Raw genomic sequence first — 283765 nt, 5'->3', positions numbered from 1 at the left:
GCTTAATCCAATTGATAAACCCTACCCCAAACCCAAACCTACGCAGCACCTCCCAGAGGTACTCCCACTCTACTCGGTCAAAGGCCTTCTCCGCGTCCATAGCTGCCACTATCTCCGCCTCTCCCTCCTCCGATGGCATTATTATCACGTTTAAGAGCCGCCGCACATTGGTGTTTAGTTGCCTGCCCTTTACAAATCCCGTCTGGTCCTCGTGGATTACCCCGTGACACAGTCCTCGATCCTCGTGGCCAGCACTTTTGCCAGCAACTTTGCATCCACATTGAGGAGCGAGATCGGCCTGTACGATCCACATTGCAGTGGGTCCTTGTCCCGCTTTAGGATCAAAGAAATTGTCACTTCCGACATTGTCGGGGGTAGGGTCCCTTCCTCTCTTGCCTCATTAAAGGTCCTCACCAGTAGCGGGGCCAACAGGTCTGCGTACGTCCTGTAGAACTCCACCGGGAATCCATCCGGTCCCGGGGCCTTCCCCGCCTGCATGCTCCCCAAACCCTTGCTCAGATCCTCCAACCCAATTGGTGCCCCCAAACCAGCCACCTCTTGCTCCTCCACCCTCGGGAATCTCAGCTGATCTAGGAATCGTCTCATCCCCTCTTCCCCCGCTGGGGGCTGGGATCTGTACAGCTCTTCATAAAAGGCCTTGAATACCTCGTTTATTTTCGTCGCACTCCGAACCGTGGCTCCCCTTCCATCTTTGACTCCCCCTATTTCCCTCGCTGCCATCCTCTTACGGAGCTGGTGTGCCAGCATCCGACTAGCCTTTTCCCCATACTCGTAGGTCGCCCCCTGCGCTTTCCTCCACTGTGCCTCTGCTTTCCCTGTGGTCAACAGGTCAAACTCCGTCTGGAGCCGTCGTCTTTCCCCAAGTAATCTTTCCTCCGGGGCCTCTGCGTATCTCCTGTCCACTCAAAATCTCCCCCACTAACCTCTCCCTTTCCATACCCTCAGTCTTCTCCCCATGAGCCCTAATGGAAATTAGCTCTCCCCTGATCACCGCCCCCCATACCACCCCCACCCACATCCCCCCGTTGTCGTTGGCCTCCAAGTACCTCTCGATACACCCCCTCACCTTCCCACACACCACCTCGTCCGCCAGCAGTCCCACATCCAGCCACCACAACGGGCGTTGGTCCCTCTCCTCTCCCAGCTCCAGTTCCACCCAGTGTGGAGCATGGTCCGAAACGGCTATAGCCGAATACTCCGTCCCCTCCACCCTCGGGCTGAGCGCCCTACCCAGAACAAAGAAATTTATCCGGGAGTAGGCTTTGTGTACATGGGAGAAGAAAGAAAATTCCCTGGCCTGCGACCTTGCAAACCGCCATGGGTCCACTCCCCCCATCTGATCCATAAACCCCCTAAGTACCTTGGCCGCCGCCAGCCTCTTTCCAGTCCTTGATTTGGAGCGGTCCAGTGCTGGATCCAACACTGTATTGAAGTCCCCTCCCATTATCAGGCCTCCTATCTCCAGGTCCGGAATGCGCCCCAACATGCGCTTCATGAATCCTGCATCATCCCAGTTCGGGGCGTATACGTTTACCAACACCACCCACGTCCCTTGCAGCCTATCGCTCACCATTACATATCACCCTCCATTGTCCGCTACAATAGTCTTGGCCTCAAATGACACCCGCTTTCCCACCAATATTGCCACCCCTCTATTCTTCGTGTCCAGTCCCGAGTGGAATACCTGTCCTACCCATCCCTTTCTTAGCCTGACCTGGTCCGCCACCTTCATGTGTGTCTCTTGGAGCATGGCCACGTCCGCCTTCAGTCCCTTTCAGTGCGCGAACACTCGAGCCCTCTTCACCGGCCCATTCAGGCCCCTCACATCCCACGTTAGCAGCCGGATTGGAGGGGCTCTCACCACCCCCCCCCCCCCCCCCCCCCCCGCCGACTAGCCATCTCCTTTTCTGGGCCAGTCCCGTGTCCAAGCCTCCCTCACCCTCCAGTCCCCCAGAGGGGGGGACCCCCGTCCCGACCACCTTTTCTGTGTCCCATTCCCTTTCGGCCAGTGCAGCAGCAACCCTTCCCCCCCCCCAGACCCGTCTAGCTTTTTTGCTCCCCCGTCACTCCCGTAAGTCCACTGACGCCTGCTGACCCCGTCTTCCCCGCCGTCCCATTGACCTCCCTGCGTGGGAGTCTCCCAATCCATATGCATTCCTTTGTTCTCCTTCCCGCCTTTCTTCCCACGCACGGGAAAGAAACCCGCGCTTTCCAAAGCCCGCTCCGCCCCCTCTGGCGCAGCTCCTGTCACAGCCTTGTCTCTCTCCCCCAGCCCATGTAACATTTCCTGCGCGTGATTGACCCCCTATATACAACAATCATCACACATCAAACCCCAAAACATCCCCCCCACCCTCAGTTAGAGTCCAACTTTTCGGCTGGTACAAAGGCCCACGCCTCTTCGGGCGTTTTGAAGTAATAGTGTTGGCCCTTGTATGTGACCCACAGTCGCGCTGGCTGCAGCATTCCAAATTTCACTTCTTTCCGGTACAACGCCGCTTTGGCCCGGTTGAAACCCGCTCTCCGCTTTGCAACCTCCGTGCTCCAGTCCGGGTATATTCGGATCTCTGCATTGTCCCACTTACTGCTCCGCTCCTTCTTGGCCCATCTCAGGGCCCACTCTGTCCGTGAACCGGTGGAACCTCACCACCATCGTCCTTGGCGGCTCATTTGCCTGGGGCTTCTTCGCCAGCACCCGATGTGCCCCGTCCAACTCCAGCAGCCTCGAAGGGGCCTTCGTGCCCATCATCGTCTCGAGCATCGTGCTCGTGTATGCCCCGGCATCAGCCCCCTCCACTCCCTCAGGGAGACCCAGGATTTGCAGATTCTTTCTCCTCGACCTGTTCTCCAGGTCTTCGAGTCTTCCCGCCCACCTCTTGTGTAGCGCCTCGTTCTGCTTCACTCTCACCGCCAGGCCCACGAGCTCGTCCTCGTTCTGACTGACTCTTTTCTGTACCTCCTGGATCTTAGCTTCATGGGCCTTCTGCGTGATCCCAAGTCCTTCAATTGCCGAAAGCATAGGCGCCAACATCTCCTCGAAGCAGCGCTTGATGAACTCCTGCAGCTCCCCTTTGTCCCTGGCCGCCGCCATTTTGTTTTCTTTCCCTCGCTTCTCCCGTTGCTCATGCCGCTCCTTTGGCCATTACACTTCTGGTCCGTTTCATAGAAGTTGGCAGTGTTTGCTTCACCAGTCTGCCCCAAAAAGTCTGTGGAAACTCCTGAAAAAGGTCTGAGACTCGGTTCCAGACGGGAGCTGCCGAATGCGCGACCTACTCCTCCATTGTTGCCACCAGAAGCCTCATCCCCGCCTCTTCAATGGCCTTGGTAGATCCTTGCACAGTTGTTCCCTCTGCTGCTAGAATTCACCTTTGATAGAGTCAAGTCAGATTGCAGCTTTAAGCTTGCCCTTCCCCCGCCTGCATGCTGGAAGGGGCCTCTGTCTATTGCTGCAGCTCAAGCCAAATCCTTCACTGTTTCTGCCGGGTCTGGTAGCCAAAAGACACAACATTCCTGGGGGACACTGTCAGGGGGATGCTGCAGCCTTCTTCCCACATCGGGAAATGTCAAACAAATGCTGTGGGGGCCCTGGAAAAGAGCCCAAAAGTCCGTTCCAAGCGGGAGCTGCCGAATATGCGACCTAGCTCTGCATAGCCGCACCCGGAAGTCTTTTCAGGCAACTTCAATGGAACATTTTGAAAGCAGTACACAGGCAGCAGTAATTAATATCCACACAATAATCCACACTCCACCATAACAAATTACATCGTCCTTGGCTGAGGAGATACTATTCACACATCAGAGTGTTGTGGACTCACGTATCGACTCTAGACACGAGTCTGAAACTGCCAGTTAAGTGCTGAGGCAATGTTTCACTGGCAGAGGTGCTGTCGCTCAGAGCAGATATTAAACCCAGAATCCTATCTATCGTTAATTCCTGTGAAAGAACCCTTGGCACCATTTTTAACAGATAGATTCCCATTCGGCCCATCGAGGTTGCACTGACCGTATGAAAGAGCACCCTACCTAGGCCAATTCCCCCACCCTATCCCCGCAGCCTAACCTACACATTTTTGGACACAGTGGCAATTTAGCATGGCCAATCCACCAAACCTGCACATCTTTGGACTGATGTCCGAATCATCACTCAAAACAAAAGCATAACCTCAGAACTTCCCCCAAAGTATTTTAAAGCCAAGAAGTACTTTGTGAAGGACAATCACTGTTGTAATGTAGATCACGTGACAGCCAATTTGCAAACAGCGAAATCCTCAAACAGCAATGTGGTAAATGTCCAGATAATTATGACAGTTGTTGAAAGATATTTGCAGACCCGAAATATGGGTTTGCAATTCCAGATTAGAACATTTTAACTGTGCGTGAAATATCTGATGTGACAGATGCACGTGAGCAGATATTTGAGCAGCAGAGCACAGAACAATGTAACAAGGTGTGGAAACCTCCTGACCAAAGTTTTATTCCTTTGTACAAACGCAACCAGGAAGGTCAAGACCCCAGAAATAAAACACCTTTATTTAATGACAATTCAACAAATGAGAAAGTGAGGGAAGCAGACTAGTGGTGCGAGTGGGCTGGGGAACGTTCTTGAACAAGGAATGTGAGTAATCCGATTCAAACACACACTGATACACTGCAGATCTGTAAGCCATTGCCTCTTTGGAGAAGACTGCCAGTATTACAGGTTTGTAATATGCTCAGAAAATAATCAATACCGTACTTTTACATGATTGACATTTTTCAAAATAAATCATTCCATAAATCAGGATTCACAATTGTTAATATTTTAGACAGTGTCTCAATTAAAACCCAGATAAAAGCCTGCGATTCCTAGTCAGCGAAACCTCACAGATTTGACTCACATGAACACTGCAGTAGGTAAAGGCCGGGCAGGGCAGGCTTTAGCAGCTGATGGGGAAATGAAGTAGTGGTAGGACTGGATCTAATTCAAGGTTCTCTCAAATCTCGCCCCCCCGATCCGCTTCTGGACCTCAGGCCCGAACATGAGGAAGTGCCAGTGTCAGGAAACCCTCCATTTCCTGGTGGAAGAGAGTGGGAAGGGGTCAGGTGTAATACTGAGCAGGTGGTCAGGACAGGTAGCGTTGATGGGGGTTGTGTGTGTGGGGGAATGTGATAGGATTTTATCGTGCCGTGGTATTGTGATCCTTCTGGGTGCAAGAGATTAATGCAGCCACAGACCTCTCCATTTTACTCCCTCGGGTGTGTATTTTCTTCAAAACTTCCCATTCTCAACAAAGGCCATTAAGCTGAAATGCCCATTCGGTTTCTCTCTGTCCCACCGACACGTATTTCAGATTCCCAGCATCCACAGTATTTGGCTTTTGTGTTAATGCTCAGTCACAGCATTAAATAAAACCACGAGAACAGCAAAATCGCAAGCTTGCAGCCCCCTTAATTACCACAAAAATACAATTTGTCAAATGTACACCACCCAGTGAGAAAAGGAATGTGAAAGTCTCATTAACAAAATACTGTATTAGTAAAAACATTAATGGCCATTCTCTTGGTCAGAAAGAGTCAGTCATTGCTGAGCCCCCCCCCCCCCCCCCCACCTCCGAATCCAATCCTGTCCCCGAACACACTGATTCAGCCCAAGAGTCCCCACCCCCTCTCCCACCTGGTCAATTGGGAGGTGGGGGTCATTAGGGATAAAGGTACCAGGAGGAATGCCCCCCAACCCCCCCCCCATGGTTATAAAGCCAGCACTTTGAGCAATAAACTACCCTCCCCCCCCGCCTGACACTCTTCCCCAAAATGGCACAAGGAAAGCTTGAGGCAGAGTAGATTTGGCTTGCGATTGGCGATTGAGAACAAGTTTTTCTTGGTGCTGATCAGATGGCAGTTTGAGTGCCACGAGAGACCAGCTCGTCCAGCGACCTGGGCACAGATTAACCACTCAGGAGCTCCACATAATTGGCTGGAAACATCCCGAAACTACCATCCACGGCATAGCCCCGCCACCAGCCCTCATCAATCTGCTCAATTTTGGTCAGGATATCATCAGGGTCGAAGGATATCTCAGTTTCATCAGCTGCAAGTATCAGAGAGCGGGAAGGGGGTATTGGGGGAAAGGATGGGGAAGGAGGTAGAGAGAGAGAGGGAGAGAGAGAGAGAGAGAGAGTTTAGCAGAGCAGGTTTAATGCTGATACATAATTCATAACATAATGAAGGGACAGGAGCAGCACGGTAGCACAGTGGTTAGCACTGCTGCCTCACGGCACTGAGGTCCCAGGTTCGATTCCAGCCCCGGACACTGTCTGTGTGGAGTTTGCACATTCTCCTAGTGTCTGTGTGGGTCTCACCCTCACAACCCAAAGATGTGCAGGGTAGGTGGATTGGCCGCACTAAATTGCCCCTTAATTGGAAAAAAAAAGAATTGGGCTCTCAATTTTTTTTTTTTTAAAAAAACAAGAAACATAATGACGGGACAATCCTGAGCAACTGGAATGAGTTTGTTTCAGAGAATTGCTCTGGCGTCTCTGGGAGGAGAACCAAAGAGATGTTTTCAAATTCTTTGAACTCGTGTTTGTTACAAAAAAATGCCAGGGATGAGGAAACCGCTGTTCGTCTGAGTGTTGTCATTCTGGTTGCCGAGTGAGCCAATGGCAGCAATGTGGGGGTGGAAAGTTGTACGATGAAACTTCCAGGAATACACCCAGACTTGGTAACCTGAGTGCAAACCGCTACCAGGGCAATTAACTGCATCACTAAAACATCATCTTATGCTTCACCTTACCCAAGTACCTCGTATTCGAGGCTGAGTGAGGTTTCAGGATACATGGTATAGACATTGAAACAGGAGGTGGGTGCAGGTAACCTGCGCCCAGAGGGGCCTGCACCCACAGAGGGGCCTGCGCCCACAGAGGGGCCTGCGCCCACAGAGCTCTGCTCACTGCCCACCTGTAGACAGCAGGGAAGCAAGAGGGAGGGAGCCAATCAGTAGTCGAGAGCTGTGTGGCCAGCAAGTCACTTTCCTGATCCCAGGATTGTGTTTTGGGAATCACTGTTCCTGTGAAGCCTGAAACATGATGAAAAAAATATTTTATTGATGCTGGACCTGTTAAATATCTTTCCAGCACCCAATATTCCAGATATATTTTTTGGTGTAGGCTACTAGCTGAGGCTGAGTGACATCGCTGTGACTGCACAGTCAGTCAATACACCCCCTGCACAGATACAGCGGCAGCAAACACAGCTTTCAGGTGATTCACTGGTCACAAAGACTGGAACAAGGAGAGGGAACATCTACTCTCCCTGGTTGCGTGTCCAGCCCGGCACCTGGAAAGCCTGATTAAAGTAGGCCTGAAAACGATTTTCCTGCCAGGAGCAAAAACAGGCATGTGGCTCCTCAATCTGACTATTGAGCTAGAGTGGATGAGTGGCTTGGCCAATAAACCTGGCTGATGTTGGTGTGATGTTGATAAATGTACTTACCAGCTTGGTAGTCATAGAGTGCCCGTGCACAAAGTCCCTCGTATGGAGTCTCTGCCACAGGTTGGTGCACATTGGTGTCTTCAGTAACAGCCTGTTCTCCAGTGTCCTTGAGAGAGAGAGAGAGAGAGAGAGAGAGGAAAATTAATGCAATCTAGAAACGATCGAATGAAAGTTAGTACTTTTTGAGGAATTTCCAATACTTTGAGGGATTTCCGGTGGCAACGTGTCAGTGGAGGTCACAATTAGGTTGCTCCTGCGAGTCTTTGTTTTTTGGCTCTTTACGCCCAGTATCAGGCATACTTTTTGGATGAGCTGATGTGGAAAGTCCTAAGGAGTTGGTGGAATGTCGTAGTTCCAGATGACGGCTTTGCTTAAAGAGTGGGTGGATGAGGGTGGGATAAAGGTTGCGGGAGCAAGGAGGGAAGTTGAAGGGGTTGGAGGAGGAATGTTGCAACATAGTGACCAGTTCACCTCGATGGGCGAGGAGCTGCGGAGGGTGGCGGAGTCAATAAAGGGCCAAGGTGGACAAACTGGGCAACACTTCGAGGAGGCAAAACCCGAGGATCGTGGGTCTGTCTGACGGGGTGGAGTGCCCGAGGCAGACCAAGTAGTTTACAAACAACTGAGCCACCGAGGGCGGTCATAGTCTGCTTCCAGTTACCACGTGAAGCAGAAGGTTTTGAGCTGGGCGAAGCAGAAACAGGATTTAAAGTGGAAGGTGTTGGTAGCCATACAGCGCAGAAGGAGGCCACTTCGGCCCATCAGGTCTGCACAGCCCTTGGAAAGAGCACACCACTCAACCCCACCCTATCCCCATAACCCAGTCACCCCACCCAACCTTTTTGGACACAGGGCAATTTATCATGGCCAATCCACCTAACCTGCACATCTTTGGGACTGTGGGAGGAAACCGGAGCCCCCGGAGGAAACCCACGCACACACGGGGAGAACGTGCAGACTCCGCACAGACAGTGACCCAAGCCGGGAATCGAACACGGGACCCTGGAGCTATGAGGCCGCGGTGCTAACCACTGTGCTGCCCAATGTTATATTTTGTTATGGTGCTATATGAATTTATAATATGTTTTGCGGTGTTTGTTGTTCTTTCACGTTATGGGTTGTTCCTGTTTTTATATTCTCGAAATGTTTTCGATATATCTTCAATAAATTAACTTTCAGAAAAAAGGATTTACTTTTTTGTTGTGGGGAAGGCGCTGTTAGCTGGAGTTAGGAGGGCAGAGTTTGCACAATTGTGATCTCTATTCCTATACTCAAATCCTCTTGTTATGAAGGCCTTCTTTACTGCCTGCTGGACCTGCACGCTTACGTTCAGCGACTGATGCACGAGGACACCCAAGGTCTCGCTGAGTATCCACCTCTCTCAATTCACACCCGTTCAAATAATAATCTGCCTTCCTAATTTTGCTACTGAGTGGGCAGGACGGCAGCACAGTGGTCAGCACTGTGGCTTCACAGCACCAGGGTCCCGTGTTCGATTCCCGGCTTGGGTCACTGTCTGTGCGGAGTCTGCACGTTCTCCCCGTGTCTGCGTGGGTTTCCTCCCACAAGTCCCGAAAGACGTGCTGTTAGCTAATTTGGATATTCTGAATTCTCCCTCCGTGTACCCGAACAGGCGCCGGAATATGGAGACTAGGGGCTTTTCACAGTAACTTCATTGCAGTGTTAATGTAAGCCTACTGGTGACACTAATAAAGATTATTTTTATAAGTGGATAACCTCACATTTATCCACATTATACTGCATCTGCCATGCATGTACCCACTCACTCAGCCTGTCCAAATCCCACTGAAGCATCTCTGCATCCTCCTCACAGCTCACCCTCCCACCCAACTTTGTATCATCTGCAAATTGGAGATAATACATTTAGTTCCCTCGTCCAAATCATTAATATATAACGTGAACAGCTGTGGTTCTAGCACACTGCGGTACCCCATTGTCACTGCCTGCTAATCAGAAAAAGACCCATTTATTCCAACTTTCTGTCTGCAAACCAGCTTTAAAACAAATTGTCCAAATTTTTAACATTTAAAATACACATTTCTAAGTAAAACCAACAGAAAACCCTAAACTCTCCCCCACAAACCCCCACCCCACCCGTTGACAGTAACCAGCTCCTTGAAATGTAGGAGAACAAACCCAGCCTCTGATGGAACCCCTGACTCGCCCCCTCTCAGAGTGAATTTCACCTTTTCCAAGTACAAACACTCCAGTAAATCCCCCAGCCACACAGAGGCACAGGATGGAGGAGCTGACCTCCACCCTAACAGGACCTGCCTGCGAATGCTCAGCGAGGCAGAGGCGAAAACATCTGCCCCCGCTCCCGTCTGCAACTCCGACACTCTGAATATGGCCCCCGGGGTCCAGACCCAAGTCCATGTGCAGGATCACCGACACTGTGCTGAAGAACGGCCCCCAAAATTTCTCCAACTTTGGGCAGGTCCAGAACATGTGTGTGATTGGCCCTCCCACACCGCTCACAAATATCCTCCACCCCCTCAACCGTTGTCAGGTGCACTGTGTACCAGCTTTAGCTCTATCAACCCTAGCCTTGTGCAAGAGGCTGATCACCCTCCACAACAAATCACACCACGGCTCCCCCTCCTTGGCCGTAACCCCCTCCAGAGATGCCCTATCCTCCTCCAAACTCCTCCCGTAGATCGCCGAGATGACCCCCCCACCTCCAGCCCCATCACCCACAGCAACCCCTCCAGCAGTGAGGAGAACAGTGCTACCGGAAAAGTCAGAAAAACATTTTCCGCGAAATCCCACACCTGCCTGTACCTGAAAGCCTCTCCCCGCGGGATCCCAAACTTCACCCCCAGCTCCTCCAAACTCGCAAACTGCCCTTCGAAAAAATGTCCTGCATTTCCATCACCCCTCGCTCCTCCCATCCCTGAAACCAAGCAAGCATCCTCGCTGACTCAAATCAGCATCAACTTTGACCCCGCCCCCACCCTAAAGTGTTGCTGAAATTTCCTCCATATATTCAGCATGGTCACCGTCACCAGATTCCCAGAGTACTTCCCCGGGCAAACAGAAGTGGCACCGTTGCCAGCGCCCCAACCCTGACCCCTTAGCTGCCTCCATCCTCACCCACAAAACCTCCGTCGCCCTGTTCCAACTCCGCACCGCAGCGTTCGCTGCCCAATAATATAACAGGTTTGGGAGGGGCACCCCGACAGTCGCCCTCTCTGAAGCACCGTCCTCCTAATCCTCGCCACTGTCCCCGCCCACACAAACACGAGACCAACCTATCCACCCCCATAAAAAAACGATTTTGGTAAAAAGATCGGTAGGCGTTGTAACAAAAATAAAAACCACAAGATGTTCATCTTAGTTGCCTGCACCTGGCCGTGGCACCTCAGAAAACAGCCTTGACCCTGCCCGCCAGACTCGTGAAGATCAACTTACGGAGCCGAGCCAGGTCCCGAGTAGCCTGCACTCCCACAATCCTGAACCTGAAGTGGGTTGAAGTCTATGCAGAGGAAAGTACCCTGAATTAATCTCATTTGTGCACACACATGCCAACAGATCCTTATACAACAATTTCAGCCACACCACAAACTTCGGCCCAATCCCAAACCTCTTTACGAACCCCGTTTTATCCTCCCCAATCACCTGCAGGAGGTACTTCCTCCAACCTGAGCGGCAGCACCTTGGCCAATATCTTGGGAATCAGCACAGAGCCACACTCCACCAGGTCCTTGTCGCATCGTTTCTGGAAGTTCCCTCTTAGTCCTCAAACATCTCCACCAACAGGCGCCAGCCTGCACCAGGAAACGATCTGGTCCCGACACCTTACCCGCCTGCTGACTGCCCTATTGCACTTCCTTCACCCCCACTGGCTCCTCCAACCCTGCCCTCTCCTATTTCGGGACACTCCAACTGCCCCACCAACTCGCTCATGTCCGACTCATCCTCCAGAGGCTCCGACCTATACAACCTTTATAAAACTCTTTGAGTACCTTGTGCACCTGCTCCCGCGTCCCATCCTGGACACGAACAATCTCTCTCGTAGCCACCTGCTGGCAGAGCTTTTTTTAAAAAAATATTTTTATTAAGAGTTTTTCAATAACAATATTTTCCGCCGTACCCCCCCCCCCCCCCCCCCCAACGTAACAAAGAAAAGAAAAAGAACTTGCGTGGCAAGACATGAACATGGCAAGTCAATAAAATACAGAACTTTGTACATTGGATTCTTCCCGTACATGTCAGTTTCCGGATCATTCATGTGCTTTCTTGCTTACATGCCGCCCCCCCGCCCGGGTTGCTGCTGCTGTCCAACCTTCATTTAACGCTCCGCGAGATAGTCTAGGAACGGTTGCCACCGCCTGCAGAACCCCTGCGCAGACCCTCTCAAGGCAAACTTTATCCTCTCCAACTTGATAAACCCAGCCATATCATTTATCCAGGCCTCCACGCTGGGGGGCTTCGCCTCCTTCCACATTAGCAAGATCCTTCGCCGGGCTACTAGGGACGCAAAGGCCAGAATGCCGGCCTCTTTCGCCTCCTGCACTCCCGGCTCATCCACTACTCCAAATAGTGCTAGCCCCCAGCTTGGCTTGACCCGGACTTACACCACCTTAGATATTGTTCCCGCCACTCCCCTCCAGAGCTGGGCATGACCAAAACATATGGGCATGGTTCGCCGGACTTCCTGAGCACCTCCCACATCTGTCCTCCACCCCAAAGAACCTACTCAGCCTCGCCCCCGTCATATGCGCTCTATGAACCACCTTAAATTGTATCAGGCTAAGCCTGGCACACGAGGAAGAGGAATTAACCCTACTTAGGGCATCAGCCCACAGCCCCTCCTCAATCTCCTCCCCCAGCTCCTCCTCCCATTTACCCTTCAGCTCCTCTACCAAAGCCTCCCCCCCTGCTTTCATTTCCTGGTATATCGCCGACACCTTGCCCTCCCCGCCCCATACGCCCGAGATCACCCTATCTTGAATCCCGTGCCGGGAGTAGCGGAAATTCCCTCACCTGCCGCCTCACAAACACCCTCACTTGCATGGACCTGAAAGCGTTTCCCGGGGGTAGCCCAAACTTCTCCTCCAGCGCCCCCAAGCTCGCAAACGTCCCGTCAATGAACAGGTCCCCCATTCTTCTAATCCCTACCCAATGCCAGCTCTGAAATCCCCCGTCCATCCTTCCTGGGACAAACCGATGGTTGTCTCTGATTGTGGGGCCACACCGAGGCTCCCGTCGCACCCCTGTGCCGTCTCCACTGCCCCCAGATCTTTAGTGTTGCCGCCACCACCGGGCTCGTGGTATACCTTGTCGGCGAGAGCGGCAGCGGTGCCGTCACCAGCGCCCCCAGGCTCGTTCCTTTGCAGGACGCCATCTCCAAACTCTTCCACGCCACCCCCTCTCCCTCCATCACCCACTTAAGGATCATTGCCACGTTGGTTGCCCAATAATAACCACCCAGATTCGGCAATGCCAACCCTCCTCTATCTCTGCTACGCTCCAAGAACCCCCCTCCTTACCCACGGGGTCTTGCTCGCCCACACAAATCCCGTAATGCTCCTGCTTACCCTCTTTAAAAAGGCCTTAGTAATCACAATTGGGAGGCATTGGAATACAAAAAGAAATCTCGGGAGGACCACCATTTTAACTGACTGTACCCTACCCTCCAGCGAGAGTGGCAACATGTCCCACCTTTTAAAATCCTCCTCCATCTGTTTCACCAATCGCGTCAAATTGAGTTTATGCAGTGCCCCCCAGCTCCTAGCTACCTGAATCCCCAAATATCAAAAGCTCCTTTCAGCCCTCCTCAACGGTAGGTCGTCTATCCCTCTTCCCTGGTCCCCCGGATGGATCACAAAGAGCTCACTCTTTCCCACATTGAGCTTATGGCCCGAAAAGTCTCCAAACTCCCGTAGGGTCTGCATTACCTCAACCATCCCCTCCACTGGATTCGTCACATACAGCAACAGGTCGTCTGCGTACAGCGACACTCGATGCTCCTCTCCCCCTCGAACCACCCCCTTCCATTTCCCCGACTCCCGTAACGCCATGACCAAAGGTTCAATTGCTAATGCGAACAGCAGAGGGGATAGGGGGCACCCCTGCCTCGTCCCTCGATACAGCCGGAAATACTCCGACCTCCGCCGGTTCGTGACCACACTCGCCACCGGGGCTTTATACAGGAGCTTAACCCAACTAATAAACCCTCCTCCGAACCCAAACCTCAACACTTCCCAGAGATACTCCCACTCGACCCGATCAAAGGCTTTCTCCGCGTCCATGGCTGTCACCATCTCCGCCTCTCCCTCCACCGAAGGCATTATTATCACATTTACGAGCCTTCGCACATTAGTGTTTTATAACTGCCTACCCTTTACGAATCCCGTCTGGTCCTCGTGAATCACCCCCGGAACTCAGTCCTCAATCCTCATGGCCAACATTTTTGCCAGCAACTTAGCATCTACATTAAGGAGCGAGATCGGTCTATACGACCCACATTGCAGTGGGTCCTTATCCCGCATTAAGATCAAAGAGATCGTCGCCTCCGACATTGTTGGGGGCAGGGTCCCCCCCTCCCTTGATTCATTGAAGGTCCTTACCAGCAACAGGTCTACATACTTCCTGTAGAACTCCACCGGGAACCCATCCGGCCCCGGGGCCTTCCCTGCCTGCATGCTCCCCAGTCCTTTAACCAGCTCCTTTACCCCAATTGGTGCCCCCAGACCAGCCACCTCCTGCACCTCCACCCTTGGGAGCCTCAAATGATCCAAGAATCGCCGCATCCCCTCTATTCCCCCGAGGGGCTGGGACCTATACAATTCCTCGTAAAAGGCCATAAAAGCCTCATTCACTTTCCCAGCACTCCGCACTGTAGTTCCCCTGCCATCTTTGACTCCACCTATTTCCTTCGCTGCCATCCTCTTACGGAGCTGGTGTGCCAGCATCCGGCTCGCCTTCTCCCCATATTCATATATCGCCCCCTGTGCCTGCCTCCACTGTGCCTCTGCCTTCCCTGTGGTCAACAGGTCGAACTCCGTCTGTAGACTTTGTCTCTCCCCGAGTAGTCCCTCATCCGGAGCCTCTGCATAGCTCCTGTCCACCCTTAAAATCTCCCCCACTAACCTCTCCCTTTCCCTGCCCTCGCTCTTCACCCTGTGAGCCCTAATGGAGATTAACTCTCCCTGACCACCGCCTTCAGCGCCTCCCATACTACTCCCACCTGCACCTCCCCGTTGTCGTTAGCCTCCAGATACCTTTCAATACACCCCCGCACCCTCCCGCACACTTCCTCGTCTGCCAGCAGTCCCACATCCAACCTCCACAACGGGCGTTGGTCCCTCTCCTCCCCCAGCTGCAGCTCCACCCAGTGCGGGGCATGGTCTGCAATGGCTCTGGCCGAATACTCCGTTCCCTCCACTTTCGGGATCAGTGCCCTGCCCAAAACAAAAAAAATTATCCGGGAGTAGGCCTTATGTACCTGGGAGAAAAAAGAAAATTCTTTGGCCAAAGGTCTGGCAAATCTCCACGGATCTACTCCCCCCATCTGATCCATAAACCCCCTAAGCACATTGGCCGCAGCCGGCCTCCTCCCCATCCTAGATCTGGAACGATCTAATGCTGGGTCCAGCACCGTGTTAAAATCCCCACCCATTATCAAGCTCCATACCTCCAGGTCTGGAATACGCCCCAACATCCGTTTCATTAATCCAGCATCGCCCCAGTTTGGGGCATATACATTCACCAGTACCACCTCCGTCCCCTGCAACCTACCGCTCACCATCACGTATCGGCCTCCCTTGTCCGCTACTATGTTCTTGGGCTCAAATGACACCCACTTTCCCACCAGTATTGCCACCCCTCTATTCTTCGCATTCAGCCCTGAATGGAATACCTGTCCCACCCATCCCTTCCTTAACCTGACCTGATCTGCCACCTTCAGATGTGTCACCTGAAGCATGGCCACGTCTGCTTTCAGTCCCTTTAGGTGCGCGAACACTCGGGCCCTCTTAACCGGCCCATTTAGGCCTCTCACATTCCACGTGATCAGCCGGATTGGGGGGGTCCTCTCCCCCTTTCCCCATTCCCCCCCCTCCCCCCCGGGGCCGACTAGCCATCTCCTATCTTAGGCCAGTCCGGTGCTCGCGCCTCCCACTCCCTCCAGTGCCCCAGGTGGGGAACCCCCGCCCCGACCACCTCTTCCATTTTCAGTTCTCCCATGGACAATGCAGCAACCCTAGAATCCCCCCCTCCCCCCCCCCCGATCCACATTTGGCACTTTTGCTCCCCCCATATTACGTCCGTGAGTCAGCTGACCTCTGCTGACCCCGGCTTCCCCCGCCTTCCCGTTGATCTCCCCCGTGTGGGAGTCTCTCCTCCTCCTTACCTTCCTCCATTCCCCCCCCCCCTTTTGGCGCGGGAAAAAAGCCCGCGCTTTCCTGAACCAGCCCCGCCCCGTGGCACAGCTCCTGTTGCGGCCATCATCCCAGTTCCCTCATCCCCGAGTCTCACCTCCCTCCAGGACCAACGCCCACATTCTCCATCATCATTTTGTCTACAGACAGGAAAAAAGGAAATTTTAGGAACAACTCTACCCACATCCCCATCCATCATCCCACCCACAAAATATTCTTTACCCATATTTACAACCCCATATACAACCACATCCCCTCAGTTCGAGTCCAGTTTTTCCATCTGTATAAAGGTCCAAGCCTCTTCTGGCGTTTCAAAATAATGGTGTCTGTCCTGATAAGTGACCCACAGTCGCGCAGGCTGCAGCATGCTGAACCCGACTCTTTTTCTATGCAGCACCGCCTTGGCCCGGTTGAAGCCAGCTCTCCTCTTTGCCACCTCCGCGCACCCAATCCTGGTATACCCAGATCACCGCGTTCTCCCATCTGCTGCTCCGCACCTTCTTGGCCCATCTCAGCACACTTTCTTTATCCACGAAGCGATGGAACCTTGCCACTATCGCCCTTGGCGGCTCATCTGCCTTGGGTCTCCTCGCCAGGACCCGGTGAGCCCCTTCCAGCTCCAGGAGGTCGGAGAGGCCTCCGCACCCATCAGCGAATGGAGCATCGCACTCGCGTACGTCCCGGCATCAGCTCCCTCCACTCCTTCGGGAAGACCCAGAATCCGGAGGTTCTTCCTCCTCGACCTGTTCTCCAGGACCTCAATTCTCTCAGCCCACCTCCTGTGCACCGCCTCGTGCGCCTCCATTTTACCGCCAGGTCCTGGATCTCGTCCTCGTTGGTGTTCACCTTATCGTTCACCTCACGAAGCTCCACCACCTGGGTCTCCTTCAGCCCCTCGATCGCCAACAGCATCGGCGCCAGCATCTCCTTTTTCAGCACCTCCACACATCTCATGAAGAACTCCTGCTGGTCTGGCCACCACGCTGCTTGCACTCCGCCCTCCGCCATCTTGTCGTTTTGTTCTCTGCTGCATGGCCTCTTTCCTCGTTGCTCCACGCCAAATATTGGGGGGGGGGGGGGACCTCACTGCTCCTTCCCACATGGGATCAGTCAAAAAAAAACACCGTTGGGGCTCCTCTGGTGAGCCCGAAAGTCCGTTTTCGCGGGAGCTGCCGAAACGCGCGGCTTAGCTCCGCATCGCCGCAACCGGAAGTCGCCTGCTGGCAGAGCTGACACGCCAACAAGCGGCTGACCTTCTTCCCAGACTCACGCACGGCCCCCTTCGCCCATCTCAACGGCCAAACCGCCTTTCCATGGACAGAAGGTCAAACCTCGCCTCGCAACTACTGCTGTCAATGCTTCGCACACCAGAGGGCGAAACCGCCCCGGTCCCTATTAAACCCCACAGAGTCCTCAATCACCTTTCCCATTTTGGTATAAAAATTTTGGTCTGCCAAAAATCCCACGTCCAACCTCCACACAGACCTCTGAGCCGGCCCCTTCTCCAGGGCCACATCCACCCAACGTGGAGCATGGTCCGAGATAATAATGGCCGAATATTCTGCCTTCCCTATCATGTCATGATGTGGAGATGCCGGCGTTGGACTGGGGTGAGCACAGTAAGAAGTCTTACAACACCAGGTTTGTTTCAAACACTAGCTTTCGGAGCACTGCTCCTTCATCATCTGGTTTCAGCTGGAGCAACCGGTGCACCTTGTCCAACTCATGTCGGATGGAGTCCTCCTCCTCCCCCATAAACATGGCGAAGATCTCCGCAAAGTACTGCGTTGACCTCTGTCCCTCAGGCAGTCCCACAATCCTTAGATTCTGCTTGTGTGACCGGTTCTCCAGGTCCTCCATTTTAGTTCTCAGCCCTTTGTTACTCTCCACCAGCCCCCGCAGCTCCTCACCCTCGAGGTGAATTGGCAGTGCCACGACAATGCCTCCTTCACCCATCTTCAATGCCTCTCCTTGCTCCAGCACCACCATTGACATATTTGCCAGAGTCTCCTTCATCGGGACTAGCGTCTAATCCACCCACTCCTTGAGCGCGGCCATCATCTCCTTGCAATGCCTGTCAAAGTGCTTGGAAAATAGCCACTCAAACTTGCCCGCCATCACCTCAACCAGCTTACCCACCATGATGGACGCAGCCCCACTCCGCGAGCCTGCTCACGCCCTCTTTCCCCCCGCCAAACCCACCAGCGGAATTTTGCTTGCCCCTTTCCCCCCCCCGGATTCTTTCTATGGGTTTTTGGCGTCCTTGATTGCCGTATGACTTTCCAACAAAAAATCCCCAAATTCTCGGCAAAACTGGGTGCAAAGGGCCAAAAAACAAAAGCTCCAACAGGAGCCACGCAAATGCGACGTCCACCTACATGTCGACACTGCAAGTTCCCTGCTAACCAGCTTTCTAATCTGCTAATGTGAGACCTTGTCTAAAGCTTTCTGAAAGTCTAAATAAACCACCCGCCGATTCTCCCTGGTCAACTTTGCTAGTTACATCTTGGACAAATTCCAGTAGATTTGTCAGGCATGATTTTCCTTTCATAAATCCATGCTGACTTTGTCTGATTACACCACTGCTTTCCAAATGCTGTGCTATGAAATCCTTGATAGTGGACTCAACTTCCCTACTACCGACCTTAGGCTCACTGGCCCAAAGTTCCCAGATTTCTCTCTAATAGCGGCGTTACATTCACTACCTTCCCTCCAATCCGTAGGAACCATTCCAGAGTTCAAAGAATTTTGGAAAATGACCACCAATGTACCTACTATATCTAGGGAACTTCCTCAAGTACTCTGGGATGAAGATAATCAGGCCCTGGGGATTTGTCCGCCTTCAATCCCATTAATTCCACCAAAACCATTTCTTTACTAATAGTAATTTCCTTCAGCTCCTCACTAAAATGGATGCTTCTCAGAACTTCCGGTACATTATTCATGTCTTCCTTCGTGAAGTCAGAAGCAAAGTACAAATTTAGTTCCTCAGCCATTTCTTTGTTCCCTGTTATGAATTCCCTGTTTCTGACTGTAAGGGCTGTATGTTAGTTTTTGTTTATCTTTTCCTCTTTACATACCTCGAGAAACTTTTAGTCTGTTTTTATGTTCTCCGCTAGTTAACTGTCATGTTATATTTCCCCTTCTTAATCAATCCCTTGATCTGCCTTTGCTGAATTTTAAACTGTTCCCAATCCTCAGGTCTATTGCTTTTTCTTGCTAATGTGTAAGCCTCTTTGAATCGAATACTGTCTCTAATTTCCCTTGTAAGCCTTGGTTCACCTTCCTGCGCCAAATAGATATTAACAACTTTTGGAGTTCATCTTTCATTCCTTGAATGCTGTCATTGCCTGTCCGCTGTCCTTCCTTTCAATAATTTTTCTCAGTCCACCATAGCCAGCTCATGTCTCATACCGATATTGAGGTTCAGAACCCTGGTCTCAGAAACTACCTCACCATCCACCTTGATAAAGAATTCTACCATATTGTGGTCATTCATACCCAAGGATTCTGTCAACGAGATTGCCAACTAATCCTTTCTCATTGCACAACACACCCAGTCCAAATGGCCTGTTCCCTAGATGGTTCTATGCTTGCGGCCTGAGCGGAACAAGAGGCGAGGCCACGTTGGATTTGGTTTTGGGTAATGAACCAGGCCAGGTGTTGGATTTGGAGGTAGGAGAGCACTTTGGGGACAGTGACCACAATTCGGTGACGTTTACGTTAATGATGGAAAGGGATAAGTATACACCGCAGGGCAAGAGTTATAGCTGGGGGAAGGGCAATTATGATGCCATTAGACGTGACTTGGGGGGGATAAGGTGGAGAAGTAGGCTGCAAGTGTTGGGCACACTGGATAAGTGGAGCTTGTTCAAGGATCAGCTACTGCGTGTTCTTGATAAGTATGTACCGGTCAGGCAGGGAGGAAGGGGTAGAGCGAGGGAACCGTGGTTTACCAAAGAAGTGGAATCTCTTGTTAAGAGGAAGAAGGAGGCCTATGTGAAGATGAGGTGTGAAGTTTCAGTTGGGGCGATGGATAGTTACAAGGTAGCGAGGAAGGATCTAAAGAGAGAGCTAAGACGAGCAAGGAGGGGGCATGAGAAGTATTTGGCAGGTAGGATCAAGGAAAACCCAAAAGCTTTCTATAGGTATGTCAGGAATAAGCGAATGACTAGGGAAAGAGTAGGACCAGTCAAGGACAGGGATGGGAAGTTGTGTGTGGAGTCTGAAGAGATAGGAGAGATACTAAACTAATATTTTTCGTCAGTATTCACTCAGGAAAAAGATAATGTTGTGGAGGAGAATGCTGAGACCCAGGCTATTAGAATAGATGGTATCGAGGTACGTAGGGAAGAGGTGTTGGCAATTCTGGACAGGCTGAAAATAGATAAGTCCCCGGGGCCTGATGGGATTTATCCTAGGATTCTCTGGGAGGCCAGGGAAGAGATTGCTGGACCTTTGGCTTTGATTTTTATGTCATCATTGGCTACAGGAATAGTGCCAGAGGACTGGAGGATAGCAAATGTGGTCCCTTTGTTCAAAAAGGGGAGCAGAGACAACCCCGGCAACTACAGACCGGTGAGCCTCACGTCTGTAGTGGGTAAAGTCTTGGAGGGGATTATAAGAGACAAGATTTATAATCATCTAGATAGGAATAATATGATCAGGGATAGTCAGCATGGCTTTGTGAAGGGTAGGTCATGCCTCACAAACCTTATCGAGTTCTTTGAGAAGGTGACTGAACAGGTAGACGAGGGTAGAGCAGTTGATGTGGTGTATATGGATTTCAGTAAAGCGTTTGATAAGGTTCCCCACGGTAGGCTATTGCAGAAAATACGGAGGCTGGGGATTGAGGGAGATTTAGAGATGTGGATCAGAAATTGGCTAGCTGAAAGAAGACAGAGGGTGATGGTTGATGGGAAATGTTCAGAATGGAGTTCAGTTACAAGTGGCGGACCACAAGGATCTGTTCTGGGGCCGTTGCTGTTTGTCATTTTTATCAATGACCTAGAGGAAGGCGCAGAAGGGTGGGTGAGTAAATTTGCAGACGACACTAAAGTCGGTGGTGTTGTCGACAGTGTGGAAGGATGTAGCAGGTTACAGAGGGATATAGATAAGCTGCAGAGCTGGGCTGAGAGGTGGCAAATGGAGTTTAATGTAGAGAAGTGTGAGGTGATTCACTTTGGAAGGAATAACAGGAATGCAGAATATTTGGCTAATGGTAAAGTTCTTGGAAGTGTGGATGAACAGAGAGATCGAGGTGTCCATTTACATAGATCCCTGAAAGTTGCCACCCAGGTTGATAGGGTTGTGAAGAAGGCCTATGGAGTGTTGGCCTTTATTGGTAGAGGGATTGAGTTCCGGACTCAGGAGGTCATGTTGCAGCTGTACAAAACTCTGGGACGGCCGCATTTGGAGTATTGCGTACAGTTCTGGTCACTGCATTATAGGAAGGACGAGGAGGCTTTGGAGCGGGTGCAGAGGAGATTTACCAGGATGTTGCCTGGTATGGAGGGAAAATCTTATGAGGAAAGGCTGATGGACTTGAGGTTGTTTTCGTTAGAGAGAAGGTTAAGAGGAGACTTAATAGAGGCATACAAAATGATCAGGGGGTTAGATAGGGTGGACAGTGAGAGCCTTCTCCCGCAGATGGAAATGGCTGGCATGAGGGGACATAGCTTTAAACTGCGGGGTAATAGATATAGGACAGAGGTCAGAGGTAGGTTCTTTATGCAAAGAGTAGTGAGGCTGTGGAATGCCCTACCTGCAACAGTAGTGAACTCGCCAACATTGAGGGCATTTAAAAGTTTATTGGATAAACATATGGATGATAATGGCAGTGTAGGTCAGATGGCTTTTGTTTTGGTGCAACATCGTGGGCCGAAGGGCCTGTACTGCGCTGTATCGTTCAATGTTCTGTGTAACACTTTCGGACTTGAAGCGTTAACTGTTTCTCTCCCGCAGATGCTGTCAGACCTGCTGAGTTTTTTTAGCATCCTGTGTTTTGTTAATCATAGAATGTACAGTGCAGGAGGCCATTCGGCCCATCAAATGTTTACCGGGTCCTGAAAGATCACCTTACCTAAGCCCACACCTCCACCCTATCCCTGCAACCCAACCTAACTTTTGGACACTATGGGCAATTTATCATGGCCAATCCACCTAACCTGCACATCTTTGGACTATGGGAGGAAACATGAGCACCCGGAGGAAACCCACGCCGACACGGGGAGAACGTGTAGACTCTGCACAGACAGTGGCCCAAGCCGGGAATCGAACCCGGGTCCCTGGCGCTGTGAAGCAATGGTGCTAGCCACTGTGCTACCATGCCGCCCGGAGTTAAGGAGATGACTGAAGATTTGGAAAGACAAAGCTCAATCCACCATTGTCAGCATAGTTTTATGAAGGATAAGTGATGCTTGACAAACTTGCTCGAGTTCTTTGAGGGCGTAACCAGCAAGGTGGATAATGGGGGACCTGGGGATGTGGTATATCTAGACTTCCAGAAGGCATTTGACAAAGTGCCGCATAAAAGACTGACACAGAAGGTGAGATTGCACTGGATTATGGATAAAGTACTAGAACAAAGATCAAGGAAATTACAGCACAGGAACAGGCCCCTCAGCCTGAGTCAATCCTGATCCTTTATCTAAACCGGTCACCTATTTTGGATTGGATTGGATTTGTTTATTGTCACGTGTACCGAGGTACAGTGAAAAGTATTTTTCTGCGAGCAGCTCAACAGATCATTAAGTACATGAGAAGAAAAGGGAATAAAAGAAAATACATAATAGGGCAACACAACATACACAATGTAACTACAAAAGCACTGGCATCGGATGAAGCATACAGGGCGTAGTGTTAATGAAATCAGTCCATAAGAGGGTCATTTAGGAGTCTGGTAACAGTGGGGAAGAAGCTGTTTTTGAGTCTGTTTGTGCGTGTTCTCAGACTTCTGTACCTCCTTCCCGATGGAAGAAGTTTTCCAAGGATCTACTTCCCTCTGTTCCCCGCCCGTTCATATATCTGTCTCGATGCATCTTAAGTGATGCTATCGTGCCCGCCTCTACCATCTCCGCTGGCAAAGCGTTCCAGGCACCCACCACCCTCTGCGTAAAAAACTTTCCACGCACATCTCCCTTAAACTTTCTCCCCCTCACCTTGAAATTGTGACCCCTTGTAATTGACACCCCCACTCTTGGAAAAAGCTTGTTGCTATCCACCCTGTCCATACTTCTCAATTTTGTAGACCTCAATCAGGTCCCCCTTCAACCTCCGTCTTTCCAACGAAAACAATCCTAATCTACTCAATCTTTCTTCATAGCTATCACCCTCCATACCAGGCAACGTCCTGGTGAACCTCCTCTGCACCCTCTCTAAACCATCCACATCCTTCTGGTAATGTGGCAACCAGAACTGCACACAGTATTCCAAATGTGGCCTAACCAAAGTCCTATACAACTGTAACATGACCTGCCAACTCTTGTACTCAATACCCCGTCCGATGAAGGCAAGCATGCTGTATTGCCTTCTTGACCACTCTATCGAACTGCGTTGCCACCTTCAGATTACAATGGACCTGAACTCCCAGATCTCTCTGTACATCAATTTTCCCCAGGACTCTTCCATTGACCGTATAGTCCGCTCTTGAATTAGATCTTCCAAAGTGCATCACCTCGCATTTGCCTGGATTGAACTCCATCTGCCAGTTCTCTGCCCAACTCTCTAATCTATTTATATTTTGCTGTATTCTCTGACAGTCCTCCTCGCTATCTGCAACTCCACCAATCTTAGTATTATCTGCAAACTTGCTAATCAGACCACCTATGCCTTCGTCCAGATCATTTATTTTATTTTTAAAAATATATATTTTATTCAAATTTTTTGGCCAAACAAAACAATACAAAGGTTTTCCTTTTTACAACAGTAGAACAGTATAAATAACAGTGGCCGTTTTTAACAAATAAATAAATAATATACAAGCTAAATGGCAACTGCCATATCAAAAATAATAACTCTCCAAAAATAAAATCAAACAATCCAATATACATAGCCTAATACAAATATCTATACAAAAACACCCCTGAGGACACCCCCCCCCCCCCCCCGGGTTGCTGCTGCTGTTACCTTCCCATTTCCTTTATCGTTCTGCGAGGTAGTCAATGAACGGTTGCCACCGCCTGGTGAACCCTTGAGCCGAACCCCTTAGTGTGAACTTTATCCGTTCTAGTTTTATAAACCCTGCCATGTCGTTTATCCAGGTCTCCACGCCCGGGGGTTTGGCTTCCTTCCACATAAGCAATATCCTTCGCCGGGCTACTAGGGACGCAAAGGCCAAGACATCGGCCTCTTTCACCTCCTGCACTCCCGGCTCTTCTGCAACCCCAAATATAGCCAACCCCCAGTCTGGCTCGACCCGGACCCCCACCACCTTCGAAAGCACCTTTGCCACCCCCACCCAGAACCCCTGTAGTGCCGGACATGACCAAAACATGTGGGTGTGGTTTGCTGGGCTTCTCTAGCATCTCCCACACCTATCCTCTACCCCAAAAAATTTACTGAGCCTTGCTCCGGTCATATGCGCCCTGTGTAAAACCTTGAGTTGTATCAGGCTTAGCCTGGCACACGAGGACGACGAGTTTACCCTGCTTAGGGCATCTGCCCACAGCCCCTCCTCAATCTCTTCCCCCAGCTCTTCTTCCCATTTCTCCTTCAGCTCATCTACCATGATCTCCCCCTCGTCCCTCATTTCCCTGTATATATCCAACACCCTACCATCCCCCACCCATGTCTCTGAGATCACTCTGTCCTGCACCTCCTGTGTCGGGAGCTGCGGGAATTCCCTCACCTGTTGCCTCGCAAAAGCCCTCAGTTCCATGTACCGAAATGCATTCCCTTGGGGCAACCCATATTTTTCCGTCAGCGCTCCCAGACTCGCAAACGTCCCGTCTACGAACAGATCTCTCAGTTGCACAACCCCAGCCAGCTCTTTGCCATGCTCCAAATCCCCCATCCATTCTCCCCGGGACAGACCTATGGTTATTTCTTATCGGGGACCGCACCGAGGCTCCCGTCCTTCCCCTATGTCATCTCCACTGCCCCAAAATTTTTAGTGTTGCCACCACCACCGGGCTTGTGGTGCATTTCTTCGGGGAGAACGGTAACGACGCCGTCACCATTGCTTGTAGGCTGGTTCCCTTGCAGGACACCATCTCCAATCTCTTCCACGCCGCTCCCTCCCCTTCTCCCATCCACTTACACACCATTGAGATATTGGCGGCCCAGTAGTATTCACTTAGGCTCGGTAGTGCCAGCCCCCCCCATCCCTGCTACGCTGCAAGAACCCCCTCCTCACTCTCGGGGTCTTCCCGGCCCACACAAAACTCATGACACTTTTCTCAATTCTCTTGAAAAAAGCCTTCGTGACCATCACCGGAAGGCACTGAAACACAAAAAGGAATCTCGGGAGGACCACCATTTTAACCGCCTGCAGCCTACCCACTAGTGACAGGGGCACCATGTCCCATCTCTTAAAATCCTCCTCCATCTGTTCCACCAATCTTGTTAGATTAAGCCGGTGTAAGGTTCCCCAACTCCTGGCTATCTGAATCCCCAAGTACCGGAAATCTCTTGTTACCTTCCTCAGCGGTAAGTCATCTATTCCCCTGCTCTGCTCCCCCGGATGCACCACAAACAACTCACTCTTACCCATATTCAATTTGTAAAATATCCAAAACCAAATCTCCTCAGCACCTCCCACAGATAATCCCACTCCACTCTGTCGAATGCTTTCTCGGCGTCCATCGCCACCACTATCTCCGCCTCCGCCTCTGGTGGGGGCATCATTACCCCTAGCAACCTCCGTATGTTTGTGTTCAGCTGTCTCCCCTTAATGAACCCAGTTTGATCCTCGTGGACCACCCCCGGGACACAGTCCTCTATCCTCGTCACCATCACCTTGGCCAGGAGCTTAGCATCTACATTTAAAAGGGAAATGGGCCTGTAGGACCCACACTGCAGCGGGTCTTTTTCCTTCTTCAAAAGGAGCGATATCGTTGCCTCCGACATAGTCGGGGGCAGCTGCCCCCTTTCCCTAGCCTCATTAAAGGTTCTCGTCAAAAGCGGGGCCAGTAAGTCCATATACTTCCTATAAAATTCCACCGGGAATCCATCCGGTTCCGGGGCCTTCCCCGCCTGCATGCTCCCAATCCCTTTTACCACCTCCTCCATCTCAATCTGTGCTCCCAGTCCCGCCCTCTCCTGCTCCTCCATCTTAGGGAATTCCAGCTGATCCAAGAAACACATCATTCCCTCCTTCCCTTCCGGGGGCTGAGCCTTATATAACCTCTCATAAAATGCCTTGAACACCCCGTTCACTCACTCCACTCCCCGTTCCATCTCTCCCTCCTCATCTCTCACCCCACCTATCTCCCTCGCTGCTCCCCTCTTGCTCAATTGGTGGGCCAGTAGCCGACTCGCCTTCTCTTCATACTCATACTGTACACCCGGTGCCCTCCTCCACTGTGCCTCTGCCTTACCCGTGGTCAGCAGGTCAAATTCCACATGTAGCCTTTGTCTTTCCCTGTACAGTCCCTCCTCCGGTGCCTCCGCATATTGCCTGTCCACCCTCAAAAGTTCTTTCAGCAATCGCTCCCTTTCTTTACTCTCTTGCTTCCCTTTATGTGCCCTTATGGTTATCAGTTCCCCTCTGACCACCGCCTTCAACGCCTCCCAGACCACTCCCACCTGAACCTCTCCATTGTCATTAAGCTCCAAGTACCTTTCGATGCACCCCCTCACCCTTAAACATACCTCCTCATCCGCCAATAAGCCCATATCCATTCTCCAGAGTGGGTGCTGTTCTTTTTCCTCTCCTACCTCCAGGTCTACCCAATGTGGAGCGTGGTCCGAAATAGCTATGGCCGTATATTCCGTCCCTGTCACCTTCGGAATCAGTGCCCTTCCCAAGACAAAAAAGTCTATCCGTGCGTATACTTTGTGGACATGGGAGAAAAATGAGAACTCCTTACTCCTAGGCCTACTAAATCTCCAGGGGTCTACCCCTCCCATCTGCTCCATGAAGTCCTTGAGCACCCTGGCCGCTGCCGGCCTCCTCCCGGTCCTGGACCTCGATCGGTCCAGCCCTGGATCAAGCACAGTGTTGAAGTCTCCCCCCATTACCAACTTTTCCGCCTCCAGGTCCGGGATACGTCCCAACATATGCCTCATAAAATTTGCATCATCCCAGTTCGGGGCATATACGTTCACCAGAACCACCGCCTCCCCTTGCAATCTGCCACTCACCATCACATATCTACCCCCACTATCCGCCACTATGGTCTTTGCCTCAAACAGTACCCGTTTCCCCACTAAGATAGCCACCCCCCTGTTCTTCGCATCCAAACCCGAATGAAACACCTGCCCCACCTATCCTTTACGTAGTCTGACCTGGTCTATCAGTTTCAGATGAGTCTCCTGCAACATAACCACATTTGCCTTTAATTTCTTTAGGTGTGCGAGTACCCGTGCCCTTTCAATCGGCCCGTTCAGCCCTCTCACATTCCACGTGATCAGCCGGGTTGGGGGGCTCTTTACCCCCCCCTGTCGACTAGCCATCCCCTTTATTAACCCAGCTCCTCACCCGGCTCCCACGTACCCGCGTATCCCCCCGACGGCGCCCTCCCGCCTCGACCACCCCATCCCATAACAGCTCCCCCTTCTCCCCAGCAGCAGCAACCCAGTTAACCCCCCCCTTCACTAGATCCCTTTCTAGCGTAGTTGCACCCCCCCATGTTGCTCCCAGAAGTCAGCGAACTCTGGCCGACCTCGGCTTCCCCCCTTGTCCTCGGCCCCCACTGTGCGAGGCCCCCTCCTTCCTGCGTCCCTGTTCCCGCCATAATTACCATAGCGCGGGAACAAAGCCCGCGTTTCCCACTCGGCCCCGCCCCTAATGGCCGGCGCCCACAGTTCCTCATGCTCCCCCCCACCCCCCAACATGGGGAAGAGAGAAAAGTTACAGGATCGCAAGATTAACAAACTGAAAAATCATCCCCCCCCTTTTTCCTCGCCCCACATAATCACCCCACCGCTTTGTCCCAAAAGTTATTTCTCTCGCCAGACTATTTCAGCTTCTCGTCCACAATGAATGCCCACGCCTCTTCTGCCGTCTCAAAGTAGTGGTGCTTCCCTTGGTGTGTGACCCACAATCTCGCCGGTTGTAACATTCCAAATTGGATCTTCTTTTTGTGAAGCACCGCCTTAGCCCGATTGAAACTCGCCCTCCTTCTCGCCACCTCCGCACTCCAATCCTGGTATACGCGGATCACCGCGTTCTCCCACCTGCAGCTCCGAGTTTTCTTCGCCCATCTGAGGACCGTCTCTGTCATTATAGCGGAGAAACCTCACCACTATAGCTCGAGGTATTTCTCCAGCCCTCGGTCTTCGCGCCAAAACTCGATAAGCTCCCTCCACCTCCAAAGGGCCCGTCGGGGCCTCCGATCCCATTAGCGAATGTAGCATCGTGCTCACATATGTCCCGACATCCGCCCCTTCTGGAAGACCCAGAACCCTTAAATTCTTCCTCCTCGAATTATTCTCCAGTACCTCCAGCCTTTCCACACACCTTTTGTGCTGTGCCTCATGCGTCTCTGTCTTCACCACCAGGCCCTGTATTTAGTCTTCATTTTCAGCAGCCTTTGCCTTCACAACCCGAAGCTCCTGCTCTTGGGTCTTCTGCTCCTCCTTTAGCCCTTCAATCGCCTGTAATATCGGGGCCAACAGCTCCTCCTTCAACTCCTTTTTCAGCTCTTCCACACAGCGCCGCAGGAACTCTTGTTGGTCCGGGCCCCATAACAAACGGCCACCTTCCGACGCCATCTTGCTTTGAGCTTGCCTTCCTTACCGCTGCTCCAGAGGATCCTCCGCAATCCGGCCGCTGTCCTCTCCCTTATCCATGCGTGTCCGGGGGGATTCCCTTCTGGTTTATCGCACAGTGTTTTTGGCCGTTTAAATTGCCGTTAGGGCTCCTATTAAGAGCCCAAAAGTCCGTTCCACCGGGAGCTGCCGAAACGTGCGACTTAGCTGGTCAACGCCGCACCCGGAAGTCCCGTTCAGATCATTTATGTATATCACAAACAACAGTGGTCCGAGCACGGGTCCCTGTGGAACACCACTAGTCACCTTTCTCCATTTTGAGACACTCCCTTCCACCACTACTCTGTCTCCTGTTGGCCAGCCAGTTCTTTATCCATCTAGCTAGTACACCCTGAACCCCATACGACTTCACTTTTTCCATCAACCTGCCATGGGAAACTTTATCAATAGATTGGATTAAGGATTGGCTGACTGATAGAAAGAGTTGGGGTAAATGGGTTTTCTCTGGCTGGCGAACTATAACTAGGTGGTGACGCAGGGGTCAGTCTTCGGACCTCAACTGTTTACAATCTATAGAAATGATCTGCAAGCAGGGACAGAGTGTAACATAACAAATTATGTGGATAATATGTGGGAAAGCAGCTCACAGGCAGATAGGCTGGCAGAATGGGCCAAAATATGGCAGCTGGAGTTGAATGTGGATAAGTGTGAGGTTATCCATTTTGGCCGAACTTGTATATGTTTGTCCTTGAACCTTACCCCGACTGAGCGAGTCACCTGGTTGCCCCACAAAACATCCCAGATGCACTAACCTTTATTCTGCCACAATTTTGTTGTAATTGTACAGGGTGTTGGTGAGACCACATCTGGAGTATTGTGTCCAGTTTTGTCTCCTTATTTGAGGAAGGATGTGGTGGCATTGGAGGCAGTTCAGGGGAGGTTCGCCAGATTGATTCCGGGGATGAAATGGTTGACGTGTGAGGAGAGATTAACCAGTTTGGGTTTATACTCGCTGGAGTTTAGAAGGACGAGAGAGGATCTGATCGAGCTGTACAAAATACTAGAAGGGATTGATAAAGTAAACATAGAACAAATGTTCCCCCCTGTGGGGCAATCTAGAACGAGAGGTCACAGATAGACATTGAGAGGCGGTAGATTTAAAACTGAGATCAGGAGGAACTACTTATCGCCGAGGGTGGTGAATTTGTGTAACTTGCTGCCCCATAGTGCGGTGGAGTCTGAATCATTGAATGGTTTCAAGAAGGAGATAGATATATTTCTGATTTTTTTAAAATGGGTTAAAGGGAAATGGGGAACAGGCAGGGAGGTGGATTTGAGGCCAGGAAGAGATCAGCCAGGATCTGATTGAATGGCGGAGCAGGCTCGAAGGGCCCAATTGCCCACTTCTGCTCCTAAGTCCCATGATCCTATGTTAAACACATGTGGACTAACCCCATGGGAAACACTGATCTGGGCATGGGAGGAGATTGTGACAGGGGCAAGCTTTGGAAGGCACTTACCACACTAACAGGCTCGTGGCTATCTTGCTCTTGTACGTGTGTATCAGGATCATCGTAGATATCTTCGTGCTCTAATGTTTCAGAATGGTGGAACTTCCAGCTGTAACCTTCTTTACTCTCTGCCTGCTCATCTGTGTGGTGTGCATAGAGAAATGATAAACAGAACAATAGAATCATAGAATTTACAGTACTCTAGGCCATTCGGCCCATTGAGTCTGCACCAACACCTCCACCGTATCCCCGTAACCCCACCTAACCTTGTTTTTTTTAGGACACAGAGGGCAATTTATCATGGCCAATCCACCTAACCGGTGCATCTTTTTGGACTGTGGGAGGAAACCCACGCAGACACGGGGAGAATGTGCAGACTCCACACAGACAGTGACTCAAGCCGGGAATCAAACCTGGGACCATGGAGCTGTGAAGCAACAGTGCTAACCACTGTGCTACCGTGCTGCCCTGGTGGATGTTAAAGAGACAGAAATTCCAGCGAAACAACACTTGCATGCACACTCACCAGAAATATCCCCCATCCCCAGGGTATCACACCTAAACACACAGACCCTTCAAATAGTTTGGCAGCATCTAGCCAGTCCCACTTTTCCCCAATTCTCATCACGTGCCTGGACGAGGGATGAGCCAGTTCCTGCACAGGGATTTCAGAGCAAGTATCACAAGCTTAGTGTTGGTAGAATGGGGAAACCTTTCAGGAGCAATGCAGTCCAGGGAGATAAGACCAGTTCGAATCGACACAGAACTCAGCCCCTGCTTCAACACAAAGTCCAAACCTCTTCACACAGACAGACTGAGCCGTTTACCCCACGAACCTCACCCCGACTGAGCGAGCCACCTGGTCATCTCTCAAAACATCCCAGATGCACGAGCCTTTATTCTGCCACAGCAACTGAACAACGAAGGGGCAAGAAATTTCAAATAATAGCGGAGTTAATTCACGATCCAGCTGTGGGGGTCGTCGGGGTCTTGTGCAGACCCTACCCATTCCCATAGCACCACGATATATCATTGCCACAGAGTCCCCTCGCAACAAGAAATAAATTGGATATGGGAGGTGGTGATAAAATAGGAACTGCGGTACATCAGCTTACACTCGTAGAACTGTAAAGTGGTAATATATACCCAGCAGCATGAACAGATGGACTCATTTTACCATCGCAACTGCAGGACAGTAGTGGACTGAAAGCAATTTATGTTGCTCATAAAGGAAGTTAAACTCCCCAGTAACCACTCCACCATTACAAATATTCACAGTCACAGACATACCGTTCCACTCAGGCTGCAGGTCTTCTTTCTTTGGTTGGTCTTCCGCCCTTTCTGGAGAACTGTGCAGAGTCTCTGCTGAAGATCACATGTAAACATTTGATTTGTTGAGCACGAGACCAAGCAATTACATTTTCTAAGCAATCTACTGATAGAACTGCAACATGCTGTTAAATGATTTCTGATCTTATCAACAGAAAATAAACAAGGTTAGCCGGGTGGGAACACAGAACATGGCAATAAAGCCTCAGCACAAACTGGACACTGCAAATCCTGTCACTTTCAGGAAGGTTTTATTTTCAAGTAACTGGTTTGTGATGCATTTATTACAATGTTGTCCAGATTTGACAGATGCATGAAGTTAGGTTCAAGGTTCATCAGCCTTGGTTAGATCAAACTGGGAGCACTGGGCAGAATTTGGGTCTCTGTAGTAATTAACGGTCGCACTGGAGAAGATGCACTAATGATTGACAAGGATGTCACCAGGACTGAGATTACTAACCAGCAGGTACGGTTGAGCAGTTTGTAGCTCTTTTCTCTACTGAAGAGAGGAGAGGACTGGGGTGCTGACTTGATCGAAATTATGGAATGATTTGATAGGGCAGATGTAGAGAAGATGTTTTTACTTGGAGATTCCAACCCCTCAGGGCTAGAGGTATAAAATAGTCAAATTCCAGGAAAAACGTCTTCAGACAGGGAATGGCACGAATGGAAAACACACGACTGTGATGAAGAACTGAAGTGAATAAATCAATGAATTGAACAGGAAGCTACATAAACTGAGGGAGATAAAGTGATAGGGTGCGATGAATTCAGGCAGACAACACTCCTGTGGAGAATAAATACTGCAGAGACCAGTTGGGCAGAATTTGGGTAAATTCTATTACTGCTCAAAAGAATGACCTTGATTTACAATGTGATCCAGTTCACATGATCCAGCAGGGGGGGGGGGCTGACTGATAATATCAGAGCTTCAATGAACACCCTATTATGATGTTCAAATCACAGGAATGCAGGTGATAGCTGTGCACCGCTGACAGATCAATAGTTAGTTGCAGCTGAGAGAGCAGGTTTAAGAATCGAATACACATTGTACTCTGATTGTTTATCAGTCAACCTTCCCTACCTCGAGCTGCGCGCTCGCGCTCCCCCCCACCGAACTCAAAATGTCACAGAGGAAGCGCCAACCTTGTGGCGTTGGCTGGGCTGCTGGGCGGACTGGTGAAGGAGGGGGCTCTGGCTGGGCTGCTGGGCGGACTGGTGAAGGAGGGGGCTCTGGCTGGCTGCTCCGGGACTGCAGGAAGGGACTCCTGAGCTTGCCTGACAGAAGAAAGCAAAACGAAGCGAGACACAGAACAAACAATGAGCAGCACTGTCATCGGAACACTACACAAAGCATCACAGCAACAGATTCAAGGACCGATTACTTAGCGAACAACATGGATCATGTCATAACTTTATATTTATCTCCTACTCACTTTCTAGTAACTGTAAAAATGCATTTTCAAGAATCATCTTCAATACTGTGTATTACAGGAATGCATCTGAATACACATTCTCAGAACATGGGCGTCACTGAAAAGGCTGCCATTTACTTCCCTTCCCCAGTTGCCGGTTAGAAGGGGGCAGTGCGCTGTCTTCTTGAACCATCGCAGTCTGCACGGTACAAACAACACTGCAGTGCTGTTATGTTGGGAATTCCAGGATATTGATAGAGTGGCAATGAAGAAACGGCAAACTGTTTCCAAGTTGGGGTGGTGTGCGTCTTAGAGGGCAGAGTTGACATTCTTAGGCAGCTGTTGCTCTCAGCCCTCACGGCCAATGCAGGGGAACAACACCTGGATGTATATATCCCAACAATTCAGGAGAGTCAGGGGGCAGAGTTGAATATGGTAGCCATCACAAAGGAGAAAGTGCTAGAGAAACTAAGAGGTCTAAAAATTGATAAATCCCCAGGCCCAGATGGGCTACATCCTAGAGTTCTAAAGGAGATAGCTGAAGAAATAGTGGAGGCGTTAGTTATGATCTTTCAAAAGTCACTGGAGTCAGGGAAAGTCCCAGAGGATTGGAAAATCGCTGTTTTACCCCCCTGTTCAAGAAGGGAAGGAAAAAGATGGAAAATTATAGGCCAATTAGCCTAACCTCGGTTGTTGGCAAGATTCTAGAATCCATTGTTAAGGATGAGATTTCTAAATTCTTGGAAGTACAGGGTCGGATTAGGACAAGTCAGCATGGATTTAGTAAGGGGAGGTCGTGCCTGACAAACCTGTTAGAGTTCTTTGAAGAGATAACAAATAGGTTAGACCAAGGAGAGCCAATGGATGTTATCTCTCTTGACTTCCAAAAGGCCTTTGATAAGGTGCCTCACGGGAGACTGCTGAGTAAAATAAGGGCCCATGGTATTCGAGGCAAGGTACTAACATGGATTGACGATTGGCTGTCAGGCAGAAGGCAGAGAGTTGGGATAAAAGGTTCTTTTTCGGAATGGCAACCGGTGACGAATGGTGTCCCGCAGGGTTCAGTGTTGGGGCCACAGCTGTTCTCTTTATATATTAACGATCTAGATGACGGGACTGGGGGCATTCTGGCTAAGTTTGCCGATGATACAAAGATGGGTGGAGGGGCAGGTAGTATGGAGGAGGTGGGGAGGCTGCAGAAAGATTTAGACAGTTTAGGAGAGTGGTCCAAGAAATGGCTGATGAAATTCAACGTGGGCAAGTGCGAGGTCTTGCACTTTGGAAAAAAGAATAGAGGCATGGACTATTTTCTAAACGGTGACAAAATTCATAATGCTGAAGTTCAAAGGGACTTGGGAGTCCTAGTCCAGGATTCTCTAAAGGTAAACTTGCAGGTTGAGTCCGTAATTAAGAAAGCAAATGCAATGTTGTCATTTATCTCAAGAGGCTTGGAATATAAAAGCAGGGATGTACTTCTGAAGCTTCATAAAGCATTAGTTAGGCCCCATTTAGAACTGTGAGCAATTTTAGGCCCCACACCTCAGGAAGGACATACTGGCACTGGAGCGGGTCCAGTGGAGATTCACACGGATGATCCCAGGAATGGTACGCCTAACATACGATGAACGTCTGAGGATCCTGGGATTATATTCATTGGAGTTTAGGAGTTTGAGGGGAGATCTAATAGAAACTTACAAAATAATGAATGGCTTAGATAGGGTGGACGTAGGGAAGTTGTTTCCATTAGCAGGGGAGACTAGGACCCGGGGGCACAGCCTTAGAATAAAAGGGAGTCACTTTAGAACAGAGATGAGGAGAAATTTCTTCAGCCAGAGAGTGGTGGGTCTGTGGAATTCATTGCCACAGAGGGCGGTGGAGGCCGGGACGTTGAGTGTCTTTAAGACAGAAGTTGATAAATTCTTGATTTCTCGAGGAATTAAGGGCTATGGAGAGAGAGCGGGTAAATGGAGTTGAAATCAGCCATGATTGAATGGTGGAGTGGACTCGATGGGCCGAATGGCCTTACTTCCGCTCCTATGTCTTATGGTCTTACAGAGCGTGTGGGCTGGCTGCAGTTTTCTATCCTGCCCTTACCCACACAAGCTTAAAGCCAAATGTACAAGTGATGCAGCGCAGTCAGCAAGATGAGAGCAGGCGCAGCGGAGGAGCAAGAAAGGGTTTTGCTGACACTAACTTGTTGCCGGGGGGGAGAGACGAAGAGAATGAGAGACGTAAAAATCAATCGGCAACTCAGCACGAAGGGAATCAGCGAAGCAGTAACCACATTCTGCCCAGAATCCAAACCCCTGGCAAAAGCACCGCTGTTCAGTGTTTGAATTGACTCCCTCATCCCATGGAATTGAGATTCTGTAGCTACGTGATGAGGGTACGGGGAATGGTAAACAAGACAATATACACCAAGAAAAAGCGCACCTCCCATAAACTCTTACCCACAGTCTGCATCCCAAGAGTCCAATGTCTCTTTTATCCTCACTGTAAAGCAGCCGGCAAATTTAAATCGAGGAGTTCCGAATGATGAGGGGTTGAGATTGAGCAGATGGGGAGAAAACGTTTCCACTGTCGGAAGGACAGCAACGGGAGGGCACAGCTGGCAGGTTAACGCAGGTGTGCGCGCGTCACCTCAATTCGGCCTTTCGGAATGGAATTTAAATACCGTTGGGTCATTCATATTGAAAACCTGCCTGTTGAAAAAGATCCCAAGGATTCTGCAGATGAATTAACCTCAGGAGGGAAGGCTCTTTAACCCAAAATGCTTGGTGTGGATATAAATGCAACATCCATTCCTTTATTTCACTTTGCTTAATTTTCACAGTGACAGACCAGGTTTCATATTACAAAATTTAAGGTTCTTTCTAGTAAACGATGGGTCACAACATTAAATACCATCCTAAGCTGCAGCAACATCAAATTCAATGAATCTGGTTATTTAGGACAAGGAAACGTGACAAGACAAGGTGCTGATCAACTGTACATGTCTGACTGATTCACTCGTGTGCATATTTCTCCCTCATGACAAATACATACCTCCTCTCAGCCAGGATTGCATGGCAGGTCAGCACATATCTTTCTGGCTGAGACAACAGGCAGGCACATGTTGCTCACATTCAGTATTTTTCCAATTAAGAGCAATTTGGCGTGGTCAATCCACTCACCATTGCCATCTTAGGTTAGGTGGATTGGCCATGTTAAACTGGCCCTTAGTGTCCAAAATTGCCCCTTAGTGTTGGGTGGGGTTACTGGGTTATGGGGATGGGGTGGAGGTGTTGACATTGGGTAGGGTGCTCTTTCCAAGAGCCGGTGCAGACTCGATGGGCTGAATGGCCTCCTTCTGCACTGTAAATTCTATGATAATCTATGATAATCTTTGGATTTTGGGGGTGAGACGCACGCAGACACGGGGAGAATGTGCAAACTCCACATGGACAGTGACCCGGGGCCAGGATCAAACCTGGGTCCTCGACGCCATGAGATGTAACCTGGCAGCAAACAGACACCCATTCCTCACCCAGGCTGCTCAGGCGACCAGGGTGAGTTCACTGAAGCGGTCTTCCAGGAGTGAAAAGCATCAAGTAAAATCCTAGCTGTGGGTAAAGAGGAGAAAAACATGCCGAAGGTGGTCCTTTCTGTGTTACCTGGCTGCATGCTTGCAGTGACCGAAGAGGAATCTCCTGCCATGCCACGCTCGCGATCCTTGAACAGCTCCTTTGGATGCACTGACCTCTGGGAAATAACGGACGCCGCCTCCTGCAATGAGATCAGTAACGAGTGGTGGAAACTGAGCCCAGGTATTATCAAGAAGCTTTAAACAAGCTGCATTCAATCTCCACAGCAGCACGTTGGAGTCAGCTCAAAGCACCAGCCTCTGTGGTTCTGCTACATGTCCCTTAAAGTTTCAGGAAAAATAATTGCCAATTCTTGATCTAGTTTCTCTAAATCGCCAGCTATAACTTAGCCACTATAGATTCCTACCAACCGTACATGTCCCAGTATATACGTGCCTGAGTCAGAAGGCTGAAGGTCCGAGTCCCACTCATAAATCCAGGCCAACAGTAGTTGTCTCTGCAGAACGGAGGGGCTGCTGCACTGTCCAGGCGTTTATTTGTCCTTTCACGTGGAGATTTCTTTTCCAATATTATTAATTAAGTGACCAGCTATTTCTTTGTCGCCATGTTGTGGGAGATTGCTGGGTGTAAATTGATAACTACATTCCCTCCTTTACAACAGTCACTCCATTTCCAGGCACTTCACTGACAGAAAGTCTATCTTTGTCACACGGGGATAGCAACACAACTAAACTTTCACATATTGTGCAGGAACATGATAGTGGAGCAAACAGAAAGTCTGCATACCGTCGCCTTCTCGATGGATTGACTTCTCTTAAAGCCCTTGCGCATCGCCGCCTGGTACTCCTGCTCCTGCTCATTCTGCAAAAACACCAAGACGGCATTAGAGGCAGCTTCGTGACACAGAGACTTACCATGAGGCTGGCGGAACTACCCTCGCACCATGTCCAGAAAGGCCAAGGCAGGAACCTGATCAGAGAACTGAATTAACAAGCTGAAATGTCAACCCGGTTTGGAGAATCTGTACAGAAACGTCAATCTAGTGCCCGTTGCTTTACTCAAAAGAAATCCAATGAATGAAGACCGTGGCAGTGTTTGATGGGAGAGTGTAGAAGGAGCTTTACTCTGTATCTAACCCCGTGCTGTACCTGTCCTGGGAGTGTTTGATGGGGACAGTGTAGAGGGAGCTTTACTCTGTATCTAACCCCGTGCTGTACCTGTCCTGGGAGTGTTTGATGGAGACACTGTAGAAGGAGCTTTACTCTGTATCTAACCTCATGCTGTACCTGTCCTGGGAGTGTTTGATGGGACAGTGTAGACAGAGAAACAGATTGGATGCAAAAAATAGGAAGTGTTGCATTATACATCACAACCATTGAACACCCCGGACGGGATCACCCGTCCCAGCAGCGGCCAATGGGGTTTCCCATTGTGGGCACCCCCACCCTGTCAGGATATCCGTGGGCGAGTGCGCTGCCAGCGAAGCGGGGAACTCGCCGACAGTGAGTCCAGCCCCACATATGTCCAATGGGGGGGGGGGGGGGGGTCACCTTTCAATCAGAGTGCCCTGTACCCTAAGAGAGAGAGTCCTGAGGTTTATATTCAGTGAAACAGCCGTTCACCGCTGAATGGTTACACTCACCCAGCGTTGCTTCTCATGCTCTCTGCTCTGTGAATCTTGTTTTTTCTGGAACTGTCTGCAACAGCGGGGGATAAAAACAGAGTGTATTCGAGGACGGCAGATTGAAAAAACATTTTCATGAACAGACGACACAATCACTTGGAACTACACAGCTTTTCCATTGTTGTCAATTCTTAAGGGACCTGCAAACTGCATTAAATTTACTGACCATTTCCATCAGTTGGCACCCCGGATTCTCGCAACCGGACTTGATGACAGCTCATCCCCGGCTCCCATCTCACGTAACCTCTCCCAGAAAACCCATGCATAGCAACTTATTACATTCTGGTCCTCGAAACATGTCCCAGGAAGTGTTGCATTTCAGCTACTATCTCCCTTTCCATACTATTCTGAAATTGATGTAACCTCTGTTGTGAGAGGCAGATATTCGGAAATTGGGTCCAGAAATGGTATTGAAGATGTAGCAGGCAATTTAGGTGTTAAAATGAGTGAGCAAAAACTGCTAGCCTCTGAGTCAGAGGGTTACGCCCATATCAGGCCTGAGTTGTATTGTCATGGGTGACTTACTCGTTGTCCTTCCGGGGGCCGGGCGGGTGGCAGAAAATCCTGCTTTGAACAGGTGAGGAGAATGATCGGCGAGGCGTCATGAAAAAAAAACGGTCCCAGCGTTGGAAGGAAGTTGGTTAACAGCAGAAAATTGTTTTGTAAATACAGGCATCATCTTTGCCTGACCTGGGAGTGTTTGACGGGGACTTGTGTGTTTAGGTTAAGAAACTACCTGTAATCGGTTATTGTTGGGGTTGAAATTTAAACGCTTAAATATTATTTTCTTTTGTTTCAGTAAAGTTTATTTATAAAATCACCACGCCCTATTTCTTTTATTCTCACTCCTGGAACAAATCGATCTTTCCACACAACTGTAAAAGCTTAAGTTATGGTTGTGGCCAGTCTCTTAGTTACTGTTGAGAGCTTTCACATTGCTACCTCTGTGCTTTTAGTATGTTACAAGAGGTGAGATTCCCTCAGATCCAGAATATCTTTTCCTATTAGCATTCTGACCTATGTTGAGGTATTGTCATATCAAAGGGGAAAGTGCAAACAGGTTTCCCCGGAGTCGCCCATTCCAAGCCCAAACCATGGACAAATTCCTCCATCTCAAGCCGAAAGTTTGTCATGCTTCAGTGCCGCACAGGGCCTGGTTAAGAGGGGCCCTATGAAGTGATCCAGATTATGAAGGGATTTTGACAGTGTGGACAGAATGAGGGAAATCCAAAACTAGAGGGTCACCTTGTATGTACATTAGGAATAAATCAAGTCAGCAACTTGGGAGAAGTTCTTTCTGAGATTAGTGGGATTGTGGAATTTGTCAGCAGAGGGAGAAGAGCATAGATACATTTAAAGAGAAGCCAGATGAACACATGGCAACAAATCCAAGAGGGAGATGTCTCACGTGGAACATAAACGCCAGTTCTGAACCAGTTGAGCTGAGGAGTCGGTCCGTCTTCTATAATCTGAATTCGACGGATATGGATTGAGGGGATGAAATAAAACTAGCATTTTAGGGGGAGACACATGCTGTGCCGAATGATCTATCTCAATGCAATCAATTGCTGCTGTCCAGAAGCCGCCGGCCCAGCTGCCCAGACACAATTTCACTGACAGAAGCAAAGATGACAAGACTCACTTCTCTTGGTCGATCTGACTGGCTCTCTCCTTGAAGCGCTGCTCCCGCAGCTCAGATTCTTTCTGTTCCCTTGCCTTCCTTTCCTGCTCCAGGCCCTCGTGCTCCAGATTCCTCTTCTTTTTATCTTCTTCCCTTCGCTTCTCTTCATCTTTCTGGTGGGAAAGGGGCGAGTGTTTATTGTTGGATTCAGTTGCTGAGGTAGGCAGCAGTCACAATTGATACACTGCACGGTTCCAGTGGCAGCAGGGGTTCAAGCAGCAACCAAGGGGGAAAGCATAAAAACTGCTTCAATGGTGCTGCCTTCAACATCATCGGCACGCTGTGGGCGTCACTGGCAAGGCCAGCATTTATCACCCAGCCTTTGTTGCCCTTAGGAAGTGCCGCTTTCTTGAATAGTGCCGTGACTGGCATGGCCACCACAGCTGGTGTGATTTTGCAGTCACACATGGCTCAGGTCACCCAAGTGTGAAGGGTGTCCTTCCCTAAAAGGTAAGCCAATTAGGATTTACAACAATCCAACAGTTTCATGGTGACTATTACAACCTTTTCCTTTCTGAATTTTTAAGCAGACACAGATTCTCCAACTGCTGTGGCAGGATTTCAATGCACAATCTCGCTATTATTCAGGAGTCAGCCAGCTGGATCATCAAAAGCTTTGGTGCCCAAAGATCACATTTTCAATATTAACCCTTTCCAGTGCAAAGCCAAACTCTTACCTCAGTCTGTGCCCAGAAACTCTCTTTGTTCACACTTCGGATTTCTGACATTGCATTTGTCTTCTTATAAACTGAGCCCTACGGGAAGGGAATGAAAGGTAAGCAGCTATCTGTGGAATCCTCTCCTATCACTGATCATCAGTTTTCATTTCAGTTTTAGTGATCTCAAATGAATGACCAGTCGGTAGTTGATTCACCAGCCCTAAATAAGGGAGAGTTCCCACCGTAATATCGCTGATCCCTGCTCAAGCATCCACAACATGTCCTGTAGTGTTATTGACAATGTTGAGGAAATCTGTGGAGGCTAAGTCACTGAATGTCTTTAAGACAGAGGTGATAGGTTCTTGATTAATAAGGGGATCAGGGGTGAGCATCCATAACGATGATGGATCCACTCACACCTTGTCACTCACCAGCAACAAAGTTGGAGCAAACACCAGCTTCTTGCCCTCTTGACTCATGCTCTCCCAGTGAATGGGACAAGGCAGCATTGCCTCTGCTTAGCGTTATATTGAACCTTGCAAAGAGATAGAAAAGTCTATTGTGCCGCCAAGCTCCTCCTCCTCTCCCCTTCCTAACAAACTTCAACCATCACACGGGTTCATTCCGCACGCCTCCTTTCCCCAGCCTCTCAAGCACAGGCATAGACTCACCACTGGTCCCTGCGGGTGTGTGTCCTGGAAGCGGGAACTCTCCTTATGAAAGTTGTAGTTGGCCCCTGAGGCCTTGGCAACTTTCTCGATAATCACCTCAGGCTCCACGTCCTCCTCTGCACGAGCATTGATGGTGACATGGGCCCCCTGGAGAGAAGCATGGATTTGACAGCAACTTGCATTAATGAAGCAAATCACCCCAACCAAGTTCATAATTGGATCAAATTAAGCATTGAGACACACATAGGTGATCATAAACGTGTGAAAGAGGCAGGTTGTAAAGAGAGGTGCTGAGAATACTGCAGCTTAATGGCCAGGCAGCTGAAGACCACGGTGAGGTGAAGGAACTAGATGTGCAAGAGATGGAGAAGCACAATGATTTAGTGCTCGAGAAGGTCATAAAAATGAGGAAGGACGAGGCCGTGCGTTTATGAGATGGGCAGCAGCTTTGGATTGGCTTGGGGGGGGGGTTCAGGGGATGGGTTGTGGTGGGGGCAAATCGAGCAATAGGAACCGCAGTTAAACAACAGGAACTGCCGTACTTGAAATGAAAATCGCTTATTGTCACAAGTAGGCTTCAAATGAAGTTACTGTGAAAAGCTCCTAGTCGCCACATTCCAGCGCCTGTTCGGGGAGGCTGTTACGGGAATTGAACCGTGCTTGCTGGCCTGCCTTGGTCTGCTTTCAAAGCCAGCGATTTAGCCATGTGCTAAACAGCCCCTGCCCCTTGGCAGGATAAACATAAAAATCCTGTGTCATGTGAGGGTACCTTTAAGACATGGATGTTTAAGCAATGAACCTTTAAGAGAACAGTGATGTCAGAGAGTGGGTGGGGCTGAGCTCAAGTCAGCCATTTTGCAGTTTAGTTTTGCAGTTGGAAAAAGCAGGGTGTGTGTGTCCAGAGAGCTGCAGGAAGAAAGCAAGGTGCTGGAGCTGAAGTCAACCAAGCTAATTTACCTCTGCCATTCTACAGAAAATATATATATCCTTTAACCTGATGTAATACTGTTTAAAGGTGTTAAGTCTCTTGGAAGTTTGAAGGAACATTTTAAGGAGTTATTTACTATTGCAATATTTTCTGAATTATCTTTGAAGTAAGGGGTGTTAAGAGATCCAATGTTTATTTAAGATGTTAAGTTGAGTTCATGGAATAAACAGTGTTTTGTGTTTAAAAACCCACGTGTCCATAATTATAATCCCACACCTAGGGAACAAGCCGTGTACTAGGAAAAGCAACAAATACATTAAAGGGAGAGGTTGGTTGAACTCGATGATACATTTTGGGGTTCTGAAAACGGCTCGTCCATAACACCTGACACGTCTTACCTTTAAAAAGTTGCCCACGCTGCTGACATGATTGGCACACAAGCCTTTCCTGGCATCCTTCACTCCTTCACCAGTCTGAAGAGAAAGGGTCAGTAAGCAGGGCTTTATCACTGATGTACAGTCTGATCATTGCTCATACATCTGAAACAATTGCAGCTTTATACAACCCTGTCTCATCTGTCCCTCAGACACCGAGCAGACGTGGATTTAGGGAGCATGGTCCCTGTGGAGACCAGGCGAGACGAAGACAAGGAAGGGAATTAAAACAGATCCTTGCAAAGTTACGTTTGGTGAAGTGTTCAAAATGGACACAATAAATCTTTTGTTCCTTCTTTACTTTCCAATTAAGGGGTAATTTAGTGTGGCCAATCCACTTACCCTGCATATCTTTGGGTTGTGGGGGTGAGACCCACGCAGACACAGAGAGCGGAGACAATAAATCGAATCAAGTGATGTTCTTTTCTAAGCTGTATACCAAAGACAGACCAGGGATACCAAGTACCAGAAATAGCAGCAGGGACAGTATGCAAAGCCAGCGTCTCCCAGTGTTAGCACGGTTTCACAGGTCAGTGACCATGCAGGAGTTTTCAGAAGACAGGGCAAAGAAAGAGCACTCTCATTCGGCCCTGCATAACAAACTGTTCAGTCAATTAGAAATAAACACTGCCAAAGCGTCGGATCGGCGGTCAGCACTGCTGCCTCACAGCGCCTGGGTTCAATTCTGGCCTCGGGCGACTGGCTGTGTGGAGTCTGCACCTTTTCCTGGTGACTACGTGGGTTTCCTCCGGGTGTTCTGGTTTCCTCCCACAGTCCAAACATGTGCAGGTTAGGTGGGGTCACGGGGATGGAGCGGCGGCACGGGGAGGGGGGGGGGGGGGGGGGGGGGGGGGGGGGAGAGCAGTGTGGATTCGTTGGGTCGAATGGCCTCCCACTGAACTGTAGCGATTCAATAACATTGCATTCTGTGACTTACCCAGTTAATCAGGACAAACTTGGGCAATCCTGAGTTCGGGTCTTTCACTCTACAGAAGGCGTACATCACCTTCCCACTGCTGAGCTCTTCCACCAACTCTTCAAGGCCTCCATCTGAAAAGGACAAAAGAACGGGCAATGGAGACAAACTCAGCACAAGTCCTGTCTTCACACAGTCCACTTCCTACAATGTACTTGCGTTTTTTTAAGGATGGCACATTATCGGTGAGGGAGGGCGGGCAGACAGCCTCAGTGAGGAAGGGCGGGCAGACAGCCTCGGAGAGAGAGAGGGAGGGAGGTGAGGGGAGGGAGGGGGTGAGGGGAGGGAGGGGGTGAGGGGAGGGAGGGGGTGAGGGGAGGGAGGGGGTGAGGGGAGGGGAGGGGGGTGAGGGGAGGGAGGGGGGTGGAGAGGGGAGAGGGAGGGGGTGGAGAGGGGAGAGGGAGGGGGTGGAGAGGGGAGAGGGAGGGGGTGGAGAGGGGAGAGGGAGGGGTAGAGAGGGGAGAGGGAGGGGGGGAGAGGGAGAGGGGAGAGGGGAGAGGGGAGAGGGGAGGGGGAGGGGGAGAGAGGGGGGGAGGGGGAGGGGAGAGGGGAGGGGGAGAGGGGGAGAGGGGAGGGGGGAGGCCGCCTCGGGGAGGGGAGGCCGCCTCGGGGAGGGGAGGCCGCCTCGGGGAGGGGAGGCCGCCTCGGGGAGGGGAGGCCGCCTCGGGGAGGGGAGGCCGCCTCGGGGAGGGGAGGCCGCCTCGGGGAGGGGAGGCCGCCTCGGGGAGGGGAGGCCGCCTCGGGGAGGGGAGGCCGCCTCGGGGAGGGGAGGCCGCCTCGGGGAGGGGAGGCCGCCTCGGGGAGGGGAGGCCGCCTCGGGGAGGGGAGGCCGCCTCGGGGAGGGGAGGCCGCCTCGGGGAGGGGAGGCCGCCTCGGGGAGGGGAGGCCGCCTCGGGGAGGGGAGGCCGCCTCGGGGAGGGGAGGCCGCCTCGGGGAGGGGAGGCCGCCTCGGGGAGGGGAGGCCGCCTCGGGGAGGGGAGGCCGCCTCGGGGAGGGGAGGCCGCCTCGGGGAGGGGAGGCCGCCTCGGGGAGGGGAGGCCGCCTCGGGGAGGGGAGGCCGCCTCGGGGAGGGGAGGCCGCCTCGGGGAGGGGAGGCCGCCTCGGGGAGGGGAGGCCGCCTCGGGGAGGGGAGGCCGCCTCGGGGAGGGGAGGCCGCCTCGGGGAGGGGAGGCCGCCTCGGGGAGGGGAGGCCGCCTCGGGGAGGGGAGGCCGCCTCGGGGAGGGGAGGCCGCCTCGGGGAGGGGAGGCCGCCTCGGGGAGGGGAGGCCGCCTCGGGGAGGGGAGGCCGCCTCGGGGAGGGGAGGCCGCCTCGGGGAGGGGAGGCCGCCTCGGGGAGGGGAGGCCGCCTCGGGGAGGGGAGGCCGCCTCGGGGAGGGGAGGCCGCCTCGGGGAGGGGAGGCCGCCTCGGGGAGGGGAGGCCGCCTCGGGGAGGGGAGGCCGCCTCGGGGAGGGGAGGCCGCCTCGGGGAGGGGAGGCCGCCTCGGGGAGGGGAGGCCGCCTCGGGGAGGGGAGGCCGCCTCGGGGAGGGGAGGCCGCCTCGGGGAGGGGAGGCCGCCTCGGGGAGGGGAGGCCGCCTCGGGGAGGGGAGGCCGCCTCGGGGAGGGGAGGCCGCCTCGGGGAGGGGAGGCCGCCTCGGGGAGGGGAGGCCGCCTCGGGGAGGGGAGGCCGCCTCGGGGAGGGGAGGCCGCCTCGGGGAGGGGAGGCCGCCTCGGGGAGGGGAGGCCGCCTCGGGGAGGGGAGGCCGCCTCGGGGAGGGGAGGCCGCCTCGGGGAGGGGAGGCCGCCTCGGGGAGGGGAGGCCGCCTCGGGGAGGGGAGGCCGCCTCGGGGAGGGGAGGCCGCCTCGGGGAGGGGAGGCCGCCTCGGGGAGGGGAGGCCGCCTCGGGGAGGGGAGGCCGCCTCGGGGAGGGGAGGCCGCCTCGGGGAGGGGAGGCCGCCTCGGGGAGGGGAGGCCGCCTCGGGGAGGGGAGGCCGCCTCGGGGAGGGGAGGCCGCCTCGGGGAGGGGAGGCCGCCTCGGGGAGGGGAGGCCGCCTCGGGGAGGGGAGGCCGCCTCGGGGAGGGGAGGCCGCCTCGGGGAGGGGAGGCCGCCTCGGGGAGGGGAGGCCGCCTCGGGGAGGGGAGGCCGCCTCGGGGAGGGGGAGGCCGCCTCGGGGAGGGGAGGCCGCCTCGGGGAGGGGAGGCCGCCTCGGGGAGGGGAGGCCGCCTCGGGGAGGGGAGGCCGCCTCGGGGAGGGGAGGCCGCCTCGGGGAGGGGAGGCCGCCTCGGGGAGGGGAGGCCGCCTCGGGGAGGGGAGGCCGCCTCGGGGAGGGGAGGCCGCCTCGGGGAGGGGAGGCCGCCTCGGGGAGGGGAGGCCGCCTCGGGGAGGGGAGGCCGCCTCGGGGAGGGGAGGCCGCCTCGGGGAGGGGAGGCCGCCTCGGGGAGGGGAGGCCGCCTCGGGGAGGGGAGGCCGCCTCGGGGAGGGGAGGCCGCCTCGGGGAGGGGAGGCCGCCTCGGGGAGGGGAGGCCGCCTCGGGGAGGGGAGGCCGCCTCGGGGAGGGGAGGCCGCCTCGGGGAGGGGAGGCCGCCTCGGGGAGGGGAGGCCGCCTCGGGGAGGGGAGGCCGCCTCGGGGAGGGGAGGCCGCCTCGGGGAGGGGAGGCCGCCTCGGGGAGGGGAGGCCGCCTCGGGGAGGGGAGGCCGCCTCGGGGAGGGGAGGCCGCCTCGGGGAGGGGAGGCCGCCTCGGGGAGGGGAGGCCGCCTCGGGGAGGGGAGGCCGCCTCGGGGAGGGGAGGCCGCCTCGGGGAGGGGAGGCCGCCTCGGGGAGGGGAGGCCGCCTCGGGGAGGGGAGGCCGCCTCGGGGAGGGGAGGCCGCCTCGGGGAGGGGAGGCCGCCTCGGGGAGGGGAGGCCGCCTCGGGGAGGGGAGGCCGCCTCGGGGAGGGGAGGCCGCCTCGGGGAGGGGAGGCCGCCTCGGGGAGGGGAGGCCGCCTCGGGGAGGGGAGGCCGCCTCGGGGAGGGGAGGCCGCCTCGGGGAGGGGAGGCCGCCTCGGGGAGGGGAGGCCGCCTCGGGGAGGGGAGGCCGCCTCGGGGAGGGGAGGCCGCCTCGGGGAGGGGAGGCCGCCTCGGGGAGGGGAGGCCGCCTCGGGGAGGGGAGGCCGCCTCGGGGAGGGGAGGCCGCCTCGGGGAGGGGAGGCCGCCTCGGGGAGGGGAGGCCGCCTCGGGGAGGGGAGGCCGCCTCGGGGAGGGGAGGCCGCCTCGGGGAGGGGAGGCCGCCTCGGGGAGGGGAGGCCGCCTCGGGGAGGGGAGGCCGCCTCGGGGAGGGGAGGCCGCCTCGGGGAGGGGAGGCCGCCTCGGGGAGGGGAGGCCGCCTCGGGGAGGGGAGGCCGCCTCGGGGAGGGGAGGCCGCCTCGGGGAGGGGAGGCCGCCTCGGGGAGGGGAGGCCGCCTCGGGGAGGGGAGGCCGCCTCGGGGAGGGGAGGCCGCCTCGGGGAGGGGAGGCCGCCTCGGGGAGGGGAGGCCGCCTCGGGGAGGGGAGGCCGCCTCGGGGAGGGGAGGCCGCCTCGGGGAGGGGAGGCCGCCTCGGGGAGGGGAGGCCGCCTCGGGGAGGGGAGGCCGCCTCGGGGAGGGGAGGCCGCCTCGGGGAGGGGAGGCCGCCTCGGGGAGGGGAGGCCGCCTCGGGGAGGGGAGGCCGCCTCGGGGAGGGGAGGCCGCCTCGGGGAGGGGAGGCCGCCTCGGGGAGGGGAGGCCGCCTCGGGGAGGGGAGACCGCCTCGGTGAGGGGAGACCGCCTCGGTGAGGGGAGACCGCCTCGGTGAGGGGAGACCGCCTCGGTGAGGGGAGCTGGAAGACGGTTTTTGGGCAGAAGCCCTGAGCAGAGTAAACACGACAGCAACATGCGCCATGCTCAGCCGGATCCAGTTTAAGGTCATGCACCGGGCCCACGTGCCGGTGGCCCGAATTAGTAAATTCTTCGGGCTGGAGGACAAGTGTGCTAGATGCACCGGCGGGCTGGCTAACCATGTACACATGTTTTGGTCGTGCCTTAAACTCGGGGGGTATTGGCAGATGTCATGTCCCGGGTGTTGAAAACTGGGGTGGTAATGAGCCCGGAGGTGGCAATCTTTGAGGTTTCGGAGGACCCGGGAGTCCAGGAACAGAGGGAGGCCGATGTTCTGGCCTTTGCTTCCCCGGTAGCCCGGCAACGAATACTGTTAGCATGGAGGGACTCAAAGCACCCGAGGGCTGGGGTGTGGCTATCGGACATGGCAAGCTTTCTTGGCCTAGAGAAAGTAAAGTTTGCCTCGAGAGGTTCGCTACTAGTTTGCCCGAAGGTGGCAGCCATTTATTGACTTCTTTGCAGGGAGGGGGGGGGGGGGGGGGCCTAGAGTAGAGATGGGGGATATTGAGGCAGGTCCATGTGTGAACAGAACCGTGGTTTACTAGCCTACCATGTTGAGGCAGCAGCACAGGAAATTGTGCAGGTGAGTGCAGCGGTGTGGCGGGGGAGAGGAGGCCTTTTACCCGAGGTTATGTAGATTTGAGCCTGGGGGTAGGATATGGATATGGGGCACTTTTTGGCTGGATTGGTGTTTCTAGAGGTGGAAGAGGAGCAGGGACAGGCATTGGAGGTGCCACTGGGGCTGCAGGAGTTAATGGAATGTGTGGGGTTGATAGAATTGGGGAAGGCACCAAGGCCGGATGGCTTCCCTTTTGAATTTTAATAGCAGGTTTTGGCGGAGTTGGCACCTCGTCTTTGGAGTATGTTTAACTAATCGCCGGCTTCACTAGCACAGGCAACGATCTCGTTGGTCCCCAAGAAGTATAAGAATCCGACAGAGTGTGGGTCCTACAAGCCCATCTCGCTATTGAATACGGACATGAAGGTATTGGCCAAGGCGGATGGAAGGGTGTGCTGGATGTGGTCTCGGAGAATCAGACGGGTTTTTTAAAGCACCCAGTTGCCCAGTAATATCAGGATTACGGAATGTGGTTATGACCCCGTCGCAGAGTAGAGTATCAGAGGTGATCATATCAATGGATGTCGAGAAGGCCTTTGATCAGGTCGAGTGGCAGTATTTGATCGAGATTCTGAGACGGTTTGGCCCGATGTTGGTTGCATGGGTACGGTTATTATCTGCAACCCCACAGCAAGTGTGAGGATGAATGTGATAAATTCAGAGTATTTTCAGTTGCACAGGGGGACAAGGCAGGGATGCCGTTGTTTACATTGGCTGTTGAGCTTTTGGCGATTGTGCTTCAAGCTTTAAACGAGTGGCAGGGGATTGCGAAGATGGGTACAGAGCATTGGGTGTCGTTGTACACCATTGATTTACTGTCGTGTGTTGCAGAGGAGAGTATGGGGAGAATCTGGGGAAATTTGGGACATTTTCTGGTCTAGGTTGAATGTGGGGAAAAAGCAAGGTTTTCCCGGTAAATGCCCAGGGGAGACGTGTGAATCTTGGTGCCTTGCCATTCAAGGTGGGCAGGGTACAATTGTTATTTGGGCATCAAATGGCTCATGACATTTGGGGCATAGGGGCAGCACGGTAGCATTGTGGATAGCACAAATGCTTCACAGCTCCAGGGTCCCAGGTTCGATTCCGGCTTGGGTCACTGTCTGTGCGGAGTCTACACATCCTCCCCGTGTGTGCGTGGGTTTCCTCCGGGTGCTCCGGTTTCCTCCCACAGTCCAAAGATGTGCAGGTTAGGTGGATTGGCCATGCTAAATTGCCCATAGTGTCCAAAATTGCCCTTAGTGTTGGGTGGGGTTACTGGGTTATGGGGATAGGGTGGAGGTGTAGACCTTGGGTAGGGTGCTCTTTCCAAGAGCCGGTGCAGACTCGATGGGCCGAATGGCCTCCTTCTGCACTGTAAATTCTATGATTCTATGACAAGGCAACAATGCATAAATAGAATCTGACTGTCGGTAGAAGGGGGTCAAAGGGATTTGAAGAGGTGGGGTGCCCTCCCGCCATCGCTGGCGGGGAGGGTACAGACCGTGAAAATGAATGTGTTCCCAAGATTTTTATTAAACTTTCAATCTCTTCCAATTTTTATTAGTAAAGCACTAAACTCTATTTTGCTGTCGTAGCTAAATTCAAGTGTTGAATAATTCAAATTTTATAGTTCAAAACTATTTGCTTGTCATTAGACTGCAGATAATGTTCCTGCCAAGGCTTTTTTATCTGGAGTGTGGATAAATCGCTTTCTGAATTTTTGTGGGCAAGCAAGAAGCCAACGATTTGTAGGGCCTTTTTGCAGAGGGCTCCCACACCTGTTGTTGTTCTTGGGAGGTAAATGCTGAGATTATGTGGCGATGGTGGGAGGGGGCCAGAATGTGTGCAGGTGGAGGAGGCCTCTTGCAGGGGGATGGGTTTGAGGGCCCTGGCGACAGCTGCGCTCCCGTTTTCTCCGGGGAGGTATACTCGCAGCCCCGCAGTGTCATCAATCAAAATTTGAGGCGGCATTTCAAGCTAGGACGCATGTCAGTATTGGCGCCAATATGTGGGAACCATATGTTTATACCTGGAGGGATGAATGCAATGTATCTGTGGTGAAGGTATAGAGTGGGAAAGGGACCTCTATGTTGTGGGTAAGTATAATAATAATCTTTACTGTCACAAGTAGGCTTACATTAACACTGCAATGAAGTTACTGTGAAACACCCCGAGTCGCCACATTCCGTCGCCTGTTCGGGTCACAGAGGGAGAATTCAGAATGTCCAATTCAGCTAACAGCACAGCACGTCTTTCGGGACTTGTGGGAGAAATCCTTGTAGGATTGGAGATATTGGGGGAGAGGTTGTAGTTGCCAAGGGGGGAGCGACTTTAGATATTTGCTGGTGTGAGACTTTGCACGGAAGGAGTCAGCCTCATCTCCTGTTTTGGAAGGAATTAAGTGGACGTGGGAGGAAGAGCTGGGATGGGGGGGCCTGGAGTGAAATATTGCATCAAGTCAATGAGACTTTGCCTTGTGCAAGGATAAGCCTTATTCAATTCAAGGTGGTGCACAGGATCCGTATGACACGGACCCGGGTGAGTGGTTTTTTTTCTGGGAGTGGAGGATGGTATGTGAAAGGTGTGGGAGGGGGCTGGCAAACCCGGCTCATATGTTCTGGGGGAGGGGAGAGTGTGGAAAGCTGGAGAATTTCTGGGAGGCGGTTTTCGAGAGACTGTCGGGGATAGTGGGGGTTAGGATGATGCCGTGCCGTTTGGTGGCAATTTTTGGGGTGTCAGAATTGCTAGTGCTGCTGGAATAACTTCACAGTAATTTCATTACAGTGTTAATGTAAGCCTACTTGTGACATTAAAAAAGATTTTTTTTAAATGTAGTGACCAATCAGGCTTTTTTTTCCATTTAAGGGGCAATTTAGCGTGTTCAATCCACCTCCCCTGCACATCTTTGGGTTGTGGGGGTGAGACCCACACAGACACGGGGAGAACGTGCAAACTCCACACGGACAGTGAAGCGGGGCCGGGACTGAACTCGGGTCTTCAGCGCTGTAGACAGCAGTGCTAACCACTGCACCACGGTGCCCCCCCCCCAATAAAGATTATTATATGAGGACATGTGCCGATGTTGTGGTCTTCGCCTCTCTGATTGCCTGCCGATGGATGTTACTGAGCTGGAGGTCGTAGTGCCGCCGGGGGTTGTGATGTGGTTGGGGGATCTGTACGAATTCTTGAGGTTGAAAAAGATTAAGTTTGCCCTAATGGGTCAGTTTTACTCGCGGTGGAGGCCGCTTCTGTCCCTATTTGAAGACCTGGTCGTCACCAGTGAGGGAGGGTTGGGGGGATTTAAGGGGGAGAATTTGACAAAATGTGTGTGACATGTTTATTTTGAGGTGTTATTTGTTGTCTGTATTTGAAATAAAATTTATTTTAAAAGAACGTTCACTGCAATCGATGCCCAGTAGGTAGATCAATTCATTGCAAAAACATAATGACAAATCCACAACAGCTTCATTCACTTCACCTCGGGCCAATGCAATTAACGTCACTTATTACTGGAAAAACGTCCAAATTAAATTGCTAGCCAGCCCGAGCCGGTAACACATGGCACTGAGATAGTGTGACCCTCACCTCCAGTTCCCGCCAATCGTAGGTCATTGCTGTTCCCCTCGTATGTAAAAAGTGCCCTAAAACAGAAAACAAAACATTTAGATTTCCTCTGGCCATCGTACAAAGTCTGCAGCTCTCATCAGGAGATAAAAGGAAGAGAGAAAAGCAGCCAAATGCAGCCATGGTCTGTCATTGGAAGCACAGAGTCGTCCCACAGATAGATTAGATAGAGGCAATGTAATTCACCACATTCACTGTTAACGAGGTCAAACCAGAATCATGTACGCTTAAACTCTTCACTAACTGGGAGGTTTCTGCCTCATCCCAAGGATGGCACCTCCGACAGTGTAGCACTCCCTCAATATTGTACTGGGATTGGCAGTGTCAATTTTGCTCGCTTCTCTGGAGTTAAACAACGGTTTCAGGACTCGGGAATAGTGAGAGGAATGGACCTCACTGATACCAGGCCACAACCTGTGACGGTCACTCTGAAAGGGAGAGTTACATCAGACAGAATCGGAGTATTAAGATTATTCATTTGTGCACTGACTGTTCCTTTGACTCGGAACTCATTCTGGAGACCGATTGTTTATCTAACGGAGGTGGAAAATGACGCAGGTTGGTCAGTGCAGCTGAGCGCCGGGTGTTGAACTGTTCGTCATGAAGCAAGAGACAGGCCTCCTGCTGTGCCCTGCAAGAGTATGAACGCACATCTACAATTAATCTGCAGTTACAGGGTCAGGTCACGTCTCGGCTTCCTCCCGTATCAGACTGCTCAGCTTCTGTTTGGCTGGTTTCCTGTTTCTGGCACACAGCAAGGTTATTTGCTGTGTCCCTTTCCTCTCTCCCCAAACCACGCTGGGCTGAATTCAGCACGTGAGCTACACTCTTTACACTGTCCTCACCGCAGAGCCGTGCAAATATTTGTCTTCTCAACGATTTCGACAATTCTCCTTTTCAAAGTTCTGAGACCACATCAACTGACTTATGGGCTGGGTTAGCAGTGGGCTAAACAGCTGGCTTGTAATGCAGAACAAGGCCAACAGCGTGGGTTCAATTCCCATACCAGCCTCCCTAAACAGGTGCCGGAATGTGGCGACTAGGGACTTTTCACAGTAACGTCATTGGAGCCTACGTGTGACATTAAGCGATTATCATTATGATTTGCGTTCACTGAAAATTATCAGCACCCCTCGGGACCTTTGTCGGTTTTCTGCATCTTCTGGTTATTGAACCTCGGATAGAGAGAAACTATTTCCCCTCGCACATCTCCCTATCAAAACCTCTCACAATTTCAAACACTTCCAATCAACCTTTATTCAAATTAACCCGGGGAAATCAGGCCAGCGAAAATGAGTCACAATATAATCAATCCTTTTGAGGAGGATTTGGGAGCCAATATCATTAAATACTGTCTCCGGGGGACTTCCGGTTGCGGCTATGCCGAGCTAAGTCGCACGTTCGGCAGCTCCCGCCAGAAACGGACTTTTGGGGGGGCCTGATCCGGCACATAACTTGGAATATGAGGCCTGAACGGGCCAGTCAAGAGGGCCCCGTGTGTTCACGCACCTGAAGGGACTGAAGGCAGATGTGGTTATGCTCCAGGAGACGCATTGGAGGGTGGCAGATCAGGTTAGGCTGAGAAAGGGGTGGGTAGGGCAGGTTTTCCACTCGGGGTTGGACGCAAAGAATTGAGGGGTGGCGATTTTGGTGGGAAAGCGTGTGTCGTTTGAGGCGCTGAACATCGTGGCAGACAATGGAGATAGGTATGTGACGGTGAGCGGTAAGCTGCAGGGGGTGGTGCGGGTGGTATTAGTGAATGTATATGCCCCGAATTGGGACGATGCCGGATTTATGCGTACAGTTCTGGTCACCGCATTATAGGAAGGACGTGGAGGCTTTGGAGCGGGTGCAGAGGAGATTTACCAGGATGTTGCCTGGTATGGAGGGAAAATCTTATGAGGAAAGGCTGACGGACTTGAGGTTGTTTTCGTTGGAGAGAAGAAGGTTAAGAGGAGACTTAATAGAGGCATACAAAATGATCAGGGGGTTGGATAGGGTGGACAGTGAGAGCCTTCTCCCGCGGATGGATATGGCTGGCACGAGGGGACATAACTTTAAACTGAGGGGTAATAGATATAGGACAGAGGTCAGAGGTAGGTTCTTTACGCAAAGAGTAGTGAGGCCGTGGAATGCCCTACCTGCTACAGTCGTGAACTCGCCAACATTGAGGGCATTTAAAAGTTTATTGGATAAACATATGGATGATAATGGCATAGTGTAGGTTAGATGGCTTTTGTTTCGGTGCAACATCGTGGGCCGAAGGGCCTGTACTGCGCTGTATTGTTCTATGTTCTATGTTGGGCCGGATTCCGGACCTGGAGGCGGCAGGGTTTAGGGACCCGATGGGAGGAGTGGACCCATGGAGGTTTGTCTGGGGGCCAGGGAATTTTCTTTTTTCCCCCCACGTCCATAAAGCCTACTCCCGGATAGGCTTCTTCGTTATGAGCAGGGCACTAATCCCGAGGGTGGAGGGCACGGAGTATTCGGCCATAGCCATCTCAGACCATGCCCCGCATTGGGTGGAGCTGGAGCTAGGGGAGGAGAGGGACCAGCGCCCGCTGTGGCGCCTGGATGTGGGCTTGCTGGCGGACGATGGTGGTGAGCGGGCAGATCCGGGGGTGCATTGAAAGCTATCTAGAGGCCAACAATAATGGGGAGGTGCAGGTGGGGGTGGTCTGGGAGGCGCTGATTAGGGGTGAGCTAATTTCCACTAGGGCCCACAAGGAGAAGGAGAGGAGAGAGAGGTTGGTGCGGGAGATTTTAAGGGTGGATAGGAGGTATGCGGAGGTCCCAGAGGAGGGACTACTCAAGGAGCGACGAAGCCTCCAGGCCGAGTTCGACCTGTTGACCATCAAGAAGGCAGAGGTGCAGTGGGGGAAAGCGCAAGGGGCGGTGTACGAGTACGGGCAGGAGGCTAGCCGGATGTTGGCACACCAGCTTCGGAAGCGGGAGGCAGCGAGGGAGATTGGGGGAATTAGGGATAAGGGGGGAACACGGTGCGGAGTGCGGTGGAAATAAATGGGCTATTTAGAGACTTCTTTGAGGGGCTGTACAGGTCTGAGCCCTCGATGGAGATGGGGGAGATGCGCCGATTTTTTGGATCGACTGAGGTTCCCGAGGGTGGAGGAGGAGCAGGTGGCTGGGCTTGGGGCACTGGAGGAGCTGACTAAGGGGCTGGGGGGTATGCAGGTGGGTAAGGACCAGGGCCAGATGGGTTCCCGGTGGAATTTTACCGTAAGTACATGGGCCTGTACTTGGGCCATCTATTAGTGAGGACTTTTAATGAGGCGAGGGAGGGGGGTCGGGGGGGGGTGCCCGACCCCTGACGATGTCCAGGGCGCTGATCTTGAAGCAGACAAGGACCCATTACAGTGTGGGTCGTTATAGGCCAATCTCTCTCCTCAACATGGACGCGAAGCTGTTAGCGAAGGTGGTGGCTACCAGAATTGGGGACTGTGTCCCGCGGGTGATTCACGTGGACCAGACAGGTTTTGTTGAGGGAAGGCAGCTGAATAACAATGTGCGGAGGCTCCTTAACGTAATCATGATGTCTGTAGTGGAGGGGGAGGCAGAGATAGTGGCGGCGATGGACGCGGAGAAGGCCTTCGATCTGGGAAGTGTTGAGGAGGTTTGGGTTCGGGGAGGGGTTCATTAGTTGGGTTCGGCTACTTTACGAAGCCCCGGTGGAGAGGGTGGCCACGAATCGGAGGAGGTCGGAATACTTTCGGCTGTACCGGGGAACGAGGCAGGGGTGCCCCCTATCCCCCTTGCTATTTGCATTGGCAATTGAGCCTTTGGCTATGGCTCTGAGGGAGTCCAGGAACTGGAGGGGGCTGGTTACTGTATGTGGCAGACCCAGTGGGGGGGGGATGCCAGAGGTGATACGGATCCTCAGGAAGTTTGGGGACTTTTCCGGGTACAAGCTCAATGTGGGGAAGAGTGAGCACTTCGTGGTACACCCAGGGGACCAGGGAAGGGGGATAGACGAGCTTCCACTGAAGAGGGCGGAAAGGAGTTTTCGGTACCTGGGGATCCAGGTGGCCAGGAGCTGGGGGGCTCTACACAAGCTCATCTTGACGAGGCTGGTGGAGCAGGAGTTTAAAAGGTGGGATATGCTGCCACTCTCCTTGTCGGGTAGGGTACAGTCGGTGAAGATGACGGTGCTCCCGAGGTTCCTTTTTATATTCCAGTGCCTCCCCATCCTGATCCCCGAGGCCTTTTTTAAGCGGGTCAGTAGGAGTATCATGGGATTCGTGTGGGCGAAAAAGACCCCAAAGGTGAGAAGGGTGTTTCTGGAGCGGAGTAGGGACAGAGGAGGGTTAGCGCTACCTAATCTGTGTGGTATTACTGGGCTGCCAATGTAGCGATGATACGCAAGTGGATAATGGAGGGGGAGGCGGCGGCTTCCTGTGACGCCCTGTGTGGGCACGAGTGGGTAGCGCCGGTGACAGCACCGCTGCTGCTCCCGCCGACTAGGTACACCATGAGTCCGGTGGTGGTGGTGACTTTGAAAATTTGGGGGCAGTGGAGACGCCACAGGGGTGAGGTAGAGGCTTCGGTTTGGTCCCCGATCCGTGAGAATCATCGGTTCGTCCCAGGGAGAATGGATGGAGGGTTCCTGAGCTGGCACAGGGCAGGAATTAGAAGGATGGGGGACCTGTTTATAGATGGGACGTTTGCGAGCCTTGGGGCACTGGAGGAAAAATTCGGGCTTCCCCCCCGGAAATGCCTTCAGGTACATGCAGGTAAGGGCGTTTGCAAGAAGGCAGGTGAGGGAGTTCCTGCTGCTTCCAGCACTCAGGATAGGGTGCTCTCGGGGGGGTGGGTTGGAGAGGGCAGGGTCTCAGCGATCTACCAGGAGATGCAGGAGGAGATCTCGGTGGAGGAGCTAAAGGGTAAATGGGAGGAGGAGCTTGGGGAGGAGATAGACGAGGGTACATGGGCAGACGCCCTGGGTAGGGTTAATGCTTCCTCCTCTTGTGCCAGGCTTAGCCTGATACAATTTAAGGTTCTTCACAATTTAAGGTTCTTCACAGAGCGCATATGACAGGGGAGAGGCAGAGCAGGTTCTTTAGGGTGGAAGACAGGTGTGGGAGGTGCTCGGGGAGCTCAGCAAATCATACCCATATGTTCTGGGCGTGCCCGGCGCTGGATGGGTTCTGGAGGGGTATTGCGAGGATGGTGTCTAAGGTGGTGAACACCCGGGTTAAGCCGAGCTGGGGGTTAGCACTATTTGGGGTATTGGACGAGCCGGGAGTGCAGGAGGCGAAAGAGGCCGGTATTCTGGCCTTCGCGTCCCTGGTTGCCCGGCGGAGGATTCTGCTACACTGGAAGGATGCGAGGCCCCCCGAGCGTGGAAGCCTGGATCAGCGACATGGCAGGGTTCATTAAATTGAAGGGTAAAATTTGCCTTGAGAGGGTCTGTCCAAGGGTTCTTCGGGTGGTGGCAACCGTTCCTAGACTTTCTAGCGGAGTGTTAGGAGGTGGTCAGCAGCAGCAGCAGCAACCCAGAGAGGGGGGGGGGGGGGGGGGTGTACTTTGTGTTTTCTACTGTGTTTATTATTGCTTAATGGGGGGTTTGTATATTGGGGGAATTCGTGATGCAGTTGTAAGATGTTTATTTATGTGTTCTTTGTTTTTCCTTTTTGGGTAGGGGGGGGGTTTGTTGAAAATATGTAAAAATTTGAATTAAAATATTTCTCAAAAAAATACTGTCTCCGGGGCTCAGCAGCAGAACAGCACACCCAGTCATCCCCTCCCCCTCTCTCCCCCGCTTCCCCCAATATCGCTGGTGTCAGGATCATGGATTTGCTAATAAGGCCATGTGCCAATCTACAATTAACACAATAAAGGCCTTTTAAATTAGCCAATGGTAACTTTAAAACTCAAGTCACGGTGAGAGAAATGTTTGTAACAATCTCCCAGGCGGGAAGATAAGGCCTTGGTCAAAAACAGTTAGATATTACATGAAGGCTTGTGAAGCAAATACATCAATAAAAAGGGTAGACTTCATATGTATTTTAGATATTATACTTTGAATGGAGAAAGTGGACAGATATTCATGTATATCCATTTTCCCCCCGAAACCTTAACGCATATACACGGGCAGCTCCAGCAGATAGCTCTGGGTTCACAGACCTTGTCTGTCACTAAGGCCGTTCAAGCTTTCTTCACACTAAGGAAATAGAAGAAAAAGCTCCAAAGTAATTTTCAAATGAACTTGAAAAGCTTAATTAATAACATTAATAACCACTTATTGTCACAAGTAGGCTTCAATGAAGTTACTGTGAAAAGCCCCTAGTCGCCACATTACGGCGCCTGTTATGGTGGTATTGTGTCTCATCTATTAAGGAGACATTCTTGGATCTTACCTCAGCAAATCAGGAAAAACAGATTTTGAAAATCTATTCTTCTTCTAAAAGTTTTTAACATCACTTCTTCAAAATAATAGAAACAATGGAGGTAAACAGTAAAGATATTCAGGATACATTTAAGAACACAGACAATTGGCTCACAGCACAGAAAATAAACTATGTTAGCTATTAAATCATAGTGGCACAGTGGTTAGCACTGCTGCATCACAGCTCCAGGGTCCCAGGTTCGATTCCCAGCTCGGGTCGCTGCCTGTTCGGAGTCTGCACGTTCTCCCCGTGTCTGTGTGGGTTTCCTCCGGGTGCTCCGGTTTCCTCCCACAGTTCAAAGATGCGCAGGTTAGGTGGATTGGCCATGTTAAATTGCCCTTAGTGTCCAAGAAAGGTTGGGTGGGGTTACTAGTAGAGGGTGGAGATGTGGGTTTGGGTGGGGTGCTCTTTCCAAGGGCCAGTGCCGACTCGAAGTGCCGAATGGCCTCCTTCTGCACTGTAAATTCTATGGTTGTGTGAACAAGTGATTCTCCACAGCAGCCCTGATTAGTCTAAGGTTCTGTCTCTGTTCTGGATGAAATAGTTTCTCTATCTGTGTTAACACATTAATTTGGTTTTTTTAAAGCACAATTAGACAATATCAGTTAGACGAAAACCACAGCAGTTCTGGTCATCATGTTACACAGTAAGATCCCACACACAACAAAGGCACTGCCAAAGTTCCAACAATTCAATAACCGTCTTTCAAATGGCACTTTGTTGGATGTGAAGCACTCGGAGGTGCCGAGATTGACAAATATACCAGATAAACGCAAAATTTCTTCCTCCTTAAACCTTAACCCAGGGAAACTTAAGGGAAAAGAAGTTTAGCTTAGATAACCGGTTCTCCGAACCTGCTATCGTCATGGTGAATCTATGCAGCATGCCGTCAAAGGCCAATTCTTCCGCCCCGAGTTGCAGTGCTTAGCACTCAAAGCCAAGACCAGTGGGAAGGCTGAAGCACAGCTCTGTGATTTTGTAGGAATAGACATAAACCGAGGGAAAGAGTGAAGTGTTACACTCTGGTTCACAAGATAACTTGTTGGGTGTCGGCAGCGAATACGGTGGGAGCTAAGCTCTGAGACACAACGTACTACTTTGTAACATACACTGAAGAGCTGCTGCTGTCTGGAACAGACAGAACCAGTAGGGCCACTTTTCTTGGCAGTGGGAATGAGAGGCCAAGGGCAAGTTCCCTTGTGGTTTGACGAGTGTTGATAGAGAGAGGAGAGTGTAGCCGGTTAAAATGGCTAACTCCCGATTAGAATGGCCAAACCCCGATTTAAAATGGCAAACGGAAGAAACTGATGGGAAAATCAGCCAACAGGACTTAAACAGACAGCTGCAGGTAAAACAGTGTATTCGCCTCTGGGGAGGCCAGACAGAATAGATACCTGCAGCCATCAACATAACACACCAGCCATCGGAATACTAATCAGCTCTCCCCGGGAACAATATGCTACAAATTAGACACACAAAGCAAAACCCAGACTTTTCGGCGCCAGCAGGAGCCTACACAAAAGAGAGGTGAACGACCATCCCAAAACCGCCCATCGATCAAGGAATCGCTCCAGCATTGGAGAATATCGAACCAAGTGATTGGGACAAAGTCCAATCACTTGGAACCAGGTACAGGGTCCGCCCCGAAAGGCAGGAAGCCCCTGGGGACTATAATAGAGTCCAAGTTCAAATCGACCCTTCTGCACCCTTCTGCTGACCTTCAACAGCCGCGAGAACCGTAAGTCTTACTCCAACGCTCGCTACGAGATAGGCACTCCTGACTATCGACCTGTACCAGCTTTGAATCCCGCAGGCTCAGAACCCATTCGAAAGGCCATTCGTTTCCCTGACCTGGTGGGCCCTTTCCAAAGTTAAGTATTGGAAGTAGCTTAGAAGTAGAATTAATGTACAAGTATGGATTACTGTATATAATAAATGTGCTTTGATTTAAATCTTACTAAGCGGTGTATTGGATTATTGATCATTACTCGGACTTGAACCACGTGGCGGTATCAGAAAGATACCTGGCGACTCAAGAGCAAAGGTGATAGAACAAGAGCAATTAAACTAAGGCTAAAACGAGCAAGGGGAAAAGGAATTTACAGAATTGAGTTCTGGAATTGACTTCATGCTGCCTGGGTTCAGGTCCCAAACGGATTGAAAATTAGGATTGGGCAAACCCCTGATGGTCGGTGTAGGTTTGATGGGCTGAATGGCCTCCTTCTGCACTGCAGGGATTCTATCATTCACTGACTGACCTTGGTGTAAGATGTAAGAATTAATAAGAACATGCTTTAAATCGTGGGGACAAACCAACGATGTGAAAGTGGTAATTAGACAGTAAAAAGCAAACAGATTCAGCCTTTGAAAGAAACCAGGAATAAAGCTCCCACTGAAGGTGGATATCTGGAATATGATCAGAAAACATGGAGGCTCATCTAAAGTGAGAAGTGACTCTTGCCTATTTCCAAGGCTTTCCATAAGACCGTGGCTGTCATTAACACATCGCAGGCGGGTTCAGGGTCGTGTTGAGAATATTCTGAATCGGCAATCAACACGGGCAAGCTGGGGAGAGGGTTGACTTTCAAATCCCCTGCTCAGGATGCGCACGGACGCATTTCTGGGGCCCAAGCAGATGCTTGTGGTTGTGAATGAAGGTTAACAATCAAATGGACAGATCGTTTTGTGAATTTGCTCTGGCCTACATGTTTCCTTTGTGCAAGCTGACTGAGAAATTCTTGTTAATCGCTAGACATATTTTCAAACTGTATTACAAGTCTAGCCTGTGAATGTCTGGATAGATTTTAATTCTGATAAAACATGCATTGAAACAATCGGCAAATTTGCCAAAGTTCACAGAAAAGAACGTTACAAAACCTGGAGCTTTATTCTTTAGAAAGGAGAAGGTTGAAGGGTGACCTGATTGAGGTATTTAAATTAGCAAATGCTTTGAGAATGGATACAAAGCAATTCTTGCCTCATGTTGCGAAGAGAGGAACCATCATTATAGATGGCCATTAAGAAATCCGACAGGGAATTCAGTTTTTAAATCCAGGGAGTGGTGGAACTTGCTCCCACAGGGTGCAGTTGGGACCAACAGAATAGATGCAATTTAGGGGAAGCTGGATAGACAGACGACAGAGGAAGGAACGATGCAGTTTAACCAGGGCTTGCGTGGGCCACACCCATTAGAATTTACAGCTCAGAAGCAGGCTGACGTACTTTTAAAAGGTCATCAGTAAAATAGCAAACTGGTTTGGAGAACGTTCTTAATGTCCGAAGAAAATGTTCCGAGGCAGCTCAGAGACAGAAGGTGCAGTGAAGAAGTGTTCAGTAGTTGTGTGGTAAAGTATTGCACAGAAGATCAGAAGATGTTGCAGAGATGGGGTGAAGCAGGATCATGTTCTAGAAAAGGGCAAAAACAATCTAATCTACTGCATTGTGCAATGACTGCAGTTCCTGATTTATTACCCTTCCTGGTTCTCTAACAGCTCATCTTCCTTATTTCACGCAGCACTCATGTGGAACGTGGTCAGAGTGTGTGTGTGTTTGTGTGGGAGCGACCAGTTCAACCGAGACTCTGAACAGGGAATTGTCTGGGAGGATGTGTGCAGGGAGGACAGGGAATAGAATATATAATGCAGAAGGAGCCCATTCGGCCCATCGAGGCTGCACCGACTTACTTAAGCCCTCACTTCCACTCTATCCCTGTAACCCAATAACCCCATCGACCCTTTGTGGACACTAAGGGGCAATTGATCATGGCCAATCCACCTAACCTGTACATCTTTGGACTGTGGGAGGAAACCGGAGCACCCGGAGAAAACCCACGCAGGCACGGGGAGAACGTGCAGACCCCGCACTGACAGTGACCCAGTGGGGAATCGAACCTGGGACCCCGGCGCTGTGAAGGAACGGTGCTAACCATTGTGCTACCGTGCTGTCCATCGAATGCCACCTCCAGAGGGCTAGCACCAACAGAAAGGGCCAAACGGCCTCTTCCTGTGAAAAAACCTTGTTCAAGTCAAACAGAGGTGTCCCTGGGGAGGGGAGCATTCACCAGCGACTTGCTGCTGCCACCCACCCCCGGCCCAACCCAGACACACAGCCCGAACCCCGGCCATCACTGAAACCTCTCTCGCCCCCGGTACCCAGGGCTTGGCTCACCAGTCGGTAGCGGTCTTGTCGCTCACCACATCCCCGTAGGCCGCCTGCAGCGCCGGGCCGTTCCGACTCAGGTTCAGCGCCATCACCCACACACAGCCCGACAGCCAGTGCGCAGCCGCAACAGCCAACCCCGCCCGGCCCCAGTGCGCAGCCGCAGCCCCGCCCCAGTACGCAGCACCCAGCCCCGCCCTGCGTCCCGCTGACAGAATCTTCACCGCGCACGTGTCCGGCTCGCCACCTGCCAGGATCCTCACCGCGCATGCGTCCCGCTCGCCGCCTGCCAGGATCCTCACCGCGCATGCGTCCCGCTCGCCGCCTGCCAGGATCCTCACCGCCTATGCGGCCCGCTCGCCAGGCTCTTTACCGCGCATTCTCTTCTCGTTCCCCAACGTTATCTCAACAATGTCTCACTCACTGACTCCCACTTTCTGCCAGTTGATGGACACGCGGAGGCCGAGAGGGTTCGCAGCAACAGCCCAGCAATTAGGCACCTCCTTCAATCTCCCTCCCATCCCAATCATGAATACAATAATCGTTGTGAAGTCAGCACGTGGACCGGGAGTGGATTCCCCGCTCGGTGCCTGCTCCCGGGGAGGGGGGGGGGGGGGGGGTTAGGTGCAAAGCTCGACGACAGCAACCGTCTCTGAGGAAGGAGCGAGACTCCACAGCGCGTGCGCCGCGCGGGCTCTCCGTGCCCGGCCTGAGTGACCGCCGCGCCGGCCAATGGGTGACGGGCACCGCCCAGCCTCTCCGCCAATCAAAGCTTAGACAGCCGGGCCCGCCCCCCCCACGCTCTGAATGATAGCCGAGCTGACCAATAGGAGGCTGGACACCGCCCCCGACCGGTGGCCAATCAGAACGGGGCGATGCGCACGTGGCCAGCGGTCTGATTGACGGCCCGGATTCTCCAATCAAACAGCGGCGCGGGGGACGGTCCAGCCAATTAGTGCGGGGCGGGAGAGCAGCGGGGTTTTCAGGTCGGCGGCGGCCGGAGGTGGGGGAGAGACCGTGGGCCTGGGGACCGCGAGCGACAAGGGGAGGGGAGCAAGCAGTTGGAGGGCGGGGTAGGTTGGGGGGAGGGGCGGGGTAGGTTGGGGGAGGGGCGGGGTAGGTTGGGGGAGGGGCGGGGTAGGTTGGGGGAGGGGCGGGGTAGGTTGGGGGAGGGGCGGGGTAGGTTGGGGGAGGGGCGGGGTAGGTTGGGGGAGGGGCGGGGTAGGTTGGGGGAGGGGCGGGGTAGGTTGGGGGAGGGGCGGGGTAGGTTGGGGGAGGGGCGGGGTAGGTTGGGGGAGGGGCGGGGTAGGTTGGGGGAGGGGCGGGGTAGGTTGGGGGAGGGGCGGGGTAGGTTGGGGGAGGGGCGGGGTAGGTTGGGGGAGGGGCGGGGTAGGTTGGGGGAGGGGCGGGGTAGGTTGGGGGAGGGGCGGGGTAGGTTGGGGGAGGGGCGGGGTAGGTTGGGGGAGGGGCGGGGTAGGTTGGGGGAGGGGCGGGGTAGGTTGGGGGAGGGGCGGGGTAGGTTGGGGGAGGGGCGGGGTAGGTTGGGGGAGGGGCGGGGTAGGTTGGGGGAGGGGCGGGGTAGGTTGGGGGAGGGGCGGGGTAGGTTGGGGGAGGGGCGGGGTAGGTTGGGGGAGGGGCGGGGTAGGTTGGGGGAGGGGCGGGGTAGGTTGGGGGAGGGGCGGGGTAGGTTGGGGGAGGGGCGGGGTAGGTTGGGGGAGGGGCGGGGTAGGTTGGGGGAGGGGCGGGGTAGGTTGGGGGAGGGGCGGGGTAGGTTGGGGGAGGGGCGGGGTAGGTTGGGGGGAGGGGCGGGGTAGGTTGGGGGGAGGGGCGGGGTAGGTTGGGGGGGAGGGGCGGGGTAGGTTGGGGGGAGGGGCGGGGTAGGTTGGGGGGAGGGGCGGGGTAGGTTGGGGGGAGGGGCGGGGTAGGTTGGGGGGAGGGGCGGGGTAGGTTGGGGGGAGGGGCGGGGTAGGTTGGGGGGAGGGGCGGGGTAGGTTGGGGGAGGGGCGGGGTAGGTTGGGGGAGGGGCGGGGTAGGTTGGGGGAGGGGCGGGGTAGGTTGGGGGAGGGGCGGGGTAGGTTGGGGGAGGGGCGGGGTAGGTTGGGGGAGGGGCGGGGTAGGTTGGGGAGGGGCGGGGTAGGTTGGGGGAGGGGCGGGGTAGGTTGGGGGAGGGGCGGGGTAGGTTGGGGGAGGGGCGGGGGAGGTTGGGGGAGGGGCGGGGGGGGTTGGGGGAGGGGCGGGGTGGGGCGGGGGAGGGGCGGGGTAGGTTGGGGGAGGGGCGGGGTAGGTTGGGGGAGGGGCGGGGTAGGTTGGGGGAGGGGCGGGGTAGGTTGGGGGAGGGGCGGGGTAGGTTGGGGGAGGGGCGGGGGAGGTTGGGGGAGGGGCGGGGTAGGTTGGGGGAGGGGCGGGGTAGGTTGGGGGAGGGGCGGGGTAGGTTGGGGGAGGGGCGGGGTAGGTTGGGGGAGGGGCGGGGTAGGTTGGGGGAGGGGCGGGGTAGGTTGGGGGAGGGGCGGGGTAGGTTGGGGAGGGGCGGGGTAGGTTGGGGGGAGGGGCGGGGTAGGTTGGGGGGAGGGGCGGGGTAGGTTGGGGGGAGGGGCGGGGTAGGTTGGGGGGAGGGGCGGGGTAGGTTGGGGGGAGGGGCGGGGTAGGTTGGGGGGAGGGGCGGGGTAGGTTGGGGGGAGGGGCGGGGTAGGTTGGGGGGAGGGGCGGGGTAGGTTGGGGGGAGGGGCGGGGTAGGTTGGGGGGAGGGGCGGGGTAGGTTGGGGGGAGGGGCGGGGTAGGTTGGGGGGAGGGGCGGGGTAGGTTGGGGGAGGGGCGGGGTAGGTTGGGGGAGGGGCGGGGTAGGTTGGGGGAGGGGCGGGGTAGGTTGGGGGGAGGGGCGGGGTAGGTTGGGGGGAGGGGCGGGGTAGGTTGGGGGAGGGGCGGGGTAGGTTGGGGGGAGGGGCGGGGTAGGTGGGGGGAGGGGCGGGGTAGGTGGGGGAGGGGCGGGGTAGGTGGGGGGAGGGGCGGGGTAGGTTGGGGGGAGGGGCGGGGTAGGTTGGGGAGGGGCGGGGTAGGTTGGGGGAGGGGCGGGGGAGGGGCGGGGTAGGTTGGGGGAGGGGCGGGGTAGGTTGGGGGAGGGGCGGGGTAGGTTGGGGGAGGGGCGGGGTAGGTTGGGGGAGGGGCGGGGTAGGTTGGGGGAGGGGCGGGTAGGTTGGGGGAGGGGCGGGGTAGGTTGGGGGAGGGGCGGGGTAGGTTGGGGGAGGGGCGGGGTAGGTTGGGGGGAGGGGCGGGGTAGGTTGGGGGAGGGGCGGGGTAGGTTGGGGGGAGGGGCGGGGTAGGTTGGGGGGAGGGGCGGGGTAGGTTGGGGGGAGGGGCGGGGTAGGTTGGGGGGAGGGGCGGGGTAGGTTGGGGGGAGGGGCGGGGTAGGTTGGGGGAGGGGCGGGGTAGGTTGGGGGAGGGGCGGGGTAGGTTGGGGGGAGGGGCGGGGTAGGTTGGGGGGAGGGGCGGGGTAGGTTGGGGGGAGGGGCGGGGTAGGTTGGGGGGGGGGCGGGGTAGGTTGGGGGGAGGGGCGGGGTAGGTTGGGGGGAGGGGCGGGGGAGGTTGGGGGAGGGGCGGGGGAGGTTGGGGGGAGGGGCGGGGGAGGTTGGGGGAGGGGCGGGGGAGGTTGGGGGAGGGGCGGGGGAGGTTGGGGGAGGGGCGGGGTGGGGCGGGGGAGGGGCGGGGTAGGTTGGGGAGGGGCGGGGTAGGTTGGGGGAGGGGCGGGGTAGGTTGGGGGGAGGGGCGGGGTAGGTTGGGGGGAGGGGCGGGGTAGGTTGGGGGGAGGGGCGGGGGAGGGGCGGGGTAGGTTGGGGGAGGGGCGGGGTAGGTTGGGGAGGGGTAGGTTGGGGGAGGGGCGGGGTAGGTTGGGGGAGGGGCGGGGTAGGTTGGGGGAGGGGCGGGGTAGGTTGGGGGAGGGGCGGGGTAGGTTGGGGGAGGGGCGGGGTAGGTTGGGGGAGGGGCGGGGTAGGTTGGGGGAGGGGCGGGGTAGGTTGGGGGAGGGGCGGGGTAGGTTGGGGAGGGGCGGGGTAGGTTGGGGGAGGGGCGGGGTAGGTTGGGGGAGGGGCGGGGTAGGTTGGGGGAGGGGCGGGGTAGGTTGGGGGAGGGGCGGGGTAGGTTGGGGGAGGGGCGGGGTAGGTTGGGGGAGGGGCGGGGTAGGTTGGGGGGAGGGGCGGGGTAGGTTGGGGGGAGGGGCGGGGTAGGTTGGGGGAGGGGCGGGGTAGGTTGGGGGAGGGGCGGGGTAGGTTGGGGGAGGGGCGGGGTAGGTTGGGGGAGGGGCGGGGTAGGTTGGGGGTAGGTTGGGGGGAGGGGCGGGGTAGGTTGGGGGGAGGGGCGGGGTAGGTTGGGGGGAGGGGCGGGGTAGGTTGGGGGAGGGGCGGGGGAGGGGCGGGGTGGGGCGGGGGAGGGGCGGGTAGGTTGGGGGAGGGGCGGGGTAGGGTAGGTTGGGGGGAGGGGCGGGGTAGGTTGGGGGAGGGGCGGGGTAGGTTGGGGGAGGGGCGGGGTAGGTTGGGGGAGGGGCGGGGTAGGTTGGGGGAGGGGCGGGGTAGGTTGGGGGAGGGGCGGGGTAGGTTGGGGGGAGGGGCGGGGTAGGTTGGGGGGAGGGGCGGGGTAGGTGGGGGGAGGGGCGGGGTAGGTGGGGGGAGGGGTGGGGTAGGTTGGGGGTAGGTTGGGGGGAGGGGCGGGGTAGGTTGGGGGGAGGGGCGGGGTAGGTTGGGGGGAGGGGCGGGGTAGGTTGGGGGAGGGGCGGGGGAGGGGCGGGGGAGGTTGGGGGAGGGGCGGGGTGGGGCGGGGGAGGGGCGGGTAGGTTGGGGGAGGGGCGGGGTAGGGTAGGTTGGGGGGAGGGGCGGGGTAGGTTGGGGGAGGGGCGGGGTAGGTTGGGGGAGGGGCGGGGTAGGTTGGGGGAGGGGCGGGGTAGGTTGGGGGAGGGGCGGGGTAGGTTGGGGGAGGGGCGGGGTAGGTTGGGGGGAGGGGCGGGGTAGGTTGGGGGGGAGGGGCGGGGTAGGTGGGGGGAGGGGCGGGGTAGGTGGGGGGAGGGGCGGGGTAGGTGGGGGGAGGGGCGGGGTAGGTTGGGGGGAGGGGCGGGGTAGGTTGGGGGGAGGGGCGGGGTAGGTTGGGAGGAGGGGCGGGGTAGGTTGGGGGGGGCGGGGTAGGTTGGGGGGAGGGGCGGGGTAGGTTGGGGGAGGGGCGGGGTAGGTTGGGGGGAGGGGCGGGGTAGGTTGGGGGGAGGGGCGGGGTAGGTTGGGGGGAGGGGCGGGGTAGGTTGGGGGGAGGGGCGGGGTAGGTTGGGGGGAGGGGCGGGGTAGGTTGGGGGAGGGGCGGGGTAGGTTGGGGGAGGGGCGGGGTAGGTTGGGGGGAGGGGCGGGGTAGGTTGGGGGGAGGGGCGGGGTAGGTTGGGGGGAGGGGCGGGGTAGGTTGGGGGGAGGGGCGGGGTAGGTTGGGGGGAGGGGCGGGGTAGGTTGGGGGGAGGGGCGGGGTAGGTTGGGGGAGGGGCGGGGTAGGTTGGGGGAGGGGCGGGGTAGGTTGGGGGAGGGGCGGGGTAGGTTGGGGGGGAGGGGCGGGGTAGGTTGGGGAGGGGGGCGGGGTAGGTTGGGGGAGGGGGGCGGGGTAGGTTGGGGGGAGGGGCGGGGTAGGTTGGGGGAGGGGCGGGGTAGGTTGGGGGGAGGGGCGGGGTAGGTTGGGGGAGGGGCGGGGTAGGTTGGGGGAGGGGCGGGGTAGGTTGGGGGAGGGGCGGGGTAGGTTGGGGGAGGGGCGGGGTAGGTTGGGGGGAGGGGCGGGGTAGGTTGGGGAGGGGCGGGGTAGTTTGGGGGAGGGGCGGGGTAGGTTGGGGGAGGGGCGGGGTAGGTTGGGGGGAGGGGCGGGGTAGGTTGGGGGAGGGGCGGGGTAGGTTGGGGGAAGGGGCGGGGTAGGTGGGGGGGAAGGGCGGGGCAGGTTGGGGGGGAGGGTAGGTTGGGGGAGGGGTGGGGTGGGGGAGGGGGTGGGGTAGTGTTGGGGGAGGGGCGGGGGAGGTTGAGGGAGGGGAGGGAGGGGGGGTAGGTTAAGGGAGGGGAGGGAGGGGGTGGGGTAGGTTGGGGAGGGGCGGGGTAGGTTGAGGGGGAGGGGTAAGTTGAGGGGGTGGGGTAGGTTGAGGGGGGGTGGGGTAGGTTGAGGGGGAGGGAGGGGGCGGAGTAAGTTGAGGGGGCTGGGTAGGTTGAGGGGGGCGGGGTAGGTTGAGGGGTAGGTTGCGGGGGGCGGGGGGTAGTTTGAGGGGGGGAGGGATAGGGTGGAGGGAGGGGAAGGAGGGGTTGAGGGAGGGACGGGTAGGTGGAGGGGGTTATGGGAGGGAGGGGTAGGTGGGGAGGGAGGAAGGGGGTTGGTTGAGGGAGGGGGTAGGTTGAGGGGAGAGGTAGGTTGAGGGGAGAGAGGAATGGGTAGGTTGAGGGAGAGAAGTAAGGGCGTTGGTTGAGGGGAGGAGGAAGGGGTCGGTTGAGGGGAGGGAGGAAGGGGGTAGGTTGAGGGACGGAGGGAGGGGGTAGGGGGAGGGGTAAGTTGAGCGGGCGGGGTAGGTTGAGGGGGCTGTGTTGGTTGAGGGGGGCGGGTAGGTTGAGGGGGAGGGAGGGGCGGGGGTAGTTGAGGGGAGGGAGGGGGGCAGAGTAAAGTTGAGGGGGCTGGGTAGGTTGAGGGGGGGTGGGCTAGGTTGAGGGGGAGGGAAGGGGCGGGGTAGATTGCGGGGGCGGGTGTAGTTTGAGGGGGCGGGATAGGGGAGGGAGGGGTTGAGGGAGTGACGGGTAGGTGGAGGGGAGGGAGGAAGGGGGGCAGGTGGGAGGGGAGGGACGGATGAATGGGGGTAGGTTGAGGACCGGAGGGAGGGGTTAGGTTGAGGGGGAGGGACGGATGAAGGGGGTAGGTTGAGGGACGGAGGGAGGGGGTAGGTTGAGGGGAGGGACGGATGAAGGGGCGGTAGGTTGGGGGGAGGGGTCGGGGTAGGTTGGGGGAGGGGCGGGGTAGGTTGGGGGGGAGGGGCGGGGTAGGTTGGGGGGAGGGGCGGGGGGTAGGTTGTGGGGAGGGGCGGGGTAGGTTGGGGGGAGGGGTGGGGTAGGTTGGGGGGAGGGGCGGGGTAGGTTGGGGGAGGGGCGGGGGGTAGGTGGGGGGAGGGGCGGGGTAGGTTGGGGGAGGGGCGGGGGAGTTGGGGGAGGTTGGGGGAGGGGCGGGGGGAGGTTGGGGGAGGGGGCGGGGGGTGAGGTTGGGGGAGGGGCGGGGGAGGTTGGGGAGGGGCGGGGGAGGGGCGGGGTGGGGCGGGGAGGGGGCGGGGTAGGTCGGGGAGGGGCGGGGTAGGTCGGGGGAGGGGCGGGGGTAGGTTTGGGGAGGGGCGGGGTAGGTTGGGGGAGGGGCGGGGTAGGTTGGGGTGAGGGGCGGGGTAGGTTGGGGGAGGGGCGGGCGGGTAGGTTGGGGGAGGGGCGGGGTAGGTTGGGGGAGGGGCGGGGTAGGTTGGGGGAGGGGCGGGGTAGGTTGGGGGAGGGGCGGGGTAGGTTGGGGGAGGGGCGGGGTAGGTTGGGGGAGGGGCGGGGTAGGTTGGGGGAGGGGCGGGGTAGGTTGGGGGAGGGGCGGGGTAGGTTGGGGGGAGGGGGCGGGGGTAGGTTGGGGGAGGGGCGGGTTAGGTTGGGGGGAGGGGCGGGGTAGGTTGGGGGGAGGGGCGGGGTAGGTTGGGGGGAGGGCGGGGTAGGTTGGGGGAGGGGCGGGGTAGGTTGGGGAGAGGGCGGGGTAGGTTGGGGGGAGGGGCGGGTAGGTTGGGGGGAGGGGCGGGGTAGGTTGGGGGGAGGGGGCGGGGTAGGTTGGGGAGGGGCGGGGTAGGTTGGGGAGGGGCGGTAGGTTGGGGGAGGGGCGGGGTAGGTTGGGGGAGGGGCGGGGTAGGTTGGGGGGAGGGGCGGGGTAGGTTGGGGGGAGGGGCGGGGTAGGTTGGGGGGAGGGGCGGGGTAGGTTGGGGGGAGGGGCGGGGTAGGTGGGGGGAGGGGCGGGGTAGGTGGGGGGAGGGGCGGGGTAGGTGGGGGGAGGGGCGGGGTAGGTGGGGGGAGGGGCGGGGTAGGTTGGGGGAGGGGCGGGGTAGGTTGGGGGGAGGGGCGGGGTAGGTTGGGGGAGGGGCGGGGTAGGTTGGGGGGGGGCGGGGATAGGTTGGGGGGAGGGCGGGGTAGGTTGGGGGGAGGGGCGGGGTAGGTTGGGGGGGTAGGTTGGGGGGAGGGGCGGGGTAGGTTTGGGGGGAGGGGCGGGGTAGGTTGGGGGGAGGGGCGGGGTAGGTTGGGGGGAGGGGCGGGGTAGGTTGGGGGAGGGGCGGGGTAGGTTGGGGGAGGGGCGGGGTAGGTTGGGGGGAGGGGCGGGGTAGGTTGGGGGGAGGGGCGTGGTAGGTTGGGGGGAGGGGCGGGGTAGGGTTGGGGGGAGGGGCGGGGTAGGTTGTGGGGGAGGGGCGGGGTAGTTGGGGGGAGGGGCGGGGTAGGTTGGGGGGAGGGGCGGGGTAGGTTGGGGGGAGGGGCGGGGTAGGTTGGGGGGAGGGGCGGGGTAGGTTGGGGGAGGGGCGGGGTAGGTTGGGGGGAGGGGCGGGGTAGGTTGGGGGGGAGGGGCGGGTAGGTTGGGGGAGGGGGCGGGGTAGGTTGGGGGAGGGGGCGGGCGGGGTAGGTTGGGGGGAGGGGCGGGGTAGGTTGGGGGAGGGGCGGGTAGGGGAGGGGCGGGGTAGGTTGGGGGGAGGGGCGGGGTAGGTTGGGGGGAGGGGCGGGGTAGGTTGGGGGAGGGGCGGGGTAGGTTGGGGGGAGGGGCGGGGGTAGGTTGGGGGAGGGGCGGGGTAGTTTGGGGGAGGGGCGGGGTAGGTTGGGGGGAGGGGCGGGTAGGTTGGGGGGAGGGGCGGGGTAGGTTGGGGGAGGGGCGGGGTAGGTTGGGGGAGGGGCGGGGTAGGTTGGGGGGAAGGGCGGGGCAGGTTGGGGGGAGGGTAGGTTGGGGGAGGGGTGGGGTGGGGGAGGGGTGTGGGGTAGGTTGGGGGAGGGGCGGGGGAGGTTGAGGGAGGGGAGGGAGGGGGGTAGGTTAAGGGAGGGGAGGGAGGGGGTGGGGTAGGTTGGGGAGGGGCGGGGTAGGTTGAGGGGGAGGGGTAAGTTGAGGGGGGTGGGGTAGGTTGAGGGGGGTGGGGTAGGTGAGGGGGAGGGAGGGGGCGGAGTAAGTTGAGGGGGCTGGGTAGGTTGAGGGGGGCGGGGTAGGTTGAGGGGTAGGTTGCGGGGGCGGGGGTAGTTTGAGGGGGGGAGGGATAGGTGGAGGGAGGGGAAGGAGGGGTTGAGGGAGGGACGGGTAGGTGGAGGGGGTTATGGGAGGGAGGGGTAGGTGGGGGAGGGAGGAAGGGGTTGGTTGAGGGAGGGGGTAGGTTGAGGGGAGAGGTAGGTTGAGGGAGAGAGGAATGGGGTAGGTTGAGGGGAGAGAAGAAGGGCGTTGGTTGAGGGGAGGGAGGAAGGGGTCGGTTGAGGGAGGGGAGGAAGGGGGTAGGTTGAGGGACGGAGGGAGGGGGTAGGGGGAGGGGTAAGTTGAGCGGGCGGGGTAGGTTGAGGGGGCCTATGTTGGTTGAGGGGGGCGGGGTAGGTTGAGGGGGAGGGAGGGGCGGGGTAGGTTGAGGGGGAGGGAGGGGGCAGAGTAAGTTGAGGGGGCTGGGTAGGTTGAGGGGGGTGGGCTAGGTTGAGGGGGAGGAAGGGGCGGGGTAGATTGCGGGGGCGGGTAGTATGAGGGGGCGGGGATAGGGGAGGGAGGGGTTGAGGGAGTGACGGGTAGGTGGAGGGGAGGGAGGAAGGGGGCAGGTGGAGGGAGGGACGGATGAAGGGGGTAGGTTGAGGACGGAGGGAGGGGTTAGGTTGAGGGGAGGGACGGATGAAGGGGGTAGGTTGAGGGACGGAGGGAGGGGGTAGGTTGAGGGGAGGGACGGATGAAGGGGGTAGGTTGAGGGACGGAGGGAGGGGTTAGGTTGAGGGGAGGGAGGCAGGGAGCAGTTAGAGGGGACGGAGGGAGGGGGGTGGGGGGAATTACTGCACCGAGCCTGGCTGTGATTCCCGGCTGACTTTATTTGAAATGCACCAGTGTATCTTTCAGTGGAGAGCACAGGCTGGATCTTCAGGGGGACGAATAACTTCTGTTGATGGCCGAATGTTGGGAAATTTGGAGATAGCATGTTTGACATTGCTGATTTGTTAATGAACTTGGTGTCTCTTGCAAACAGGTCGCTGGAAGAAACAGCCAGACTACGCTTGCAAAATATTTTGTGGGCTGTGATGCACTCTGGCATATGCGGAGGATATTGCAGAAATGTCTAGCATTTGCTTCTGCTGAAAGACAAAAATTGTCTGTCCCAATTCTCTGATGTCCAGGAGTTGCCTAAAATGTGTCTGCCGATTTCCCAGTCGATTGCAATCTGGAATGCACTACCCTGAGTGTGTGGTGGAGGCAGATTGAGTTGAGGCTTTCAGAAGGGAACTAAAGAAGCAAAACCTTGCAGTGTTTACGGGATCGGAGGTGAGACTGAAATACTCTTTTCAGAGAGCTGGCATGGACTTTACAGGCTGAATGACCCAGTATTGTGCAAGAACCTGATTCTAGGTTCCATATCGGGCCTTCACTTTGGTCAACAGTATCGGAGATCGATGCATCCTGGGACCTTGAAGGCCACAGAAAATCAAAAAGGACAACAATGTCAGTTCATAAGAATGATGTGGAGATGCCGGCGTTGGACTGGGGTGAGCACAGTACGAAGTCTTGCAACACCAGAAACTTTTCTGGAACAGACCTCTTCATTCACCTGAGGAAGGAGCAGCGCTCCGAAAGCTAGTGACATCGAAACAAACCTGTTGGACTTTAACCTGGTGTTGTAAGACTTCGTGCTGAGTTCATAAGAATAGCAGTGACCTACAGAAGCCTAGTTTCCCCTTGTGTTCACACAATCATGGCAGTGAGCATGAAATGAACGATGATGTGGATTTGATGTATGCTTGAAAATGTGAGAAAAGTGGAATTAATGGGTAGTTTTTAATTAGAAGGTTGAACCTCTGTTGTATGATTCGATAAAATGGAGGACACGAAAGATAGATTGCTTAATGTGTCCTCAAATTAAATGAAAAATTAGTTATAAGTTCAACAATGTGAAGCTGATGATGCCAATTGCGACCTGCATTTATACATCACCTTTAACGTAGTCTCGTGTCCCAAGGAACATAATCAGATAAAACTTGATGCCCATCCACCTGAGATATTAGGACAGTGTGGCGAAAGAGGTAGGTTTTAAGAAGTATCCCAAAGAGAGTTTGAGAGGTCTAGTGAGGGTACTGCAGAGCTTAGCGACAGGGAGCAGAAGGCCCACTGCCAGTGGTGGAGCCCGAAAGATCAGCATTAGAGGAGGAGAGCAGGTTACAGAGACGGCGAGGTGAAGGCACGGAAGGTTTTGTGAACCCGGACGAGAATTTTAATGTTGTTCCCCTGGAACCCACGTCATTCAGCGGACACAGGAGTGATGGGTGACCAGGACTTGCCGCGAATTATGGGGAGCAGAATTAGGACAATAATTCCACTTCGTGGTCAAGTAAACCGCGAAAAGGAAGAACAAAATCGGTGGGATCTCGAGAGTAAGGGGAAAGAAGAATGGCAGAGGACACAAGATATATTCACTGATTAAGATTGAATGAAGGCAGAAGATTATTGGTGGAAGAAATATGCGAGCACAGCTGAGGACTGCATTGGGGATTTGATCAAATATGCAATTGATTATGGTCCGGATTGACTGTCTAAAGTGTAAAGCCATTCTGAACTAGGCATACTCTAGGACAAAATGTGAGAAACAGCAATGTCCCAAAGGTACGAGTGCAAGGTAGTCCTCAGAGTAGAACGTAGACAATTTGATTTACTCTGCATCCTGCTATGTACTGTGCCTGCCTGCTCAAAATATAACCGTGCTCTCATCCCGATGAGTGAGCAGTTTCAGATCTGCACTGGACCGTCTCACGACTTATGGATGACCAGATACTGCTGCAAAGGGACCCTCCTTCCCCTATGATTTGGAGTTTACAGCAAGTGCAAAAAGGTCTTCTGTTAAATTAGCTCCCTCCTTTGAGAAAACTATAATCTCCCACCTGCCTCCATGGGGGTTTGTCATGCCTCCTGAGCGTGGAAAACAAGAGGCTGCCATATTTGACATGTTTACAGCGATAAGTCAAATTGATTCTGATCCCAACTGTCCCATGTGATGCGAGAGGCAAATCAGGATAATTGAGCCCTAACTTCAGGACTGCTAATTAAACCTTAAGCTTGCGAACCTCGCTCGGGTTGTGAGTTAACCGATCAGTGCAACATTATCTAGGGGAATGTTACGAGAATCTGTATATGTTCCACGGTCTCAAACTAGCATTTTGCATCAGCTGAGCAAACAGTCAGACCCCGGAACAGCAAAGTACTTGAACAGCAATCAGTCCACAAAGGATTGGCGCAACAGTAAAGTTCCATGTAGAGAGCACCGTTTACCTCATGGAGCTTGGGAACTCACTAGATTTGGAGTTTGAAGCCAAGAGGTTTCATGAGATTGCGATGTCCTTGGTTTTGGTAAACAAGCTGATTGCTTCACATCTTTGGAGATGACGGGTTCGTCGCAGAAGAATGAAAGAACTTGCATTTCTATTGCACCATTTGCAATCTTGTGACCACCCCAATCCCCCAAAGTGCTTCAGAGTCCGTGCAGTACCCGCGAGATGTGTCTGCTGCTCATTGGCATAACGGTGCCGTGAGATCATTTACCCCTGAGTTTAACGTCTCTCCTGAAAGACTGCATCTCCGTTAGGATGACACTCTTATTACTGGCCCTGGGTACGTCGAGCCTGGATTGTGGGCCCGTGCCTGAAGTGAGACTCAAACCCATGGGTCATTCGACTTGGGTGAGTGCTACTTCCTGAGCCATCGCTGACAGAAAAGTCCAGGGGCTGGATTCGCCGCCCCGCTGTGCCACATTTCTGTCTCGACCCGCCGGCGGGATTCTCCGTTACGCCTGCCGGTCAATGGGGTTTCCCATTGTGGGGCAGCCCCATGCCGGGCGATGGCAAAACAGAGAATCCAGCCCCGGATCTAGTCCAAACGTAGCATGTGTTCCAAGTACAGGATATTAGCTGGTGATTGTTAAGGAGTGTTATTATTCTCCATCTTCTTATTTAAAATCCATTGCTGATGTCATCAGTGAGTTGCACTTGTGTATATTCATATCTAACTGCCATTAGTTCTAATTCTATTACCGTTATTTCCACATTTTGCTAGCTGCTCCCATTTTTGAGTCCGTGCAGTATTTTAAACGTTGCTTTTTTATATACATTAAAGAAGGTTAACTTTTGACGGGTTTTGGCTACCCTCTGGTTACGAACCGTGATGATCTCACGAGGTGCTTTTCTTCCACAGATTCTGCCCCGTGTACTCGATGTCCGATTGGGCGAGTCTCTCGTTCCGAGGTGCCCCACCTCGTACAGCTCCCGACCCCCGTTCCCCTGGAGCTTGCCAGCAGCCAACGCCGGTGTTGGGGGCAGACTTGGCGCGGGGGAGGACAGTCGCGTGCCTGCGGCCCCCCAGGTCCGAGTCGGTGGGAGATGACGCTCAGTCAGGCAGGCGGCTTGCAGCAAATCCCAGACTGACCTACCCAGTATGTATGGCGCGTTGTTTGGACAGAGGCTGAAATTAGTTTGGAAGAGGTCTCATTTAAGGAACCTGAAACAATTCAGTTTTAAATTTTCTTTGGAATATGTTGATTTGGGCACAGCTATACAAGAAGATCGTGGTTACTCTGCCCATTCAATTAATGTATATCGTGTCCCCTTTTAAGGTCACATTATTCAGTTGAAAACAGATTTCTGAGGTGAAGTTAAATAGATGATTCCCAAGGAAATCTTCAGATAATGGGTTCACCTTGTCTCATTCACATTTGTTGTTATCATAGAACCCCACATTGCAGAAGGAGGCCATTTGGCCCATTTAGGCTGCATCGCCTCCATGCCCAATTCTCCACCCTATCCCTGAAACCCAGTAGCCCTACCTAAGAGTCCTGGGGAAAATTGATGTACAGAGAGATCTGGGAGTTCAGGTCCATTGTACCATGAAGGTGGCAACGCAGGTCGATAGAGTGGTCAAGAAGGCATACAGCATGCTTGCCTTCACCGGACGGGGTATTGAGTACAAGAGTCGGCAGGTCATGTTACAGTTGTAAAGGACTTTGGTTAGGCCACATTTGGAATACTGAGTACAGTTCTGGTCGCCACATTACCAGAAGGATGTGGATGCTTTAGAGAGGGTGCAGAGGAGGTTCACCAGGATGTTGCCTGGTATGGAGGGTGCTAGCTATGAAGAAAGGTTGAGTAGATTAGGATTGTTTTTGTTGGAAAGACGGAGGTTGAGGGGGGACCTGATTGAGGTCTACAAAATTATGAGAGGTATGGACAGGTGGATAGCAACAAGCTTTTTCCAAGAGTGGGGGTGTCAACTACAAGGGGTCACGATTTCAAGGTGAGAGAGGGAAAGTTTAAGGGAGATGTGCGTGGAAAGTTTTTTACGCAGAGGGTGGTGGGTGCCTGGAACGCTTTGCCAGCGGAGGCGGTAGAGGCGGGCACGATAGCATCACTTAAGATGCATCTAGACAGATATATGAACGGGCAGGAAACAGAGGGAAGTAGATCCTTGGAAAATAGAAGACAGGTTTAGATAAAGGATCTGGATCGGCGCAGGCTGGGAGGGCCGAAGGGCCTGTTCCTGTGCTGTAATTTTCTTTGTTCTTTGTTGTTCTAATCTTTTGGATACTAAGGGTCAATTTATCATGGCCAATCCATCTAACCTGCACATAAATATGTGGGAGGAAACCGGAGAACCCGGAGGAAACCCACACAGACATGGGGGAGAACGTTGAAACTCCGCACAAGACAGTCACCCGAAGCCAGAGTCGAACCCAGCTACCTGGCACTGAGGCAGCAGTGCTAACCACTGTTACGCCATGACGCCTCTGTTGTGTTTGAAGCAAATGGCGACTTGATTATTTCCTGAGCACAACCTCTTTTCAATATAAATTTTAGCTGGGTAATATTCAGTCATGCTTCCCCATTATTTTAGAGAGTGACTTTATTTAGAAATGGAATCCAAACATGACTTTGGAGCTGACTGAATCATTGACGTGCCCCAGGAACTGGCCAGAGCCTATTTTGAGGAAGAATCATGTTCTGCCCGACGTTAACTGTTCCATGCTGCAGATACTGGCTGCCAGCCCTGCTGAGCGTTTCCAGCACTTTGGTTTTCATAGAATTTACAGTGCAGAAGGAGGCCATTCGGCCCATCGAGTCTGCACCGGCTCTTGGAAAGAGCACCCTACCCAAGGTCAACACCTCCACCCTATCCCCATAACCCAGTAACCCCACCCAACACTAAGGGCAATTTTGGACACCAAGTGCAATTTATCATGGCCAATCCACCTAACCTGCACAACTTTGGACTGTGTGAGGAAACCGGAGCATCCGGAGGAAACCCACGCAGAGACGGGGAGGATGTGCAGACTCCGCACAGACAGTGACCCAAGCCGGGAATCGAACCTGGGACCCTGGAGCTGTGAAGCAATTGTGCTATCCACAATGCTACCGTGCTGCCCATGGCTGTGATAGACCACAGAAGACATCCTGGAGGAGGCACTGGGAACTGAGCAAGAAGAAAAGTGATATCAGCGACAGCGGATCAACATGCCAAGCTGGAGGCCAATGCTGTTGGGTACTGTGCCCCCCACTTCTAGGATGATTGTAATAATAATAATAATCATGACTTATTGTCACAAGTAGACTTCAATGAACTCACTGTGAAAAGCCCCTAGTCGCCACATTCCCGCGTCTGTTCAGGGAGGCTGGTTACGGGAATTGAACCTGCCATCCGTGGGGTTTTGCTTTTCTTCGAAGACTTCAATTTGGGCAAGAGTATCGATGAAGTTGAAGGAAAAGTTTAGTAAAACATTCAACAATACAGTGGACATGGGTAGATTAATTTAACCGTGTGTCAAGTAGCATTGAGCTCTTAAGAAAGAACAACCTGAGAACTTGGAATTGTACAAAACATTTCAGAACCTCGTTGTCCCAAGGCGCCTTGTATCCAATGAAGCACTTTAGAAGTGTTGTCGCTGTTGTAATGTCGATGATTACGGTCAGAGTCCACAATGGTACATATCATAAATAGCATGTTGGAAGAAAGAGTCCAGTGAAACAAACATCCTTATCTTTACACTTCACATACTGCTCTTAGTACCAGGGTACGTTCTGCAGTATCTGCTGCACAGCACAGGAGGGCAGTGTCTCAGCAGGACCAAACAACATGCAGTTTCAACTTTTAAATGTCAAAGTTTCTCTCCTTTTGGGGAAAAGGTGACTTTTCAACATCAGTACCACTGATAATTGTACGTTGAATCGCTTTTACTGGCAGCCCAAGCTGTAGAATTGAAACCGACCTGTCAGGACTTGTACCAAATTTCTCTTGGTTAACAGTTCGATATTGTGATGAAATATTTTACTCGACGGGATACAATATAAGAATGGTCATATTAGTCATCGCAGCGCAATGATAATTATGTATTTATAAAGGATTTAGGAAAGTCCGTCACAGATTGGAATGTGGAGCGCAGGAGGGAAGCTCTTTGGCCTTTCTTATTCACACTGACCTACTCTTTCTGTCCTGCAAATATCATCTTCCTCACCTGCTCGTGCCAACCTTGACCAAAAATGGAACTTTCCCAGTTGACTTGGTTCGGTGTCTGTTACCTTCCAGAGATCTACACGTTAACTTTTGATTGTGTTCTGGAACAGCTGGCTTTGATACTTGTCAATTTATGAAAATGATATTCCTCCATTTTGATTGAACTCTTGGTTCCATCTCTCACACCTAACATTCTGGAAGTGTCCTTTAAAAGCTTTGGTGTCCATTGCAGGCCGCTCTCTGCTGGCTGATGATGATGAGGTCACCGACCACACAACACAAACCACCTTGCCCTCCTGTCATCATACTAACCTGAGCCCACATTCGGGGCTGACATTCCCAGCCGGTACTGAGGGAGTGCCACGCTGTCAGAGGGTCAGTACTGAGGGAGTGCTGCACTGTTAGAGGGTCTGTACTGAGGGAGTGCCGCACAGTCAGAGGGTCAGTACTGAGGGAGTGCCGCACTGGCAGCGGGTCCGTACTGAGGGAGTGCCGCACTGTCAGCGGGTCAGTACTGAGGGAGTGCTGCACTGTCAGAGGGTCAGTACTGAGGGAGTGCTGCACTGTCAGAGGGTCAGTACTGAAGGAGTGCTGCACTGTCAGAGGGTCAGTACTGAGGGAGTGCCGCACAGTCAGAGGGTCAGTACTGAGGGAGTGCTGCACTGTTGGAGGTGATGCATTTTAGTTGAGTTGTTAAACGAGCCCCAGGATTGTCCTCTTATGTGACGTTCTCCTCCACGTCTTGGCCAATCATCAAATTTGCTCATTGTCAATTGTGGAGATTTGTTGTATAGAAATTGAGCTGTAACGTTCCCTACATTGCAACAGTGACTGCACCTAAAAGGGAATCCATTGGGACTGAAGCATTTTGAGACATCCTGAACAAGCTATTTACATTAAAATAGGATAATAAGAATTTCAACAAGTATTTGAATTGGAAATAAAATAATGAAAGCTAGTGTTGCCCCCGGCATAAATGTTCAACAGATACAAGACTTGTAAAATTTCCCAAAGTTGCTCAAATTAAGAGATGAAAGGGAGGGAAGAGTATTACCATTACTAGGTAACAGATACTGGGAGAACTCTTGACAACTCTCTAGGAGCTGATGGCCAACATTCTAAGGCTTTAAACAAAGCGTCTGCAGAGATAGTCGATGCATTGGTTATAATCTCCCAAAACTCCTTCACTTCAGTGAGGGCCCCAGTGGGTTAGAAAATAGCCAGTATCACATCTTTATTCAAGAGAAGGATGGAGACAAAATCAGGAAATTGAAATTGTTTCTGAGAGTGTTGTTAGGCTCTGTGTGACTTCCCCAGCAAGCAGTGATGGCTGAGTTTCGATACTTTATAAATTTGAGGAGCCGGGAATCATGGGGGGGCGAACAGGAAGATGGAGTTGAGACCACAAACCGATCAGTCATGATCTTACCGAGTAGCAGAGCAGACATGTCATAAAGTCCAGACTAACCCTGTTGTCAGGAGATTGGGAACTTCAACTCTCAGTGTGCTTTGGGTGTTTTTGCAGATGCACGGACCGGGAGTGGACTGCAGATTCACAAGCTCTGAGGGCCCAGTGCGCCGATACAAAAATAAATGGTGGGAAAACAAAACTGTGTAACTGGCGGTGGAGCGCCATAATTGGAAAGAGTCCCAGGCAGAGGTCCCAAAGGGTGTGGGGACAAGGAGAGGGTGCAGAGAGAGGCGACACGGAGAGCCCAAGTTAAGAAGAGAGAGGAGCAGGACAAAAAGGCTCCTGAGAGACATGGGGCTGTGGTTGGCGGATTTTAATTGATGAGGACTCAGAAGGAAAAAGCTCCGGCCATCGGAAGGGATTGGGAGAAGTTGTCGTCATCAGAGAGGGATCAAGGAGAAGCGCGGGCCGTCGGGGAGGGATCAGGGAGAAGCCCCGGGCTGTCGGGGAGGGTTTAGGAAGTAGCCCTAGAGATTAAAGAAGGCAGCAGGAGATTGATGACTCCGTGCTCAGACCATTCCGGTGAAAAACCTTTGCGGTGGTAGTATTCTGCTCAGCGCAGTTGAAGAGCTGAAGTTGCGTTGCTGATGGAGTGAAGACTCAGTAATCCAGGGAAACGGAATCTCTGGAGACAAGACTGCTGAAACCCTGCAAGATGGGCCATCATTGGGACGGCAAGATGGTGCAGTGGTTAGCACTGCTGCCTCACGACACCGTGGACCCGGGTTCGATCCCAGCCCCAGGTCACTGCGTGGAGTTTGCCCATTCCCTGCCCCCCTCCCCGTGTCTGCCTGGGTCTCACCCCCCCCCCCCCCCCCCCCCCCAACCATGCATGGATTGGCCACGCTAAATTGTCCTTTAATTGGAAAAAAAAGGTAGGCCATCATGGACACTGTCCAAGTTGGAGTGACTTCTTTTAGAAAATCATAGAAATGCAGAAAATACAGTGCAGGAGAGGCCTTTGGCCCATCGAGTCCACACCGACGCATGAGACACCTGGCCAGCCCACCTAATCCCATTGGCCAGCACTTGGCCCAGAGCCTTAAATGTTAAGATGTACCAAGTGCTCATCCAGGTACTTTTTAAAGGATGTGCGGCAACCTGCCTCTACCACCCTCCCAGGCAGTGCGTTCCAGACCGTCACATCACTCTGACTGACCGTTCAATTCAGGGGAATAGTTACTCCCTATCCACCCTGTCCTGCCCCTCAATCCTCAATCAGGTCGGCTTTCAGTTTTCTTTGCTGCAGTGAAAACAACCCAAGCCTATCCAAACTCTCTTCATAACTTCAATGTTCCATCCCAGGCAACATCCTGGTGAATCTCCTCTGCACCCCCTCCAGTGCAATCACATCCTTCCTATAATGTGGTGACCAGAACTGCACACAGTACTCCTGCTGTGGCCTCACCAATGTTCTATACAACTCCAACATGACTTCCTTGCTTTTGTAATCTCTGCCTCAATGAATAAAGGCAGTGTCCCAAAAACCTTTTTCATCACCCAATTAATTTGCCCTCCCGCCTTCAGAGAACTACGGGCAAACAAGCCAAGGTCCCTTTTTTCTCAGGACTTCCCAGTGTCTTGCCATTCATTGAATATTTCCTTCCAAAGTGTCTATCACCTCACTTTTCAGGGTTAAATTCCATTTGACCATCCCGTCCATATCTTCCTGTAACGCAAGACACTCAAGCTCACTGTTAACCACCCGGCCAATCTTTGTGTCACCCGCATACGTACTGATCCAACCCCCCCCCCCCCCACATAGTCATGAATGTTGTTTATATAAATGACGAATGATAGGGCACCCAGCACAGATCCCTGTAGTACGCCACTGGACTCTAGCTTCCAGTCACTAAAGCAGCCGTATAACCCCCTCCGTCTCCTTCAGCGAAGCCAACTTTGAATCCACCTTATCAAATCACCCTGTATCCCATGAGCATTTGCCTTCGTAATAAGTCTCCCATGTAGAGTCTTGTCAAAGGCTGTGCTGAAATCCATATAAACTACATCAACTACACTACCCTCATCTCACATCTGGTCATCACATCAAAAGTATTCCAAAGCGAGTTCTTCAAGTGTGGCGACTGGGATTTCGCGTGGCGGGAGACATGAGTTTCAATGACTTTGTTTGATCCACAAAGTTTACTGACATCCGAACATGTTGCTGAGAAATCCATGGAACCTGTCTTGGTCGCAACTGCCATTTCCTATGCAGTGTGTTGTGTTTGACCACAGTTTTGTTAATCTGCGTGTACCTCATTTTAACACTGAATGTTAGAGCATAAGAAAGATATTGTAAATTGTTTTATCTTTTTGACCTTGCATAATGTTTATTCAAAATCTGTGGCTTTATTCTCTTTAACAAGTATCTTAAATTTGAAACTTTGTCTAGTTTAAACAAAGACTTCCTGGACCCTAATCTGAGGGCTTAGTACAGGATGATAACAAACATCAAGGGCCGAATAGCCTCCTCCAACTTGGAAATCCTATGTTCCTATGAAGGGTACTGTAAAATGAGAGGTGATATGAATGTAAGTTCTTCCTTTCTAATTGTTTGTTTGTTTTCTGAGCTACTGGGTCGTTCAGCCGGACAGGTCCGAGATCTTACCTCGCTGCTGCAGTTTGAAGCATACGGACGTGGAGATCATCTTGGCAAGTGGATCTGTTCTTCAGTTTAGATAAGAATCAACCCGAGATGTTTGACCCTGCCCATTGATCCATCCTGAAGCACTTGCTTCCTGCCAGCTCTCTTCTGGGTGTTAATTGTTCTCTGTCCCCGGACCACCTCCCCATGGTCCAGAAGGCAGGACAGTCCAGAGAATTTCCTCCGTGCAGAAGGAGGCCGTTCTGCCAATCGGGTCTGTGCCGGGCCCTCTGAAAGAGTCCCACCCTATTCCCATAACCCCACATAACCTGTTGTCTGACTTGGTTGGCTCAACGCTGGCAGAGGTGTTGCTCTTTTTAGCCTTAGTTTATTAGCTCTGATTATGTCACCTTTGCTCACAAGTCACCAGGTATCTTTCTGATACCGCCACGTGGTTCAAGCTCGAGTTATGATTAATAAGTCAGCACACCGCTTAGTAAGATTGAAATCAACGGTCATTTATTATATACAACAGGTAATGCTTATACAATAATCCTACTATCTATACAGAAACCTATCACTACTGGCCAATACTTAACTTTAGGAAGGACCCACCAGGTCAGGGAAACAAATGGCTTATCGAATCGGATCTGGCCCGCAGGATTCAAAAAGGCTGATACAGGTCGATGGCTAGGAGTCTTTATCGGGTAGTGATCGCTGGAGTCAAACTTACTGTTTCTTTGTTGATGTTCTTGCGAAGGTCTCTAGCAGGAGAAGAAGGGAGAGCGAGAGAGCGATCTGAACTTGACCCCTTACTTTATAGGGCCCAGGGGCTTCCCGCCTCTCGGGGCGGCCCTTGACCCTGAGTCCCAAGTGATTAGACTTGTTCCCAATCACTGGGTTCGATACATCCAATAACGGGGCGATTCCTCGATCGGGGGGTGGTCGTTCACCTGTCTTTGTTTCGGCCACTGCAGGCGCCGACAGGTCTGGCCCGGCATTCAATTGCTAATATGTTGCAATTGTTCCCGGGGATAGCCGATTAAACTGCAGATGTCTGGGTTGATGTGCTGCTAATGGTCTTGAGTATCGATCTGGGCCGACTTCCCCAGAGCCGAATACACTATTCTGTCTGCAGCTGTCCGTTTGTGTCCTGTTGGCTGCTTTTCCCATCAGCCTTTTCGGTTAGCCTTTTTAAATCGGGTTTTGGCCAAATTAATAGGGAATCAGCCATTTTAGGTGGCTACAGAGGTAGTGCCTGTGAGTTGAGCTGTTCTTGCAACCCCTTGTGGTGCCTCGTCACCCGGAGTTCAATGAGTGCAGGGAACACGTCCTGGACTTATTTTACGGAACAGTTGCTTATATCTAACAATGACGATTGGCTGTCAGGTAGAAGGCAGAGAGTTGGGATAAAAGGTTCTTTTTCGGAATGGCAACCGGTGACTAATGGTGTCCCGCAGGGTTCAGTGTTGGGGCCACAGCTGTTCTCTTTATATATTAACGATCTAGATGACGGGACTGGGGGCATTCTGGCTAAGTTTGCCGATGATACAAAGATGGGTGGAGGGGCAGGTAGTATGGAGGAGGTGGGGAGGCTGCAGAAAGATTTAGACAGTTTAGGAGAGTGGTCCAAGAAATGGCTGATGAAATTCAACGTGGGCAAGTGCGAGGTCTTGCACTTTGGAAAAAAGAATAGAGGCATGGACTATTTTCTAGTGACAAAATTCATAATGCTGAAGTGCAAAGGGACTTGGGAGTCCTAGTCCAGGATTCTCTAAAGGTAAACTTGCAGGTTGAGTCTGTAATTAAGAAAGCAAATGCAATGTTGTCATTCATCTCAAGAGGCCTGGAATATAAAAGCAGGGATGTACTTCTGAAGCTTTATAAAGCATTAGTTAGGCCCCATTTAGAATACTGTGAGCAATTTTGGGCCCCACCTCAGGAAGGACATACTGGCACTGGAGCGGGTCCAGCGGAGATTCACACGGATGATCCCAGGAATGGTAGGCCTAACATACGATGAACGTCTGAGGATCCTGGGATTATATTCATTGGAATTTAAGAGGTTGAGGGGAGATCTAATAGAAACTTACAAGATAATGAATGGCTTAGATAGGGTGGACGTAGGGAAGTTGTTTCCATTAGCAGGGGAGACTAGGACCCGGGGGCACAGCCTTAGAATAGAAGGGAGTCACTTTAGAACAGAGATGAGGACAAATTTCTTCAGCCAGAGAGTGGTGGGTCTGTGGAATTCATTGCCACAGAGGGCGGTGGAGGCCGGGGCGTTGAGTGTCTTTAAGACAGAAGTTGATAAATTCTTGATTTCTCGAGGAATTAAGGGCTATGGAGAGAGAGCGGGTAAATGGAGTTGAAATCAGCCATGATTGAATGGTGGAGTGGACTCGATGGGCCGAATGGCCTTACTTCTGCTCCTATGTCTTATGGTCTTAATGTTTTTAATTCATTTTTAAAAGATAAATTTAGAGTACACAATTCTTTATTTTTCCCCAATTAAGGGGCAATTGAGCGTGGCCAATTCACCTACCCTGCTCATCTTTGGGTTGTGGGGGTGAGACCCACGCAGACATGGGGAGAATGTGCAAACTCCACGCTGACAGTGACCCAGGGCCGGGATTCGAACCCGGGTCCTCAGCGCCGCAGTCCCAGTGCTAACCACTGTGCCACCGCTCCGCCCACATTTATGAAGAAATTGAGGAGTTTAAAAATTGATAAGCGACTGACCCTTACTGCCTATCTGCTCAATACTGTCAGTACAAGAGTGTGGCGATGCTGAACTTCTTTTCTTTGCTTCCTCGCAGGAAGAGGACTGATGGGCAGAGGAATCGGCAGTGACTTGTTTGGACTGGATAAACATGAAGTTGGTCATGCAGCTGGCGACGCCTTTGTCTTTCCAGCAAGAGCACCAATGTCACGGGGTTACGCACAATGCAGGTAAGGACAGGTGTAAGACCGACCATCTGTCCTTGTGGCTGAACCAGTCTGTACACCTGAGACGCGGAGCTGTCAATCGCTGCTGTTGTTCAGTATTTATCCCCGGTCCATAACAGATTTTCCTTGACCCTGGATTGTCTCAGGAAGCAAACTTAATTTTTACCCTGCCATGTTGTTACCCTCACTCAGAGGACAGCTTTTTACTCTGGCTCCCATCAGCGGTAATACCCACGCGGTGTAGCTCATTGCAACATGCAAGCCTTGCCACCTCTTCAAGGTGCAGTCCTGCGGGTCAGTCGTAGCCACAGCGAGTTCCAGTCAGCAGCCTCCTGCTCACATTGCACTTGAGAATGCACAAGTTGCAGGTGCCCTTTCCCCTCAGTTAGCCACAGACCGGTCGGACTATCTGCCTTTTCTGAACGATTAAATCAGCTCAGAGTGGTTACTCTGTACAGTCATGCTGCAGGTTGGTGCCACACCCACAGGCATTTAACTTTCTAGAAAGTCACTGGGAAAGGACCATTTGGCCGTTTGTGCAATCACCTTCTTCAGTCTCTGGTATCAAAAATGATGCCACTCTGGGAAATTCTTCTCTGTTGGACAGACTTTCAATCACATTAGGCAATCAAGCCTTTAAGAACGTGGTTATACAGAACGTCAGTGTCCAGTTGCAGGAATTACACACACACCCAGTAGACCCAGTCTCTTAGAATGGAAACAACCAGACGTGTATTCGAACCACTTCAACTTTGGAACTCTGCCTGTCTGGCGCCGCTGCCCCTTCCGGTCACCTGGCGCCCCTTGTAGATGATGGCCAGCATTTTCTGGGGCCTTCAGCAATTTCGGAGCAGGCAGTTTCGTCAAAATACAAATTTCAGTGCAAGATATACCAAACATGTAAAGCTGGTGAATGATTTTCTGGTGAAATGACTGACTTTAAAAGTGGAAAGAAAAGATCACAACTTAGACTAAGCAGGCGCACACGGAAGATCATGTCACAAGCTTAAATTTAAATCAATTTTTGGGTGGGAAGTCTCATATTCAATCATTATGGAAGAATATTCGAGTTTGAAAGTTGTTTGTACACTTTTGACTAATTTTGGAAACACCGAGATTTATGACACAGAAGAGGACACATTTTGGTTGAAAAATGGCCAATCCCATCTGAACTCGCCTTGTAGCTCTGACCTAAAGCCCTGGAAGCGATGGCACCTCGAGTGCATCCTGTACTTTTTTGAATGTAATGAGGAATTCTGTCTCGCTCACCCTTCCAGGCAGCAATTTGAGACCCCTTTTCTCCTCAATTCCCCTCTAATCATTCTGCCAGTTTCTTCTAAATCGATGCCCACCACCACACAACTGCTCCCGGTTTTTGACCTTTCCACGAATGGAAATATATCTCTCCTGTTCGCTGTCCCTCAGCCTCTCAATCAGACACCTCAGTTAAAACCACCTCTTCGAAAGTAAACAAACTCAGCCTATCCAATTTTCTCATCGCTCAATTTTCCATTTGCTGGTAAGGTGCTAGTTAATGTCTTGTATATTCCCCCTGTTGTGGTCACCCTGTGAGATGGTGTTATCTGATCCATCAACCTCTTCCCAGTTTCATAGGCAGAGGGACGGCTGCCGAGTCTCCTCTCTCCGTCATTGATCAGCTTGAAGCCCGAGTGAAGGGATTGGAGTTCGGACCAGCGTTATTGGGGAGGAGCAGAGTTTTTCATCCGTCAGTGATGGTTCCACCTCGAAGTAGGTCTTCCTCGACGAAACCTTCGCAGGAGCTCGGCAGCAAGAAACCCGAGGGTGAGTGACTGGGTGGAGCATTGTATCGATGAGGACTGGAGTTGAGCACTGTGTCGATGTGGGCTGGAGGGACGTACTGTCGCTGTGGGCTGGAGTGGCGCACTGTCGCTGTGGGCTGGAGTGGCGCACTGTCGCTGTGGGCTGGAGTGGCGCACTGTCGCTGTGGGCTGGAGTGGCGCACTGTCGCTGTGGGCTGGAGTGGCGCACTGTCGCTGTGGGCTGGAGTGGCGCACTGTCGCTGTGGGCTGGAGTGGCGCACTGTCGCTGTGGGCTGGAGTGGCGCACTGTCGCTGTGGGCTGGAGTGGCGCACTGTCGCTGTGGGCTGGAGTGGCGCACTGTCGCTGTGGGCTGGAGTGGCGCACTGTCGCTGTGGGCTGGAGGGACCTACTGTCGATGTGGGCTGGAGTGGCGCACTGTCGATGTGGGCTGGAGTGGCGTACTGTCGCTGTGGGCTGGAGGGACGTACTGTCGCTGTGGGCTGGAGTGGCGCACTGTCGATGTGGGCTGGAGTGGCGTACTGTCGCTGTGGGCTGGAGTGGCGCACTGTCGCTGTGGGCTGGAGTGGCGCACTGTCGCTGTGGGCTGGAGTGGCGCACTGTCGCTGTGGGCTGGAGTGGCGCACTGTCGCTGTGGGCTGGAGTGGCGCACTGTCGCTGTGGGCTGGAGTGGCGCACTGTCGCTGTGGGCTGGAGTGGCGCACTGTCGCTGTGGGCTGAGTGGCGCACTGTCGCTGTGGGCTGGAGTGGCGCACTGTCGCTGTGGGCTGGAGTGGCGCACTGTCGCTGTGGGCTGGAGTGGCGCACTGTCGCTGTGGGCTGGAGTGGCGCACTGTCGCTGTGGGCTGGAGTGGCGCACTGTCGCTGTGGGCTGGAGTGGCGCACTGTCGCTGTGGGCTGAGTGGCGCACTGTCGCTGTGGGCTGGAGTGGCGCACTGGTGGGCTGGAGTGGCGCACTGTCGCTGTGGGCTGTGGAAGCGCTGGGCTGAGGCGCTCTGTCGCTGTGGGCTGGAGTGGCGCACTGTCGCTGTGGGCTGGAGTGGCGCACTGGTCGCTGTGGGCTGGAGTGGCGCACTGTCGCTGTGGGCTGGAGTGGCGCACTGTCGATGTGGGCTGGAGGGCGCACTGTCGCTGTGGGCTGGAGTGGCGCACTGTCGCTGTGGCTGGAGTGGCGCACTGTCGCTGTGGGCTGGAGTGGCGCAACTGTCGGCTGTGGGCTGAGTGGCGCACTGTCGCTGTGGGCTGAGTGGCGCACTGTCGCTGTGGGCTGGAGTGGCGCACTGTCGCTGTGGGCTGGAGTGGCGCACTGTCGCTGTGGGCTGGAGTGGCGCACTGTCGCTGTGGGCTGGAGTGGCGCACTGTCGCTGTGGGCTGGAGTGGCGCACTGTCGCTGTGGGCTGGAGTGGCGCACTGTCGCTGTGGGCTGGAGTGGCGCACTGTCGCTGTGGGCTGGAGTGGCGCACTGTCGCTGTGGGCTGGAGTGGCGCACTGTCGCTGTGGGCTGGAGTGGCGCACTGTCGCTGTGGGCTGGAGTGGCGCACTGTCCGCTGTGGCTGGAGTGGCGCACTGTCGCTGTGGGCTGGAGTGGCGCACTGTCGCTGTGGGCTGGAGTGGCGCACTGTCGCTGTGGGCTGGAGTGGCGCACTGTCGCTGTGGGCTGGAGTGGCGCACTGTCGCTGTGGGCTGGAGTGGCGCACTGTCGCTGTGGGCTGGAGTGGCGCACTGTCGCTGTGGGGCTGGAGTGGCGCACTGTCGCTGTGGGCTGGAGTGGCGCACTGTCGCTGTGGGCTGGAGTGGCGCACTGTCGCTGTGGGCTGGAGTGGCGCACTGTCGCTGTGGGCTGGAGTGGCGCACTGTCGCTGTGGGCTGGAGTGGCGCACTGTCGCTGTGGCTGGAGTGGCGCACTGTCGCTGTGGGCTGGAGTGGCGCACTGTCGCTGTGGGCTGGAGTGGCGCACTGTCGCTGTGGGCTTGAGTGGCGCACTGTCGCTGTGGGCTGGAGTGGCGCACTGTCGCTGTGGGCTGAGTGGCGCACTGTCGCTGTGGCTGGAGTGGCGCACTGTCGCTGTGGGCTGGAGTGGCGCACTGTCGCTGTGGGCTGAGTGGCGCACTGTCGCTGTGGGCTGGAGTGGCGCACTGTCGCTGTGGCTGGAGTGCGCACTGTCGCTGGTGGGCTGGAGTGGCGCACTGTCGCTGTGGGCTGGAGTGGCGCACTGTCGCTGTGGGCTGAGTGGCGCACTGTCGCTGTGGGCTGGAGTGGCGCACTGTCGCTGTGGGCTGGAGTGGCGCACTGTCGCTGTGGGCTGGAGGGACGCACTGTCGCTGTGGGCTGGAGTGGCGCACTGTCGCTGTGGGCTGGAGTGGCGCACTGTCGCTGTGGGCTGGAGTGGCGCACTGTCGCTGTGGGCTGGAGTGGCGCACTGTCGCTGTGGGCTGAGTGGCGCACTGTCGCTGTGGGCTGGAGTGGCGCACTGTCGCTGTGGGCTGGAGTGGCGCACTGTCGCTGTGGGCTGGAGTGGCGCACTGTCGCTGTGGGCTGGAGTGGCGCACTGTCGCTGTGGGCTGGAGTGGCGCACTGTCGCTGTGGGCTGGAGTGGCGCACTGTCGCTGTGGGCTGGAGTGGCGCACTGTCGCTGTGGGCTGGAGTGGCGCACTGTCGGCTGTGGGCTGAGTGGCGCACTGTCGCTGTGGGCTGGAGTGGCGCACTGTCGCTGTGGGCTGGAGTGGGCGCACTGTCGCTGTGGGCTGGAGTGGCGCACTGTCGCTGTGGGCTGGAGTGGCGCACTGTCGCTGTGGGCTGGAGTGGCGCACTGTCGCTGTGGGCTGGAGTGGCGCACTGTCGCTGTGGGGCTGAGTGGCGCACCTGTCGCTGTGGGCTGGAGTGGCGCACTGTCGCTGTGGGCTGGAGTGGCGCACTGTCGCTGTGGGCTGGAGTGGCGCACTGTCGCTGTGGGCTGGAGTGGCGCACTGTCGCTGTGGCTGGAGTGGCGCACTGTCGCTGTGGGCTGGAGTGGCGCACTGTCGCTGTGGGCTGGAGTGGCGCACTGTCGCTGTGGGCTGGAGTGGCGCACTGTCGCTGTGGGCTGGAGTGGCGCACTGTCGCTGTGGGCTGGAGTGGCGCACTGTCGCTGTGGCTGGAGTGGCGCACTGTCGCTGTGGGCTGGAGTGGCGCACTGTCGCTGTGGGCTGGAGTGGCGCACTGTCGCTGTGGGCTGGAGTGGCGCACTGTCGCTGTGGGCTGGAGTGGCGCACTGTCGCTGTGGGCTGGAGTGGCGCACTGTCGCTGTGGGCTGGAGTGGCGCACTGTCGCTGTGGGCTGGAGTGGCGCACTGTCGCTGTGGGCTGGAGTGGCGCACTGTCGCTGTGGGCTGGAGTGGCGCACTGTCGCTGGGCTGGAGTGGCGCACTGTCGATGTGGGCTGGAGGGCGCACTGTCGCTGGTGGCAGGAGTGGCGCACTGTCGCTGTGGGCTGGAAGTGGCGCACTGTCGCTGTGGGCTGGAGTGGCGCACTGTCGCTGTGGGCTGAGTGGCGCACTGTCGCTGTGGCTGGAGGGACGCACTGTCGATGTGACCTGGAGTGGGCGCACTGTCGCTGTGGGCTGGAGTGGCGCACTGTCGCTGTGGGCTGGAGTGGCGCACTGTCGCTGTGGGCTGGAGTGGCGCACTGTCGATGTGGGCTGGAGTGGCGCACTGTCGCTGTGGGCTGGAGGGACGCACTGTCGCTGTGGGCTGAGTGGCGCACTGTCGCTGTGGGCTGGAGTGGCGCACTGTCGCTGTGGGCTGGAGTGGCGCACTGTCGCTGTGGGCTGGAGTGGCGCACTGTCGCTGTGGGCTGGAGTGGCGCACTGTCGCTGTGGGCTGGAGTGGCGCAATACAGATAGCTGTTACAGCTGTCGATCAGCCTTCGTACCTCTGGTTACGTCGGGTTGGCAGCACGAAAACATGTCTTTCCACCGTGGTCTGCGCCATTGTTCATACGCTATCAAACCTCCTTCCATACGACTTTATAATCCTTGTGCTCCTTACCCCTTGACATTATGTAACTTCCCCTGCAATAAATCTGTTTTCTGCATCGCCCATTCTCTATGGTGACAAGTTCCGCAGTCCCACCACTCTGGTAAAGACGTCTGTCTGGCGGCCCGGTGGCACAGTGGTTAGCACTGCTATCTCACAGTGCCAGGATCCCGGGTTCAATTCCGGCCTTGGGTGACTGTGTACAGTTTCCACTTTCTCCCAGTATCTGCGTGGGTTTCCTCCCAAAGTCCAAAGATGTGCAGGTTGGGAGGATTAGTCACACTAAATTGCCCCTTAGAGTGCAACGGTTAGGTGAGGTTATGGGGATAGGGTGGGGAATTGGGCCTAGGTAGGGTGCTCTTTCAGAAGGTTGTTTTTGAAAACTCACCACTATTCTTAGAATTCCCCTATACCAAAAAGGGCCGACATTCTAAATGGTGATCAGGGTTTCTCACTCCCCGACTCCGATGCAGGCTTCAGTGGGTGCTACTCGGGTCAAACTGTGTTTTCAAATTATCCCCCGATATAACCCATACCTCACCGAAGATTTCATCTACTTACCACTTAGTAGCATCGATCCTAGCATTGCTAAGTAAGTAAAGTAGACTTTGGAATAACCACTATTTTAGGTTAAATTAAGTAATTTTATTATTATATTTTTTCTTTTAAAAGCTGCAAATACTTTCTTTACAGAAAGGAAAAAGATCTTGCTTCTGGATCCTTCTGATTGGTTGAAGGGACCTTCAGGCCCACCTTGACAATCAATCTTCTTTATAAAGTCTGGTCTTCTTTAGACGTATTCACTGTTCTGCTCGGTTGCTGTGTCCTATCTTTCCCATGTACCGAGCTGTGAGAGCTGACTCTGCTGGCTATCTCTGAGCTGACTCTGCCTACTCTTTAAATTCAAGTCTTCCTTAGATGTATTAGCTGTTTTAGCTCGGCTGCTTTGCCCAGTCCCTTGCCCAAGGCCGAGCTGACTGTAATCTGACGCTGCTTCTCCGCCTCTCTCTCAGTTCTGGTTCTGGTTCTGGTAGTTCCTGCCCTGGTCTCTGGGTTTATATATTTTTCTAACAGTTATCTAGTTTTTAATGACTTTATTGTAAAGTAACTTATTTCACTTTGATTGTAAAAAGTATCTTTGATCTAAACCTTCTAATCCAACTAAGGATACATTTTGACATGACTTCATCTCATAGATCTGATTACATTGAGACCTTTGTGATGTTCAAAATGCTTTGACTTCAACAAAGGTGTGAATTTTAATTCCTGTCATTTCCATAGTTTTATTTTCCAATTGTGTCCTCGGCTCATAATTTTGACTTTGATTTTGGCTTTGAATTATGTTTCTCGTAGACTGATCGTCTCCAGTTTTCTGTAATTTACCTGGTATTAGCAAAATTTCACACCTAGAATTCAACTGAACCTCATCCATTCTTTTCCAGCTGCTCACTAAGATAGTTACTTTCAATGAAGGTGTGAGCCATTGTTTTTGGCTTCATTCAAAATCCTGTTTATCTTGTTTGCTAAGCCTGCTTGACCAAGGATATCTGCATTTTACAATCCTCTCCTGGCAGCTGCTGTTAACCCTTTGTGGGATCTTTCCCTGTATCCTCTCCTGTTTCTCTCAGACCAGATATTGCCAGACTTCCATGTTTCAAATGACACATCTTTCCATATTTTAAATAACAGGGTGCAGACCCGATGGGCCGAATGGCCCCCTGCACTGTGGGGATTCTCTGAATTCTCTGTTATATTTATTGCTGACGACCTTGCCTTAACAGCCCACTAATTTGAACACGGTCAGAAATGGAAACATCTTACTTACCATCTACATGAATGCTCTTGGCAAGAGTATTTAAATTACCCATTCCACTGTTGGTTGTGGCTAACTGACTGCATGCAGTTTAAATGTATTTCCTGCTGTAAGGTGGTGTTAATTCCTGTTGTGTGTTTATTTAGGGAGCCAATTGTGAAGAAGGGGTCATCAGGAACATCCATACTTCTGGCAGTAAACCTTACCAAAATAGACTGTAGAAATGAGGCTGTGTATCAGTACCACGTCACCTTCAGGTATGTGAGTTTCACCTGTGCTGTGGGAGCTGGGATTGGCTTCACTTACACTCTGGGTTTGCCCTTCTTGCACTGGGGCTGGGGTTGGGGATGATGGTCCCCCGAGTTTTGTTTTCATCAATAGGGTACCTTTTGGACAAATGGGATTCCTGTTCACTGGGAAGTCTTAGCAAAGAGCCTTAGTGTCCAGAGAGACCCTGTGTTACAGTGAAGGAGCAGGGACACGGCAGACTCCAGTTACAGGTAAAAACAGAAGAGTAGAAAGAGGTGAAAAAGGAGCAGGGCGAAAAAACCACGGCTATCAGAAGGGTGAGGGGCAGAAGTTGCAAACAGTCCCTCTCACTAAATGTAGCCCACTCATTAATTGCGTCTCAAAGTTCTGACCCACTGTGCTGAAAGGTTGGACAACCCTGGAGGGCTGTCTGCTCCAAATCTAATGCAGCAGTTTAGCATTCAAGCACGCAAACACAGCCCAAATATGGTTTGTAGCTCAATGGGCTGTACTTGTATTAAAAGGGTATGGGAGAATATGGAACCAGTTTCATTGCACCTGGTCTGTAGATAGTGTAATACTCTGCCTGTAGTCCACGAGCAACTTAAAGGTTATGTCTTCAGCAATGGTTACACCATCGAGGTGTTGTCCGACTCTACCCGAGGTCACTATTCCTGCTGAAATTCACTGAGCTGTACTCGCTTTAGTTTGCTTCACTCAAACAGACACTGCTGTTCGGTTTAGTCCCAATGTAGAATGTCGGAATATACGCTATGGAATGTTGAAGGGGCATCAGCCAATTACTGGAAAAGTCACTGCTTTTGATGGCACCATACTCTATCTGCCTGTGAAACTACCCGAGGTATGCTCACTTTATATATTTATATCCATTGCAGTGCATCGTGTTTATTAATCAACTTTTGAAAGCCTCAGTTGAAGTGGCTGCTGGTACCATAGCATTGGAGTTATGACACAGGACGGCAGTTCAAATCCCACCTTTGCAGCTGAGAATTTGAATTCATTGGATTAAATCTATGATTTAAAAAAAATTAGTATCAGTCATGGCGGCCATGAAATGAACAGTTTCTCCTAAAAATCCATCAGCTTCTCTGATGTCCTTCGAGGAAGGAGATCTGTCATCCTCACCCAGCCTGGCCTGGATGTGAGTCCATACCCTCCGCATCCACTGGACTCTCTGAATTGACTGAGCAAGCCACTCAATTGTACCAAACGTCTACACTTACAGCGATTCAACAAAGCAGCTCAACACTAACTCACCAAAGGCGATTAGGGTGAGGCAATAAATGCTGGCCTTGCCGCTGATGTTCATACCCTGTGAATGAATGAAAAAGGAAACGTGCCAACTGAGTTTGAAGGTGACATTTTCAGGTCCCAGTCCAGAGACTTGAGGCATAATCCAGGCCAACATTCGCTATGCAGGACTGAGGGTGCTGACTTTTTGGAAGAGACATTAAACTAAGGTCCCATCCAAACTACCTTCTGATGAAGGGTCGTTGACCTGTTTCCCTCTCCATAGGTGCTGCCTGACCTGCTGAGTATTTCTTGCATTTACTGTTGTCATTTCAGATTTGCAGCATCTGACGGATTGAACGTTTTTTTGGAAACTGGCTCAGCTTTGGGTTTCACTGTTGTAGTGACCCACGGGGATGACCCAATTGATCTCCCCATGGGACTCGTGGAATATGAGCTTCCCTGCTAATGGGTGTAGGCCCATCAGCTGGGGATTATAGAATCAACACTTAAGAGCTGGCCTGGATTGGGAGTGGCATGATTGGTAGTTGGGACCTGTGTGCTGTATCCAGTTGCTGCCTTTTCCTTTGCAGTTTTGCTTCTGTATCTTGGGTTTCCTTAGCTCTTATATCTGTAAGTTATTGAAAAGAGTCAGATGCTGGAGGAACTGTTTTGAAGTTGGATAGTCCCAATTTGTGCATTATTTGAAGATCTTAATCTCTGTTTTGTGTTAGGTGGTCATTCTCAAATCGCAAAGAAAAACTGACAGCACACAGGTGGAAATCAAAATTCAAATGACAAAGGTTCTGCAGCCAAACTCCGATCTCTGCATCCCCTACTACAATGTGGTATTCCGAAGGTAATATGGTGTACTGTCGTCTAATGTAAACAGCTTATCGAGAACTCTCTTTCTCTCTTGGGCAGAGTTTGGATGGGGTTCGAGGTTAGAAAGCTGAAGGGGAGTCGGTAGTTATTTTGTTTCATTAAGCATGATGACCAACTGATTAGCAAGTATTGTGCGTTCATGACTTTGTGTTGTGTGCCGACAAATCGTCTTGATTGAATGGCTTGAGTCTTCTCCGTACATTTGATCTGTCCAAGAAGTACCATGTTTCATTCTAGCTTTATCCCGCTAACATTTTAAGCGGTGTCTGCTTCGTTGGAGTTTAGAAGGATGAGAGGGGATCTTATTGAAACTTACAAGATACTACGAGGCCTGGACAGAGTGGATGTGGAGAGGATGTTTCCACTTGGAGGAAAAACTAGAACCAGAGGACACAATCTCAGACTAAAGGGATGATCCTTTAAAACAGAGATGAGGAGGAATTTCTTGAGCCAGAGGGTGGTGAATCTGTGGAACTCTTTGCCACAGAAGACTGTGGAGGCCAATTCACTGAGTGTCTTTAAGACAGAGATAGATAGGTTCTTGATTAATAAGGGGATCGGGGGTTATGGAGAGAAGGTAGCATTGTGGATAGCACAATTGCTTCACAGCTCCAGGGTCCCAGGTTCGATTCCGGCTTGGGTCACTGTCTGCGCGGAGTCTGCACATCCTCCCCGTGTGTGCGTGGGTTTCCTCCGGGTGCTCCGGTCTCCTCTCACAGTCCAAAGATGTGCAGGTTAGGTGGATTGGCCAAGATAAATTGCCCTTAGTGTCCAAAATTGCCCTTAGTGTTGGGTGCGGTTACTGGGTTATGGGGATAGGGTGGAGGTGTTGACCTTGGGTAGCGTGCTCTTTCCAAGAGCTGGTGCAGACTCGATGGGCCAAATGGCCTCCTTCTGCACTGTAAATTCTATGCTAATCTAAGGCAGGAGAATGGTGATGACAAAAATATCAGCCATGATTGAATGGTGGAGCAGACTTGATGGGCCGAGTGGCCTAATTCTGCTACTATGTCTTCTGGTCTTATGCTGAGGTTTTGGTGAAGCGTACGTGTTGTGAATATCCAACTCGTAATTCATATGTTTCAAATTATAACTTTTATTTTGCGGAATTAAAGCGTTAAAAACGTGTGATAAATCTACAATTCTGAGAAACTGGTAGTAACTGATGTAAATGCAATCAGAGTTGGTTTCACTCAGAAGGTAATGTTTGTGTATCTTCAAGGTTAGAGTTAATAGGGTGTAAGCCATAAACAATTGGGGATCTTGTATTTTAGCAGGTAAGTGTCATGATATTCAAACACACATCACAACACACACATCATGATAGACAGACCAACAGACCAATTAGCACACATAACACGACAGCCAATCACAGACAAGAGCAGACACAGTATAAGACAAGAAACACGACACCTCCTGGTCAGTCCTTCTGGAGACAGGACAAGGCCAGGACCTCATTAACAAGACACTCACACAGTCACCACGTGCTTAGTACCAAGTCAGATGTGTAAATAACTAGTTGGAATAAAACTGCGTTGTACCAATCGCAACCGTGTTGGTTCGTCTGTACCTCAGAGCACCCAACACCACAGTAAGAGCAAGAAAGTCTGCCTTTACTTCATTGAGCCCTCAATCTGGGCTCACTCCTCTTGACTTGTGTTATTTCCCCCAGCCCTCAGTCAGAACCCGTGCCCCTCACTTCATGTTCAAAAACTGAACAGTTAAACCTTGGATGGGTTTTGTGACCAGGGAAGGAAGTTTGAGGGCGTGTCGCTGCAGCGGAGAGCTTGAGGAGAGATACCAGAATGATTTACCACTGCAGCAGAGGCCCTGTAGGAAGGAACCTGCAGGCAAAGAACGTAGACTCCAGTGCATTACCTTGCTGTGTTTCCCTGGGTTTTCAGTAAACTTGTTTTCCTTGAGCAATATAACTATTCTCATAATTTGATTTGAAGTTTCTTTGAGCTTTATATGATGGGGGAATAGCTTGACCGTGTGAACGGTGCTTTGTACTGAATATGCTGGGTTTTTTTTGTGCAGAGCCATGAGGATCTTGGAATTAAAATTGGTTGGACGAAATTTCTATGACCCAACAAATGCTATAGTTCTCCCTCAATACCGGTGAGTGTGATTGACGACATATTGGCCGGGATTTGCGGGCGCAAACGCTGGCGTGGGTGCAAATTCCTGCGAGATACCAAAAGCAAGATTCTTGAGGCGCGATCGCTGTCCTCCTCCTACCGCCGCCATTGATGGAACTAGGTTCCAGCGCAGGAAGTTCAGGAACCTCCGGGGGTGCACGTGTTTTTCGTGTAGCATCAGTTTCCAAAAGTCTATTCATGATAGTTTCCTCCAGGGAAAGATGACTGAGAAATGTTCTTCAGCTTTCAGCTCTGGCGGATCCCTGAGTCAGGGGGGATGTATCCCAGAATCTCCAGGAATTTAAGGAGGAAATTAGCACGGTTTAAGGGTTTTGAAAGAGCTCCATCAAGTTCTGGGGCAGTATGTGAGGGTGGGAAGATATTCAATGCAATTCCATTGGAAAAGGAGCAGGGTAACAACCTGGTTATATCAAATTGGCGTGCCCCGTCTGGAGGAGAGAGCCAATTACAAACAAACATGCAAACATATCGTTTAGGAGCAGGTGTCGACCATTCAGCCCTTTGATCCTGCTCCGCCATTTAATGAGATCACGGAAGACGTGGCTTTCACCTCAACTCAACATTCCCACCTACCCCTGATAACTTTTCACCCTCTTGCTTATCAATAATCTCCCTACCTCGGCCGTTAAAATATTCAAAGACTTGACTCCCACCGCCTTTTGAAGAAAAGAGCTCCAAAGACTCTCAACCCTTTCATTCCTCCTCGTCTCTCTTGTCTTAAATGGGCGACCCCTAGAATTATAGAATTTACAGTGCAGAAGGAGGACATTCGTCCCATCGAGTCTGCACCTGCCCTTGGAAAGAGTACCCTATCTAAGCCCACTCCTCCACCCTATCACAGTAATCCCATCTGACCTTTTTGGTCACTGAGGGCAATTTATCATGACCAATCCACCTAACATCTTTGGACTGTGGGAGGAAACCATGGCAGCCGGAGGGAACCCACGCAGACACTGGGAGAACATGCAGACTCCGCACAAACAGTGACCCAAGCCGGAAATCGAACCTGGGACACATGCGCTGTGAAGCAGCAGTGCTAACCACTGTGCTACCATGCTGCCCCTATTCTAGTAGCTTTCCTAATTAATTGCTGTACTTGCACTCTGACCTTTTGCAAGTCATGCACCAGGACCCCTGGCTCCCTCTGCATCTCTTTGAAAGTTGCCACTCAAGTGGATAGAGCTGTGAAGAAGGCCTATGGTGTGTTCGCGTTCATTAACAGAGGGATTGAATTTAAGAGCCGTGAGGTGATGATGCAGCTGTACAAAACTTTGGTAAGGCCACATTTGGAGTACTGTGTACAGTTCTGGTCGCCTCATTTTAGGAAGGATGTGGAAGCTCTGGAAAAGGTGCAAAGAAGATTTACCAGGATGTTGCCTGGAATGGAGAGTAGGTCTTACGAGGAAAGGTTGAGGGTGCTAGGCCTTTTCTCATTAGAGCGGAGAAGGATGAGGGGCGACTTGATAGAGGTTTATAAGATGATCAGGGGAATAGATAGAGTAGACAGTCAGACTTTTTCCCTGGGTGGAACAAACCATTACAAGGGGACATAAATTTAAGGTGAAAGGTGGAAGATATAAGAGGGATATCAGAGGTAGGTTCTTTACCCAGAGAGTAGTAGGGGCATGGAATGCACTGCCTGTGGTAGTAGTTGAGTCGGAAACATTAGGGACCTTCAAGCAGCTATTGGATCGGTACATGGATTACGGTAAAATGATAGTGTAGATTTATTTGTTCTTAAGGGCAGCATGGTAGCATTGTGGATAGCACAATTGCTTCACAGCTCCAGGGTCCCAGGTTCGATTCCGGCTTGGGTCATTGTCTGTGCGGAGTCTGCACGTCCTCCCCGTGTGTGCGTGGGTTTCCTCCGGGTGCTCCGGTTTCCTCCCACAGTCCAAAGATGTGCAGGTTAGGTGGATTGGCCGTGATAAATTGCCCTTAGTGTCCAAAATTGCCCTTAGTGTTGGGTGGGGTTGCTGGGTTGTGGGGATAGGGTGGAGGTGTTGACCTTGGGTAGGGTGCTCTTTCCGGGAGCCGGTGCAGACTCGATCAGCCGAATGGCCTCCTTCTGCACTGTAAATTCTATGATAATCTATGATTAATCAAGGTCAGAGGTTCGGAACAACATCGTGGGCCGAAGGGCCTGTTCTGTGCTGTATTTTTCTATGTTCTATGTTCTATCTCGGAGCTCTGCAATCTCTCGCCATTTAGCTGATATGCTTTTTTGTTTTGCCAAAATAGACAATTTGGCATCTTCCCACATTATGCTCACTTTATCTATATCCGGCTGTAGCCTCCTTGTAACCTCGTCACAGTCCTACCTCACAGCAAATTTAACAACCGTCTCATTGGTCCCTTCTTCCACGTCAGATGTCTAAATTGTGAAGAGTTGAGACCCCAGCACTGTGACACACCAACCATCACATCCTGCCAATGAGAAAATTACCCATTTCTGCCTACTCTCTGTTTCATGTTAGCTAGACAATCTTCTCTCCATGTCAGTATATTACCCCCTACACCCTGAACTTTTACTTTTCACAATATCTTTTGATGTAGTGCCTTATCAAATAACTAGCGATGGGCAACCAATGTGGACTCCTTGCCCAAATGTGTCTAAGGGGAGTTTCTGTTGTGCAGGTTGCAGATATGGCCAGGATACTCGGCCAGCATTCGAAGGACAGATGGTGGACTGATGTTACTGGTTGATGTGTCCCATAAAGTAATTCGTAATGACTCTGTCATTGATATTATGTGAGTATCGGTTTATGTTCACGTGTGTTTAACAGAACTCAATTTGCTGTTCTCTGTTACTTGGTTTCTGATATCCTGACCTGGTAATCCTCCAGCCAAGCTTTACTCAAGGTGAAGGTAAATCCTCCTGTCCTCAGTATTTGCTTTTTGACCAACCCCATGGAAGCAGGTGGGGTTTGAACCTTGAATCCAGTGTTGCTTCAAGCATGAACATATGAAGCCAAGTTTCATGAACTTGATTTTGTGTTCCCCTAAATATGGAAGATTAATGGGTGATCTGATGGAGCGCTTTAAAAAGTTAAAAGGTATTTGCCAGGGTAGAGAGAGGAACTATATTCCTGAGTGAAGAACCAACACAAAGGAGATACTGTAAAATTAGACCTGGGTCATTCAAGGATAAAATCTAGGTGCATTTTTCACAAAAGTTGCAGTGGAACGCATTCAGGTTTCTTATTTTGTGCACTCCCACTTCTCCCTCCCCTGCACCCACCCACCATCACCATGCTTGGAATCTGTTCCAAACTCTCTCTAATGTATGAACTCCCCTCTGGTCTGAACAACTATTTACAGCATGGGTGGACAGGGCTTTTGAACCATTGAGTTCACACTGGTGTCAAGGCTCCCTACGAACCTATTCCCATCCATCTTACCCTATCAGCCTGTCCTTCCATTCATTTCTCCCTTGTGTTTATCTAGCTTTCCTGTCACTAAATCTGTGTTGTTTATCTTCGTGATTACCTGAAGTGAGTTACATGTTCTTGTTGAGATCTGTTTCCTCCTGTTCACTCCAGCCCACTTGTTGCCTTTCTTTTCAGGCAGGCTATATACCAGAGGAGCAGCGAGAATTTCCAGGATGACTGCACTAAACAGTTGGTGGGCAGCATCATCATGACCAAGTATAACAACCGCACCTACCGCATCGATGACATAGACTGGGACAGGGCTCCAACAAGCTGCTTTCAGATGGCGGACGGCAGAGATATTACCTTCAGTGACTATTACAGGTCAGCATGGGGTTTAGTTAGAAAGATGAGGAGTTACAGTCTAGCAGGAGCAAACCATACGGTCTGTCCTGCCTTCTCCATTCAGAAAGATCTTGGCTGATCTTTGACTTGAACTTGTAGATAGGTGAGGCCCCAGCGCTGATCCTTAAGACGCTCCACTGGTCACATCCTGTCAACTTGAGAATGGATTATTTATGCTGCATTTTGCTGCCTGTCCAAGGGTGGCATGGTGGCGCAGTGGTTGGAACTGCTGCTTCACGGCGCTGAGGACTCCGGTTTGATCCCGGCTCTGGGTCACTGTCTATATGGAGTTTGCACATTCTCCCCGTGTTTGTGTGGGTCTCGCCCCCGCAACCCAAAGATATGCAGGGTAGGTGGATTGGCCACACTAAACTGCCCCTTAATTGGAAAAAAAAATTGAGTAATCTAAATTTAAAAAAAGAAGAAAATGCAACAAACATTACAGTTCATGCACTTTAACAAAGTTGGAGAGATTACGGATGGATTCCATGAAGCTAACCTGTGAAGGCAGCAGTGGTGAGCTGTTTCACTCGTGAGAAAAAGGTGCTATCATTCACCTGTTCAATTTACAATTGCAGCAAAACCTACGGGATTACCATTCAGGATTTGAACCAGCCTCTCCTCGTCTATCGCCAAAAGCAGAAGTATGGACCTCGGGGACAGGTACAAGATAGAATCATAGAACCCTTGGTAGAACTCTGGGCGGCACGGGAGCAGAGTGGTTAGCACAATTGCTTCACAGCTCCAGGGTCCCAGGTTCGATTCCCGGCTTGGGTCACTGTCTGTGCGGAGTCTGCACTTTCTCCCTGTGTCTGCGTGGGTTTCCTCCGGGTGCTCCGGAGTTTCCTCCCACAGTCCAAACATGTGCAGGTTAGGTGGATTGGCCATGTTACATTGCCCTTCGGTTAGGTGGGGTTACTGGTTTACGGGGATAGGATGGCGGTGTGGGCTTGGGTAGGGTGCTCTTTCCAAGAGCCGGTTCAGACCCGATGGGTCAAATGGCCTCCTTCTGCACTGTAAATTCTATGATCTATGAAACTATCCGGTCGGCCCTAGCATCAGGTATCAGTGAATATCTCCACTTCTGATCTTGTGATGGAAGGAAGGGGACTGATTAAGCAGCTGGAGATGGTTGAACCTAAGACGATACCCTGAGGAAGTCCTGCATTGATATCCTGGAACTGAATCCAATTCTTTTTTTAGAGATTATTGTTGAGACTGCTTCCACCACCATTTCGGGTAGTGTGCCCCAAATCATCACAGCCCACCATGTAACAAAACAATGTTGCCTCTGACTCTTTGTCAAGTAACTTAAATCTGTGTCTTCGGACCCTTCTGCCACTGGGAACAGTTTCTCCTTATTTACTCTTTAAAAACCATTCATTGTCTGTTAAATTTCCCATGACCGTCTCTGCTCTGGGAAGAACAACCCCCATTCCTTTTGGCTTTCCATGCAATGAAGTTCCTCATCCCTGTAACTATTCTATTATACTTGTCTGCACCCTTTCCGAGGTTTGACACCCTTCCTGAAGCATGTTACGTGGCCTGTTTGTGATTGATTTCTGTGCCTTGTTTATTGCTGCCGTGTGCTTGCCTGTGGCACGGCGCCGGTTCACAAACACCGGTTTGATTGGAATTTCCCACTAAGTGCAGAAGTGCGAGGCTGACTATTTTCGATGGGTAAGCTAGTCTCAGCACGTAGGCCGAGTTCAGAAATTCAGCCTTCACCCATTTTCCCCCACAGCCCATCAACAGCGAGATCCTTCTTGTGCCCGAGCTGTCCTTCATGACTGGGATACCCAATCAGATGAAGAAGGATTTCCGTGCAATGAGGGTAAGTAACCGTTCTGCTGATTTCCTTTCTCTTGGCTTTCAATGCAATTTCATTGTCGTGAGTAGAATGCTGTCCCACTCGTATCGCCAGGTAGTGATGTCTGCTTTGCAGTGATTTGGAAGCTTCATATCTTTGTCAGAGAACGAGGAGGATTTCCAGCCAGCAGTCTACTTTGGCAGGAAAATTGGAAAAGTAGCAAATTGTTTAAATGGAGAGAGATTGCAGAACTGTACAGCACAGAGGGATCTGGGTATCCTGGTACACGAATCAGGAAACTTTAATCCGCAGTGACCACAAATGCTTCGGACGGCATTTGGTGTTGATTGCAAGGGGAATGGAATATAAAAGGGATATTTTACTGCAGCAGAGCAGGGTATTAGTGAGACCACATCTGTGAGACTGTGTACCGTTTTATTACCCTTGTATGAAAAAGGATATTGTTGCATTAGAAGCAGTTCAGAGAAGGTTCACTCCAGGGAAGGAGGGTTTATCTTATGAAGAAAAGTTGGACAGATTAAGCATGACTAAAACCAGGAACGGGCGGCTTGGCTCGAGGAAAGGTTGGACAGGCGAGGCTTCTCTCCACCAGAGTTTAGAAGAGTAAGAGGCGTCTTGATTGAAACATATAAGATCCTGAGGGATGGGTGTGAAAAGGATGTTTCCTCTTGTGGGCGAATCCAGGGGTCGCCATTTAAAAATAAGAGGTTGCGCATTTAAGACCGAGATGGGGAAAACCTAATTCTGTGAGGGTACTGAGTCTTTGAATGTTTTTAAGTCAAAGCGAGATAGATTCTTGACAAGAGGGTGAAAGGTTATTGGGAGTAGGCAGGAATGTAGTCGAGGTTAAAAATAGATTACCCATGATGTTAGCGAATGGTGGGTTTGAGGAGCTGAGTGGCCTACCCCTGCCCCGAATAAATATGTGTGTGTGTGTGTGTACATTGGGAGTTTAGAAGAATAAGAGGTGATCTGATTTAAACATTGAAGATCCTGAGGGCACCTGTTAGGGTGGATATTGTGACGATGCTTCATCTTGTTGAAGGGACTCGAGGTGGAGGACATGGTTGAAGATTAAGATGGAAATGAGGCGAAATCCTTTCTCTGAGGGCGGTTCGTCTTTGGAATTCTCTGCTTCATGAAACAGTGACGAATAAGCCATTGAATTAATCTGAAACTGAGTTGGATTTTGATAGACACGGGAGTCCATGGGGGACTGACAGGAAGGCGGAGTTGAAACCACAATCAGATCGGCCTGATCTTACCGAATGATGGAGTAGACTGAAAGGGCTCAGTGGCCTACTCCTCCTGTGGTCCTATATATATATATATATATATATAGCTGATTCACTAATCCCCATTCGGGAAGGAAACTTGCATTATTTGCTCAAGCCTATTTGTGACTCGGGTTCACTGGTTCTCAATTTAATATTGGCATCTCTGGCAGTGTAGCACTCCCTTCGTACTGCACTGACAGCGATTTCAGTGAGTGGGACTCTAATCCATGATGGCCTTCTGTGTCAGAGGTAAGAGTGTTAACCAGGGAACCATGGCTGGTGATCATCCAAATTAAAGAGTTACGCCTCTGTTGGTGGTTCTGATTTCTGGGTTTTGTTTGAGCTTATAGGACCTGTCTGTGCAAGTTAACCTCAGTCCAGAACAACACCACAAGGCTTTAAGAAAACTGCTGAACAAGCTGAAGAAAAACACCATTGTTCAGGAGGAGCTGGCACACTGGGGGCTCATCATAGACGATGATATTTATAAGGTGGGTACTCGTACTTTCCCTCGTAGGGAAGCAGCTTCCTAACCTGAGACTTTGGAGTGGGTGGGGAATGTTGCACCCGAAGAGAAAATGTTGGAAAATCTCAGCAGGTCTGGCAGCATTTGTAGGGAGAGAAAAGAGCGAACGTTTTGAGTCTAGATGACCCTTTGTCAAAGCTGTTGCAATGTTGCCACCGTGTTGTGGGCTGGGTGCATTTCCCCCAGGCGGAGAAGGAGAGCCCAACCCCTGCATGGCCGAGCATCGAGTCCCATATTGTTACACTGCAAAGCAGCTGGTTGTGGGTTTGCCAATTCTCCCTGTGATGGGTTTGGCACTTCTCACAGAAACCTGGGGACGAGCGAGTCAGCCACCGTCATCCACCATGAGTGCCAGGCTTACCTTGGTGGAGTGGGGCAGCAATTTGTCTGCCCAGCTCGCTCCTCTTGGTTCAGAATGGTGCCTGTTCTGTAGAGTTTCAAGAAAGAAAGCCTTTCATACGTTTCTTTTCACAATCTCAGGAGTCCATCTTGTAGCCAATGAAGTACTTTTGCAGCGAAATCACTGTTAGGATGTAGAAAACGTGGCAGACAATTTGCCCACTGCCTGATTGCAGCAATTGATAAATGGCCCCATAAATATTTACCAGATGACCAGGCTAACCTTTCCTGCTCTTCTTCAAAATGAGATCCATCTAGGGTGAGTAGCCCCCTGATCCGCCTGATAACCTGGAATGTAAGGGGACTGAATGGGCTGGTCAAGCGGTGTTCACGCACCTGAAGGGGCTGAAGGTGGATGTGGCCATGCTTCAGGAGACCCACCTGAGGGTGGTGGATCAGGTAAGGTTGAGAAAGGGGTGGGTAGGGCAGGTGTTTCATTCGGGTTTGGATGCAAAAAATCAGGGAGTGGCGATCTTGGTGGGGAAGAGAGTGTCGTTCGAGGCGTTGAGCATCGTGGCAGACAATGGCGGTAGGTATGTGATGGTAAGTGGCAAGCTGCAGGGGGAGGGGGTGGTGTTGGTCAATGTATACGCCCCGAATTGGGACAATGCGGGGTTAATGTGGCGTATGCTGGGCCGGATTCCGGACCTGGAGACGGGGGGTCTGATAATAAGGGGGGATTTCAACATGGTGCTGGATCCGACCATTGGATCGCTCGAGGTCTAGGACGGGCAGGAGGCCGGCGGCGGCCAAGGTGCTGAGGGGGTTCATGGACCAGATGGGAGGGGTAGATCCATGGAGGTTTGCGAGGCCGGGGACCAGGGAATTTTCATTCTTCTCCCATGTTCACAAGGTCTACTCCCGGATTGACTTTTTTGTCATGAGCAGGGCGCTGATTCCGAGGGTGGAGGATACGGAGTACTCGGCGATAGCCATTTCTGATCATGCTCCGCACTGGGTGGACCTCGAGTAGGGGGAGGAGAGGGACCAGCGCCCGTTGTGGCTCCTAGAGGTGGGGTTGCTGGCGGATGAGGAGGTGAGCGGGCGGGTCCGGAAGTGTATTGAGAGGTACCTGGAGGCTAATGACAATGGGGAGGTGCAAGTAGGGGTGGTCTGGGAGGCGGTGGTAAGAGGAGAGGTGATCTCCATTCGGGCCCACAAGGAGAGTGGGGGAGAGGAGAGAGAGGGAGAGGTTGGTGGGGGAGATGGTGAGGGTGGATAGGAGGTACACGGAAGCCCCGGAGGAGGGATTGCTTAGGGAGTGGCGTAGCCTCCAGACTGAGTTCGATTCGTTGACCATCAGGAAGGCGGAGGCGCAGTGGAGGAAGGCGCAGGGGGTGGTATATGAATACGGAGAAAAGGTGAGCCGTATGCTGACGCACCAGCTTCGGAAGCGAGAGGCAGCTAGGGAGATCGGGGGAGTTAGGGATGGAGGAGGGAACACGGTGCGAAGTGCGGTGGGTATCAATGGGGTCTTCAGGGACTTCTACGAAGAACTGTACCGGTCTGAGCCCCCACTGGAGGAGGGAGGGATGGGTCGCTTCTTGGATCGGCTTAGGTTTCCAAGGGTGGAGGAGGGGCAGGAGGCGGAGTTGGGGGCGCCAGTTGGGTTGGAGGAGGTGGTCAAAGGGATAGGGAACATGCAGGCGGGGAAGACACCGGGGCCGGATGGGTTGCCGGTTGCATTCTACAAGACGTATGCGGACCTGCTGGGCCCGCTGTTGGTAAGGACCTTTAACGAGGCAAGGGAAGGGGGGTCTCTGCCCCCGTCGATGTCTAGAGCGCTCATTTCCCTGATCCTGAAGCGGGACAAGGATCCCGTACAGTGTGGGTCATATAGGCCGATCTCACTCACATGAGGATAGAGGACTATGTGCCGCAGGTCATACACGAGGATCAGACGGGGTTCGTGAAAGGGAGACAGTTGAACACCAATGTACGGAGACTCTTGAATGTTATAATGATGCCGGCGATGGAAGGGGAGGCGGAGATAGTGGCGGCGATGGATGCGGAGAAGGCCTTTGATAGGGTGGAGTGGGGGTACCAGTGGGAGGTGTTAGAAAGGTTCAGGTTCGGGAAGGGGTTCGTCAGGTGGGTGAGGCTGCTGTATGAGGCCCCGGTGGCGAGTATGGCCACGAACAGATCCCTAGGGCCTTCTTCAGGCAGGTTAACAGGAGCGCTATGGGGTTTGTGTGGGCGCAGAGGAACCCGAGGGTATGAAGGGTGTTCCTGGAGCGGTGCAGGGATGGGGGGGGGGGTTGGCGCTGCCTAACCTCTGTGGGTATTATTGGGCCGCCAACATGGCAATGGTGCATAAGTGGGTGATGGAGGGGGATGAGGCGGCATGGAAGAGGCTGGAGATGGTGTCCTGTGTGGGCACAAGCCTGGAGGCGCTGGTGACGGCGCCGCTGCCGCTTCCTTCAATGAGGTACACCACGAGCCCGGTGGTCGCGGCTACCCTCAAAATCTGGGGGCAATGGAGACGTCACAGGGGGGAGGTGGGGGACTCGGTGCGGTCCCCAATTCGGGGGAACCACCGGTTTGTCCCGGGGAGGATGGACGGAGGGTTTCTGAACTGGCACAGGGTAGGTATTAGAAGGATGGGGGACCTGTTTGTGGACGGGAAGTTCGCGAGCCTGGGTGAGCTGGAGGAGAAGTTCGGGCTCCCCCCCGGGGAACACCTTCAGATATATGCAGGTAAGGGCGTTTGTTCGGTGGCAGGTGGTGGAGTTCCCACGGCTGCCGCCAAGCAGGGTCCAGGACAGGGTGCTGTCGGGGGTGTGGGTTGGAGAGGGAAGGATCTCGGCAACGTATAAGGTGATGCAGGAGGAGGAGGAGGCCTCGGTGGAGGAGCTAAAGGGTAAGTGGGAGGAGGAGTTGGATGAGGGGATTGACGAGGGGATGTGGGCGGATGCCCTAGGGAGGGTGAACTCTTCCTCCTCTTGTGCGAGGCTTAGCCTCATACAATTTAAGGTGCTGTACAGGGCTCACATGACCGTGGCAAGGATAAGCCGGTTCTTTGGGTGCGAGGACAAGTGTGTTAAGTGCTCAGGGAGCCCAGCAATCACACCCACATGTTCTGGGCCTGCCCAGCGCTGGAGGACTTTTGGAAGGGTGTAGCGAGGACGGTGTCGAGGGTGGTAGGTTCCAGGGTCAAACCGGGCTGGGGGCTCGCAATATTTGGGGTGGCAGAGGAGCCGGGAGTGCAGGAGGCGAACGAGGCCGGTATTCTGGCCTTTGCTTCCCTGGTATCCCGGTGAAGGATTCTTCTTCAGTGGAAGGACGCGAGGCCCCCAAGCGTGGAATCCTGGAACAGCGATATGGCGGGGCTCATTAAATTGGAGAGGGTGAAATTCACCTTAAGGGGATCGGTACAAGGGTTCTTCAGGCGGTGGCAACCGTTTCTAGACTTCCTGGCAGAATGTTAGAAGATGGTCAGCAGTGGCAGCAACCTGGGGGGGGGTTCGTTTTTCGTTTTTTTCTTGAGTGGGCGTGTATTTTTGTCTGTGTGTTGATGAAGGCAGTTAATTTATTATTTATGTATATGGGGAAGGGGGTTTGTTCTTTTCTTTCTGTATTTTGTTGCTGATATATTGTGAAAATTTGAATAAAAATTATTTTTCTTAAAGAGAGATCCATCTGAGAGGGCAGGTGTGGGCGGCTAGATTCCCAGTGGTTAGAGCTGCTGCCTCACTGGGCCGAGGACCCAGGTTCGTCCCGGTCCCGGGTCACTATGCACGTGGAGTTTGGACATTCTCCCCGTGTCGCCATGGGTTTCACCCCCACAGCCCAAAGACGTGCAGGTGAGGTGGATTGGGCCACGGTAATTTGCCCCTTAATTGGGGGGGGAAAAAAAGAATTGGGTACTCTAAATTTAAAAAAAATGCAAGGGCAGATGGGGCCGTGGCAGAACTTGTCATCCCCAGAAGACCACCTCAGACAGTGCGGCATTCCCTCAGTACTGACCCTCTGACAGTGCGGCACTCCCTCAGTACTGACCCTGTGACAGTGCAGCATTCCCTCAGTACTGACCCTCTGATAGTGCAGCACTCCCTCAGTACTGACCCTCTGACAGTGTGGCACTCCCTCAGTACTGACACTCTGACAGTGCAGCAACCCCTCAGTACTGACCCTCTGATAGTGCGGCACTCCCTCAGTACTGACCCTCTGACAGTGTGGCGCTCCCTCAGGACCGACCCTGTGACAGTGCAGCACTCCCTCAGTACTGACCCTCTGACAGTGTGGCACTCCCTCAGTACTGACCCTCTGACAGTGTGGCACTCCCTCAGTACTGACCCTCTGACAGTGCGGCACTCCCTCAGTACTGACCCTCTGACAGTGCAGCACTCCCTCAGTATTGACCCTCTGACAGTGCAGCACTCCCTCAGTACTGACCCTCTGACAGTGCGGCACTCCCTCAGTATTGACCCTCTGACAGTGCAGCACTCCCTCAGTACTGACTCTCTGACAGTGCAGCACTCCCTCAGTACTGACCCTCTGACAGTGCAGCACTCCCTCAGTACTGACCCTCTGACAGTGCGGCACTCCCTCAGTACTGACCCTCTGACAGTGCAGCACTCCCTCAGTACTGACACTGGAGCACCTGTGAGGCTCAAGCCCACTCCATGACCAGAGAATAGGATGGGAATGGAGGAATATGGTCCCTGGATGGGTAGTGGGCTTTTCATTCAGACGGTCAGCATGGTTGGCACAGGCTTCGAGGGCCGGAGGGCCTGTTCCTATGCTGTAAATTTCTTTGTTCTTTAATGTGTGATTGCGACCTATTGAGTTACAGCTGACACTTTTCAAGGCAAGAGAACATAGGCAGAAATGGGGCTTTGATCTTTTTTTATTGAAATAGGAGAGTGGAAGGGTAGTTGAAATCGGATCAACGGTTAGTTACGCACCATCACTAAAGAAGGTATGACTGGATTGTTCACATTCTCTTCTTTTAATTTGCCGTTTCTCCTTCTTGGCTGAATCCTCTTTGATAGACGGAGGGAAGAATCCTACCTCCTGAAAAGATCAATGTACGATGCAAGTCGTTTCCAAGTGGGATTGATGTTAACTGGTCAAGAGAGGTTGTTCGAGAGAAAGTGATATCAGCGGTAAGCAGTGTGGAGGAGAAATGCAGCTGACTGACTGTTACACATCTAATTGGAATTCTTATTTGTCTCATAGCGGTTGTCCAAACAGAAGCTTAGATTTCTCAATGTATTTGATTATTAAAGACTTAGAAATGACACTTTGGAAATAGGCAGCTCAGCTCAGTCCTTGTTGTCGTTTACTCACCATGCATACGTTTAGTGCAGAATCGCTTCCTATCCATCCAGTGTGATATTGAATGTTGACCTAGTTTCCGAGCACACATTAATCATTCAGGAGTGCAAAAGACTGCCAAGATTTTACTTCATTGCTGACCTGTTTCTGGCCTCAATCTTGACCGGTGCCATGTGTTTCATGATTAAAAGCTCCCTTGTCGATTCCAGAATGAAAAGGTGTTGGTGCTGAGCGAGCTGCGAGACCATCTGATCTGGAACCACCTGTGCTTTTTTTTTGTACACTGGTTTCAGTGGTACGAAAGACAGTTTTAAATTGGTTAAACTTGCCAGCTTAACCCAGTCTCGAAAGCATGAGGACAATATAAAATATGGAGTAAAAATAATGCTGGGGTTTTGGGAGGGTGAGGTGGAGAAAGTTTTAAAAACCTGGATTCAGACATCACCTTTTTCAAAACTTGCAATGGTGCAAAGTGCTTCAGAGCGGATGAACAGTTACCGTGATAATATGGGACACTCGGCAGCCAAGTTACACATAGCAACCTTCCACCGAGACTAGGGTGTGATGTTGAGAAGATGGTATATATTTTGAGAGTTGATTGAGGTTTAAAAAATGGCTGTGACACAGGAGAACTCCTTCACACTCCCACCAACGCCATGGAATTTTGTATATTCACTTTGAAGGTCACAGAGGGCCTTAGTTCAACATCACATCCGAAAGCTGGCACCTGTGACAGAGCAGCACTGAGATGTCGGCCGAGATGTTGTGCTCGGTATCTGGGGTGGGGCTTGAACCCACAACCTTGTGCAAAAGGGAGGAGCTTCCTTTCTAAAATGCTTGGTCTGAATGTTTGCTTTCTTGCTTTGATGCACAGGCCCCATTACACTGCTGGGCTCTCTTTTACACCAAGCAAAGCGCAACGCAGGCCAAGGATCTGGTCAGCTTCATGTCGAAGGTGGCAGAGCCCATCGGGATGACCTTCCAGCAGCCCGCTTACATTGAGCTGAAGGACGATCGCACCCAGACCTATATCCGAACTCTACAGTCGCACTTGGAGAGCAACGTAAGTTACAGCTACACTTTGTACTTTTATGTCTCAGATGCAGCAAATGCAATTTTCAACTCCCAAGCCTACTGATCCCAGTGATGTATTATTTGTGTGCAGCCATTTTGCTGACTCCACTGCTTGTCTCGTAGCAGCCTGGATGCTTATTCTAACGTGCTACAAGACTGATTTTGCTCACTTTTCGTTAGCTCTTGAAGACGCTGAAAAGGCAGCAGCTTCAGAGAAGTGTCAGCCTGAAACTTCCTGGCTCCCCAGCATCGGATGTGGGGGTGGGGGAGGGGGGAGTGGGGGGGGGGGGCGGGGGATCCCTTTCAGACGTTTCCTGGTTCACCCTGCAATTGTCCAGAGGCGCTAACTTCCCCTGGACAAGTGTGCTGCGCTGTGAACGCTCCAACAAAGCGATTTTTGAAACAATTAATTTTCGGGATGTGGGTGTCGCTGTTTAGGCCGGTATTTATTGCCCATCCCTAGTTGCCCTTCAGAAGGTGGTGGCGAGCTGCCTTCTTGAACCGCTGCTGTCCATGTGGTGTAGGTACAACCCGAGTGCTGCTAGGGAGGGAGTTCCCGGATTATGACCCAGCGACAGTGAAGGAACGGCCGATATATTTCCCAGTCGGGGGGGTGAGTGACTGGGAGGGGAACCTCCAGGTGGTGGGGTTCCCAGGTATCAGCTGCTCCTGTTCTTCTAGATGGTAGTGGTTGGGTTTGGATGGTTCTGCCTAAAGAAGCTTGGTGAGTTACTGCAGTGCATCTTGTAGATGGCACACACGCTGCCGCTGTGCGTCGGTGGTGGAGGGAGTGAATGTTTGGAAGGAGGAGCAATCAAGTGGGGCTGCTTTGTCCTGGGTGGTGTTGAGCTACTTGAGTGTTGTTGGAGCTGCGCTCATCCAGGCGAGTGGACCTGCCCTGGTAGCCACAGTATTAATATGGCTAGTCCAGTTCAGTTTCTGGTCCCAGGATTGTGGGGGATTCAGTGATGGTAATTCCATTGAATGTCAAGGGGCGATAGTTAGATTCTCTACTGTTGGAGATGGTCATTGCCTGGCACTTGTGTGGTGCAAATGCAACTTGCCTTTGCAGTAAAAGAAAAAGGGGGCATGCCCTCCTTGCTCAATTTCGTTTACACTTTGCCGCTGCCTGAATCTCACCCAGCCTGGGTCAGGAAGGTCGGGTGAGGCACTTGCTGAAGAATTTAAGCACAGCTAAGTTGGAATAGCATGACCATCCGCCCCTGATTGCCACTCCGAGGAAGTTACGGCCCATCATCTTCCAGATCAGACGTTAAACCACTACTGTCTGCCCTTTAGGGTGGCCCCGTCACAACCAGGTTCTCCAGTTTCCTTCCTGACATTTCTGCCTCAACTTCCAAAACAGATCCAATGCGCGTTACCGATTGTGCCACGTTGCACTGCTGAAATTGACTGGCCCTGTTTGTCTCCACGGCAATATTTCTAGTTCAAAAGACGTAATTGCAGTAAATTAATGCCTCTGGGATGTCCTGAGGATGTGAATAAACGAGCGACTGCAAATTCTTCCTCTTCTCCTGTGGCCGGATTTCTTTTTGAAGCATCGAGGGATTTGATTAAAGGCTGTGGTGAACATGAATTGGGGTTGATAGCAGAAGCTGTCAGTGGACATGGTACCTCTCACTGGTGAACCTGGCTTTGGAAGATGGGTTTTATTGTCCAGTCACTGTTGATCTCATCGAGCAGAAAACGTGGAACAAATCAATTCATTTTGTCACAGTGCAATTTCATGTTAGTTTAAGATTTAATTATGTCCCACTTGTGTTTCACGTTCACAGGGGTTGGTTAAGATTGTAGTGTGTATAGTAACTGGCAACCGTGACGACCTGTACCACGCCATTAAAAAACTCTGCTGTGTGCAATCTCCAGTCTCCTCACAGGTAAGAGTTTATTTCCTGGACAGCAAGAAGAAATCTTGGTGGTAGAAATAATCATATCCTTGGAATCCCACTGTTGTCATCGGACTGCATCTGTCCATGAAACTGCAGGGCCTCCGAGACTAATCCTGGGTTGTTGCCGTTTAACGTTTTAAAAGGAGCAGCAGAGGGCATTCAGCCTCTTGAGCCTCTTGCGATCAAATGGCAGCCGATGTCTAATTCCACTTTATTTACCCACCTGAGTTTCGTACCTCTTCACATTGAGTTGGAAGTGGAAATGGAAATTGAGCATCCGATGAAAGTTTAAGTGAGTGTCCTGGAAAAAGGAATGGGTTGATCAAATGTCGAAGGAGCTGGGATGAGGGGCAAACGTCATTTGACACAGTCAAGTTTTGGGCGGCACGTTGGCGCAGTGGTTAGCACTGCTGCCTTATGGCACCGAGGACCCGGGTTCAATCCCGGCCCCGGGTCACTGTCCGTGTGGAGTTTGCACATTCTCCCCATGTCTGTGTGGGTCTCACCCCCACAGTCCAAAGATGTGCAGGTTAGGTCACACTAAAATTGCCCCTTAATTGGAAAAAAATAATAATTGGGTACTCTAAAATTTTAAAAAAAGACACAATCAAATGCGAGTCATGCATTTGAGAACAGATGCCAAGCAGCAGGATTATAACCAACTGGGCAAGGCGCTAGCCAGAGACATTTTGATAATGAATGTAGTAGTGACCTGCTTATGGGTAAGGGCGAGTTCCTCTGCTCATTTGTCCAAGCTTCTTTGCCTTGCATTTTCCTCTCGGATTGCTGGTAGGACAGCAGGCAGACCCCTTCCCAAAGAATCCTGTCGGCAACTGTTGTCCCTTGAGGTTAGCTCGTCCTCCATCACTGCTGAAAATTCATTGCCTTTGCCATTGGCCATGACCCTTGACGCTGGGCATGGGGGAACTCGCAAAAGGGCACAAATGACCACCCGTGGTTGCTTCAAACGTCCATGCCCCGCAATATGCTCATTATATATATATATATATATATCTCACACACACAACGTTTGCTCACAGTTTCAAATTTGCACCACAAAATATTTGGCATATAAATTCTGCATTTACGAAGCCGAGTACCCGTAGCTGTTCACTAGCTTTTAATGATGTGTGAAGCTTTGACTCAAATTTCTGCTCCACATAATAAGAGAGATCAAAAAGACTGTATTCTCGGAGAAATTACAGAGAATCAGCAACACTAAAACAGACAAATAGGGTCCAATCGATCGATGCTGGTTTTCATGCTCCTTGTGAGGGACCTGCGACTCAAAATACCTTTCCCCGCTCCACCCCCCTAATCCGCCATCATCACCGCTCCCTCGCGTATGTTTCAAAGCCATGTTTTGAAGATGTCATTGTTTGGAAATCTCTTCAATTCTGAAACTGTCCTTGTCAATGTTCTCAGCCTTTCTCCAATGCTTCAATATTGTTTTTGTAGGAAGGCAGCCAGAATTGTGTGTCCTGTGCTATATATAATTAATATTGGTGGGGGGGGTCGGTTCACTCAGTTGGTAGGACAGCTGGTTCACGAGGTCAAGAGCGTGGGTTCAGCTCTCTTACTGGCTGAGGTTATCCATGAAGGCCCCGTCTTCTCGACCTTTCCCCTCGCCGGAGGTGTGGTGACCCTCGGGGTAAATCACCACGAGTCAGCTCCCCCCCCCCCCCCCCCCCCCTCCCCACCCCCCTCAAAGGGAAACGCAGCCTGTGGTCCTCTGGGGACTGTGCCGATTTACATTTAACATTACCATCCTGGTTTTCTATTCCTCCAGAGGTGAACCGCAGTACTTCATTCATGATCAACTTGCAGTGCTATTCTGCAACTAAAACAGTTTGTGTACGTGTATACATCTTAAATCTAATGAAACACCCCAGGGTGCTTCACTGCGATTAAATTAAAACCAAGTGTGATACTGAGCCACATGAGATATTAGATCAGGTCATCAAAAACTACCTGTGCCCAAAAGCCCCAAATGCTGATTTAGTGCCACCTCTTGCCCATCCATGCCTTCAAACCAACCACCCTTACCCCTGTCTATGCCAACTCACCTAATATCCTTGAACAGTTCCTTGTCAGCTATAACACTTCATGGACAGGTTTGACAGCGGAGACATTTCCTGAATGGCTTTAACAGATTCGACATTCGGTAGTTTTGACCGGTTTGACAGCTGGAGAGTTCTAATGATTTTATGTGTAAAAAGTGCATAGGCATGTTCATGTTCAACAATCTGAAAGTGTTCCTTACCTCTCCAAAGGTTGTCCCTTATCCAAAGGGGTACGCTTATACCAAACATATCTCCCAAGTTCAGAACTCCTCTTACCTGTTCGAATCTTTGCACTCCAGATTCCACATTCCTGTCCTTCCAAAATATCACTTCACTGGAGGCAGTGGGGAGTTAAATGGCCAGCTGCCTCTGCAAATCGCATGTGTGTGAATTCCTGCTCAACTCCAGTCCCACACCCACAAGAATTGGAAATATCGAGTTCAGGAGTGGAAGTCAGAAATTTCAGCCATTTCCAGGATTTTTGTCATGAAGGAGAACCTTCCTGGATAGTTGTGGCAGCTGGACATCTTTAACAGTTAACGGCTGAACAGTTCATTGACACCTGGACAACTCTTTGATAACTTGATTTTGTGCATAAAAAGCTGTTACGACCCCCTGGGCTAGTGCACGGTCAATTCCAGCCCTGCTTGACCCAGAGTTGCAACACAATTGAAATTAACAACTAATTCTGAGAAAATACTCAAAGTCTTTGGTCCTTGGCTGTTCAATAACTGCAGTCACCAGGTGTGTAAATTTAAATTTTTATTTTTATCTGACTTGATTTTTATTAATAACAACTATGAGTAAATAGGCCGCAAATACAACTGGTTAACTATTATCTAATTCCTAACCACCACCCCCCCCCGCTCCCCCTTAACTCGCCCCACCCTTATACACACACACACACAAGACAGACAAACAGGGGAAAGAGGGGTGTGTAGAAAAATAAAAAGGATAAGAGTCTCTGTTTCAAATGGATGTCCTCGAGTACACTTTTCTTCAGTCTAGGCCTTCAGGTGGAGATTTTTGCTCTCCGTCTGTAATGGTCTTCACTGTAGATTCATCAAGTTCTCCAAGCTTCCCTGCAGGTTCAGACAGCAGTAGGTAGGTAGCATTTTTGGAGAAAGAGAGAGAGTCAACAGCTCACAGCTTCTCTCTGTGTCCAGGACCCAACTGTCCCTCATAGGTTTACATTAACACTGCAATGAAGTTACTGTGAAAAGCCCCTAGTCGCCACACTCCGGTGCCTGTTCGGGTTCACAGAGGGAGAATTCAGAATGTCCAATTCACCTAACAGCACGTCTTTCGGGACCTGTGGGAGGAAACCGGAGCACCCGGAGGAAACCCACGCAGACACGGCGAGAACGTGTAGACTCCGCACAGACAGTGACCCAAGCCGGGAATCGAACCTGCAACCATGGCGCTGTGAAGCAACAGTGCTAACCACTATGCATTCCTGGGTTATCTGAAAACCATTCCACTCGGGTAGGACCCAGTCACCGCCTGTCGCTGGGCAAAATACAGCCTTTGGCCAATTCATTGGCCATCAGCCAACCAAATAAACCCAAATCCCTCCAATATCTCAGGTGCCAGAAAGTCTGCGTTTTTCTGTTCAGAAGCTAAATCTCCATTAGCACAGTGTACTATTGTGCAACTTTTGAGTTCTTCACTTCTGCTGCCTGACTTAAAGGTACATGTCCACTAAACATCCATGGATCAAAAATGATGACGACAGAGTAAAATCAATGAGAAATAAGGAAATTACCAGGAAGGGTCCTCAAAATCTGTATAATCATGTTCACTTTTCAAAATCAAAAATGGTGACTTCCTCTCGCAAACAGTGCCTGACCTTTCCGAAAGAGTGCCTGACCTTTCCGAAAGAGTGTCTGACCTTTCCGAAAGAGTGCCTGACCTTTCCGAAAGAGTGTCTGACCTTTCCGAAAGAGTGACCTTTCCGAAAGAGTGCCTGACCTTTCCGAAAGAGTGCATGACCTTTCCGAAAGAGTGTCTGACCTTTCCGAAAGAGTGCCTGACCTTTCCGAAAGAGTGCCTGACCTTTCCGAAAGAGTGCCTGACCTTTCCGAAAGAGTGCCTGACCTTTCCGAAAGAGTGCCTGACCTTTCCGAAAGAGTGCCTGACCTTTCCGAAAGAGTGCCTGACCTTTTCGAAAGAGTGTCTGACCTTACTGAAAGAGTGCCTGACCTTTCCGAAAGAGTGTCTGACCTTTCCGAAAGAGTGCCTGACCTTTCCGAAAGAGTGTCTGACCTTTCCGAAAGAGTGTCTGACCTTTCCGAAAGAGTGTCTGACCTTTCCGAAAGAGTGTCTGACCTTTCCGAAAGAGTGTCTGACCTTTCCGAAAGAGTGTCTGACCTTTCCGAAAGAGTGTCTGACCTTTCCGAAAGAGTGTCTGACCTTTCCGAAAGAGTGCCTGACCTTTCCGAAAGAGTGCCTGACCTTTCCGAAAGAGTGTCTGACCTTTCCGAAAGAGTGTCTGACCTTTCCGAAAGAGTGTCTGACCTTTCCGAAAGAGTGTCTGACCTTTCCGAAAGAGTGTCTGACCTTTCCGAAAGAGTGTCTGACCTTTCCGAAAGAGTGTCTGACCTTTCCGAAAGAGTGCCTGACCTTTCCGAAAGAGTGCCTGACTTTTCCGAAAGAGTGCCTGACCTTTCCGAAAGAGTACCTGACCTTTCCGAAAGAGTGTCTGACCTTTCCGAAAGAGTGTCTGACCTTTCCGAAAGAGTGCCTGACCTTTCCGAAAGAGTGCCTGACCTTTCCGAAAGAGTGCCTGACCTTTCCGAAAGAGTGCCTGACCTTTCCGAAAGAGTGTCTGACCTTTCCGAAAGAGTGCCTGACCTTTCCGAAAGAGTGCCTGACCTTTCCGAAAGAGTGTCTGACCTTTCCGAAAGAGTGCCTGACCTTTGCGAAAGAGTGTCTGACCTTTCCGAAAGAGTGCCTGACCTTTCCGAAAGAGTGTCTGACCTTTGCGAAAGAGTGCCTGACCTTTCCGAAAGAGTGCCTGACCTTTCCGAAAGAGTGTCTGACCTTTCCGAAAGAGTGCCTGACCTTTCCGAAAGAGTGTCTGACCTTTCCGAAAGAGTGACCTTTGCGAAAGAGTGTCTGACCTTTCCGAAAGAGTGTCTGACCTTTCCGAAAGAGTGTCTGACCTTTCCGAAAGAGTGTCTGACCTTTCCGAAAGAGTGTCTGACCTTTCCGAAAGAGTGCCTGACCTTTCCGAAAGAGTGCCTGACCTTTCCGAAAGAGTGCCTGACCTTTCCGAAAGAGTGCATGACCTTTCCGAAAGAGTGTCTGACCTTTCCGTAAGAGTGTCTGACCTTTCCGAAAGAGTGCCTGACCTTTGCGAAAGAGTGTCTGACCTTTCCGAAAGAGTGTCTGACCTTTCCGAAAGAGTGCCTGACCTTTCCGAAAGAGTGCCTGACCTTTCCGAAAGAGTGCCTGACCTTTGCGAAAGAGTGCCTGACCTTTCCGAAAGAGTGTCTGACCTTTCCGAAAGAGTGTCTGACCTTTCCGAAAGAGTGTCTGACCTTTCCGAAAGAGTGTCTGACCTTTCCGAAAGAGTGCCTGACCTTTCCGAAAGAGTGCCTGACCTTTGCGAAAGAGTGCCTGACCTTTGCGAAAGAGTGCCTGACCTTTCCGAAAGAGTGCCTGACCTTTCCGAAAGAGTGCCTGACCTTTCCGAAAGAGTGTCTGACCTTTCCGAAAGAGTGCCTGACCTTTCCGAAAGAGTGCCTGACCTTTCCGAAAGAGTGCCTGACCTTTCCGAAAGAGTGCCTGACCTTTCCGAAAGAGTGACCTTTCCGAAAGAGTGTCTGACCTTTCCGAAAGAGTGTCTGACCTTTCCGAAAGAGTGACCTTTCCGAAAGAGTGTCTGACCTTTCCGAAAGAGTGTCTGACCTTTCCGAAAGAGTGTCTGACCTTTCCGAAAGAGTGTCTGACCTTTCCGAAAGAGTGCCTGACCTTTCCGAAAGAGTGCCTGACCTTTCCGAAAGAGTGTCTGACCTTTCCGAAAGAGTGTCTGACCTTTCCGAAAGAGTGTCTGACCTTTCCGAAAGAGTGCCTGACCTTTCCGAAAGAGTGCCTGACCTTTCCGAAAGAGTGCCTGACCTTTCCGAAAGAGTGCCTGACCTTTCCGAAAGAGTGACCTTTCCGAAAGAGTGTCTGACCTTTCCGAAAGAGTGTCTGACCTTTCCGAAAGAGTGTCTGACCTTTCCGAAAGAGTGCCTGACCTTTCCGAAAGAGTGCCTGACCTTTCCGAAAGAGTGCCTGACCTTTCCGAAAGAGTGCCTGACCTTTCCGAAAGAGTGTCTGACCTTTCCGAAAGAGTGCCTGACCTTTCCGAAAGAGTGCCTGACCTTTCCGAAAGAGTGCCTGACCTTTCCGAAAGAGTGCCTGACCTTTCCGAAAGAGTGCCTGACCTTTCCGAAAGAGTGCCTGACCTTTCCGAAAGAGTGCCTGACCTTTCCGAAAGAGTGCCTGACCTTTCCGAAAGAGTGCCTGACCTTTTCGAAAGAGTGCCTGACCTTTCCGAAAGAGTGCCTGACCTTTGCGAAAGAGTGTCTGACCTTTCCGAAAGAGTGTCTGACCTTTGCGAAAGAGTGCCTGACCTTTGCGAAAGAGTGCCTGACCTTTGCGAAAGAGTGCCTGACCTTTCCGAAAGAGTGCCTGACCTTTCCGAAAGAGTGTCTGACCTTTCCGAAAGAGTGACCTTTCCGAAAGAGTGTCTGACCTTTGCGAAAGAGTGCCTGACCTTTCCGAAAGAGTGCCTGACCTTTCCGAAAGAGTGCCTGACCTTTCCGAAAGAGTGCCTGACCTTTCCGAAAGAGTGCCTGACCTTTCCGAAAGAGTGCCTGACCTTTCCGAAAGAGTGTCTGACCTTTCCGAAAGAGTGCCTGACCTTTGCGAAAGAGTGCCTGACCTTTGCGAAAGAGTGCCTGACCTTTGCGAAAGAGTGCCTGACCTTTCCGAAAGAGTGCCTGACCTTTCCGAAAGAGTGCCTGACCTTTCCGAAAGAGTGTCTGACCTTTCCGAAAGAGTGTCTGACCTTTCCGAAAGAGTGACCTTTCCGAAAGAGTGTCTGACCTTTCCGAAAGAGTGCCTGACCTTTCCGAAAGAGTGACCTTTGCGAAAGAGTGTCTGACCTTTCCGAAAGAGTGTCTGACCTTTCCGAAAGAGTGTCTGACCTTTCCGAAAGAGTGTCTGACCTTTCCGAAAGAGTGTCTGACCTTTTCGAAAGAGTGTCTGACCTTTCCGAAAGAGTGTCTGACCTTTCCGAAAGAGTGTCTGACCTTTCCGAAAGAGTGTCTGACCTTTCCGAAAGAGTGTCTGACCTTTCCGAAAGAGTGTCTGACCTTTTCGAAAGAGTGTCTGACCTTTCCGAAAGAGTGCCTGACCTTTGCGAAAGAGTGTCTGACCTTTCCGAAAGAGTGTCTGACCTTTCCGAAAGAGTGTCTGACCTTTCCGAAAGAGTGTCTGACCTTTCCGAAAGAGTGTCTGACCTTTCCGAAAGAGTGTCTGACCTTTCCGAAAGAGTGTCTGACCTTTCCGAAAGAGTGCCTGACCTTTCCGAAAGAGTGCCTGACCTTTCCGAAAGAGTGCCTGACCTTTCCGAAAGAGTGCCTGACCTTTGCGAAAGAGTGCCTGACCTTTCCGAAAGAGTGTCTGACCTTTGCGAAAGAGTGTCTGACCTTTCCGAAAGAGTGCCTGACCTTTCCGAAAGAGTGCCTGACCTTTCCGAAAGAGTGTCTGACCTTTCCGAAAGAGTGTCTGACCTTTCCGAAAGAGTGTCTGACCTTTCCGAAAGAGTGCCTGACCTTTCCGAAAGAGTGTCTGACCTTTGCGAAAGAGTGTCTGACCTTTCCGAAAGAGTGCCTGACCTTTGCGAAAGAGTGTCTGACCTTTCCGAAAGAGTGTCTGACCTTTCCGAAAGAGTGTCTGACCTTTGCGAAAGAGTGCCTGACCTTTCCGAAAGAGTGTCTGACCTTTCCGAAAGAGTGTCTGACCTTTCCGAAAGAGTGCCTGACCTTTGCGAAAGAGTGCCTGACCTTTCCGAAAGAGTGTCTGACCTTTCCGAAAGAGTGCCTGACCTTTCCGAAAGAGTGCCTGACCTTTCCGAAAGAGTGTCTGACCTTTTCGAAAGAGTGCCTGACCTTTCCGAAAGAGTGTCTGACCTTCCGAAAGAGTGCCTGACCTTTGCGAAAGAGTGCCTGACCTTTCCGAAAGAGTGCCTGACCTTTCCGAAAGAATGCCTGGCCTTTCCGAAAGAGTGCCTGACCTTTCCGAAAGAGTGCCTGACCTTTCCGAAAGAGTGTCTGACATTTCCGAAAGAGTGTCTGACCTTTCCGAAAGAGTGTCTGACCTTTCCGAAAGAGTGCCTGACCTTTCCGAAAGAGTGCCTGACCTTTCCGAAAGAGTGCCTGACCTTTGCGAAAGAGTGCCTGACCTTTGCGAAAGTGTGCCTGACCTTTGCGAAAGAGTGTCTGACCTTTCCGAAAGAGTGTCTGACCTTTCCGAAAGAGTGTCTGACCTTTCCGAAAGAGTGTCTGACCTTTCCGAAAGAGTGTCTGACCTTTCCGAAAGAGTGTCTGACCTTTCCGAAAGAGTGTCTGACCTTTCCGAAAGAGTGCCTGACCTTTCCGAAAGAGTGCCTGACCTTTCCGAAAGAGTGCCTGACCTTTCCGAAAGAGTGCCTGACCTTTTCGAAAGAGTGCCTGACCTTTCCGAAAGAGTGCCTGACCTTTCCGAAAGAGTGCCTGACCTTTCCGAAAGAGTGCCTGACCTTTCCGAAAGAGTGCCTGACCTTTCCGAAAGAGTGCCTGACCTTTGCGAAAGAGTGCCTGACCTTTGCGAAAGAGTGCCTGACCTTTGCGAAAGAGTGCCTGACCTTTGCGAAAGAGTGCCTGACCTTTGCGAAAGAGTGCCTGACCTTTGCGAAAGAGTGCCTGACCTTTCCGAAAGAGTGCCTGACCTTTCCGAAAGAGTGTCTGACCTTTCCGAAAGAGTGCCTGACCTTTCCGAAAGAGTGTCTGACCTTTCCGAAAGAGTGCCTGACCTTTCCGAAAGAGTGTCTGACCTTTCCGAAAGAGTGTCTGACCTTTCCGAAAGAGTGCCTCGCCTTTACCTGAGGGTGTATTACCTTCCTGCGTTAGCAAATATTGATGCCTTCATCTTAGATCTTTGCTATGAAGAGAAAGCGGTGGTAGCTAAGGTATGGAGCTTTCAGCAGCGACCAAAAATAACAGGCACGATCTCCTGGCTGTTCAGACCGGAGGATCTTCCCTCCCACCGACTGTGCACCCGGGCTTCCCGGCGGTGTGGGGTGGATTCACCGGGAAAGACAGCGGCGCGACTAGAAGTTCAGTCAATCGCCTCCTGCTGCCAAGAAACTCGCCGCGGGGGAGGCCAGAGACTTTCGTCTAGTGGCTTCAGTCTTCCCAATATTTAGTTGCAGATCATTTCTGCTCATCCATGACGAGATGTTGATTAAGCAGTTTGATAATTCAGCAATTGTGGAGGAGTCAAGAGAGGTGGTGACGGGGTGGAGCTGGGTGTTGTCAGGATCCATGTCAAAACAGCATACAATGAGAACTGGGAAATATCCAATGCTAGATTCTTAGGAGGTGCTCGAAGCGATGTTGGGAGCAGGAAGAGATGTTGTTGGAGATGATTCTCTGACTACAGCGAGATAGTTAAAAATGGAACTGCCCAGCTGAACAATGGAGAGACATTGAAGGGGGATGGTGTAGTCAACCGTGTCCCAACGCTGCAGACAGATGGAAAAGAACGAGGGGAGGGGGGGGGGGGTGTGGGGGGGGGGGGTGGGGGGGGGGGGGGGGAATGACACTTCAGGTGCCATTTGTGACTTGATGTGTCTGTGGCAGGGACGGAAACCTGATGGAGGGATTCAAACATGGAATTCTGGGAAAGATAGGCACAATGTTTGGAGAGAAAAGAGAATTCGGAGATGGGGCAGAAGATTAGAAGGTCGGTGGCGGTCAAAGGTTTTTTAAAGAGAATGCCGATAGTGGCAGATCAGTAGGAGAGGGACCAGCGTCTGAAGAGAGAGAGAGAACCATTTGAAAGATGGGCCAATATGCTGGCCAGGAAGGAGGTTGGGTGGTCAGCACTTTAGTGGGAATAGAGTAATGGGAGCAGGGAGCTCCACCCCGTCACCACCTCTCTTGACTCCTCCACAATTGCTGTAGGAGTTCAGAGAGGACTTGAGGGAAGATGGGAGGGAAAGTTGGGAAAGCTCCGAGTTGAGGGCCAGGGCTGCTGGGCAGTAGAAGGGAGGACTGCTATGCAGACAGCTGATCGCATGGTCTCTGTCTTGGTGACAAAAAAATCCACAAGATTAATGTTGGAGATGAGAGCAGAGTACAAAGGAGAGAGGGGTTTAAGAACATGGTTTGCACGGAAGAAAACAAGTTACCGATGAATTCCAGGATGATCCTGGAATATTGAGCAGCCACTATGCTTTGTGTATCTTTCTTCGATCCTCTGCACCCATTTCGTTTCTTGCCTTCCAAGGACTGCATGACAATTTCCAGCTGTAATTATCATGCATGCTGTGTTCCTCCTTCCCACTCTGTCCTCGCACTCCTGCACTGTTTATACAAAATTTAATGCAAGCTCAAAAAACAGTGTTTCTTGTTTCACAGCATAGCTTTACAAAGTCAACATTGAATCCAACAACTTGTTTTTAAAAAACATGCTGGTAATGAAAATGATGGCCCAATTTTTGTTTTAGTCCTGATCCCATTATTACCCCCTTTTTTGATTTGCACCATCATCCCCCTTTTCAGTTTAATCTCTTCTCCCTTTTGTTTTGTTCTGGGTCTAGATGGGGTTCTTGTGAGGGGGGAGTGGTGTATTTTCATTAACTGAGCTATTCAAGTCTGTCACCTGTTGAAACCATTCTTATTTATTTGCTCTATGTTGTATTTAAACCTCACCACTATTCTTAGAATTCTTAGGTTTCCCCTTTACCAAACAAGGGTCAAGAGATTCTAAATGGTGGACAGGGATTCTCACTCCCTGACTCCTATGCAGACTTAGGCGGGTGCTATTCAGGTCAAACTAGTGTTTCAAGTTATTCCCCGGGATAACCCGTATCTTCACAGAAGAATTTTATCTACTTACCAACTAGTAGCTTCGATCCTGGGTCCCGCGTTGCAAGGCAAGTGAAGTAGACTTTTGTAATAACCACTGTTTCAGGTTAAAACTTTATTTTATTTTTTCTTTTAAAAGATAAAATCACTGTCTTTACAGAAAAGTAAAAAGATCTTCCATCTGGACTCTCCTGGTTGGCTGATCAGACTTTCCTGGGCTCCCTCGACAATCTCTCTTTATCTGTTGGTCTCCTCCCGGTTGTTCTGCTGTTCTGCTCGGCTTTCGTATTCTGCCAGTCCCATGTACCAAAATCACTCTGCAAGCTGAGAGCGAGTGTCTGGCTGGGGGCGATCTGGGATATATATCACCTTTAAAACAGCTTTGCTGATTACATGACATTATCCTGAGGTATTTTCTTCTGCTCCTGATCGCAATACCCTTTCTGCCCATGTGATTCCACATCGAGCACTCGTAATGTCATGAGAGGGCCTTCGTGTTAACCTGACCTTGGTCTGCCAGCTTACTGTAAGGGAGGCTTTCTGTTAAGTATTCTGGTGCATTCCAGCCTTTCATTCCCATATCTTTTTTAAGCATTGTATTTTCTTGTATTCTAAAATGTTTCAAGTTATTCAAAAATTAAGATTCTGACAATTCCAATCAAAGAACAAAGAAAAGTACAGCACAGGAACAGGACCTTCGGCTCTCCAAGCCCATGCCGACCATGCTGCCCGACTAAACTACATTCTTCTACACTTCCTGGGTCCGTATCCCTCTATTCCCATCCTATTCATGTATTTGTCAAGATGCCCCTTAAATGTCACTTTCGTCCCTGCTTCCACTACCTCCTCCGGCAGCGAGTTCCAGGTACCCACTACCCTCTGTGTATAAAAACGTGTCTCGTACATCTCCTCTAAACCTTGCCCCTCGCACCTTAAACCTATGCGCCCTAGTAATTGAGCCCTCTACCCTGGGGAAAAGCCTCTGACTATCCACTCTGTCTATGCCCCTCATAATTTTGTAGACCTCTATCAGGTCGCCCCTCAACCTCCTTCGTTCCAGTGAGAACAAACCGAGTTTGTTCAACCGCTCCTCATAGCTAATGCCCTCCATACCAGGCAACATTCTGGTAAATCTCTTCTGCACCCTCTCTAAAGCCTCCACATCCTTCTGGTAGTGTGGCCACCAGAATTGAACACTATACTCCAAGTGTGGCCTAACTAAGGTTCTTTCCAGCTGCAACATGACTTACCAATTCTTATACTCAATGCCCCGGCCAATGAAGGCAAGCATGCCGTATGCCTTCTTGACTACCTTCTCCACCTGTGTTGCCCCTTTCAGTGACCTGTGGACCTGTACATCTAGATCTCTCTGACTTTCAGTTCTCTTGAGGGTTCTACCATTCACTGTATATTCCCTACCTGCATTAGACCTTCCAAAATGCATTACCTCACATTTGTCCGGATTAAACTCCATCTGCCATCTCTCCGCCCAAGTTTCCAAACAATCTAAATCCTGCTGTATCCTTTGACAGTCCTCATTGCTATCCGCAATTCCACCAACCTTTGTGTCGTCTGCAAACTTACTAATCAGACCAGTTACATTTTCCTCCAAATCATTTATATATACTACAAAGAGCAAAGGTCCCAGCACTGATCCCTGTGGAACACCACTGGTCACAGCCCTCCAATTAGAAAAGCATCCTTCCATTGCTACTCTCTGCCTTCTATGACCTAGCCAGTTCTGTATCCACCTTGCCAGCTCACCCCTGATCCCATGTGACTTCACCCTTTGTACTAGTCTACCATGAGGGACCTTGTCAAAGGCCTTACTGAAGTCCATATAGACAACATCCACTGCCCTACCTGCATCAATCATCTTTGTGACCTCTTTGAAAAACTCTATCAAGTTAGTGAGACACAACCTCCCCTTCACAAAACCGTGCTGCCTCTCGCTAATACGTCCACTTGCTTCCAAATGGGAGTAAATCCTGTCTCGAAGAATTCTCTCCAGTAATTTCCCTACCACTGATGTAAGGCTCACCGGCCTGTAGTTCCCTGGATTATCCTTGCTACCCTTCTTAACAGAGGGGTAGCAAGGCTATCAATTGCTTGCTAAACTAATTAACTTCTATTAAAGGGTATAAAACTCATTCTCTTTATGTAACTTAAAACTTAATTTTTTCATAAGAATTTCTTGAACTAAAGATATTAATTTGCAGCATGAACTGCTTCCTGATCTCAAGGCCTGTGTGATAATGGCTGTCTGCTTTCTAAAGAAACTTTGTCTGCAGTTAACCCTTTGAGCGTCTTCTGCCATTTCATTTTAGCATTTCATTACATTTACTTTTATGGGATCTTTTCTGTTACTTCGCTTTTCTCATGTTCCTTGGGTTTTACCATCAGACCTTCATGTTTCAAATGACATCTTTGCATTTTCATTAACAATATACAGCTCTGACTTCCGGGTGCGGCGATGACCAGCTAAGTCGCACGTTTCGGCAGCTCCCGGTGAAACGGACTTTTGGGCTCTTAATAGGAGCCCCAACGGCAATTTTAACGGCTAAAAACACTGTGCGGTAAACCAGAAGGGAATCCCCCCTGGACACGGATGGAAAAAGGAGAGGAAAGGGGCCGGATTGCGCAGGATCCTCGAGAGCAGCGGCAAGGAAAGCAAGCACAAAGCAAGATGGCGTCGGAAGGTGGCCGTCTAGTATGGGGCCATGACCAACAAGAGTTCCTGTGGCGCTGCGTGGAAGAACTTAAAAAGGAGATGAAGAAGGAGCTGCTGGCCCCGATACTACAGGCGATCGAAGGGCTAAAGGAGGAACAAAAGACCCAGGAGCAGGAGCTTCGGGCCGTGAAGGCCAAGGCTGCTGATAATGAAGACGAAATCCAGGGCCTGGTGGTGAAGACAGAGATGCATGAGGCACAACACAAAAGGCGTGTGGAAAGGCTGGAGGTGTTGGAGAATAATGCGAGGAGGAAGAATTTAAGGATTCTTGGTCTTCCCGAAGGTGCGGAGGGGGTGGACGTCGGGGCATATGTGAGCACGATGCTTCACTCGTTAATGGGATCGGAGGCCCCGACGGGCGCATTGGAGGTGGAGGGAGCTTATCGAGTTATGACGCGAAGACCGAGGGCTGGAGAAATACCTCGAGCCATAGTGGTGAGATTTCTCCGATATAATGACAGAGAGATGGTCCACGGATGGGTGAAGAAAACTCGGAACAGTAGGTGGGAGAACGCGGTGATCTGCGAATATCAAGATTGGAGTGCGGAGGTGGCGAGAAGGAGGGCGAGTTTCAATCGGGCTAAGGCGGTGCTTCACAAAAGGAAGGTCAAATTTGGAATGCTGCAACCGGCAAGACTGTGGGTCACACACCAAGGGAAGCACCACTACTTTGAGACGGCAGAAGAGGCGTGGACATTTATTGTGGAGGAGCAGCTGGAATAGGCGGGCCAGAAAAAGAACGTTTGGGACAAAGTGGTGGTGTGATTACGTGGGGTGAAGGGGGGGAAAAAGGGGGAAGGGATGATTTCTCAAGTTGTTAATCTTGCGACCCTGTAACTTTTCTCTCTTCCCCATGTCGTGGGGAGAGGGGGGGGGGGGGAGGATGAGGAATTGTGGGCGCCGGCCATTGGGGGTGGGGCCAAGTGGGAAACGCGGGCTTTGTTCCCGCGCTATGGTAATCATGGCGGGAACAGGGAAGCAGGAAGGAGGGGGCCTCGCACAGTGGGGGCCGAGGTCAGCCAGAGTTTGCTGACTTTTGGGAGCAACATGGGGGGTGCAATTACGCTAGAAGAGGATCTAGCGGGGGGGGGGGGGCGGGGGAGGGATTAACTGGGTTGCTGCTGCTGGGGAGAAGGGGGAGCTGGTACGGGGTGGGGTGGACGAGGCGGCAGGGCGCCGTCGGGGGGAGATACGGCTACGTGGGAACCGGGTGAGGAGCTGGATTAAAAAAGGGGATGGCTAGTCGACAAGGGGGGGGGGGTAAAAAGCCCCCCAACCCAGCTGATCACGTGGAACGTGAGAGGGCTGAACGGGCCGATTAAAAGGGCACGGGTACTCGCACACCTAAAGAAATTAAATGCAGATGTGGTTATGTTGCAGGAGACGCATTTGAAATTGATAGACCAGGTCAGACTACGCAAAGGATGGGTGGGGCAGGTGTTTCATTCGGGGTTAGACGCAAAGAACAGGGGGGTGGCTATATTAGTGGGGAAACGGGTACTGTTTGAGGCAAAGACCATAGTGGCGGATAGCGGGGGTAGATAAGTGATGGTGAGTGGCAGATTGCAAGGGGAGGAGGTGGTTCTAGTGAACGTATATGCCCCGAACTGGGATGATGCCAATTTTATGAGGCGAATGTTGGGACGTATCCCGGACCTAGAGGCGGGAAAGTTGGTAATGGGGGGAGACTTTAATACGGTGCTGGACCCAGGGCTGGACAGATCGAGGTCTAGGAGCGGGAGGAGGTCGGCTGCAGCTAGGGTGCTCAAGGACTTTATGGAGCAGATGGGAGGAGTAGACCCCTGGAGATTTAGCAGGCCTAGGAGTAAGGAGTTCTCGTTTTTCTCCTATGTCCATAAAGTATACTCACGGATAGACTTTTTTGTATTGGGAAGGGCACTGATCCCGAAGGTGACGGGGACGGAGTACACGGCTATAGCTATCTCGGACCACGCTCCACATTGGGTGGACCTGGAGATAGGGGAGGAAAAAGAACAGCACCCGCCCTGGAGAATGGACATGGGACTATTGGCAGATGAGGGGATATGTTTAAGGGTGAGGGGGTGTATTGAAAGGTACTTGGAGCTTAACGACAATGGGGAGGTTCAGGTGGGAGTGGTCTGGGAGGCGTTGAAGGCAGTGGTTCGAGGGGAGCTGATATCTATTAGGGCACATAAAGGAAAGCAGGAGGGTAGGGAAAGGGAGTGGTTGCTGAAAGAACTTTTGAGGGTGGACAGACAATATGCAAAGGCACCGGAGGAGGGACTGTACAGGGAAAGGCAAAGGCTACATGTAGAATTTGACTTGTTGACTACGGGTAATGCAGAGGCACAATGGAGGAAGGCACAAGGTGTACAGTATGAATATGGGGAGAAGGCGAGCCGGTTGTTGGCCCACCAACTGAGGAAGAGGGGAGCAGCGAGGGAGATAGGGGGGTGAGAGACGAGGAGGGAGAGATGGAGCGGGGAGCGGAGAGAGTAAATGGGGTGTTCAAGGCATTCTACGAAAGATTATATAAAGCTCAGCTCCCGGAAGGGAAGGAGAGAATGATGTGCTTTCTGGATCAGCTGGAGTTCCCTGGGGGGGGGGGGCGGGGGGGGGGGGGCAGGGGGGCGCGGCGGCGGGGGGGCAGGGCGGGGGGGCGGCGGCGGGGGCGCAGCGGCGGGGGGGGGCGGTGGGGGTGGGGGGGGGAGACTGGGAGCACGGATTGGGATGGAGGAGGTAGTGAAAGGGATTGGGAGCATGCAGGCGGGGAAGGCCCCGGGACCAGACGGATTCCCGGTGGAATTTTATAGCAAGTATATGGACTTGCTGACCCCGCTTCTGACGAGAACCTTTAATGAGGCTAGGGAAAGGGGGCAGTTGCCCCCGACTATGTCAGAGGCAAAGATATCGCTCCTCCTAAAGAAGGAAAAAGACCCGCTGCAATGCGGGTCCTATAGGCCCATTTCTCTTTTAAATGTGGATGCTAAGATTCTGGCCAAGGTAATGGCGACGAGGATAGAGGACTGTGTCCCGGGGGTGGTACATGAGGACCAGACTGGGTTTGTGAAGGGGAGACAGCTGAACACGAACATACGGAGGTTGCTAGGGGTAATGATGATGCCCCCGCCAGAGGGGGAAGCGGAGATAGTGGTGGCGATGGATGCCGAGAAAGCATTTGATAGAGTGGAGTGGGATTATCTGTGGGAGGTGCTGAGGAGATTTGGCTTCGGAGATGGATATATCGGATGGGTACAGCTGCTGTATAACCGATGGCGAGTGTGGTTACGAATGGACGGGGGTCTGATTATTTCCGGCTTTACAGAGGGACGAGGCAGGGATGTCCCCTGTCTCCGTTATTGTTTGCACTGGCGATTGAGCCCCTGGCCATGGCACTGAGGGGTTCCAGGAAGTGGAGGGGAGTGTTTAGGGGAGGAGAAGAACACCGGGTATCTCTGTATGCGGATGATTTGTTGTTGTATGTGGCGGACCCGGTGGAGGGGATGCCAGAGATAATGTGGATACTTGGGGAGTTTGGGGATTTTTCGGGGTATAAATTGAACATGGGGAAAAGTGAGTTGTTTGTGGTGCATCCGGGGGAGCAGAGCAGGGAAATAGAGGATTTACCGCTGAGGAAGGTAACAAGAGACTTCCGATACTTGGGGATTCAGATAGCCAAGAATTGGGGAACCTTGCACCGGCTTAATTTAACACGATTGGTGGAACAGATGGAGGAGGACTTCAAGAGATGGGACATGGTGTCCCTGTCACTGGCGGGTAGGGTGCAGGCGGTTAAAATGGTGGTTCTCCCGAGATTCCTCTTTGTGTTTCAGTGCCTCCCGGTGATGGTTACGAAGGCTTTTTTTAAGAGAATTGAGAAAAGCATTATGAGTTTTGTGTGGGCCGGGAAGACCCTGAGAGTGAGGAGGGGGTTCTTGCAGCGTAGTAGGGATGGGGGGGGTTGGCACTACCGAGCCTAAATGATTATTACTGGGCCGCCAATGTTTCAATGGTGTGTAAGTGGATGGGAGAAGGGGAGGGAGCGGCGTGGAAGAGATTGGAGAGGGTGTCCTGCAAGGGGACCAGTTTACAAGCAATGGTGACGGCACCGTTGCCGTTTTCACCGAAGAAATACACTACAAGCCCGGTGGTGGTGGCAACATTAAAAATTTGGGGGCAGTGGAGGCGGCATGGGGGAAGGACGGGAGCCTCGGTGCGGTCCCCGATAAGAAATAACCATAGGTTTGTTCCGGGGAGAATGGATGGGGGATTTGGATCATGGCAAAGAGCAGGGGTAACACAATTGAGAGATCTGTTCGTAGATGGGACGTTTGCGAGTCTGGGAACGCTGACGGAAAAATATGGGTTGCCCCAAGGGAATGCATTCAGGTATATGCAACTGAGGGCTTTTGCGAGGCAACAGGTGAGGGAATTCCCGCAGCTCCCGACGCAGGAGGTGCAGGACAGAGTGATCTCAGAGACATGGGTGGGGGATGGTAGGGTGTCAGACATATACAGGGAAATGAGGGATGAGGGGGAGATCATGGTAGATGAGCTGAAAGGGAAATGGGAAGAAGAGCTGGGGGAGGAGATTGAGGAGGGGCTGTGGGCTGATGCCCTACGTAGGGTAAACTCATCGTCCTCGTGTGCCAGGCTAAGCCTGATACAATTCAAGGTTCTACACAGGGCGCATATGACTGGAGCACGGCTCAGTAAATTTTTTGGGGTAGAGGATAGTTGTGCGAGGTGCTCGAGAAGCCCAGCGAATCACACCCACATGTTTTGGTCATGTCTGGCATTACAGGGGTTCTGGGTGGGGTTGGCGAAGGTGCTTTTGAAGGTGATGGGGGTCCGGGTCGAGCCAAGCTGGGGGTTGGCTATATTCGGGGTTGCAGAAGAGCCGGGAGTGCAGGAGGCGAGAGAGGCTGATGTTTTGGCCTTTGCGTCCCTAGTAGCCCGGCGCAGGATATTGTTAATGTGGCAGGAAGCCAAACCCCCGGGCGTGGAGACCTGGATAAACGACATGGCAGGGTTTATAAAGCTAGAGCGGATCAAGTTCGTATTAAGGGGTTCGGCTCAAGGGTTCACCAGGCGGTGGCAACCGTTCGTCAACTACCTCACAGAACGATAGAGGGAATGAAAAGAAAGAAAGACAACAGCAGCAACCCAGGGGGGAGGGGGGGGGGGGGATCCGGGCGGGCTCTTAGGGATGTCATTGTATATGTATAGACATTTGTTATAGGTAATGTATATTGGACTGTTGGATTGTATTTTTGGAGAGTAACTATTTTTGACAAGGCAGTTGCCATTTAGTTTTGTTTTTGTTTCTGTTTATATATTATTTATTTACTTGTTTAAAACTGGCCACTGTTATTTATATTGCTTTATTGTTGTTTAAAAGAAAAACCATGTACTGTTATGTTTGGCCAAAAAATCTTGAATAAAATATATATATTTTAAAAAAAAACAATGTACAGCTCTGTGCTCTTCATGGGAACTCAGCAGGCATTTGAACCACTATTCCCCCCCAGATCTCTCCCATTCCGTCCACATCACCACCAGTTGCTTCTGACATTGACCCCTTTACTCTACTCCGACCTGATCGCAGAGCTTCACTTTTGTTCCTTGCTTCCCTGCCTATGGACTTGCCTAAAAACTCGTCAGTCCAACTTCTTCCTGTTGTGGGGTAAAGTGCTTGAGGTGAAACAATAGTTCTGTTTCTTTCTCCACAGCCGCTGTCTGACCTGCTGATGTTCCCTGAATTGTATGTTTATGTTAGAGATTTGCAGCGCGGACCGGGTAAAGGCCCGTTGACCTCGGGCAGGAATTTCGGGTGCCGGATCGGAGAATCCTGCCCTCGGAGTTTCAGTCCGGGAACTTTATTCTAGCCGTGGCAGGGCTGCTAAACACCCATCAGGTGACTCGTCAGCTCTCTGAGCAAAGAAAATACCGAGCGATTCTACCTATTGCTCATCTTCCAAGTAATTAACATACACCAATCAAAAGAATCCATTAGTTTAGAAGTTATCTACGTTCATTCACAACAAACTTTTAGGATTACATAATGCAGAACATATGAGTAAAATTGACTATTCATAGTCTGGGCAAGAATATTTAATTCTAATATTACCAATCACATATTTATCTCGACTTGCCTTTTTTGTTTATAAATTTAAAGTCCCAAATTCTTTTTTTCCCCAATTACAGGGCAATTTAGCGTGGCCAATCAACCTAACCTGCACATCTTTGGGTTGTGGGGGCGAGACCCACACAGACACACAGAATAAAGAAAAGTACAGCACAGGAACAGGCCCTTCGGCCCTCTAAGCCTGCGCCGACCATGCTGCCTGTCTAAACTAAAATCTTCTACACTTCTGGGGTCCGTATCCCTCTGTTCCCATCCTATTCATGTATTTAACGGGGAGAATGTGTAAACTCCACACGGACAGTGATCTGGGCCAGGATTCGAACCCGGGTCCTCGGCGCCGTGAGGCAGCAGTGCTAACCCACTGTGCCACCTCTGTCTCGACTTAGCTCATAACTGCTGGACACAAGTGTGATAAAACTGCCTGAGCAGTGATGCCATGCCAACCCCTTGTACTCCATTTCCATCGTCCTGTCTGTTAGTGGCCACACATGAGCTGTTTCCTCCCGATAATTACTACAGCAAGGGTCTTTGAATGATATCTGTAGACAGTCTGAGCTGGAACAACTGGTTTCTCATCACTAGCTTTCTGTCTTTGAGGATTCAGCGGCTTGCGTGATTTTTAAACTACTTTTAACCCTTCCCCACAATATCTTGTTTTTGTCTGCCTGCCTTGTCTTTGCCCTTTTCGATCACTTGCCAAATGATAATAGAATCCTTGGATAAATGAGTTTGACCCGATCAATTCTTGGACTTGTTCTTCGAGTTAAAAGGAAACGGGTTGGGGGACAGTGAAGGAATCAAGTGGGATAATTAAGGATAAATCAATTCAAAATAGTTCAAGGGATCTGGACTGTCTGGATGTACTGGCTGCAATGAGTCAGCGGGAGGCGGGGGGGAATGCTCACCAGAAGGGTGCCTTATCGACATTGCAGCCAGTTGATCAAATGGGGAATTCTCTGGCTGGTTTTGGTCTTTATCCTGTGTCCACACTACCCTGTCCTGTGCGTGACAGGAACATGGCAAATCTACCCTCTAATTCTTACAAGGGATTGGCATGGCTTCAATGTGTTGATCATTAATGTGGTCCTAATTTTGACCCCTCCAGGTGATTAATGTGAGGACAGTCTCTCAGACTATCCGGATGAGAAGCATCTGCCAAAAGATCCTGCTACAGATCAACTGCAAACTGGGAGGAGAGCTGTGGGGGGTGGACATACCACTGGTGAGTGCACGGACCTTGGTTCCAAACTCGTTCATTGCTGTGTATTTAGATGCAAGTGGTTCCAGCTCCACCAGGGCTACGGACACCAGCAGCAAGTATCAGATCGATTCGGTGGCCAAGTGCTCCTGCCTCGAAGTTCAAAGGTTGGGGGGATCAAGGCACCATTCTGAGACGAGAGCAGCAACTCGAGGCTGGAGCTCCAGCGCAGTGCTATCAGAGGTGTTGTCTTTCAGGCGAGAGGTTAAACGTGGGCCCCACCTGTCCATTCCAATTCAGCTGAAGGTAAAACATTCCACAGCTCTACTTCAAAGAACAGGTTTGAGTTCTCTCCAGTGTCCTGGGGCCGGTATCTCTCCCACCCAGTTGCACTATTTCTGCTTTGGTTCAGGACGTTCCCCATACGATTTGCCTCGAGGCTTTATTTGTAAAGTGTAGGTTCCATAGTAATATTCAGATGCTAAAACACATCCAGAACAGTTATTGCACAAGATGACATCCACTTAACGTAATAGTGCAGTTTGTAGTAAAATCTCTCATTTGGGAGTGGAGACACTTGACTGAGCTGCTCACTGCCCCTCTATTTAAGGCCTGAAACTAGTCTACGTGGCACTTGGCAATTAAATCAGTCGCAAGCTACAGAACAAACATCTTAGGTATGAAAGAGTATTGCCGCCTTATCACTGCACTGACTCCTTTCACACTAATAGTCCCTTCTGCATCTGATTGTTGCAGTGAACCCTCTTTCCACAGTTGAGCTTCAGCATCAAATTGCATCTTGAAACTCATTTAGTCAGTGTGGCGCACAAAGACTCCGTGAGACGAATAGAGTGAAGTCGATGAGGCTTTATTAAGCGTGTCTGTTACCCAGCAGCCCGATAGTAAACTGGCCTGCGGGGGAAGGCACCGGCTTCTTATACTTCGCCTTCAGGGCGGAGCATGAGGTCAACGGCCAACCAGGACCCGGGATCTGTCAGCCAATGACATTAGGGCTTCCAGTCCCACATGACCCCCAATACATACTACCACATTCACCCCTTGTCAAAAATGAACCCGGCGGGGTGATGCTTCGTATGGTGGTAAGGGTTTACAGGGCTGGTCCTGGGAGGATAGAACAGTTACATGGTAGTACAGTATTGGACAGTATCGTCCTGTTACAACTATTTACAGAGGATATAGGAAAAACAAAATGTTCATTGGACAGTCCATCTTTGTTTTACATCGACGCCACGAGTCGGTCGGGCGGTCTGGTCGTCCGTGTCGATCGCCTCGGCCCTGGTGGTGGTGGTGGTGCTTGTACCAGCGTTGTCGCCTCTGGGAGCCGCACGGTTTCAGCTGTCGGTGCAAAGGGGAGGGGGACTGATCCTCCTGGGAAGGGGGCGGTCGCGGGGTGCGGCGGTGGCAGGAAGGGGGGGCGGTTGGGTTGATGGTGTCGGGGGGGTGTGCGTGGTGCCGGCGGGCGCCAGATCCCGCAGGGAGACCGTGTCCTGTCGGCCGTCGGGGTACTCCACGTAGGCGTACTGGGGGTTTGCGTGGATGAGGTGAACCCTTTCGACCAACGGGTCCGCCTTATGTGCCCGCACGTGCTTTCGGAGCAGGATGGGTCCTGGGGCCGCCAGCCAGGTCGGCAGCGACGTTCCAGAGGAGAACCTCCTAGGGAAGACAAGGAGACGCTCGTGAGGCGTTTGATTAGTGCTCGTACATAATAACGACCGGATGGAATGGAGAGCGTCCGGGAGGACCTCCTGCCACCGTGAAACTGGGAGATCCCTGGACCGTAGGGCCAGTAGGACGGCCTTCCAGACCGTGCCGTTCTCCCTTTCTACTTGCCCGTTCCCCCGGGGGTTGTAGCTGGTCGTCCTGCTTGAAGCTATGCCCTTGCTGAGCAGGAACTGGCGCAGCTCGTCACTCATGAAAGAGGACCCCCTGTCGCTGTGGACGTATGCGGGGTAACCGAACAGCGTGAAGATGCTGTTCAGGGCTTTAATGACTGTGGCCGCGGTCATGTCGGAGCAGGGAATGGCAAAAGGGAAGCGGGAGTATTCGTCCACTACATTAAGGAAATACGCGTTGCGGTCGGTGGAGGGGAGGGGCCCTTTGAAATCGAGACTGAGGCGTTCAAAGGGGCGGGAAGCCTTAATCAGGTGCGCTCCATCTGGCCTGAAAAAATGCGGTTTGCATTCTGCGCAGATGTGGCAGTCTCTTGTGACTGTACGGACCTCTAAGGAGTATGGGAGATTGCGGGACTTGATGAAGTGGTAAAACCGAGTGACCCCCGGGTGGCAGAGGTCCTCGTGGAGGGCTTGGAGGCGGACAATTTGTGCGTTGGCACATGTCCCGCGGGATAGGGCATCGGACGGCTCGTTCAGCTTTCCGGGCCGGTACAAGATCTCATAGTTGAAGGTGGAGAGTTCGATCCTCCACCGCAAGATCTTGTCGTTCTTGATCTTGCCCCGCTGTGCATTATCGAACATGAAGGCTACCGACCGTTGGTCAGTGAGGAGAGTGAATCTCCTGCCGGCTAGGTAATGCCTCCAATGTCGCACAGCTTCCACTATGGCTTGGGCTTCCTTTTCCACTGAGGAGTGGCGGATTTCTGAGGCGTGGAGGGTTCGGGAGAAGAAGGCCACGGGTCTGCCCGCTTGGTTAAGGGTGGCCGCTAGAGCTACGTCAGAGGCGTCGCTCTCGACCTGGAAGGGGAGGGACTCGTCGATGGCGCGCATCGTGGCCTTTGCGATGTCCGCTTTGATGCGGCTGAAAGCCTGGCAAGCCTCTGTCGACAGCGGGAAAGTCGTGGTCTGTATTAGGGGGCGGGCCTTGTCTGCGTACTGGGGGACCCACTGGGCGTAGTACGAAAAGAACCCCAAGGGAGGGGAAATTCCATGAGTGCGCGCATACGTTCGGGGTCGGGGCCTATTATCCCATTGCGCACTACGTAGCCCAGAATGGCTAGCCGATCGGTGCTAAAAACGCACTTGTCCTCGTTGTACGTGAGGTTCAAGGCTTTGGCAGTCTGGAGGAATTTTTGGAGGTTGGCGTTGTGGTCCTGCTGATCGTGGCCGCAGATGGTTACATTGTCGAGATACGGGAACGTGGCCCGTAACCCATGTTGATCAACCATTCGGTCCATTTCCCGTTGGAAGACCGAGACGCCGTTTGTGACGCCAAAAGGGACCCGTAGGAAATGGTATAACCGCCTGTCTGCCTCGAAGGCTGTGTACTTGCGGTCACTTGGGCGGATGGGGAGCTGATGGTAGGCGGACTTGAGGTCCACGGTGGAGAAGACTTTATACTGGGCAATCCGATTGACCATGTCGGATATGCGGGGGAGAGGGTACGCGTCTAGTTGTGTGTACCTGTTGATGGTCTGGCTATAGTCAATGACCATCCTTTGTTTCTCCCCTGTCTTCACTACTACCACCTGCGCTCTCCAGGGACTATTGCTGGCCTGGATTATGCCCTCCTTTAGTAGCCGCTGGACTTCGGAACGAATGAAGGTCCGGTCCTGGGCGCTGTACCGTCTGCTCCTAGTGGCGACGGGTTTGCAATCCGGGGTGAGGTTCGCAAACAAGGACGGGGGTTGCACCTTGAGGGTGGCGAGGCCGCAGATAGTGAGTGGGGGTATGGGGCCGCCAAATTTAAACTTAAGGCTCTGTAGGTTACATTGAAAATCTAAGCCCAGCAAGGTGGGGGCACAGAGTTGGGGAAGGACGTTAAGTTTGTAGTTTTTGAATTCCCTCCCCTGTACCGTTAGGGTAACTATGCAGAATCCCTGGATCTGTACGGAGTGGGATCCTGCAGCTAGGCAAATCTTTTGTGCGCTGGGGAAGGTAGTTGAGGAACAGCGTCTTACCGTGTCGGGATGTATAAAACTTTCCGTGCTCCCGGAGTCGACTAGGCATGGCGTCTCGTGGCCGTTAATTAGGACCGTTGTCGTCGTCATCTGGAGAGTCCGGGGCCGAGCCTGATCGAGTGTAACCGAAGTGAGCCGTGGTTGTAGTAGTGGGGTGGGGTCCGTTGTTGCCGTCCAAGATGGCGTCGGGGATGGACAAAATGGCCACCCCCATACATCGCCCGTGGCTGAGGGGTCACAAGATGGCGTCGGGGGTGGACAAAATGGCCGCCCCCATGCGTCGTACAGGTCGGGGGCGGTCCAAGATGGCGGGGCCCCTCCTCCCCTCGTGGTGGTCGGGACCCAAAATGGCGGCGTCTGCGGGTCGCACATGGTGTGCTGGGGGGCGCTAGGACCGCGCGGAGTTCCTGCATTGCGAGCTGGTAGCGAGCGTAGATTTGGTTAACTGGGCGAACGTAGAGACTTCTCAGTGCTGTGAACGCCGTCTGGAAATCATGGGTGTCTTCAATGAGGGTGAAAATCTCCGTGCTCCCCCTCGAGTGCATGACCTGCAGTTTTTGTTCGTCTGAGACTCGGCCTGTGGTCGATGTGATGTAGGCCTCAAAGCAAGTCTGCCAGTGTTTGAAGGCTGCTGCCGCATTCACTGCGTGGGGGCTGATCCTCAGGCATTCTGGAATGATCCTGAGCTCCATAGTCCTTTTTAGGCACGCTTAATAAATTGTGGCGCACAAAGACTCCGTGAGAGGAATAGAGTGAAGTCGATGAGGCTTTATTAAGCGTGTCTGTTCCCCAGCAGCCCGATAGTAAACTGGCCTGCGGGGGAAGGCACCGGCTTCTTATACTTCGCCTTCAGGGCGGAGCATGAGGTCAACGGCCAACCAGGACCCGGGATCTGTCAGCCAATGACATTAGGGCTTCCAGTCCCACATGATCCCCAATACATACTACCACAGTCAGTAGCTAAGCAATGACGTTTGTTACCCCCAGGAAGGGAATGTCAGTCTGTTGCTTGCTCCTTGTAACAGTGGCCCCGAGCTAGCTTCCGTGAAGATGTCCCATATCCCTGTGAGCTTCGTAAACAAATGCTTTTGTAATTTAGTCGCTAGTGTAAAGAAGAAAACGTAGCAGTCAACTTGCACATAACAAGATCTCACAAACTCTTGAGAGGCTAAATGTTAGATTATCGGTCGTAGTTTTGTTGATCAAGAGATGAATATTTTCCTGGGGCACCAGAGAACTCCCCTCCTTTTCGATAGTGCCGTGGGATCTTTCAACATCCATCTGAGAGGGCCGATGGGACCGGTGTTTAATATCTCACCTGAAAGATGACACTTATGACAGTGCAGCACTGGCTCTGTCCTGCACTGATAATGTCAGCCTGGCTCCTCTGTTCAAGTTTCCAGGGCAGGGCCCGAATCTACAACTGTCTGACTCCTGTGGCAGCAAAGGCTGACAGCTGGGATTCCTCTCTCCCTCAGATGGAGAAGAGAAGGTTGAGAGGAGATTGGTAAAAGGTACTCAAAATGATATGTTGAAGGCTAATGGTATGTTGGCCTTCATTGCAAGAGGTTTCGAGTGTAGAAGCAGGGATGTGTTGCTGCAATTGTACAGGGCCTTGGTGATGCCACACTTGGAGTATTGTGTGCAGTTTTGGTTCCTTCTCTGAGGAAGGATGTTCTTGCTCTCGAGGGAGTGCAGCAAATGTTTACCAGACTGATTCCAGGGATGGCGGGACTGTCATGAGGAGAGATTGACTAGGTTGGCATTGTTCTTGCTGGAGTTCAGAAGGATAAGGGGGATCTCATACAATTCTAAGAGGACTAGACAGGATAGATGCAGGGAAGATGTTACCAATGATGGGTGTGTCCAGAACCAGGGGTCACAGCCTGAGGATTCAGGGTAAACCATTTCGGACAGAGATAAGGAGACACTTCTTCACACAAAGAGTGGTGAGCCTGTGGAATTCATTACCACAGGAAGTAGTTGATGCTAAAACTTTGAATATATTCAAGAGGCGACTGGATAAAGCACTTGGGGAGAATGGGTCAAAGGCTATGGGGAGAAAGCAGGATTGGGCTATTGAGATGGATATTGAGTAGGAAACCCACGCAGACACGGGGAGAATGTGCAAATTCCACACAGTCACTCGAGGCCGGAATTGAATCCAGATCCCTGGCACTGTGAGGCAGTAGTGCCAGGGATCTGTGCCGGTTCACAAAAATTAAACATACAAGCATACGAATTAGGAGCAGGAATCAGCCTTCAGCTCTTCGTGCTGCTCTGCCATTTGATAAGACAAGGGCTGATCTGACTGTGGTCTCAACCCTGCTTTCCAGTCTACTCCCCATACTGTTTGACTCCCTTGTCAAGAATCTATCTAACTCCGTCTTTAAGGTATTCAATGACCCTGTCTCCACCCCATTCTGGGGAAGAGGATTCCGGATTAACAATCCTCAGAGAAAGAAATTCCCCGTACCTCCATTTTAAATGGTAGACCCCACACTTTTAATGTCCCCTAGTTCTCGTCTCTCTCATAAGGGGAAACATGCTCTCAGCATCCACCTTGTAAAGTCCCCTCAGGATTCAATATATTTTGGTACGATCACACCTCATTCTTCCAAATTCCAGTGGAAAAAGGTCCAACCTTTCTTCACTACTTAACTCTTTCCTCCCAGGAGTCATTGAGTGAACCTTCTCTGCACTGCACCTGATGCAATTATATCCTTTCTTAAGTAAGGACACCAAAACTGTACATAGTACTTCAGATGTGGTCTCACCAACACACTGTACAACTGTGGCAAAAATTTCCCTACTTTTCTCCTTGCAATAAACAAGAACATTCCATTTAGCTTCGTGATCACTTTCTGTACCTGTGTACTAACATTTTTACTGTTCATGTACCAGGACACCCAGATCCTTCTGTACCTTAGAATTCTGCCATCTCTCTTCATTTAAATAAGAGGCGGCACGGCAGCACAGTGGTTAGCACTATTGCTTCACAGCGCCAGGGACCTGTGTTCATTCCCAGCTTGGGTCAAAGTCTGTGAGGAGTCTGCACGTTCTCCCCGTGTCTGCATGGGTTCCCTCCGGTGCTCCGGTTTCCTCCCACAGTCCAAAGTTGTGTAGGTTAGATAGATTGGCCATTTTAAATTGGCCCTTGTTGTCAAAAGATGCGCAGGTTAGTTGGTGTTACGGGGATAGGGTGGGGGAAGTGGTCAGGGTCCTCTTTCAGAGGACCGGTGCAGACTTGATGGGCCGAATGGCCTTGTGTGTTGTAAGGTTTCAATAGAAAATCAGGAGTATTGGAAGGGCATGGGGCCAAGATGAATAAATGAATTTAGATTGCAGATTTCATTGAATGGCTGAACAGGCTGAAGAGTCTAAATGGCCCCTTCATGCAAAGCTGCTGAAATGTATCAATGCCATTTGCCTCCACCAGATATTTTCCATTCACTGATAACCTCCGTCAAGTTGTGTGCAGCAAATAACTCTTGACCTTGCTCGAATTAATATAGCTGTAAACTATTTGCATGTCCATTGTTCTCAGCTTTGTGTGTTTGCCCTGTTTCAGAAGCAGCTGATGGTGATAGGAATGGATGTGTACCATGACCCTGTCAGGGGCAAGCAGTCTGTTGTTGGATTTGTTGCCAGCATAAATACGTAAGTCCCTGCAGCTGCTTTACATTACATGTGTTTGAACAGTATTTCTTCCCCAGGGTTCTTTCTCTGCCTTTGGCACTGCCCCACTTCAAATACTGCCACTCAGCGATTGTGTATTCGAATAAGGAAGAGTCCACGATCGGGAACCTCACCGAGCAGGAGGTACAGAAACTGCAAGGCCTCAGCAGCCCTTTGGAGGAAATGACGAGCGGAGTTGTTGCTCTGGATATATTCATGGAATCAGATCTATTTACTGATTGTTTGTAAAATCGGCATTGGTCGAGGACAGTGTTTCTCTTGCCCTCATTGTTCTCGCATCATTGGCGCCTGAATGTAGCATTTCTCGGGGGAAAGGGGGAGTATTTGTAAAAGAGCATGCTGCCATTGCCGATTAATTGTTCAGGGTTGTAAAGTTATCAGTTGGACATTGTATGCTGTGTAATCAGGTAGCACCTTGTCACCCGCAATAGGGGAGAAATTTATTTGGAGATGGTACACTTACAAAAGAATGCTGGTCTTGAAAGGCTGTGGACTTTCAGCGTGGAATTTCTTTATCAGAGAAGGTAGGAATGGAAAATGTGAAATCACTCCCCCTTTCATAGAATCCCTAAGTGTAGAAGGAGACCATTCAGCCCATCAAGTCTGCACCAACCCTCAGAAAGAGCACCCTACCTAGGCCCACTCCCCCACCCTACTCCCGTAACCCCATAACCCCAGCCAACCATTCAACACTAAGGGGCAATTTATCATGGCCAATCCACCTAACCTGCACATCTTTGGGCTGTGGGAGGAAACAGGAGCGCCCGGAGGAAACCCACGCAGACACGGGGAGAACGTGCAGACTCCGCACAGTCACCCATGGCAGGAATTGAAACCGGATGCCAGGCGCTGTGAGGCGCAGTACTGACCTCTCTGCCTCTGTGCCACCCTCCCTCTGCCTTTCCCCCTCCCATCCGCTCGCCCTGCCCCTCTCCCCACTCACCCATTTCCACCCCCCCCTCCACTCCCTCCTCCCCTCCCCTTCTCCCACCCCATTCCCTTCTTCCTCTCTCTCTCTCTCTCTCACTCACCCTGATGAATTGGAGGGGTTTATCTCTCAGGGATAATGTTCTGTGGGGGGGTGGGAGTCATTGATTATCTACAGGGGATGGGGATGTTGGCGGGATTTATTTCCGTGTGATTTTCAGGGGATTTATCTGAAAGAAATGTGACCTGGGGGGGGGGGGGGCGCTTAATCTGTAGATGTAATGTCATGTAGATGTAGAAGATGGTCATTTTGAGGGCTTTATCTCAGAGTTAGTGATTGGGGGGGGGTTACCTGTCGGAGATGATGTTGGGGGAGGGGGGGTTTAACTGTCGGAGATGATGTTGGGGGAGGGGGGGTTACCTGTCGGAGATGATGTTGGGGGAGGGGGGTTTAACTTTCGGAGATGATGTTGGGGGAGGGGGGGTTTAACTGTCGGAGATGATGTTGGGGGAGGGGGAGTTTAACTGTCGGAGATGATGTTGGGTGGGGGGGGCCTTCAGTTGCCGAGGCTCTGGAATTCCCTCCCTGAATCTCCCCATGTCTTACATTATCAGTGAAGACATTACTTGAAACCTGCCTCTTTTACAAACTACCGTTCATGTGTCCTAGTGCATCCTGGTGTATCTCATTTGTTCAGTTTCCACTCCGATGAAATACTGTGGGAAGTTGTGTGAATGGAAATATTTCTAGTTAAGTGCCAAACCCCCCCTCCTGTATACACAGCTCTCCTTGTATGACTGGAAGGGACAGAGAGTACACATCTAAGAGAAAGTAAACAGATAACGGCTAGATATCACAAAAAGTACAGGAGCAGAACTTAAAGCTCTGTCTGAATTCATGTAGCATTCAAAACAAAGCAGATAAAATGATGGGGGTTAATAAGTATGATCTAATAGCAATTGCAGTTGCGTGGCTGCAGGACAGCATAGATTGGGACCTGAATATTCAAGGATATGTGACTTTCATGAAGGACAGGAAGTTTGGAAAAGGTGGAGGGTCGGCTCTATTAATTAAAGATGACATTAGCACAGGAGAGAGGGATGACCTAAGTTCAGGAAACCGGGGTAGAGATGAAGAATGGACTTTACTGGAGTAATAACAGGAATGGGAAGATTATCTTCTGAGGAAAAGTTGGAGAAGGCTGGACTTGAAGAGATTTGAAAAGTAAGGGATAACGTGATTGAAAAATATTTTTGACCTGAGGGGAATTGACAGGGCAGATGTGAAGAATCTACAACGAGGGGGTCACCACTTAAGGCCAATGTGAGATTTTTCTTGGGGGATGCGAGACTCTGGAATTCTTTTCCACAAAAGCTGATTGGGGCAGAGTTTTGGATTATCTTTAAGGCAGAGCTAGCTAGATTGTTGATAAACAAGGGGGTGAAAGATCATCCGAGTTTAGATTAAAATCAGATCAGCCGTGATTATCCTGGTGGAGCAGCCTCGAGGGGAAAGTGGCCGACTCCTGTTCCTGGTTTATGTGTTTGTAAAACTGGTTTTCAGTCATGCCTGTCAGATTGTAACATTACATAACGCACTCCGATTATGTCTGTCTGCATTCCAGCACACAGGCTGGAATTCTTTCTGGTTGGTTTTATTCTCGGCTGCAGAATTTCACCAACCTGCATGATACGTCACATGTACTGCGGGGCGGGGGTCACATCTGTTCTAGAGTAGGTTGCGGGAGATCAATCTCCCGGCACGGTGGTTAGCACTGCTGCTTCACGGCGCTGAGGACCCGGGTTCAATTCCAACCTCGGGTCACTGCCTGTGCGGAGTCTGCACATTCTCCCGTGTCTGCGTGGGTCCTCCGGGTGCTCCGGTTTCCTCCCACAGTCCAAAGATGTGCAGGTTAGGAGGGGATTGGCCATGATCAATCGCTCCTTAGTGTCCAAAGTTTCGGTGTGGTTGGGTTACGGGGGTGGAGGGGCTCTTTCGGAGGGTCAGAGCAGACTCGATGGCAGAGGCTGAATGAAGGACGTGGACAGTGCTGCTCGGCAAAAACATTTGTTGTCCGTGCCTGATTGTGCTGGAGAAAGTGATGCTGAGCCGCCTTCCTATAGCATGTGGTGTAATACACCCAGGTAAACCTGGATGGCTCAGTAACACGGAATGTTGTTAGAGAGTGTTTAGATTTTTGTATCTAAAGAGGCTGTCAGCACCTCACCATCAGATGAGACAGGTAAAACCTGTTTCATAAATTTCATAGAATTTACAGTGCAGAAGGAGGCCATTCGGCCCTTCGAGTCTGCACCAGCTCTTAGAAATAGCACCCTACCCAAGCCCACACCTCCACCCTATCCCAGTAACCCCAATGTTGGACACGAAGGGCAATTTTAGCATGGCCAATCCACCTAACCTGCACATGTTTGGACTGTGGGAGGAAACCGGAGCACCCGGAGGAAACCCACGCAGACACGGGGAGAACGTGCAGACTCCGCACAGACAGTGACCCAAGCCGGGAATCGGACCTGGGACCCTGGAGCTGTGAAGCAATTGTGCTAACCACGGCTTCCGTGCCGCCCCACAGAGATGGGAGTATCCAGGAATTTTACTAATATCTAAAAGCCGACCACTTTGACCAGGCTTTCAGTCGGTGTTTTCATTTCTCCACTGGCTCATGGCACTTTGTGTTTGACTCCACTCCTGTAATAAAAATCAAGGGCGTGATTAGCGGACTCAAGCTAAAGTTCACTGAATGGGCGTGTTTAGCAGCAGCGCGAAGAAACATCCCGCCACCCAACGGCACTTTGCAGTATTGTTTGGCCTTGGAGAGTTTCTACCCTCCTAGGCTGCACTTTGAGGGATTGCCTGCTGGCAAGGAGAAGCAGGGCCGCAGGAAAGGCTCCTCGCAGATCGGGGCTCCATTTTGTCTGGCAACCCCAATCTTCCTCTTCCTTCACCCCCCCCCCCCCCCCCTCCCCTTGCTCTGTTGCTCCCTCACTCCTCCAACATTGGGGAGGTTTCCGAGAACTCCCCTCCAGCTGGCAAGGATATGTTTGTATGGGCCAGTACTAAATGGCGCCCTGGCGACGTCACCCAGGTGCAGCCGGTGGGTTCTGTAGCCATCTGGGATGGCCACGTCCCGATTACAAAATGGACACTTGCAAAGACTGCAGGGAAAATTGGACAATGCTAAGAAACAAGCAGGTGCAAGCTCTGTCTGTTGATCAGAACCTTAAACTCTCAGACAGGACAGAAACTACCAAGCAATCTACATACTAATGAGCCATCTCCGGGGACAAAAGGGAAACATTTAGATGCACAATGTTAGGACAGACTCCCCGGCGCCAGAAGAAGCTAAAACAAAGCAGATTGACAGTCACCAGGACACGCCCAGCGATTAGGGAACCAACCCTCTATTGGAGGAAGATCGATATGACTGATTGGGAAAGGCCCAATTAATTGAGGCCAAGCGCAAGGCCCGCCCAAAAGTGCGCGAAGCCCTTTTCAGTATAAAAGATATCCCCCAAGGGAGAACGCCCCCCCTTTGGCCTTGGCTCTCACCGAAGAGAGAGACCAGCCGAGCAGCTACAGCAGACCAAGTAAGTTCCAAGTCAACGCTCGCTACGAGATAGACGCTCCTAGTTGCTACCCTGAAAGCAGCTCAACCCAGCAGCCTCAGAACCGAGCAACGGCCATTGTTCCTCTGACTGAGTGGGCGCCCGAAGCTAAGTATAGGCTTTAGTAATAGTGATAGTTTAGTTTGTAGAGTTTAGGCATGAGTAGATTTGACTGTGTGTAAATAAATGAGCATTGCTTTTGAACTTACTAACTGGTGTATCGAGTCATTGATCAGTATTCGGTTCTGAACCTTGTGGCGGCGTCGAAAGATACCTGGCCACTCTTGAGCAAACGTGATTAAATAGAGCCAAATTAAGAACCAACCAAAAGTTAGCAACAGTTCTCTGGCCATGAGCCGTAAGGCTCATTTAAATATTCAGATTGGGATCCGGCCCAGTTCGGGCGAGATCCAGATCACGTTGGGTGACTCGCACAAGGTTTGGTGCCTGACCAGGAGCCCGATTTGGGGCTCATTTGATTCACCCGTTGTACCAGATCCACAAGGGGGTGTCCAAAGGGATGCTTTTATATCGTGCCCTTCACAACTCCTGCCTGTCACAAAATGCTTTGCAGCTAAAGAAGGCATTTTGAAGTGTGGTCACAGTTATAATGTGAGAAACATAGCAGAAGTATGATAATGATCAGATAACATGTATTTGTAATGTTAGTTGTGAGGTAAGTATTGGTAAAGAAACCATGGAAATTGAAAATACTGCATTGGGATGGAGCATGTTCACTTGAGTGGGTAGTTAGAACCTTGGTCTGGTGCCCACGCGGAACAATACTTTTCACTGTTTCTCGGTACAAGTGACAATATATCAATCCAATTCAAAACTTAAAGGAAGAGTATTATTTGAATGGTGATATATTGGGAAGTGTGGATGTACAAAGGGATTTGGGTGTCCTTGTACACCAGTAAATGGAAGTGGACAGGTAGGTGCAGCAACAATCAGAAAGGTAAATGACATGTTCGCCTTCATTGCAAGAGGATTTGAGTTTAGATGTAGGGATGTCCGACTGCAGTTATACAGGGTCTTAGTGCGACCACATCTGGAGTATTATGTGCAGTTTTGTGCTCTCTACCTAAGAAAGGATATGCTTGCCATAGAGAGTGCAGTGGAGGTTCAGTAGGCTGATACCGAGGTTGGTGGTACTGTCCTACGAGGAGAGTTTAGTTCGACTAGGCCTGTATTCACTTAAACTTTGAGGATAAGAGGCAATCTGATTGAAATGTATAAAATTCTAACCAGGCTGGAGTTCGCACTGTTGCTTCACAGCGCCAGGGTCCCGGGTTTGATTCCCGGCTTGGTTCACTCTCTGTGCGGAGTCTACACATTCTCCCGTGTTTGCGTGGGTTTCCTCCGGGTGCTTGTGGGTTTCTTCCCACAAGTCCCGAAAGACGTGCTGCTCGATGAATTGGCCATTCTGAATTCTCCCTCTGTGTACCCGAACAGGCGCCAGAGTGTGGCGACTGGGGGATTTTCACAGTAACTTCACTGCAGTATTAATGTCAGCCTACTTGTGACACTGATAAAGATGATTATTAGTGGAATGCCGGCCTGGATTATGGATACAAGTCTCTGGAGTGGGATATGAGATCATGACCATCTGACTCAGGCAAGAGTCCTGCCATTGATCCAAGGCTAATTCTTGTTCTGATCATTTTATGACACCAAAGCGCTCTGTCAGTTCAAATTGTTGCTGGATCAAGTCAGCAACCCCTCATTTCCAGCTGGAATCCACACTAATAACACGGGTCCTAATTTCCTCCATTTGTGCAACATTTTCATCCTGCTCACCTGAGAACCCGATTTGGTTGTCCTGGTTTGGGATTGACCTGGAGCTGTGTCCCAGGCTGCATCGTAAGATGTCACGAGGAAAACAGGAGCTTCATCCAGACCATGTCTCCGTATAACTGAAAACTGTGATGCTGCATAATCGGATTACAGCAGAATACTGCGAGTAACAGCATGGAATAAGATTGAAAACTTGAGGCGCAAGGGCTGCAATTTTTGTCTCATTCTGTGTTTTTTTTGCCAGGTCAATGACCAAATGGTTCTCGAAGGTGGCATTTCAGATGCCGCATCAGGAAATCATTGACGGCTTGAAGATTTGTATGGTGGCATCCCTGAAGAAATATTATGAGGTAGTAAAGAAAGGAATGACAAGTCAACGCTCTGTGTGCGTTTCCGTATTTCTGCATTTTAACCAAGATTCTCGCACACAATAGTTTGGGGACAAGATATTCTCAATTACAGAGTTCTCTTTCCATCTGCCTCTGCTTCTGTCCTCTTTGCAACATCAGTTCCTTGTTCAGATCAGTGTGCCCAGCTAGTCTTTCTGTGTGGAATTTGCTTATGATTAGATTGTCATTTATTTCTCTGTCCCCACAGACCCCCTCTAAATAAACATGGTGATACCAGTACCCTTAGATGAGGCAGAAAACTACCGACCTCCCTTCTTGGATGGGAGGAGGGTGAGAAACATAGAAAATAGAAGCAGGAGGAGGCCATTCGGCCCTTCGAGCCTGTTCCGCCATTCATTATGATCATGGCTGACCATCAAGTTCAATTCCCTGATCCCGCCTCTCCCCCCCCCCACATCCCTCGATCCCTTTAGCCCCAAGAGCTATATCTAATTCCTGCTTGAAATCAGTGTTTTGTGCTCAACTACTTTCTGTGGTAATGAATTCCACAGATTCACCACTCTCTGGGTGAAGAAATTCCTCCTAACCTCAATCCTAAAAGGTTTATCCCTTATCCTCAAACTATGATAATAATCGCTTATTGTCACAAGTAAGCTTCAATGAAGTTACTGTGAAAAGCCCCTAGTTCTGGACTCTCCCACCATTGGGAACATTCTTTCTGAATCTATCCTCTCCAATCCTGTTAGAATTTTTAAAGTTTCTATGAGATCCCCTCTCACTCTTCTAAACTCCAATGAATATAATCCTAACCGACTCAGTCTCTCCTCATATGACACCCTTCCTCAGATAAGGAGACCAAAACTGCCCACAATACTCCAGGTGTGGCCTCACCAATGTCCGATACAATTGCAGTAAAACATCTCTATTCCTGTACTCAAACCCTCTCGTTATGAAGGCCAACATACCATTTGCCTTTTTTACTGCCTGCTGTACCTGAGCGCTTACTATCAGCAACTGATGCAATCGAACACCAAAGTCTCGCTGAGTACCCACCTCTTTCAATTTACACCCATTCAAATAATAATCTGCCTTCCTGTTTTTGCTACCGAAGGGGATAACCTCACATTTATCCACATGATACTGCATCTGCCATGCATCTGCCCACTCACTCAGCCTGTCCAAATCCCGCTGAAGCATCTCTGCATTCTCCTCACAGCTCACCCTCCCACCCAACTTTGTATCATCTGCTAATTTAGAGATGATATATTTAGTTCCCTTGTTAATATATTTTAATATATAACGTGAACAGTTGGGGTCCTAGCACAGATCCCTGCGGTACCCCACGAGTCACTGCCAATCAGAAAAAGACCCATTTATTCCAATTTTTTGCTTCCTGTCTGCTAACCAGCTTTCTATCCATCTCAAGACGCTACCCGAAATCCCATGCACTTTAACTTTACACAGTAATCTGCTATTTGAGACCTTGTCGAAAGCCTTCTGAAGGTCTGAATCTCTCTGGTTGACTCTGTTAGTTACACCTTCAAAGAATTCTAATAGATTTGTCAGGCATGATTTTCCTTTCATAAATCCATGCTGACTTTGTCTGATTACACCACTGCTTTCCAAATGCTGCGCTATGAAATCCTTGATAGTGGACGTTCAGCAACTTCTGCACTACTGACGTTAGACTCACTGGTCTATAGTTCCCTGTTTTCTCTCTACCTCCCTTTTTGAATAGCGGAGTTAGATTCGTTACCCTCCAATCTGTAGGAACCATTCCAGAGTCCAAATAATTTTGGAAAATGACCACCAATGGATCTACTATATCTAGTGCCCCTTCTTTAAGTACTCTGGGATGAAGATTATCAGGCCCTGGGGATTTTTCCTCCTTCAATCCCATTAATTTCCCCAAACCCATTTCTTTACTAATAGTAATTTCCTTCAGCTCCTCACTGAAATCTTTGCTGCTCCGAACTTCCGGTACATTATTCAATGTCTTCCTTTGTGAAGACAGAAGGCTCTCTTTTGCCGCTATCAGAAAGGAATGCAGTCAGCGCTGAGCTGACATGAAAAAAATAGTCCCGGTGACAGATTGAGAAATATAACGGGTGTAAGTGGCACGTGGCGCCTTTAACAGCATTGCTGATCAATTATCCTTCCCTACATTTACAATGGGCATGGGTACAAGGCATCTAAGAATGGGCAGGGGTAGAAGGCACCAACTCTCTGCAGTCCCTCTCGTTCCAGCGGACAGTTTCTCTCTTTCTTCTTGTCCCTTTTTCACTGAGTTAGAATCATAGAATCATAGAAGTTTACAGCATGGAAACAGGCCCTTCGGCCCAACCAGTCCATGCCGCCCAGTTTTTTACCATTAAGCTAGTCCCAGTTGCCCGCACTTGGCCCATAACCCTCTATACCCATCTTACCCATGTAAGCATCTAAATGCTTTTTGAAAGACACAATTGTACCCGCTTCTACTACTACCTCTGGCAGCCCATTCCAGACACTCACTACCCTCTGAGTGAAGAAATTGCCCCTCTGGGCCCTTCTGAATCTCTCCCCTCTCACCTTAAACCTATGCCCTCTAGTTTTAGACTCCCCTACCTTTGGGAAAAGATGTTGACTATCTACCTTATCTATGCCCCTCATTATTTTATAGACCTCTATAAGATCACCCCTAAGCCTCCTACGCTCCAGGGAAAAAAGTCCCAGTCTATCCAGCCTCTCCTTATAACTCAAACCATCAAGTCCCGGCAACATCCTAGTAAATCTTTTCTGCACTCTTTCTAGTTTAATAATATCCTTTCTATAATAGGGTGACCAGAACTGCACACAGTATTCCAAGTGTGGCCGTACCAATGTCTTGTACAACTTCAACAAGACGTCCCAACTCCTATATTCAATGTTCTGACCAATGAAACCAAGCATGCCGAATGCCTTCTTCACCACCCTGTCCACCTGCGACTCCACCTTCAAGGAGCTATGAACCTGTACTCCTCGATCTCTTTGTTCTATAACTCTCCCCAACGCCATACCATTAACTGAGTAGGTCCTGGCCTGATTCGATCTGCCAAAATGCATCACCTCACATTTATCTAAATTAAACTCCATCTGCCATTCGTCGGCCCACTGGCCTAATTGATCAAGATCCCGTTGCAATCCTAGATAACCTTCTTCACTATCCACTATGCCACCAATCTTGGTGTCATCTGCAAACTTACTAACCATGCCTCCTAAATTCTCATCCAAATCATTAATATAAATCACAAATAACAGTGGACCCAGCACCGATCCCTGAGGCACACCACTGGTCACAGGCCTCCAGTTTGAAAAACAACCCTCTACAACCACCCTCTGCCTTCTGTCGTCCAGCCAATTTTGAATCCAATTGGCAACCTCACCCTGGATCCCGTGAGCTTTAACCTTCTGCAACAACCTACCATGCGGTACCTTGTCAAAGGCTTTGCTAAAGTCCATGTAGACAACGTCTACTGCACTACCCTCATCTACCTTCTTGGTCACTCCCTCAAAAAACTCAATCAAATTTGTGAGACATGATTTTCCACGCACAAAGCCATGCTGACTGCCCCGAATCAGTCCTTGCCTCTCTAAATGCTTGTAGATCCTGTCTCTCAGAATACCTTCTAGCAACTTACCTACTACAGACGTTAGGCTCACCGGTCTGTAGTTCCCAGGCTTTTCCCTGCTGCCCTTCTTAAACAAGGGCACAACATTCGCCACTCTCCAATCTTCAGGCACCTCACCTGTGGCTGCCGATGATTCAAATAGTTCTTTCCTTCTCATGTTGAACATGGAACATGGAAAATACATTATGGAGATAGTAGCCCTGGTTTGAACTGGGCGAGTGGCCTTGACTGGCTGCAATTAGCAGAGAGTGGCTGGGGTCTGACATATTTCACTGACACAGTACCTTCACCCTTCTGTGCAGATAAACCACTGTCTCCCCGAGAAGATTGCCGTGTACCGGGATGGAGTGTCTGATGGCCAGCTCAATACGGTGACAGACTACGAACTTCCTCAGCTGTTGAAGTGCTTTGAGGTGTTCAGCGATTATCACCCTAAGATGATGGTGATCGTGGTACAGAAGAGGATCAGCACCAATTTGTACGCGCAGGCGGAATCGGGCAGGCTTGAGGTGCCACCTCCTGGAACTGTGATGGACCACACTGTCACCAACAAGGAATGGTGAGTCAACAGACTGAGTGTCAATGTTTCAAAGTACTGTTAGCCCAGGGCCGTCTTCTTGCAGCTATTCTGGATTTGTGTTAATGGAGCCCTGGGAACCGCTGTCTGGCTTGATGTGAGAGCTGCCCTCTGGTCTGATAATGCACAGCTCTGGAAAGTGAAGCACAGGCATTAAAAATGAGCATTACTCTCACAGAAAATGCTGACTCTCTAACACTGATGTGTTAAAACAAGGCCCCTGTACATTGTGCCACGGGAGAAACCTGGTGTTTTGTCGCAATAACCTTTCCATTTCGGGCTGTATCTGGCAGTATCTATTCCCAAGAAGCATCAGGATGTGAGGACAGCACGGTGGCGCAGTGGGTTAGCTGAGGTCCCAGGTTCGATCCCGGCTCTGGGTCACTGTCCGTGTGAAGCTTGCACATTCTCCCCGTGTTTGCGTGGGTTTCACCCCCACAACCCAAAGATGTGCAGGCGAGGTGGATTGGCCACGCTAAACTGCCCCTTAATTGGAAAAAATGAATTGGGTACTCTAAATTTTTTTAAAAAGAAAGTAGGGTATGAATCCAAAACTTAATTCCTACTAAGCCGTTATCTCGGACCCTGCTTTTTGCTGACCTTGTCCAGAGTATGTTGCTGGGGTATAAGTCTGATATGTTGATGTCCTCTTTGTTTGGTCTGGTTTGTCCTCCCTCTCTTCTCAGTCTCAGAACTGTTGAAGTTACTTAAGCAGCAGCTGAAGGTTTCCCCTACCTTAAATTGGGCACACTATCTGTCCTTTGTACTCTTCTTGTGCTATTTGTATTGTTCACTGCCCGACCGGTTCCATTGTGGATGAAACAGCAACTTTGTGAGATTAGTTGCTTTCAACGCTCATTGTGCTTTTTCTGTTTTGAAGGACCGACTTCTTCCTTTTGGCCCATACAGTCCGACAAGGTTGTGGAATCCCAACGCACTACATCTGTGTATTCAACAGTCTGAAGCTCAGCCCGGACCACATGCAGAGGTAAGGCGGGCAGGACAGAGTATGGCATAGAAAGCATTAAAAAAGCTTTGCATTTTACAAAGAAAACATTGGGGAGGTCAGATTTGCACATTTATGGACAGGCTACCTCATCCTGTGCTTCATAACTCTGGCTATGCAGAGAGCTGGTTCGTAATGCAGAGGGAAGCCAGCAGCGCGGGTTCAATTCCCAGACTGGCTGAGGTTATTCAGAAAGGCCCCGTCTTCTCGCCCTGCTCTTCGCCCGAGGTGTGGTGATCCGCGGGTTAAATCACCACCAGTCAGCTCTTCCCCCTCAAAGGGGAAAGCAGCCTGTGGTCAACAAATGATGACAGCCTCAGATTAAAGGGACGATTCTTTAAAACCGAAATGAGGAGGAATTTATTCAGCCAGAGGGTGGTGAATCTGTGGAACTCTTTGCCGCAGAAGGCTGTGGAGGCCAAATCACTGAGTGTCTTTAAGACAGAGATAGATAGGTTCTTGATTAATAAGGGGATCAGGGGTTATGGGGAGAAGGCAGGAGAATGGGGATGAGAAATATATCAGCCATGATTGAATGGCGGAGCAGACTCGATGGGCCGAGTGGCCTAATTCTGCTCCTATATCTTGTCATCTGGGACTATGGTGACTTTATGCAGAGAATGAAGCTGACAAGTAGTCTGAGTGAATTGGGTTGGAAGACCCAATTGAACCACAGCACAAACCGTATTAAACAATTATAGGTAGGTATAAAATATTTACACATCCCGTCTCCTTTCTAAAGTTGTACATGTCACATTTATCTTTTATCCATGTCTGGTTAATTCGCAAACTGAAGTGACGTCATTGAACGGATTTTTTTCTGACCAAGCTGTTGGTGGATGCACTTTGGCAGTAACAGTCACAGAGAAGTGGAATCAGGGTGTGACACTGAGATATTCCGTGAAGCGTGGGCACAGGGAGTTAAAACGGGAGAAGTGAAAGTAAAGGGAGTCAGGTGTTGCCAATCGGAATACTATCCCACCAGCTTCATCAATAATGTTGCTCTTTAGAGTCGCAAATATGATACTGAGGTTCATTTTGTGATATGTTATGTCCAAACAGCGTCGCCAATACTGTGGGTGATTCTGTTTCCCTTACTGAACCACAAGGCTTTCCCGTATATCGATCAAATGACCACACAACTAGTTAGTCAGTTCAAGTTCAAAGATGGTTTATTTACATACAAGGGTTACTTCGACAAGCAAGCACAATATACTGCAAGTTAAACTACACCTATCAGCTACAATAACTTATACTTAACTTCAGGACGACTGGCGCTGTGCAGATTGATAAGGCCTTTATCTCACTGGCTGGTTTGAAGAAGTGGCTCTGTCTCTGCTGGGCTCATCCGTCAGGTAGCGATCGTTGGTCTTGAACTTGGCTGTCTGGTCGTTATGCTGCAGTTGGGCTGGCACAGGCCGGATCCAAAAGAGGCAGAACAAATGGCTGTGTCCCCTTTTATCCCTCTGGGATTTTGCGCTCTTTGAGGCGGTCCTTGATCTTGGACCCAATAGCTCGACAGGGCGCTGATCACTGCCTTCGATTTCGGCCAATAAAGGGGCGGGTGCCTTGGTGGCTGGGCGGGTCCTTAGCGGTCATTGACCTTGGCAGTTCGACTTTCTGAGTAAAGGGAGTGGCGCCGATCAGTCTGTGGCTGTACCGGTTTCTTGATTGGAGTCCTATTGTTCTGGGGAACGGGCCATTAAAATGCAAACGAGCGGGGGTTTCGATCAGGTCTAGCTACCTGCGTTTCAAATACACAGAAGCTCTGTATCTATCTGAGTCCTGGGTTGGCCATAATTCCCATGGTCCTTTGCAGGTGGCCATCTCGGATGGCTACACAGGCTTTATTGACCTGAGTTTTGTAAAAATGGTGAATATGTATTTGTTATGTAAAGTTTTATACAAACAGCGGAATGTAAAGGTAGGTTCGCAAATTCATAGATAGAACTTACAGTGCCCTAAGGAGGCCCTCGGCCGATTGAGTCAGCACCTGCTCTTGGAAAGAGTACCCCAGCCAAGCCCACACCTCCACCCTATCCCAGTAACCCCAACTAACCTTTTTCGACACTTGAAGGGCAATTTATCACGGCCAATCCACCTAACCCGCACATCTTTGGACTGCGGGAGGAAACCGGAGCACCCGGAGGAAACCCACGCAGACACGGGGAGGACGTGCAGACTCCGCACAGACACACCACACCAGCTTGCAGGGGAACGTATCTATTTGCATTTCAGTTGTACTGAAGCCCCATCTTCCCTTTATCTTCTGCGAATACTTTGACCAGTAGTCGCTGCTGGTCCAGTATTTGATCCCTGAATGCTTGTCCGGTTTCCCAGGCACAAGTAATGAAGGAAAACCCACCTTCCAAGTGGAAAGTAAGTTTGGATACGGACGCAGTCTTTCACATCCTCAGGATATCCAACATGCTTCTAAAGTCATTGTGTTGTTGGTCGAGGGCTAATTGTTTGACAAAATGCAGGAGAACCCCTCTGCTTTTCCACAGGATCGTTTACACCCACCTCAGCAAGTAGCTGGGACCTTGGTTTTTAAAAAAGTTTTTTTTAAGAGTACCCAATTCTTTTTTCCCAATTAAGGGGCAATTTAGTGTGGTAAATTCACCTATCCACATCTTTTTTGGGTTGCGGGGGTGAAACCTATGCAGACACTGGGAAAATGTGCAAACGCCACACGGATATCGACCCGGGGATGGGATCGAACCCGGATCCTCAGCGCCGTGAGGCAGCAGTGCTAACCGCTGCACCACCGCGCCACCCCTGGGGCCTTGGTTTAGCGCCTTGTCCAAAAGGCAGCATCTTTAACGCTGAGTTACACTCTCAGCATTGCCCGGGGTTGTGACACCAGATGATCTGCTCAGTCACTGGAATGGGAGTTAAAACCACAATTTGTGACTCCGAGGGATGTGCGCGATCCACTGAGACACGACTGACCTAAGTGTTGTGGTTGGCTTGCATTGCAAACCATTTTTTTGGTTTCTCGGAGCTGTGCACAGCTGCAGGAGAAGTGCAGCCATGACTCAGTGCGTCTGAGTCAGCTCGTGGAGGTTCAAGACCCACTCCCGAGACTCGAGGACACAATCCAGACTGTCAGCCGGGCAGTGTTGTAATGTCGGGTGTACCATTATTCAGACGAGACATCAAACTAAGGCCCTTTCGATGGATATTTTAAAAATCGCACAGCACCATTGGAAGAAGAGCTGGAGAGTTCTCCCCGCTGCTTTGTCCAACATTTATCCCTCAAACATTTTGTAAAAACACAGGTTGTCTTGCTCAGTATTATGTTGGTCTTTTTTGAAGCTTGCTGTTCACAAATTGGCTGCCACACTTTCTACACGACAACAGCGACTCTTAAAAATGTATTTCATTTGCTGGAGAGCACTTTGAGAGGTCCTGAGGATGTGAAAGGTGATATATAAATGCAAGTCTTTTATTTTCTCTTCTGGGCTTATGCTGTTATCCACTTATTCCCAATGGAAACCCTGCTGTTTATTATTTTTGCAGGCTCACCTTCAAGCTGTGCCACCTGTACTGGAACTGGTCGGGCACGATCCGTGTGCCAGCGCCCTGCAAGTACGCCCACAAACTGGCCTTCCTGTGCGGCCAGTCCCTGCACCAGGAGCCGGCCGCCCTGCTCTCCGAGCTGCTGTTCTACCTGTGAAGCTGCCAACACACCTTGCGTGTGGGGAAAACAAAAGTGGGAAAACTGTTGGTGGGGCGGTAGACGTGCCGGGGACGCCTTCTCCAAATGGGAGCCCGTTCAGGGTGGGACAGAGGATTGTTTCCCCTGAGACTTTGTTTGCTCGTTCGAACTGCAGAGGAATTCTCTCACTGAAGCATTTTTTTTTTTTGTTTTCAAAGTGACACATGGTTAAGACATGAAATGTGCTGGTGAAACAAACCAAACAAATAATGGCTGGGGCTGAATTGGTTTGTGTGTTTATTCAGTGTTTTAATTTTACCGGTTGAAGTAAGTGCTGCCAAGGACTCATCCCTCCCCCACCCTGCAACAGATTTGCTTCTTGGGTTTAACACTGAAAGTGTGACTCATCTGGAACGTTCTGTGGACTTGACGATTTGCTTAAATTTCGGGAGGGAAGGAATAACAGTCGCTTTGGTCAGGGTCTTGTCGAAAGAGGAATCGCAAAATCAAAGGGCTTTCTTTGTTCACTGTCGTCATCCAATCTCCCTGACGGTCCGCAGTGTCCAGGACTGCGAACCTTCATCTCGATTAGGTTGGATATTATTTTAGCCGTTGGGAACTCTTGCACTGAGGAATATAGCAACGGGAATAGGCGATTCGGCCACAGGAAAAAACTGGAAATGCTGTAAATAATTGCTGTGTCTGGCAGCATCTGTGGAGAGACAAACAGTCCATATTTCAGGACTACCTTCCTCTCTGTAGATGCTGCCTGACCAGCTGGGTGCTTCAATGCAAATAAAGGCAAGCAGGAAAAGGATCCAGACTGTCTCACATCACTGCAATTCTCCATGCACCTTGATGGGGGCAATCCCCCACCCTCCCCCCAAAATCTGGAAGTCATGGTAAAAATCCAAAACACTTGGGGAAGGAAATCTAGAAAATTCTTCTCCGATCTCAATTAGTGATTGTTACTAGTTGAGGAGATCAGTCTGCCCAGATTAATGTTATACAGTACCCACCCCTTGTGCAAGATAATCTCCACCCCAGCTCTTGCTTGAAGGAATTCAGTGAGTCAGTGTTCAACACGAGCTGCCAGCCTGCCCCGCAGGTCCACAGTTGTGTGGGAAGAAGAGAACTCCAAACAAGGTCCAGTTGTTTCTGTTTAATTTCATTTCGAGGGGATATATTTGTTGCAGCCTATTCAGTGTGAAAGAGACGGGTTCTTTGGGCCGAATTAGATCTTCTGTTCTTGGTTAAAAAGCTAATCAAGATGTTAATGAGCTGGATAAAGGGGTTTGCTTCACCTTTTGTTCATATTAAGTGATTGCTGCTGCCCGAGAACTCCTCACTAACAAGGGCAGCAATAAATGAGAATTTGTTTTTCCTTTTCCCTGGGACTGTTGTTTGATCTTCCTCTTGATTTGCCTGTCCTGTTGTCATGAGCTAATTGTATTTGCATTGAAATTGTCTTTTAATAATGACAAATTGTTTTTCTTTGAAAGATATTTACATTTTAATGGTCACACCCCCTAAAGGTGGCATCTTAGGATCTGGACGTCATTGGCAAGGCGAGCATTTATGATTGCCCATTTCCGGGTTGCCCTTTGAGGAGCCGGTGCTGAGCTGCCTTCCTGAATCGCTGCAGCATGTGTGGTGTATTAACTCCCACAATGCTGTGAGGTAGGGAACTCCAGGATTTTAACCTGTGACAAAGCTCTGCCTGATGATAACCTGTTACGTTGTGCGTTATTTCCAGCTTTGTTATTTTGCCGTCTGGTCTCCAGATCTTGAATGAAATTGGAGGAGCGAGCTCCTCCTCCTATTGCTGACTGAGATTTCTAAGAACAGTAGGTTCGTTTCATCCAGTCTTGATGCCAGCTGGTACCAAATGAAGATCACCTCTGTAAATTCTCAAAAATAAAGGGAGAGTTTTTCTTAACGCACATCAGTTGGTCACTTGAATTGTTCTATCCCACAGGACTTGGGATTCGTGTGCTGGGCTATAGCAGGCCAGTTGAAATAATTTTATTTGCGTTTATTTCCAAACTCTTCCAACGTGAACCGTTCACTTTTTCAGCAGATGTTGGTCTGTAATGAGATAAGTGGTTCTGATGAGTAGCTCAAATCCATTACATATCAATCCCAAATCCATAGGGTAGAATAGAGGAAGAGGAGGAGGCCATCCGTTCCTTCAACCTATTTCATCATTCAGGAATGTCAGATCTGTATTTGAAATCCACCGAGCTGTCGTGGTTCTTTAACCCCATAATTCTGGTTGGCTAAAGATTGAATTCTTCAGTCCCCCCCCCCCCCTCTATCTCTCTTTTTCCCCCTCCCACGCCCAACTAGTCAGTTTCAGATCTACACGACCCATCAGGGATGACTTGCTGCCTGCTAGTTAATTTGGAGAAACACTCTAACCTCCAGCTGAGATGGTGTCAGCAACGTGGTTAACCCTGACTGTTTCGTCGATGAGCAGCCAACATTTAATTACTAAATTGCTCCATCGGATTAAGTGCGTCTAGCCACCTTGCTAACTGAGGAGAAACATGTACTGTCGTCAACACGTACTTTGTTTCAATTGTCTTGATTGCGATGGTGTACACCTGAAAGAAGATCTTTGTCGTGCATGTTCAAGCCTTGCCTAGTTTGGTGTGATGTGGGTTGAAGGCAGAAAAAAACTGCCATCAAATCTTTGTCCTAACCTCACAACTCGGCAACCCCCGTCGGTGGGCCTGTGTGTTCTTTGCGGCTGAAACCAGCGATCCTCACTGGCTGCCTGTCTGAGTCAATTCTCTTTTGATTCCAGCCCTTGGTGTCACGGGCTTACAATCAACTGGGACTGTCAAAAGCTCCATTCACTTGTGATCATTCCACACAACCAGCTTAATATCAATGGGTAAACTTCAGTATCATACAGGGAGTAAACCTCTGGATTGTCAAAATTACTCTGAAGCCAAGACTGTCTCATTCAGGGAGCCTTTTATCTCCAGCCCTGTCTCAAGTTAAATCCCGACTTCAGGTTCAGATTGCATTCACACTGTATTCACCATGTCAGTGCAAAACACTTAATGCGGAGTTCACAGCCATGAAGTGAGTGCAGTGTTAAGAGTTGTTGAGGAGACTCATCCATCACTGCCCAGCTATCTGGGATTGAGTGTACTTCATGGGTGATATCTAAGCATTGAATGTGGAGTTGCTCTGTTTCGTGCCCTCTCTCTCTCTCTCTCTCGCTATCTCTCACATGCAGAGTAAACCATAATGAAGAGGATACTCACCGCTACAATACTACTGCCAGACCACAGTCATAATTGCAAGGCAGGGTTCTGCCCATTGAAGAGGCTGATTTTCTCGACAACCCAAAAGAGCAGGCGGCTGGATGTACAAGCTTGTGTCCTTGTACATCATATTTAACACACAGCATGTTTTTGAGATCAGGAGTGGACTAACGAACAAGGTGGCAGTTCCAGCCCAGCTCCCTCATCAACTATATGATGGACATGTGTCTTCAGCAATTTCAAAAGACCTCTGCAAAGTAAGATGGTGCCACCGTCGAGATCCACACTGCACAGAAGGAAGCCATTTTGACCCATTTACTTGTGACGACAGAAAGCTATCCCTCCGTCCCATTGACTTGCTGTTCTGTTTTGAGGTATTTCTCCAATTCCTTCTGAAAGTTGTTATTAAATCTGCCTCCGTCACCTTTTCAGTCAGTGCATTCCTGATCACAAAAACTTGCAGTATGCTAAATGAATAAGTACTCCTCCACATCTTCCTTTATCTTTTATCCATTATCTTGAACTGTTGATGACACCCAAGTCCAGAGCGGCATGTTCCCAGGATAAGCCACGACCTGCTTAATGCTGATCCTTGGGAAAGAGGCTTGGTGAGGCTGTTGGGCTGACTCTCCCTCTGCGTTCAGGTTCAGCAGTTTGGTGTGACCTAATTCCCTCCGACTCATGCTACTACGTTTGTCTTTTTGTCGCAAATTGTTCTCTTGTGGGTTTGCCCTGAAACCTGCTGTTTGCAGGTCGGAGAGCTTCATGAAAGGGAGCTGCTCAGGAATACACCATACGCTACAGGAGTAACTGCTTTCGGAACTTTTTTATCAAGACAAGGATCAAAGCACCTTCAACCTCAACTCGGCGCAGACCAGGAAATGGTGCCCAAGCTCAAGATGTATCGACAGCCCCAGGACCCAATCTGGAATTAAAATGCCTGGATCAGTAAAAGTGATTGGCATAGAAACCCAGTGCTTCACTGATGTCCTTTCGGACCCAGTCCTGAACTTGCTGTGGTCTGTGTGTGACCCCAGGCTCCCGGCAATACGGTCGACTCTTAATTGTTCTCTGAACTAGCTCTTCAGCCACTCTGTTGTTTCGCCACCATCTCAAGGCAGCTGGGATAGACAAACTCTGGCCTTGCCAATGACATCCACCTCCGGAAAATTAATTGAGAAACAATTGGGCAATGTTTCAACTGCATCTTGCTTATGGAGCGACAGTGCCACCGTTTGGCTGCCACCTCCAGTCTTCGCAGCTGACCAGTTGCTCAAGAGGTTGAGGGCAGTGCTTCATATCCCCAGTAACGCAGCTATGAAAAGAATTTCCTTTCTAACTGGACGATAGGCTTCAAAACCATCCTTTACAATGCCATCTACCGTGTTGGTGAAGGCATGAGGGGAATAATGATAGTGGACAACCTTGCCTCCAGTTTTGAAAGAGAGGACCTCACACACCTTGCATAGAATCCCTACAATGCAGAAGGAGGCCATTCAGCCCATCGAGTCTGCACCGAACCTTCGAATGATCACTCTACCTAGGTACTACCCCATCCCCACAGCCTAACCTACACATCTTTGGACACTAAGGGGCAATTTAGCATGACCAGTCCGCCTAACCTGCACGTCTTTGTACTGTGTTAGGAAACCGGAGCACCCGGAGAAAACCCACGCAGACATGGGGGGGAATGTGCAAACTCCACACAGTGACCTAAGGTTGGAATCAAACCCGGGTCGCAGACGCTGTGAGGCAGCAGTGCTAACACTGTGCTACCATGCCATCAGATCTTTGAACTATGTGCATTGGGTACAAGCCACGATTCAGCCTGGTGACTCAGAAATCTGCCCAGCATCAATTCTGAATTAAGTATTTACGTGGCACGGCAGCTTTTTGAACCGCAACTTGAATAATTGTGTACACAGAATTAAGGAACTTTGAATGACGAGGGAAAACCATGCTGCCAGAGGTATTTCCTTCTTAATGCGCTCTGCATGAGGCACAGGTCACTTGCAGAGTAACATCAAGCAACAAGCTGTTTGAAATCTAATCTGAACCTTATTAGTTATTCTGTGGCTCTGTAATGCATCTGATTAACATGTTACAATGATCAGTTACGCTATGGACATAGTGCTGTCCAATTCACCTGTCGCCCCTGCCTTCACTAGGCTGCCTAGGCTTCTCGTTGACTGACATTTCATTTGAAGTTATTGTCCTTGCTTGTCTATCACCCTGCTCCTTTAAGATCCTCCTGTGGATCATATCTTCCTCTCCTAATATCTCATTATGTAACTCCGGTTTTGTTTGATTCAGTGTCTGTGAAGTGTCTTGGGCTCTTTTACTTTGTTAAAGATGCTATATAAATGTAACTTGTTGTTGGTCTATGACTTGACATCACAAATAAATGGGTAAAATTTAAGTGATGCTTCTGACAAAGACAATTCTTGTTCTTGAATTTTAGGCGTGACCAGTATTTGAACACCTAGAAAAGCGGCCGGCTCACTTGTTTCTGAGGTTTACGTCTTGTTCCTCTAGATTCCAATCTACTAAACTCTGATTACCCAACCGTCTGTACCCACATATCCGTTTGTATTATAAATCATATGGCACTGTCCTTCACCCTTTCAAATTTTCCAAATCCTTCCTCCGTAAGATCACCGTTTACCCCTCTGTCCTTGCTTGGTATCACGTCATCTCCAATCCATGTAGTTTGCCTTCTACCATCCTGGCAATCACATAATGCAATAATAAAGTTGTTGGTTGATAATAGCTATCAGTTAGTCCACAACAGACCAGACCTAGACCTGAGTGAAGACATCTGCAGTGGTGGAAAACTTTGGAAATCATGGAACAAAAGTCACCTGTCCCCCCCTGCCCCTTCCCAAACATGGCATACTTACCATGTCATGATCCATACTAATTCCCCAACGAATCCTTGTTTGTATTTTGGGGGAGGCGGTGGGGTCGTGGTATTATCACTAGACTAGTAATCCAGAGACCCTGGGTCCCAGGTTTGAATCCTGCCTCGGCAGATGGTGACATTTGAATTTAATAATAATCTGGAATAAAAAGTCTAATGATGACCATGAAACCATTGTCGATTGTCGTAAAAACTGGTTCACTAATGTCCTTTCGGGATGGAAATCTGCCGTCCTTACCCGGTCTGGCCTACATGTGACTCCAGGCCCACAGTAATGTGGTTGACTCTTTTAAAAAAAAAAAAACAGGGGCTGGTTTAGCTCACTGGGCTAAATCGCTGGCTTTTAAAGCAGACCAAGGCAGGCCAGCAGCACGGTTCAATTCCCGTACCAGCCTTCCCGAACAGGCGCCGGAATGTGGCGACTAGGGGCCCTCACAGTAGCGTCATTGAAGCCTACTCGTGACAATCAGCGATTTTCTTTTTTTTTTTTCAAATGCCCCCTCAAGGGCATTGAGGGATGGGCAATAAATGCTGGCACAGCCTGCGATGCCCACGTCTCCAATCGGATTCACCAGCTCCTGCTACATTTAAATGTGGACATTTTGAGATTTATCCCTCCTCGACCTCGACACAACCTTTAACAGATTAAAAATAAGGGAGTGGGGGCAGCACGGTGGTGCAGTGGGTTAGCACTGCTGCCTCACGGCACCGAGGTCCCGGGTTTGATCCCGGCTCTGGGTCACTGTCTGTGTGGAGTTTGCACATTCTCCCCGTGTCTGCGTGGGTCTCACCCCCACAACCCAAAGATGTGCAGGGTAGGTGGATTGGCCACGCTAAATTGCCCCTTAATTGGAAAAAATGAATTGGGTACTCTAAATTTTTTTTTTTTAAAAGGGGTTGGGTGAGACGGTCGCATGTTTTTGGAACGCTTTGTGAAAAAGCGGCGGCAGTGTCTGAATATGTTTTTAGACAAAGGTGGATCGATTCTGCATTAGCAAGGGGTCATTGGGGAGTAGGTGGGATACGGATTTGTAGGGACTGTCAGATCAAGCATGATCTTATTAAATGCTGGAGAAGGCCCGTGGGGCTGAATGGCCTACTCCTGCTCCTACTTATGTTCTTATAATTAGGAGCAGGAATAGTCCACTTGAGTCTTCCAAGATTTCCACCAGTCAATCTGGGCTGATCTTCCACCATGGCTCCGCTTTCTATGCTATCCCCAAATCCCTTGATTTTTTTTGCTATCCAAAAATCTATTGATGTCTGTACAGTTTGATTGCCGCCTTGGGTCACTGCCTGTGTGGAATTTGCATGTTTTCCCCGTGTTGGCGTGGATTTCCTCCGGGTGCTCAGGTTTCCTCCCACAGTCCAAAGTTGTGCAGGTGGGGTGGATTGGCCGTGATAAATTGCCTTTTAGTTGCCAGGGATCTGGAGGTTAAGTGGGGTTGTGGGGAAGGGCGATCTTTCGGAGGGTTGGTGCATACTCAATGGGCCGAATGGCCTCCTTCACTGTAGGGATTCTGTGATAAATCCACCTTGATTTCACAGACACAAGAACAGTAAGCATTCAGCCTACTACAGCTGTGCCAATTCTTTGAAAGAGCAGGTCAGTTCGTCCCTCTGTCGTAGTATTATAGAATTCGGCCCATCGAGTCTGCACCGGCCCTTAGTTAGTGCACCCTACTTAAACCCACGCCCCCACCCTATCCGAGTAACCTCATCTGACCTTTTCTTTTGGACACTAAGGGGCAATTTGGCATGGCCAATCCACCTAACCTGCACAAGTTTGGACCGTGGGAGGAAACCGGAGCAGCCGGAGGAAACCAAGCAGACACGGGGAGAACGTGCAAATTTCACACAGACAGTCACCCGAGGCCGGAATTGAACCTGGGTCCCTGGCACTATGAGGCAGCAGTGCTAACCTCTGTTACACCATGTCCTCTTCTTTCACTACAGCCCTTTTCTTTTTTTTTTAAAATATGTTTTATTGAAATTTTTTTCCCAAACAACAATTTTTCCCCTCTTACAAAGCAAACGCAACAATAACAATACAGAAATTTTTAACAATACACAAGTAACAAAACCCCTTTATCTTTGACCTAAACTAAACCCCCCCCCCCCTCCCCCTGGGTTGCTGCTGCTGGTCATCTGTCTTCCCTCTAACGTTCCCCTAGGTAGTCGAGAAATGGCTGCCACCGCCTGGTGAACCCTTGAGCCGATCCTCTCAGGGCAAACTTTATCTGCTCCAGTTTAATGAACCCCGCCATATCATTTACCCAGGCCTCCAGTCCGGGGGGTTTCGCCTCCTTCCACATGAGTAGGATCCTGCGCCGGGCTACTAGGGACGCAAAGGCCACAACGTCGGCCTCTTTCGCCTCCTGCACTCCCGGCTCTTCTGCAACTCCAAATAGAGCTAACCCCCAGCCTGGTTTGACCCGGGCCTTCACCACCTGCGAAATCACTCCCGTCACTCCCTTCCAATACCCTTCCAGTGCCGGGCACGCCCAAAACATATGTGCGTGGTTTGCCGGGCTCCCGCCACACCTCCCACATTTGTCCTCCACTCCAAAGAACCTGCTCAATCTTGCTCCCGTTATGTGTGCTCTATGTAGCACCTTAAATTGAATCAGGCTAAGCCTGGCGCATGAGGAAGAGGAATTTACCCTGCTTAGGGCATCAGCCCACATACCCTCCTCTATCTCCTCCCCTAATTCTTCTTCCCACTTTTCTTTTAGTTCGCCCACCGACTCCTCCCCCTCTTCCCTCATCTCTTGATAAATCTCTGACACCTTGCCCTCTCCGACCCACACCCCTGAAAGCACCCTGTCCTGTATCCCCTGTGTCGGGAGCAACGGAAATTCCCTCACCTGTTGTCTAGTAAACGCCCTCACCTGCATATATCTCAAGAAATTTCCCCGGGGCAACTTATACTTTTCCTCCAATGCTCCCAAGCTCGCAAAAGTCCCATCTATAAATAAATCTCCCACCCTCCTAATTCCCAACTGGTACCAGCTCTGAAATCCTCCATCCATTCTTCCTGGGGCGAACCTATGGTTGTTCCTGATTGGGGACCCCACCAGGGCTCCCCGCACCCCTCTCTGTCGCCTCCACTGTCCCCAAATATTCAGTGTTGCCGCCACCACCGGGTTCGTGGTAAACCTTTTAGGTGAGAACGGTAGCGGCGCCGTTACCAGCGCCTCTAAACTCGTCCCTTTACAGGACTTTCTCTCCAGTCTTTTCCACGCCGCTCCCTCACCCTCCATCATCCATCTACGTATCATTGCCACATTGGCGGCCCAATAGTAATCACCCAAGTTCGGTAGTGCCAATCCTCCTCTGTCCCTACTACGCTGAAGGAACCCCCTCCTTACTCTCGGGACTTTCCCTGCCCACACGATGCTCGTGATGCTCCTGTCTATTTTATTAAAAAAGGTCTTGGTGATTAATATAGGGAGACATTGAAATACAAATAAGAACCTCGGGAGGACCATCATCTTAATTGCTTGCACCCTGCCCGCCAGCGATAGAGGCTGCATGTCCCACCTCTTGAAGTCCTCCTCCATTTGTTCTACCAGCCGTGTCAGATTAAGTCTGTGCAAGGTTCCCCAGCTCCTAGCGATCTGAATCCCCAGGTATCGGAAGTTTCTTTTCACTTTCCTTAGCGGTAAGCCTTCTATCTCTCTACTCTGGTCCCCTGGATGTATCACAAATAATTCACTCTTCCCCATGTTTAGCCTATACCCCGAGAATTCCCCGAACCACCTCAAAATTCGCATAACCTCTATCATTCCCCCCCCGCTGGGTCCGACACGTATAACAATAGGTCATCCGCGTATAACGAGACTCTGTGTTCTTCTCCCCCTCTAATCACCCCTCTCCATTTCCTGGAGTCTCTCAACGCCATGGCCAGAGGTTCAATTGCCAACGCGAACAACAATGGAGACAGCGGGCATCCCTGTCTTGTTCCCCTATACAGTCGGAAATACTCCGATCTATGTCGACCTGTAACTATGCTTACTGTTGGAGCCCCATAAAGAAGTCTAACCCAGCTAATAAACCCGTTCCCAAACCCAAACCTCCTTAACACTTCCCATAAGTACTCCCACTCCACCCTATCAAATGCCTTCTCTGTGTCCATTGCCGCCACTATCTCTGCCTCCCCCTCCACTGGGGGCATCATTATCACCCCTAATAGTCGTCGCACGTTAACATTCAGTTGTCTCCCTTTTACGAACCCTGTCTGGTCTTCGTGCACCACCCCCGGGACACAGTCCTCTATCCTCGATGCCAGTACCTTTGCCAGCAATTTGGCGTCCACGTTCAATAGTGAAATCGGTCTATAGGACCCGCACTGCAACGGATTTTTGTCCCTCTTCAAAATTAGCGATATCGTCGCCTCCGACATCGTCGGGGGTAGAGTCCCCCCTTCCCTGGCCTCATTGAACGTCCTCGCCATCAACGGGGCCAACAAGTCCACATATTTTCTGTAATATTCCACCGGGAACCCGTCTGGCCCCGGGGCCTTCCCTGCTTGCATGCTTCCCAGTCCCTTAATGACCTCGTCCACCTCAATCGGTGCCCCCAGGCCTACCACCTCCTGCTCCTCCACTTTTGGGAACCTCAATTGGTCCAGGAACTGCCGCATCCCCTCCTCTCCCTCTGGGGGTTGAGACCTATACAGTTCCTCATAAAAGGTCTTGAACACCTCATTTATCTTTCCTGCCCTTCGCACCGTGTCTCCCCTTTCGTCTCTAATTCCTCCTATCTCCCTCGCTGCTGCCCTCTTTCGCAATTGATGAGCCAACAGGCGACTAGCCTTTTCCCCATATTCATACCTCCTCCCCTGTGCCTTCCTCCACAGTACCTCCGCCTTTCTGGTGGTCAGAAGGTCAAACTCCGTCTGGAGTCGTCTCCTCTCCCTGTACAATTCCTCCTCCGGGGTCTCTGCAAATTCCCTATCCACCCTTAAAATCTCCCCCAGTAATCTTTCCCTTTCCTCGGCCTCTGTTTTCCTTTTGTGGGCCCCAATAGAGATCAGCTCTCCTCTGACCACCGCTTTTAGTGCTTCCCAAACCACTCCCACAGGGACCTCGCCGTCGTCATTGACCTCCAGGTATCTCTCAATACACTCCCGCACTCTTGCACACATTCCCTCATCCGCCATCAGTCCCACATCTAATCGCCAGAGTGTTCTCTGCTCCCTTTCCTCTCCTAATTCCAGGTCCACCCAATGTGGGGCATGATCCGAAACCGCTATGGCTGAGTACTCAGCTTCTTCCACCCTAGAGATCAACGACCTTCCCAAAACAAAAAAATCTATCCGGGAGTACACTTTATGGACATGGGAGAAGAAGGAAAACTCCCTAGCCCTAGGTCTAAGAAATCGCCATGGATCCACTCCCCCCATTTGGTCCATAAACCCCTTAAGTACCTTGGCCGCTGCCGGCCTTCTTCCGGTCCTTGAGCTGGATCTATCTAGCCCCGGGTCCAGCACCGTATTAAAGTCCCCTCCTAAAATCAAGTTTCCTACCTCCAGGTCCGGTATACGCCCCAGCATCCGTCTCATAAATCCCGCATCGTCCCAGTTTGGGGCATACACATTAACCAACACGACCTCCATTCCCTCCAGCCTGCCACTCACCATTACATAGCTACCTCCGCTATCTGCTACGATGTTCTTTGCTTCAAATGCTACCCGTTTCTCCACCAAAATGGCCACCCCTCTATTCTTTGCGTCCAGTCCTGAGTGGAACACCTGTCCCACACATCCTTTCCTTAACCTAACTTGGTCCGCCACCTTTAGGTGCGTCTCTTGGAGCATAACCACGTCTGCCCTTAGTCCTTTCAAATGCGTGAGCACTCGGGCCCTTTTTATCGGTCCGTTCAGGCCTCTCACGTTCCACGTGATCAGCCTCACTAGGGGGCTACCTGCCCCCCTCCCGTGTCGACTAGCCATTACCTTCTCTAGGCCAGTCCCATATCCCGCCTCCGCGCTCCCGCTCGCTCCCCCAGCGTCGCACACCATCCCCGCCCACCCACTCTTTAGCCATTTCCTTTTGGATTTCCGCAGCAGCAACCCAGTTGTCCCCCCCCCCCCCCCCGCTAGATCTCTTTCTAGCGTGATTGCTCCCCCCATGTTACTTCCGTAAGTCAGCTGACTTCAACTGACCCCGGCTACTCCTGCTCACTCCTCGACCCCCCCATGTGGGGAACTCCCATCCGCCTTGCGCCTGTCTTCCCGCCTTATTCTTTCTGGCGCGGGAACATCCCTTTACCTGACCCGCCTCTTATGGCGCAGCTCCCTTTCCCCTCCCCCTCCCCCTCCCCTTCCCCATTCTCCAACTATGTCCCGTCTTTCCCCCCTCACCGGCGCCCACATTTCCCCAATGTCTCCCCCTTCCCAATTTACTTCTCAATTAACTTCAACCATAACATTAACAATAACATTTCCTGCAGCATCAGTCCCTCAGTTCCGATCCAATTTCTCTTCTTTGATGAAGGTCCATGCTTCCTCCGCCGTCTCGAAATAATGGTGTCTCTCCTGATACGTGACCCATAGTCTTGCCGGCTGCAGCATCCCGAACTTCACCTTCCTTTTATGCAACACCTCTTTGGCTCGGTTGAAGCTCGCCCTCCTTCTCGCCACCTCCGCACTCCAATCCTGGTATACCCGTACCACTGCATTCTCCCATCTGCTACTCCGCACCTTTTTAGCCCATCTCAGGACCTCTTCTCTATCCTTAAGGCGGTAAAATCGCACGATTATCGCCCTGGGTGGTTCTCCCGCTTTTGGTCTTCTCGCCGGAATCCGATTTGCCCACTCCACCTCCAAGGGGCCCGTAGGGGCCTCAGCACCCATCAGTGAGCTCAGCATCGTACTTGCGTACACTCCACAGTCCACTCCTTCCACACCCTCAGGGAGACCCAGTATCCGAAGGTTCTTCCTTCGCGCTCCATTTTCTAGGGCTTCGATCCTTTCAGTACACTTTTTATGAAGTGCCTCGTGCGTCTGTGTCTTAACCGCTAGGCCCAGGATCTCGTCCTCAATATCTGTCACCTTCTGCTCCACCACGCGGAGCTCTGCCTCCTGGGTCTTTAATGTCTCCTTGAGCCCCTCAATTGCCTGTAGCAACGGGGTCAGCACCTCCCTCTTCAGCAGCTCCACGCACCGTCTCACAATTTCATCCTGCTCAGGCCCCCATGTCGCCTGCGCTTTCTCCGCCGCCATCTTGTACTTCTCTCTTTCTGACCCTTTGGTCGACGATTCCTCGCGCTGCAGCCGCCGCCGCCGGTTTTTTCCCCCCTTCGTTTGGGGGGGACTCCCTTCTCACATACCCTACACCGGGTTGCGTCGTCGAAAAATTCCCCGTTTGGGCTCTTAAAAGAGCCCGAAGGTCCGTCGGAGCTGGAGCCGCCGAAACGTGCGGCTAGCTCGGCATCACCGCAACCGGAAGTCCCTTCAGTGGCCTTGATGAGGTCTTTTCACAGTTGTTCCCCCTGCTGCTAGAATTCACCTTTGATACAGGCCCTCAGGTCAGCTTGCAGCTTTAAGCTTGCCCTTCCCCCGCCTGCATGCTGGAAGAGGCCCTGTTTATCCTGCAGTTGCAGCCAAATCTTTTACTGTTTCTGCCGTGTCTGGCAACCCAGAGACATACCCTTCCTGGGGGACACTGTCGGGGGAATATGGCAGCCTTCTTCCCACACCGGGAAATGTCAAACAAATGCCGTGGGGGCCCTGTAAAAGAGCCCAAAAGTCCGTTCCAAGCAGGAGCTGCCGAATATGCGACCTAGCTCTGCATAGCCGCACCCGGAAGTCACTACAGCCCTTTTCAAATAGTTATCCAACCTCCTTTTAAAAATTGTTATTGAATCTGCTTTCACACAGCGCATTTTAGTTTGATTCAGAAAACAATTCCTTACCCTTATCTTCACAAACCTTTTAATGGCCTGTTAATGACAGTCCGACAGAGGGCAGAGAGTAGCAATGGAAGGATGCTTTTCTCATTGGAGGGCTGTGACCAGTGGTGTTCCACAGGGATCAGTGCTGGGACCTTTGCTCTTTGTAGTATATATAAATGATTTGGAGGAAAATGTAACTGGTCTGATTAGTAAGTTTGCAGACGACACAAAGGTTGGTGGAATTGCGGATAGCGATGAGGACTGTCGGAGGATACAGCAGGATTTAGATTGTCTGGAGACTTGGGCGGAGAGATGGCAGATGGAGTTTAATCCGGACAAATGTGAGGTAATGCATTTTGGAAGGTCAAATGCAGGTAGGGAATATACGGTGAATGGTAGAACCCTCAAGAGTATTGAAAGTCAAAGAGATCTAGGAGTACAGGTCCACAGGTCATTGAAAGGGGCAACACAGGTGGAGAAGGTAGTCAAGAAGGCATACGGCATGCTTGCCTTCATTGGCCGGGGCATTGAGTATAAGAATTGGCAAGTCATGTTGCAGCTGTATAGAACCTTAGTTAGGCCACACTTGGAGTATAGTGTTCAATTCTGGTCGCCACACTACCAGAAGGATGTGGAGGCTTTAGAGAGGGTGCAGAAGAAATTTACCAGAATGTTGCCTGGTATGGAGGGCATAAGCTATGAGGAGCGATTGAATAAACTCGGTTTGTTCTCACTGGAACGAAGGAGGTTGAGGGGCGACCTGATAGAGGTATACAAAATTATGAGGGGCATAGACAGAGTGGATAGTCAGAGGCTTTTCCCCAGGGTAGAGGGGTCAATTACTAGGGGGCATAGGTTTAAGGTGAGAGGGGCAAGGTTTAGAGTAGATGTACGAGGCAAGTTTTTTACGCAGAGGGTAGTGGGTACCTGGAACTCGCTACCGGAGGAGGTAGTGGAAGCAGGGACGATAGGGACATTTAAGGGGCATCTTGACAAATATATGAATAGGATGGGAATAGAGGGATACGGACCCAGGAAGTGTAGAAGATTGTAGTTTAGTCGGGCAGTATGGTCGGCACGGGCTTGGAGGGCCGAAGGGCCTGTTCCTGTGCTGTACATTTCTTTGTTCTTTGTTCTTTAGTAGTCTCATTTACCCATGTGAATAGGTAATACATTTTACTTAGTTAACAAGCCCTGGGGCAAACTCTGAGTAAACTAAGCAATAAAAAGGATGGTGAATTATAGCTGACATTATGAAGACAGGCTGGAAGCTTCAAACAAAGGAGGGACTCATGGTTCCTCTACACTGGCTGTTTTGCGAGCTGATATGCAGCATGATGGCCGCTACGACCTCCTAACTAACTGCCTTGACAAGTTGGGCATTTCTTTGTTTTTGAGTAATTTTAATATTTTGAATGTTTTGATGAGAGTATGAAGAAACATTTTTTCTCCTGCAGGAGGGTGGGCGATAAAAGAAACACACACTTAAAATATTATAATTAAATGAGGGGGGTGATCATTTTTTTCCCCTTCGATGATTTATTACGGCCTGGAATCATCCACTGTCTGAAGCAGACTCAGTACGAAGCCTGACACCAGGTTAAAGTCCAGCAGGTTTGTTTCGATGTCACTAGCTTTCGGAGCACTGCTCCTTCCTCAGGTGAATGGAGAGGTAGGTTCCAGAAACATATATATGGACAAATTCAAAGATGCCAAACAATGCTTGGAATGCGAGCATTAGCAGGTGATTAAATCTTTACAGATCCAGAGATGGGGTAACCCCAGGTTAAAGAGGTGTGAATTGTCTCAAGCCAGGACAGTTGGTAGGATTTTGCAGGCCAGATGGTGGGGGGTGAATGAAATGCAACATAAATCCCAGGTCCCGGTTGAGGCCGCACTCATGTGTGCGGAACTTGGCTATAAGTTTCTGCTCGGCGATTCTGCGTTGTCGCGCGTCCTGAAAGCCGCCTTGGAGAACGCTTTCTCGGAGATCAGAGGCTGAATGCCCTTGACTGCTGAAGTGTTCCCGACTGGAAGGGAACATTCCTGCCTGGTGATTGTTGCGCGATGTCCGTTCATTCGTTGTAGCGTCTGCATGGTCTCGCCAATGTACCACGCTTCGGGACATCCTTTCCTGCAGCGTATGAAGCAGATTCAGTAGCGACTTGCCAGAGGAAATTGTTTTCCTCCTTAAACATCAATTTGATGCAGGACTCTGGGAGGTGGGATTAATTGAATAGTTGTTTCACAGAGACAGTACAGACATGATGGCTCGAATGGCCTCCTATCCTGGATAATTCAATGAATGCTTGTTATTGCATGAAACCTCATTCGCGCATTGTCACCATGAAGGTTCATCTGTAGCAAGGTTCACTTCGGAAATTCCAACATGCTCGAGACTCCATGACTTGCCTCATCCCCCACAATACCCATCGACAACGTTGTTGCAAAGCTGTAGATTCCTTACGCTCTGTGAACTGACTTCAAGGTTCTGACCCTTGCATTCAAATCTTTCCATGGTCTTAATGCCTCTAGTTTGAGCTTGCCCGACGGGTTACTGCTGCACTCAAACAGAGGTAGCTTTTTGGTCATTTGTGGCAATTCTCTGCCTGGTTCACTTCCCTCAGCAGTGCCTTCCCTGCATCCCAATCTGCATCCCAAAGAGACCATGGCCTCCTCGCTGCTTTGTGAGGAGTGCTGAAGAAATTTCTCTTGTGTTCTGTAGCCATCTGGGATGGCCACGTCCCGATTACAAAATGGACACTCGCAAAGAATGCAGGGAAAATTGGGCAATACTAAGAAACAAGCAGGTGCAAGCTCTGTCTGTTGATCAGAACCTTAAACTCTCAGACAGGACAGAAACTACCAAGCAATCTACATACTAATGAGCCATCTCCGGGGGACAAAAGGGAAACATTTAGATACACAATGTTAGGACAGACTCCCCGGCGCCAGAAGAAGCTAAGACAAAGCAGACTGACAGTCACCAGGACACGCCCAGCGATCAGGGAACCACCCCTCTATTGGAGGAAGATCGATATGACTGATTGGGAAAGACCCAATTAGTTGAGGCCAAGTTCAAGGCCCGCCCAAAAGCGCGCAAAGCCCTTTTCAGTATAAAAGATATTCCCCAAGGGAGAATCTTCCTCCTTTGGCTTTGGCTCTCACCGGAGAGAGAGACCAGCCGAGCAGCTACAGCAGACAAAATAAGTCCCAAGTCAACGCACGCTACGAGATAGACGCTCCTAATTGCTATCCTGTAAACAGCTCAACCCAGCAGCCTCAGAACCGAGCAACGGCCATTGTTCCTCTGACTGAGTGGGCGCCCGAAGCTAAGTATAGGCTTTAGTAATAGTGATAGTTTAGTTTGTAGAGTTTAGGCATGAGTAGATTTGACTGTGTGTAAATAAATGAGCATTGCTTTTGAACTTACTAACTGGTGTATCGAGTCATTGATCAGTATTCAGTTCTGAACCTTGTGGCAGTGTCGAAAGATACCTGGCGACTCTTGAGCAAACGTGATTAAATAGACCAAATTAAGAGCCAAACAAAGAGAGCAACAGTTCTTGACTTACCCCTTTTGTTTCCTGCCTGCTTTTTGAGATTAAAAAGAATTGAATGTTAGTTGTAGCCGTTTAATCCTTTTGAATGTGTAGTTGAGCCTCTGCAGACATCACAGCTGCCACTGCACTTGTGCCTTTGATCTCTGACCTTTTGCTTCCTGAGAGCTGGTCAGCACAGTGGCATGGTGGTCAGCACTGCTGCCTCACAGCGACAGGAATCAGGCTTCAATTCCGGCCTCGGGTGACAGTGCAGAGTCTGCACGTTCTCCCCGTGTCCGCGTGGGTTTCCTCCGGCTGCTCGTTTCCTCTCACAGTCCAAAGATGTGCAGGTTAGATGGAATAGCCATGATCAATTGTCCCTTAGGGGATGTGCAGGTTAAGCGGGGTTATGGGTATAGGGTGACAAGGATCGGGTGCCGGTATGGGCTTTTTCGGAGGGTCGGTGCAGATGCGACGGGCCGAATGGCCTCCTTCTGCACTGTCAGGATTCTACGAACACTTGACGTTCCGGTCGTAGCTCTGCTGTGACAGAAGAGGGTACACCAGCTCACCAAGTTACAGAGATCCTGGCCCAAGATCATGCATGTCTTGCCAGTGCAGCATCAGCTTAATTCAAACAATGTGATTGTATCTACATTGACAGACCATCGATGTTTCAAACTTGTAGAATTCGGCAGCACTGCAGGGAGATACTCCAGCCCATTATTCCCATATCAGTTCGCTGACAGAGGTGCCCACTTTGTCACTCTCCCCGTCCCCTTTAAAAGTTTTCTTTTTCAAATATTTCTCAAATATTTAGTGTGGCCAATTCACCGAGCCATTCTTCCTTTTCAAAGGTTTGGATTCCCTTCCTGGCCACTCTACCACAGTTTCTGGACAAACTTTATTTGTCCCTCTGTCAAAAAATAATCTGTCCTGACTTCTCCCTTTCTCTTTTGCATCTGCCAAGGTCTAATTAAAAAAGATAACTATTGGTTGGGTGGTGGTTAGCACTACGCCTCACGACGCCGAGGACCAAGGTTCGTTCCCGGGTCACTGTCCATGTGGAATTTGCACATTCTGCCCATGTCTGCGTGGATTTCACCACACAATCCAGGCTCGGTGAATTGGCCACGCTAAATTGCCCCTTAATCGGAAAAAAAGAAAGGGTACTCTCAATTTATTTTTAAATACATATTGCGCCCAGTCTTCAGTACCTGTACGAAACGGTTCCAGTTTCCTTATGTGTAGCATTCCGGCTGGTGGATTGAAGGCCTCCTGAGGCCCAGAGACTGTGGATCTGGCCCGGAGTATTTGGTGCTGAAGGCAGCTCTGCTTTATCCTCATCGCCAGTGTTGAATCCGATGAATCAGCAGATAGAAACCAACGAACAAGGTTTATTAATGACAGTCAACTCTCCGCTCCCTGAAGGGGCTCCCTCCTTGGGCTGCCATAGGTCAGGGTTTATATACTATTGATCGTTTTACCCCCAGTTAGGGGGAAGCCCTGCCCCCGTTACCATGGAACTTCACATTCCATGGAGGTCACGGAATCGGATTGTCCTTATTCCTCGACCTCTGTGAGGGTTATAACACTCTGGCAATTTAATAATAGCAGTTTACGTATCTGATAACTTGGCTTTATAAATAGACTACAAAAACAAGCAAGTTAACGCAGAGTTTTCCAGCTCCTCAGTCTGGCGGGATCTTCCGGTGCGATATGAACAGGGATTTCAGTGGCTCGCCAGCCCCACGGTGGGGAAACCCGGGAGGGGTGGGCGATCTGGGAAATTCCAGCCACTGTGTCCAAATCTGAGCATCGCACTTTGGAAAGGGCCTGAAGGCTCTGGAGGGGTTGCTGAGGCGATTAACTAGGCTGGGGGTGAGGGACCTCAGTCATGTGGGGAGACTGGAGAATCTCACGCTTTGCTCCTTCAAGCGGTGACGACGAAGGAGCGTTTCAGTGGCGACCTTCAGAAGGACACTGGATTGTTACTTGGAGGGAGAGAATTTGCATGACGGCCCGGTGAGGGAGTGGCACTTCTATTGCAGGGAGCTGGCAAAGATGCTATAGCCCAAATGTCTGTTTTCTGTGCTGTAACCATCATCTCGCTATATTCTGCACCGGTGTTCAAAATTCCGGGGGATTTTGATGAAAAGAAAATGTTTTCACTGGTGGGAGAGCCGGTAAGGAAGCAGAGGGCCTCTGAGTTTTTATTAATTGCCGAGAGAATCAACAGCACTGCAGGATGTTTTTATAGACAGTGACCGTTATGGTCTGAGACGCACTGCCTGAAAGGGCGGTGACAGGGTCAAGAAAAATTGAATTGTTTAAATGCTAGGAAGATTTTCAAGCGATGGTAAGGAGTGAAATTAATTAGATAGCTATTGGGTGGCACAATGGTTAGCACTGCTGCCTCACGGCTCCGGGTTCGATCCCGGCTCTGGGTCACTGTCTGTGTGGAGTTTACACATTCTGGTCTGGAGGGCATTAGCTGCGAGGAGAGATTGGAGAATACTTGGTTTGTTCTCACTGGAGTGACGGAGATTGAGGGGCGTGGACAGAGTGGATAGTCAGAAGATTTTTCCCAGGCTGGAAGAGTCATTTACTAGGGGGCATAGGTTTGAGGGACGAGGTTTAAAGGAGATGTACGAGGCAAGTTTTTTTTACACAGAGGGTGGAGGGAGCCTGGAACTCGCTGCCGGAGGAGGTGGTGGAAGCGGCTCCAATAGTGATGTTTAAGGGGTGTCTTGACAAATACATGAATACGATGGGAATAGAGGGATACGGACCCCGGGGAAGGGTTGGGGGTTTTAGTTCAGACAGGCAGCAAGGTCAGTGGAGGCTTGGAGGGCCGAAGGGCCTGTTCCTGTGCTGTAATGTTCTTTGTTCTAACCCAAAAGATGTGCAGGGTAGGTGGATTGGCCACGCGAAATTGCCCCTTAGTTGGGAAAAAAAGAGCTGCTCGCATATTCAGGTGCTATTTGGATGGCAGCCCTGATCTCCACCCCCCGCCAACAATGTTGTCGAGGCCCCCGGGAGCAGGACGGTGGTGCAGTTATTAGCACTGCTACCTCGCAGTGCCAGGGTCCCAGGTTCGGTTCCTGGCTTGGGTCACTGTCTGTGCGGAGTCTGCACGTTCTCCCGCGTGTCTGCGTGGGTTTCCTCCCGTTGCATCCCACAGTCCAAAGATGTGCTGGTTAAATGTGCATTAGGTGGATTGGCCGTGATAAATTGCCCTTTGGCGATCAAAAAGGTTAAGTCAGGTTACGGGGATAGGGTGGATGCGAGGGGTGCTCTTTCCAAGAGCCGGTGCAGACTAAATGGGCCGAATGGCCTCCTTCTGCACTAAATCCTATGAGCCTGCGAGACCCCCTCTTCCCCCCCCCCCCCCCCCCCAAGGTGCTGGGGCGCCTGCTCCACGTTTGTGTGGACAAGTACTAAACGGTGTTGTGGTGGCGGGGTGTCCCCGGTCAATACGGGTCTTACACGAACCGAGTGGCCTCGTTTATATGTGCACTGGGCCAGATCCAGATCGCCTCGGGTAACCCGCTACTCGCCCAGCGCGGAACCCGACCGATTTGGGGGTCCCGCGCGATTCACCCGCTGCTCCCGGATCGGTGCGGGTGCTGAATTGTGCACCATTAACTCTGCTTCTCGCCGCACCTGCTGAGATTCTTTTCAGGATTTTCTGTTTCATGAATTTGTCGCTAGTTTTCTTTGACTCGGTACACTTCATCTGAAGATGATGTGGCTGCAGGAGTTAAACTGGTCCAACCTGCCCCAATAGTCTGCCAGGTTAATTAGTTTCTGTTTTGCATCCTTGTCATGGAAATTCTACAGTTGTTGAGGGTTCAGGTGCAATTCAGAAATGCCACAGAACCAGCTTTGTTTTCATTTTGATTTGAAATGTGCTGCCACTTTGGAGATGACTCAACATCCTCTCCGATAGGGTGATAAAGTTCGGCTGGGTATGATGTGTTGGGTGCTCTGCTACACAGACGAACCAACACGGTTGCGAATGGTACAACTCAGCTTTATTACTAACATTTATTTACAGTGGTAAAATGGTTACTGAGGTTCGATCATAACCCTAGAATCTGTGGACCTATTCCTAATACTATCTGGGAGAGGCACTCAGCACATGGTGGATGTCTGAGTGGATTGCTATGAGCTCTGTGCCCTGAGCTGTCTCCTGCTGGAATGCCCAGGAAGTGTCGTGTTCCCTGTTTTGTCCTGCTCTTGCCTGTGATTGGCTGTGGTGTTGTGTGTGTTGATTGGTCCGTTGATCTGTCCATCAGTATGTATGTATGTTTGTGCTATTATGTTTACCTGAGTATCATGACAGGGGACACATGACAGAAACTGCCTTTTAACCAGCTTGTGAACTTTGCTGCCCCTGCCTTCACTTGCACCAAGTCCTCAGCACTGATCCACGCCGGTTCACTGGCTTCCTGTCTTTGCAATTTCCACCCTCGTGCTCAGCTCCTTCCCCGCCCGGCCTCCCGGAGCCTCTGCCGGTCCTGCCACACTCCACATCTCTGCTTTTCCAACCTGCCTCCCAAGGGCATCCCCTGATTTCAATCGTTCCATCGCTGTGGGCTGGGCTTCTCTGTCTGCTCCTGTGCCAGCCGCCTCGGCACTGCACCCACTCAGGAGACCCTGGGGTAAGTGTGGGTTTGTTTTCCCGGGCAGAATGCCGGATTACTCCCTGTGCTGTCCCTTTAAGGGGCGGAGTGGCCGGCGGCTGTGACGCGGCCGGGGACCTCCCCTGAATTGACACATTGCGGCGGCGCCGGGAATCCCGCAGCAGAGAACGGGAGCAGCCGGAGCCACAGGCAAGGTCAGTCCCCCCACCCTGCCCGCAGCTTCACCACCCTCCCCGGCCCCGCACTGCCGGCTACTGGGGCTGCGAGACAGCGCTGCAGCAGCAAGGCCTCCAGCCCAGAGAGCCTAACAGCAGAGAGGCTGCGATCTGGGGCTGGGAGGCTGGGCAGGGATCTGGGGCTGGGAGAGGCAGGGATCTGGGGCTGGGAGGCTGGGCAGGGATCTGGGGCTGAGAGAGGCAGGGATCTGGGGCTGGGAGGCTGGGCAGGGATCTGGGGCTGGGAGAGGCAGGGATCTGGGGCTGGGAGAGGCAGGGATCTGGGGCTGGGAGAGGCTGCGATCTGGGGCTGGGAGAGGCAGGGATCTGGGGCTGGGAGAGGCAGGGATCTGGGGCTGGGAGAGGCAGGGATCTGGGGCTGGGAGAGGCAGGGATCTGGGGCTGGGAGAGGCAGGGATCTGGGGCTGGGAGAGGCAGGGATCTGGCGCTGGGAGAGGCAGGGATCTGGGGCTGGGAGAGGCAGGGATCTGGGGCTGGGAGAGGCAGGGATCTGGGGCTGGGAGGCTGGGCAGGGAGTGGGGGAACAAGACAGAGAGAGGGAAAGACACAAAGAAGGTCAGGCAGAGAGGGGGGGAACGAAGATGAGCACATTGGTTCACGGCACCTCATCCCCTGCTCTGGACCCTCTTGTGGTTTCAGCTTGTCCTGTACTGACTCAGTCCCCCCCTGATAAGGTGTAATTTCAGTTTCTAGTGTTTGGATCAAAGGAATAAATAGCAGCAAAAAGTCTGATTTGAATGTGGAGTGTGATGTGGTTGAAGGTGAACTTGTTCACATTGACAGTGAGTACAGAAAAGCAGGGTGCTGTTTGAATGAAGAAGGTGCAAGATTGGGGGACATGGAGGAGGAATGATTGAGATCACTGGGACAGGAATGAGAGGGTTAATATGCACTTCACAGAAGGTGCACTCCTTTCATTGCTGAGATGATAGGCTTATCTGATTAATAAATGTTGGGCAGGTTGCACCCTACCCCTGACTGAAGTTTAGAAAAATGACAGATGATACTGGGTTTGAGGGGTGACCTGACAGAGGTTTATGAGGGACATGGACAGAGTGGGTAGTCAGACTTTTCCCAGGGTGGAAGAGTCAATTGGAGGCACAAGTTCCCTCCACTATCCCTGATCGGCCCTACTCTCACTCTGATCATCCTCTTATTTCTCACAAAGTGTAGAATGCCTTGGGGTTTTCCCTAACCTTTCCCGCCAGGGCTTTTTCATGCCCCCTTCTAGCTCTCCTCAGTCCATTTTTGAGTTCCTTCCTGGCTACCTTGTAACCCTCTAGAGCCGAGTCAGATCCTTGCTTCCTCAACCTTACGTAAGCTTCCTTCTTCCTCTTGACCAGAAGCTCCACTTCTCTTGTCATCCAAGGCTCCTTCACCTTATCATTCCTTCCTCGTCTCAGTGGGACAAAACTATCCAGCACTCGCAGCAAGTGCTCCTTAAACAACCCCCACATTACTGTTGTGCATTTCCCCAAGAATAATTGTTCCCACTTTATGCTCCTCAGCTCCTGTCTAATAGCAGTATAATTTCCCCTCCCCCAATTAAATACCTTCCCATACTGTGTGTTCCTATTCCTCTCCATGACTATGGTAAAGGTCAAGGAGTTGTGGTCACTGTCACCGAAATGCTCTCCCACCGAGACATCTTGACACCTGGCCTGGTTCGTTGCCGAGCACCAAGTCTAATATGGCCTCCCCCCTAGTCGACCTATCTACATATTGAGTCAGGAATCCTTCCTGTACACACCTGACAAAATCTGCTCCATCCACACCCTTTGCACTAAGGAGGTTCCAGTCAATATTAGGGAAGTTGAAGTCACCCATGACAACAACTCGGTTACTTCTGCACTTTTCCAAGATCTGCCGCCCAATATGTTCCTCTATCTCTCTGCTGCTATTGGGGGGCCTATAGAAAACTCCCAATAAAGTGACTGCTCCTTTCTTCTTTCTGACTTCCACCCATACTGACTCAGTCGACAAACCCTCCTCGACTACCTCCTTTTCTGCAGCTGTGGTGCACTCCCTAATTAACAGTGCCACTCCCCCTCCTCTTTTACCTCCCTCCCTATTCTTCTGAAAACATCTGAACCCCGGAACATCTAACAACCATTCCTGCCCCTGTGAAATCCATGTCTCCGTAATGGCCACAACATCGTAGTTCCAAGTACTGATCCATGCTCTAAGTTCATCTACCTTATTCCTGACACTCCTTGCATTGAAACAGACGCACTTTAACCCACCCCACTGAGTGCAACATTGCTCTATCAACTGTCTATCCTTCCTTCACAGATTTGCTGCATACTATTTCTGCCTGTTCAACTCTGCCTATCCTCTGATCCATAGCTCTGATTCCCACCCCCCTGACAAACTAGTTTAAACCCTCCCGAAGAGCTCGAGCAAACCTCCCATCCAGGATATTGGTGCCCCTCCAGTTTAGGTGCAATCCGTCCTTCATGTACAGGTCCCACCTTCCCCAGAAGATATCCGAATGATCCACATAGCCTCCAGCCCCTCTTACCTTACAGAATATAGCTGCCCTGTGGACCAACTGGATCTCCGCCCTCCAACTCTGCTCCCAGTCAGCTGCACTCTCTGTAAACTCCCGGCTCCCTTCTCGCTCTTTGAGGAAATGTAGGAAATGAAATGAAAGGAGCACCTTACTCCCTCCTCACCTAACTCCCTCAGTCACCAAACTCTCACTATAGCACTCAAATGCACCCAAATTCAGCACTCAGTGCAAAAGATGTACGAGGCAAGTTTTTTACACAGAGGGTAGTGGGTGCCTGGAACTCGCTGCCGGAGGAGGTGGTGGAAGCGGGGACGATAGTGACATTTAAGGGGCATCTTGACAAATACATGAATCGGATGGGAATAGAGGGAAACGGACCCCTGAAGCGTAGAAGGTTTTGGGTTAGACGGGCAGCATGGTCGGCACGGGCGTTCTGTACTTTTCTTTGTTCTTTGACCTTCAAGATCTTAGCTGGAATTTGATGAAGTGAAGACCAGGGGATGTTTCCACTTGGGGAGGGTCAGGGAGACTAGAACCAGGGGGGACACAGTTTAAGAATGAGGTAAACATTTCTGGGCCACCCACCCACATATACATATTGACTTGTGTGCAACACATAAGTAGTTGCACACGAGGTGGCTCCCGCCAGGGTAGTATATCTCCCTTTTAAAATAAACGAGAATTAATTTTTCTCAAAGGGTCATGAGTATGTGGGATCCGTTTCCCAGGAGCAGTGGAGGCTGGGTCATTGACATATTCAAGGTAAAGTTCGACAATGTTTGATAAACACTGTAGTCGAGGATTATGGGGAGCAGGTGGGAGGGTTGGCTTGAGATGACGAGCAGGACAGCCATGATCTTATTGAATGGCCAAGTGGGCTCAAGGAAACTGCTCCTGCTGCTACGGAGATACTCTGTATCTAACCCCATGCTGTACCTGTCCTGGGGACAGTGCAGAGGGAGCTTTATTCTGTATCTAACCCCGTGCTGTACCTGTCCTGGGAGTGTTTGATGGGGACAGTGTCGAGGGAGCTTTACTCTGTATCCAGCCCCGTGCTGTACCTGTCCTGGGAGTGTTTGATGGGGACAGTGCAGAGGGAGCTTTACTCTGTATCTAACCCCGTGCTGTACCTGTCCTGCGAGTGTTTGATGGGGACAGTGTAGAGGGAGCTTTACTCTGTATCCAGCCCCGTGCTGTACCTGTCCTGGGGACAGTGTAGAGGGAGCTTTACTCTGTATCTAACCCCGTGCTGTACCTGTCCTGCGAGTGTTTGATGGGGACAGTGTAGAGGGAGCTTTACTCTGTATCCAGCCCCGTGCTGTATCTGTCCTGGGGACAGTGTAGAGGGAGCTTTACTCTGTATCCAGCCCCGTGCTGTACCTGTCCTGGGGACAGTGTAGGGGGAGCTTTACTCTGTATCCAGCCCCGTGCTGTACCTGTGCTGGGAGTGTTTGATGGGGACAGTGTAGCGGGAGCTTTACTCTGTATCCAGCCCCGTGCTGTACCTGTCCTGGGGGTGTTTGATGGGGACAGTGTAGAGTGAGCTTTACTCTGTATCTAACCCCGTGCTGTACCTGTCCTGGGAGTGTTTGATGGGGACAGCGTAGAGGGAACTTTACTCTGTATCTAACCCCTGCTGTACCTGTCCTGGGAGTGTTTGATGGGGACAGTGTAGAGGGAGCTTTACTCTGTATCTAACCCCGTGCTGTGTCTGTCCTGGGAGTGTTTGATGGGGGACAGTGTAGAGGGAGCTTTACTCTGTATGTAACCCAGTGCTGTACCTGTCCTGGGAGTGTTTGATGGGGATAGTGTAGAGGGAGCTTTACTCTGTATCCAGCCCCGTGCTGTACCAGTCCTGGGAGTGTTTGATGGGGATAGTGTAGAGGGAGCTTTACTCTGTATCCAGCCCCGTGCTGTACCTGTCCTGGGAGTGTTTGATGGGGATAGTGTAGAGGGAGCTTTACTCTGTATCTAACCCCGTGCTGTACCTGTCCTGGGAGTGTTTGATGGGGACAGTGTAGAGGGAGCTTTACTCTGTATCTATCCTGTGCTGTACCTGTCCTGGGAGTGTTTGATGGGGACAGTGTAGAGGGAGCTTTACTCTGTATCTAACGTATGTGGTGTGGGCTGCACAGAATGTTGCAGGAGTTAGATTTGTGTTTTGATGGTATCCTTGACCAATGGATGAAGTGTTTTGTTCTTTCTTCAAGGTTACTAAAGGTTGTTCCCAGTCATTCTCTGGCCTGTTATTATCTGAGGGCTTGCAGCCAGCCCCATTGCCAAGCGCCTGTCAACATGTTGCTGTGAAGCTAATCGTTGACCTTCTGCACTGGGTGTGCTGGTGATGGGACCGGCTCAGTCTTTACTGCTCGAGACCTTCCAATGTGTGCCCATTGCTGGGAATATTGAGAATTAGCGCACACCGACTTTTAAAATATATTTTTATTGATTTTTAAAAATTTTTTACAAAATAACAATTTAACGAATAGTGCACCTGATATTTGCATGTTGTGCAGTTTATTATTTACATACATTTTAACATTTCCTCTCTGCCTACCAACGGTAGTCCCCTCTTCCGCCCTGGGTGCCATATTGCTGAGCTCCGCTCCTCTCTTCAGTGTTTTTTATTGTTGCCCTTGTTAGTTTTGGGGGGGGGGAGGGAGGGGCTTCCTGCCCCCCTCCCCACCTCTCTTTCCCCCCCCCCCCCCATGTTTCAATCTGTGACTCCCTTAGGTTCCCTCCTCATCTCCTCCTCCCTTGCTCCTCCTCGTTGCTTTCTTGTCTGCTCCCCCCCCCCCCCCTTTCCTTGTCGCTGTTGGCCTCAGATCCTGGAACAGGCTGGTGAATGGCCCCCCACACTTTGTGGAAGCCCTCGTCCGACCATCGGATTGTGTACCTAATCTTCTCTGGGCGGAGAAATTCCGACGGTCTGCCAGCCAGTCCGCAGCTGTGGGTGGTGCTGCTGATCGCCAGCCGAGCACGATTCTCCAGCGGGCGATTACTCTGAGCAAAAGCCAAAAGCGTCTCCCCTCTTCCCCATATGAAGGACTGGCTGGTCCGATACCCCGAAGACTGCCACTCTCGAACATGGCTGCACCCTTACCCCACAACCTTGGACATCGCCTCGGAGAAGGCTGTCCAGAACCCGGCAAGTCTGGGGCAGGCCCAGAACATGTGGGTGCGGGTGGCCAGGCCTCCCTGGCACCGTTCACATTTATCCTCCACCTCCAGGAAGAACCAGTTGTTTCGGGTTCTGCTTATATGCGCTCTGTGCACCACGGAACTGCGTGAGGCTGAGCCATGTGCAGGAGGAGGGACAGTTGGCCCTGCTCAGTGCTTCGCTCAGAGTCCCCAACCCACTTCCCCCTTTGCAGTGTTGACAGTCAGCAGCCGCCTGATGTTCGCAGTTAGCTGTCTATCCTTGACAAAGCCCGACTGGTCCTCTGCGACCACCTCTGGTACGCAGTTCCCCAGTCTCTGAGCCAGGACATTCGCGAGTATCTTCGCGTCTACGTTGAGCATGGTTCTGTATGATCCACATTCCGTCGGGTCTTTGTCTTTTTTGGGTATCAGCGATATCGTGGCCTGTGTTATCGTAGGAGGCAGGGTGCCCTCGGTAGCGAGTCTGCGAACATGTCCCTGGTGTGGGACCAGGGCTGGCGGGAATATTTGATAGAAGTCCACCGGGGACCCGTCGGACCCGGCGTGTTCCCCATCTGCATGGAGGTGATGCTCTCCATAATCTCTACCAGTCCTATTGGTGCTTCCAATTCCCCCTGCCTGTCGCCCCCCACGACCAGCGTATACAGTCCATCGAAGAACCGTTTCATCCCTGCGCCCCCGTCAGGGGGCTCGGAGGTGTACAGCCCTCGGTAGGATGTCTCGAATGCTCGGTTCACCTGTTTTTGCTCGATTACCAGTCTGCCTCCACTATTTCCCTCGCGGCTGTCTGCTTTCTCAGCAGGTGAGCCAGTAGGCGGCCAGCCTTATGCCCGTGCCCGTAGAACATCTCCTGTGTCTGGCGGAGTTGGTGCCCTGCTTTCCTGGTGGACAGCAGGTTAAAGCTCATTTGTAGCTTTTTCCTCTCCACCAGAAGCTCAGGGCCTCTGTGTACTTTCTGTCGATCTCCAGGATAAAGTCTATCAGTTGCTGCCTTGTCGCCCTCTCTTCCCTGCCTCTGCGTGCGTCAGCTTTCAGTAGCTCCCAGAACGTGGAAGGTGAGACTCCCCTGTTCTGGTCATTAGTAATAATGTTCGCCTACGGCCAAGATGTTTTCTGGCAGGAGACCTTGTCGGCCAAGAGGTCTGTGTCTCCGTCTGTGTCCAGCCTCCACGTGGGGTGCTGGACACGGCCTCTCTCCAACAACACATCCATGTAATGTGGAGCGTGGTCGGAGATGACTATCGCCATGTATTCTGCCCTTACTCTTCATGGAAGTACGATGTTCCCACTGCAAAGAAGTTTGTCCTTCAACATGCTTTGTGCAGGGACGCAAAGAACGAGACTTCCCTCTCACCGGGCTGTAGAAACCTCTATGGGTCCAGCACCCCCATCTGCTCCATGAATGTTTCCAGTTCACTCCCAGATTGCAATTACACATATCAAAGGATTTCCGAGCAGCATGGTGGTACAGTGGTTAGCACGGCTACCTCACGGCACCAAGGTCCCAGGTTCGATCCCAGCTCTGGTTAGGCCAGCATTTATTGCCCGTCTCTAGTCACCCTTCAGAAGGTGATGGTGAGGTGCGATGGAGGCAGGTTTAATCATCGAACCTACAGTGCACAAGGGGGCCATTCAGCCCATCCAGTCTGCACCGACCCTCTGAAAGAGCACCCAACCTCGGCCCACTGACCCACTGTTGCTCTTTTTAGCCTTAGTTTTATTAGCTCTGATTATGTCACCTTTGCTCACGAGTCGCCAGGTATCTTTCTGATACCGCCACGTGGTTCAAGCTCGAGTTATGATTAATAAGTCAACACACCGCTTAGTAAGATTGAAATCAACGGTCATTTATTATATACAACAATTAATGCTTACACAATAATCCTACTGTCTATATCACTACCTACCACTACTGGCCAATACTTAACTTTAGGAGATGGCCCACCAGGTCAGGGAAACAAATAGTTTATCGAATCGGATCTGGCCCGCGGGATTCAAAAGGCTGATACGGGTCGATGGCTAGGAGTCTCTCTCGGGTAGCGATCGCTGGAGTCAGACTTACGGTTCTTTGTCGAAGGTTCTTGCGAAGGTTGCGAGCAGGTGAAGAAGGGAGCGAGAGAGAGATCTGAACTTGGCCCCTCACTTTATAGGGCCCAGGGGCTTCCCGCCTCTCGGGGCGGCCCTTGACCCTGAGTCCCAAGTGATTGGACTTGTTCCCAATCACTGGGTTCGATATGCTCCAATAACGGGGCGATTCCTCGATCGGGGGGTGGTCGCTCACCTGTCTTTGTTTCGGCCACTGCAGGCGCCGACAGGTCTGGCCCGGTATTCAATTGCTAATATGTTGCAATTGTACCCGGGGATAGCCGATTAAACTGCAGATGTCTGAGTTGATGTGCTGCTAATAGTCTTGAGTATCGATCTGGGCCGACTTCCCCAGAGCCGAATACGCTATTCTGTCTGCAGCTGTCCGTTTGTGTCCTGCTGGCTGCTTTTCCCATCAGCCTTTTCGGTTAGCCTTTTTAAATCGGGTTTTGGCCAAATTCATAGGGAACCAGCCATTTTAGGTGGCTATAGTCCCTCCTTGTGACCCTAACCCTAACCCTACACCACCCTATCCCTGTAACCCCACCTAACCTTTGCCCACTAAGAGGCAATTTAACACGGCCAAACCACCTAACCTGCACATCTTCGGACTGTGGGGGAAAACTGGAGCACCTGGACGAAACCCACGTGGAGAGCGTGCAGACTCCGCAGAGACAGTGACCCAAGGCCGGATTTGAACCCGGGTCCCTGGCGCTGTGAGGCCGCAGTGCTAGCCACTGTGTCGCCGCGGCGCCCTAAACAAAGGGCGAGGCAATAATCCCAAGGCATTATTGGAAAGTTCCCTGGTAAGGACGAATGTGCAGGGTTACAGAGAGAAGGCAGGGGAGTGTCACTTGGTGAATTACTCCTTCGAACAACCAGCATTTACCTCGTGGACTGAATGACCACTTGTCACTATTCTGAGATTCTCCAAAGTTCTTAGGCCTGTCCTGAGCTAAGTCCCCTGCACAGCTGCACAGCCCCAAAGTTCCCACCTATCCCGGTCTCTTGTCGTCTCCAGCGTTCCTCTGGGCACAAAGCACATTTCGAGGGGAAAGCATTGGACCTCCAGAGCAAAGCAAAATAGAGGGACCATCAGCCCTCGGGTGATGAAAGGTGCTTCAGGAAATGCAAATCTTTTAATTCTCGTCACTCTGCACACTGCAGCACTCAGTAAAGCTGCTCTCTTCCAATACCTTGGTTAGGCAATGCTGAGGAATCTTTTTTTAAAAATAAATTTAAGAGTACCCAATTATTTTTTCCAATTAAGGGGCAATTTAGCGTGACCAATCCACCTATGTTGCACACCTTTGGGTTGTGGGGGGAGAACGTGCAAACTCCACACGGACTGTGACCCAGGGCCGGGATTCAAACCCGGGTCCTTGGCGCCGTAGGCAGCAATGCTAACCATTGTGCCACGATGCTGCCCACGCTGAGGTTCAGTACTGATCTGTTACTGTATGCAAATACATGCACACAGGACAATAGGCCACTCAGCCCCTCGAGCCTACTCTGCTGTGCAACAAGATCGTGGCTAATCTGATTGTCGCATCAACTCCACTATCTTGCCAAACCTCGATACCCTTTGATTCCCTTGTTAGTTAATAATCTCTCTACCTCTGCTGTAAAAATATTCAGTGACCTTGCCTTTTCTGGGGACGAGGATTCCACAATGTCACAACCCTCTTCAGAGAAAAGAAATACTCTCCTCGTCTCCATCTTAAATGGGAGACCCCCTCAATTTCATACCGGGTCCCGTAGTTACGACCCAGAAGTCCCCGGCCATTCACTGGCCGCTGGAGCCTCTGGTGCCACTGGCTGCTTGGGGTGGCTTCAATGGGAATTCACGTTGAAGGCGGCAGGAAGAGAAAATCCTGCTGCCGGCGAACGGTGCGCCGCCTCCCGCTGCCGAAGAGCACGCAGCAGGGAGGCCGCAGAATCCGCCCTACGTATAATCCTGGGGTACGTATGAATTAAGTGCAGGGATAGGATGCTTAGCTCCTCGAGCATGTCCACCATTTAAGATCGTCACGGCTGATCTGATTGTAACCTCAGACCCATATTCCTGCCCGCCCACGGTAATCCTTCACCCCCTCGTTCGTCAAGAATCTATCCAGCTCTGCCTTAAAGATATTTAAAGTCTCTGCTTCCGCTGGCCTTTGAGGAAGAGAGTTCCAGAGACTCCCTGAGAGAAACGAATTCACCTCATCTCCATCTTGAATAAGCGACCCCTTATATTTTAGCAGTGACCCCTAGTTCTAGATTCTCCCACAGGTAGAACCATCCTTTCCACATTCAGCCCTTCAGGATTTTCTGCGTTTCAATCTTCTAAACCCCATCGGATGCAAGCTGGGTTTGTCCAACCTTTCCGCATAAGACAACCCGCCTATTCCTGGTATTAGTCCAATAAACCTTCTCTGAACCATTTCCAATGCATTTACATCTTTGCTTAAATAAGGAGACCAATACTGTGCACAATACTCCAGATGTGGTCTGACCAATACTCTGTACAACTGAAGCAGAACCTCCCTACTTGTGTACTCAATTCCCCCTCTCAATGAATGGGAACATTCTAATCGCTTTGCGAATTAGTTGCTGGGCCTGTGGGTGCGGGTGGCCAGGCCTCCCTGGCACTGTTCACATTTATCCTCCACCTGGAGGTACAGTGAAAAGTATTGTTCTGCGTACAGTCCGGACACATCGTTCCACACATGAAATAAACATAGGACACACATAAATACACAATGTAAATACATTGACACAGACGTCGGGTGAAGCAGACGGAGTCTAGTACAGCTCAGTAGAGAAGATGTGTGGAGAGATCAGTTCAGTCCATAAGAGGGTCATTTAGGAGTCTGGTGACAGTGGGGAAGAAGCTGTTGTTGAGTCTGCTCGTGCGTGTTCTCAGACTTCTGTATCTCCTGCCTGATGGAAGAAGTTTGAAGAGTGAGTAAGCCGGGTGGAAGGGATCTTTGATTATGCTGCCCGCTTTCCCCAGGCAGTGGGAGGTGTAGACGTGCAGGTCTGTCACTGTATCACACCGGGGCACAGTACTGTGGGGACAGGTCTGTTATTATAATGTTGGGATGCAGTGTTCATGGATTCAGGTCCCTTCCTCCTTCAGGTGCCATGCTGGAAGAAAGTGCTGGTGACAGTCAGCTCCTAGTGGATTGCTGTGATTAGACTTGGCAAAGTACTGTAGTGGTCTGCCATTGCCTTCTGCAGTATCTCTACAAACTGATGTTTCACTATTTGGCCACGTTATGAACCCACCTACCGTGGCCATCAGTAGTCACCATTAGAATGTAGGTAATGTGACAGTCAGTTTGTGCACAGCAATCTTCCATTAATAGCAACATCATAATTTTATTTTTATTCCTTCACGGGATGTGGGAGTCGCTGGTTAGGTCGGTATTTATTGCCCATCCCTAGTTGCCCTTCAGAAGGTGGAGGTGAGCTGCCTTCTTGACCCGCTGCTGTCCATGTGGTGTAGGTACACCCACTGTGCTGTTAGGGAGGGTGTTCCAGGATGTTGCCCCAGCGACAGTGAAGGAACGGCCGATATATTTCCAAGTCGGGGGGTGAGTGACTTGGAGGGGAACCTCCAGCTGGTGGGGTTCCCAGGTATCTGCTGCTCTTGTCCTTCCAGATGGTGCTGGTCGTGGGTTTGGAAGGTGCTGTCTAAGGAGCCTTGGTGAGTTCCTGCAGTAAATGGTACACACGCTGCCACTGTTCATCAGTGGTGGAGGGAGTGAATGTTTGTGGAAGGGGAGCAATCAAGCGGGGCTGCTTTGTCCTGGATGGTGTCGAGCTTCTTGTGTTGTTGTTGGAGCCGCACTCATCCAGGCAAGTGGACAGTATTCCATCACACTCCTGACCTGTGCCTTGTAGATGGTGGACAGGCTTTGGGGAGTCAGGAGGTGAGTTCCTCACTGTAGGATTCCTAGCCTTTGACCTGCTCTGGTAGCCACAGTATTAATGTGGCTGGGTCCAGTTCAGTTTCTGATCAATGGTAACCCCCAGGATGTTGATTGTGGGGAATTTAGCGATGGTAATGCCATTGAATTCAAGGGGCAATGGTTAGCTCCTCTCTTGTAGGAGATGGTCATTGCCTGGCACTTGGGCGGTGCAAATGTAACTTGTCACTTGTCAGACCAAACCTGGATATTGTCCGGGTCTTGCTGCATTTGGACAGGGACTGCTTCATTATCTGAGGAGTCGCGAATGGTGCTGAACATTGTGCAGTCATCCGCAAACCTCTCCACTTCAGACCTTATGATGGAAGGAAGGTCATTGGTGAAGCAGCTGAAGATGGTTGGGGCCGAGGACACGACCCTGAGGAACTCCTGCAGTGATGTCCTGGAGCTGAGACGATTGACCTCCAACCACCACAACCATCTTCCTTTGTGCCGGGTAGGACTCCAACCAGCGGAGAGTTTCCCCCCTGATTCCCGTTGACTCCAGTTTAGCTAGGACACCTTGATGCCACACTCGGTCAAATGCTGCTTTGATGTCGAGGGGCAGTCACTCTCACCTTACCTCTGACATTCAGCTCTTTTGTCCATGTTTGAACCAAGGCTGTAATGAGGTCAGGAGCTGAGTGACTCTGACTGAATCCAAACTGAGCGTCCGTGAGCAGGTTATTGCTGAGTAAGAGCTGCTTGATAGCTCTGCTGATGACTCCTCCCATCACTTTGCTGATGATGGAGAGAAGACAGATAGGGCGGTAATTGGCTGGGTTAGATTTGTCCTGTTTCTTGTGTACAGGACACACCTGGGCAATTTTCCACATTGCCGGGTAGATGCCAGTGTTGTAGCTGTACTGGAACAGCTTGGCTAGGGGCACGGCAAGTTCTGGAGCACCAGTCTTCAGTACTATTGCCGGGATATGGTCAGGGCCCTTAGCCTTTGCCGTATCCAGTGCCTTCAGCTGTTTATGGCTATCACGTGGAGTGAATCGTACTGGCTGAAGACTGACGTCTGTGACGCTGGGGACCTCCGGAGGAGACCGAGACGGATCATCCACTCGGCACTTCTGGCTGAAGATTGTTGCGAATGCCTCAGCCTTGTCTTTTGCACAGATGTGCTGGGCTCCCCCATCATTGAGGACGGGGATATTTGTGGAGCCTCCTCCCCCAGTGAGTTGTTTAATTGTCCATCGCCATTCACGGCTGGATGTGGCAGGACTGCAGATGCATCTTGTGGAATTGCTTCGCTCGGTCTATCACTTGCTGCTTTTGCTGTGTGACACACAAGTAGTCCTGTGTTGTAGCTTCACCAGGTTGACACCTCATGTTTAGTTCTGCCTGATGTTGCTCCTGGCACGCTGTCCCACACTCTTCATTGAACCAGGGTGGATCCCCTGGCTGGGTGGTAATGGTAGAGTGGGGGATACGCCGGGCCATGAGGTTACAGATTGTGGTGGATACAATTCTGCTGCTGCTGATGGCCCTCAGCGTCCCAGGGATGCCCAGACTTGAGTTGCTCGATCTGTTCGAAGTCTATCCCATTTAGCGCGGTGGTCGTGCCACACAACACGATGGAGGGTATCCGCAGTGTGAAGATGGAACTTTGTCTCCACAAGGACTGTGTGGTGGTCACTCCTGCCGATACTGTCAGGGACAGATGGATCAGCAGCAGGCAGGTTGGTGAGGATCAGGTCAAGTATGTTTTTCTCTCTTGTTGGTTCCCTCACCACCTGCGGCAGTCCCAGTCCAGCAGCTTTAGGACCCGGCCAGCTCGGTCTGTGGTGGTCCTACCGAGCCACTCGTGGTGATTGAAGTCCCCCCACCCAGAGCATATTCTGCGTCCTTACCACCCTCCGTGCTTCCTCCAAGTGGTGTTCAACATGAAGGAGTACTGATTCATCAGCTGATGGCGGCCGGTAATCAGCAGGAGGTTTTGTTGCCCATGTTTAAACTGAAGCCATGTGTCGATCTTGAGGATTCCCGGGGCATCTCCCTCCCGACTGTATCCCACTGTGCGCCACCTCTGCTGGGTCTGCCCTGGAATGGCGAGGGTGGTGTCGGGGACATTGTCTGGAAGGTATGATTCTGTGAGTGTGACTATGTCAGGCTGTTGCTTGGCTAGTCTGTGAGAAGCTCTCTCAACATTGGCTCAAGCCCCCAGATGTTAGTGAGGAGGACTTTGCAGGGTCGGCAGCGCTGGGTTTGTCGTTGTCGTTTCCGGTGCCTGGGTCGATGCCGGGTGGTCCATCCGGTTTCATTCCTTTTTTATTGTGTTTTCGTAGCGGTTGAATACAACTGAGTGACTTGCTAGGCCATTTCAGAGGGTATTTCAGAGTTAACCACATTGCTGTGGGTCTGGAGTCACAGGTAGGCCAGACCAGGTAAGGACGGCAGATTTCCTTCCCTAAAGGACATTAGTGAATCAGATGGGTTTTTACGACAATCGACAATGGTTTCATGGTCATCATTAGACTTTTAATTCCAGATGTTTCCATCACCGGCTGTGGTGGGTTTTGAACCTGGGTCCCCAGATTATTATCCTGGGTCTCTGGATCGCTAGTCCAGCGACAATACCACCGCGCCTCCCCAGTGATCAGATAATCTGGTCAAGTTACGTTGTTTGAAGGTAAGTATTCTCATGGTGGTGGAATACTTTACATCCAAAACAGCCGGCTTCAGTTGACTGCCTGATCAGAAACACTGACTATAGCACAAGCTCGGTACTATACTGAGAGTCTTGGCCTACATTAGATGTATATAATTATGCTTCAACCTACATTGCTGCAAAGGAATGGTTCACCTCGTTGCCATGTTTTTGGGGTCTGGCTACAAGCCAGTTCACTGAGCCAACACCCAGAAAACAGGAGTGAGTCTTGTTTAAATGTGACTGGTTAGCAGTGAATCACTTTGCAACGTGGGGAAGATCCAAACGATGCTGTAAACAGCCAAGTCCTTTCAAAGATTAGTTCTTCTTGCAGTAACACCATTGTAACCACTGATAGGCTGTGATAACTGGAGAAGGAGAAGCTATTTGTTGGGGTGAAGTAGAATTGGGCAGCTTGCCAGCACTAACTGATTAATACTTTATTGGAACGTCTCGGTGTAAGCAGGCAGATGCCAGGCAAGAACTGCGGCCAGTGTTACATAGCGATTGACAAGTCACATTGACAGCTTGAGAGCGAAGCATTGATGCGGATACTGTTGGACCATTTAGGTGGATTGGCCATGATAAATTGCCCTTAGTGGGCAAAAAGATTAGGAGGGGTTATTGGGTTACGGGGAAAGGGTGGAAATAAGGGCTTAAATGGGTCGGTCCAGACTCGATGGGCCGAATGGCCTCCTTCGGCACTGTATGTTCTATTTGTGTTCAGGTGAGACCATAGATTTGATCTCTGTTAACATTTCATCTGAAAGAACTACCCTCTGACAGTGCAGCACTCCCTCAGTGCTGACCCTCTGACAGTGCGGCACTCCCTCAGTACTGACCCTCTGACAGTGCGGCGCTCCCTCAGTGCTGACCCTCTGACAGTGCGGCACTCCCTCAGTACTGACCCTCTGACAGTGCAGCACTCCCTCAGTACTGACCCTCTGACAGTGCGGCACACCCTCAGTACTGACCCTCTTGACAGTGCGGCGCTCCCTCAGTACTGACCCTCTGACAGTGCAGCACTCCCTCAGTACTGACCCTCTGACAGTGCAGCTCTCCCTCAGTACTGACCCTCTGACAGTGCGGCATTCCCTCAGTACTGACCCTCTGACAGTGCAGCTCTCCCTCAGTACTGACCCTCTGACAGCGCGGCACTCCCTCAGTACTGACCCTCTGACAGTGCGGCGCTCCCTCAGTTCTGACCCTCTGACAGTGCAGCACTCCCTCAGTACTGACTCTCTGACAGTGCGGCACTCCCTCAGTACTGACCCTCTGACAGTGCGGCACTCCCTCAGTACTGACCCTCTGACAGTGCAGCACTCCCTCAGTACTGACTCTCTGACAGTGCGGCACTCCCTCAGTACTGACCCTCTGACAGTGCGGCGCTCCCTCAGTACTGACCCTCTTGACAGTGCGGCGCTCCCTCAGTACTGACCCTCTGACAGTGCGGCACTCCCTCAGTACTGACCCTCTGACAGTGCAGCTCTCCCTCAGTACTGACCCTCTGACAGTGCGGCATTCCCTCAGTACTGACCCTCTGACAGTGCAGCTCTCCCTCAGTACTGACCCTCTGACAGTGCGGCACTCCATCAGTACTGACCCTCTGACAGTGCGGCACTCCATCAGTACTGACCCGCTGACAGTGCAGCACTCCCTCAGTACTGACCCTCTGACAATGCGGCACTCCCTCAGTACTGACCCTCTGACAGTGCGGCACTCCCTCAGTACTGACCCTCTGACAGTGCAGCACTCCCTCAGTACTGACCCTCTGACAGTGCGGCACTCCGTCAGTACTGACCCTCTGACAGTGCGGCACTCCCTCAGTACTGACCCTCTGACAGTGCGGCACTCCCTCAGTACTGACCCTCTGACAGTGCAGCACTCCCTCAGTACTGACCCTCTGACTGTGCGGCACTCCCTCAGTACTGACCCTCTGACAGTGCGGCACTCCCTCAGTACTGACCCTCTGACAGTGCGGCACTCCCTCAGTACTGACCCTCTGACTGTGCGGCACTCCCTCAGTACTGACCCTCTGACAGTGCGGCACTCCCTCAGTACTGACCCTCTGACAGTGCAGCACTCCCTCAGTACTGACCCTCTGACTGTGCGGCACTCCCTCAGTACTGACCCTCTGACAGTGCAGCACTCCCTCAGTACTGACCCTCTGACAGTGCAGCACTCCCTCAGTACTGACCCTCTGACTGTGCGGCACTCCCTCAGTACTGTATTCGGAGTGTGAGCTTGCATCATATAGTCAGAACTTTACAGTGGGAAATGAATCCACGATATTCTGATCCAGAGGTAAGAGTGGACGAAATGGGGCCTCAGCTGAACGACGAGGAGAAACAGACGGAACTTGGCCATTTCTTCCTGACCTTCAGAGGGCTTTGGAAGGTCGCTATCGACTCGGATGAGGTAAAAATGGACACAGTGGTGTAGCGATTGTGCCAATGGATAAATATCCTAGAGAAGGCAATGTCAAATCTCACCCTGGTAGTTTTCAGATTTTCAGTTTGGTTTTGAGATAACTCTGCCCTCAGCAAAGTGACCAGGGCCTATCGAATTGTGAAAAAGCCAAATGGTTCATTGTTGCCCTTTCGAGATGGAAACCTGCCTCTTTTATGGTGTAAGTCTTCAGTGTGGTTAGTTTAACTTCACTCTCACATGGGGCATTAAGGCAGTCGTGTTTGTAGCCACAATGGAGAGGTTGTAAATAGCAGGCTTGCCAAGCATAATTCAAGCAAGGGCCGGAATTCGGCCAAGTCTTATTCACAAGTAATTGAATCATGTCTCAACCTAAACTTGGTTAATGTCTAGATTAGCCCAAGGTGAGGTTGTGGAGCTCAGAGTGATGCTGTCAGGAAGGATCATCTTTGTGCTTTGCTGTCTGATGGGCTGAATGGCTATCCCGTGGGGATCTGATGTGACGCAGTACATTTGGTCCCTCGCTTCTGGTACTGAGCCATTGTTTCCCTGAGGATGGATTGGAATTCCCTCTCACTGGGTCATCTCATCCCAAAGGGGGAATTCTGGGTTTGTGCAGATCCGGAACTCCTGTGAAAAATCCACCAGACTGGCCGTTGTAAGCTGAGTAGTGTAACGGAGACCCCACCCTGGTACTGGGCAGTGTACCTGCCCCCCTGGGGACTGGGCAGTGTACTCACCCCCTGGGGACTGGGCAGTGTACTCACCCCCTGGGGACTGGACAGTGTACCCGCCCCCCTGGGGACTGGGCAGTGTACCCGCCCCCCTGGGGACTGGGCAGTGTACCCGCCCCCCTGGGGACTGGGCAGTGTACCCGCCCCCCTGGGGACTGGGCAGTGTACCCGCCCCCCTGGGGACTGGGCAGTGTACCCGCCCCCCTGGGGACTGGGCAGTGTACCCGCCCCCCTGTGGACTGGGCAGTGTACTCACCCCCTGGGGACTGGGCAGTGTACCTACCCCCCTGGGGACTGGGCAGTGTACCCACCCCACTGGGGACTGGGCAGTGTACCCGCCCCCCTGGGGACTGGGCAGTGTACCCGCCCCCCTGGGGACTGGGCAGTGTACCCGCCCCCCTGGGGACTGGGCAGTGTACCCGCCCCCCTGGGGACTGGGCAGTGTACCCGCCCTCCTGGGGACTGGGCAGTGTACCCGCCCCCCTGGGGACTGGGCAGTGTACCCGCCCCCCTGGGGACTGGGCAGTGTACCCGCCCCCCTGGGGACTGGGCAGTGTACCCACCCCCCTGGGGACTGGGCAGTGTACCCGCCCCCATGGGGACTGGGCAGTGTACCCACCCCCCTGGGGACTGGGCAGTGTACCCCCCCCCCCTGGGGACTGGGCAGTGTACCCACCCCCACACACTGGGATGGGCACCCGAAAGAGGTGACATCCTCTGAAATGGACAGTGTTTGAGAGCAAAGATCATTCGGACATGGCACCCAGGGACATGTCAGCACCCGTGATCCTGGCACCCAGGGACACGTCAGCACCTGTGATCCTGGCACCCAGGGACACGCTGGCACCCAGCGACACTAAAGCACCCGTGATCCTGGCACTGAGAAAGCGTCTGCAACCACTGCAGAAGTTGCATCATATTTATTCATATTTTTGGGAAGATTTAGAGCAGAGACCGGGTACGAAGCCATGTTGACCTGACTCCTGGGATCACAGCCAAGGTTCCACAGTCCAGCCAACATCAACTGAACAACCTCCCCCCACACTCCCAAACAGATATGTGCTCAACACTTACACTGAACAGTGCAATCCAGTAAGCACGAGGTCCTTCAGTGGCAAGTGTTACAACAATAATAATCTTTATTATTGTCACCAGTAGGCTTACATTAACACTGCAATGAAGTTACTGTGAAAATCCCCCAGTCGCCACATTCCGTCACCTGTTTGGGTACACAGAGTGAGAATTCAGAATGTCCAATTCACCCAACAGCACGTCTTTGGACCATGGGAGGAAACCCACGCAGAGACGGGGAGAACGTGCAGACTCCGCACAGACAGTGACCCAGCGGCGAATCGAACCTGGAGCTGTGAAGCAACAGTGCTAACCACTGTGCTACCGTATTATTTCAGGAGTTATATTTAGATTTGTTGTCATGTGTACCGGAGAAGTATTGTTCAGCAAACAGTCCAGACAAATCATTCCATACAGGATAAATACACACTGTAAACACAAAGACATCGGGTGAAGCAGACGGAGTGTAGTGCTCCACACCTGTTAGTAAACATAAAAGAGCATGCTTAGAGATCATATTAGTTTTAGAATTAAATTTTAAAAGGTTGGTACAGGGGCAGCACGGTGGTGCAGTGGGTTAGCCCTGCTGCCTCACGGCGCCGAGGTCCCAGGTTCGATCCCAGCTCTGGGTCACTGTCCGTGTGGAGTTTGCACATTCCCCCCGTGTCTGCGTGGGTCTCACCCCCACAACCCAAAGATGTGTAGGCTAGGTGGATTGGTCACGCTAAATTGCCCCTCAATTGGAAAAATGAATTGGGTACTCTAAATTATATTTTTAAAAAGGTTGGTACGGTTATAAAAGATGTCGGAAGAGAATCCCTGGGCGAGAGCTCGCAGAGTCCCCACGCTCTGGCGCCATCTTGGAATAAACATCCCTCTACACTGTCCCCATCAAACACACCCAGGACAGGTACAGCACGGGGTTAGATACAGAGTAAAGCTCCCTCAACACTGTCCCCATCAAACACTCCCAGGACAGGTACAGCACGGGGTTAGATAGAGAGTAAAGCTCCCTCTACACTGTCCCCATCAAACACTCCCAGGACAGGTACAGCACGGGGTTAGATACAGAGTAAAGCTCCCTCAACACTGTCCCCATCAAACACTCCCAGGACAGGTACAACACTGGGTTAGCTACAGAGTAAAGTTCCTGCTACACTGTCCCCATCAAACACTCCCAGGACAGGTACAGCACGGGGTTAGATACAGAGTAAAGCTCCCTCAACACTGTCCCCATCAAACACTCCCAGGACAGGTACAGCACGGGGTTAGATACAGAGTAAAGCTCCCTCTACACTGTCCCCATCAAACACTCCCAGGACAGGTACAGCAAGGGGTTAGATACAGAGTAAAGCTCCCTCTACACTGTCCCCATCAAACACTCCCAGGACAGGTACAGCACGGGGTTAGATACAGAGTAAAGCTCCCTCTCCACTGTCCCCATCAAACACTCCCAGGACAGGTACAGCACGGGGTTAGATACAGAGTAAAGCTCCCTCAACACTGTCCCCATCAAACACTCCCAGGACAGGTACAGCACGGGGTTAGATACAGAGTAAAGCTCCCTCAACACTGTCCCCATCAAACACTCCCAGGACAGGTACAGCACGGGGTTAGATACAGAGTAAAGCTCCCTCTACACTGTTTACATGTTCAGGAATTGATATTGATCCACACTATACAGTCCGTGATGGAAGTACAGTGTTCCCGACCATCTGCTGCAGGAATGGCTGCAGCCTAAATTGAAGTAATTACCGAGTCCTGTTTCTCAGCACATTGACCCTTGTCAGCAGAGGAGTCAGGGACGTATGATGCCTTCACCCAAGTTTTCTGCAGTTTAACTGGAACACAGCTGTGAACTGCAAGCCAGCTCACATCATGGAACTGGCAGCAAGCATTGAGAAATAGTTCCTCCAAACATCCCAGTGCTAGCTGTGTAAATGTTGTGTATTTTCCCACGTGTAGGAACACAGAGTGTGAAATATTACAGCTGGCGCAAAGGGAAAGACACTCAATACCCAACTCCGTGTCTCTGCTCAGTCCACTCAACACTGACCACTCATTGAAAAGGACTTGATTGGCTGTCGATCACTTTGGCACATCCTGAGGCGATTAAAGGTGCTGTATCAATTCAAGTCCCATGTTTGGATCTTTGCAGTGAATCTTCTGCACTGTGGGGGGTCTCCTTTCAGTCTTTGCTTTTCCTGACTCGGGACAGTGACTTAGGAATTAGCTCCCTGCCTGGAATTAGTTTATAAGCTCGGGGATGGGCAGGTTGCAGTGAGGGGGCTTGCAACAGGGGCAACCATACTGTCCCAACCCCTCAGTACTGACCCTCTGACGGTGCAGCACTCCCTCAGTACTGACCCTCTGACAGTGCGGCACTCCCTCAGTACTGACCCTCTGACAGTGCAGCACTCCCTCAGTACTGACCCTCTGACAGTGCGGCACTCCCTCAGTACTGACCCTCTGACGGTGCAGCACTCCCTCAGTACTGACCCTCTGACAGTGCAGCACTCCCTCAGTACTGACCCTCTGACAGTGCGGCACTCCCTCAGTACTGACCCTCTGACAGTGCGGCACTCCCTCAGTACTGACCCTCTGACAGTGCGGCACTCCCTCAGTACTGACCCTCTGACAGTGCGGCACTCCCTCAGTACTGACCCTCTGACAGTGCGGCACTCCCTCAGTACTGACCCTCTGACAGTGCGGCACTCCCTCAGTACTGACCCTCTGACAGTGCGGCACTCCCTCAGTACTGACCCTCTGACAGTGCAGCACTCCCTCAGCACTGACCCTCTGACAGTGCGGCACTCCCTCAGTACTGACCCTCTGACGGTGCAGCACTCCCTCAGTACTGACCCTCTGACAGTGCAGCACTCCCTCAGTACTGACCCTCTGACAGTGCGGCACTCCCTCAGTACTGACCCTCTGACAGTGCGGCACTCCCTCAGTACTGACCCTCTGACAGTGCGGCACTCCCTCAGTACTGACCCTCTGACAGTGCGGCACTCCCTCAGTACTGACCCTCTGACAGTGCGGCACTCCCTCAGTACTGACCCTCTGACAGTGCGGCACTCCCTCAGTACTGACCCTCTGACAGTGCGGCACTCCCTCAGTACTGACCCTCTGACAGTGCAGCACTCCCTCAGCACTGACCCTCTGACAGTGCGGCACTCGCTCAGTACTGACCCTCTGACAGTGCAGCACTCCCTCAGCACTGACCCTCTGACAGTGCAGCACTCCCTCAGCACTGACCCTGTGACAGTGCGGCACTCCCTCAGTACTGACCCTCTGACAGTGCAGCACTCCCTCAGCACTGACCCTCTGACAGTGCAGCACTCCCTCAGCACTGACCCTCTGACAGTGCGGCACTCCCTCAGTACTGACCCTGTGACAGTGCAGCACTCCCTCAGTACTGACCCTCTGACAGTGCGGCACTCCCTCAGTACTGACCCTCTGACAGTGCGGCACTCCCTCAGTACTGACCCTCTGACAGTGCAGCACTCCCTCAGCACTGACCCTGTGACAGTGCAGCACTCCCTCAGTACTGACCCTCTGACAGTGCGGCGCTCCCTCAGTACTGACCCTCTGACAGTGCGGCACTCCCTCAGTACTGACCCTCTGACAGTGCGGCACTCCTTCAGTACTGACCCTCTGACAGTGCGGCACTCCCTCAGTACTGACCCTCTGACAGTGCGGCACTCCCTCAGTACTGACCCTCTGACAGTGCGGGACTCCCTCAGTACTGACCCTGTGACAGTGCGGCACTCCCTCAGTACTGACCCTGTGACAGTGCGGCACTCCCTCAGTACTGACCCTCTGACAGTGCAGCAATCCCTCAGCACTGACCCTCTGACAGTGCAGCACTCCCTCAGCACTGACCCTCTGACAGTGCGGCACTCCCTCAGTACTGACCCTGTGACAGTGCAGCACTCCCTCAGCACTGACCCTCTGACAGTGCGGCACTCCCTCAGTACTGACCCTCTGACAGTGCGGCACTCCCTCAGTACTGACCCCCTGACAGTGCGGCACTCCCTCAGTACTGACCCTCTGACAGTGCGGCACTCCCTCAGTACTGACCCTCTGACAGTGCGGCACTCCCTCAGTACTGACCCTCTGACAGTGCGGCACTCCCTCAGTACTGACCCCCTGACAGTGCGGCACTCCCTCAGCACTGACCCTCTGACAGTGCGGCACTCCCTCAGTACTGACCCTGTGACAGTGCAGCACTCCCTCAGCACTGACCCTCTGACAGTGCGCACTCCCTCAGTACTGACCCTCTGACAGTGCGGCACTCCCTCAGTACTGACCCTCTGACAGTGCAGCAGTCCCTCAGTACTGACCCTCTGACAGTGCGGCACTCCCTCAGTACTGACCCTCTGACTCCAGGCGTTCAAGTTTCCTCCCACACGTCCCGAAAGACGTGCTGTTAGGTAATTTGGACATTCTAAATTCTCCCTCAGTGTACCCGAACAGGAGCCGGAATGTGTTACTTAGGAGACTTCACAATAACTTTATTGCAGTGTTAATGTAAGCCTACTTGTAAGATCATTATTAATGAATCAAGGGAAGCGAGTTTTAACCTGTGTCCTTGCTAATATTTATCCCTCAAACGACATCCCTGGAGCAAATGATCTGATGATTATCACATTGCTGCCTTTGGGATCTTGCTGTGTGAAAACTGCACGCTTTGCGACAGTGACTAAAATTCCAAGATATTCTGTTGACTGTCCAGCACTTTGGACATCCTGTGGTTGTGAAAGGCATGGTGGAAATTATTTTGTGTGGATTTTCTATTTTTCTGAAACTTCCTTCAATCCAAAATGTGGGTCACATCTCTTGTCACCATTTCCCATTTGTTTTTGTTACATCAGCTGTGGCCGTGTAATCACACGGCCCTCCGGATCTGACCATCGTCCTCTGCATGACGGGGAGTTGGTTTATTGACCGGCTGTGGGCAGAGGCCTCAGTCTAAGGCAGTGTTTTTCAAACTTCTTTTCCGGGGACCCATTTTTACCAACCGGCCGACCTTCGCGACCCACGCCGGCCGACCTTCGCGACCCACGCCGGCCGACCTTCGCGACCCACGCCGGCCGACCTTCGCGACCCACGCCGGCCGACCTTCGCGACCCACGCCGGCCGACCTTCGCGACCCACGCCGGCCGACCTTCGCGACCCACGCCGGCCGACCTTCGCGACCCACGCCGGCCGACCTTCGCGACCCACGCCGGCCGACCTTCGCGACCCACGCCGGCCGACCTTCGCGACCCACGCCGGCCGACGTTCGCGACCCATCATTTGCTCTTGCCTTGTTGTTGACAAAAATGGAGGGAATGTTTTGGGTCTCTTTGGCCCTATTGGTCCCTTTAGCCCCCCAAACTTGTAAAAAAAAAAGGCTGTGACCATATGAAAGAACATGCGGCCACACGGCACATGTGTATTGATGATCGTGCAAGCATGCGCAGTGCGGACAATTTTTAAAAATATGTTCGGGGCCATTTTGAAGGCCGTTCGCAGCCGGCCAAGTTAAAAGCCGGCTGTTTTGCGCGGATATGCGCGATCGGGAGTGCTGCGACCCACCCTCGGGTCGTGCCCCCGAGTCTGTCAATGCCTGGTCTGAGGTGATGGCGCCAAGTCCAACCGTAGGATGCTGACATTTAGCCTTCTGTCTTTTCCTCAGCATGTATCTTTGGAGTCACCGCGACAGCTTATGGCTCATCCTCCTCCTGGGGCTCCTGCTGCCAGTCACCAGGGCAGAGGGTAATGTGACTGTGCTGCCGGCGGCTTTCCTTCATGACCTCCTGGAGCGTTATGGGGACAATGAGGTGCTGCTGCTCCACCAGCTCAAAGCGCTGCTTAACCGGCTGGACGTCGGCGTGGGGAATGCCAAGATACCAACGGACCCGAGCACAGCCAACCTTTCCAAGGTGAGGACTCGACTGTTTGATTTCCGCTCACTGGAATCCAGAGCTCGCCCAGACTTCTTCCGCCTTGTCCCCTATATTTCTCGAAATCTCACTCGCAAAGCATCTCTGTCTTTGCGGATCTGCACTGCTCCCTGCTAACCAATGCCTCAGTTGAAACTTTTCTAATTTCTCCACAACCTCGCTTCTCCCTATCTCTGCAACCTTCTCCAGCCCCACAAACTTCTCTCTCTGCCCCCTGATTCTGGCCCTTTGAACATGCCCAGTTTTAATCATTCCACCGTTGGCAATCAGCACGTAAACTGCAGTGGTCCAAGCTCTGGAATTCCTTCCCTTACCCCCTCTTTCAATATTGCTTTCATTAAAACACTCCTTAAAACCGACCGCTCTGACCAAGCTTTTGGCCATTAACCCTGATTTGTCAGTGACAGATATTGTCTGAGAAATCACTGCTGTTAAGTGTCTTGAGTAAAGGCAGTACCGTGGCACAATGGTTAGCACTGTGGCCTCACGGCGCCGAGGTCCCAGGTTCGAATCCCGGCCTTGGGTCACTGTCCGTGTGGAGTTTGCACATTCTCCCCGTGTTTGCGAGGGTTTCGCCCCCACAACTCAAAGATGTGCCGGGTTGGTGGGTTGGCCGCGCTAAATTGCCCCTTAATTGGAAAAAATGAATTGGGTACACTAATATTTAAAGAAGAAAGTATCTTCAGTGACTTAAATGGCATTCGAGTCGTTATATGAACGGAAGGTGTTGCAGACAAACTGATTGGTTCTGACTTCGTCCTCTTGTGGGGATCGTTTTGCTCCCATCATTTTCCTCTCTCCCTGACCCACCTTAACCAGTGCAAAACTCGGTCCTGTGCCTCAGCCACTTCACGGGTCCCTTTCCACTTCCCTCCGATCCCACTGCCTCCAGCTATCCCACTATCTTCTGTCCCTCTCCACACTGGGTTCCTCTCCCACATCGCGTTTCCCTGAGTTCCAGTGGTTCCCTGGGATTGGTTGAATCGTCTTCAGAAATACTCGCTCTTGTTTTCGACTGTTTCCCAGGCCCCCTCCATTTCAGCAGCAAAAGCTGATCATCCGTCACTGTGTTCCTGCTCTCTGGAATTCTCTCCGGGAATCATCAGCTCTGCAGTATCCAAAATCCTCCGACAATGGGATCGAAGGCTATGGGGAGAAAGCAGGATTAGGCTATTGAGTTGGATGATCAGCCATGATGGTGATGAATGGCGGAGCAGGCTCGAAGGGCCGAATGGCCTCCTCCTGCTCCTATCTTCTATGTATCAATAAACCTTGGACTGTACCTGGGTCTCATCTTCTCCTGCCGTTTGTTATGGACCAGTTAGTAATTTTGTGTTTAAAGAAGATAATGTTTGAAATTCCAATACCCATCGGAGACTAAGCCACAAGATTCCATGGTTTTAAACAAAATACAATAAAGTCCACAAAGTCTGAAAAATAAAACAGGTTAAAATATCTGTCGTGTCCGCTAACATTCAGAATTGACATGAGGTAAGTGTGAATTAACAGGCAAACTATGCACACCGTGTTAAATTACATGCAACCTATTTCCCAAAGATTTCTCAGCCCCCACCATGAGTCACAAACCCTTGACAAAACTCTGCCTTCCCCAGGGGGGATTTTAGTCCTTCCCTTTTGAAGATCCCTTAACTGTCTGGAGCCTGCTAACACTCCCAGGGCTTCACTTTGTGCTCCTGATTTCCCCATGCTCCTTGACCTCCTTGCTCTTGATCTCTATGGCCTTGTTCATTAAACCAAAGATACTGTCTGCTTTATTAGCTGCTGTCTCAACACGACCTGTCACCTTCGACGACCTGCACAGAGATACCGAGGCCATCATCTCCTGCGCTCACACGTCTTCACCGACTGTCATTTACCGGTATCTTCCTCAACACCTTTGTCCTCTTGGTCCTTTGCTAATGGTGAGGGAGATGGGGTTAGGAGCCCGAGGAGCTGATCTCTGGGCTGAGGAATGTTGCGGAGAGACAAAGAGGTCAGTCAGAGCAGCAGGAAATGGCTCACCATGCTTCCTCTCCTCTTTCAGTGCTACTCCTCCTCAGAGCTCTTTGCAGTTCACAATCTCAACAACAACAGCAGGATAGACGCCGCTGCCTTCAGACACATCTGTCCCACCATTCTTCAACAACTAGAGAGCGGAGCTTGTGCAGCAGAAAACCAAGAGAATGAGGAGGATGAGGACAACCTGCTCTTAAAGCCCACGCCCTCTGAGGGTAAGTCACCTTCACTCTTCACTCACCAGTGCCCATGTCTAATCGAACCCGGGGAAAATAACACTGTCTGAGATTAATGCAAATTCCCTGCTGCCTTTTCCCGGCTTCTCTCTCCAACCCTCTCATCCATTACTCTCTCTCTGTCCCGCTGTGTGTCTCTCTCTCCCGCTGTGTGTCTCTCTCTCGCTCTCTCTCGCTGACTTTCTCTCTCGCCGTCTCTCTCTCACTGTGTCTCTCTCTCTGTCCCGCTGTGTGTCTCTCTCTCCCGCTGTGTGTCTCTCTCTCGCTGACTTTCTCTCTCGCCATCTCTCTCTCACTCTCTCTCTCACTGTGTCTCTCTCTCCCGCTGTGTGTCTCTCTCTCGCTCTTGCTCTCTCCCGCTCTCTCTCACACACTGTCTCTGTCTCTCACCCTGTCTCTCTCGCTCTCGCTGTCTCTATCTATCTCTCTCTCTCTCTCTCTCTCTCTCTCTGTCTCTCGCTGTCTCTCTCTCTCTCACTGTCTCTCTCTCTCCCCCCCTTCCCCCCCCTCCCCCTCCCTCCGCCCCCCTCTCGCCCTCTCTCTCTCCCTCTCTCTTTCCCTCTCTCTCTCCCCCTCTCTCTCTCTCTCCCTCCCCCTCTCTCTCTTTCTCTTTCTGTTGTTCTCTCACACTCTCACTCTCTTTTCTCTCCCCTTCTCCTCTCCCTCCATCTTTTCTCATACTTGCTTCTCACCACTCCCCTTCCCCCCAACCACCCCTCCCTGTACTCCCTCTCAGTTGGTCCCCTCCCCCTCTCTCCCGCCCTTCACTTCTCACTCCCTCATTCCTCCTCAGTCCAACCCCTTATCTCCTCGCTCTCTTTCTCCTCTCTCCCTCTCCCTATCTCTTCTGGCTTGTGCACTATCCTCCTTCCCTCTTCCTCTGCCCCCTCACCTTCTTCACATTATCTTAACCTTCCCCTCATCACCTGCTCTCTGTCTTCCTCTCCTCTCTCTCTTTCCCTCTTTCCTTTTCCCTTTCCCACTTTCCCTTCTTCTCTCACTAATTATTGTCTTTCTCCCCCACCTCCTAGCCCTCTGTATCTCTCTATAGGATTATATACATAGAATTTCTCAATACAGAGGGAGTGCTGCACTGTCAGAGGGTCAGTACTGAGGGAGTGCTGCACTGTTAGAGGGTCAGTACTGAGGGAGTGCTGCACTGTCAGAGGGTCAGTACTGAGGGAGTGCTGCACTGTCAGAGGGTCAGTACTGAGGGAGTGCCGCACTGTCAGAGGGTCAGTACTGAGGGAGTGCCGCACTGTCAGAGGGTCAGTACTGAGGGAGTGCCGCACTGTCAGAGGGTCAGTACTGAGGGAGTGCCGCACTGTCAGAGGGTCAGTACTGAGGGAGCGCTGCACTGTCAGAGGGTCAGTACTGAGGGAGTGCCGCACTGTCAGAGGGTCAGTGCTGAGGGAGTGCCGCACTGTCAGAGGGTCAGTACTGAGGGAGTGCCGCACTGTCAGACGGTCAATACAGAGGGAGTGCTGCACTGTCAGAGGGTCAGTACTGAGGGAGCGCTGCACTGTCAGAGGGTCAGTACTGAGGGAGCGCTGCACTGTCAGAGGGTCAGCACTGAGGGAGCACTGCACTGTCAGAGGGTCAGTACTGAGGGAGTCCTGCACTGTCAGAGGGTCAGTACTGAGGGAGTGCTGCACTGTCAGAGGGTCAGTACTGAGGGAGTGCCGCACTGTCAGAGGGTCAGTACTGAGGGAGTGCTGCACTGTCACAGGGTCAGTACTGAGGGAGTGCTGCACTGTCAGAGGGTCAGTACTGAGGGAGTGCCGCACTGTCAGAGGGTCAGTACTGAGGGAGTGCTGCACTGTCAGAGGGTCAGTACTGAGGGAGTGCCGCACTGTCAGAGGGTCAGTACTGAGGGAGTGCTGCACTGTCAGAGGGACAGTACTGAGGGAGCGCCGCACTGTCAGAGGGTCAGTACTGAGGGAGTGCCGCACTGTCAGAGGGTCAGTACTGAGGGAGTGCCGCACTGTCAGAGGGTCAGTACTGAGTGAGTGCCGCACTGTCAGAGGGTCAGTACTGAGGGAGTGCTGCACTGTCAGAGGGTCAGTACTGAGGGAGTGCCGCACTGTCAGAGGGTCAGTACTGAGGGAGTGCCGTACTGTCAGAGGGTCAGTACTGAGGGAGTGCCGCCCTGTCAGAGGGTCAGTACTGAGGGAGTGCTGCACTGTCAGAGGGTCAGTACTGAGGGAGTGCTGCACTGTCAGAGGGTCAGTACTGAGGGAGCACCGCACTGTCTTTCCGATGACGTGAAGCTGACAGTCTGTCTGCCTTCTTCTTTGGGTCTAAATGGATTCACAGCCATATTGGAAAATGGGGAGGAGTTTGAAGTTAATTGGGTCATTGTCACACATTGCTGTTTGTGACATTTGCTGTGCATAAGTTGTCCGCTGCATTGCGGTCAATCCAACAATGGCACGATTATACAAAAGCAGGTGTATGATCGATGCACTTTGAGATGTTCCTGAGGCCATGACTAGCCCTATAGTGTGGGGAGTGTAAGAGAAACAGCAGTTGATTTGGGTTTGAAATATCTTTTGAAATAATGGTTCCATGAATCTGCTTCCTCTGCACAGTGTGGGGCTATGGTTTTCTGAGTGTGTCGCTGATAAACATCAGCTCACTGATCGGGGTCATCGTCACACTGTGCCAGCGAAAGCCCTTTTTCCACAGGATCCTGACGTTCTTTGTTGCATTGGCGATCGGCACATTGTTCTCCACTGCCATTTTCCAGCTCATTCCAGAGGTGCAGTACACACACCCCTCACCCCCTGTTCCCCAACTTCCAGCCCTGTGCTGGAGATCTGCTGGTATTTATCGGGAGAAAATTATCCATTAACTCTTGGATTTTATCTTGATGTTCACTTTCAACACTCTGAGTGGGTTAATTCACCATGAACCATACGCCTGCTGACAATGCAGTCTGCAGAGCCATGGCCAAATCTCTCACCCATCAAGACAAATAACTTCTGTGTTACAATTGGGCCTGTTGGGGACAATTGCGGGTCCCCTAACAGAGATATTTGAATCATCGGCAGCCACAGGTGAGGTGCCTGAAGATTGGAGAGTGGCGAATGTTGTGCCCTTGTTTAAGAAGGGCAGCAGGGAAAAGCCTGGGAACTACAGACCGGTGAGCCTAATGTCTGTAGTAGGTAAGTTGCTAGAAGGTATTCTGAGAGACAGGATCTACAAGCATTTAGAGAGGCAAGGACTGATTCGGGGCAGTCAGCATGGCTTTGTGCGTGGAAAATCATGTCTCACAAATTTGATTGAGTTTTTTGAGGGAGTGACCAAGAAGGTAGATGAGGGCAGTGCAGTAGACGTTGTCTACATGGACTTTAGCAAAGCCTTTGACAAGGTACCGCATGGTAGGTTGTTGCAGAAGGTTAAAGCTCACGGGATCCAGGGTGAGGTTGCCAATTGGATTCAAAATTGGCTGGACGACAGAAGGCAGAGGGTGGTTGTAGAGGGTTGTTTTTCAAACTGGAGGCCTGTGACCAGTGGTGTGCCTCAGGGATCGGTGCTGGGTCCACTGTTATTTGTGATTTATATTAATGATTTGGATGAGAATTTAGGAGGCATGGTTAGTAAGTTTGCAGATGACACCAAGATTGGTGGCACAGTGGATAGTGAAGAAGGTTATCTAGGATTGCAACGAGATCTTGATCAATTAGGCCAGTGGGCCGACGAATGGCAGATGGAGTTTAATTTAGATAAATGTGAGGTGATGCATTTTGGCAGATCGAATCAGGCCAGGACCTACTCAGTTAATGGTATGGCGTTGGGGAGAGTTATAGAACAAAGAGATCTAGGAGTACAGGTTCATAGCTCCTTGAAGGTGGAGTCGCAGGTGGACAGGGTGGTGAAGAAGGCATTCGGCATGCTTGGTTTCATTGGTCAGAACATTGAATACAGGAGTTGGGACGTCTTGTTGAAGTTGTACAAGACATTGGTACGGCCACACTTGGAATACTGTGTGCAGTTCTGGTCACCCTATTATAGAAAGGATATTATTAAACTAGAAAGAGTGCAGAAAAGATTTACTAGGATGTTGCCGGGACTTGATGGTTTGAGTTATAAGGAGAGGCTGGATAGACTGGGACTTTTTTCCTTAGAGCGTAGGAGGCTTAGGGGTGATCTTATAGAGGTCTATAAAATAATGAGGGGCATAGATAAGGTAGATAGTCAACATCTTTTCCCAAAGGTAGGGGAGTCTAAAACTAGAGGGCATAGGTTTAAGGTGAGAGGGGAGAGATTCAGAAGGGCCCAGAGGGGCAATTTCTTCACTCAGAGGGTAGTGAGTGTCTGGAATGGGCTGCCAGAGGTAGTAGTAGAAGCGGGTACAATTGTGTCTTTCAAAAAGCATTTAGATAGTTACATGGGTAAGATGGGTATAGAGGGTTATGGGCCAAGTGCGGGCAACTGGGACTAGCTTAATGGTAAAAACTGGGGGGCATGGACTGGTTGGGCTGAAGGGCCTGTTTCCATGCTGTAAACTTCTATGATTCTATGATTCTGTGACTTTAATAGGCGGGTTTGCCATTCAACAAGGTTGCTGCTTCGTCTGGGGGTCAAGTTGTACCTCGTGATACTGGCTCCTTCGGGTTGAGTTCTGCCAACATTGTCTCATGTTTTACTTTACCTTGCAGCCAATCCCACACTGGCCAGGCTTCGCTGCACCTTGATTTGAGCCAAGTGGAATTTAATTTACACACAGCTCATCTCATTATGCAGGGCAGCACGGTAGCATTGTGGATAGCACAATTGCTTCCCAGCTCCAGGGTCCCAGGTTCGATTCCGGCTTGGGTCGCTGTCTGTGCGGAGTCTGCACATCCTCCCCGTGTCTGCGTGGGTTTCCTCCGGGTGCTCCGGTTTCCTCCCACAGTCCAAAGATGTGCAGGTTAGGTGGATTGGCCATGATCAATTGCCCTGAGTGTCCAAAATTGCCCTTAGTGTTGGGTGGGGTTACTGAGTAATGGGGATAGGGTGGAGGTGTTGACCTTGGGTAGGGTGCTCTTTCCAAGAGCCGGTGCAGACTCGATGGGCCGAATGGCCTCCTTCTGCACTGTAAATTCTATGGATTTGATGGCTGCTCTTTGTAGTTTTGGTGTGTTTGGGACTGTAAGGGTTCATGTGGGGCTTTAAGGACAGCAACACACACATATTATGATCTGTGTTTAGGGGCTGGGTTAGCACAGGGCTAAATCGCTGGCTTTGAAAGCAGACCAAGGCAGGCCAGCAGCGCGGTTCAATTCCCGTACCAGCCTCCCCGAGCAGGTGCCGGAATGTGGCGACTAGGGGCTTTTCACAGTAACTTCATTGAAGCCTACTTGTGACAATAAGCGATTTTCATTTCATTTTCATGGTCGACCAAGTCACATGGGAGATGCGCAGTGTAGCGATGAGTCTGGTAGAAGCCAGCATGTAGATAGCATTTAGATAGGACCATATCCTGTACATTGTCATGTGTTATTAATAAATAGTTATTGATCAACCACATAATCCTCTGGTCCTCTTGTGAGACAACACTGTAACCTGAGGTTGAGCCCCAAATCACCCTCTATCCTGACTTGGAAATATATCGGCCGCTCCTTCATGGTCACTGGGTCAAGATTTTTGAACCCCTCCCTAACAGCACAGTGGGTGCACCTACAGCACACGGGCTGAAACTCTTCAAAAAGGCAGCTCACCACCATCTGCTCAAGGACAGTGCTCGCCAAGCCAGTGACGCTCACGTTCCGTTTAAGAATTTAAAAAATTGCCGTAAGTTGGTTTAAGTGGTGTGACGGGCCCCCGATCCCTAAGAGTGAAGACGTAATAAGAAATTGCAGACCAGCCTGAGAGAAGTGAGCCTAACTTTAAAACCTCGAGTGCACTGGAGATGGCCCACAAAGCTCCATTGTGGGCGCGGAGTCTGAAGGACGGAATAAAGATGCAGTGTAAGGGGACTCCAGCAGGATGGGTGGTGCTCAAAAGGAGAGTCAGAGGACCTAGCCTGATGATAAAAGGGCGAGGCATCTCCAAAAGAAGGCAAACGTAACCTGTTATATCTGGTGCAGTGATCGGGCAGCTCTGGCAGTTGGCGTGTGACACGTGCGGCTGGAAGAAAACTGCAGAACGGATCCAGAGCCCGTATCATGGCACGTAGCAATCGTGCGCAACGGGAAAATGAAATGGACAAGTCAGAGCAACAAATCGGCTTCAATTTCACTCCTCAAAGGTCAGCAAAGCAACTCGTCGGCCAAAACATTTCATTCAACAGACTTTCTGCTGAATTGCCGAAGTTTAAAATGGTTCCGTGACGACGATCGGAGCTTGCCAAATCCTGGCACCCGAGAGAGAGAGAGAGAAACAACATTTAAAGCTGCACCTCCCTATGTCAACGATGGCCAGGCAGTGATGAAATTAATCTTCCATGACTTTTAATCTAAGAAGAAATAAAAAGCTGGAGTGAGCAAAATTATGGCCTTTTTTTTTTGTTCATTAATGAGTTGTATCTGAAGTCTGCCAACGGTAACTGTAAGTCGCTCATAAATCAGTCTAATCTAAAGATCTTTGGAAAAAGCCATCCACGTTGACGGACGATTGGAGGTCCACCTGCAAAACCGATCCGTTTTGCTTGGTGCCGTTGCATCATGATTCAGAGCAAATCCCCAACAGCCCAGCTCATAAAGCAACAAAAGAGCCACGAGACTCTGGGACAAGGAAAGCTGGGTCCAAGCAAAACACAGGATGGTGGCAGATTGCGGTGCAGGGAGCAGTGTCCAACAATCACTGTGCTGGGCTTCCACTGTAACCACATGGGACAGTTCGAGAAGATGCGCAAGTCCAAAACCTCAAGGCATTCAGGATAGAGGGGCCACATCGAAAGGAAGTCCGGCACTGTTCCCCGGGGAGAAATTAACGATCTCAGATTCCCGTTTTGCGATGCTGACATATTTGTGAATGGTCCTCACTAATATCAAATTGGAGCCAGAACGCCAGTGTGACAGTGCGGTCGGGTCAAAAGCTAAGGCTGGTGAGACAACCTTGAAGACGGTTATGTGGACCGGAAGACGTCAAAGGTGTGTGAAGACTCCAGTACAAAAACACAAAAATACGGGAGATGGTATGTCTGCTCCACGACCAAAGCTTGTGTCGGCCTTAACCTCATCCAAACGATCAATGAGATTTAAAAAATAAATTTAGAGTACCAAATTCATTTTTTCCAATTAAGGGGCAATTTAGTGCGGCCAATCCACCGACCCTGCACATCTTTGGGTTGTGGGGGCGAAACCCACGCAAACACGGGGAGAATGTGCAAACTCCACACAGACAGTGACCCGGGGCCGGGATTGAACCCGGGACCTCGGCGCCGTGAGGCAGCAGTGCTAACCCACTGCACCACCGTGCTGCCCCAGGATTGATGAGATTAGCCAGCATGGATCTGGTTCCAATTTTAAAAATAACTTTCCAAAACTTTTCCCTGGGCTGGGGTGACCGACAGCTGCATACGGCATAATGGCACAGTGGTCAGCACTGCTGCCTCACAGCGGCAGGGAATGGGTTGAATTCCGGCTTGGGTCACTGTCTGTGCGGAGTCTGCACGTTCTCCCCGTGTCCGCGTGGGTTTCCTCCGGGTGCTCCGGTTTCCTCCCACAGTCCAAAGATGTACAGTTAGGTGGGGTTGTGGGAATAGGGCGGGGGAGTGGGCCGAGGTCGGGTACATTTTCAGAGGGTTGGTGCAGACTTGATGGGCTGAATGGCGTCCTCCTGCACTGTAGGAATTCCAAGGAACATTGAGGAACAAACCCGTGTGCTTATTTACACCTTGGAAATAACACACCCACCTGCAAATTGATGAAATGACCAAGGGCCAATGGGATTATGTTCCGGAATCTCCCAATCCCACAGCCAAGAAGATCATTCACATCGAGAAGGGGCAGAATGTTAAATATTATAATAAATACATTGGGGTTAAGAATTGGGGGGGGGGGGGGAGGTTGTCGGGGTTACTGTGGGTCTGGGGTAGCAGTACATCCCACATTACGATGTAGAGAGTCACGTAGGGGGTAGTAGAGTGTTGTGGTCAGTCTGGTAAAAACTAGAAGCAGAGGACACCATCTCAGACTAAAGGGCCAAGCCTTTAAAACAGAGAGGAGGAGGAATTTCTTCAGCCAGAGGGTGGTGAATCTGTGGAACTCTTTGCCGCAGAAGGCTTTGGAGGCCAAATCACTGAGTGTCTTTAAGACAGAGATAGATAGGTTCTTGATCAATAAGGAGATCCGGGGTTATGGGGAGAAGACAGGAGAATGGGGGTGAGAAAAATATCAGCCATGATTGAATGGCGGAGGAGACTCGAGGGGCCGAGTGGCCTAATTCTGCTCCTATGTTTTATGGGCTTATGGTAGATCACACCTAGACAGGACTATTTCCTCTATACCTGTAGATAGTTATGTGTTATTAATACTAGTTATTGTTCAACCATACAATCCTCTTGACCTTTAAATGAGGGAGTCAGTGTTCCAGTACTTTGAGCTGTTTTTGTCTTTAACCATGGCCGTGAAACCCAGTTCCTCAGAATGTTGAAGCTCTTTGCAATGGTATTTTCAATCATTGTTTCACTGAGTTTGAGTTTGCCCAGGAATCTTTGCCTAACTTGGTGAACGGTGCCACTGACCAAGGACCATTGATAGGGTGGGAATGTTTGATAATGTGACGGGCCAGCATTGGAAACCCCGTCTCCTCCGGACAATCCAGCATCCGGCTTTATTTGATCCCAGCCAGTGATTGGACAAGCTCGGCCACTGGAGACCCCTAGCCTAGCCACTCTCTTGGTACTTCCCCTGTTTCCTCAGAGGACGGAGACAAGTCTTGACAAGCAGCAGAGTCCTCGTTCCCCGGGCAGCCTGTGTCAAGATCCGAGTTCACATTGTCAACACCTGGTCAGTGTCCGTAGCTGCTTAGATTCCGCAAACTGAAACCCAGTGAAAGTTCTGTTTTTCACTTTGCTCTGATAGGACTGCCGTGATTTCTCGAATAACAGATGCCTCATCCGGGTTAGGGTTGGTGCTTTGCAAATACGGAATCTCTCCATTTGGGTTAAGAGTGAATCCCAGGCTCCGAGGGTTAAATTTTGCAGAGCTATTGCACCGACTGGTCCTCCATTCCCCTGGTCTGTACATAATTCAGCAGCTAATCGTGGCCATGAAGAAATATCTGGGTGAGGCTGGAGACAAATGTTATTCTAGAAATCATCCAAGATGTTCAAATACATTCCTTGCCTTTACTAAAAAATCAGACTGATTGATAATGTGCTCCCGTTGTGGACCTGACTCGAGACCTTCTGGAACTAATTGGTGAATTAAATGATTTCTCTTTGTCTTCTTTCTCCCTTTTTCCATGTGTTTGCCTTCCTGTGTCATTATTTTCCCCTCCTTGCTGGTACGGAATCCTCATCCCCGTGTTCTCCTCGGCTGATGGCTGTTGGTCGGACAGTCTGGGGTTATGGTTTTCTCTGTGTGACGGTCATCTCTCTCTGCTCCCTGGTCGGTGCCAGTGTGGTGCCATTCATGAGGAAAACCTTTTACAAGAGGCTACTGCTGTATTTCATCGCCCTGGCAATTGGCACCCTCTACTCTAACGCCCTCTTTCAGCTGATCCCGGAGGTATTGTAATTCATCTTAATTCAATAACTGTGAGTGGTGCATGGAGAGCGTGTTCAGGTCCGTGTACAGCGCCACCCTCCGTGCCAAAGTTGCGACGCTTCTCTGTCTAGATTGGCCCATCCCCAACTCTCGGTGTTCCCTGAGGCAATGAGAATGCCAGATAAAAGTGCCTAACAAAGTCCGCTCGATCAGCAGCCCATCCGTCATCTCCGAAACCCACAACCTCTCACCCAGAAGGTGAAGGGTGGCTGGTGTGTGGGAATGCCACCATCTGCAAAACAAGGAGGAAGGAAATGGCTTTAGCAGGCATTTCCAAAAGTCGGAGAGGCTTGGGGATATTTGCTGGGGAAGCGAGACCAACAAATGAAGGAGAAGGGAACAGTGAGTTACAATGGAAGGTTTAGATGAGGAAAACTAGTAGCAGTGGACATGGGAGTTTGAGTGGAGCATTAATCCTGAGCTGGACTGGTTGACCAGATAACCCGTTTCTGTAGTTTTGTATCCTGCGTAATTCTGTTATAAACAAACATGGGCGGGCCGTCGCGGTGGCGCAGTGGTTAGCACTGTTGCCTCACAGGACGGAGGACCCGGGTTCGATCCCGTGTCTGCGTGGGTTGCACCCCCACAACCCAAAGATGTGCAGGGTAGGTGGATTGGCCCCGCTAAATTGGCCCGTCATTGGGGGGAAAAAAAATTTGTTTTTAATATATATAAACATGGGGCTTTATTCACAGAGGCAGAGAGAAAAAAAGCAAATCCGATCTGCTGAACCGACACAAAACACAGATTGGGCCACAGCTGGAGTATTGTGGCCAGTTGTGGAGTTTGCACTCCGATGTTAAGGCCGTTGAGAGATTGCAGAGCAGAGGGACTGGAGAAGCTTTGGGCGTTCCCCCCCTTGAGCAGAGGAAGTTACGGGGATAATTTCTGATTCTGTGTCGTGCCAATCAATCGCCTGATATTTGACCTTTGAGAGACCAGGGCCGGCGACGTGTCCTCTCCATGCACACCGAGTGGTTTCCCATGATTAACACCCATGGTTTCTGAATGCTTGTTTGAGGCCCTGTGACTGAGAGTAGTTTTGATTCTCGGGTGTGGTTGAGATGAGTTTGAGTGACTGTTTTGGATCAGGTCAGTTCCCCTCCGCCTTTCGATCGAATGAAGTTCTCAGTCCAATGCAGGAAGCTGGTGCTCATTCTGTCTCATCTATTTGTGCCCCATATTCTGGGAATTCAGTCAGAAAAGCCAAGAGGACTGGTAACTTCCCACCTCGGGTGAGATACCCTAACCCTGGCTGTAGGCCATCATCAAGAGCTGGAGAAAAGACGAGATGGACAATGCAGGTTGGAGAAGTGAAGGCTCCGACATGGAAACAGACCTTTACCCTGTCCTGTGGTGCAGGCTTTCGCAGTGAAAACCAACACAAATTGCCACGAGGTTAAACTTCTCCTCTTTATGGCTGTGGGTGGGTTAACACCCTCCCTCATTTAAGACACCTCTTAGGCTAACAGTGTCATCCCTCTCTCCCTTTGACTCTCCCTCCCTCCGACCAAATATAGCAACTCTTCCCATCCTGCCGTCCAGATCTTGACTGGATTGTAAAGACCCACTCGCCATCTGAAACATGCTCTGATGCCATTGGCCGGGAGTCACCTGGCCTCTGTGATTTTCCCAAACCTTGAACAAGGTCACGCAGTCTCTGAATTTCACTGCAACAGCAGCGATCAGATTAACCCTGGAGCACTTGAAACGGGTCCATTTTAACCAGGTTGGGAATCAGTGTGTGGTTGGCGTGTGTGTGGTGTGCACACACGTGTGTGTGTGTGTCGGAGTGTGCGCGTGTGTCGGAGTGTGCGCGTGTGTCGGAGTGTGCGCGTGTGTCGGAGTGTGCGCGTGTGTCGGAGTGTGCGCGTGTGTCGGAGTGTGCGCGTGTGTCGGAGTGTGCGCGTGTGTCGGAGTGTGCGCGTGTGTCGGAGTGTGCGCGTGTGTCGGAGTGTGCGCGTGTGTCGGCGTGTGCGCGTGTGTCGGCGTGTGCGCGTGTGTCGGCGTGTGCGCGTGTGTCGGCGTGTGCGCGTGTGTCGGCGTGTGCGCGTGTGTCGGCGTGTGCGCGTGTGTCGGCGTGTGCGCGTGTGTCGGCGTGTGCGCGTGTGTCGGCGTGTGCGCGTGTGTCGGCGTGTGCGCGTGTGTCGGAGTGTGCGCGTGTGTCGGAGTGTGCGCGTGTGTCGGAGTGTGCGCGTGTGTCGGAGTGTGCGCGTGTGTCGGAGTGTGCGCGTGTGTCGGAGTGTGCGCGTGTGTCGGAGTGTGCGCGTGTGTCGGAGTGTGCGCGTGTGTCGGAGTGTGCGCGTGTGTCGGAGTGTGCGCGTGTGTCGGAGTGTGCGCGTGTGTCGGAGTGTGCGCGTGTGTGAGTCGGGGTGCGTGTGGTTTGAGGGATGGACATTGTGTTCTCAGACAATTGATGGTGGCGATGTTTCTCTGGTCCCTTTAACACCGTGATGTGTTCCCCTCACTCAGGCCTTTGGATTTGACCCGAAGGAAGCTGATTATGTGTCAAAGTCAGTGGTGGTATTCGGGGGATTCTACCTGTTCTTCTTTGCGGAGAGAATCTTGAAGATGGTGCTGAAGCCCAAAGATAAGGTAAGGCAGTGATTGTCCTCCGGAACTGTCAGGAAGATTGAAGAAGCTGCAGGGCGAACGACACATCTCCTGAGAACTGCTGCAAACTATACCAGGCCGAAAGCCATCGGCTGATAAATGGAAAGTATTCTTTCTCCTTTTGTTTTGCTGAGTTGTGGAAGGTACAGAAGACAAGCTGGACCCAGGAAGAGGCCAGTGAGAACGATTCAGTAGTTGGTAGGAGACGGATCAATGTGCTATTCAATCACAACGAGCATTACAACAAGGCTGAACCCAGCAAAACGGCAACTTGTTGATGTTGGTTTACACGGAGTTGGAAAAGCCAGGGCCTGACCTGTGACCCCCCCCCCTTCCACCTCCACCACCACCTCCTCCCTCCATCTTGGCTCTGAGACGGTGAGGGTTCTCCACCAAAACCCGTACCACTAGTGAGCTCTGGGTTTCAGGCCATGTTGTAATGCTCTTCGTGTTTGAGTAGCGCATTGGTCCTTCTCCCACCAATTGCTGGATCATTCTCACTGGCCTCTTCCTAGCCTCCCCATCACTGGGTTCCACCAGGGTCACTCCGCTCCAGACCTCCTTCGAGCCTTAGTGCAAACATGGACTAAAGAGCTGAACTCCAGAGGTGAGAGTGGCTGCCCTTGATCTCCTGGCAGGATTTGACTGAATGTGGCATCAAGCTTCAGTGGGAATCGGGGGGGAAACCCTCTGTAGGTTGGAGTCATACCTGCCACAAAGATGGTTCTGGTGGGTTGGAGGTCAATCATCTCAGCTCCAGGACATCCCTGCAGGAGTTCCGCAAGGGACTGTCCTCGGCCCCAACCATCTTCAGCTGCTTGATCAATGACCTCCCTTCCATCATGAGGTCAGAAGTGGGGATGTTTACTGGTGACTACACAATGTTCAGCACCATTCGCGACTCCTCAGATACTGAAGCAGTTTGTGTCCAAATGTCACAGGAGCTGGACTACATCCAGGCTCGGGGCTGGCAAGTGACAAGTTACATTCACACCACACAAGTGCCCGGCAATGACCATCTCCTACAAGAGAGGATCTAACCACCACCACTTGACATTCAATGGCATTACCATCGCTGAATCCCCCACAATCAACATCCTGGGGGTTACCATTGATCAGAAACTGAGCTGGACCCAGCCACATTAATACTGTGGCTACCAGGGTAGGTCAAAGGCCAGGAATCCTACAGTGAGTAACTCACCTCCTGACCCCCCAAAGCCTGTCCACCATCTACACAAGTCAGGAGTGTGAGGGAATACTCTCCACTTGCCTGGATGAGCGCAGCTCCAACAGCACTCAAGAAGCTCGACACCATCCAGGACAAAGCAGCCCCGCTTGATTGGCACCCCTTCCACCACCTCCAAAACCCAGTCTCCCCGCCACTCGTGCACAATGTGTGTACCATCTACAAGATGCACTGCCGTAACTCACCAAGGCTCCTTTCTCAGGACCTTCCATAAAACCAGAAGAAATAGGAACAAGAGTGGGCTGTCCGGCCCCTTGAGCCGCCTCTGTCATTCAGTAGGATCATGGTTGATCTTTCCTGCTAACCTATCCACCCAAACCACTTCAGCTAATTCGATCCTCGTTTCATTGTAATTCCCTTTATTTAAGTTAAATGCAGGTGCTTTCAACCCAGGTTTCTCATCGCAAACTCAATATTAAATTATATCATGTTATGACCACGACTTCCTAAGGGATCTTTAATTCTGAAGACGTTCACTAAACCTGCCTCATTACCCATGACCAGGTGCAAGATAGCCCGCTCCCTGGTTGGCTCCCTGACATATTGCTCTTGGAAAATATCCCTAATTCACTCTTTGGTTGTCGTAGCTTTCTTACCAACTGGACTAACCCGAGCAACATGGAGATTAAAGTCACTGTAATTATTGCCCTATTTGTTTTACATGTTTATATTATTTGTTGATTTGCACCATTCCCTATGGTGTGGCTGCTCTTTGGGGGTCCATCTATACACGTCTCCTAACAATGTCTTCTTTCTCTTGCTGTTTTTTTCCCCTCCACCCAAATAGACTACAAGTCTAGATCATCTCTCACAACCGTCCTCATTTCATCTCTTAACAGAGCTACCCCACCACCTTTTCCTTCCCTTCTGTTTTCCGAAAGGCCACAAGTCCCTAAATATTAAGCTCCCAGTTTTGGTCTTGTGGCCATGACTCCATATTGGCTGTGCGATCCTATCCATTTACCTAGATTTATCCGTCTGTTTGGCTACCTTATTCTGAATGCTTCATGTATTAAGATACAAACTCTTTTGCCTTTTTGGCCATTTTGAAACATCCTAACTTTTTTCTGTACTGTGGCCCTATTTGCCTCCCGCCCCCTGTCGACCATTTTTTTTGCATTTTACTGTTCTTTCTTTTATTACTGTTCTTGTTTCTCTTTCCCTTGTCACACTGTTTAGGTTCCCATCCCAGTGCCGTTCCGGTTTAAACCTTCCCCAACCACACTCAAAAATATTCGCCCCAGTCCTTGTCCTGCCCAGATGTAACCCGTCCAGTTTGTACTGGTCCCACCTCCCCCAGAACCGGTCCCAATGCCCCAGGAATCGGAAACCCTCCCCCTCACACCATCTTTCCAACCACATCCAAAATGCCCTGCTATTTCTACTCTGACTGGGACGTGGCACTGGAAGTAATTAGTGAGAGGCAGCACGGTTTTGTGAAGGGGAGGTCGTGTCTCACTAACTTGATAGAGTTTTTCGAGGAGGTCACTAAGATGATTGATGCAGGTAGGGCAGTGGATGTTGTCTACATGGACTTCAGTAAGGCCTTTGACAAGGTCCCTCATGGTAGACTAGTACAAAAGGTGAAGTCACACGGGATCAGGGGTGAACTGGCAAGGTGGATACAGAACTGGCTAGGCCATAGAAGGCAGAGGGTAGCAATGGAGGGATGCTTTTCTAATTGGAGGGCTGTGACCAGTGGTGTTCCACAGGGATCAGTGCTGGGACCTTTGCTGTTTGTAGTATATATAAATGATTTGGAGGAAAATGTAACTGGTCTGATTAGTAAGTTTGCAGACGACACAAAGGTTGGTGGAATTGCAGATAGCGATGAGGACTGTCTGAGGATACAGCAGGATTTAGATTGTCTGGAGACTTGGGCGGAGAGATGGCAGATGGAGTTTAATCCGGACAAATGTGAGGTAATGCATTTTGGAAGGGCTAATGCAGGTAGGGAATATACAGTGAATGGTAGAACCCTCAAGAGTATTGAAAGTCAAAGAGATCTAGGAGTACAGGTCCACAGGTCATTGAAAGGGGCAACACAGGTGGAGAAGGTAGTCAAGAAGGCATACGGCATGCTTGCCTTCATTGGACGGGGCATTGAGTATAAGAATTTGCAAGTCATGTTGCAGCTGTATAGAACCTTAGTTAGGCCACACTTGGAGTACAATGTTCAATTCTGGTCGCCACACTACTAGAAGGATGTGGAGGCTTTAGAGAGGGTGCAGAAGAGATTTACCAGAATGTTGCCTGGTATGGAGGGCATAAGCTATGAGGAGCGATTGAATAAACTCGGTTTGTTCTCTCTGGAACGAAGGAGGTTGAGGGGCGACCTGATAGAGGTCTACAAAATTATGAGGGGCATAGACAGAGTGGATAGTCAGAGGCTTTTCCCCAGGGTAGAGGGGTCAATTACTAGGGGGCATAGGTTTAAGGTGAGAGGGGCAAGGTTTAGAGTAGATGTACGAGGCAAGTTTTTTACGCAGAGGGTAGTGGGTGCCTGGAACTCGCTACCGGAGGAGGTAGTGGAAGCAGGGACGATAGGGACATTTAAGGGGCATCTTGACAAATATATGAATAGGATGGGAATAGAAGGATACGGACCCAGGAAGTGTAGAAGATTGTAGTTTAGTCGGGCAGTATGGTCGGCGCGGGCTTGGAGGGCCGAAGGGCCTGTTCCTGTGCTGTACATTTCTTTGTTCTTTGTTTGTTAATTCTGGGATCACTACCTTCGAGGTCCTACTTTTCAACTTACTTCCTAACTCCCTATATTCAGCTTTTAGGATCTCATCTCTCTTTTACCTATGTCATTGGTACCGATGTGTACCACGACCACTGGCTGTTCACTCTCCCCCTCCAGAATGCCCTGTACCCGCTCCAAGACATCCTTGACCCTAGCACCAGGGGCGCAACACACCATCCCAGAGTCTCGTCTGTGACCACAGAAACGCCATTCCCATCACAATCGAATCCCCTATTGCATTCCCACACTTCATACCCCTCCCCTTTGCAGCAGAACCAACCGCGGTGCCACAAATTTGGCTGTTGCTGTTTCCTCCCCACCCTGATTGCCATTCCCCTCGACAGTATCCAAAGCGGTTTATCTGTTCTGCAGGGGAATAGCCACAGCCAAACCCACCTCCTCTACCAGCTGGAAGGTTTGTTAGACGTTTTAGTTGCTGTGAAGAGTCTAAAGTTCTGTTCCTTTTTCACAAACACACATTTATTTCCTTCCAACAGCCTTTGCACAAAACTCTCACTATACATCACCTGACAGAGGCCACCTGAAGCCCCTTTACATATCAGTGTCAATTAATGGATACTTAACATAAATGAGACAACTAATTGCGATGTCTCTTAACCCATTACTTAACAGGTTTGTTGATTTGTTACAATGAAGGAAGGAGGAGGAGGTGCTTCTGGAATATAAACACTAGTGTGTGCTGGTTGGGCTAATAGGCCGTTTTGTGTGCTGTTATCTTTGTACACGTACACAGTTTAAAGACATGTTGCTGCTCCTCCATGTTAACCTGGACATTATCCAGCCCTTTCAGTGACTCGGCCTCTCTCAGCTCTGAGGTGAATAGACCAAGCTCACTCTAGGCCTGTCGAAGTCGCTGAGGGATCATCATCATCAATATCTCCTAGACCATTCCAAGGCCGCAATCTTCTCCTCCAGCTTCATTATCCTCCATCTAACCCTTGCACCACTTAGCAAAACAGGACTTGGGGAAAGGTTGCAAATAAACATGGACAAAAATCAATGTTATCTGGTTTAAGCAGGAACAGGATCCAAACCATAGTCACTACCGAGCTCAGCAGTACGGCAGCAAAAGCGATCAGGAGGATGGAGTAATGGAGAAACTTCAGAATGGAGATCTGAATCACACACCGTCCAGTCACAGTGAGGATGCTCAGCAGAGGATTTTCACTGAGGATTCCACTGAGGGAGAGGCAGCCATTACCGGGGCCTTGTCGGTGCAGGTCAGTGTGGAGAGGAGAGGGAGGGAAGCCATAGGTCGCCTTGTGTACATGTCGAGACAGTAATATTAAACCTGTACTGAGCCCCGTGTACCTGTGGAGACAGTAATATTAAACCTGTACTGAGCCTCGTGTACCTGTAGAGACAGTAATATTAAACCTGTACTGAGCCTCGTGTACCTGTGGAGACAGTAATATTAAACCTGTACTGAGCCTCGTGTACCTGTAGAGACAGTAATATTAAACCTGTGCCAACCTCAACCGATTCTCTGTTCACTCCCAAGATGATCCTAATATTTTATTATGATAATTATAATAATCTTTATTATTGTCACAAGTAGGCTTACATTAACACTGCAATGAAGTTACTGTGAAAAGCTCCTAGTCGCCACATTCCGGCACCTGTTCGGGTACACAGAGGGAGAATTCAGAATGTCCAATTCACCCAACAGCACGTCTTTCGGAAACACTCTGCATTGCTCAGGATTGTGTTGGTGGATTGGATTTGGGATTGGGAATGGTTTGTGTGAAATGTTTGTCTGTTGCTGCCGCAGGATCTGCAGCAGTCGGCCGGAGGGCCCTGTTACTGGCTGAAGGGGAATCGATACTCTGACATTGGGACTCTGGCGTGGATGATCACTCTGAGTGACGGACTGCACAACTTTATCGACGGCCTCGCCATCGGAGCTTCCTTCACTGTCTCCGTCTTTCAGGGAATCAGCACCTCCGTGGCAATCCTTTGTGAGGAGTTCCCCCATGAGCTGGGTGCGTCTGACCCCCTTCATCCCGGGTGGGCTGGAGAGAGGAGAGTCAACTCAGTCCTGGGTGGGAGAGGTCGGGTTATCTCCGGGTAGCTGCGTGTGGGCAGAAGCGTGTCACAACAGGCGATTTAATCAGAGGGTCACAGAACATACAGTGCAGAAGAAGGCCATTCGGCCCATCGAGTCTGCACCGACCCACTTAAGCCCTCACTTCCACCCTATCCCCGTAACCCAATAACCCCATCTAACCTTTTTGGACACGAAGGGCAATTTATCATGGCCAATCCACCCAACCTGCACATTTTTGGACTGTGGGAGTAAACCGGAGCACCCGGAGGAAACCCACGCACACACGGGGAGAACGTGCAGACTCCGCACAGACAGTGACCCAAGCCGGGAATCGAACCCGGGACCCTGGCGCTGTGAAGCCACAGTGCTAACCACTGTGCAACCGTACTGCCCACAAATTTATTGGACATGACCAACAAAGCAATTGATCAACTGCCGATGGGGGCGTGGTCCCCGACTACAAAATGTCACAACATCCAATTAGCTCCCAAACAATGATCATTTATAATAATAAAAATAATAACAAAGGTTCACAAGAATAGTTTGTGAGGTGAGGAGGTTCAGTTCTGGAGATGGATTGGGGAAGTTGGGACTGTTTCCCCTGGGGAAGGGGAGGCTGTGAGGAGATTTGATGGATTGATCAAACTCGCGAGGGGTGTGGACAGAGCAGGGAAGGAGAGCCTGCTCCCAGCGGTGGCAGAGTCAAGGACGAGAGGGCACAGATTGTAAATAATTGGCAAAAGCAACACGAGAGAGAGCTTCTCACGCAGCGAGTGGTTAGGTCTTGGAAAGTGCTGCTCGAGAGTGTGGCGGAGGCAGGTTTACTCGAGGCATTCGCGGGTAAATTAGACTCAAAAGGAAAGGAAGGAGGAGGGGGAATGGCAGTCAGTAACGTGCTCCTCTGGAGGGCTAGCACAGACACCATGGGCCGGATGGCTTCCTGCATGATAACAATTCTGAATGGGGTTGGATATAATTTCTCACCAAGTCGCACGTGTAGTTATTGGAGCAGAATAGAAGCAAATTACTGCAGATGCTGGAATCAGAAAGTAAAACAGAAAATGCTGGACATTGTCTGCGGGTCTGCCAGCCCCTGTGGACAGAGAAATGGAGCTAACATTTCCGGTCTGGGTGACCCTTTGTCAAAGAAAAGTCAACTTGGAGCACGTGACCAAAATCTTGGCCAAGGGCGTTACGGAGCATTTTAAAGGAGGGAGCGGAGGCAGAGAAGGGAGAATCTTGGCGCCCATGGAGCGCCAAGTATGGCCTTCAAAAGTGCAGCACCGAAAGTTGTGGCTAAGAGGCCGGAATGGGAGGTGCACAGATAGCAGAGTGGGTTGTGGAGCTGGAGGAGGTTAGAGATCCAGAGGGGCAAGGGCCCTCCTTTGCGAACAAGGATGGGAACTTTGAAATGGAGCCGTTGTTTCATTGGGAGCTGATATCAGTTGGCATTGTCTCTCCCCTTGTCCTTTTTCCCCACCTCTGCTTTCCACTCCTGCCCTGGCCCCTAGTAGCCAAAGCACTGTGGGAAGGCTGAGTAATTGAAGCTGCTCTCTCTCTCCCTGTCTCCCAGGTGATTTTGTGATCTTGCTCAATGCTGGCATGAGCCTCCAGCAGGCTCTCTTCTTCAACTTCCTGTCGGCCTGTTGCTGCTACCTGGGCCTGGCCTTTGGCATCCTCGCCGGGAGCCACTTCTCTCCCAACTGGATCTTCGCTCTGGCTGGAGGAATGTTCCTCTACATCGCATTGGCAGACATGGTGAGGAATGACGGGATATTGGGGGGGGGGAAGGTGAGAGTCACCTGCATGTCTGTGGGTCTGGATTGACAAATATCGAGGGCAGATTTCCTTCTCTGAAGGACATTAACAAACCGAATGGGTTTCTCCAACAATCTGCTAGTTTCATAGCCGTCAGTATTTGAGACGAACATTGCGTTCCGGATGCGTTTAATTAACCATATTTAAATTAGCCCCCCAGCCATTGGGATGCAATTTGAACTTGTAGCTGCAGAACATTAGTCCAGTCACACAAGCTGTCTGCTACCATGTGCAAGATGGTGGTAAAATTGGAAGGTTGAAAGTCTGTGGAATTCACTCAGTGATTGTAACAGAGATCAGGGCAACATTTAAGGACAGGTTAGATAGACAGCTGCTCAGAGGAAAGCAAGATAAATGAATGTGGGACCTGGGTGGGTACAATGGATGTGGGATAACACTTGAGTCCATGGTGCAAAGGGCATGTGTCTGCGGAGTGGGCCCCACAATCTCGCTGCACGCGGGCCCCACAATCTCGCTGCACGTGGGCCCCACAATCTCGCTGCACGTGGGCCCCACAATCTCGCTGCACGTGGGCCCCACAATCTCGCTGCACGTGGGCCCCACAATCTCGCTGCACGTGGGCCCCACAATCTCGCTGCACGCGGGCCCCACAATCTCGCTGCACGCGGGCCCCACAATCTCGCTGCACGTGGGCCGGTCTGTCATTCTCCTGCAGGGAGGAATTTGATCAATAAATCACAGGGAGGCACGCGCGGAGCTTTGTGTTTCAGAAAGTTAAGTGAGGTGACCCAAAGTGCTGTGATTTGCCCTCTCACCCACTCTCCCATCTCCCTCCACAGTTTCCAGAGATGATCGAGGTGAGCAAAGGAAAGGACGGAGAGGAATCGACCTCCTTGTTGGTATTTGGAATCCAGAACGCAGGCCTGCTGACTGGGTTTGCAATTATGCTGCTGCTGACCATGTACTCTGGGTCGATCCAAATTGGATAGGCTTCATCAGACCCCGTCGACAATGGACATCCCAAAACCACGGCAGCTGGGTGGTGGAGCCAGTCAAACTGATCAAATCTCCGAGGGGGAGACGCGCAGAGTTTGAACACTGCCTGGCTCGTTTATTGGCACAACAAAGGGGGCCTATCATTTAGCAACCAGCTCTTTGCAACAAAATATAATCATCCTAAGTTGGTTAGCAACAAATTCATTCCAGCTCGCTCGTAGTCCACAAACTTTCTGACCAGTAGGGTTGAGAACACAAATGGAATTTTTCCTCCAGAATCAGTGTTATGTGGAATCAGCCATAAACATTCCGTGCCTCAATGAGGGAACAGGAATAATCTACACATCCAAAAAGCATTGGGGATAAGGGAGAGGGAGTTAATAATCTTTATTGTCACAAGTCGGTTTACATTAACACTGCAGTGAAGGTGCTGTGAAAATCCCCTAGTCGCCACATTCCGGCGCCTGTTCGGGTACACAGAGGGAGAATTCAGAATGTCCAATTCACCTAACAGCACGTCTTTCGGGACTTGTGGGAGAAACCGGAGCGCCCGGAGGAAACCCACGCAGACACGGGGAGAACGTGCAGACTCCGCACAGTCAGTGACCCAAGCCGGGAATCGAACCCGGGACCCTGGAGCTGTGAAGCCACAGTGCTAACCACTGCGCTACCGTGCCACCCATCTTGACTCCAGTCAGCTTGAACACAGGCCTCCAACTATCGGAGCTGTGGCTCAAGTTCAGTTCAACAGGCAACGGTTTAAAGGGGGTCCAAGCGTGGTGAGAGCTTTAATGCTGCAAATTGGACAAAGTCTGCTCCGAGAGGAAGCTTTGAACATGGAAATGGATAATTCCCTGCTTACCACAGCCTCATCACCATAATATTACCCCCCCCTCCCTCCAAATCACCCAGCCAGGTTTCCCCACCACCACCATGTGCTAAGGCGAAATGTGCTAACATTGGTGGTGGTCCTTTGTCAAAGTGACTCCCAGTGGGACTTGATTATGTAAATTCTGTTCCCTCATTATTTGAGGGGGTTTATTCCATGTGATTTCTCGCTCTGTTTCCTCACGAGCTCATTCAATCGAAGGGAAATGACCCTGGGCTGGTCAGTGATAGACCAACAGGAATTACACCCCAGGAGATTGGGGAGGGAGGGAGGTTGTTGAATAGGAACTTGGCTGCTTTCACCCTGGACATAGTCCCTCAGAATTTGTGCGTCCACCTTAATAAAACTGCCCGTGAACTATGTCCCATATCAATGCTTCACCTCTCATGGAGCTGCTATATTGCCACCACTGGTAGCAAGATGTAATTGCAGCGTTTTGTTTACACACTCTGCTCTCATGATCAATGTGGGGCAGAAGAACTTATAGTTGAACCTAAAAGTCAGTGTGAAGCCTCTCAGGTTAAAATGAGCACAGTCTGATCCCAGCCTCGACTCTCTCTTCACCCTCTGACCTGACGCATATCTCCGTGTGAAACTCCTCAGTCAGGAGAAATTGATTGGCTGAAGCACAGGTGATGGCGGACTCATTTTTGTCGGGTGGCTGGGAGAGGAGCAGGGCCTGGGGCATTACTCTTTCAGAGCTTTCTCAGGGTTCCCAGTGAAATGTACCACAGCTCTGCTCATCGTTGGCAATGGCATCGCAAGCACCACGTTGATTCAACACTCTCTTGTCATTGATTGTCAGAGAAGCGGTGATACACTGCGTTGGTCACAGAGGACTGGCAATGTGTTCCATGTAGAGGGGGAGCTGATGATGTAGGAATGGAGAACATTGGGTGTATGCAATGGATGTGAAGAGAGGTGGGTGATGTGGGGATTGTTGCTGCACAGGGATTAGTTAGTCTGTGATGCCTGTTTGAAGTGATAGCCTGTTTGTATTTTGTGTTCACCTCCTCACCGTGTTTTGTCTGTGTAATGTGTGGAAATAATTCAGCAAATCTCAGTTGGGTGCACCTTTCGATGAGCAAGAAACCAAACCCTCACCTTTCCCTGTGCTGTTCAAATGGTGAAGCTTGGATGCATTATTTCCAGTCAAGTAGTCAACAGGAATATTACTGGGACATATTTGAAGCTGACATCAAGAATTAATTTTAATACAGAACAATGTTGGTTATTTAGCCAAAGTTCCAGTAATAGAGACTCGGGTTCGAACCCACTTGGCCGTTGAAGGAATTTTGTGCTCTTCAATGTTTGGACAGCGACCCACTTGGTGAGCACCTTGGGGCAGGTACGGTCCATCTCGGACGAAGGGTGGTGCAGTGGACGCTCCGGACTCTCTGGCCTCCACCTCCAAGTAAAGGTTTTCCAGAAGACTGGATCAGGAGGTGCCATTCGCCAGTCAAGACGATATAAATGCCAGCGGGCCCCTCTAACTCCAACTCTCCGCTTTTCAGGAACCATCCCTGGACTGAATCAGTCTTCGCTGGATCGGAGGCTGTCTGTCAGAATCTGACGTATAAACACACGGGTCTGATTGCAAAGACTGTAGTTTTGTGTGTCCCGTGATATGCTGTGTGTTCCAGCAACTTGAAACCAAAATGATAAGTATGCTATACTGACGATGGATAATATTAATTCATTATTAATTATACAGCAAGTGGAGATGTGAATAAAGGTGAGCTGATTGATTGACTAAGACTCACGGACTCGTATAATAGCAGGATTTATCATTTGACCCTAATGCCTATGTTGCCTTATAAGATCAATTCAACTATTCCCAATCCCCTGCTCTTTCCCTACAGCTCTGCGGCTTCTATCCCTCTGAAACATTTACCCAATTCCCTTGTGGACGTCACTATTGAATCTGCTTCCACTGCCCTTTCAAGGAACACATTCCAGATGGTATAAAATAATTCTCATCCTAGTTTCATTATTTTGCAAATATCTTAAATCTGTGCCTGTCTGCTTACTGACCCATCTGCTCCCATTCTCTAGCAAAACCTGCTCACTGTAAAACAGTTTGGGCTTTGCCAGAGCCAATCAGCTTCTAACCCCATTGCGACCTGAGTCCAAATATGGACAAAAGATCTGAACTGGTGAGATGAGAGTGAAGGCCCTTAACCTCAAGACAGCATTCGACCGAGTGAGGCATCAAGCAGCCCTGGTAAAAGTGGAGTCAATGGGAATTGTGCGACTGCTCAGATACTGAAGCAGCCCACGCCCATATAATAATAATCGCTTATTGTCACAAGTAGGCTTCAATGAAATTACTGTGAAAAGCCCCTAGTCGCCACATTCCAGCACCTGTTCGGGGAGGCTGGGACGGGAATTGAACCCGCGCTGCTGGTCTTGTTCTGCATTACAAGCCAGCTGTTTAGCCCAGTGTGCTAAACCAGCACCTATGCATAACCATATGCAGCAGGACCTGGACATTATCCAGGTTTAGGCTGATACGTCACAAGTAACACTCAGATCAAACAAGTGGCAGGCAATGGCCACCTCCAACAAGAGATAACCTGACCATTTCACCTTGACATTCAATGGCATTATCATCGCTGAATCCCCCACTATCAACATCCTGGGGGGTTAGATATTGACCAGAATTTGAACTGTCATATAAATGTGCCTACAAGAGCAGGTCAGATGCTGGGAATCTTGCGGAGAGTAACTCCCATCCTGAACCGTCAAAGTCTGTCCATCTACAAGGCGCAAGTGATTGAATACTGTCCACTTGCCTGGATGAGCGCAGCTCCAACAACACTCAAGAAGCTCGACACCATCCAGGACAAAGCAGCCCCGCTTGATTGCTCCCCCTTCCACAAACATTCACTCCCTCCCCCACCGATGCACAGCGGCAGCGTGTGTACCATCTACAAGATGCACTGCAGTAACTCACCAAGGCTCCGAGACAGTGTCAATGCAGCGAGAGGTCAGGTTAATGATACGAGGTAGGTCAGTAAAAGTTGGTTCGACCTGGAATACCAATGCCCAGTGCCAGAGGTGGTGGGACCTTCAAAGGGATTCGGGGACATGCTTGCTGCGTGCTGCAACCTGCAGAAAATGACAAGTCCCTTTCCCCCCACCTGACTTTCTCTGCCAGGCCACTGTTGTACTTGCTGTCTTGAATAATAAAACCAGCAACTGGATTCATCTCCTGGTTGGCTTTGCCAATAATGTTCAACCGACAGTAGAGTCCAAGTGGGAGAGTGTTTGACCACATTCCTGACTCAAGCCTTGGTGGAGAGGCGTCGAAAGGTTGGGACATAAGTCTCGCCGCAGGATTCCCAGCCTCTGACCTGCTCAGACGTTCTTCTCAGTGGCAAGTGGGAGCTCCAGCAAGGCCCACGTGAACAGTCCCAGAACCTCAATCCCAGCTTCTCTTCCCAAGCCTGAGCTCCCCACACCAGAAAGAACTCTTGACACACCTTGGGATCTTTGACAGCCACATGACTTGGAGCATTGCTTTTCAGCTCATCTGAGCGACAGCATTTATTTTTGTGTCGATCTCCCCGAATGTCAGCATGAGAAGTAGGAGCAGAGATAGGCCACTCCATCGCTCCAGCCTGCTCTGCCACCCAGCAAGGCCAGAGCTGTTTGAGTCGAGTTCCACATTCCGTAGATTCCCTTGCCCAAGTCTGTCCTCCCCAAACAGTGCAGCCCTCCGTCGGTACTGCCCATCCAATGGTGTGAGCTTAATAACTGTGCTCACATTCCTAAAGTTCAGCTTGAACCCACCTGATTCTGAGCCGCATTTTGATCGGATAATGTTGTCTAGTTTGGGAGTGAGACGATTTGAGAGGTGTTGTATAGTATGAGGGGTAAGGTATTAAATTAATCTAGGGAGAAAATCATGTGGGTGATCTGTTCTGGAAAAGCAAAAGAGGTTCTTGTCAGGGCAGCACGGTGGCGCAGTGGTTAGCACTGCGGCCTCACGGTGCTGAGGTCCCAGGTTCGATTCTGGGTCACTGTCGGTGTGGAGTTTGCACATTTTCCCCGTGTCTGCTTGGGTTTCGCACCCACAACCCAAAGATGTGCAGGATAGGTGGATTGGCCACACTAAATTGCCCCTTAATTGGATAAAATGAATTGGGTACTCTAAATTTATTTTTAAAAAGAGGTTAAAAGTTGCCATGATTTAATTGAAACATGATTTAATTGTCCTCCAGCCAGCGTAATGCAGACAGCTGCCACTTGGGGGCAGTGGAAGATCAGACAAGCTCCTGATGGCACAAATGAAGCTGGGCTGCAGGAGAATGGCAGTCTGGGTTTGGATGATCCCGGAGTCGAGCTGCAGCTGTAGGACTGAGCTCAGGCTCGCATTTCGGTTCAGGGTTTGTGGACATCACAGTGCTAATAACATCGCACAGGCAGAAAATCAGGTGGACTCCAGAGCTGACATAACGAAATGAAAATCGCTTATTGTCACAAGTAGGCTTCAATGAAGTTACTGTGACAAGCCCCTAGTCGCCACATTCCGGCACCTGTTCGGGGAGGCTGGTACGGGAATTGAACCGTGCTGCTGGCCTGCCTTGGTCTGCAATTCAAGGCCAGCGATTCAGCCCAGTGAGCTAAACCAGCCCCTCCATTCCATAACATTCACATCAGCTCATCTAACTCCTACTTCAATGAGCTAATCATAGAATCCCCACAGTGCAGAAGGAGGCCACTCGGCCCATTGACTCTGCACCAACCCTCTGAAAGAGCACCCTGCCTAGGCCCATGCCCCCACCCTAACCCAGTAACCCCACCTAGCCTCTTTGGACACTAAGGGGCACTTTTATCATGGCCAAAGACTTCTTTGCACTTACCATTGGGAGAAGGGTTAGGGCGTAGGCACTCACGATCGTTGCCTGGTTCTTGGCAAGGGTCGTGAGGGGCTCGTTGATGCCGACAGGGAGCTCCTTTGTTCTTGATGGGGAAACCAATGTCATGCGTCCTGAGCTGATGCTTGGGTTTGCTTGCCAGAAGGTGGTGTAACCACCACCATCTTCCCCTGGCTGCCCTTCGCTCTTTGGATCTCTTGCAGGGCAGCGACGTCAATATTGAAGTGCCTGAGTTCACGAGCAACAAGGGAACTTCGCCATTCCTAAAGTATACATTATCCTAGGCTTGGTCAATGGGGTCATAGAGTAAAAGCAAAGGAGCAATGTGAAACCTGCAATCTAAAATACTGGTTTGACTTCAACTGGAGTATTGCATCCAGTTCTGGGCACCAAACGTCAGGAAGGATGTGAAGGTGTTGAGAGAGTGTGGTAAACCACTGTTGCACCTGTATTAGGTGATGTACGGTAGGACCTGTACGACAGGTTCGCCAGTAGTCCCTGTCTGCTGGCTCCGCCCAGGAGGCAGGGTATAAATATGCATGTCCTCCAGCCAGCAGCCATTTCGCCAGCTGCTCTGAGAGGCCACACATCTGATAGCAATAAAGCCTCAGTTGGATTCCACTATCGTCTTTGTCCAATTGATCGTGCCTCAGAGAGGATGCAGTAAAGATTCAAGAACAAAGAACAAAGAAAAGTACAGCACAGGAACAGGCCCTTTGGCCCTCCAAGCCCGTGCCGACCATGCTGCCCGACTGAAGTAAAATCTTCTACACGTCCTGGGTCCGTATCCCTCTATTCCCATCCTATTCATGTATTTGTCAAGATGCCCCTTAAAAGTCACTATCGTCCCTGCTTCCACCACCTCCTCTGGCAGTGAGTTCCAGGCACCCACTACCCGCTGTGTAAAAAACTTGCCTCGTACATCTCTAAACCTTCCCCCTCGCACCTGAGACGTATGCCCCCTAGTAATTGACCCCTCTACCCTGGGGAAAAGCCTCTGACTATCCACTCTGTCTATGCCCCTCATAATTTTGTAGACCTCTATCAGGTCACCCCTCAACCTCCGTCATTCCAGTGAGAACAAACCGAGTTTATTCAACCGCTCCTCATAGCTAAATCATTCATGAGAATGGTTCCAGTGATGAGGAACTTCAGTTACGCAGATATATTCCAGAAGTTGTGGCTGTTTTGAAGGTTTAGAGTGATAGAGGTTTTCAATATCAGGAGGGGTCTTGACAGAAACTGTTCTTATTGTTGGCAAAATAGTTAAGAAGAAGCAATGGCGACATGAGGAAAACCTTTTTAAACACAGAGCGGTTCTGATGGGGATGCATTGTGAGTGGTGCAATGGTTCGATCCCGACCCCGGGTCACTGTCCATGTGCAGTTCGCACAGTCTCCCTATGTCTGCGTGGGCCTCATCCCCACACCTAAAGATGTGCTGATTAGTCACGCTGAATTGACCCTTAATTGGAAAAAAAAAATGAATTGGGTACTCTAAATTTATAATTGAAAAAAGTGTGAGATGCACTGCCTTGAATGGTGGAGTCAAGTTCAATCAAGGCCTTCAAGAGGGAATTAGATCATCATCCAAAAAAGTGGGTGACATGGTAGCACAGTGGTTAGCACTGTAGCTTCACAGCTCCAGGGTCCTGGGTTCAATTCCCGACTTGGATCACTGTCTGTGCGGACTGTGCTCGTTCTCCCCGTGTCTGTGTGGGTTTTGTCCGGATGCTCCGGTTTCCTCCCACAGTCCAAAAATGTGCAGGTTAGGTGGATTGGCTGTGATAAATTGCCTTTCGTGGCCAAAAAGCTTAGGTGGGGTTACGGGGATAGGTGGACTTAGGTAGGATGCTGTTTCCAAGGGCCAGTGCAGACTCGATGGGCCGAATGGCCTCCTTCTGCACTGTATGTTTTATGATTCTGTGAGGACTGTGCATAGCCACGGGGGAGGTTCTCCTGCTGTGTGGATGGGGAGAGTGAGGAAGTCTCACTGCAATGGTCTAGGGTGGTGCAGGACTGGAATTGGCTGCCCCAGAGAGCTGAGGATTTATGGACATTGAAGGACCCAAGAGAGTGCAGCTGATGCCTAAACTCATCAATGGTGGTCCTGGCTGGAGGGGCCGAATGGCCTCCAGTGAAGATGCTGGGGCGGGGCCGCAGAAAGGGGCGGGACTAGAACAAGGGGGAGGGGCTGATACTTTTGTGCAACATCCAAAGTAACAATGCGGAGGATATCTGAGCATGCGTGGAACCCGGTCTTCTTGATTGGCTGCTGCGTTCCAGGTTCAGCGCAGGAACTACAGATCCCGGCGGGCCGTGCGTGGCGCGGGGCAGGCCGAGAGCTGTAGTTCAGCGCGTGGACTACAGTTCCCGGCGGGCAGTGCGCGGCGCGGGGCAGGCCGAGAGCTGTAGTTCAGCGCGTGGACTACAGTTCCCGGCGGGCAGTGCACGGCGTGGGGCTGGCCGGCAACAGTCGTTCAGCGCGTGGTCAACAGGTCCCGGCTGGTGGTGCGCGCCGCGGGGCAGGCCGGGAGCTGTAGTTCAGCGCACGGACTACAGGTCCCGGCGGGCAGTGCGCAGGCGCCAAGGGGCGGCCCAGGCCGGACAGCCCGGCAGCAGCGGCCGCTTCCTCGGTGCAGACGCGCCGCCCGGCCATGGCTACCACCGCGGAGACTGTGATTCAGGCCCTGGTTCAGCCAACTCACTCCACCGTCGAAAGAGTGGTGAAAGGTACCGACCGGAGGGGAGGGTGAGGGTAGCTGAGGGGGTGAGGGGGGTGTGGGTGGGTGAAGGGGGTGTGGGTGGGTGGGGGGGTGAAGGGGGTGTGGGGGGGTGAAGGGGGTGTGGGGGGGTGAGGGGGTGTGGGGGGGTGAAGGGGTGTGGGGGGGTGAAGGGGGTGATGGGGGTGTGAGTGGGTGTGGGTGGGTGAAGGGGGTGTGGGTGGGTGAAGGGGGTGTGGGTGGATGAGGGGGTGTGGGTGGGTGAAGGGGGTGTGGGTGGGTGAAGGGGGTGTGGGTGGGTGAAGGGGTGTGGGTGGATGAGGGGGTGTGGGTGGGTGAAGGGGGTGTGGGGGGGTGAAGGGGGTGTGGGGGGGTGAGGGGGTGTGGGGGGGTGAAGGGGTGTGGGGGGGTGAAGGGGGTGATGGGGGTGTGAGGGGGTGTGAGTCGGTGAAGGGGGTGTGGGTGGGTGAAGGGGGTGTGGGTGGATGAGGGGGTGTGGGTGGGTGAAGGGGGTGTGGGTGGGTGAAGGGGGTGTGGGTGGGTGAAGGGGTGTGGGTGGATGAGGGGGTGTGGGTGGGTGAAGGGGGTGTGGGTGGGTGAAGGGGGTGTGGGTGGGTGAAGGGGGTGTGGGTGGGTGAAGGGGGTGTGGGTGGGTGAAGGGGGTGTGGGTGGATGAGGGGGTGTGGGTGGGTGAAGGGGGTGTGGGTGGGTGAAGGGGGTGTGGGTGGGTGAAGGGGTGTGGGGGGGTGAAGGGGGTGTGGGTGGGTGAAGGGGGTGTGGGTGGGTGAGGGGGTGTGGGTGGGTGAGGGGGTGTGAGTGGGTGAAGGGTGGGTGAGGGGGTGTGGGGGGGTGAAGGGGGTGTGGGGGGGTGAAGGGGTGTGGGTGGGTAAAGGGGGTGTGGGTGGGTGAGGGGGTGTGGGTGGATGAGGGGGTGTGGGTGGGTGAAGGGGTGTGGGTGGGTGAAGGGGTGTGGGTGGGTGAAGGGGTGTGGGGGGGTGAAGGGGGTGTGGGTGGGTGAAGGGGGTGTGGGTGGGTGAGGGGGTGTGGGTGGGTGAAGGGGGTGTGGGTGGGTGAGGGGGTGAAGGGGGTGTGGGTGGGTGAAGGGGGTGTGGGTGGGTGAAGGGGGTGTGGGTGGGTGAAGGGGTGTGGGTGGGTAAAGGGGGTGTGGGTGGGTGAAGGGGTGTGGGTGGGTGAAGGGGTGTGGGTGGGTGAAGGGGTGTGGGTGGGTGAAGGGGTGTGGGGGGGTGAAGGGGGTGTGGGTGGGTGAAGGGGGTGTGGGTGGGTGAGGGGGTGTGGGTGGGTGAAGGGGGTGTGGGTGGGTGAGGGGGTGAAGGGGGTGTGGGTGGGTGAAGGGGGTGTGGGTGGGTGAAGGGGGTGTGGGTGGGTGAGGGGGTGAAGGGGGTGTGGGTGGGTGAAGGGGGTGTGGGTGGGTGAGGGGGTGTGGATGGATGAGGGGGTGTGGGTGGGTGAAGGGGGTGTGGGTGGGTGAGGGGGTGTGGGTGGGTGAAGGGGGTGTGAGGGGGTGTGGGTGGATGAGGGGGGGTGGATGGATGAGGGGGGGTGTGGGTGAAGAGGGGGTGTGGGTGGGTGAAGGGGGTGTGAGCGGGTGAGGGGGTGTGGGTGGGTGAGGGGGTGTGGATGGATGAGGGGGTGTGGGTGGGTGAAGGGGGTGTGGGTGGGTGAGGGGGTGTGGGTGGGTGAGGGGGTGTGGGTGGGTGAAGGGGGTGTGAGCGGGTGAGGGGGTGTGGGCGGATGAGGGGGGGTGGATGGATGAGGGGGGGTGTGGGTGAAGAGGGGGTGTGGGTGGGTGAAGGGGGTGTGAGCGGGTGAGGGGGTGTGGGCGGGTGAGGGGGTGTGGATGGATGAGGGGGTGTGGGTGGGTGAGGGGGGGTGTGGGTGAAGAGGGGGTGTGGGTGGGTGAAGGGGGTGTGAGTGGGTGAAGGGGGTGTGGGTGGGTGAAGGGGGTGTGAGTGGGTGAAGGGGGTGTGGGTGGGTGAAGGGGTGTGAGTGGGTGAGGGGGTGTGGGTGAAGAGGGGGTGTGGGTGGGTGAGGGGTGTGGGTGAAGAGGGGGTGTGGGGGGGTGTGGGAGGGTGAAGGGGGTGGGTGATGGGGTGTGTGTGGGTGAGGGTGTGAGTGGGTGAAGGGGGTGTGAGTGGGTGAAGGGGGAGTGGGTGGGTGAAGGGGGTGTGAGTCGGTGAAGGGGGTGTAGGTGGGTGATGGGGGTGTGGGTGGGTGAAGGGGGTGTGGGTGGGTGAAAGGGGTGTGAGTGGGTGAAGGGGGTGTGGGTGAAGAGGGGGTGTGGGTGGGTGAAGGGGGTGTGAGTGGGTGAAGGGGGTGTGAGTGGGTGAAGGGGGTGTGAGTGGGTGAAGGGGGTGTGGGTGGGTGAAGGGGGTGTGGGTGGGTGAAGAGGGGGTGTGGGTGAAGAGGGGGTGTGGGTGAAGAGGGGGTGTGGGTGAAGAGGGGGTGTGGGTGGGTGAGGGGGTGTGGGTGGGTGAAGGGGGTGTGGGTGGGTGAAGGGGGTGTGAGTGGGTGAAGGGGGTGTGAGTGGGTGAAGGGGGTGTGAGTGGGTGAAGGGGGTGTGGGTGGGTGAAGGGGGTGTGGGTGGGTGAAGGGTGAGGGTGGGTGAAGGGGGTGAGGGTGGGTGAAGGGGGTGAGGGTGGTTGATGGGGGTGTGGGCGGGTGATGGGGGTGTGGGCGGGTGAAGGGTGTGTGGGTGGGTGAAGGGTGAGGGTGGGTGAAGGGGGTGTGGGCGGGTGATGGGGGTGTGGGTGGGTGAAGGGGGTGTGGGTGGGTGAAGGGGGTGTGGGTGGGTGAAGGGTGTGTGGGTGGGTGAAGGGTGAGGGTGGGTGAAGGGGGTGAGGGTGGTTGATGGGGGTGTGGGCGGGTGATGGGGGTGTGGGCGGGTGAAGGGGGTGTGGGTGGGTGAAGGGGGTGTGGGTGGGTGAAGGGGGTGTGGGTGGGCGAGGGGGTGTGGGTGGGTGAGGGGGTGTGGGTGGGTGAGGGGGTGTGGGTGGGTGAAGGGGGTGTGGGTGGATGAGGGGGTGTGGGTGAAGAGGGGGTGTGGGTGGGTGAAGGGGGTGTGGGTGGGTGAAGGGGGTGTGGGTGGGTGAAGGGGGTGTGGGTGGGTGAAGGGGGTGTGGGTGGGTGAGGGGGTGTGGGTGGGTGAGGGGGTGTGGGTGGGTGAAGGGGTGTGGGTGGGTGAGGGGGTGTGGGTGGGTGAAGGGGGTGTGGGTGGGTGAAGGGGGTGTGGGTGGGTGAAGGGGGTGTGGGTGGATGAGGGGGTGTGGGTGGGTGAGGGGGTGTGGATGGATGAGGGGGGGTGTGGGTGAAGAGGGGGTGTGGGTGGGTGAAGGGGGTGTGGGTGGATAAGGGGTTGTGGGTGGGTGAGGGGGTGTGGGTGGATGGGGGGGTGTGGGTGAAGAGGGGATGTGGGTGGGTGAAGGGGGTGGGTGATGGGGTGGGGGTGGGTGAAGGGGTGTGAGCGGGTGAGGGGGTGTGGGTGGATGAGGGGGTGTGGGTGGATGAGGGGGGTGTGGGTGAAGAGGGGGTGTGGGTGGGTGAGGGGTGTGGGTGAAGAGGGGGTGTGTGTGGGTGAGGGGGTGTGGGTGAAGAGGGGGTGGGTGAAGGGGGTGTGAGGGGGTGTGGGTGGGTGAGGGTGTGTGTGGGTGAAGAGGGGGTGGGGGAAGGGGGGGTGGGTGGGTGAAGGGGGTGTGAGTCGGTGAAGGGGGTGTGGGTGGGTGATGGGGGTGTGGGTGGGTGAAGGGGGTGTGGGTGGGTGAAAGGGGTGTGAGTGGATGAGGGGGTGTGGGTGGGTGAAGGGGGTGTGGGTGGGTGAAGGGGGTGTGAGTCGGTGAAGGGGGTGTGGGTGGGTGAAGGGGTGTGGGTGGGTGAAGGGGTGTGGGTGGGTGAAGGGGTGTGGGTGGGTGAAGGGGGTGTGGGTGGGTGAAGGGGGTGTGGGTGGGTGAAGGGGGTGTGGGTGGGTGAAGGGGGTGTGGGTGGGTGAAGGGGGTGTGGGTGGGTGAAGGGGGTGTGGGTGGGTGAAGGGGGTGTGGGTGGGTGAAGGGGGTGTGGGTGGGTGAAGGGGGTGTGGGTGGGTGAAGGGGGTGTGGGTGGGTGAAGGGGGTGTGGGTGGGTGAAGGGGGTGTGGGTGGGTGAAGGGGGTGTGGGTGGGTGAAGGGGGTGTGGGTGGGTGAAGGGGGTGTGGGTGGGTGAAGGGGGTGTGGGTGGGTGAGGGTGTGGGTGGGTGAAGGGGGTGTGGGTGGGTGAAGGGGGTGGGTGATGGGGTGGGGGTGGGTGAAGGGGTGTGGGTGGGTGAGGGCGTGTGGGTGGGTGAGGGCGTGTGGGTGGGTGAGGGCGTGTGTGTGGGTGAGGGCGTGTGTGTGGGTGAGGGCGTGTGTGTGGGTGAGGGCGTGTGTGTGGGTGAGAGGGTGTGGGTGGGTGAGGGGGTGTGTGGGTGAAGAGGGGGTGGGTGAAGGGGGTGTGGGTGGGTGAAGGGGGTGTGGGTGGGTGATGGGAGGGGGGTGGATGGGTGATGGGGTGTCGGTGGGTATGGGGGGGGACTGTGGGTCAGTGATGGTGACGTGGGTTTGATGAGGTGGCAGTATTTCGGGTTTGAAATGGGGATGGTGGGATTGTTTGGAGTTGGATGTGAGGTGGGGCGATTGGGGGGGATGGTGGGTGGTGGGGCTGTGGGTGGAGGAGAGGTGGGAGTGGACAGGGGGGCAGTGGGGAACAGTGTTCCGCCCTCCGATCCTCTTGCAACATTCAATCAAAACTTTGCTGATTTGCACAATTCCACTGTCCTATCGCTCTAAACTGCAACTCTGGAGTGAAGAATTTTCTTTCTCAGTCCTCAATGATCAGTTCTGAGACTAACTGTGAGTGAGCTCGAGAGAGCGAGAGGGAGTCCGTGAGGAAACAATCTCTCAGTATCTGCTTCTCAGACATCTAGCGGTTTTTAGTGAGATCACTTCTCATTCTTAACAGAATTAATGCAATAGTTATAGGGGATTCAATTGTCAGAGGAATCAATATGCTTTTCTGTGGCCATCACATGGATTCCAAGGTGCTATGTTGCCTCCCTGGTGCCACTGGGGTCAAGGATGAAACGCGTTGCCAAGGGGGGTTGTGGAAGCGGATACATTAACGGCGTCCAAAAGGCACCTTGACTAAATGGGTATACAGGGATACGGCACAAGGAAGTGTTATGGACCGGTACAGGCTTGAAGGGCCTGTTCCTGTGTTGTATTGTTCTTGTCAGTAGTTAAAGGACATTCTGGAGGGTGGACTTCCGATGACTGCGGGCGGGAGGCAGCCGCACACTGGAGGGCTCCCGCTCGCAAATAGAAATTCTGGTTTTATCCCAGGGACAACGGAGCCTGAAAAAGCTGTAAGAAGGCATCGGGAGGAGAAATGTCCAAGCTTGGGAAAAAAACAGCCGTGAAAAAGGGGGTTAATGAAAGTCCGCCGGTGAGTGGAAAAGTCAGCGCAGGAACTGTAAGGAAAGCGGAGGCTGGAGCACCAGGGGAGGCCGCATCGCCCTCAGCAGAAGAAATGACCAAGGCGATGGTTGTGGAACTTGGAAAAACAGTTCATAAAACACATGGAAGCGATGAAGAAGGAGATGGGGGCGGTATTGAAAGTGCTGGTGGAGGAGGCAATTGCCCCGGTGAGGGCGGCGGTATCAAGCGCAGCGGCGGAGGTGCGGGAGCAAGGTGAGACACTGAAGGAAGTGGAAGAGGTATTATCGCAGCACAGTGATCAACTTCCCTCGATGGGGAAGGAGTTGCGGAAGGTGACAGAGACCAACAAGGGTCTGTGAGCCAAAATGGAAGGCCTGGAAAACAGATCCAGGCGGCAGAATCTGAGGATTGTGGGTCTGCCCGAAGGAGTGGAAAGCCCGAGGCCGATGGAGTATTTTGCCACGATGTTGGTGGAGCTATTGGGGGAGGGGGACGATCCCTCTCGATACGAACTGGATCAGGCTCATCGGTCGTGGAGACCTATACCAAAGGCGAGTGAGCCGCCAAGAGTAGTAACTGTGTTTCCTTGGGTACAGCGTGAAGGAGAAGGTCCTGTGCTGGGCAAAGCAGAAGCGGGTGGTGCAGTGGGCTGGAGCTGGTATACGTATATACCAGGACTTTACGGTGGAGTTGGCGAGGAGGCGGGCGACCTTCAGCCAGGTGAAGAAGGCACTGTACACCGGCAAGGTGCGGCATAGTATTATATCCAGCTAAGTTGAGGGTGACCTACAAATCATAGGACTTTTATTTTGGGACGGCGGAAGCGGGGAGGAGTTTGCGAAGGCAGAAGGACTGTGACAGAAGTGGGACTGAGAGGGAATCGTGTACCGATGTCGCCTCACGTAACTTTATTTTGTCACTGAGTGTTGGTGTGTGTACTAAATGAGTCAACGCTGTGTATTTGGACAAGGGAAGAGTTGGGACTTTCATTTGCAATGATAGTTCTTTGGTGCTTGGGTGTTCATGCTGGGGTTGTGTGCTAAAGGGGATTTCTTGGTTTTCCTGGGACCGGGCAAGGAAGGAGACCTGGGCGGGGGCCTCCCAGCCAGTGAACAGGAGTGAGGGGAGGGGCTGCGGCCATTGGAGCCTGGTAGAACAGATTTCGGTGAGTCTAGCCGGGGTGAAAAGTTGGGGGAAGAACCCGAGGTTGGGGGGAGGAGTTTACAAGAGGAAGTGGAGGGGAGGAGTCTGGGGGGGATGCCATTCACGGTACTCTTTCGTGGATTGGATGGCATCGAATATTAGGGGGGGGGGGGTGGGGGGTGGACTATATGTGTCAACGGTGACCAGGGGCGTCTCCTGATTCCTTTTCCTTTTATCCTCCTTGGGAGGTTGAGTTTTATTTGATGCCTATATTGTCAGGTGGGCCGTTTGGGGGGGTGGGAGGATGGGATCGTTGTTGTTGGTAGGGGGATTGACATTGTATTCGTTACCGTTTACTGTTTGTTGATGGGGGTAAATTCTGAAGAAAATGGAGAATAAAAATATTTTTCACAAAGAAAAGGACATTCTGGAGGGGGAGGGTGAATAGCCAGTGGTCATGGTACACATCGGTACCAACAACATAGGTAAAAAAAAGGGATGAGGTCCGAGATGCGAGGGTAGTGGGTGCCTGGAACTCGCTGCCGGAGGAGGTGGTGGAAGCAGGGACGATAGGGACATTTAAGGGGCATCTTGACAAATACATGAATAGGATGGGAATAGAGGGATACGGACCCAGGAAGTGTAGAAGATTGTAGTTTAGTCGGGCAGCATGGTCGGCACGGGCTTGGAGGGCCGAAGGGCCTGTTCCTGTGCTGTACATTTCTTTGTTCTTTGTATGCCAAATATAGGAAGTTAGGAAGTGAGTTGAAAAGTAAGACCTCAGTGATCTCAGGATCCCTACCTGTGCCATGTGCCAGTCAGAGTAGAAATAGCAGGATATGTCGGATGAATATGTGGCTGGAAAGGTGGTGCAAGGGGCAGGGTTTCAGATTAGAATATATATTGCAGAAGATGGCATTCGGCCCCTTGAATCTGCACCGGCTCTTGGAAAGAGCACCCTACTTAAGCCCACGCCTCCACCTTATCCAGTAACCCCCAATAACCCTTTGGACACTGAGGGCAATTGATCACGGCACATCCACCTAACCTGCACGTCTTTGGACTGTGGGCGGAAACCGGAGCACCCGGAGGAAATCGTGCAGACATGGGGGGAGGATGTGCAGACTCCGCACAGGCAGTGACCCAAGTCGGGAATCAAACCCGGGTCCCTGGCGCTGTGAGGCTGCAGTGCTAACCACTGTGTCACCCAGCCGCCCCACTGCACCATGGAGCCAACCAGGGAACATGATATCTTAGATCTGGTATATGTTATGAGGCGGGTTTAGTAAATATTCTCAGAGAGCGCTTCCGGGTGCGGCGATGACCAGCTGAGTCGCACGTTTCGGCAGCTCCCGGTGAAACGGACTTTTGGGCTCTTGATAGGAGCCCCAATGGCAATTTTGACGGCTAAAAACACTGTGCGGTAAACCAGAAGGGAATCCCCTCTGGATACGGATGGAAAAAGGAGGAGAAAGTGGCCGGATTGCAGTGGATCCTTTAGAACAGCGGCAAGGAAGGCAAGCAAAAACCAAGATGGCGTCGGAAGGTGGCAGTTTAGCATGGGGCCCTGAACAACAAGAGTTCTTGAAATGCTGTGTGGAAGAGCTCAAAAAGGAAATGAAGAAAGAGCTGTTGGCCCCGATACTACAGGCGATCGAAGGGCTAAAGGAGGAACAAAAGACCCAGGAGCGGGAGCTTCGGGTCGTGAAGGCAAAGGCAGCCGAGAATGAGGACGACATACAGGACCTGGTGGTGAAGACGGAGACGCATGAGGCACATCAGAAACGATGTGTGGAAAGGTTGGAGGCACTGGAGAACAACGCAAGGAGGAACAACCTGAGGATTCTTGGTCTTCCTGAAAGTGCGGAGGGAGCGGACGTCGGGGCATATGTGAGCACGATGCTGCACTCGTTAATGGGAGCGGAGGCCCCGGCGGGTCCGTTGGAGGTGGAGGGAGCATACCGAGTGATGGCGCGAGGACCGAGAGCAGGAGAAATTCCCAGAGCCATAGTGGTGAGATTCCTCCGTTTTAAGGATAGAGAAATGGTCCTCAGATGGGCAAAGAAAACTCGGAGCAGTAAATGGGAGAACGCGGTGATCCGCGTTTATCAAGACTGGTGTGCGGAGGTGGCGAGAAGGAGGGCGAGCTTTAATCGGGCCAAGGCGGTGCTTCATAAAAAGATGATAAAATTTGGAATGCTGCAACCGGCAAGACTGTGGGTCACATATCGAGGAAGGCACCACTACTTTGAGACGGCGGATGAAGCGTGGACTTTTATTGTGGAAGAAAAACTGGAATGAGCGGGTTATTAAAAAGAACGTTTGAACAAAGTGGTGGGGCGAATGTGGGGGGCGAAGAGGTGGGTTAAAAAGGGGGGAAAGAGGAGTTTTATGTACTAATCCTGCGATGTGGTAACTTTTCTCCCACAGGTGGTGAGGAGGGGAGGTGGAGGAGATGGGGCGTTGGCCATTTGGGGCGGGGCCAAGGGAGAAGCGCGGGCTTGGTTCCCGCGCTATGATAATCATGGCGGGAATAGAGAAGCAGGAAGGAGGGGGCGTCGCACGGTGCAAGCCGAGGTCACGGGGGGAAGCCGAGGTCGGCCAGAGTTTGCTGACTTCTGGGTGCAACATGGGGGGAGTAATTACGCTAGCGGGGGATCTAGCGGGGGGGGTGGGAGGGGGGAATTACTGGGTTGCTGCTGCTGGGGAGAGGGGGGAGCTGGTATGGGAGGGGATGGGCGGGGGTGCACCGCCTGGGGGAGATACAGCTGCGTGGGAACCGGGTGAGGAGCTGGAAAAAGGGGATGGCTAATCGACAGGGGGGGGGTAGGAAGCCCCCCAACCCGGCTGACCACGTGGAACGTGAGAGGGCTGAACGGGCCGATAAAGAGGGCATGGGTACTCGCACACCTTAAGAAACTTAAGGCAGATGTGGTTATGTTACAGGAAACGCACCTGAAACTGATAGACCAGGTTAGGCTACGCAAAGGATGAGTGGGGCAGGTGTTCCATTCGGGGCTAGATGCGAAAAACAGAGGGGTGGCTATATTAGTGGGGAAGCGGGTAATGTTCGAGGCAAAGACTATAGTGGCGGATAACGGGGGCAGATACGTGATGGTGAGTGGCAAACTACAGGGGGAGACGGTGGTTTTGGTAAACATATATGCCCCGAACTGGGATGATGCCAAGTTTATGAGGCGGATGCTAGGACGCATTCCGGACCTAGAGATGGGAAAGCTGATAATGGGGCGAGATTTTAATACGGTGTTGGAACCAGGGCTGGATAGGTCGAAGTCCAGGACTGGAAGGAGGCCGGCAGCAGCCAAGGTACTTAAAGATTTTATGGAGCAGATGGGAGGTGTAGACCCGTGGAGATTTAGCAGACCTAGGAGTAAGGAGTTCTCGTTTTTCTCCTATGTCCATAAAGTCTACTCGCGAATAGACTTTTTTGTGCTGGGAAGGGCGTTGATCCCGAAGGTGAGGGGAACGGAGTATACGGCTATAGCCATTTCGGATCACGCTCCACACTGGGTGGACTTGGAGATAGGGGAGGAAACAGGAGGGCGCCCACCCTGGAGAATGGACATGGGACTAATGGCAGATGAGGGGGTGTGTCTAAGGGTGAGGGGGTGCATTGAAAAGTACTTGGAACTCAATGATAATGGGGAGGTCCAGGTGGGAGTGGTCTGGGAGGCGCTGAAGGCGATGGTTAGAGGGGAGCTGATATCAATAAGGGCACATAAAGGGAAGCAGGAGAGTAAGGAACGGGAGCGGTTGCTGCAAGAACTTTTGAGGGTGGACAGACAATATGCGGAAGCACCGGAGGAGGGACTGTACAGGGAAAGGCAAAGGCTACATGTAGAATTTGACTTGCTGACTACGGGCACTGCAGAGGCACAATGGAGGAAGGCACAGGGTGTACAGTACGAATATGGGGAGAAGGCGAGCAGGTTGCTGGCACACCAATTGAGGAAAAGGGGAGCAGCGAGGGAAATAGGGGGAGTGAGGGATGAGGAAGGAGAGATGGAGCGGGGAGCGGAGAGAGTGAATGGAGTGTTCAAGACATTTTATAAAAAATTATATGAAGCTCAACCCCCGGATGGGAGGGAGAGAATGATGGGCTTCTTGGATCGGCTGGAATTTCCCAAGGTGGAAGAGCAGGAAAGGGTGGGACTGGGAGCACAGATCGAGGTAGAAGAAATGGTGAAAGGAATTAGGAGCATGCAGGCGGGAAAGGCCCCGGGACCGGATGGATTCCCAGTTGAATTCTATAGAAAATATGTGGACTTGCTCGCCCTGGTATTGACGAGAACCTTTAATGAGGCAAAGGAAAGGGGACAACTGCCCCCGACTATGTCTGAAGCAACGATATAGTCAGGGGCACAGATAGGAGATTTTGTGGGAGCGTGAGAGACTCACGTTTGGTATGTTGCCTCCCAGGTGCAAGGGTACGTGATGTCTCGGATCGTGTTTTCCGGGTCCTTAGGGGGGAGGGGGAGCAGCCCCAAGTCGTGGTCCACATTGGCACCAACGACATAGGTAGGAAAGGGGACAAGGATGTCAGGCAGGCTTTCAGGGAGCTAGGATGGAAGCTCAGAACTAGAACAAACAGAGTTGTTATCTCTGGGTTGTTGCCCGTGCCACGTGATAGTGAGATGAGGAATAGGGAGAGAGAGCATTTAAACACGTGGCTACAGGGATGGTGCAGGCGGGAGGGTTTCAGATTTTTGGATAACTGGGGCTCTTTCTGGGGAAGGTGGGACCTCTACAGACAGGATGGTCTACATCTGAACCTGAGGGGCACAAATATCCTGGGGGGGAGATTTGTTAGTGCTCTTTGGGGGGGTTTAAACTAATGCAGCAGGGGCATGGGAACCTGGATTGTAGTTTTAGGGTAAGGGAGAATGAGAGTATAGAGGTCAGGAGCACAGATTTGACGTCGCAGGAGGGGGCCAGCGTTCAGGTAGGTGGTTTGAAGTGTGTCTACTTCAATGCCAGGAGTATACGAAACAAGGTAGGGGAACTGGCAGCGTGGGTTGGTACCTGGGACTTCGATGTTGTGGCCATTTCGGAGACATGGATAGAGCAGGGACAGGAATGGATGTTGCAGGTTCCGGGGTTTAGGTGTTTTAGTAAGCTCAGAGAAGGAGGCAAAAGAGGGGGAGGTGTGGCGCTGCTAGTCAAGAGCAGTATTACGGTGGCGGAGAGGATGCTAGATGGGGACTCTTCTTCCGAGGTAGTATTGGCTGAAGTTAGAAACAGGAAAGGAGAGGTCACCCTGTTGGGAGTTTTTTATAGGCCTCCTAATAGTTCTAGGGATGTAGAGGAAAGGATGGCGAAGATGATTCTGGATATGAGCGAAAGTAACAGGGTAGTTATTATGGGAGACTTTAACTTTCCAAATATTGACTGGAAAATATATAGTTCGAGTACAATAGATGGGTCGTTTTTTGTACAGTGTGTGCAGGAGGGTTTCCTGAAACAATATGTTGACAGGCCAACAAGAGGCGAGGCCACGTTGGATTTGGTTTTGGGTAATGAACCAGGCCAGGTGTTGGATTTGGAGGTAGGAGAGTACTTTGGGGACAGTGACCACAATTCGGTGACATTTACGTTAATGATGGAAAGGGATAAGTATACACCGCAGGGCAAGAGTTATAGCTGGGGGAAGGGCAATTATGATGCCATTAGACGTGACTTGGGGGGGATAAGGTGGAGAAGTAGGCTGCAAGTGTTGGGCACACTGGATAAGTGGGGCTTGTTCAAGGATCAGCTACTGCGTGTTCTTGATAAGTATGTACCGGTCAGACAGGGAGGAAGGCGTCGAGCGAGGGAACCGTGGTTTACCAAGGAAGTGGAATCTCTTGTTAAGAGGAAGAAGGAGGCCTATGTGAAGATGAAGTGTGAAGTTTTGGTTGGGGCGATGGATAGTTACAAGGTAGCGAGGAAGGATCTAAAGAGAGAGCTAAGACGAGCAAGGAGGGGACATGAGAAGTATTTGGCAGGAAGGATCAAGGAAAACCCAAAAGCTTTCTATAGGTATGTCAGGAATAAGCGAATGACTAGGGAAAGAGTAGGACCAGTCAAGGACAGGGATGGGAAATTGTGTGTGGAGCCTGAAGAGATAGGCGAGATACTAAATGAATATTTTTCGTCAGTATTCACTCAGGAAAAAGATAATGTTGTGGAGGAGAATGCTGAGCCCCAGGCTAATAGAATAGATGGCATTGAGGTACGTAGGGAAGAGGTGTTGGCAATTCTGGACAGGCTGAAAATAGATAAGTCCCCGGGACCTGATGGGATTTATCCTAGGATTCTATGGGAGGCCAGGGAAGAGATTGCTGGACCTTTGGCTTTGATTTTTATGTCATCATTGGCTACAGGAATAGTGCCAGAGGACTGGAGGACAGCAAATGTGGTCCCTTTGTTCAAAAAGGGGAGCAGAGACAACCCCGGCAACTATAGACCGGTGAGCCTCACGTCTGTAGTGGGGAAAATCTTGGAGGGGATTATAAGGGACAAGATTTATAATCATCTAGATAGGAATAATATGATCAGGGATAGTCAGCATGGATTTGTGAAGGATAGGTCATGCCTCACAAACCTTATTGAGTTCTTTGAGAAGGTGACTGAACAGGTCGACGAGGGTAGAGCAGTTGATGTGGTGTATATGGATTTCAGCAAAGCGTTTGATAAGGTTCCCCACGGTAGGCTATTGCAAAAAATATGGAGGCTGGGGATTGAGGGTGATTTAGAGATGTGGATCAGAAATTGGCTAGCTGAAAGAAGACAGAGGGTGGTGGTTGATGGGAAATGTTCAGAATGGAGTACAGTCAGAAGTGGAGTACCACAAGGATCTGTTCTGGGGCCGTTGCTGTTTGTCATTTTTATCAATGACCTAGAGGAAGGCGCAGAAGGGTGGGTGAGTAAATTTGCAGACGATACTAAAGTCGGTGGTGTTGTCGATAGTGTGGAAGGATGTAGCAGGTTACAGAGGGATATAGATAAGCTGCAGAGCTGGGCTGAGAGGTGGCAAATGGAGTTTAATGTAGAGAAGTGTGAGGTGATTCACTTTGGAAGGAATAACAGGAATGCGGAATATTTGGCTAATGGTAAAGTTCTTGAAAGTGTGGATGAGCAGAGGGATCTAGGTGTCCATGTACATAGATCCCTGAAAGTTGCCACCCAGGTTGATAGGGTTGTGAAGAAGGCCTATGGAGTGTTGGCCTTTATTGGTAGAGGGATTGAGTTCCGGAGTCGGGAGGTCATGTTGCAGCTGTACAGAACTCTGGTACGGTCGCATTTGGAGTATTGCGTACAGTTCTGGTCACCGCATTATAGGAAGGACGTGGAGGCTTTGGAGCGGGTGCAGAGGAGATTTACCAGGATGTTGCCTGGTATGGAGGGAAAATCTTATGAGGAAAGGCTGATGGACTTGAGGTTGTTTTCGTTGGAGAGAAGAAGGTTAAGAGGAGACTTAATAGAGGCATACAAAATGATCAGGGGGTTAGATAGGGTGGACAGTGAGAGCCTTCTCCCGCGGTTGGAAATGGCTGGCACGAGGGGACATAGCTTTAAACTGAGGGGTAATAGATATAGGACAGAGGTCAGAGGTCGGTTCTTTACGCAAAGAGTGGTGAGGCCGTGGAATGCCCTACCTGCAACAGGAGTGAACTCACCAACATTGAGGGCATTTAAAAGTTTATTGGATAAGCATATGGATGATAATGGCATAGTGTAGGTTAGATGGCTTTTGTTTTGGTGCAACATCGTGGGCCGAAGGGCCTGTACTGCGCTGTATCGTTCTATGTTCTATGATATCGCTTCTCTTAAAGAAGGAAAAGGACCCGCTATAATGCGGGTCCTATAGACCTATTTCCCTCCTAAATGTAGATGCCAAGATCCTGGCCAAGGTAATGGCAATGAGAATAGAGGAATGTGTCCCGGGGGTGGTCCACGAGGACCAAACTGGGTTTGTGAAGGGGAGACAGCTGAACACGAATATACGGAGGCTGTTAGGGGTAATGATGATGGCCCCACCACAGGGGGAAACGGAGATAGTAGTGGCGATGGATGCCGAGAAAGCATTTGATAGAGTGGAGTGGGATTATCTGTGGGAGGTGTTGAGGAGATTTGGTTTTGGAGAGGGGTATGTTAGATGGGTGCAGCTGTTGTATAGGGCCCCAGTGGCGAGTGTGGTCACGAATGGACGGAGATCTGCATATTTTCGGCTCCATAGAGGGACAAGGCAGGGATGCCCTCTGTCCCCATTATTGTTTGCACTGGCGATTGAGCCCCTGGCGATAGCGTTGAGGGGTTCCAAGAAGTGGAGGGGAGTACTTAGAGGAGGAGAAGAACACCGGGTATCTTTGTATGCGGACGATTTGCTACTATACGTGGCAGACCCGGCGGAGGGGATGCCAGAAATAATGCGGATACTTGGGGAGTTTGGGGATTTTTCAGGTTATAAATTGAACATGGGGAAAAGTGAGTTGTTTGTGGTGCATCCAGGGGAGCAGAGTAGAGAAATAGAGGACCTACCGTTGAGAAAGGTAACAAGGGACTTTCGTTACCTGGGGATCCAGATAGCCAAGAATTGGGGTACATTGCATAGGTTAAATTTAACGCGGTTGGTGGAACAAATGGAGGAGGATTTCAAGAGATGGGATATGGTATCCCTGTCACTGGCAGGGAGGGTGCAGGCGGTTAAGATGGTGGTCCTCCCGAGATTCCTCTTTGTGTTTCAGTGCCTCCCGGTGGTGATCACGAAGGCTTTTTTAAAAAGGATTGAAAAGAGCATCATGGGTTTTGTGTGGGCCGGGAAGACCCCGAGAGTGAGGAAGGGATTCTTACAGCGTAGCAGGGATAGGGGGGGGCTGGCACTACCGAGCCTAAGTGAGTATTATTGGGCTGCTAATATTTCAATGGTGAGTAAGTGGATGGGAGAGGAGGAGGGAGCGGCGTGGAAGAGATTAGAGAGGGCGTCCTGTAGGGGGACTAGCCTACAGGCTATGGTGACAGCCCCATTGCCGTTCTCACCGAGGAACTACACCACAAGCCCGGTGGTGGTGGCTACACTGAAGATTTGGGGACAGTGGAGACGGCATAGGGGAAAGACTGGAGCTTTGGGGGGGTCCCCGATAAGAAACAACCATAGGTTTGCCCCGGGGGGAATGGATGGGGGATATGGAATGTGGCAAAGAGCAGGAATAACGCAACTGAAAGATCTGTTTGTGGATGGGAAGTTCGCGAGTCTGGGAGCGCTGACCGAGAAATATGGGTTGCCCCAAGGGAATGCATTCAGGTATATGCAACTGAGGGCTTTTGCGAGGCAACAGGTGAGGGAATTCCCGCAGCTCCCGACACAAGAGGTGCAGGACAGAGTGATCTCAAAGACATGGGTGGGGGATGGTAAGGTGTCAGATATATATAGGGAAATGAGGGACGAAGGGGAGACTATGGTAGATGAACTAAAAGGGAAATGGGAAGAAGAGCTGGGGGAGGAGATCGAGGAGGGGCTGTGGGCAGATGCCCTAAGCAGGGTAAACTCGTCGTCCTCGTGTGCCAGGCTAAGCCTGATTCAGTTTAAGGTATTACACAGGGCGCATATGACTGGAGCACGGCTCAGTAAATTTTTTGGGGTGGAGGATAGGTGTGCGAGGTGCTCGAGAAGCCCAGCGAATCATACCCATATGTTTTGGTCATGCCCGGCACTACAGGGGTTTTGGATGGGGGTGACAAAGGTGCTTTCAAAAGTAGTGTGGGTCCGGGTCGAACCAAGCTGGGGGTTGGCTATATTTGGGGTTGCACAAGAGCCGGGAGTGCAGGAGGCAAGAGAGGCCGATGTTTTGGCCTTTGCGTCCCTAGTAGCCCGGCGCAGGATATTGTTAATGTGGAAAGAAGCCAAGCCCCCGGGGGTGGAGACCTGGATAAATGACATGGCAGGGTTTATAAAGCTAGAGCGGATTAAGTTCGTTCTAAGGGGGTCGGCTCAAGGGTTCACCAGGCGGTGGCAACCGTTCGTCGAATACCTCGCAGAAAGATAGATGGAATGGAAAAAAGAAGGCAGCAGCAGCAGCCCAGGATCGGGGGGGGGGGGGGAGGAACCAGAAGGACTCTCAGGGTTGTTAATATATACTGTATAATATGTATAGGTCGTTGCGACAGATAATTATATATTGGACTGTTAAATTATATTTTTGGAGAGTGTTACTTGTGACAAGGCAGTTGCCAATTAGGGTTAGTTTTCATTTTTGTTATTTATTATTTATTCACTTTCTGTTTATAAAATAGGTCATTGTTATTTGTGTTGTTATAATATTGTGTAAAGGATGCACAATGTACTGTGTTGGTTGACCAAAAATTTTCAATAAAATATTTATAAAAAAAAAAAAAAATATTCTCAGAGATCTCCTTCGCACCAAGAGCTATATCTAACTGCTTCTTGAAGACCTAGTGCTTTGGCCTCAACTGCTTTCTGTGGTACCGAATTCCACAGGCCAACCACTCTCTGGGTGAAGAAATTTCTCCTATCTAAGTCCAAATCCAGATCTGTCCCAGGATTTTTCAAAGTGCGGGTCGTTCCTGTGGTGGTCCCGAACGTGCAAGCGGCCAACTGCTGCTACGGGCATATTTATTGAGAATGACGGCTGCCAGCTTTTAATTAATACGGAGATGAGGCCGTGGGCAGTCTTCTGCCCAGAAGTGAGCATGTCACCCGCCCTGTAGGTACACTTGACTTGTAGGTGCTATTGGCATCAAATCACCAAGGAGTAGTGTGCACAGTTTTGATCCCCTTATTTGAGGAAAGAGTTAGTGGCATTGGAGGCAATTCAGGGGAGGTCATTCGGTTAATTCCAGAGATGAGGGTTTGTCAGAGGAAGAGAACAGTTTAGGCCTCTACTCTCTGGAGTTTAGAAGAACGAGGGGAGATCAAATTGAGGGATAAGATAATTAGAGGTACGGATAAAGTAGACGTGGAGCAGATGTTTCTTCTTCTGGGGCATTCTGGAACGATAGGTCAGAGAAGTCTTAAAGTAAGAGGTGGCAGATTTAAAACCGAGTTGAGGTGAAACTACTTCACCCAAAAGGTTGTGAATCTGGAACCAAGTTTTGCCACGCAGTCGTGTGTGTACAAGGAGTAGAGTAGGGGGCTAAGTACGCAGCCTTGCGGGGCCCCGGTGTTGAGGAATATTGTGGAGGAGGTGTTGTTGTTCATTCTTACTGATTGTGGTCTGTTGGTCAGAAAATCGAGGATCCAGTTGCAGAGTAGGGAGCCAAGTCCTAGGTTTTGGAGCTTTGATATGAGCTTGGCTGGGATTATGGTGTTGAAGGCAGAGCTGTAGTCAATAAATAGGAGTCTAATGTAGGAGTCCTTGTTCTCGAGATGCTCTGGGGATGAGTGTAGGGCCAGGGAAATGGTGTGTGATGTGGACTGGTTGCAGTGGTATGCGAATTGCAGTGGATCAAGGCGGTCTGGGAGTATGGAGGTGATGCGTTTCATGATCAACCTCTCGAAGCACTTCATTATGACTGAAGTTAGGGCCACTGGTCGGTAGTCATTGAGGCACGTTGCCTGGTTCTTCTTTGGTACCGTGATGGTGGTCTACTTGAAGCAGGTGGGGACCTCTGAGTTGAGTAGGGATAAGTTAAAGATGTCCGCGAATACCTCTGCCAGCTGGTCCGCGCAGGCTCTGAGTGCACGACCAGGGATCCCATCCGTGCCCATCGCCTTCCGAGGGTTCACTTTCTGGAAGGCCAATCTGACTTCGGAAGCTGTGATGGTGGGTATGGGTGAATTATGGGCTGCTGGGGCACTCGACAGCAGATTGTTGGTTACCTGCTCAAACCGAGCACAGAAATACATTGAGTTCATCGGGGAGGGGTGCGCTGCTGCCAGAGATACTGTTCGGCTTCGCTTTGTAGCCCGTTATGTTGTTTAGTCCTTGCCACAACCGCCGAGAGTCTGTCTGTGACTCTAGCTTGGTTTGATATTCTCTCTTGGCATCTCGGATGGCTTTGCGGAGGTCGTACCTGGATTTCTTGTATAGGTCAGGGTTGTCTGCCTTGACCGCCTCAGATCTGTTCTTCGGTAGGGAGTCAATCTCGCCATTGAGCCATGGTTTCTAGTTGGGGAACGCACGTACTGCTTTCTTTGACACGCAGTCATCCACACATTTGTTGATGAAGTCTGTGACGGTGGTGGCATACTCATTTAAGTTGGTCGCTGAGTTCTTAAATATGGACCAGTCCACTGTCTCTAAGCAGTCACGCAAGAGCTCTTCTGTCTCCTCGGACCAGCACTACACAACCTTCTTAGCTGGATTCTCCCGCTTGAGTTTCTGCTTGTATGCTGGGAGAAGGAGCACCGTCTTATGGTCTGATTTCCCAAAGTGCGGTTGGTGGGATGGAACGGTAGGCGCCCTTGATTTTTGAGTAGCAGTGGTCAAGAGTGTTGTCGCCCCTGGTGGGACAGGAGATGTGCTGGTGAAATTTTGAGGTTGGCCTTGTTGAAGTCTCCGGCCACAATGAACAAGGCCTCCGGGTGTTCTGTTTCGTAGTTGTTTATTACTGTGTATAGTTCGTCCAGCGCCGTCCTCACTTCTGCCTGGGGTGGGATGTAGACCGCTGTCATGATGGCTGAAGTGAACTCGCGTGGAAGATAATATGGGCGGCACTTCACGGTCAGGTATTCCAGGTCTGGGGAACAGTGGGTCGCCACATCCAAGCACCGGGAGCAGTTGATGAGGAGGCAAACCCCTCCACCCGTCGCTTTGCCTGATCCGTGCAGTCCGCCCGGTGAATTGAGAAGCCTTCAGGTTGTATGGTAGGGTGGGTGCAGACTCGATGGCCTGGATGGCCTCGGTCTGCACTGTAGGGATTCTATGACGGGTACAACAGGGGGTTAGATATGTCCAATTAGGTTTTGTAAACTTCTCCAACTTGGGAAATACAGGAGGCAATTTACACAGTAAAATCCTGATATCTATTAAGAACATGACCTGCTCATTCGCTTGAATTGTCGGTTTCGGAATACATGTTGACCCTCTGACAGTGCAGCAATCACTCCTTCACCTGTGATAGTGCAATGCTCCCACAGTCTAGAATTGAATGGTTGCTGGCAGAGTCAGTCGTGCAGCAGGTATTGTTTGTTCAGTATTGTTTGTGTGTCCGGTAATCTGTGTTCTGGATTGAATTTCCGTGGTAAATAAGGGTTATTCTCTGACTCTCAGCTGTTCCCATTCCACCGGCTCGGCGCCTCGCCATGCAAGATGTCTACTCAGAGGGCAAGCCGAAACTCGAAGCCTTAAGGGCTCATTTTATTAAAGAAGGGAGACTGGAGGAAGATGTTGCCATCAAGATCATTGAGGACGGAGCTGCTATCTTTCGCAAGGAACGGACGCTCATTGAAGTGGAGGCCCCCGTCACAGGTGTGGGCTATTGCTGTCCCTGTCGTCGTCCCCCCCCCGCGCCCCTTCTCTGTTCCTCCCTCCCCCCACCTGCTCACCCCTCCCGGTCTGAGGGAGTCAGCGACTGTGGGGCGTGTGGGACAGTTGTGTTATTCTCAGTGTATTTCTGAAGGACGCAAAGGCATCCAATTAATTTGCTCTCTTACTTTCTCCGCCTCAGTGTGTGGTGACATTCACGGTCAGTTCTTTGACCTGATGAAACTGTTTGAAGTGGGCGGCTCACCCAGCAGCACTCAGTATCTGTTCCTTGGAGACTATGTGGATCGTGGCTACTTCAGCATTGAGGTGAGTCTCTCAATTGTTTTACATCTGTGCCTGTTCTGCTGCCCTTGTCCTTCTCGATGGTCAAGGTTATGGTTTGAAAGGTGCTGCCTGAATCCTTGGTGAATTGCTGCAGTGCATCTTGTTGATGCAGTGCACCTGAGGAAGGAGCAGCGCTCCGAAAGCTAGTGATTCGAAACAAACCTGTTGGACTTTAACCTGGTGTTGCTGGCATCTCCACATCATAGCCAGTTAATAGGACTCTGGATGATGTGGTGAGCCACATAACCCATGGAAGTGCAGGACTGGACTTCCAGGCTTGCCTTGAGTGCAGTGCTGACCACTCGATCCTCAATGAGTGGACCAATTAGCTCAAGGAGCAGAACTGCTCACCTTACCAAGTCCGTGATGAATCTTGGCCATGAGCAGTGTGTGGCCTAATGTGCAGTGCTCATGTCTGAAGACCAGCGGACATATTTACAGATCATAGAATCATAGAATTTACTGTGCAGAAGGAGGCCATGGCTCTGCACCGGCTCTTGGAAAGAGCACCCTACCCAAGGTCCACACCGCCACCCTATCCCCATAACCCAGTAACCCCACCCAACACTAAGGGCAATTTTGGACACTAAGGGCAATTTATCATGGCCAATCCACCTAACCTGCACATCTTTGGACTGTGGGAGGAAACCGGAGCACCCGGAGGAAACCCACGCAGACACGCGGAGAACGTGCAGACTCCGCACAGACAGTGACCCAGTGGGGAATTGAACCTGGGACCCTGGAGCTGTGAAGCAATTGTGCTAACCACAATGCTACCGTGCTGCCCACTAACAGCAAAGTGATGACGGGTTACTGAGTGACAGTGTGAGGGATCACTCAGTAACCCCTCTCCCCCAGTCAGTGTTACTGACTATCTCTACTGATGTTAATTCAGCTCCCTCCCATCTCTTCATTGCTATCCTCTATGTTGTTTCCCTAATGCTTATCTCAGTCTCCAGTCTGCTGGTCTCTGCTTCACTTTTTTTAACGGTTTGTTTTCTGCAGTGCGTCCTGATGCTCTGGGTTCTGAAGATTCACCATGCAAGCACAATGTTTCTGCTGCGGGGGAATCACGAATGCAGACACCTGACCGAGTACTTCACCTTCAAGCAGGAATGTGAGTATATCCCACACGCAAGCAGGCCAGCCCGGATCGGGCAATATTTGAGTTGGGATGCAGGGCCATTTAGCCCTGGGAGGAATGGGAAGATAGATGTCTGAAATGGAATTGTTCCCAGTATTAGTGGACAGCTCATTGTGTTATCGTTTCTCAATGTACGAACTGGATAAAATGACAGTGTTCACTCCTGCTGTGTACTGTGTGGTCTGCGTGTGTCTCAGCGTTGGTTCATGTGTGTATGTAGCTGCTAAAAGGGGAGAAACTTCTCTCTGGTGCTGTGTATCCCCTGTACATCTGTCAGCTCGTGTACACAAATAACACAGACTGGGTAAAGAGAATTGAATGACTCCTATCTGTGTCAGGAATGCTTGGGTCAGTTCTGTATGTGCCTGCAAGGTTGATTGGCTACTCGAAGAAAACACTGGCTGCTTTTGCAGAGCATGTTGAAGGTGGGAGAGTCAGTTTTCATTTGCCTTCCCTTGTACAATGGCTGGAGGTCTGTGTTGTGTGCTAGCTGTGTCCCTTTATCTCACTGATGTGTGTCCGCTGGCTGTTTCACAGCTCCTCGAGCAGCAGTGCTTCAAGCTGAGGTGGCACGGTGTGGGAGCAGCGTCCTAGGTCTTCTGCAATCAGTGAGGACTGGAGTTGGATGGGTCTCTATCGCTCTTAACAAATAACTACTCCCCTCGTGTTCCTTCTCTCCTTCCTGCTCTTCATCTCCCATTCTTTTCTTCTGATTGCCACTTCCTCACTGTCCTTCAGCAGTGAGTTTGTTTTACTTTGATTCTCACTGTTTTCACCGTGTTTGTTGATGTCGATTGCTGTCAGAGGTTTTTCAAAAACCTCTATGTTAGAGCTTTCCACAGATGATTTGGGAAGCCCTTGTATTGAATTAAAGCGTCATCCCCTTTTTGTGTTTGTGCTGTCTGCTTTTTAATCGGTGATTACACAGATAATCCTTGAGGATTAATCCTGATAGCTTTCTCTGTGAGTTAACCCTGCAATATTGTGTGCCTGATGACTGCATCTGTTTATCATCATGTTTGAAAGTGAACCACGACAGCTTGTTTGCAACGCTCCCTGCCAATTGAGTCCCTCATAATTACCATTGAATTATAGTTCTGAGTAGCGTTTCAATAACACAGTTCCAGCACTGGTTCCATGGTAGGAGTGTGCTTTCTCAGGATGGAAGCAAGAGATCACGATGGATAAGTGGATAGCGCATTTCAAGAGCTCAGCACCTCCCGAAGCATTTCATCGGCAGCGAAGGACGGTTTGAAATGTAGCCACTGATGTGGTGTAGGAAATAAAGCAGCCTGTTTACGCATGGAAAGATCCCACAGACAGCAATGGAAGAAATGACTGGATGATCTCTGATAACGATGATGTTTGAGGGATAAATATTAGCCCGGAATTTTGGGGTGAATTTGTCCTTGTTTGAAATGGTGTTGTACCCTGTCAAGCCAGGCTTCCCAACCCTGTCCTATTGTGTAATGCCAAAGAAGGTCAGATTTTTAAATAGATGCGCTGATGGGGTTGTACAAAAATCACGCTGCACTATTTCAGAGCTTGCCTGTAAACCCGCCACAGTCTTGGGAGCTGCCACAGTTTCGTGCAATGAACGGATCATGGAGATATGCACACAAGCTTGTTAAAGTGGGCTCACCAGGTAGATGTAACAGTCTGCTGTAGCCCCGCAGCACATCACTGGGCAGCGCAGTGCTAGCATGTGGGGCCTGTGAAAATCAAGACCCATTCCAAGACTTTGACATGAAATCCAGGGTGACACTCGGTGCCCACAGTATGGTCGGAGCTGGATAAATGCAAGTCCTCTGTTATTAACTTTGAGCAAATGAAGTCTATTTTCTGTTCTAATTGGGCACGGACTTTGGATCCTGACTGGGACAGATTGTTGGCTGTGATGTACCCTGTGACAGATGGCATGGGAGCCCGTCAACCACAAACAGCTGGTCCGGTGTGGTTGCCAAAGCTTTGTGTAGGAGCTACTGAGCACTGAAACCAGAGATGTAACGGATTGTGCTTCTGGTATGGAGCGAGTGTGGATTACTGTAAACCACTAACAGTATGCTGTGCATCAGATATTTCATCTAAAAGCCCAGTGAAATGTACCCAAGATTAATCCAAGCTCCCTCATGGCCTGTTAGTAATACAGTTGTTTTCCCCTTGTATATTTAGCCTCTGTGACAGGAGCTGACCAGTTAGTTGATGCAAGAGAAATCTAATGCATTCCCGTGTCTCTGCACTCAGTCAGGATGAAGTGTAGCTTTCTGGTACAACAAATTGCATTTAAATCGCGAACAAAGACAGTGCCCAGGAATGTGATCAAACGATGCAGCATAGTGATGCAGTGGTTAGCACTGCAACCTCACGCCAACGAGGTCCCAGGTTCCATCCCGGCTCTGGGTCACTGTCCGTGTGGAGTTTGCACATTCTCCCCGTGTTTGCGTGGGTTTCACCCCCACAACCCAAAGATCTGCGGGGTAGGTGGATTGGCCACGGTAAATTGCCCCTTAATTGGAAAAAAATGAATTGGGTACTCTAAATTTATTTTAAAAAAGGAATGTGATCAAACTGCATCTGACACTGAACCAGTGCAGGTATTAGGACAGGTCAGCATAAGCTTGGTCGACAAGGTAGAATTTAAGGAAATCTTGGAGAAGGGTATGGAGCTTAATAAGTATTGGGGCCTTGGCAACGAAATGCACAGCTACCAGTTGTGTGGCAATTAAAATAGGTGATCAGCAATGGGTCAGAATTGGCGAAGAGCATCAATCTCATTGGGTTGGAGGAGTTTCCAGAAATGGGGAGGGGGACAAAGCCATGGAGGGATTTGCAAACGAGTGAAACTTTTTAAACTGAGGTCTGGAGCCAGTGTAGATGAGCAAGCACAGGGGTGATGGAGAAGGGACTTGATGTGAGTGTGGATACGGGCAGCGGCGTTTAGAACCAGTGGCATCGGGAGGTGAGCAAGCATTCGATCAAGGCCCTGAGAAACGTCAGCCGCGGAGGAATTAGAGCAATAATAAATATTGTAATTTCAATATATTGACCGTGTAAAGTCTTCAGCAAATCGCTCTCCAATAAATACTGTTAATGACTGGGGAGAGAATCATAGAAGTTGCCTGAATGGTTCCTCTGGAGCTACATGGGCAGCTGACGGCAAGAGGGTTGGAAATGTTCACTTGTTGCACGGGGAGCCATGAGCGATTCTGGCAGAAACATGAGCACTAACGCAAAGGCACAGACAGGAGGAAACCACAATGCACCATCGGGAGCAGGGCTGCAGAGCCATGGGGCCAAGTCTCAGGTCAGAATGAGTGTGAAATTCAGACCAACCTGTCCTGGTGCAGTGCTGAGGGAGTGTTTCACTGTCTGCCCCTCAAGTTGGTGTAGGCGATTGCACGGAAGAGGAGAGGGGGGAATGTCTTGTCGTCAGGTATCGCCATTCAACCAGGCGATCACATTTATCTCAGTGCTGTTTGTCATAGAACATAGTGCCGAAGGAGGCCATTCGGCCCATCGAGTCTGCACCCACCCATTTAAGCCCTCACTTCACCCCCCCCCTATCCCAATAACCCCTCTTAACCGTTTTGGTCATTAAGAGCAATTTATCATGGCCAATCCACCTAACCTCTTTTAAAAATAAATTTAGAGTACCCGATTCATTTTTTCCAATTAGGGGGCAATTTAGCATGGCCAATCCGCCTACCTGGCACATCTTTGGGTTGTGGGGGCGAAACCCACGCAAGCACGGGAAGAATGCAAACTCCACACGGACAGTGTCCCAGAGCCGGGATCGAACCTGGGACCTTGGCGCCGTGAGGCAAGAGGGCTAACCCACTGCGCCACCGTGCTGCCCGCAATCGACCTAACCTGCACGTCTTTGGACTGGGAGGAAACCCACGCAGACACGGGGAGAACGTGCAGACTCCGCACAGACAGTGACCCAGCGGGGAATCGAACCTGGGTCCCTGGAGCTGTGAAGCCACAGTGCTAACCACTTGTGCTACCGTGCTGCAAATCATGTTTGGTTGGTGGCCATGTTTCCCAAATGACAACAGGTGACTACATCAGAAGCTCTTCGTTAGCAGTAAGGTGAATTCAGTATTTTCTTTCAGAATGTTTTAAGCTCATACCTGTAGATTCGTTGATACCTGTTCAAAACAATGGAGCTTTATGTAAGCTGTGAGGGTTTTGGAGGATAGTGCGAGGGGCAGGGATTACCAGTCGATGAGCATGTCATTGTTAACTTTGTTGTTTTATCTGGTTTATATTTTGATCCTCTCCCCAGGCAGAATCAAGTACTCAGACCATCTGTACAACGTCTGCATGGCTGCGTTTGACTGTCTGCCCCTGGCTGCAATAGTAAATCGCCAGTTCCTCTGCCTCCACGGGGGCTTGTCACCCGATGTCCACACTCTAGATGACATCCGGAGAGTAAGTATACCACCTGGCATGGCACGTCACAGATGCTGGAGTGGATTAGCAGGGAATTGTTCAGTTTGGTACTCTGTCCTCTCACTGTGTTGCTGTCCCCACTCTCCTAATTCCCTTCCTCTCCCTGCCCTCTCTCACTCTCAAACCCCCAGTTTATGAAGGTGTTGCAGAAATGCGAGTTCTTCGCTTCGTTTTAATGCTTCACCTCCTGTCTTTCAGCTGGATAGATTTAAGGAGCCACCAGCCTTTGGGCCGATGTGCGACTTGCTGTGGTCAGACCCGACAGAGGACTACGGCAACGAGAAGACGGCAGATCACTTCAGCCATAACACTGTACGAGGCTGCTCCTATTTCTTTAGGTTTGTGTTAGGACGCAAGTGAGAGTGCTGGTGTTGTGAAGACTGGTGTGTAACCACCTAAAACCCTGTCGCACGGGATATTATCAAGTCATCCAGTGAACGTTCCTCTATCTCTTGTGTCTCTGATGTACTATTACTGTTAAAGTTTCTGTTCCTTTTCTCACTAAGCTTGTCAAGGCAGTGTTGCATGAATCGAAACCCATTTCCCCCACACCAATCTCGAGTCACGTCTTCAACTCTCTGATCTTATTCACCCTGTGCTAATTCACTCCTGGCTCAGGAGGTAGTAATCCAGTGCTTCTGCTTTTTAATTTAGCCCCTAACTGCTCATACCTCCTCAGAAGAACCTCTTTCTTAGTCCTACCTATGTCATTGGTACTCACAAATGGACCCTATCCCCCCCCTCACTCCCACGTTCTTCCCTAGTCCCGAGGAGATATCCTTAACCCTTCACCAACAGGCAACACAGGGACTCGCGCTGTCAGCTGGGTCCCGATACCTGTACACAACCGCCTGTCCCTGACCACAGACTTAATTCTGAAGTATAGAACCTAAGGGGTATTGCGTCCTTCTGGAATGAAGCATCTGGGTAAGCCCCTTGCAGTGCCCACAGTCCAGACTTCAGCTCATCGACTATGTGCCAAAGGTCGTCAAACTGCAGACACTTTATGAGCCACACTGGCGTCCGGCAGAACCTACATGCCTCAGCTGCAACACCCCACCTACCCTGTCATCCTTATTGTGTTCGAATTAATCAATTATTAAAATTGTGAAGCCATTCAAGTCGTTATAAATTGTACACCATATTTATATCTTCGTACCAGAAAAAAACCTCTTGCCCCAGTTAATTAATGCCACTTGTATAAGAACAGTCCTGCTCTGAGCTTATACTCTTATTCAGATACTTTGTGTTGTAGCCACCCAGAATGTTTTACTTAGTTTAGAGATGATGTGGAGATGCCAGCATTGGACTGCATTCACCTGAGGAAGGAGCAGTGCTCCGAAAGCTAGTGACATCGAAACAAACCTGTTGGACTTTAACCTGGTGTTGTAAGACTTCTTACTTAGTTTAGAGAGAGAAGAGGAAAAATACTCCCCCAAACAATCGCTTTTACCTCCTGTCTGATGTTCATCGAAGATTTTTGAATGTGTACGTGCTATCTCCGTTATCTTCCCTGCTGGTCTCACTCTGCGTACAAGTCTGCGAATGGCCAGGGAGAATGAGGAAATTACACCGCTACTAGTGCCTCTCTTTAATGTTGCGACTTGCTAACCTTTTAACCCCTGTTTCCCTGTTCATTTCTTCAGACGATAAGATTGGGGAAATGACCAACTGGTGAGGAGCAGGGAACGTCCAGATTTCTTTCTTTCTGCCTCTCTAACCTGGGGCATTGACATGAATATGGCTCACAGCGACCAGCCTGAGAGCTCATCCAGGCTTGGCAGATCAAGAGTCAGACCTGGGCTTTCCTTTCTGTAGCATTTTGGCTGCACCCATACTTACTTCAAGCCGGCTGGGGGAACCTTGTGCAAATGTATCAACGGTTGTGCTGGTATTTCAGTTTGAAGTCTGATAAAGGAACTGTTAACAAGAATGTTAAGCTACCGAGTACTAGCAACACTTGTGTCTCCTGTCTCTGCTCACAATGGCTTGTCGAATTGCATGTGTCTTGAACCCCGATTTAAAACCATTATTCCAAGAGAATAATGGATTTGAAAACAAGTTTGGAGTGCATTGGAAGGGATTTGGGGATTTCCAATGGCTGCGGTGTCCTCCGATTCTAATCCCACTCCTCTCCTTTGCAGTTATGCTGCAGTTTGTAGATTTTTGCAACACAACAACTTGCTATCGGTCATCCGTGCACACGAAGCTCAGGACTCCGGGTAAGTACTGACCTCATTGAGAGAGGCATGGTGTGGTTTGCATTCCCTCTTGTCCCAAAACCTGACCTTCCAAACATCTTGTTCACTGTGTGGAGAGGGTCGGGTTGACCGACCGCACCTCTCAGTTGCAATTCCTGACCCTCTGTGAGAGATAGGCCTGTGATGGACTACTTGGGTGCCGTCTTTTTGACAAAACTGGCCTTTCAGGTAGATGGCAAAGTTTACGCAGCACAATTTAAAGACCGGGGAGTTATCCCCAGTGTCCTGGCCAATATTTATCCCTCCATCAACTTCACTACAGCAGATGATATTCTCATTTACCCCATTGTTGTCTCTGGGCAGCTGTTTTTTTGCAAATTCATAGAATTTACAGTGCAGAAGGAGGCCATTCGGCCCATCGAGTCTGCACCGGCTCTTGGAAAGAGCACCCTACCCAAGGTCCACACCTCCACCCTATCCCCATTACTCAGTAACCCCACCCAACACTAAGGGCAATTTTGGACACTAAGGGCAATTTATCATGGCCAGTCCACCTAACCTGCACATCTTTGGACTGTGTGAGGAAACCGGAGCACCCGGAGGAAACCCACGCACACACGGGGAGGATGTGCAGACTCCGCACAGACAGTGACCCAAGCCGGGAATTGAACCTCGGACCCTGGAGCTCTGAAGCAACAATGCTAAGATTGAATGAGCGCAGATTAAGAATGGGAGCAGGCAGAGAAGTAACTGGGACAGCGGGGGGGGGGGGTGTGATGATGGATAACGAATCGTAAGCTTTCCCTACTCTGTGATATTGATCTACCGTCTCTATGATTGTTTGAGGAGAGGGCGTTTGTACTCACTGTTGATCTCTTGACAGATATCGAATGTACAGGAAAAACCAGGCAACTGGCTTCCCATCTTTAATAACCATATTCTCTGCACCAAATTATCTAGATGTCTATAATAACAAAGGTGAGGAAATTGCTCCTACCGTGGTGACTATTAATTTGTGCAGTTGACTGCTTTCAGTGTGATAAGAATGGATGATTCACTTGGTTGCACTGTTCGATTTGTGCTGAATAATTAATTGATTCTTTCCATTCTCCTTCCCACAGCTGCTATATTGAAATATGAAAATAATGTAATGAATATTAGACAATTTAACTGCTCCCCACACCCCTACTGGCTCCCTAACTTCATGGACGTCTTCTCCTGGTCTCTGCCCTTTGTCGGGGAGAAAGGTAAGTCTTGGCAGTTTTGGAATTGATTAAGTTGGGTTTTATAAATCGGGGGGAGCAGTATGTTTCTGAGGAAGAGCCTGAGACGGTGGGTGTGTTTGGGGCAGGGACAATGCAGCAGTGTGGGGTGGGTTACAGGACATGTGTGGCCTATGGACAGTGGAACATGGGGCTCAGATTAACAATGGTGGATGAGTGAGTGAGTGTGGGACATGTGAAGATGGCAGTGAGCTATGCATTATGAGATGGTATTGCTTGGACTGAGTTGTGTGTGGTCTGTCTCAGTTACAGATATGTTGGTCAGCATCCTCAACATCTGCTCGGACGACGAGCTTTTGGACGATGATGACGGTAAGTGTATATTGCATGCAGCGCCAAAGCTCTGGGTAGTGGGAGGTTCAAGGTGCAACAACATTGTGGGCCGAAGGGCCTGTACTGCGCTGTATTGTTCTATGTTCTAAGGCGGCACGGCGACGCAGTGATTAGCACTGCTGCCTCACGGCACCGAGGACCCGGGTTCGATCCCGGCTCTGGGTCACTGTCCGTGTGGAGTTTGCACATTCTCGCCATGTCTGCGTGGCTCTCAACCCCACATCCTAAAGATGTGCAGGGTCGGTGGATTGGACACGTTAAATTGCCCCTTAATTGGAAAAAAAAAGAATTGGGTACTCTAAATTTATTTTTTAAAAAGGTCATGGGAGGTTGGAGTTGGTTAGGAGTTGGAGTGGCACGAGATGACCACTTTTTCTGGTGTTCGTCCCCTCCTGCTGGCTGCTGCACACTGGCTGTTAGCAACGAGTGAAATAGCAACTTGCATTGGGCTTTTTATCACCGGACGTCCCAAAGCACTTTGCAGTTAAGGAAGTATTTTTACAGTGTTGGCTCCGACATAATGTTGGTAACATGAAAATGAAAAATGAAATGAAAATCGCTTATTGTCACAAGTAGGCTTCAAATGAAGTTACTGTGAAAAGCCCCTAGTCGCCACATTCCGGCGCCTGTTCAGGGAGGCTGTTGCGGGAATTGAACCGTGCTGCTGGCCTGCCTTGGTCTGCTTTCAAAGCCAGCGATTTAGCCCTGTGCTAAACAGCCCCTGTGATGACCAGTTTGTACACCACAAACCCCCACACATAGCGATGTGGGCAACGTCAGATACTTTACTTTTATGATGTTTGAATATTCAGGAGAATACAGTTAGCTTTACTGTATCCCTCGGTTCGCAGTGTAAGGAGCGACAGGATTATTTTACTCCATTAATATATTGGCTGTCAGTGCGAAGAATTCAGTTGAGCTTCACATTCATTCGCTGGGTCTCAGCTGATCTCTCTTTGCTTCATTGTTAAGTGGAGTAGATATTGCGTTTGTCACGGAATTTGTAGTGTCCGTTCTGATGCTGCTGAATTACATATTACCCATTGTGTTCCGCCACAGCCCTGGACTTACTGGGTGGGATGCTGTGTAATGCACTTAGTGCTTGGACCCCGTTGATAGCTTTATACACCTCTCTGTCTCAGCTTCACAGCGTGACCGCAAGGAAGTGATCAAGAACAAGATCCGTGCAATTGGCAAGATGGCCAGGGTCTTCACCGTTCTCAGGTGGGTGTGTTTGGTATTCATCAGCGAATGGGCGGGGACACAATTTGTGTGCTTTACAAATTTTGGGTGTTTTTGCAGGACTGCAGAGTTAGTGTTTCTGTTGTTTTGCTCTCTTCGCAGAGAGGAACATGAGAATGTCCTGGCTTTAAAAGGCTTGACTCCAACTGGCAACTTACCCTTGGGTGCCCTGGCAGGAGGGAAAACGGCCCTGGAGAAAGGTGAGCAAATCTGAATGGTGGATGCATTCCATCCTAATCTGCCCCTTTCTCATCCATCTTTCCCCCCTCATACAAATCCATCCTTCCCCGACACACTCACCTCCATCTCTCACTCTATCTCTCCCGCCTTCTCTCCTCCTCACTCTCTGTCTCTCTCTCTCTCTCTCTCCCCCCCCCCCCACTTCTCTCTCTCCCCATTCACTCTCTCCCCCCCCCCATTCCCTCTCTCTCCCCATTCCCTCTCTCTCCCCATTCCCTCTCTCTCCCCATTCCCTCTCTCTCCCCATTCCCCCTCTCTCCCCCATTCCCTCTCTCTCCCCCATTCTCTCCCTCCCTCCCCCCATTCTCTCCCTCCCTCCCCCCATTCTCTCCCTCTCTTTCCCCATTCTCTCTCACCCCCATTCCCTCTCTGTTCCCCCCTCTTCTCTCTCTCTCTCCCCTTTTCTCTCCGCTTCTCTCTCTCATGTGTCCCGAGGATTTAGTGAGACCAATTTTGCAATCCGGCAGATGTACGTTTTCTGGTAACACTGATGATTTCCGGCAGTGTTACCTTGTGTGGAATAACTACAATATTTGGTCTTGACATTATTCTGAGTTACCTAACTTTCTGGCGTTCTGGTTTGAAAGTCCACGGTCCTGCTGTTACTTGCTTTACTTGATAAACGGATACAGTCATAGCTCTAAGCCAGCCTTTTGATGTCACTTGGTGTGTGCGTTGCCTGTCTGACCCTGACTTATTTGCCACTTGAACCATCAGCCAACGTTGTCAAGAAAGGAAACCAGGTCCTGAATCTGGACGGGAGCCCTTTGTCCCCGCAATTAAATCCTGAGGTCGATTGGCTGGCAGTGGGAGGGTCACTGAAATTGGTGCAGTCTAGTCCCTCAGTAGATCTGAGCTGGACAGTCTATGTGTCGTCACACAAACCTGGCTGTTGAGAACGTGGACAAGTCCTGAGCGAGTGAGCTGTCGTGTGGTTCTTCATTCGCCACAGAGCGTTAGAACTGAGTTGGTAACTCGTGTTGTGAGAATTTTTACGTGGACGACATTGTTGACTGCTCTCTCTCTCTCTCTCTCTCTGCCTCTCCATGCTGGCATTCATCGCAACAGCCATGACTGACGCATCAGTTTCCACCTCAGGTATGTGGGTGCGTGCTGGCAATTGTGTGACATTGATCCTGTGTTCTGAGCCAGATCCCAGTCCAGCCTCTAAGCTTTGTAGCCAGCCAGTCTCGACTGCTTGGAGCTAAGTGACCAAAATGGACGTATTCCTGCCTGCCTGTATGGCGGTCATGTTTAGAGGACTAGTAACAGTCGGTTTGTATCCGGGCCAGAATGATGCTCCCTCTCCTGGCTGCAGTAGCCCCAAATCTAGAAGAAGAACAATGGGGTAACGGGATATTTATTGGCATTTCTCTTCTTGCCTTGGGGACATTAAGAAGCCAGTTGGGTCATGCAGGACTGGAGTGGGTAAGAATGGAAGGTTCCCATTAACTTTGAGATATCAGTGAGTGGCTGCCACCAGCAATAAGTTCATAAGATATAGGAGCCCATTGACCCTGCTCTGCCATTCTGTCATGGCTGCTATGTTCCTCATCCGCCACCTACAATGTTTCAGACCAAGAGTTGGATTGCGAAATCAGCCAAAGCGTCTCCCAGTTCTGCTGGGCTGTCATTGACTGGGCAATTGTCTGACGACTTGCTGAACTGCAACAGCCGACGTTATCGCCCCAAAGGTGGCAGCTCAACACCACGTGCCCGAAAACACCATTGTCAGACCACACCCACTGATTTGTCGTCCTTCAACAATCCTTTCCCCTCCTCCGGTTGGTCAGACGGGCAGCCTGTTGCACTCTGATTCCTCACTGCCTCAGGTGGAAATTATTTCCCCATGTGGTGGAGGTCAAGGCTGCCTTGTTGCTGAACTGTAAATGATTTCTCCAAAAATCCTTGCGATCTTATTGCTCCTGCCACTAAAGCCCCAGTTTGCAATTGCAGTAAAGACTCCATGTCTGATCATGTCTGGGGCGTTGCCTTTTTAACTTGCGATGTTTTAAAAAATGTGTTGATTTCATGAACGAGCAAGTATAAAGTTGTCCAACTCGTCGACCTCATTCCTCAGGTCTGCCTCTGTCACTGTGTGTTAAACCGAGATCGAAATCTCGCGAACATTGGCTCGAATTGTCCTTCTTATAGAAATGGCATCACTTAGACTGTTAAAACGGATTAGGTTTACCCCACTAAAGTTGGAATCGACGAGTAGGCACTTAAACTCGATGTCTGTGACACTTGGCCAATCCCAGTTAAAATCTCCGACTCCTGCAATTAAAATCGGACTGCTGTATACATGGAGCTGGAAATATCTGCTGGTCTGTGGGTTGGAATTGCTTTGTAACAGCAGTAATTTGCTGAGTGGGGATTCAATGCCAAGTGTTTAAAACCAAGGGACGAGCTGATCTGGGAATAATCAAAGGGGGGTTGTTTTTTTTTTTGAAGCGTGATGAGCTAGCTGAGAGCTGCTGTCTATCATTCCTGTGCCTTGTGGAGACTCCATATGATGCATGGCCAGAATGTTTATCCTTGTCTGGGTGGGTACATGCCTGACCCGTGAAATTGCTCGACTTCAAGATTGGCTGGCGGGCGCACAAAACGGATATGCGCCCGTCAACAATTAAAGGGCCGATTAAGCCCATTAACAATTCCAAAGACTGCCATTTCGTACTGCCAGTGTGATTTTCAGCTCCCCGCACGCACAAAACAGGTGGGCGTACTTTTCTCCGTTCCCTCATCCGAGGAACAGCAGCACTTCCATAGAATCATAGAATTTACAGGCAGCAGGAGGCCATTCAGCCCATCGAGTCTGAGCAGGCTCGTGAAAAGAGCACCCTACTTATGCCTCCACCCTATCCCTGTAACCCAGTACTCCCACCTAACCTTTTTTTTAAATCAATTTAGAGTACCCAATCATTTTTTCCAATTAAGGGGCAATTTAGCATGTTCAATCCACCTACCCTGCACATCTTTGGGTTGTGGTGGTGGGACCCATGCGAGCACGGGGAGAATGTGCAAACTCCACACAGACAGTGACCCAGAGCCAGGATCGAACCTGGGACCTCGGCGCCGTGAGACAGCAGGGCTAACCCACTGCCCCACCGTGCTGCCCCTAACCCCATCTAACCCAAGGGCAATTGATCATGGCCAATCCACCTAACCTGCACCTCTTTCGAAATTTGTGGGAGGAAACCGGATCACCCGGAGGAAACCCACGCAGACACGGGGAGAATGTGCAGACTCTGCACAGACAGTGACCCAAGCCGGTAATCGAACCTGGGACCCTGGAGCTGTGAAGCAATTGCGCTAACCACTGTTCTACCGTGCCGGTCCTGTCATTATGAATTCGTCGCTGTGTGATTATAGGTTTCCTCTCGTCTCCGAGTAATTCTTGCATATTTGAAAGCCTGCCTTTAAGCATTTCAGGACTTCCCTGGAAGGTTTCCCTGTGGATTGCAGCACAGTGCTCCCTGATTTGCAGGGCTCAGGTCCTGTGCATCTATTCCAATGGGGATAGTTAGTGTATTCTGCTGGTGGGACCTCCTCTGAAGAGGGGCAGGAGGAAGAGGTGGCCAGGTGAACACAGGCAGCATCCCTGGAGGAGGCTTTAAGAGGAGATGCAAGGGTTCATTTGGTGCAGGGCCAGTTGGAGGCCCAGGTGGGAGGGAACGTTGAGGACGCCACGACCCAGCAGCTGGAGTGTACAGACAGCGTTCCAACCTCCTCCAGATGTCTGTGGTCCAGGGCCGGAGGGGATTCCTCGCTCTAAGGACACAGTGACAGCAATGATGGGTTCTGAAATCACTTCGAACTGTGTGTTACGGGCACAGTGACCCTCAACCTCTGCTTCTTTTCAGGGCTCGGGGGTGGGTCTTTGCAGCGTCTCTCACTCAGCTGCATCAAGCTGTTGAATGATACCATCTTTAAACATGTCTGCACGTTTAACAAGTAGCAGACACACAAGGCCAGCCAGGTGGAGGGAACCTTTGGCTGGGTTCTCCTTCATCCGGGGTATATTCGAAAGCACTGATGTGGCCACCAAACTGCCAGCAGGAGACCCAGGAGCTTTTATCAACAGAAAGGGGCACCAACCAATGAATGTGCAGATTGTGACCACAGGACACATTCTGCAAGTCATGCCTGTTACCCCAGAAGCTCTCACGATTCTTGCAGCTCGCTGCACTCACAGGCGCCGATTGGATGCTTGGCTCCTGGGTGACCCCTATTCCTTGAAAAGGTGGCTGATGACTCCACTAGGTCATGCAGGAACTGAGGCCGAGGTCAAGTACAACAGAAGTCTTGGTGGTGGAAAGGACCATCGGGCTGCTGAGAATGTGCTCCAGATGCCTGGACCGATCCGGGGGGAAATATCCTCCCTAACAGCACTGCGGCTGTACCTACACCGCATGGACAGCAGCGGTTCAAGAGGCAGCTCACCGCCACCTTCTGAAGGTCAACCTGGGATGGGAAATAAATCGGCCTAACCAGCGACGCCCACTTCCCGCAAATCAATGTAAAGAACATGACAGTATCCTCTAGAGTGCGTCTCCCCAATAGTTTGTTCCTTGCTGGGCCTTGCACAACCTGGCCAGGGAGGATGGCTCCCCCCCCCGGCTCAGACTGAGCCAAGCTGAAGGATGACTAGCATCGGTGCAACGCTTACAGAAGGCTTTGCTGGAGCACGTTTTCCAAGCCACGGTCAGTCCACAGCAATCAGGAGGCTGGCCATCCAACATCATCGGAAGAGGCAAGCAGTGCTGGGAACTTCTGGGAAGGTGGGACTCTGAACCTAGTCTTCAGTGCAGAATATCAAATGCACGTTCCCTTGTGGGGAATGCAGAGCACATGTGTGGCAATGACCTCATGCAATTGCACAACAAAGTTGAAATGCAGTGGTTGGAAGGGATTTGACAGTCAGGGAGACAGGCGTCTGTTTCTCCAAGTGCCAAGTCCTGCATATTGTGTTGTCCCATTGGTGCCATAGGAAAGGGCGTCACTAAGAGGGTGCAGAATATTTCAAGGGGGAAAAAAGCAAGATGCCAGAAGTTGCAGTCTGTTAGCGAACCGCTGATGTAGCAGGGGAAAGGGTTGGGTTCCTGCAATCCATTTAAGGATCTCGGGAAGAGGACGTCAAAGATCTGGGTTACTCCCAGTAACACCTTTGAATTGTTAAAGAGTAGCAAACATGTGGTTAAAGAGGAGGGAATGCTTCAGTTTTCTGGGGCAGTGAGATCTGTACAAGGCAGCCGGGTTACAGTCATAGTGTGAAAAGCTAAGGGGTTCTGAGGTGGACAGGTGGGGAGGGATTCCTTCATAGAATTTACAGAATCTTAGAATTATAAAATTTACAGTGCAGAATGAGGCCATTTGGCCCATCGAGTCTGCACTGGCCCTTGGAAAGAGCACCTCACCTAAGCCCACACCTCCACCCCATCGCACCCAACCCTTTTGGTCACTAAGGGCAATTTTTCATGGCCAATCCACCTAACCTGCACATCTTTGGACTGTGGGAGGAAACCGGAGGAAACCAGACTCCGCACAGACAGCGACCCAAGCCGGGAATCGAACCTGGGACCCTGGCGCTGTGAAGGAACAGTGCTAACCACTGTGCTACCTTGCATGGTTAAATGGGGATTTTCATGATCAATGTGTTCCTAACCCAACGAGGAAGTAGGAATGTGGTCATATTGGTTCAGGGATCAATATGGATCGCGAATCCAGATACTGATATCCGTCTGTTCAAAACAGTGGCCGTGGAGTCTCTCACGGAGCTTCAATTTGCTAACTCATCCATCAAATGGTTCCCCACTCAGTGCTGTGAGTGAGACTTGAACTGACGCCTGTCTCTGAGACGAGGGTGCTTTCCACTAGGTCATGTTGGACACAAGGTGTTCGCATTGGGCAGGAGCAGAGTGGGTGAAGGGGGATCTCAAGCATGTCTGGCTCAGAACGGCTCGTCAGAATGATCAGAATAAAAATTCCGATTCAAATGACACCTATCGGTAAACCTTGCTGCCCAGTCTCAATCCTAGCCAAGCCACTTCGGACAGAATAGACAAATGAAAAGGAGGAGGCAGGTCAACATCTTGAGCCTTTTTTGCCATTCAGTTTGATTACGTTTGACCTGCAACTTAATTCCATTTGCCCACCATAATACCCTTACCCCAAACAAATTTGGCTATTAACTCCCACCCGTGTGCCCCTCAACCTCCAGATCCCGTTGTGTAAAGAAACACTTTCTGTTGTCACCCTTGAGTGTCCGAGCTCAAATCTGACTATTCCCAGCCATCAGAGAAAATAGTTTCTCTCTATCTGTCCAATTGAATCTTTCAAACATATGAAATACTGATTAGATCACTCAAGACCCCAGACCTTGTAAAAGTGCCAAGCAGCTGAAGATCCTTTAACTGTGAAAGTGGACAAGGGATTCATCACTGTCACTTAACTCTTTTGTGAGATGTGTTAATTATCCAATTTATCAAATTAGTCTTGAAGGTTTTAACAGGAACCCCTTCTATTACAGTCTGTGCTGTCGGAGTGCTAACCCAGTCCCTGACATATTGTTTTGTCTCTGTATCTGTCTCCAGGGAAAGCTTCACTACAGAAGATCAGCTTTGAACAGGCCAGGGGTTTGGACCGGATCAATGAGAGAATGCCTCCACGCAAGCAGCTGATGACACCAGCTCCAACTCAGGCCCAGGCTCGGGCTCAGGCTCAAACTCAGTCCCGGGCTCAGGCCCAATCTCCGGGTCAGAAATGGCCGCCTCAAGCTGCCCGCGGATTGCAAAGTAACCCTCCACCGTCGGTGCCTGGGCGGTCCCAGCCAGGCAGTAGCACAACTGATCGCAGGCAGCCAGGTACCGCCCAGCGCCCCGGGCCCACAAGTCCAGGTATGCCAACTAGCAAGACTGGAAGCAAAGGAAAGGATAAGATGGCACACTAACAGCTCGCCTGCTCTGTCTCACAGGTACAATGAGGCCCTATTTATTTATTCTAATTGCTTGCAAAATGGGAGTGTCCCAGGATCCATACTCCCACCCCATCCCCTCAACTCTGTTGGCCAGCAGTGATCGGTGCCCAGTTTACCTGGCAGATGGAGAAAACGGAGCTCTTTCACTTCAGAAGCCAACGCTCCTCCGTCAGACTGAAGTGATCGGGGAGGACTTGGCTAACGTATCGGTTTCATGTGGGCCTTGCTAAGTCTCCGAAGGATCAGGAGTTTTCCTGTGTGGAGCATCTCCTTCCTTGGGGAATGTGTGTGTGGGTTTGGGGTTCCCCTGTGATCCGTCGTTCCTCTCACTGCCGTATTCTGATAGATATTCGAACCGTGGAGTATTGAACCTCAGTTAAAGGTGCAGGAAGCATTGGGGAAGTGCAGTCTTCACTTGTGAAGTGTTGCCGTGCAATGGATGATGACAAACGGGAGACCTTGTTGGGAGTCGGTGGAATCTTGAAGACTGGGAGCACTCGCCTTCCTTCCTGTCTGCTGGACTGCCTTCGCCCCTTGCCTCCCCCACAGCGCTCCCCTCGCCAACATCTTGGGATGACTTGGTTTCGCACCTGATCTCTGAGGCACTGTTTCTCACTGCTGACTTCATAAGCATAAGCTTTTTTTATGAATTTTGACTCCAATTTTTTTTTTTTTAAAGTGTGGAACTGAGAGCTCGTGCGAAGCAAATGTAGAAACAAACTTGTTTCATTCTGGGTTTTTATTTAAAGATGCTTTTTTTAAAAAAAAAACAAGTCGGTTACACAGCGCATGATCCGCACCTTTGTTTTGCAGTAAGTGAACCAAATGATTGATAGTCAGTCCCTTTTGAGTTAGGAAAGTCAACTGCAGAGTGAAGTATACGGGTGAACACTGACGCTGCCAAGGGAATGTAACTCTGAGCGAATATCCGTGAGAGAACGGGGATGAAATAGTACCCAGCCCAATGCCATTCTCTCCTCTCTTCAACCTCCCCCTCCTATGTATCTCTGCACAACCCCATCCTATCCTCCATTCTCTCCTGCCCCTCCACCCGATTGCAGTCTCCAAGTTTTTTTTTTTTTTGTTGCCATCAGTTTGCAGTGATGTACGGTTGGAAAATCTGATTGCCCGGATTCTCTCCTGCAGTGTTTACCTGTGGTACTCGCCCCGTTTCAGTATTGAGTTAATGGTGCAGGAAATCAATCGGTATGTGTGGAGGGAAAGGATAGCAATCATTCTCACTCATGTCCCTCTTGTTACCTGGCTATTTACATGGAACGTGACCTTTTTAAAATTGAAGAGCTGATGATGCCAGCCCCCCCATAAGAGGTGAAAATGTTGGCGTGGAAAGGGCCTCTTCCATTGAACCGTCCTCGCACAGTCACAATCCTGCTTAAAAACCCAGGTTACCATGGCAGATTTCTTCACACGATGAAATGCAGCCAATTGTGTTGGCCCAGATCATCTGGATCATTCCTCTGTGCAGATGTTGACTTGACTTGAGTGTTCCCAAAAACACACCACTTTTTTGATTTTTCTGACTCTGAAAACTGGTCTGGGTACGTGCGATCACCAGGAGCTCCTGAGCTGTGCACTGACTCAGAATAACCATAACTCTCCGGTCTTCAGGAAGTACTGGTCTTCAGTTCAGGGTCTTTCCCGTGTTGTGCTTTTGAGTGTATCGTTCTCGCCGTGCCCGCTCACAGTACCCTTAACTGCAGAGCACTACCAATTCGTCTGTGAACTGCATTCCTGGCAATGAGTCCCAAATCACTTGGGTTGAAGGGAACCGTGAATCCGATTATTAATCCAGCCTGAGCTGTTGGCACAAATCACTATGTTATACTTGGGCGGCAGTGGTGTACCCCTAACAGGGTTGGGGGGTCTATGGCTGCAATGTTGCGTTCATTGCAATGTGAATATCCCGAGGTGGAAGAAACATTTTTGCCAGGTTTCAGGTGTCCAAAAGACAATGGGCATGAAATCTCTGCACTGAATGTTTGTGGTCGGACTCTGCACCAAGCTCGCTGTCCCCTTTCTAGGAACTCTTGTCTTCTGGAGGCAGTGGGGGGTTGGGAGGGGGGCGGGTGCATGAACTGCAATAGGGCACCATTTTTGGGGAAAGGCAGCTGGTTTGGAGAATAGACCAAGCAGGATGCCAAGAGGCACTGGTCAGGGAAAGATTGCTGTTGGCGCAGGCTGCCTCAAAGCAGCCAATAGCTTTGACAAAGGCTGCTTGGTAGCCAGACCCGGAGTCAGCTTGTTCTGGCTCAGTTTGTTTCGCAGATTACCCCTCGTATTCCTGCTTTGAAATGCCGGGTACTGGGACCTGTGGCTTTCCAGATGGGAATGCTGATATCCTCTGGATGAGAGGAGTGACGCCAAGCAGCTAATGAGGTAGGCTCCCGAGGTGTTTTCATTACTTAACTTAGTGAAGTAAGGTTTCCCCCGGGTTTGCTGACTTTTTGCTGGGGTCGTAACCGTCACCTCCTTGTTCTCATTGCATTTTAATGACAAGGATACACAAAATCAGTGGCAGCTTAATGTGGTCCAGGCAGCTGTTTAAAACCTGTCACGGACTTGCTGCAGTGACTTGTCCAAGCTGATCCATCTGCTGCCTGAGACAATGCCAAAGGAAAGCAGGAGAGTTAATCTTCATTTTGTTCACCTTTTCAAACATTAGATACTCCTAGGTGTTCAAACTTAACTCTGTCTTCACTTGATAAGAACCGACCTCCGACCCACGTCCTTCAGCCCACATACACGCACTCCTATCCATCACACTCCTCTAACTAATGTGGGCTTTGGGCCCACTCTGTGGTTTGAGGTCCTAGTCTGAAAGATGGACGGGTCTTCAGGTTGAAATTATATTGGTGAGAAAGGGCCCTTCGGAAAACCCGACTTCCTCCCCGTTTTTACCACTTGGCTTCAAGCTCAACAAAAACACAATCATTATTTTGGCGTCGTTTTTTAAAAGAGTTCTTTTTGCAGAATCTTGGAAAATGTGCTGTGACCGTTGCTGTGTTTTTTTTTTAAAGAAAAGGACACCTCCCTTCAGGAGAGAGATACTGCATTGATACTGTTGGTTAAAAAGAGTTTCATTAACTTGTGTTTTTTGTAAGTGCACTGAGAAAACTGTAATGGTTTCTAATTTAGCACACCGATATGACGATAGCAAACTTTTCTTGTAACAAAATTTGCATTAAAAATACAAGTTTGGTTTCATTAGACGGTGATCTGGATGTGTGTTCCTATCCTGCCCTTTGAATGTGAAGCTGCAGTCCGTGTTTTCTGCCCTGGGTCTGGAGTGCAGATAGATCCTGAGAGGAAATCAGGATGACAGATTTCCTACCTTAAAGGACATTGCTGAACCGCTTGTGTTTTTACAACAGTCCATCTACTTGGTTACTTTACTGAAACCAGATCTTTATTTCCAATTTTTAATGTGAATGTCAATGTCCAAGGGCAGCAGTGGCATTTCTTACTCGGAATTTCCAATCCTGTAACATGATCGCTGCTCCTGTCTAAATGATCACTCCGTCTTGGTGGAAGATATTCGGACTTGGGCAGTTATCCTTGGTGAGTCCTTGTCCTTTCTCTGTCACATTGCTACTGAAGGCTGTTTGGAGGGCGGTGATGTGTTCCAAATGCCCCTGTTCCCCTCTGGTGGAGAGGATGCACTGGTGCACGGTCCCGTCTGTCTGGAATGCCCTGTTCCTAGCTAAGGAGAGGATGTGATTCGACAGGTAAGCCCACCCCTTGGAGAAGACGTGATCAGGAAATGCTGGAGGGTGGAAAGTGGGCAAGTGACTCTCGGGTAGTCACTGCTGAGAGATGGCGCTGTGTGTGAGCAGAGTGTGTATAAGGGGCTGCTGGGTAGGTGTGGGTCCGGGAGCTAGCGAGCATGTGCGTGTATGGATTTTGTTCACTGATTGCTGGGGTCCCGACTGCAGAAGCAGAGGGTGAATGCGAGTGTCAGTTGATGAACTCAGTTGGTGACTTATATGTGTAAAAATGGTGACAATATTGGGAAAGAGAGAGAGACTTCAGAAACTCACTGCAGTCTCCAAAACCTTGCAGACGTCTGCATTGCCGACCACCTCTTGTAAAAAGACTACAGCTGACCAGGCCGTGTGGGGACAAGGACTGGAATTTGGTTTAGCATGCTTAGAAGATTATCTGTGCTAAACTCAGAACATTCAATGTACCCATAGAATTCATACTGTGCAGATAGAGGCCATTCAGCCCGTCGAGTCTGCACCGAACCTCCGAAAGAGCATTCTCCCCAGGTTCACATTCCTGCCTTAACCCCACCTAACCTGCACATGCCTGGACACTTAAGAGGCCATTTAGTATGGCCAAACCACCTACCCCGCACATCTTTGGACTGTGGGAGGAATCCGGAGCACCCGGAGGAAACCCACGCAGACACGGGGAGAATGTACAAACTCCACAAACAGTCATCCAAGGCCGGAATTGAACCCGGGTCCCTGGCGCTGTGAGGCAGCAGTGCTAACCACTGAGCCATCATGCCAAAGGTTCCACAGCTGCATAGGTTCCACAAAGCACCAACAACAAAAACAGGAACTGCTTGTTCTGTGGATGACACTGCAGCAGTGCCGCACTGTCAGAGGGTCAGTACTGAGGGAGTGCTGTACTGTCAGAGGGTCAGTACTGAGGGAGTGCTGCACTGTCAGAGGGTCAGTACTGAGGGAGTGCTGCACTGTCAGAGGGTCAGTACCGAGGGAGTGCCGCACTGTCAGAGGGTCAGTACTGAGGGAGTGCTGCACTGTCAGAGGGTCAGTACTGAGGGAGTGCTGCACTGTCAGAGAGTCAGTACTGAGGGAGTGCCGCACTGTCAGAGGGTCAGTACTGAGGGAGTGCCGCACTGTCAGAGGATCAGTACCGAGGGAGCCGCACTGTCAGAGGGTCAGTACTGAGGGAGTGCCGCACTGTCAGAGGGTCAGTACTGAGGGAGTGCCGCACTGTCAGAGGGTCAGTACTGAGGGGGTGCCGCACTGTCAGAGGGTCAGTACTGAGGGAGTGCCGCACTGTCAGAGGGTCAGTACTGAGGGAGTGCTCCACTGTCAGAGGGTCAGTACTGAGGGAGTGCCGCACTGTCAGAGGGTCAGTACTGAGGGAGTGCCACACTGTCAGAGGGTCAGTACTGAGGGAGTGCCACACTGTCAGAGGGTCAGTGCTGAGGGAGTGCCGCACTGTCAGAGAGTCAGTGCTGAGGGAGTGCTGCACTGTCAGAGGGTCAGTACTGAGGGAGTGCCGCACTGTCAGAGGGTCAGTACTGAGGGAGTGCCGCACTGTCAGAGGGTCAGTACTGAGGGAGTGCCGCACTGTCAGAGGGTCAGTACTGAGGGAGTGCCGCACTGTCAGAGGGTCAGTACTGAGGGAGTGCCACACTGTCAGAGGGTCAGTACTGAGGGAGTGCCACACTGTCAGAGGGTCAGTGCTGAGGGAGTGCCGCACTGTCAGAGAGTCAGTACTGAGGGAGTGCTGCACTGTCAGAGGGTCAGTACTGATGGAGTGCCGCACTGACAGAGGATCAGTACTGAGGGAGTGCCGCACTGTCAGAGGGTCAGTACTGATGGAGTGCTGCACTGTCAGAGAGTCAGTACTGAGGGAGTGCCACACTGTCAGAGGGTCAGTACTGATGGAGTGCTGCACTGTCAGAGAGTCAGTACTGAGGGAGTGCTGCACTGCCTTGAGGTGGTAAGAGCTATAGATGTTGTCTTGTGGAAAGTGGTTTTATATCTTTGTTCATCTGTCAGTGAATAGTGAGGGGATTGCGGGCAGTGCAGCAATCTGACAGGAGAGGGTCTGATGGGCTTCAACAACCCACATAGAGACATCTGGGGATTTGCCCAGGCCCATTGGGAGTGCATGCATTTTGGAAAGTCTAATCCAGGTGGAAAAAATACAGTAAATGGCAGAACCTTGGGAGTATTGACAGGCAGAGGGATCTGGGTATAAAGGTTGACGGGTCACTGAAAGTGGCAACACAGGTGGAGAAGGTAGTCAAGGAGGCATATGGCATGCTTGCCTTCATCGGTCGGGGCATTGTGTATAAAAATTGGCAAGTCATGCTGCAGGTGTACAGAACCTTAGTTAAGCCGCACTTGGAATATTGCGCCCAATTCTGGTCGCGACCAGAAGGATGTGGAGGCTTTGGAGAGGGTGCAGAAGCAGTTTCCAGGATGTTGCCTGGTCTGGAGGCTATAGCTATGAGGAGCGGTTGGCGAAACCCAGATTGTTTTCACTGGAACGACGGAGGTTGAGGGGCAAGCTGATAGAGGTTTACAAAATTATGAGGGACATGGACAGAGTGAAGAGTCAGAAGCTTTTTCCCAGGGTGGAAGAGTCAATTACTGGTGGAGATAAGTTTAAGATGCGAGGGGCAAAGTTTAGAGGAGATGTGCAGTTTTTTTACACAGCGGGGAGTGGGTGCCTGGGACTTGCTGCCGGGGGAGCAGGTGCGACAGTGAGCTTTAAGAGGCATCTTGACGAATCCGTGAATAGGATGGGAATAGAGGGATACAGACCCCGGACTTGTAGAAGGTTTTAGTTCAGACAGGCATCCTGATCAGAGCAGGCTTGGTGGGCCGAAGGGCCTGTCCCTGTGCTGTTCTTTGTTGGCGGCTCAAGCCGGAATGCCGATCTCAAACACCCAGTCTCAGCTTAGCTGGACTACATGGATCAGGATTCAAATCCTGGATCCTCTGCTCCAGAGATGGGAATGCTTGCACTTGACTGATAGTGCTGGGAAGGTGAGGTCTTGATTCTTGGAGAGGGTCACATGGAATTGCAGATGGCCAGGAGAGTGCGCTGTCCCCTCACTGATCCAGCAATCCGTTCCGCGAAGTAAAAGCAGCTTTGAATTCCTTCTGTTGCCAGCCACACAAACTCTATTATAACTGCAGAAGCTGCGGTGTTTTGTCTGCTTTTTATTTTTTTCATTAACTTCGGGACAAGGAGCACGAGTTGGCCAATCAGCTGCTGCAACCCCAAATCTGCATCCTGCCTGTCCCCAATAACCATAGAATCCCGACAATGCAGAAGGAGGCCATTCGGCCCCTCGAGTAGGCCCCGACCCTCTGAAAGAGCCCCCTAGGCAGGTCCCCGTGCTATCACCGCAACCCCGTAACCTCACCTAACCTGCACATCTTGGGCTAACCTTTAACCCCCATGTTCACCAAGAACCTATCCACCTCTGGCTTAAAAATATTCAAAGACCCTGCTTCCACTGTGTTCTCAGGAAGAGAGTTCCAGAGACTCTGGACACTCTGAGTGATAAAATTCCTCCTCCTCTCTCTTTTAAATGACATTTTAAATTATTTTTAAACAGTGACCCCCCCCCAGTTCCAGCTTCTCCCACAAGAGGAACTATCCTCTCCACATCCACCCAGTCCAAACCCCTCGGGATCTTGTATGTTTCAATCATGTCGCCTCTCCTCAGCTCCAGCGGATTCTCAAGCCCAGCCAGTCCAACCTCTCCTCGTAAGACAACCCGCCCATTCCAGGTGTGAGTCTGATAAAGCGTCTCTGAACTTGCTTGCAATGCATCGCCTTAAATAAGGTGACCAATACTCCAGTTGTGGCCTCACTCCTGCCCCATTCAACTGACGGGAACTAAACCCACGGACCCATGCTGCCGACCCAGCTGGAGTTAAAAGATGCCATGGCTCAGGAAGAACCAAGAGCGAAGCCCCCAGTATCCTGACCAGTAACCTTCCCCCCACCCACCCTCATTCAAAGCTTACGAACTGGTTGTTTTCACGTTGCTGATTATGGGAGTTGGCTGTGCACAAATTGACTCCCGGTTTTGGTTACAG

The 283765-nt window shown here is 51.5% G+C and overlaps 4 protein-coding genes across 15 annotated transcripts; 3 read left to right on the top strand and 1 right to left on the bottom strand.

The window, feature by feature from the left end:
* Positions 1 to 4531: 4531 nt before the first annotated feature.
* On the bottom strand, positions 4532 to 62444 carry dbnlb (drebrin-like b). 6 transcript variants are annotated; one of them, XM_072485549.1, is made up of 16 exons: positions 62305 to 62444; positions 51695 to 51750; positions 43603 to 43715; positions 42630 to 42704; positions 41304 to 41450; positions 40651 to 40728; positions 39935 to 40086; positions 38251 to 38305; positions 37395 to 37469; positions 36678 to 36789; positions 32756 to 32887; positions 31571 to 31645; positions 30290 to 30420; positions 11478 to 11546; positions 7492 to 7597; positions 4532 to 6088 (listed from the first exon to the last, which is right to left on the bottom strand). In XM_072485549.1, the coding sequence occupies exons 1-16, from the start codon at positions 62385 to 62387 to the stop codon at positions 5946 to 5948; spliced, it is 1602 nt and encodes a 533-aa protein (XP_072341650.1). In that variant the 5' UTR covers positions 62388 to 62444; the 3' UTR covers positions 4532 to 5945. The 6 variants fall into 6 exon arrangements, with proteins under 6 accessions (XP_072341650.1, XP_072341651.1, XP_072341652.1 ...); XM_072485550.1 differs by having other exon boundaries at positions 31571 to 31642; XM_072485551.1 differs by lacking the exon at positions 11478 to 11546.
* Positions 62445 to 72583: 10139 nt separating this feature from the next.
* Positions 72584 to 164391, top strand: piwil2 (piwi-like RNA-mediated gene silencing 2). The gene is made up of 23 exons (XM_072485548.1): positions 72584 to 72816; positions 75730 to 75967; positions 83077 to 83158; positions 85910 to 86042; positions 87646 to 87842; positions 93812 to 93922; positions 94659 to 94776; positions 95900 to 96024; positions 98091 to 98171; positions 100850 to 100963; positions 101779 to 101967; positions 102567 to 102651; positions 103733 to 103822; positions 105447 to 105587; positions 111016 to 111129; positions 112176 to 112364; positions 114172 to 114273; positions 135440 to 135556; positions 142978 to 143066; positions 149698 to 149803; positions 153753 to 154009; positions 154908 to 155015; positions 158556 to 164391. The coding sequence occupies exons 7-23, from the start codon at positions 94693 to 94695 to the stop codon at positions 158710 to 158712; spliced, it is 2148 nt and encodes a 715-aa protein (XP_072341649.1). The 5' UTR covers positions 72584 to 72816; positions 75730 to 75967; positions 83077 to 83158; positions 85910 to 86042; positions 87646 to 87842; positions 93812 to 93922; positions 94659 to 94692; the 3' UTR covers positions 158713 to 164391.
* A 16368-nt stretch (positions 164392 to 180759) lies between these two features.
* slc39a14 (solute carrier family 39 member 14) lies at positions 180760 to 231814 on the top strand. 6 transcript variants are annotated; one of them, XM_072485547.1, is made up of 10 exons: positions 180760 to 181000; positions 201787 to 201939; positions 205505 to 205751; positions 207817 to 208003; positions 210616 to 210785; positions 220198 to 220320; positions 225371 to 225571; positions 226123 to 226333; positions 227972 to 228156; positions 229017 to 231814. In XM_072485547.1, the coding sequence occupies exons 3-10, from the start codon at positions 205506 to 205508 to the stop codon at positions 229164 to 229166; spliced, it is 1473 nt and encodes a 490-aa protein (XP_072341648.1). In that variant the 5' UTR covers positions 180760 to 181000; positions 201787 to 201939; position 205505; the 3' UTR covers positions 229167 to 231814. The 6 variants fall into 6 exon arrangements, with proteins under 6 accessions (XP_072341648.1, XP_072341643.1, XP_072341646.1 ...); XM_072485542.1 differs by lacking the exon at positions 210616 to 210785 and adding an exon at positions 217517 to 217686 and having other exon boundaries at positions 180767 to 181000; positions 225368 to 225571; XM_072485541.1 differs by lacking the exons at positions 180760 to 181000; positions 210616 to 210785 and adding exons at positions 181094 to 181176; positions 217517 to 217686 and having other exon boundaries at positions 225368 to 225571.
* Positions 231815 to 237526: 5712 nt separating this feature from the next.
* Positions 237527 to 279149, top strand: LOC140396805 (serine/threonine-protein phosphatase 2B catalytic subunit gamma isoform-like). 2 transcript variants are annotated; one of them, XM_072485539.1, is made up of 14 exons: positions 237527 to 237677; positions 257505 to 257702; positions 257902 to 258026; positions 259050 to 259161; positions 263477 to 263622; positions 263842 to 263981; positions 265788 to 265865; positions 266728 to 266822; positions 266966 to 267091; positions 267374 to 267439; positions 268603 to 268684; positions 268805 to 268902; positions 270011 to 270040; positions 275539 to 279149. In XM_072485539.1, exons 1-14 carry the CDS (start codon positions 237602 to 237604, stop codon positions 275892 to 275894), a joined length of 1728 nt encoding a protein of 575 aa, XP_072341640.1. In that variant the 5' UTR covers positions 237527 to 237601; the 3' UTR covers positions 275895 to 279149. The 2 variants fall into 2 exon arrangements, with proteins under 2 accessions (XP_072341640.1, XP_072341641.1); XM_072485540.1 differs by lacking the exon at positions 270011 to 270040.
* Positions 279150 to 283765: the final 4616 nt, after the last annotated feature.

The sequence above is a fragment of the Scyliorhinus torazame genome, chromosome 20, assembly GCF_047496885.1.
Source record: "Scyliorhinus torazame isolate Kashiwa2021f chromosome 20, sScyTor2.1, whole genome shotgun sequence".
Taxonomy (NCBI): domain Eukaryota; kingdom Metazoa; phylum Chordata; class Chondrichthyes; order Carcharhiniformes; family Scyliorhinidae; genus Scyliorhinus; species Scyliorhinus torazame.
The sequence above is the reverse complement of the archived record's forward strand: the minus strand, read 5'-3'. Positions and strand labels throughout refer to the sequence as shown.

What these genes read in the sequence shown, in the direction of transcription:
- dbnlb (XM_072485549.1), bottom strand. Translation starts at nt 62,387, where the DNA reads ATGGCGCTGAACCTGAGTCGGAACGGCCCGGCGCTGCAGGCGGCCTAC. An exon ending in GACAAGACCGCTACCGACTG is followed by an intron (nt 51,751 to 62,304) that starts GTGAGCCAAGCC and finishes TTTCTGTTTTAG; the next exon opens with GGCACTTTTTACATACGAGG. An exon ending in ACTCTATGACTACCAAGCTG is followed by an intron (nt 6,089 to 7,491) that starts GTAAGTACATTT and finishes TGATACTTGCAG; the next exon opens with CTGATGAAACTGAGATATCC.
- piwil2 (XM_072485548.1), top strand. Translation starts at nt 94,693, where the DNA reads ATGTTGAAGGGGCATCAGCCAATTACTGGAAAAGTCACTGCTTTTGAT. An exon ending in AGTCGCACTTGGAGAGCAAC is followed by an intron (nt 112,365 to 114,171) that starts GTAAGTTACAGC and finishes TCACGTTCACAG; the next exon opens with GGGTTGGTTAAGATTGTAGT. An exon ending in TTTGTTGCCAGCATAAATAC is followed by an intron (nt 143,067 to 149,697) that starts GTAAGTCCCTGC and finishes TTTTTTTGCCAG; the next exon opens with GTCAATGACCAAATGGTTCT.
- slc39a14 (XM_072485545.1), top strand. Translation starts at nt 205,506, where the DNA reads ATGTATCTTTGGAGTCACCGCGACAGCTTATGGCTCATCCTCCTCCTG. An exon ending in TCTTTCAGCTGATCCCGGAG is followed by an intron (nt 217,687 to 220,197) that starts GTATTGTAATTC and finishes CCCCTCACTCAG; the next exon opens with GCCTTTGGATTTGACCCGAA. An exon ending in CCGGGGCCTTGTCGGTGCAG is followed by an intron (nt 225,572 to 226,122) that starts GTCAGTGTGGAG and finishes TTGCTGCCGCAG; the next exon opens with GATCTGCAGCAGTCGGCCGG.
- LOC140396805 (XM_072485539.1), top strand. Translation starts at nt 237,602, where the DNA reads ATGGCTACCACCGCGGAGACTGTGATTCAGGCCCTGGTTCAGCCAACT. An exon ending in CTCTAGATGACATCCGGAGA is followed by an intron (nt 263,623 to 263,841) that starts GTAAGTATACCA and finishes CCTGTCTTTCAG; the next exon opens with CTGGATAGATTTAAGGAGCC. An exon ending in AGGGTCTTCACCGTTCTCAG is followed by an intron (nt 268,685 to 268,804) that starts GTGGGTGTGTTT and finishes CTCTCTTCGCAG; the next exon opens with AGAGGAACATGAGAATGTCC.